The sequence below is a fragment of the Hippoglossus stenolepis genome, chromosome 1 (assembly GCF_022539355.2).
Source record: "Hippoglossus stenolepis isolate QCI-W04-F060 chromosome 1, HSTE1.2, whole genome shotgun sequence".
Classification (NCBI taxonomy): Eukaryota; Metazoa; Chordata; class Actinopteri; order Pleuronectiformes; family Pleuronectidae; genus Hippoglossus; species Hippoglossus stenolepis.
Genome location: NC_061483.1, coordinates 25,513,119 through 25,801,476, shown reverse-complemented (window position 1 = coordinate 25,801,476; position 288,358 = coordinate 25,513,119). Strand labels below are relative to the sequence as shown.

The window sequence follows — 288,358 nt, the reverse complement described above, 5'->3', positions numbered from 1 at the left end:
TGATATTTATAAGACATGAAGTCTGCGTATATGAATATGAATGAACCTTTAGTAAAGGCATTGTTATTCCGATGCCTAGACCTCTTTTCGACCAGCTCAGAGATCAAATGCTCTATTGGGCTACATGATAAACTAATTAGTGGCTTATAACTATCAATGACTTATTGCTCATCTATGACGCATTTTATTTACCAATAATAAATCCATTATTCCAACTAATTTCTTATTTATAAAGGATGACTGATTAGAAAGTGGAACCAATTTGGTAAGTTAGTTTGTCACTACCTTAAAAATAAAGTCTCTATAGATGTATGCTGCTATCTATAGTCTACATGTGGACTTTAAAAAACCTTGAATATAGTTTATGTTGGTATCCAAACATTTCAGGGCATATTCATGGATGTATAATACGAACTTACAATTCATAATTATATAATAATTCATACTGGAATTATTTAATGATTTGAAATTCATTATTTTCTTATAATGCACCCAACTCACTCTTCCATGCTACTTTGTTATGGTGTGTTAGTTCAACTCTGAGGCTTCATGAAAACAAGAAGTACTCACAAGACGTTCTCCAGAGAAGAAGTGTATTTCTGCCTTAGAAGAGGGTGTCTTGTGATTAAAAGGCTGAAACACCAGATGATACTAAGGTACAAAACTGAAGATATGTTCCTAACATCCACTGGTGCTCACTAACGTCCGATAACATCAACTGGTGGTAGGCATTAATAAGAGCGGTAGAATGTACAAGGGATATTCTCCATCTTGTTCTAAAATGAGCGTTTAGTTTAAAAAGGCATAGAGGCAGGCACGTGCACAGACAGACCCCTAGTGGTGCTCAAGCACCTGCCCTTTGGCCCTGGATGAGAAAAGTGCCCCTTCTGCTGGAGCACAATTTTTTCTTCATTCATCAATATTTAAGAATAAAAATTACTCTCTCTGTCATCAATTCCCCCCAAATGTGTTTTGATATCTGACGGGGCATTTATTTGAGTTCTTGTGAGAACTTCGCCCCGACATGCTCCGCGGCGCTCACAAGCCCCCGCCGCGCCCCTCCCTCCTCCACTTAGTGCTCATGCAGTGCTGAGCGCCAGGCCAAACGGCTGCAGCCTACTTCTCCTCTGACCCGCAGCATCAGACAAACGTTGTTTGGTGATAAATTAACCACAACATTAGCGCTGCTGAAAACATTACGTCGCAACTGGTCCGACGCTTCCTAAAAAATAAACAAACAAAAAACTCACGAAATCCGTGATTTCAAAGCCTTGTCCAGCTGTTTACAGTTAAGAGAGAGAGGAGCGAGATACAGGCAGGCAGGCAGGCAGACAGGCAGGCAGGCAGGCAGGCAGGCAGGCAGGCAGGCAGGCAGGCAGGCAGGCAGGCAGGCAGGCAGGCAGGCAGGCAGGCAGGCAGGCAGGCAGGCAGGCAGGCAGGCAGGCAGGCAGACAGGCAGAGCAATTTAAAGGCACTTTTACTGTTCTACAAATTAGACAAGTTCACTAGTTTTGTTTCATTTAAAATCGTAATTATTGAAATGAAAGGTAGGTCTTAAGTTGAGCTACATGGCAGTCTGGTGAGGTATATTGTGGTATATTATTAGTGTAATGCTGCTTATGCTTCAACTCTGTCAGAAAACAGTAAAAAAAAATGTGTGTGTTCTGTGTTGTCAGCTTTATAGAGATTATGTAAGTCACTCTTGATTATTATGCACAACATTGATTTATCTCATTTACAAAATTTGCAGCATAATGCCAAGAAAAGAGAGACTCCAACAGCAGAAGGACAGGGAACTGCAGCAAGCAGCTCAGGGTAGCAGCTCTCTTTTATCTTGGATCAGGCCATCAACTAGTAAAACAAATGAGGGAGAATCAGTAACCCTACCTGGTCCAGAGGAGCCCATCACAGATGAGGAAGGACAGACAGAGTGTAGGACTGAGTTATGCCGGTTTTTTTTGGTTTGAGCACCTGCCCCCCAAAATGTCTGTGCACGTGCCTGCATAGAGGTAATGATGTCTGATCTCCTGAGCAGCCACATGGCTTTCATAGTGCTCCCATACAAGCCAGTAGCCAGTCAGATTTACCTTTAGCCTCAGCGTTCGGCCTGTATCATTGATAACAAGGCCAAAACACTTGATGCCACTAAGGTACACGACTGAAGTTATGTCCCTAACATCTGCTAACATCTACTGGTAGTCCTTCAGACGTACAAGGGATATTCAACATATTCTATATTCTACAATGTGTATTGATGGAGGGGAGCTGTTGCAACTTCCATTCAAACACTGCATCAACCATGCGGACACAGTGCACTACCTTCCACTTTACAGACAAACCAGGCCTCTGACGCCCCTCAGTGGTCACTGGTGTACACGCCTATCTGTATTACTGCATTTACATTCACTGCATTTGAGATTCCCAAAGATTTTATATTTTATTAAAAATTAAATTGATAGAAAATATGAACAAGACAGTTTAAATGATTCAACAGAGTATGAGAGAGCACATTAATAATGCTCTATTGGTGGTAGACGTATTAAGGAGAAGTAAGATTTAATTGTGAAGGTTTAGACCGGATGTTCCTCTTGGTGCTGAAGGCATTTGATAGTGGAGCTGAAAGCTGCTGCTGTTTGTGTCTGTGTCGTATCTCGGAGCCTCGGCAGTTCGCTCCTGACATTAACAGCGTCTGGACCTGACCGGATCTGTGAGTTTCTGTCGCCGTGGGCAGTGAGAGAAACCCCGGGACAGCACTGTCTCTTCACGGCTTAGCACCGGTGCAGCTAAATAACAAACTGTAGCTAGCTGTCCCATAGCCTAAGCTATTGTCGCTAGCTAACTGCAATGCTAACTGCAACTATATGAGAAAAAAAAAGAAAATGTCAGTAAACTTTCTCGAAACTTCAACGATGTACAAGTCAGGATGGGCTCTGTACAGCTAAGCTAATGTTAAATGACAACTAAACGTAACACCAGCTAAAACACAGCTAATAGCTGTGCTGCTAAACGTGTAGGTGCAGCGACGGTTGGGAGCTAACATCAGAGAGAAACATAACTGTGACAGCTCAAGGTCTATTTCAAGTCAACCTTGTCGACTTCTCAGGCCCGGTCTCCACCAGCCACACTGCTGGATGTGGCTCTTAATGTCACCCAGGGTTAGCGTGTTAGCTCAGCTAAACAGCATTCCCACTGCTCTCCTAACAACTGCACTGGATGAAGATTAACATTCATCTTCATGCAACCTAAAGGGAGTTAGATTTTGACATTTGCAGTATTGACATACATATTAACCTTGGCTCGTGAATACAAGACCAGTGTGTGAGGCTGTGTGTTTGTTTGTGTGCAGTGAGCACAGCTATGTGCAGCTGTGTGCGGGGCACCAGGGCTCTGTCCCCTGTCCTGCTCCCCAGGCTGCTGCTTCCCCACACGGGCTACAGATTGTCCGGCAGGGCCCTCTGGACCTCACCTCACTGCATGGCCGTCAACGGAGACTCCCAGCTGCTGCCTCTGCCCAGCCAGGCCCGGGTGGTGATCTGTGGAGGAGGTATAGTGGGGACATCAGTAGCTTACCACCTGGCCAAACTGGGCTGGACTGACATTGTGCTCCTGGAGCAGGGCAGGTGAGATACATATCTTTAAAGTTTTAGGTAGTAGGAATGTGTGATATTGTAGAGGTGGTCGGGGGTTTGATGAATTTTAAGGGTCCTCAATTTAATGAATCATATTTCAGACCCAGTTTTGTGGTTGGCCTTTAGGAAACCGGATCCCCAAAGTTCGCAGCTCTGCCACCAACTCTGACCTCTTAAGGCCTCTCGGAGGGGGGGCAGATACAGACAGTCTTTAAGTGAGGAGGCAATAGAAGTAAAAAGAGTTGGTTGGATATTGCTCTATTATTTTAAAACAGGACAATGGCGACAACCAGCAGCTGTAAGGGACATATCATCAGTTGTTTACCTTAGTGTCATCGGGTGTTTCGGCCTTTTAGTCAGAAGACACCCTCCACTAAGGCAGGCCCACCACACGCTGATCAGACCTGGGTGTGTGTGTCTCTCACATCTTGGCCGGAGGGTTCTGCAGTCTGTGATGTTTCTTTTATTGTCTGGCTTAGGGCTCCAGATCCTTAGCTTTTGGACAAACCTGGGGAATGTTGAAATAATGCTTTATTGTTTTATTGTCCTGATAACAGACTTGGTGCAGGAACCACCAGACTGTGTGCTGGCATCGTCAGTGTGGCCAAGCCTATTTCCATAGAGGTTCAAATGGCCAACTACTCCAACAGCCTTTACCAGCAGCTGGAGGAGGACACTGGGATCAAAACAGGTCTGCCTCTGTGACATGGTTATGTCTTACTCATATTGACCCAAACCATTACGCTACTCATGAAGACAAAGGTTTATGATCTGACTCATTGTTGTGAATAATTATTGTCCATGTGGCTTATAAGTTTCCCTAAACCCTTAAATATTTTCAAGATTAATACGCTTTTTGTTTCATTATTTTATCTATCCATATTACAGTCTTTGCTTGAATGATGATCACTTTGAGTTTGAGGACAATCATTTTGACTTTACTTGCGAAATAACCTGGTTTGAGATCTAATGAGTTACATAATATGGCTTTGTTTTCTGTGTTTCTGTGTGTTTTAGGTTATGTGAAGACAGGGTCCTTGTGTTTGGCTCAAAATCAGGATCGTTTCATATCTCTGAAGCGCCTGGCATCCCGACTAAAGTAAGACCTGAAAACCCCAAGTCAATATTACATTTTTTATGTGGAAGGGGGTTGCTGTCAAGCGGCCAAGGGATTTTTAATGAACAACTATTCAAGTCCAGCCGGAGTTAGTGGATATACTGTAACTGAGTTTTGTCTAGATCTGCCACTCCAGGGCATAAACTCTGAGCCTGGTGGTAATATGTTGCTCCAACATATAAACAAGACAGATTACCTTGTTTCTTTGACTGGACAATTTTATTACTGGTAGAAAATCCCAACTATGATCACACAGCTGCTCTATCTCTGTCTTCCACTCCAACTGTTTGTCTGATATTGTCATCACACAAACATTTGTCATGATATTTTAAGCTGATGTCACACTGATGCAAAGAACAAGTATGCAGATGTAAAATCTCTATTCATTTTAAGCCTTTGTCTCTATCTTCTATCCTTAGGGTAATGGGGATCAGCTGTAACATCATTAAACCTAAGGAAGTGGCCAAACTCCACCCTCTTGTTAATATTCATGACCTGGTAGGGGCGCTCCACCTCCCTGATGATGCTGTGGTGTCTCCACCTGAAGTTAACCATGCCTTGGCTGTGGCTGCTGCTGGACAAGGTAACTCAGAACTTACCTTTGATGGACCAGTAATGGAACACTCTATGAAATGTTTAACCAGTAGTACTTTAATATTTAATTCAAGCCATTTTACTGTTCTGCCACCTTCTGCTCATCCTCTTCATTGTCATCTCCTCCCTCCCTCCTCCTTTCTTCTCTCCTGTTTGCTTACTCTATCATCCCCTCATCTTTCTCATACTATCCAGGGGTTCAAATCCTGGAGCGGACCACTGTTCAGCAGGTTCTGGTGGAGAAGGGTCATGTGATGGCAGTGGAGACTGACCGGGGCTCCATTGAGTGTGAATACTTCGTCAACTGTGCGGGACAGGTAAACCTCGGAGTGGAATTGAGGAATACATGTCAGCATCAATGAATCGCAGGGCCATCTTAAATCAAGGAGTCTGAGGGAAAAGCTTTGTCAGCGTTTGGGGGATCATGTCAATTTCTTCTTCTTGTTGCCTACATTATAAACCAGATATAACTAAACATTGGGAAGATTGAGATCACAGACTGTAGCATGTCGCACAGCAAATATCCTTATTACAGCAGCGGAACCATTTGCCACTCTAATGGGGGTGGCTGAAGTTAGCCTGACATGCTAGATCTGAGTTTGAGTCCTGACTGTACAAAATAGTCTGTTTTATGTGAAATGTGCTGTTGTGAGAAATATACCCGTCTTCTTAGCAGCAACATAGACATATTTGTAATGCCTGTCTCTTCTCCAGTGGGCTTACGAGCTTGGCCAGGCAAGTGAGATGAAGGTTTCAGTTCCTCTTCATGGCTGTGAACACTTCTACCTCCTCACAAAACCTCTCCAGGAGCCACTTCCCGCCGGCACGCCAGGTCTCTCACATTAACCTCACAGGAAAATTAACCATCTCTTGCAGCAGATACACATTTACCAACATATTTCAAATTCCAATCACTCAATCTCCTGCAAAAAGTCATGTCCGTAATAAAGAAGAATGTAGTGTCAGTACAATACTACGACAAGCATCAGTCAGCCTTCTAAGATGTAGTCATCCAGTGAGTCATGCTGAAGTCTGATGCCATTATAGCACCATTTGCACACAAACTGTAGTTGGTTCCTCTATTAACACCACCATCACTACAGTGCAGTGCATGATTCAGTCTATAATAATTGATAATATACTCAGAAAATGAATAATTATTTACAGTAAAACTTTTATAATCCTTTTGTGTTAATGTCCATTAAATGGTTTTGCAGGTTTGTTACAAACGAGAGAGAAGGTGATCTAACTGACTTGTGTCTTGTCTTTAGTGGTGATCGATATGGACGGCAGGATATATGCACGGCCATGGCAGGGTGGCCTTCTGTCAGGGGGCTTTGAGAAGAATCCCAAACCCATTTTCACAGAGGGTCGTAACCAGCTGGAGATCCAGAACATGCAGGAGGACTGGGACCACTTTGGTAAAGGAGAGAGCTGGAGGGAGGGATGGGAGGCGAGGGAGGTGGAGAGGCAATCTGTATATTTTGCATACAAAGATTTAATTTGCACATCTAAACTTATTTTGTATATTTAAAACTATTTTGAGCAATTGTACATTGAGATATTATTGGTACACATCACTCGAGACACTTGGCTGTCAAAGTCGTCTCAGAGTTTCAACTCCACTCTATCTCAAGTATATACATAACATAAGTATTATTTGTATTTAATTATAAGTTTTTGGCGAGGCTATACTCATGGATTTTTTATTTATTAATAAGTTTATAATCATCCCTTGTTGATAGAAGAAAAAAAACTGGGTCAGTTCAGGCATCTTTTTTGTAGACTTTTAAAATGTTAATTGTATGGTATGTATGTATGTCCCCACAGGCGTATGCACACACACAAGCACGCACACAAGCATGCACACAAGCACGCACACAAGCATGCACACAAGCATGCACACAAGCACGCACACCTGTCCTTTGGCCTTGGCCTTAAACTGGTAATCTGAGATTTCTCATTCAGTTTGACAGGTTGTCATAAAGACAGCAGTGTGTCAACAACTGGCCCTGAACTGCAGCAACACACTGCGTCAGACCAAGCTGTCAGGGCTTGTTCTTCAACTGTAATCACAGTTATTTTTCGTACAACTGAGTTTTCCATTTTATTGTGCTGTGTTTCAAGTCTGTGATCAAATCTAAGAAACCAATGAAATCAATGAAATTATCAAACTAATTCACAGAATTGGAGGAAAGAGCGGTAACACAATGTAGCTTCTACTGACACAGCACTGAACACTGTTGCCTTAGGGTCGTCTTTCATGAAAGAATACCTGCTGGTCTGTTTATGGCACAATGTGAGAAAAGGTTACACCTCCTGCTGTGCAGCTGGAGCTTGAGCTTGTGGAATCTTTCACAGTTGTACAGCGCTGTTGGTGGTGGAGATAAATCAAAAGGCAATTTAAGCCAAGTCCAGTATTTCTTCTTTGTTTGTTTTTTATTAATGCTAGAAACAACAGAGAAGGTCAAAAAGACAAGTAGCCGCCTCGTGTTGTGACAGGAAGACTGTGGTTTATGGGGAAATACGGGACGGGCATAGTGAACTTTATCATATAAGGGTTTGTTTATCATTTTAAATGTTACACATTGATGTGGATATTTTATGAACTTTCTAAAAAGAAAATTTAGATCAACATCCTTGTCTTGTTTGCCTCCAGAGCCAATGCTCACAGCTCTGATGAGGAGAATGCCTGGTCTAGAGAGCGCTGAGATCCATCAGCTGGTCAACTGTCCAGAGTCCTTTACGCCTGATATGCGCTGCCTGATGGGGGAGACACCGGGCGTCTCTGGATACTACGTGCTGGCAGGGATGAACTCCTCCGGTTTGTCTTTCGCTGGAGGAGCTGGCAAGTAAGGATGTGTATATAAATGTATTTGCTGGAGGACAGCCTGTGGTGTATATGTGAATGAACATTATCAAATGGGTTTGAAGACCAGACTGAAATTTATTCTACACCTGAATGTATTATTTAGGTTTGTGACTGACACAGAAACTAATCTGTTTCTAAATGGCAGCGATCAGAATTGTGATATGTTTTGGTTGCATTGCAATGAAGCACAAATGGTGTCTGTGTGTGATTTGTTCTGAAGGTACCTGGCAGAGTGGATGACCTACGGCTACCCCACCGCCAACGTGTGGCCACTGGACATCAAACGCTTTGGTAACTTGCAGAGCAGCCGAACCTTCCTGAGACACAGAGTAATGGAAGTCATGCGTGAGTAATATACTTTTAAGGGTTACGTTTTTTTAACCATTTTAATATTTGTATTTGTTAAAGATAATAAAAAATTATGCACTGAATTATTAACCCAATCTCTCTAGTCTGACAAGCTAGTTATTTCCCCATTATTCACATATTATGGGTGATGCCAAGGGAAAAGCAATATTTCTTATTAAAAAAACTTCCCTCTCAGGCATGAAACCAGTAAGAGAACAGAGTTTAAGCATCAGATTGGAAAATTCATTTTTTTGCCATCCAAAATGTATCAGAATAACTGAAAGATGTTGATATTTGGTAAATTAGTTGGAGCTGATGGCCTAAAAAACAATTAACATGTTCTTGGTCATAATTTAGTTTTTCCTGTGCTTATAATTCTATGAATGTTAACTGTTTTTGACAGTTTTGCTGTGGTGCTTCAAAGTGTCTGTGTGTGTTTGGGTCCAGCTCTGCTGTATGAACTGAAGGTTCCTCGCTGGGACTTTCAGACTGGCCGTCAGCTAAGGACCAGTCCTCTGTACGACCGCCTGGACACTCAGGGAGCCCGCTGGATGGAGAAACATGGCTTTGAGAGGACCAAATACTTTGTTCCTCATGGGAAAGGTAAGAATTACTGAACAGCAAACATACAATCTACATTCACTTTATCTTACATTTTTGAGTGAGCTTCACAAATCAATTATTTTTATTAAACTCATGAAGAACTCCCAGGTCAGTATGTTTTGATGAAATTCTTCTTTTGCACAGGTCATACACACTCTGATATTTGGCTACAATTTAAGATTATAGAAAACCAATATCTATATGTTCTACTACAGTGTCTGCTTGAGTAAATTTATCAAAGTAATGTGACCAGTATTTCACAGGTGTTTGCTGATCATTTTCTCTGTAAAGGTTTACAGCACTAGTGTGTTCTAGCTAGAGGTTGGCTTTATAGAGTCCGGGTAGTGTGATGTGCAGCAGTCATTAGCCATCATGGCTTAAGATAAACCAGGTTTTAATAATAAAACTAGGAAGGATGCTTGTAGAGCACATACTTCTGCCAAGGCCAAAACCATATTTCTCCAAGTTAATGAAAGTAAAACAAAATCCTTATCTGCCTGTATCTTTAAATCCACCCAATATTTCATGATTTCCTCCTTCCCGCACTTCTCAGAAATCAGTTCTGTAATGTTTTAATAATCTTGCTGACAGACAGAAAGACAGCTTGGAAAACACATCCTCCCTGGTAACAACCGTTCATCAAAGATCTCTTGCACGCTTGAATGTTTTTTGGGGCAGATGTGTAGGCGGAGCTGACACGACCGAAGAAGGAGAATCATAACACAACAATGAATAAAGCAACTAGAAATGACACAATCTCATCACACTTTTATGATAAGTTCCCTCCTCTCTGACAGAAACTGTACAACAGACTGAGGTCACCTGCTGCTGGGATTGAACTGTTGATAATGACATTATATGATTGATCATTTCTTTAAACATTTCTGTTGATATTGTACACTGTGAAGGACTGTGAAAGACTGAGGATCAACTGGCTGTTACTGCTTCTATCAGCAGATGATTTACAGTTTTGCTTAATTTTCTTATTGTCACATCGGGGAAGTCTCTGGAAAAATGCTGCTCATAATCTTGAGAGAATTTCCATTTAAAGAGCTCTTTTTAATTGTAGATTTAAAAGTAGCAAGTGGGGAATTTGAATCTAATGAAGTCTGATAAATGAAATGTCTTGTTGTGGTTTGAGCATTTCCACAGCACACGATGAAGTGTATTTTCTCTAATGCCTGATTTTATTGATCTGTTTTACTGTATGTGTTTGTAGATCTGCTCTCTCTGGACCAGAGTAAGACCTTCTACAAACCAGACTGGTTTGACATTGTTGGAGCAGAAGTGAAATGCTGCAAAGAGGCCGTGTGTGTCATTGACATGTCCTCCTTCACCAAGTTTGAACTGACTGTGAGTGATGATGCATGACAGCTTATAATTGTTAATCAACACTGGATCACATAAAGCATTAAACTGCTGCTGCGCTTGCTTGTGGCTTCATATTTAAAATGATATATTTCCCCTCTGGTCACAGCCAGTCAGTGTTGTCAGCTTGTGTTTACCAAGTTAACCCCTTTGCTCTGTCCTGATGTCCCAGGCAACAGGAGACCAGGCTATGGAGCTGATGCAGCATCTGTGTGCCAACGACCTGGATGTTCCTGTTGGACACATCGTCCACACCGGCATGTTGAACGAGAAGGGAGGTTACGAGAACGACTGCAGCGTTGTCCGCCTCAGCAAGAACAGGTTTGAACCACAAATAACACTGTACACCTGTAGTTTATAATGATTCACTTGAAAAAACTCACACTTTTCTTCTCCTCTGCAGCTTTTTCATCGTTTCTCCGACAGACCAGCAGGTCCACTGTTGGTCCTGGATAAAGAAACACATGCCTAATGAACCACAGCTCCACCTAGAGGATGTCAGCTGGAAGTACACAGGTAAGCGCAGCACACTTGATCTGCGGTGATGTTGCCATCTACTGGCCACACTATTTTAGACACTGGAAGCAATGCACGACATCAGATATCTGCTCAGAACCTTTATTACATGACCTGATTCTGGCAATTGTGAGACATCAGTATGATTTAAGTGGGTGGTTAATCACACATTCAAAAAATAATCAGTATGTTTGTAATGTAATTACCTTAACTGTCTGAAATGTGAGCAACATTTACAGGTATAAATACATTTTCTGTATACCAAATAAAACACCAACCAACCAACTTGTGCAGGCACTGTGCAGTATATCCCTAATCTAATGATCCAGATGTTATTGGTGGTAACTAAGACTAATTATTATTATTAGTTAATAATTCCTTTTTAAGTTACAAGTACAATTAGGTCAGGTTTTTGTTAAAAAAAGAAAAAGAACACTATCACCTCTGACTTGAGTCCCTCTCATCTCCTTTGTACATTTTAATATTATTACTACTGATTGTGGTCCAGGTCAGGAAACATGGAGGGAGGAAGTACCTGACCTGGGCTGAGCTTTGTTAACCCGGCGATCTTTCTTTCTCTATTACCCGCAGCTTTAAATCTGATTGGACCTCGTGCAATGGATGTTTTGGCTGAGCTGTCATATGTTTCCATGACACCTGACCACTTCCCCTCCATGTTCTGTAAGGTAAGAAACAACGGCTAGTAACAGTAACATTATATGGTTATCTCCACGTTGACATGAATGGTAACTGATTGTGTTTGTGTGTGTTTACAGGAGATGAGTGTGGGCTATGCCAACGGGATCAGAGTGATGAGTATGACTCACACTGGAGAGCCAGGCTTCATGCTCTACATCCCCATAGAGGTTCAACCTGCACACACTAACATGTAGTCACAGGATGGTTTCTAAGCTTTTATTACACAGTACTTGAAGTTCATCACTGTCTTCCTCTGCTCCCCACAGTATGCCCTGCATGTGTACAACGAGGTGATGTCAGTGGGTCAGAAGTACGGGATTCGTAACGCAGGGTACTACGCGCTGCGCAGCCTTCGCATAGAGAAGTTCTTTGCCTTCTGGGGTCAGGACCTGGACGCTTTCACCACCCCGCTGGAATGTGGACGAGAGTTCAGGGTTAAGTTTGACACGGTCAGTAGACACTCGGGCTGCGTATCAGTATTGATGCATTATATTAATTATTGTACAAAATGCTTTTTTGAAGCTCTCTGTTAAGTTTGACTTGGTTTAAAGATGAGAGAGGAGCAGAATACTAAGAGGCTCTGCTGTACTGAAGCCGTCAACATATGGGTTGTAGTCTTTGCCGGGATGGAAAAGAAAATGTCACCAGACTGCACCTGCAGGCATAACAGGTGGCCCTGAACACTGAGAGTGGTTTAGTTTACCTGAAGATTACCATCAGTCACATTGAGACTGTCTGCTGCACACATCTATAATGAGTCAAAGTGTTAAAGACTGGAACCCACAGTGTGCAATTAGTTTCAGTTGCTTTCAGATGATCAGTCTTTGTTAATGCAGAAATGTGTGAGATCAAAAAGCTGTGGTTTGCTGTTGCTCCTGTATTCACACAGCTCAGTGTCATGTTTGAGGATGTTATTTGTTTGTAGGGCAGGCTTCATAACCTCAAGCCGTTCTGCTGCTGAGATCACGTGTTCTCTCTCTAAGTTAAAGTGTTTGTCTGTGTCTTTTTCATCTGGAGATAGGTTTTCTTTTTGTTATTTTCATTTTCCAGGACATCAGATTTTTCTGGTTTGATGCTGACTTTATACGAGGGGGCCAGGTGGAGTAGTCCACAGACAATCTGGAGGCTCTCAGTCTGACATTTGCGTTCACACATGCTCCTCTTTCAGAGAAAGTGCAGAGAAATTCCGGAGTTCAGTGCATGTCTGAAGGCAGCTTAAATTGACGTCTGCGTCTTTTATGTGTAAAGCAGAGTTTTTACTAGGGGGCTGGCAGGAGCAACTCTGGAGAAAGTCCAGAGCCTCTCCCTCGGCCATTTGCGTTCTCACATGCAGCCCCTCTGGAGAATGTCAGATTATCAGAAGTTCAGTTCAGGTCTGAAAGCAGTTTAACAGTTCTCTGTTGTTAATCTCTCCTGTTTATCTCTCCTCATCTTTTACATATTCCTCTTCTCTTCTTCCTCCCCTCCACTTTTTGTCCACTTCCCTCACTCCTTTTTGTTTCATTTTCTTCTTCTTCTTGTTTCCTCCTCCTCCTCCTCATCCTCCTCCCATCCTGTCCTGTGTCTGTACCTCTGTCCTGTCTGCCCACCATCAGGACAAAGACTTCCTCGGCCGTGAGGCGTTGCTGCAGCAGCGTCAGGATGGTGTGTTCCGGCGGTTTGTCATGCTGGTTCTCGAGGATCATGACACTGAGCTAGACCTGTGGCCGTGGTGGGGGGAGCCCATCTACCGTAACGGCCAGCTGGCCGGGACAACCACCAGCAGCGCCTATAGCTACACCCTGGAGCGCCACGTCTGCCTTGGCTTTGTATCTCCGCCACCAGGCCGAGAGGGGCTCCCCACACCCATCACCCCAGACTTCATCAACCGTGGGGACTATGAGGTGGACATTGCTGGCCAGCGCTACCCAGCCAAAGCCAAACTCTACCCCTTTAGCTCACTGTTCACTCAACAAAAACGCCGCAAGGAAGACATTGAGCTCAGCAACCTCCAGGGGAAGTGATGCAGAGAAATAGAAAATCCTCTGATACTCCTTCAGATCACCAAATCCACTCCTGCACTTAACTCACAGTGCCAACCTATCTTCCCTTCTCTGGCTCCCGCTCAGAGGGCTGATTGCACAATCACTCCTGGTCCCTTTAATGTTTAACTTCAACGTCGCATATCCCTCTTTCAAAGTGCAATATTTAACAGGAGCCAAGTGCTTGAGCTCCTGTGTCATGTAAGTGTGTAGTTCTTTTTCAGTCCTTTCCTCCTTAGCAATCAAACACAGTCCACACAGTCTCAGAGCCTCCTTCACTGGGACAACCTGCAGTTAAGTGCCTTTGTCAAGGCAACACCAACACTAGCTCTTGAGAACTTTGTTCACTTTGTTTACTTTAACTCGTCCAGAAGGGAATTTTCATTCGACCGACAATCGTCTCCAGTCGCGTTTCTGTCATTGTTACGAGTTTGAAAAGAAATTCAGAGCTGATGTGTGTGTAGATGTTGACTCTGTTTCTCAAGTTGAAACATTTGCTGCTTTAAAGAATGCGAGTGATGTGACGTGTCTTACAACAGGAAAATATCCTCCCCAGTCAGGGGGAAAGGCCTGATATTATCTTTATGAAACCATTGCTTTGTGTGCCGCCCATTACTACCACTTGCACTCCTGATGAAAACGCTTCCTAAAAGCCTCAACCCATTTTCTTTAACCCTTTTTACCATCAACTTTTCTGGGGTTATTTTGCTGTGAGTTTCGCGGTAATATAATCCAACCTGTTATTTATGTTCTGTGCTCGTTTGGAATCAGCGTTGCTCCTCTGATGCTGATGTTTTGTTGTATTCATGCTGTTGAATGCGTGGCAGATATTCGGTGAAACCAGGCTGGGAGAGCTGCAAGCGGAGCTGTAGTCCCAGACCTGTTGACTGGAGTCCACGTTTTCTTACATTGGCAATTTGAGTTTTGCCTGATTCAGAGTTTAGACATTTATGTAAAGGAAGGACTCCATTTAAGATAAAGCAAAGTATTTTTGTATAGCTAGTATGTATAAAATCTCTATTTTCTGTACTGCACATTTTTTCTATGTCAGTTTTAAGTTATATCGGCCGTATGAATCGTCAGTTTGAGCAGTTTCGTCCTTGCAGTCGTCCTTCTGATCATGGATTATTTCAAATGCTTTCCAGAATATTCCCAACATGCAGCAGCAGCTTGATGTTTTCCAACCTGCGTGTTTGAATACAGAACATCTATAATATAATTTGGTGTGGGGGAGCCACAGAACAGCAGGCCTGGAGCTGGTAGGGATTTCGCTTGTTGTTGTCTCCTGGTGTCAACAGGCTCTGCAGCAAACTGTGGGATCATGAACATTCGCTTGTCTGGCCAAATGAAAGAGCAGAGGTCGCTTTGGTCACGTACTCTGCCTGAGTGCCTTGACTTTAGGAGGGTGGATGGTAGAATTTAAAGGCAAAATCTGTGATCCAGACGTAAATAAAACACCACCCACCTCTCCCCGGCTGACTGACGGAACACATACACATTTAAGCTGGGAGCAACAGCTAAATCAATGTTCATGTTTATTGAATTTGTTTAAGGCTGTTGCTTATTTTTCTATTTACGCTCTCTCCAACTTTATTGTTATAATCATGAATTTATTTGCTCGGTTTAATTACGAGATTTATTTATTTTCTTTCCCTGAAAATCCTCTTAAACTCCAGCAGCAGCAGTTTCATTCATTTGGGGCCCGTCTGAAGCACTTTCACCTCTGAGAGTAGATTGCAGCCTCTTTCAGTTTGGATGTTCCAGAAAGCAGCTGCAGTGTTGACAAAATGAGAATATAGACGGCCTCATTAAATCTCCATTGACGTGAGTGTGACTCTTTTTTCGAACACCTCAGGCTTTTACTCTGCAAAAGGGTGTAAGAAAGAATCAAGGAAATGTTCGGTGTGGTTGGCGTTGACGAGCTGTTTGGCAGCAGACGAGTCTTAGCAGCAGGACGATAAAGGGACGTAGTGTTCATTTTACAACATGGCTGCTGCTGTGTGGCTGAGAAAGTGCACAAGATGTGTGTCTTGTGTCGTGTTTCTGTTCCATCTCCAGCTGCAACAGGGAGTCGGCACATTGCTTATAAAGGGCTAATTTTTTTTGTGTGTGCACTTAATATTAAATGAAACGTTTGCATGTGAGAGTCTGGTGGATTATAAGGAGTCTTTATGTCAGTGTGTTCACTATGGGGCTTTAACCCTGACCTCTGCTCTGTAGAACCAACATCTCCCTTCAGCAGCGATGCTCTGCTTGGACTCTTTGAAACTAAATGGCCACATTGGACTTGAACTGTTGTCTGATGTTGAAATGTAACATTTCCAAATGTTCTGTTCAGTTCATGTACAAGGGTCCATAATCACACTTCAACCAATAGAGCTTGTGATTAACACTCTAACCATGGCTGTGCTGTTCTCATCACACACATCTACCAGGTTTTACATGAGAACGTACGTCCAGAAGATTGTTACGCTAAGGGAAGTCTGTTGTGATGATGACTCATCTGTCACATACACATACTCAACACCAGGGGAAGTGGTTTGTCTCTTATTTAACATCTTTCATACTGGACTGATCTGTAAATGACAGCTTTCCCCCCAAAGCTTTCTACTGTTGTGTTCATATCATATTAAACTGATGTTTGGCTGTCTAATGTTAAATATAGAGAAATTGTTCATACCAGAAAGTTGAAGTTGCTTCATCTGTTCATTGTGTGTGTGTACACATGTACTTATATATCTTTGTGAGGACCGTTTTGAAGAAAGACCTTACAGAGTGGGAACATTGTGGTTGGTCCTCACTTTTTCAAAGGGCTGTTAGTGAGTTAAATTAGGTTTAGATTAGGGTTGGGTATTGAGTGTGAGATTGGATTTAAAACACACCACGCTAAATTATTGCTACGAGGGCAGATGTACCTTATTAACACCAACACTGATTGGTTAAAATCCCACCATAAATGAAATAAAAGGTTTAAATGTCCACAGACACAGGTGGAGCAGTACGAGCAAGTTCTTATTAAAATCCTCCAGACTTCAATGGTCTCTCCCCAGACTGTCAAGTTAAATAAGATGAGACATTTTATTATGAGTTTATAAAATTAATGAATAAATAACTGAAAGATTGTGGAATTCATAAGAGAAAGAAATACAATAATTATAACTCAAACTAATTAAGAACATCTGGCGTATCCATATATAATTATACATTGACATTATGGTGAGTAAAGTGCTTAAAAGCCAAGTGCTTAACATATTAGGGGCCTGGGAATGCATTATGCTGATGAGTGTCCTCACTAAGATAGTAGTACAAGAGTGTGTGTGTGTGTGTAAACATCAGCGCTCTAATGACCATATCGGTGTCTGCAGTGAGCGGAGGACACACCTGTTCTCAGCTCATTAACAACACGCTCTGCCATTATTTCCTCTAATAACGTGTGGACAGCTCAGAGGCAGTTACACAACTTAACACTTTATTTGCATATTTCAACACATCTCCATCCTGCTGCTCGCTCTGGTACAAGGAGATCACGTCCTTCTGGCTTTGCGCGGGCGGCATCCGTTGTGTGGCACGGGGGTGTTGTCGGTGATCGATACCACCTCCAGGCCTCCCATCGTCAAGCCTTTGATCGCAGACTGCACAACACAGATAAAGGCATTTGTTCATTATTGAAACTCTCAGGAACAGATTGAGTTGCCTGTGGCTCCTTCGACAGCCTCATTATAAAAAAAAGTCAGGAATTACGGGATCATTTCTCAGTACAGTCACAGGTTTTTTTTTCTGCTGCCCATCATTCGATCAACACAAACCAGTCGGTCATAGAACATGTAAAACATGTCGATCATTCCACTGGTCCCATTTGCACTTGATCAACACTCATGTGCCTGTTACTCTAAAAATGTACAAACCATTGCTGCAAATACAATGACCAAGAAAAGAAACTGATGACTTATCAATATATGGACATTTTTGGAATAGAACTGAAGTCAATTAATTTTTCAGCAATTAGTTGATCAATATAAAATAAACAGACAGAAACACAGAGGATTTGATGGTTCTGAATGTCTGTTAAATTGTAAATCAATGTAGATAGAAATTCTTAAAGGGATAGTTCACCGAAAAATTTAAATTCACTCACCTATGTGACAGAGAGACAGGTGAAGTGTTTGAGTCCACAAAACACTTAAGGAGTTTCAGGGGTAAACAGTGTTGCAGCCAAATCCAATACAATTAAAGTAACTAGGGACTCCTTCAGAAAGAAAGTGTTTTGTGGACTCAAACACTTCACCCACCCCTCCATCTGCATAGTGGTGAGTAGATTAGTTCATTTTCATTTTTTGGTGAACTATCCCTTTATGGGTTTTGGACTGTTGGTCTCCGAGGAGGCTGCATTAAGCACTGGATAATCTCATTGTCTTCTGACATTTAAGAAAATAATTTCTGGTGTAGCAGCACATTAAAAATGTCTAAAGGTTGAAGAACAAGATTAACAATAATTCAAAGGGACTTTGTGGTGGTACAGTAGATTCTCTAATGGGATCACGAGCCAACAACTCACGATAGCAGCAGTAATACACTGGATTTCTTTCTTGTACTCACCTGACGTCCAGGACCAAGACCTTGGACCAAAACTCGAACAAACGTTACTCCCTTCGTTGTGGCTTTCTGTTCAGAGGAAGAGACAGTGAGGATGAATGCGTGGCATCTGTCTTACTGCCTGTTCACAACAGTCAGTTCAAAAAGTTCAAATGAGTGTGGACGTCAAACCATGGGGGTTAACAGATGTAATTAGCAACCATAAACAGTTTGTAACATATTAGTTATTTCACAGCACTTTTCTTGATACAACAAAAATAAACAAATTAGTAATGAGTTTAAAACCAAATTTTTCAATTTGAGATAAACAGGAAACAGGAAACAGTACAAAGAAAGGTAAACTGTAGAGGTGAAACAATCAAGGCCAAACATTTGCCTACCATAGTTGTGGTGATTTGCTGCTTTTGACTTGTGTTAAAGTTAAACTAAAAGTCTTTTGGTTTGAGACTGTTTGAGAAAAACTAGTAATTGCACAAATCACACTGGGTTTTCAGAAGCTGTGGTTTTCATTATTTTGTGATATTTTCTGGACCAAGAAATAAATCGTTGTAGCAGAAAATAACCATTACTACTTTTGAGACTCGCTCTACTGACAATAAAATCGACAATGTTCTGGTTAAAGCTCTTCTTATATTTTTATCTTTAGCTGTAGTAAAAACCAATAAAATGTGACAACAGTTTAGAGGTCAGAATATGTTCACCATTTGACAAACTAGCTAACAATACAGGACTATAAAAGCCCTATAATCAAACCTTATTTCTCCAGTGTGTTTACTGTGAGGAGAAAACTACAACCTTAACTTGGTGTGTCTTTATAAATCAGGCCAACACAAAGTCTAAATGAGCTTTTTAACAATGACGGCTCCAATCTGTCTGAGTCCTTAGAGAGGGCAGATTATATGCAGCATTTAAGAGTCCCAAATTACAGGTTGTTAAACAGAGTGGAGGAGCAGCAGGGGCTGAAACAACTCGCTGTTCTCACAATTAGACAGATTGTCCTGTAACATTTAAGACACAGCCTCTCCTGTCATGTTGCCTTGATGTCCAAGTGTCTTTGAGCAAGACACCGAGCCTCTGACCTGCTGTCTCACAGTGAGTGTGTGTCAGAGCGTCATGTGAGAACTTACCGAAGCAGCAGAAATGCCCGCAGTCTGAGCGGCGATGGGTGTCGACTTCTTGATGTTCTTGAAACCTTCTGTTCCGCAAGACGTCCTGACCATGGACTGCCCCGCGCTGTCTGTCAGCTGTATGTGTGTGCTGCCACAGGACAGGACAGTTTACTGAGTCACTGACTCAAGACTGATTGGAAAGTTTGTTTTTTGAATACTAAAAAGGCTGAATTTCATACACTGTCACACTGATGACAAGCCGAATGTTCCCCATAACAGACCTGACAGCATCACAAAATAATAATAAGGTTATCCTCTGTACGGCTCTGCAGCTTTACACCAGCTTCTGCTGCTTTGTGTTTTGTTCCGCAAAATCTGCTTCTGTTCTCAGATCGACACTCACTAGACTCCTGAAAATACATCTGCCACTTGTATTTAGACTTTTGATTTTACTGTTCATGTTCAGTCTGTTTTTTCAGTGTTTGAAATTCTACATGTGGAGTAGGACAGTGTGATATCACTAAAATCTCATGTCCCAACAGATGGACATTGGAGTCCCTGCCCTGTTCAGAATGATCCTGTTCTGTGATATGATATGCATAATATGAAATGAAAGATGATTTAACATTGCACAGCTCTATTGAGAGGAAACTTGTACAAACTGTATGATCACATAAAGGGGACTGAAGCTAGCTAGTAGAAAATACTAGTTTTGTTATCCTTACAAAGCTGAACTTTTAAATAAGCTTTGCAGAAATCCGTCAGGTGGCAACTTCTAAATCTGAAAACTTCAAAACGTCAGAGTAGTTTTCTATACATAAAGAATGAAAAGTCATATGAATGAATGTTTTAGCTCGATCAATTTGGAACTAAAAACACAGATAATATATGATATTATTAGTTGCACTCAATCAAAAGTTTCCATTGTGAGAAAGTAATAAAGAAGTGACTTTATTTCTACTCTACAATTTTCCTTCTCATCATGCACACCCTGGTTTGATATTTAATTATCAGACCTACATAATATGAGGAATAAAATGATAATCATCATCTGGTATTTATGTGCAAAGTATTATAGATTATGTGGGAACAGAATTCAATATCGCAATATGCTGATGTCTCTATGACAACTGAGGATGTGTCACTTAGTATTTCACAGTTTGATGTCACTAGCTTCACTTACTTGTTGTATGTGGCTTTAATGTGAACGATGGGCAGCTCATCAAACTTCTTCCCAGCCCACCTCAGCGCGCTGTCCTGACCAGGCAGGGGAGGGAAGTGGCTGCGGGTGTAAACACAAAGATTCAGATGGATTCTACTGTGCTTATCTGAGTTTCTACTTTCCCGAGCAGGTTGAACAGGAGATGAGACCTGAAGTCTTTAGCTGCTTTCCCGGAGTCAGTGGAGGGTGACGTCTGCTGGAGTCTGACCGCGCTGCTGCACAGTGTCCGCTTCAGGCCGCTGCTTCCACACCTGCACACACACACACACACACACACCAGTTAACATCAACAACACAAAGCACCGTCCATTAGCTCAGAGGGAAAACACAGCACATGCTGCACAGCTGCGAGCGAACAGCAGACTGTGACAGCTAGCCTCTAGCTAGCATGATGCTAGTCACACTATATCAATAACACACTTACAGGGAGCTTCCATTCACGTTTAGGGAGGCCGCCAGCTGTCGACACACGTTACCGACCGAACCAGCTAATAAACAGTTAAATTTATACATCTTCTGTAGAGTTCTTTAACAAATGCAGCCACATTCAGCCAAATCTAACACCACAAACGTGACATTGAAGATGCTACCGTAACAGACCGTGACACTAAAAGCTTTGTGTTTTGACGGTAGGTAAAGTAATTATAACATTATAGTTACCGCAACAAATATAAAGGTTTAACTTGCAAAATAGATCGTAAAATATTATTTTAAAGCTAACAGATATTAGAATATACTTAAATAGTACGTAACAGAATGTGTTTGTGTGTTTTAAACGGTATTTTAAATTCACCGTACCCTACTTTTATCAGAATGGACTGTTCTTTTTTCTGCAAAGGATTGTGGGTAGGAAATAGGAAAATGCTGCTTTCAAGTTCTTCGCAAACCCTCGTAAATATGACATTACCATTGAGAACACTCACTTATAGGCGCCATATGAAATAAATATTATTCTTGGTCCAGATATATTACAAGAAAATAGTTTACAAATCGTGTTGATATATTTTAATATTGTGTATTATTGTGTTGTGAGGGTAATAATGTGGATGAAAGCCCCCCTTTTCAGAATGTGTTCAACCTAAACCGCCAGCGTTACAATTTTTCTGCCTATGCTCTGAACGCAGCAGGAAAAGATGGCGGCGCCCTGTGCAGGAATGGCAGGTCGGCCTCTGGGGCAGTTTCTGTCCTGTTTCAGGAGGACGGTGGCACTGAAGACTGGGCTTCGTCAGTTTTCCGGCTCTTCTATGTGTCGGGCAGCTTCTCAGGCAGCGACCGTGACGGAGAGAGTGACCTCCCCGTGGAGCCTGATGGCGGCGGTGTGTCTGCAGAGGCTGCCCGTCATCTCAGCGGAGAGCAGCCCGCTGGAGCAGCGCTTCAGACACATGATGCAGCAGGTGAGGGGGCTCAGACCTAAAGAGGAGCAGGCAGCAGGTGGAGGGGAACTAAAGGATTCATTAGCTACAGGTAGAAATGGCCTCGTGCTTCCTGTCACAGTGTCACAGGGAAATCTGTGAGCTGACAAGTTCTGCTGACGTCACATGGCCAGTGCTCTGCTTCACACAGCTGAATGACACATCGGACAGAACCAGCTACTTCCCGGGGTCTCAAGCCCCAAGTTGATTCCATATCATTTCTGTGCAGATCGTTTACACATGTATTGGATACCTGCTCCATTGAAGTAGAGTATTAACCTCACCTGGTGGCCCCTCCCCTTGTCTCGTGGACCTTGCTTTGTAGAGCCACTCTTATTGTAAGACCCTTAATTGTTTTACTTTAAGTTGGAGCTTATTTGTTGTAAAGTTGTGTTTGATCAAACTGCTCTAAGTTGTCTTGTATGCAGCTGTATTCATATGAGTAATGTAAGGCAATAAGTGACACTGATTTTCATTATCAATACATCTGACAGGTATTTTTTTTTAGATTATGCATCAAATGATCAGAGTATAAATGTCAAGTTGTGGAAATGCTCATCTTAACATTTTCAGATGTGTATATATAGTAAAGATGTTGTGTTTACTGTTAGAAAACTGAGGCATTGATAATAAATAATCTTAACATTTCCTATTAATTTGATTTCAACCTACTAGTTTATTAAACAACTAATCATTCCCGCTCTACAGGACCACAGTATTGTTTCATTCAAATTCCCCCAAGGCTCCGGCCATGCTTTTTACCATTCATAAATATTCATCACCTTTCTGAATATCTGAGGAGACCTCAGTGCAGTAAATTGCTGTATCACAATACATTTATTAGAATGATATCCTGCTGAAATAATTCAGAGTTTAAATATTTTATTTGCCCAAGTTAATAATGAGACAAATAAGATTCTGTATCACATTGAGACTAATTTGATATGTTTTCATAAAGTCCCAATGGTCAAACATCTAGTTTGTGCATATGCTTTAAATTGTCATTCTTTATATGTGGAGTAATGTGGGATTATCATGCTGTTTGTTTGGCCACATTTCTCTGCGATAATGTCATTTTTTGTCGCTGTAGACCAACACCCTCTGTTAGTTTACATAATCTGACATCAGCGCTCTGATTTAAATGCTGAGCTGTGATTTATGAGGAGGAAAGAAGGGTCAATGTCGGCCATATTTCTCCACCACAGTAATCAGATGACACACAGCGAGAATAACTGTCCTGCAGTTTGACATGACGACCTGCGGTGACTTGCTTTCAGATGGAGCTGGAGAAAAGCCTGCTGTCGGACCACGAGCTGCGGCTGCTGGAGGACGCTGAGAGGATGAGTCGTAAGCAGTCGGACGACTATGACTCTGATGAAGAGGACGACGGCAGGGACCAGGATATCGTGTTAGCTCAGGACCTGGAAGACTCCTGGGAGCAGAAACTGAAGAACTTCCAGCCAGCACCGAGGGTCAGAGGTCAGTATGGACAAATGAACCAAATCTTTGACTTGTGGGGTAAACTAGTAAACCTGAATATTCACAATATAAAAATGTGAGAAATGCACTCAGTGAAATAGTCTGTTGTCTTCCCTCAAATCATGAGTCAGAAACAGAACAGGAAAGACATTTTTATAAACAGATTTTATAAAGGCATCTGAGTTTGAACTAAATCACCATTTTTGTTTCTGATTTGCATTTTTTTCCCTCTGATGTTTGCAAAGTTTGTATAACTCTTGCTCCACAGTCTCAGAGGGAGGAAGCTGCTGACAGTCTGTCTCTTGTTTAGCTGATGTAGATAAGGACCTGTCCTCAGTGCAGCGCTGTCTGGCCGACTCGCTGGTTCTTCTGGCTGAGCAGCAGGTCGGCGCCGGGAAGCTGTGGCTGCTGCCTCAGGCTCCGTGGCAGGAGGGAGAGACGCTGCGACAGACCGCAGAGAGAGCCCTCACCTCCCTGCCAGGTAACACGGACAAAATAAATTAAAGCTGCTGATATTTTAATCTAATATTTAATGTCTAAAGTTTTCAGTGTTTTCCTGTGGATTCTGTTAAATTGTTGCTCCCTAATGCACAGCTAACTACCATTAAATAACTAATAAATATAATCAATTAAACATTAAACTACTTTAGTCTTGCAAAGACTTATCTGTGGTCAGGGAAGTCTATGTTAATTTAAAAATATCCAAAATAAATATCAGACAGCTAAATCCATGTTTATAATTATTATATGATGATACTGTTATCTTTCACATAACTGTTTCTACTGTCATGAGTTCTGTAAGCGTTTTGTAATACTACCATTAGGAGCTGAGGTCATTCAATATCTAATATAGTAACTGATGCTACCGATTTGCTTTTTGGGTATTGTATAAGTCAGCCTCAAATAGTGGCAGTGGCAGCTTCTGTAGCACTTCCACTGGCAAACTCAGCTGCTACTGACTTCCAACAACAACTTTGGCTTGTTTGTGGCACAAAGTTGTTAGTGAGGTGTCAAAGTTATGAGGTTGGGGGACTAGCAGATATATTTTAAAAAGAACGGTCAAAATCAAGCGGCAGAGGCAGAGAAATGCTGAATTTTAGTCCCTAGTATGAGTCTAGCTTCTAGAAGTCTGACAGCAGGAGCAGCTTCGGATCGTTGCAGCAGCAGCAGCTGTGACACCTCCAGTGGAACCCTCACTGCCACTGAGTATACATCCACGCAAATACATTGTTTACATAGTCTTAGAATTTTTATGACTGTCGTCCATACTACTGGAGAGTTCCAAGCCCCTCAAAATGTGTGTGTGCAAATATGTGGAGGAAAGTTAAATACCTGGTAAATGGACTGCATGTTAAGTCTTTTTCTAGACTTAGGACCACTCAAAGCACTAAAGTGCAGTTGACATCCCACCACGTTGTTGGTACAGTTGTCAGGGGCAAATTACGGTCAGTGTCTTGACCCTCCGATTAGTGGACTCAGTGTAAGTATAAAGGCCCACACCATTGTAGGCCACTTGTGTAGGCAGCACACGTTCAAGCTTCATTATAATCATGGAAAAGTCAGCAAGAGCAGACTACACTTTAAAATATTCACCGGACACATCCCACCTCCTCCCATCGGCCCGCTCATCATAACAGCTGCAGACCTTCTCTCTCACCCTGTCATTTTGCACCTTGCAGCTAATGCAACTGTCGATGCTGCTGCATTTTAGAGTCCTGGATCTGCAAACTGTTTTTCTGCCGGTCAGGGTCAGAAAATAAAGAAATAATAACGATGTGAAAATTGAAAATCTAAAGGCCAAGCATTAATATAGATCCCCCTAATGTGATCATGCTTTAAACTCTGACAAGTAATCGCATTTTCAATGACAAGTAATCACGGCTGGTGTTACACTGCAATCTTTAATAAAGACACAGGCCTGAGCCGTTTATATCTTTCCATTGCAACATAACAAACTGTGATATGACTCATATGGTTTTATCACCAACACACGGAAGTTGATTGACTTTGACTTGAGTGGATTTGAAAACAGAGATTGATTTTCTTCGCATTTGGAAACTGAATTTCAGAATAGCATAGTAGTCGTAGTAACTGTATGAATGCCTTGTATACGAATATTGATTAGGCTTCTCCCTCACGTAGTGCGGCATCTGAAAGTCATGATGGTATGAAGTAAATATTAGATTGTTTTATTTATATGTTTACTATTAATTCCACTAACATCTGTCTGTATGTGGAATGCATATTGCAAACCATTCATTTTATCGACTTCACTCTTGCCTTGTGTGTTGTGAATTGCCCCAGGAAGTGCATAACATGAGTTTGGTGTGATGTGGACAAGCAATACGTTCACTATAAATAACATTTGAATAAACAGGCGACCAGTGCTCTGGAAGGCCAAGCAATTTTATTTATAAAGCACATTTCATACACAGAGGTGGAGTCCAGGTGCTGTCGTAGTCAATGAGGGGCGGGGCAGTGTGCCTTATGTCTGTGGACCGAGCTGAACATGTCTTCTTCTACGTCCTCAGATAAACTAGCAACCGGCAGCCTGCAGCCAATAATGTCCCATCAGATCATTTTGATGATCCCATTAGTTTTATTTAAATTTACCAGACTGACACAGACATTCACAGGAATCGCAGGTGTTGATCTTCATCATGGCAACAACATTCATAGAGCCACTTCCTGGTTAGCAAGTTGTCTTCAAAGTAAAAGCCCACTGTTTGTTTTGTTTCTGTACTGCTCTATATGAAGTTAAATTACAGATATTTTATTTTTGAAAACTTGTGAACTTGGTTATGAAGATTGCAGACCTCTGAAATAGTCGACATGCAATGTATGGAAAAATAACATCAGTTCAGTGAACCATTCTTATATACAAGCCACACATGTGAACAGTAATAAAAAAAAATTCAGTTTCATTTTTATAAAAAACAATGCAGATGAACACAGAGTTTTCTACCTTCACTCTGCACACTTAAAAAAAGCTTTATAAAAAGCTCTGTACACAAACAATAAACAGTGACAGTATATTGTAGCTCCGGAGCTTTAACACCGAGAGAACCGTCCATTCCAAACAGGCCGGTTTAGAACAGACACTGTACGAGTGATTTTAAATTTGAATCCTGTGCTAAGAAATGAAGAGGTCACACAGACGAGTTCACTACGTAATCATCATGTTTTTGGTTTGTTGTCTCTGTCTGTGATTGGCTCTGCACCCAGAATGATAGAGATGTCAGCTGTATCTCAGACTTCAGCAAATTCATCAGTTGCACGATAAGCTACTGATGGGGAGGACGTTAAGGGTCAGAGGTCACAGCCTGCAAAGGATGAAATGCAGCATATCCCTCATCCGAGATATTTAACATCAGCTGTAAAAGAAAAAGAAATCTGCGAGTGGTGAATTAAGCTTTTAAGCTCTTAAGCATTGAAATAAAATACCAGGGACTGAGTATCCAAAACTGTTTCACAACATTGCTCATCAACTATTAATGTGACAACTCCATCAATCACTTTCCATTAAAACCCTCCACTTGACATGAACATGTGGCATTTCGTGCAGGGTTGTATTTAAAGTGTCTTACAGTCGCAGGAGTTGATCCATTTTTAATATCGCTGGACCGAGCGGGGATTGAATCTCTAACATGGCCGTGCTGCTGCCTCACTTTGCATGTTGAGCCAACTGGGACCGTGGGATTTAGATTACATGAGAGTACATTAAAACTTAATTGAGGAAAATGTGAGAATGGGAAACGGAGTACCAGGGTAATATAACACTTAATTATAGCAGTCAAGCGCTCGTAATCCAGGGGAATACATGTGCAGCATCACCTGATCTGTAAAGTTAAGGAGCGTTTGCACTTAAGCTCACCTTTTGTCTCCAGCTGCATGAACTCACAGCGTGTCCTCTGCCCACAGCAGCTGGTTTCAATGCAACCTTCCTCAGCAATGCCCCCTGCGGAGTGTACAAGTACAAACTGCCCAAAGCTGCTCGGACGGACAGTTCTGAGGGAACAAAGGTGTTCTTCTTCAAAGCCGTTCTGTCAGACATCGCTCCCACCACAGCCATAAACGCCCCCTTCATGTGGCTGAAGAAAAGTGAACTACAGCACTACCTGAAGCCAGCATACATGATGAAGGTCGAACGCTTCATCCTTGACCTGTGAAGCCTGGAATATTTACAAGGGACACTGACTTACAGAATAATATTTATGAGGCCCAGAAAGTATCTCTGTCATTTATCTGTTGTCCTGTACCATATGATGTTCTTTCAGTCAATAGGACACGTATGTTTAACTGTATAAATAAACTGTTTTTCCACATGTTTGCATCATGGGTGTTCAGTTGTGTCTGATATGACCAAGTACCATCCACACCAGTGTGGATAAAACACTAACCTTACCCTAACCTTTAACTTATTAGTATTTATATAACATCTTTGTGTAAAGAAGCTGAAGGCAACGTTTAGCAAATTGATTTTTTTTCCATTACTAACTGCAGTGACACCTCACCATGCCCTCTCATGCCTGACTAATCAGCCAATAGCAGGCTGCCAAGGGCGACATGTCATTGCTGTGTCAAACCTGTTCTAAATGTATTATTTAGTATTTATGCAAATGTTTCATTTTTAGTTCAAACCCTCAGTTCTGTTTTCCTGAAAAACAAACAAACGCATGTAGGTAACACATTCAAGCACTAATAGCTGTCTCTCCAAATTATTCAGTACTTTCAGTCTTTAACCGAAATTTTATGTCTAGCACCGTCAAAATAACTATAGCAGGAAATATCTTGAATAAGCATTTCTCTTAAATTCCTCTTTATATTGGAAGTGAAAGGGTTGGCCCCAAATATGATGACGAGCTGTGACCCGACACCTGGACTTCTGTTAGTGGATCCAGACTCAGTTCAAGTGAGGACAGTTCTGGGCGACATGATTGTAGTGGCTATTTAAAAACTCTCAAAAGTCACTTCAGTCGTCAAGGAGGAATCACATAGACATAAATAAAAGTAGCTTAAGCTTCATTATACAAAGCTTCTGAATGGTGTGTTTTACTGAGAATGTTTTGACTCGTAAGTCAAAGTCAAGGACCATTCTCATGGAAACCACACATAGATATAGAAAGGGAGAGTTGTCAATTGATGTGGTTATTGTGAAACACTCTTCATTTAGTTATATACCCTCAAATGTTAAGATTTAGTTGAGTCAAACATTGTACAAATACTATAGAAAGCATATCATAAGTTACTCCCACACAGTATTGAGAATATGTTTAACTCAGGGGAAAAGGAAAGTAAATGGGTAAATGTTTGGAATAAATACAATGAGAAACTAAAAGCATGTAGCTCACTTTGCATATTCGGTTTTCCAAAAGTGTTAAACAAATACAAAACTACAAATACAAAACTTATAGAAGATATAGAAAATATTGTATTTGTTTATGTTTTGTAATTACTGGCTCTGCTGGGTCCTCAGTTAGACCTCAGTGAGCATCAGAAATGTTTCCAGGAAAAACACATTCTTCTGGTTCAAATAAATGTCACATCAATTTAATGTAGCAGTTTTTCTACTCGTTTTTTTTTATAAAGAACTGCAGCGTAACGCATCTCGCAGTGAAAACACTGCTGCTGTTCAGGGGTGCAGTGTTTGGGCAGACCTGCTGGTGAACAGTAGATGGCAGTATTTGCACACCAGCAGCAGACGAGCACTGCTGTATAATTACGCCTGTGCGTGTGTTTGTGTGTAACCTCGAGAGGGGGACTGCAGAAAGAGCTTTTCTGATCAACTTGGCTTCCTCCTACTCATACTCAAAATATCCATCATAGCAGGCTAATGTTCCTTCGGAATAGCTCCGATAATTCGTCTTAGGTGAGAGCGTTCTGATGTTCCCGACCCATTCTGTGCCTGCTATCAGCCTGTTCTTTCTATTTGTGTCTGCTGGGACAAGGAGTTATTAATGATGTAGACATTGGCATTAGATCTTTATTTTCAGCGATTGGTGAAAGCCTGTGGGCCGAGCTGTTTGTGAGATTGGCCGAGTGCGAAGCAGCCACGCTTTGTCAGACGAGATGGGAGATGTGAAGGTCGTTTCTAACTGTTGGACACAGAAAAGAGTTAAGGTGTGAAAATGGGCCTCCTGCTGCCGCCAGTCGAGTCCTGGTACCTGGCGTCAAAAGGTATTATCACTGGTACAGAGAAAGCAACAGTGTGATGAAAGTGTCTGTCTCAGCCCTGAAACCATCCCTTAATGATGAGACTCAGTGACTCTCTGTCTGGAGCGAGACACCTGAAGCTCCATCTGTCCCTGTGGAACCTCTCCGTAGATAACAAGGGAAAGTAGCTGCTCATGTTGGATTTAACATTAGATGCAGGATAGATAAAGATTAAAGGGCCACTCTACCAATTCTGCATGTCAACAGTCATGGGGGGTGCTACTTAACTTCAGTGGCTCTGGATGACCTTTTTCCAATCTCAGAAAATAGCTGCTAATAATGTGTTAAGGGGTGTAAGTAGAAGACCTTATTTAGGTGCATTATGATGAAGGCCAGGATATCCCAGCCTCTGCTGCTTTGATTTAGAATGTCCTTTTAGAATTCTGTCTCTTGTCAGTCCCTGAACATTAGGGAAGTGCAACACTGAGTCTCAGCAGTCCTCTTTAAAGGGGCAGTGCACAGATTTAACACACGATGTTCAGTTTACTCGTCAGCAGGATACCACTCAGCCTATGAACACAGTCTTCCATGTCTCTGGAGAAGCTTTGTCACGTCTCAAAAAATAATCATGATGACTAACTCGGTGGGGTGAAAATAATACATACCGCTGAGTTGTATTATGGGAAGTCTAGAGCTGAGAGTTAGAAGGAAAAAAAATCTCCACTGCTGATTCAGTTTTGTCCATTCATTTATTTTTTTTATCTGCCTCTTTGAAGTCTTTGACATTACAAAACAATATTGAACTAGTGGAGCCTGAGAAGATTCAAAACCACCAGATCCTACATTTCCCTGAATGCATCTTTTGTTTGACTATCCCTGAATGCTGGAACGTTTTCATAACCGTCTTTGTCTTTGTTTACATTTGATCCGATTAGTTTTGGTTTCAAATTGCAATTAAGGGAGAGCACTAAAGACTTTTCTATGATTATACATATGTCCTGTTGTCATCAGCTACATGGACTGTGTCTACCTATACTTGACAGTGATTTACTTGTTTACACCACCTCTATTGGTCAGACTAAGTTTGGTCTCTTGGTCTGTTGGGGGTCTGAGGCACCTTCACACCTGTTATTTTTGTTCAGACTATACTGAAAGGTCAGAAGGTCCAGACCAAACAAGGTAGACGTGAAAGTGCTCTTAAATACACTTGTCTCTCAACCATCATTTTGTTTTCATGTTTATTTTTATCTTTAGTTTTTGTCATATAAAGGTACAGAAACACCAGTGCACCTGAACAGGTTGAGGCAGTGAGAGGTAGAAGATCCCGACTTCACTCCACTAAAGTATCTCAGCTGTTCTTCCTGCCAGAGGCTGGTCCACAGTCTACGTCTTCCTCCAATTAGAAAGTACACGAAACACCAGGATAACAAATGTCAAAGAAAAGGTCTCACAGTTTTTCTCCACCTGAAAGGGTAAATGCCGCGCTGCTTGGAGGTGGCTGATGGCCGCTTTTCAACTCGTGCTGCAGGATGTTACCTCCACTGCCACACTGTCACATTCACACTGGCCCCGTTGTCGCAGGGGATTTCAAACTGATTTTAAAGCAGCCTCTGAACATTTTTAACCTTATTCTTGTGATCCTTTGAAGTTCAATGCACTGAGTGAGGCAGTGCCAGGCTGAGGGGCTCAGCTCCATTGGGGTGACCTGAGCTAATAATAGCACTCACACTTGTGGCACTGTCAGGCTCTATCAGGGGTAAAAGCATCCTCCAAATTGTTCATTGCATCTCCTGTCCGTGGATGGAACATCTTGTTCATTTATTGCATAATAATTAATATACAAACATCTAGGAAAATATACTGGGCAGAGTAAATCTGGACACTTTTGGTAGCGCAGTGAGCAACAGAGGACACAGTCAAACTTCTCCACTCTGACCTGTCAGCATCATCTGTGCTTCTAAACAGAGCCTGGCTCCAGAAGACAGGAGCCATCTGTAGAAAACACAGCAGCTCTGTTACAACTCAAACTTGACTTATTGAGAATGATGCTCCACATCACCACTCGCATAAAAAATACAGCAACCCCCTCTCCGTCTCTCTAAAGTGTGTTTACACACTGCAGCGTTTTTATTTCTTTATTTTTTATTTTATGCAAATCTCTTCTGACTGTGGGTGGGACGTGAGCAGGCCGGTCGTTCACAGCAGCTTACCACCACATTTGATAAAGACGCTTATTAAGTCTCTTTATGTGACACACAATGAAGCACAGGAACATGCAGGTAAAGGATTGAGCAAGGCTGCTGGATCCCAACAGAGCCGGACCACCTTAAGCGCCTTAACCACCACCCTCTTTGGTTCTACTCTCCCAGCATGCAATGCTACCAGCACTGCACTATATTTCTTACCCTTAATCATTCAGTGACAAGTCAGCTAAGCACGCACACTTTCAGCCCCATCTTGCTTTGGCTTTATACAGCTGCACACGCTGATACAGACATCTGCTGTGTAAGATTTTGCCTTTTTGCTAACCGCGTTTCAAGTGCATTCACTCCCCAGTGCTCCTACTACCTGAGCTCCAACAACAGATTAAATTAGATTAAACTTAATTGTAACTACTCACACACACCAGGACAAAGTAATGCAGCATAGCACTGTACCAGTAGCAAACAATGCAAAGACTAGAATGTCAAACAGTGCAAGACCCAACAGTCCTCTTATGAATCTACACATTCAAATTCACTAAATTTGGATTTTTATTTGGAATTGCACTTTTTCAGAGAAATCAATGAAAATGGTGAAAAACAGCCTATTTTACAATGCTAAAGAAAATTTAATGAAAGATCTGATCCAGATCTGCAACAACATTTAAGGGATTCTCTTTTGGGTCATGTCCCGCCCCTTCACAAAATGTCATGGAAATTGATTGAGTACTTAGTTTGTTTCTAGATCCAGATCCAAACCAAAATCTAACGGGTTCTTTCCAGACTCACACCACAATTTTCCTTTAAGTTTCATGGTAATCCATTTTGTGGTTTTTGCATAATCCTGCTGATGAACCAACTAACTAGCCAGGGATCAAAATATAACCTCCTTGGTGGAGGTATGTAAAGACGTGTATGGCATTACCCCGAAGTAGCCCATACTAGCAAGCACATGGTTTGCAGTGTTCTGTAATCTTCAAGAAATGTTTATAGTTTAATACTCTTAAGAGAGCCCAATCAAAGATCCCCTCAAGCCAGCTTGAAACGCTGAAAATATCGGATTTACAGTAGATTTGATCAACAGTGGCCCTTTAGAAAAAAGCAGCCACCCCACCACCATCACCAGACTCTGACTGAAATGTTGCTGAAGAAAAGCATGACATCACCGCACTCGGACCAGCCCTGCCCACTTCAAACCAGTGAGAGAAGCAGAAGGACATATAAATACTTTAATCTCTCAAATTAAATAATGGAAACTGTGGCAGAATCACATTGGTTGCAATGAGAAGCTGATAAAGAAAGTATGTTCGACTAACAAGGAACTTTTGTTTTCTCGTTGATCTTGGCCCTCTGTGGACAAGAAGTGGTATTGTTTCCATTGTCAACTTGTGTCAGCGTGTTCATTTGTCTAGGAAGGAGTAAAAAAAAAGACAGACATGTAGCGAGTTCAGGACACACACCAAGAAGACACAGAGACACTGCAGCTCTCTTTGGATTGTTTGTACTTTTATGATACAACATGAACAAGGACTGCACAAGTTTAGATCCTCTTATGTGCAGAGAAGGGTTCAAAAATCGAAATACTCAACATATTAATAAAAAAAAAAAAGATTCATAAAATATGAACCCATTTGTTAGTAAAGACAATCTTCTAACAATATTAGAAATTATACAGCTGTTTGCAGGATGCACAGCGATGAGGTAATGTATCGTTATTGTCATTCCAATATCATCAATCTTGTTTGTAATGCTGCGTTCCATTGCAAGTCGGAAGTCGATAATTCCGTGTCGTTTTTTTACGACTTCCGATCTAAACGCGTTCCAGTGCATCTGCTCAGGAAAACACGGATGCCCTCAGGAAACTCCTGTTTGTTTGGCTAGACTCTGAACATCAGAAGCATGTACTGAGGATCTACATGAGCTACCCCTGGAATATCAAACCACACCATTATGAGGTAATGTATCGTGATTCTCATTCTGATCTCATCCATCTTGATCTCATGTATCTTGTAAGATACATGGAGTTGACAAAGACAAGACTCTGGAGCGCCGGTCTGTACGTGTTAGCCTTTAGCCTAGTCTTTAGCCTAGTCTTTAGCCTAGTCATTAGGCTGTCTTCCCCCGCTTCTGTTTCCAGAACATAGGCTCTTCCAGCCTGACTATTGTACATCGTTGCTCTGACCTCACAGGTAATCCTTCCCGGCGAGAATAGTTTATAGAAAAAGCCACTTTTCTCCCCTATTGTTTCATTTGCTGTTGTAGGTCATTAAGAGGCAGCAATATTAAAATAAGACCAAGGAGCAACAGGAGCAAAAAACATGCTGCTTTTATGGAAATGGACCATAAAAGAGGAGGAAAGCTGGAAGCAGATGGGCAGTGATTTGGCCACCACTGCCGACCCACTAACTGGAGAGTGTCGTGGTTAAGGTTTGAAACACTCAATGAAGGTTGGGTACCACCCAATGACATCTGCTCCTGGCTGAAGGCTGTGGTTACCTTATGGAGTAACCGAGGAAAGCCCCTAGCAGGTGTATGTCACAACTATGACACATTTAGTATGGTGTCGCCTAAATGTGTCCAATGTCTGGTAATTCTTAAAAAATAACAGAACTCTCTCCTCCACACGCAGGACTTTTGTCTCTGACAGACACTTTTGACTTGTTTTTTATATTTTTTTCTTCAGTGTTTTGAGCAGTACAAGAAAAGTACACTTTACCTTGTGTTGGCGTTGTGACAGAACTTAAAACTAAATCCATTACATAAAACTGCTGGACACCATTAATGTCATGACAAAATATGTTTGTAACTTGTGTGAACTGTTTGACATGACAATATGTATGCAATAAACATATTTTGACTAATATATATATAAAATTAACTTTTTCTGCTGCCTTCAAATGGAACTCGTGAGCTCAGAACTCACAGTTACGATGTGGGAAGTCGTGTACATATGCTTAGTGTTAAAGTGGATAAGTTGTGAGAAAACTGCCACTAGATAATAGTGATATGGATGCTAATCTTTAACATTACTGTCAGCATTTGGAAGTCACAGATGCAAAAGTTTAGCAAGCTAGTGGTTGGGTAATTTCAAGCATGAGTTTGAGTAAATTTACAAAGGATACCACTGAATGAAAAATTAACTTCCATGGCCTTCTCCATTTCTGAACACATCTCATCACAGCTTTTAGAGAACTGTGAAGTGTAAGAATCATGAATGTAGTAAACACGACCACATTTGCAGGCAGCATGTGCTCTTATGTTTGCAAACTTTTGTGAGGTCCAAGATTCACTTTATTGGTCATTCAGAACACACACAAGAAAAGGGCAAAGTAGAATGAAATTATGTTGCATCCAGCTCACGAATGTGATTTAGAAAGCTATGGGTCCTAAGTAGGTATAAAAGCTATCTAAGTAAAATAAATAAAGAATAAATAGACAATAGATAAATGGTACAAACACACAGTAAGATTTTTCACACATCTGATAAATAGACAAAATGTTGCTTATGTACAAATCCAGTTGACACAAAGCAATAAAAGCATCCATTCTTCACAGATACAAAAGTCCAATATTCTGTTCTTTTTAAGCTTTAGTCTCCAAAAAGTCCTTATATATATATATATTTTATTACTTAGCACTATTTTCATGAGCTAGTTGCTAACTTTGTCTATCTGCTATTTAGTGCAGGACATTTGATGATACAATGAGTTTTTAAAGCTTCTCCACCAAAAACACTCGGTAAATATTGCACGAATAAGAGCAGAGAGAATTAACCAAAAGATGTTGTTGACTGGAAAACCAAAATAATTTGTTTAAAAGAGGCTAAAATGCTCTTTTGCAGAGTTGGTTTATAGTTGAATGTGGTTATGTTGCCATGAGCAACACTGTTCACGTCACTAAGTCTCTTCATTCTTTGTTTATGTAAAATACTGTCCATGGCAGCTGTGAAGCAAAGGTCCTCAAGACAATATCTTTGAAAGCTATTTCAGTGTGTTATGATTCTACCACTTGAGGCCGCAGGCTGCTGTTAAGCGTTGTCACGCTAAAAGCAAACTGTGAATAAGTTAAGAGGCAGAAGTTGATCAGAGGTCACAGCGCTCAAACAGACCTGTGTTCCACGACAAGTCATGCAAGTTAATGTCAGTGATAAATAGTGTTTTAAATGTATTTATATTTTTTTATATTGTTAAGGGCATTTTTTCTGCAAATTGTTATTTTTAATGTGGAAAAATGTAAATGTGTGAATTAATGTGTGAATGTTAATTCATGAGGGATGATTTATTGGCAACAGAGTAAGTATACAGCGATGCCATATCTTAATTTGAAGCAGCACATTAAATCATCAAGCTTAATACTCATATTTCACTTTTGGTTGTTCCTGCTTTGTGCAAGTCCAGCTCCAATGAATGTGCATGTATTACAAAAGAGTGAGAGATCGTGTACAATGTTGCCGTGGAGAAACAGTTGGAGACGGCAGACACTCCTCCTGCTTCCTCCTGTCCCTGTCTCCACTCTGCAGGAGAAAGCTTTAGTCCTCCACACCTCCGTCTATCCTTCCCTCTCGCCCTACTCCTTCCCATCCCTCCATCCAAAAGTTGTGTTTTAGTCATTTGCATTATGAATACATAATAAGTTTTTACATTTGCTTATTTTGCTGTGAGATGGTAAGCCCTGCATAATTTATCTATTTTTAGTTTTTTTTTGTAAGTTACTGTAAGTGATATAATCAAGAGTTTGTAGAAATAAAATACATTTCTTGTATTTTTCTTTCTCTGCATAAACCCAAACCTCCTCCCTCTTGTCCTCATCCCTTCCATCACATACAGTAGCATTTGCACACACACTTGCACATACACACACACGCGCCCTGTTCATACTGTGTCTGGCAGGCAGACCTCCGGCCTACAGGCCAAGTCCTCCTCCCCTCTTCTGACTGTCTGGATCCACCAGCTCCTTTGTATGACCCAGATCCTTCCTCCTTACCCTGGGAGTTGTCACTCCAATAACAGACTGTTGAGTGGGGGGTGGAGGCGCATGGATGGATGACAAATGTAGTGCTAGGGTTGGAGGTGGGGTGACAAAGAAGAGAGTGTGAATGGACAGCAGGAGGGTTAAGGTCACATCTAACTGTGCAGTAAGATGGCATCATGTCAGGACGGACAACCCCTCCGCTGACCCCGACTCCCTCCATCACTGTCACCCGCTCCTAGCACCCCTCCTCCTCTCCTTCTAGCCTGCAGGCCATCTGATTGGCTGCTGGGGGTAACAGTTCACCACCAGCCACCAGCTGGAGCGGCGCGTCATCACATCTCCAGGTCACTGGGAGCATATGGAAGGAAGGCTGGAACAAGTGCACTGGTTCAACACTGTATAATGTATAAAGGGAGCAGGCAGAGGTGTTTGATTTCAGTGTGATCAAAGAGCAACAAATGTGAAACAAGTGGCGACACAGAAGCAAATGAAGCAAAATCCAGTCAGCTGGTGTTTAAATGGAAACCTCCCACATGCTGTACAGTCACATGCAGTATGTTCATTGATACGGGTTGAATTTTTTGGCAGTGGCCTGTGAAAGGGCGAGTCCCCTTGCAAAGACCTTTCTGATGACTATCAATGGTCCCTGGGGGATTTCTGAGCAGCTACTCTCTGGCAGCGGCTCCTGTCTCAGCTCCCCCGGGATCGGCAGGACAACATCTGCTACAGCAGGACCAAGCATCTGGCAGAATGGTAGGAAAGTCAAAGTCTTGTCCGGAAGGGTGTTGGGAGAGAGAGGCACCGAGGTTCATGTTCGACGGTACTATCATCATTAACAGAAACTGCAAACGGCGAGGCACACTACACCACACCAGAGACGGAAGAGTCATCTGTATCTTTCCATCAAAGTGCTGCAGAACATTACTGGGATGATAAAAGACAAAGAGCTTTTGATGGGAAGTCCTCAGGGACTCCAGGATGTTAGACTGTGTTGCATACAGTATGCATGGTGGCAGCCGTGCAGAAGGCTCATTTCTTTAAGTGTCTGCCTGCTGAACCACTGCTAGCGTCCTGATCGCCCCATGGTGGTTGTCTGCAGTATAGGTCATGCAACCCATCTCTTACTATGGCAGCTGTGGCTGAGGGGTGAAGCGGCCGTCCTTTAACCAGAAGGTCAGCAGTTCGATCCCAGTCTCTTCGATCTGTATGCCTAAGTGTCCTTGGGCAACTGCTTGTCACTAACAACAGCGCCCGCTGCTGCAAATCTGCTATACCTTAAATATATTTTCTCAAAGATGGTTCCTTTCTTGGTGATGTTTGGTTTTAATCAGTTATTTGATGCCCAAAAAAACCATAATTGGTAAAATGTCAAGATTAATACCTGAGACTCTCTCACGATTGGTTGAGCATACGTATCTGCGGCGCCATTTTTACATTGCTACTGCACCGATTCTGGCTCCAAATGTGCCAGATGGTGGCGTTCGTATCTGGGGTATTTTAGCTTCATTTCTTGATAATGGAAAGTAGTGAAGATGCGTCTTCTCTTTCTTTATGAATTTTGTAATCACAGTATTTGTTTTCCAAAATGCGCCTTTTCTTGACAAAAAAATTGCCAAATATAAGGTGGCTGAGGAAGCCAAATGCACCGTTTTTGTGTCATGCAAATACTCAAACACAAGCAAATCAAATAAAGAGCTTTATCAATGTGGCAACACATCCACCACACAGAGAAATGGTGCTGAAAATGCAGAAAGAACAAGCAAAAACCACAAGAAATTAGATTGTCTCTAATGCACGTTTCCATAACTGAGCTACTCTTTCATCTATGTGAACATCAGAAAACATATAAAAATGTCAGATTCAGTTTCTTTCGAGCCCGAGGTGATGTCCAACCCACACTCCAAAACCTAAAAATGTTACTTACTAATTTAATTAGCCGAGTTACATTTTGTAAGTATGATTGCAATTCATTACAAAGTAAAATGAATACAGTCTTTCTGAAAAGCTGCTGCGCAATTCTTTATTCTCTGCAGCTATGAACACAACAACAAAAACTGGAGTGATCCTGGAGGAACTGGTAAGTTGGAGTCAGCTCAGCAGAACTTTAAATGCTCGAAGTGAGGCAACACCTCACACAAGACATCTGCCAGCAAACACAGGCTTGCTACAAAAGAGATCAACTCCAGGCATTTACTCTGACTTTGATAACCATCTCAGATCCCCTCCCTGGTGATGTCAGTGTCTTGTAACTTTCATCACATCATGCACTATGCATTATCATAGCAAGTCAATGCTTTTCCAGCCATTTTTTTTTCATTTGCCCTTGTCAGTACTTACCCCTCTTCACTCTGATGGAGAAGTTCCACAGGAGGTTGCTGAGCATACATTCTTAACAGAATCCCTTTTCAAATTAAATTTAAATGACCCCCTCAGCTCATAAGCAGAGGCTCTCCTGACAACTTAATTCATAATTCAGTGCTGAGCCAGGGCCTTCAGGGCCATAATGACGGCCTAAATGGAGAAGAGATGCTTCTAAATGGGCTGTTTGTTTGCACCTAAACCTCTTTACAGGCTGCAAGTCCACAGCTCAGCACTGTGGTGGGGGTGAGTAGGAGATGGGCTGGTGTCGAGGAGGAGATGGAGGGGTAGAGGCAATTTGCTGATCAGCCTCTTTGCTGTCTCGGGCCCCTGCAGGCTCCTTGACCACGCTGAGGTTTGAGGAGGATTGCCGTTTTTTTAAGCGCATCTCCACTTGTAAGTTACGAGCCAGTTAACGGCTGTGGTTTATTTGTATGTCCGTGTATAGGTGACGAAACACTCTCATGACATATTTATGAGAAGAACAGGGTTGAGTGAATGGTGGAACAGTAAAGCCACCATACAAGGCCGACAGTTACGAGAAGCAGATAATGTTCAGGGGGAGGCAGCTGAGCAAAACATGACATATAGATCCATGAGGAGTTGGAAGACCATTCTGAGGAGGGGGCGATGGTGGAAGAGGAAAAGGAAAACGATGTAGAAAAGGAGAGTATGGTTTAAAGTAGTGGAGGAGAACGCGGATGCATATATGCAAACAATAGAGGAAGAGAAAACTACAGGCAAGTTAGAAAACACTGGTATTTTTATATAAAAATCAACCTTTGTGTGATTGCCTCGCAGGTGAACATTAAAAATGCACAGGAGAAACCTAGGATTCTACGTCCATTCGAGATGAGTGTAAAATGTAGCCTTCATTAAATTATTATTAACTAAAGCATCAATACACGATGTGTTTGACGCTGCGAGGTAAGAACTCTCTCTGTAACTGAGCTAAAATGAATTAAAAGCTCAACAATAAACTGTGTCTCAATCAAGAATCGTTTCAACCACAACAGCAGCTCTAAATTAGGATCACTACACAATCTGACAAAGAGCTTAATTGTGAAGCACAGATAAATGTGATCTGCATCCCATCAGGAGTCACAATGTCAGCCTGACTGTTGTTAGTTTGTTTGGGGGTGAGCGGTAATTGTGCGTATTATTGTTCTCAGGGTGGTATCTGAATGTGGCTCTGCTGCCCGTCTATTGGTCAGATACTGTAAGCTGCTGGTCGTATAAACCAGGAAAACTAAGAGGCTACATTATGAATCTATTAAGATCTGGTGCTTTCACTTACCAATACATTTTTAAGTTGGTGAGCATTTTACCCAGAGACCACCTCCATCCTTGAACTGTTAAAACCTTGAACTGCAAATAGGTTTTGAATTATTGCTATTCACTCTGGGCTGCATGGAGCTAAGTAGTTAGCACTGTCACCTCACAGCAAGAACGTTCTTGGTTTGAATCCTGGTTTGATCAGGGTCTTTCTGTGTGGAGTTTACATGTTGTCCCTGTGTCTGTTTGGGTTTTCTTCGGCTTCTTCCCACAGTCCAAAGACATGCAGATTGGGGTGAGGTTATTTAGAGACTCTAAAGTGACCATAGGTGCGAATGTGACAGTGAAAGGTTGTTTGTCTCAATAGCTGAATGAGATCCCCCCGACATTCTCCAGAGGGGCTGTATGTGTGAACGCAAATGTGAGAGCCAAATATCTCAGGATGAAAAATAAGTTTCATACACATAGAAGACACCAATGAAGAAGTCAAGAGAGTTTGTGGTGATGAGGGCAGACGCTGGTGTCAATGTACTGTAAACAAACACAAATGATCTCCTCAGCAGAATGAATATTTTATTCCCTGCCTCTGCCTGCTGCTCCACCCCTCACCTGAACTCTTTTAGAGAAAGTCTGGACCCAATTCTCAAGACATCCTCTGTAGGTCATGTCTGAAAATGGCTTGAAGCTGTGTCTCAATTCAGGGGCCGCCTCCTTCTGAGGATGTGGTCTACGCGGCCCATGGAGGCCTTCATGGGCACATAGACAGCAAAGGCGGAACCGAAACGAGATTTGCTGTGATTTGCATCATTAGCATCTCCCGCCCTTACCGCTGTCTACACAGTTTGCAGTTTGACACAGCAACAACGTCATAACGCCCCTTGGTTTTGTAATATGTGTACCGTTAGCTGTTTGGTTGAGTTGAAGAATGATACTTAAAAGCGTGAGCATCAGATATTTTCGTCTCATTGCTTGCCGCAGTTTGTGACCGACGCACAATGAATCCTGGGAAGGATCCACCCATCGGAGCCGTCATTCCTCCAAGATGAAATAACATGTTTGTCGGCCACTGTCTAGTTGTACCACTGTGATGCAATCACTCTTCAAATTCTGCCTCTGAAAGCGGGCTCGGAATTTGGACAATCTTAAATGTCAGCCCTGCAGAACGTGTCCAGGATGTACCCCACCTCCAGCCCAACATCAGCTGGGATTGACTGCGGCTCCCCCACGATCCTATAGATAATGTACGATGCACAGGCCATGGAGGTTTTATATTTGTAAAGCCTTTTTAGAGCCTAGAAGGTGATTTTAAATGATGTGGCTTTATCCCAATGCAAAGTCTAAATGCTACACAACATGGAAGCAAACTCTGAATAGAGAAAACATTTTCACTTATGCACCAGAAGAGCTATTTTCATTCATGTGAGGGTGCCAATGTTGAGTCCAGTACATCTCTGGGGTTAAGATCGGTCAGGCAACAGCACTAACTAAAAGTTGAAATTAATATTAATCCCTCATTTCCATGCACAGTGGGAGACGAGGGATTTGAGAATTTGTTGAAAATAATTGAGCTTTCTGTTAAAAAACATTCCTCCTCACCCTTTACATTTTTTCGGAAGACGGCTCAAAAATAAATTTCCTCCCAACCACTGTCTCTGATCTGTGGTCACCATCAACTAGTGCTCAGAATAAAAGCCTGCAAAGAGCTTACTTTCCTGAAGGACACACAGGCAAGGTTGTTGCCCAACTCCTAACTGAGGCGCCGGCTTCCTGGGGACTGAGTCAAGACAGACAAGTCTGCATTACAGCTGACAGTGGGACAAATGTACTGAAGGCCATTTAACTTAACAACTGGACCCGACTGCAGGGCTTCAGGCAGCGGCTGCACTCAGCAGTGATCTCCTGTCTCCCTGCTTCATTGCCTCATTGCCAAATGCAGAGGAGCAATAACAATGGTAATAAAATTAGAAAGAATGTATTAGCGCAAAAAGACAATGCAGTGTTTAAAAGCTATATACAAGGCAAGTGGTATTTGATTTAATGTTATATCATCTCTTCAAAGTTTATTTTACTTATTATGGCTTAATGTTCTTATACATCTTAACTTGACTTTCGTCTTCGAAGAGCAGACGAATACAAGAGGAGGAAATGAGCTCTTGATGTCCAGAAGAAGAAATTATGGCTTTTCAAGGGGATCTCTCTTAAAAAAGGAGATCAGATTGCTGCACTGAAAGAACATCTCATATCTTTCCTCAAAGCTGGTGGCAGAGTCTTCTACCAAGAGGCCTGCTCATCAAAAGACGACGCTGAAGCAGCACAAGGTCACCTCACTCAGTGCTGACAAGAAGACCAGGCACTTGATGTGCTCGAGTCTATGGTGGAGGCCTGAAACTGCTGGAGTTTACCTTTTCACTCTCTGCTGAGTCATACTGAAGTGCGTCCAACCTTAACACATACCATCTATCTCTTCACAACACACATTCTGAAGAGAACAGTGACTATACACATCTGACAAATAACACAAAGACATTGGTCTCCACGTAGTAAAAGAAAGGACAACCCATTTGGTGGTGCAGCATTGGTTGATCCACAGGTGAAGACACAATTTATCAGCCCAGGTAAGGCTGAGGCCTGCCAAAATAAAAGCAGCGACTGAAAATGTGGAGGCAAAGCGAAGCCTTTTTACCCCACAGTGTTCAGTCGGAGTGGGGAGACTGAAGAACGAGGGGCCGCTGCAGCTAAAGATGAAATCACTGCACTGTTTCTGTGTGAGGACACTCTGCTGGACCTCGGAACATGGTGACACACAGACAGCTGGAAGAAGACAGCTTAAAAATAAGCTTCAAAGATATGAGGCTGACAAAAGGCAAAGAATGTGTCGTGGCTCAGATTCTACTTCTTGGTATTTTATGATGCACTCTTTTTGCACATATACAATACAAAATTCAAGTCGGGTAAACAAACCATACTGAGCCACTGGTTAATAACAACCAGAGTTCTGATGAGAGTGGCAGATTTTTTATGTTCCCAAATCAAAATAAACAGAGATGGCAACCAGAGGCCTGTAATGTTTCTATAGTACATAGTGCAATAAGTGCTGAAAAGGCTAAAAAGGGGAACAAAATAAGGGGACTTTGGATGAAATCCTGGATGTGTATGCGTGGGCATCACCAACTGCATAACCTACAGGAGGAAGAGGAGGTAAGCACTTACAGTCGTTTACCAGGCGGCACACTTTATCAATATTTATTGATATATTGACCACTCAGACAACTGCAACATCCCTGTTTGTTTGTCCCCAGAATTTCCAAAGAAATCGGACGCAGATCATTCAAGTACAAAGCTCTGTCTGATTGGAAAAATGTTCCTCTTTTTTGAGATGCATAACTTCTTTCTGTTGCTTGAAAAACAACATTTCTGTGTTTTAATTTACTTTTAAACAACTTTTTCTTAAATTTTTTTGTTGTCCTGTAGCTGAGCTCTTAGGGTGTGGGTGAGAGAGGGTGAGCGGGTTGTCTTTTTTTTTTTGTATTTGTATGTAATGCTGTTAGCTTTATGTTTGTTGTTAATTTTTTATTTGGGTATATAGAAAACCCATCCTTATTTTTTCTGTACTATCCTTTATGACTGAAAGAGACAAAAAAAAAAGGCTGGGATGCAGGTTCACAAAACAGGTGAAGACTGAAGTGTCCCAGTTGGTCCCGAGGCTCCTGCAGCGCCTCAGGCCCGAGCCTCAGCCAAATGAATCAAAGCTCAACAGAATCAAAGCCACTGAATGAGCTGGGTCAGGTCTGCTGGGTCAACCCCTGGTAAATTTCTTCTTTCAGTCACACTTTTGTTATTCTGTAGTTAATGCTCCCAGATGTGCTGCTTGTAAAAACGGTAGCAACCACTGGACAGACTGCTCCATCTTTAGTGGGAAACCCTGGGATACTGTTAAATAATATTATATATATATATAATAATCACCAAAAAAAGGTAAAGTTGCACTAATATGTTGCACTTACATGTAGCACTACTTTGTAGTTTGGCTTTTTTAAAGCTAATGTACTGACATCATTCTTGCTGTTCTGGGTTTGTACCGTCATAGTTGAATGCACTTGTGAGTCTCTTTGGTTAAAAGGGTCAGCTAAATGATATGTAATGTAATGTAATTAAATTCGTGGAAGTGTCCGAGAGCGAGAGCCCTCATTTCTCCAGTGGAGCTGCTCAGTGGCACGTGGCGTAACACTGCGGTCATACTGAGCAGTGCCCCAGTGTGAATGTGTGTATATGACTGTGTGGGTGTAAGGCAGAATACTGCTGACACAGAGATTGTGGCTGTTTGTGGCTCCATCACACACTCTCATTTGTAATGCATCTGAGACACATTTGCCACTCACATGACACACACACACACAGTGTATGTCAAGGAGGCAGCCGGTCCCCAGTACACACATACTTGGCATTGTGTCCATGTAACTTGTACTTACGTGTTAAGAAAAAACATCATTACCTTGTTTTAGTGTGTTGCTGTGTGTGTGTGATGTCTTCCTAATGTAACAAAAATCAAGTCCCCATAAATCATTACATTTTAAGGTGAAGACATGTTCTAAACTTAGGCTAAGGTTAGGTTTAGGTTAAGGTTAGGTTAGGGTCTGGTTATGGTTGGGGTTGGGCAATTAGTAACTATGGTTAAGTGTAGAGCAAGTCCCCAAGAAATCAGTGTAAGTGAATGTAATATCCTCTGAAGTCGTGGACAAACTTTTATAGTATTATATTTCACTGATAAGAAGAAAAGCTTTAAAAGTCGTATTTATTTGTGGCCACTGAATATGGTAATAGTCAATTTCCTGAGGCAGCGTGCATGTAACACACACTGAGGTTTAATAGCTGTGATTTTAAAGGGTTAGTAGGTTTTCAGTTAACCACAGTGTGCCTCGGTTAAAGAAGAAAAAAGCCATGCCTTTTTTTAAACACCCCGCTTTTATTTCTAATTTCCATTTTCTTTTTCATCAAGTTCTGTGTTTTAGCCTGTTAGTAATAAGCTCTTTCTGATCTGCTCCTTTTTGCTATGTTAATTTGCTGCTCCTGTCATTTGCCAGCAATACAAACTCAGCACACCAGCTCTGCTTTATAAAGGCCAACTTAATACGACACTTCAGATTAAGAATAACTCCCTTCAGATGTTTAAAAAAATGCATTCATAGCCCCAAAATAAAACCCAAAGCAACAGAGGGGTGAGTATGACTGACACAATGAATGCTGGGGGTGTTAAGTTTCCCTCTTTGTATTTCTGTCCTTTATTTGGAACCAGACTTTATTTGGTATTGAGGCCTTCAACCCAGACTACTATGGTTTAAGATTAGAATTTAAATTGAATAATTTGAGTTTCAAAAGTCACTGAAACAAAATGTATTAAAACTAAGTATATTCAGAAGTACTTAATGATGAAAATACATTTGAATGTATGTATTACGTAAAAGTGAAATGAATAACTCGTAAAAGCCGACTCTGACCTGCGGATGGTCGAGCACGTGGATAAGTTCTACCGTGACTCCACTCCATGATCACTACTGCACAGAATCTGGCTCCAAATGACGAGATAACAAGCAGCGCTCACATCTGCAACTGTTGGCTTCATCTTTAACAGTTGGAGGAGTTGGAGATGTGTCATCCATCTTTACCTACAGTTTACGGTAAAAGCAATAAAAAGGTCATTTTAAAAAGTTAAATAAGAACAATTAAACAAGAGTTTTTGTAAATTGTTGTTTTGGCCTTTGGATAAAAGAGCTGACGTAGCAGTCTCTGCCTAATCTAGTCTATACAATTACAGAGACTTAAAGGCCCCTATAACAGAAGCATTAATCAGCAATGCAGCACATTGACATTTTAACATTTATATTGAAGTATTTTACCAGCAGTGAAAAGGTAAAGACTCAGCAACAGCTCACATAGACACTTGTTGAGAACTGAAGCTCGGAACTCAGATGCTGAGCGCTCTGACTGGTCTGCTATCTCCCACAGACTGTGACAATGTGTTAGCTACAAGATCTTATATTATTTCAATACCAGCAATTGTTTTGACAGGAGCAACAGCAGTAAGAAAAGGGAGGAGAATCATCTCCACTTGTCAGACACTGACTTTGTACCTGCGTTGGATGACAAATGACCTGATGTTGCTCGGTTTCTGCTCAGTTTATTGTTGCTGCTGGTGAATACTTTTACATTGGATGAGAACCAATGATAGAGAATGATTATTCTGATCAATGAACACTTCACTAAGTACATGAATATTAATGGTATTTTGTCATCTTGACAAATACAATTAAATGTAAACCACACTTTTTGGAATGGGAACAAAATTTAGGTTGATTATATCTAGATTTGTATTTTATGTTGAGCCCCACAGTAGGTATGTGGATATTAGGTGAGTTACTACACAGAACATGGAGGAGTCAAGTTTCCGCATGCGGGGGTGCCTGCTAGCTCACCTGCTGGCACCACTCAGTTTCTTTAAAACTGTGTTTTTTGACACTCAAGGAATAATGCAGCAATCTTTATTAAACAAACAGTCATGTGTAGAGTGATACTGTTATCAGATTATATTTGATGCTAATCCAGATGCATCTGTTCTCAATACATGCATAATACTGTGATAAAGTGGCCAATCAGCCTTGGTGGAGGTCTGCACTCTCTGAGTGCCCCTCTAGTTTTCTATTGTTTCCAGCATTTAACTTTAATTTTAAAAGGAGCTGGCACTTCCTCAGGCACATTGCTCTTAACTCAAGGATTCCAGCTGAGTGTGGACACGGTAACAGAGAGAGCACAACACACATCTACTGAACCACTGTTACCTAAGGGGACAGTTGTTTTTAAAAAGCCCGGACCACCCGTGTCCTGCTGTGCCATTACCTGCTTTAACAGCAGTGATTTGTCGGTGACTCTCGCTCACACTCTACTGTGATGTAGGTTTGGGAGAGAGCTCTATTAAAAAGTCATTAAAACTGAGAGAAAGCATGGTGGGCTCAACCCTCTTGGCAAAAGGCGCCTCTGGAAATTACTCCATCCATCATAATTACACCAACTGGACACTGCCTCACAGAGGCCAAGGGACACAGATTCTCCCATGACCTCACCAAACCTGACCGCAAGCAAAAAGTGAATGAGGAAAAAATGGATAAAAGAGAGGGAAGGTGTGGGAAAAGAAGGGAACAGAGAGAAAGCATAAAGAAAGAGGAAAGCAGATTTGTGGTGAGGTATTAGTCGGATAGGGGAAGTGAAAGGAGCAGTAAGAACTAAGGAAGGCCTCAGGGAAGTCATGGAGGAGAAAAGAAAGGATGAAGGAAGGAACACATAACCCTGTAATCACTGAGTTAACTGTGAAGAAGGGCTGCTGTCATAAAACAGATGAGAAGAAAAGGGAACATATGTATTTCCTCCGTATCTCACTTTGGGCTCTGTTTCCGCAAATCAGTGGCAGGGGTTGTGAGTGCATGGGGTGTGGCAATTGATTTCTGGTCATTTTAAGCCCCGAGGCAAACAGTGCATTGGGAAATTAGGTTGAATTTTGAGTAATACATTATCTGAGCATCTGGCTTTAGTCATGATCAATCAGATAAACCCCCATCCTTCCTTTTAAACTTGGAAAATGTAGTGATGTAATAGTCCAGAGCATCACAAAAGCCTCTCTTGAAAGGAAACTGATGTTCTTGCATGGGAGGTGGAGATTTGCCACGAGTGCATATGTGGTACCTTAAATAAACTACTTAGGCTTTTGATTGTATTTGTGTCTGTGGCCGTAGGGGAACAGTTGCCCAGTGCAGGAAATTATATAATGATACAATCAAAGGTTGGCAGTAAAGCATAGAGTAAGAGCAAACTATTGACTGTCCCAGTGTACATATTATAGAGAAAATAAAAGCAACCTTGATGACCTGTCAGTCCATTATGGGGCTAACACACACACACACACACACACACGTTTGTACTTCTATCTTAGTGAGGACACTAATTGGCCTAATGTATTCCCTAGCGTCTAACCCTAACTTTGACCATCACAACTAAATGCCTAACCCAAACCCAAAACCTAACCTAATTCTAGCCCGAACCCTAGTTCCAAGTCTTAAACCCCAAACAGTCCATTAAAGGCATAAAGTGAGGACCGGCCATGATGTCCCCACTCTGTAGGTTGTAGGCTCAAAATGGTCCTCACAAAGACATCTGTACAAGAGCACACACACACACACACACACACACACACACACACACACACACACACACACACACACACACACACACACACACACACACACACACACACACACACACACAAACACACACACACGACACACTGCAAGTAAGTAAAGTTTAAATACGAGGAGCTAGAAGCACTACCAGTAAATATAACCTGAAAATGAGATTTGACTGAAACAACAAATTAAATAAAAAGCTGTAGCTCACTAACTTTACAGTTTATATTTTATCATTATTATTTTATTTAGCTTTTTGTTTTTATTTTTACTTCAGCTACTTAATCCAGATTCAGGCGTTCAGGCATAATGACACGATCAACTACATTATTTGTAGTTGTAGACTGATGTTTCTTTTTCTTTGGCCTGGAGCAGACACCAGCTTGCAGAGAAATGCATGAAGTTTAAATGATATTTGTTATTACAGAATAATACTAATAAGAAACAGACGATAGAATCTGTCACACACAATATTTGCCAGAAGCTTGAAGCCTGAAATTCAATACAAAAATTCTTAGGCTACATCGACACAAATACTTAAACCTAATTTGAGCAGCAGTTAAGCTCTGTATCAGAAAAAAAAGATATGTCCATGCTTTTAACATGACCTTTCATGTAAACTGGACATGCCCATTATAAATGCTGCAGATCACTTAAGTATTAGCTTATATACTGCAGTTGTAGCATTATGAAATGCAAAGTTTAAATATACAATATGTGATTGCAGCAATTGGGTCCCTAAATCACAAAAGGAAAAAAGACTAGTTTGATGATTTTGTGAAGCAGGGTTGAATCATGGGAGTTGTTGTCTTCACCACCATTGCTGATGAATATGTACCTGACGCGACTCAGGTTCAAATCATGTTCATGGATGATGTGAAGTGTTGTATCTAGCTCATGGGAAATAACTGTCTTGAGACAGATAATTTTCTTTTTATCAGCCGACCTGCGTCCCACACACCGCACCACACGAAAGCAGGAAAGCTAATTGGTTGAACCTCTTAGTGAACTCTTTACGTTTGAACAGTGACTGGAGCCCATCTTTGACACCACACTGCATTGATCAGTAGACATAAACTAAACTTAAAACTCCCCAAAATATACACATAAAACCCCCACAAACCAAGTCAGGACATTAACTACACTACTAAAAAAATGACCAATACAGCTACATTTTACTAGAACACTTAACATGAGCCTTTGCAAACATGCTGTCCAACAAACCAGCTCAAAGATCGTTACAGTATACAGTATACAGTATACAAGGCTACAGTATGGACCTTGAACAGGCTAACAGTGTTTTTTTCTTCCTCGTACATCGTTTGTCCCTGAGCAGAGACGGGCACACATACTACATTACAGCGCATGTGAAACGACTAGAATAAAACAACCCATTTACTAGTATAAAATTGAGGATTTCACTGAATTTTAACATTAATAGAAACATTTCTGATTATGTAAGTCCACAAATCCACAAAATATATATACATATATATGAACAACAACGCAAACCTTGAGTTTTCAAACTGAAACTGGGCCAATAGTTTCTAAAAGTCCCCATTTTAAGAGATTACTCCAGAGTAATGTTGACGAGAGTGCGGCTGCATTTTTCTGTCCAAACCCGTCCAAGCCTGAGGGAATACTGACCGAGCCGGATCCGAACCCGCTAGGCATTCTGCTTTTTGCGTCCGAACCCGACTTAAGCTCGATGTAGTAAATATAGCTGCACTGAGTTTGTTTTCCCCCGTAAACTTGGCAAAAGTGCTTTGTTTTCAAACTAAAACATATTAGTGTGGATTACACATTAGAATCTCTTCTTCTTCAATGCCAGAATCTATGAATAAGCAAATTGTCTATTTTAGACACTGGACACAGGATGTCCTTAATGTCACTAAAAATCTAACTCTTAGTGTATTTGCTCTGAAGGTTTCACTGTTTTTCATCACTCTTTCATATTTGACCATGGTTTTCCTCTTAACTAGTTGTGATGTCATCAAATAACCTAAGTGTTATTGGGATTTTTTCAAATCTTTACTCAAGAGCGTTGTCTTTCAGGTTGCGAGCCGGACTTATTAATTTCATGTTCAGATTTTGTGATGCTTTCACTCAAAACCCTGCACTCCCACTAAAATAGCCCCTGCCTGTGCTTAGATTTTCTCACCTTGGGCTCAAAATGTGTATTTACTTTGTTACTTGAACAGCCAAACAACCAATAGAATGACAGGTGTAGTGTTTGACATATGACATTGTCCCACCCTGACAGACCACCCTCTTGAACAAAGATAAGAAAAAAAAAACAATAAGAAAAATAACCATAACATGTTCAGTGTTACTCTTTCACTAGCTGAATGGGAAAACAACCTTCTAGGTCAAACCCATGAGAATAGAGACAGGGGAAGATTGTTCAGTCACTAATGCCATCAAACCAATCCACCAATTGTGGCACAACCTACTTTGGAAAGTACTGGAGCCAAGAAAACTTTGATGTCAAATCCATGTGATGTGGGTGTCACATATCAGTTTAATTGAGTTACAATACATTAAAAATAAGGAATGATGGAGAATGTGCTCTAATTTTCTTTATTATTTCTCTGTTTTTTAGCTTCATAAAAGTGTAATAAACATCTTGATTCATTGTTATACCCCTGCACATTTACTACTTTGTCGTGTGCTGTATGTGGAACCATCATCGTCTCAATTAGCATTCTGGAGGCTACCTTTGGCTGTTGTGTTGCGGCGTGCAGCTTGATGTCCAGATTTAGCTACCTGTGTGTCTGGTCTGATCTAGCTCCTCCATCTCTCTGTGCTGCCGAGGCTCGGAGCCTGGCAGCGCTGCCAACAGGTTGGAGGAAACAGCAGCCTGGAGACACAGAAACAGGCACAGAGAGGGACTGGAGTTATTAACGATGACCGCTGGAGCTCAGTAGAATGACAAAACAGGGAAACAAATAGCGTGTGAAATGCACACCTGTCTGCTGCATTGGCAGGAGTCTCTGAGGAGGAGGTGAAGGAGAAAGTGAGTTCTATGAAGATGGACAAGGAGGCGCAGGGCCCTGTAGCAAAGTAGGATGAGGTGGTGGTGCAGGGAATGAAATGAGTGTAGAGACCAAGGAGGGGGAGGTGGGCAACACGTTGTTGTTGTATGATGCAACATTAAAGAAGGAGGTACAGAAGAGAAAAGGAGGTGCAGAACACAGAGGAGATTTGAAGATCTGGGGAGAGATGTGGTGTACGTCTCCGTAGAGAAGGAGGCTGGGGTGAGAAAGAGAAGAGGGAGGTGCAGGATCCAGAGAGAGAGAGAGAGAGAGAGAGAGAGAGAGAGAGAGAGAGAGAGAGAGAGAGAGAGAGAGAGAGGCTAACCCATATTTGTAATATAATGTGTCAATGGTCAGTGTGTGAGGTATCCAGTTGCTTAGTTACTGTATTGCAACAGCAGCGTCAGTGTCTGTGTTTGTATGTGTCATCCTTCCAGTAGTGGGTGTCTGGATGACTCTCCCACTCCTGCTGCCTTTAGGGTTGGGTACCGTTCATATTTGAAATGTGGAACTCAGTTCTGGTACCCAATAGTACCTTTTCAGTGCTCTCTCTCTCTTCTCTCTCTCTCTCTCTCTCTCTCTCTCTCTCTCTCTCTCTCTCTCTCTCTCTCTCTCTCTCTCTCTCTCTCTCTATCTATCTCTCTCTGTAGCTGCAAAACGGGCATCTTCTGTTATTTTGTTGTCACTACTGCAGTGCTTCAGTTGAGCAAATTATAATATTTCCTTCTCTATTATATGTACTATTGGTTTCATAATACGATTTCGACCCATCAAACAATCTCACAAGCTGCTTTTTGACATGTTATTAACTCAGGACATTTCCTGAAATCAGTTGCTCCTGACATTCTACAGAAACGTCTCGTCAGTCCCTTAAGAATAAAGCAGGGAAGCGTCCGGATTGAGCAAGTGGGTGTTTTGATGACTTTCTAACATGCGACAGATGCAAAACTAAAAAGAAAACCTTATACGAATCCGAATATCTCAGAATGAAAAAGTGGTGCCATGCATGTAGAAGATGCAAAGATGTCCAATTGGAAAAACAATTAAATTCCAAAGCTTTTTCAAGAGCCAACGACAGGGTTGATGTGCTATAAAGAAAAACTCATGATCTCTGCAGCCAAACGAACACATCATGTCTTGCCTCCTGCATGCTCTAGATGGCACACCTCTTACCAAAAAAAGTCCCAGTTATCTCCAACAACGACTTAATCTAACTAGCTAATTAATTACCTGAAGATGCCGATAAACTTTTTGAAGAGGCCTCACTTAATGTTTATTCGTCCATAGAGACCCAACTTCTTTGTCGCTGCTCATGTTAGCTTCCTCTGCTGAAAAAAACACCCATCAGCTCTTAAACACCAGGTGTTTCCTAAAGTTTGACACGTTGCACCGGCTAGTTTTATATTTCTAGTATTGTATGTGTGGACTTGCGCGCGCTTTCAGCTCGCCATTGTCATGCCTGTCTCTTATTCCTCTTTTTTGGTTTTGTTGGCGGTTGGCATACAGCTTACAGGTGCATGGCTGCCCCCTACTGATCTGGAGGGCAAACTCATGTTAGTCTCTCTCTCTTTCTCTCTATATTCTGTTACTCTCTCACCGAGATGCTCTCTCCCTAGCTGCCATGTCTGGCGCCTTGAAACTGTTGTTAACAAGAATTGGTCTCTGTCAAACACCCCCTGCTGTTCCTGTAGGTGATTTGACTGCCTTGCTACGTATTCTGCTCCAAAGTGTCTGTACTGTACAGGGAATAGTGCCCAGCTGGTGTTGAGGAGCCAACATGCTCCCTGGACAAGCCATGTGCATTGGCCCAGGTGCCCTGTCGTAACCCCGCCCATCAATCACCATTAGCTGACAGTCACAGCCATGGCTCCCGCCCTAAGGAAACGTGAATCTCCCTTTTCCCCCTTTCAGGATGATGGATGAGGATAGAGTGCTGGGCCCCAAGGGTTTGGCCTCTATGGAGTCTGAAGCTGCAAGAAGGTAGATGTGAGGAGGCTGAGCAGAACAAGAAGAAGAAGATGCAATCCAGGCAGAAGTTAGTAAAGAACAAATTGAGTCTTATTGTAAGTCTAGAAATCGTATATCTTTCATAAGATAAGTGAAACATTTCTGGCCTCGGAGTGTAATGATTCCACCTTCCTCCAAGGCACATGAACCAATTTCGATAATTTTTCTCCACTGAGTGAAACAGGAATCTCACCCAATTGTCAGTTGACCCCAACTTTCTTCATATTAGCAACAGAGTTAGAAAGAAGAAAAACCATCACTTCTCCCGGCAGATGTATTTTACTAGTTTGAGAAGAAATCAAATGAGAAGTGACAATGTGAGATAAAATTACTTTTTTGGTTGGACGGTTTTTGCACCATGAGGCTGTGTGAGGAGAAACTTCTCCTCTGAGAGACATGTATGTGCAAAACATGTGTCACCCGAGGGTGAGGACAGTTTAACCACCTGATCTGACTGTATTCGGGGAGCCCAATAGGCACAGACTGTTAATCATGTTATCAGACTAGATAGATAGATAGACAGATAGATAGATAGATAGATAGATAGATAGATAGATAGATAGATAGATAGATAGATAGATAGATAGATAGATAGATAGATAGATAGATAGATAGATAGATAGATAGATAGATAGATAGATAGATAGATAGATAGATAGATAGATAGATAGATAGATAGATAGATAGATAGATAGATAGATAGATGAACTCATTTGACTCCTGTTTTGGGTGGTCTGCCGTGGGGATGCTTGATTTAGTTTCAAATTGCCTGTCAGCTTGTCGGCCAGTATGCACACAACCAAACACTTAATAGGTGGTCATCATCTGGGCTTTTTAGAAGGGGGAGGACATAATGTGGCAGGTTAAAAAGGCAGCCTCAGATTGTTATCCCTATCTGTATCCCACTGTAACGCTTGTTCGGAGAATGATTTATCTACAGCTATAACTACTCGATATGATGTGAGATTTTCACAAAATCAAAGACTAGACGGTTTATCATCATCTCTACATTTTGGAGGGGGGGGTGCAGTTTGTTGCAGGTTGAGCAATAACCACTGTACAACACCATCATGTCGTGCACATGCAGTATACTTCATCTCTGAGATTTGTTTTGAAATGTTTCCAAGCTGAAGCAAATAATAACACTGCACTCTGGTGTCTTTTATCTTGACATGTTACAAGGCCACTTCTTTTTCTGACTTTGAATTACAGAAACAAAGAGACAAAGAGAAGACACTTGAATTATGTTCTTTTGAAAGATTCTTCAAGCTATTTTTATTGTGTACAGAGCCGTGAGGTGGTACGTCACATCCAAATACCGTCTATGGACACGTCAGCATTACCTGCTCACATTGACAGTTTAGCAGGTATAATGTGACATCACTGAACCTGTTCTCAGATTTACATACATACAGCCCACAGTGTTGGGTATTAGGGTTAGTGATCAAGATAATCAAGATTATGTAATCAGATTACAAAAAGAAGTAATGATAATTATGATAAATTAGATTACAGCTATACTGTTAAAATTATATGATTACATTTTGATTACATCTTTAAGTTTGTGTGCATGTGTGTATAGAGTTACTCCATTATTTTCCAAGAAACTCAGTAAAGGTGAGCCATTTAGAAAAAGATGCAGAAAAACTCGGCAGCTCTGCAATTAACCAGAACCAAGAAAAGAGAGCAATCCAGTTCAGCTTCAGTTTCTCTGCAGCAACTTCCTCTTACATTTCAAATTGATTTCAACATCCTCCTCCTTTTGTGCAGAGCTCTTAATGGGCCGGGACAAAGTTACATGGCTAATTCTTTGTTAACTATTGCCTTCAAGAACAATTTGATCATCTGCTGCTGGTTTATTGGAAGTTTCCAGAAATAGTGGATATACAATTGGAGATGCAGCGTATATGAATATCAAGGTAGAGAGCTAGAAAACAAACTGCTTAAAAGAAAGCAAAAAACGTATCTCTTTACTTTAGTCTTTAATGACTGTCAATTACATTCCAGATTCAGACTTTACACTTGATTTATCTTTACTTTTAAATTTTTTTTTAATTCAATTCGGTTTTATTTACTTAAATTACTTACATTAATTATCTCCTTTCAATCCCACCTATTCACAAAAGCTTTTGATGACTAGTTTTCATTATCCCCAGCGAGCATTTCTGGTATTATATTATGTGTTATGTTTACTCTCTAGCTCTCTAAAGCAGTTTTGGGTACCTTGTAAGCAAAAGTACTTGTTATTGCAATGTATAGGTAATTTCTCTAATGCAGTTTAAGCTTAAAGTCTTGTATGAAACACGCTACATAAATAAAATGTTTTATGTTATTATTTTTTTTGCTGCATCTTTGTTAGCAGAGCAATAGTGAGAGTGAAATCCGCCATATGAGTGGATGCTGTTGCAGGCCAGCTGCAGCACTGCTCAGATTATGCAAATGTGTTTAATTCCATATCTTCCAAATAAATAGTTGCCGCCAATATTTTTTCCAGACTTGTGTTGAGATGTGCTTGGAGCCCCGGCTACGTTTTTTATTTCACAGCAAACTGTAAGTGAAGAAGATTTTACCCGTAGCATGTTGAAAAATGAGAAACATCGTCTTGAATCGCATAATGGTTTTAAAAACAAGCCGACAAGTGGAGTTCTGCTGAACACATTAACTGCTTCATAAATGAACTGACTTTATTTGGACCCTATTAGACGCATCAGCGGCATGATTTAGATGGGGGGGGACTCTTAGTGGCATAATGAGATCCTCATACAATGGCCTGTTTTGCATCTCCACTGTCCTAGTCAATGTAAAATATGGAGGCCCTCATAACAGAATGAAGGATAATTGATGACAATTAATGTGTAATATTTTATGATTTTATGGCTGACATTTTCAGGCTCAGTTTTATTTTGTGAAGGAGGCTAAAAATGTCAAATAGTGAAGGTTTAGAACATTTAATGATTTCTGTTGACTGTAACACTGCTGGGTGAGATGGAACTGGAACGTTGTTGTTTGTTTTACAGTGCAGCGGCAGGATGGCATGTAAAATGAGTTGTTGCACTGAGACCGTTTGATTAGAGAGAAGATTTTCAAACCAGAAAGTCTTCCTCTGAGGTAATATGTGAACCGCTCACTACCTGCTTTCTATACTGCTGTGCATGTGACTTTTAACTAAATACCATGTCAGGATTCATTTTATTTCAAGAGTAAAATACTTTTCATATACATCTTTACATGTCCATTTGTAAAATTGAATGCAACTGTGTATGTAATTTTTCCAAGCTGGTTATCATATATAGCTCTCTTAGATGAAATGCATAGATTTTTGGAGAAAGCATTAAAGTCCTTTGTGCATACTCAATCTTTTCTTCCCTATTTTTTCTCTAATGGATGGAGCATTCTATTGTGTAATAAACATAGTATTATTTTAATTTTGGCAACCAAGAACTTTAGTAAGTGTTATCCATCTATTTGAGAAAAGTTGTTTATTTTAATTCTCCTGCTTTTGAAACAGAGTTGATTTATTGCTCAAATGAGCCAGTCTGAAATAAATTATTCTAATAATTTATCGGCCCTGAACCCGTCTGACTCTGAGAGTCCTTTACAGTATATGAACACAGACAGAGAAACATGGTCTCTTGCACACACGGCTGCTCTCCACAGAGAGAGAGAGCAGTATAGAAAATTGAAACAGACAATGACCTCTGAGACAGAAAGCATGTTGGATAGGATTTCATAGTGCATTGCCTTAGTGTGCCAGTTCCACAGATTCTCAGCATCAGTGTGGCATGTAGAGGATTCTTTGTTAGGATTTTAAGCCTGGCCGTATTAATTATATATCAACTTTAATTATTCAGGCTTTAAAGGATACAACTCACAATGTCTTGCAAGAGTGCTCTTTTTGAACTTGTTTTTGTGCTACTGAGCTTCATGACTATTGAGAACACATTTAATCAGGGGAATAGTGAGAAAACAGTCTGCCACGTTAAAGAACAGGAAGTGAATCAGCAGGAGTGGCATAGATGCTCCTCTTTTCCCACAGACAATAAAAAGTGACTTTCAACTGCAGTAGGATGAAATACACAGTGAAAAGCACTTTTACTGAAGGCAGCACCTAATGTTTTAACCTGAACACCATCTCTGAGATAAGATGTGGTAAAAACATTTAAAGAACAGTTGCATCTGAAAGGTTCTGAGCATTGCCATCTTGTGATGGTGGAGCCTTTGCAGTATTGATGGTGGAGTGACCGTTCCGCTGACATATGTGCTCGACCAAAACAACCTACAATGACAGAAAACATATTTGAGAACAATCTTATGATGTGTACTTTTTGGTCTGGTCCATATCCCATCGTCCAACATGGAGTAAACTTTATACCCTTCACCTCTCAGTAAGATCAGTAAGCCCTGCCAGAGGTGGTAAAAGTACACAAATTATATAGTAGTTGTATAGATAGTTTGTGATCAACTTTAGATGGTGAGCTAATATGTTTCAAGGGACTTTTGAGACCCATTACTGTCTAATCTTAAAATGATTCTCTCAGTATCAAAATTGTGAACTAAGTACACATAAATGATTCTAAAGTATTGTAGTTTTAGTGCAAATTTCCACCACCATCTCAGGTATATCATACACATGCATTTAGAAGTTCTAGCCTAGGAGAAAGGCATGGGGCCTTGTTAGGGAGTTTCCAGTCCCGTTGCAGTCTCCTGTACATCGACCATCACTGAATTTAAGGGGGCTCTAAACATCTTGTCGTTGCTGTGGATGAGAGCAATCAGCTATTTTCAGGGGCCAACACTTAACTCAGGGCCCCAGGAAATTGCCTGCCTTGCCTATACCCCGTTGCATCACTCCTACAGTCACCATGATTACAAATCCTCTGTGAGCTAGCTCACTTGCTGGAAGTTTGCAAGTTTCCTCGCTCATTCTCTTGTGACATAGGCTGCTATCAGACATGCACTGGACTCCGCAGAACCTCCGTATTTTCTCCGGAGGAGTTGCATGTGTGACAAAAATGTCAGAATAAGACACTCCGTAGTTTCTACATACTTTATCTACCCTGGCTTATATATTCCACAGAAATCCATGAGAAGTCGATGTGTGAAAACAGCAGGGGATCCCCCGCTGATTAACCACGAGCGAGTGGGGGGGTTGATGCCGCGACAGACGCAAAAATGAAAACGCCTGAATAATGCAGAGGATTTGTTACTGTTGTGAAAGCGTCTTCTCCGGATTTTTCCCGGGGGTCATGTCTGAAAACGGGTATGGTAACTTCACAAAGTTTGTTCAAAAGATTGTAATATTGACTCCTGTCTCATAATTGCCTTCAAACCCGTTTTGTCGAGTATTCTTCTGGCAAAAAAGGATTTGAAAAAGAGAAGAATGTTTCTACACTGCTTATAAGTTATCACAGCTTTTCCTGTTTTGGACTCTTCGGCTCTCTCTTTCCCTCAAAGGTAGTCTGCACACTCAGGGCTGTTTTCTGTCAGTCAACATTTTAAATTAATTAGTTTGTTTAATGCTGCAGTCACACCCAATTTCAAGGGATGAAATTTACTCCAATGTATTATTGGCAGGATGTAGCATGGATAGCATGCTAACAACAATAAACTGCTAAGCACCCCTCTATAGGGGGCACTGGGGGAGTCAAAGGCAGATGTTAATGGAGGAGACATCACAGGGGGCAAATGATAGGACAAAGACGCTCTAGACCTCCACACTTTTTTGAGATCATAGTCATTTTTCTTCCTCAAAGAAATCCAACACTGTCCATCCACTGATAAATTGCAAACAGGAACTGGTATCTTGGCATATGAAATAAATGGAACCAGTGCCAATTTAAACAAATAAAGGCTAAACACATTGGTGAATTCACCACATCCCTTTAGACCAAAAATAGATTCTTTCACAACATTTTTATTTCTAAAATTGTAATTTTGTGATAAGAAATCACAATGTCAGTGGTGCCAGTGTTTGGTTGTAGAGATATGCCCCCTTTTTAACTGGTTATACCTCTTCTGATATATAATCGTCGAAGTTAAAAGCACAGCATGGTGTTGAGAAAAACAAAAGTAATATGTAAACAGAATAAAATAAAACATTTCTTATCTCACATATTTGTATTGGCCCTTATTGAGATTATTTGCTAAATATTAAATATAATTATGTAACTTTAAAAAAAATGTTTCACTGATATCCTTCACATGTTAACAATAGATGTTTTACATATCAGAAGCTTTATTCCTGAGCTTGTGCTCCTCAGCTCTTCCCTTGTATCTGACCGTCCTCACTTTGTTTCACACTGGTTTAATATCTCAACATCTGTCAGTTACAATGTAGGCACAACACAAAGCTTCTTTCCAGAGAGATGGGCGGGGGAAGGAAAAGGAAGTGGATCTGTTTCTAAGTTAGAGTTCATCTCATTTGGCTATTTATGGAAACAGTTGTTACATGAGTCAAACCTGTGATGTCACAATTGTTGTCTTTTTAGAGATCTGCATGCAGAGCTGACAGACCTGATTTGTACTATCTGGTACAGAAATGTATTTTGGAATGTCCACCTAATACAGACGACTCAATCGCAGTGTGTCGGCCATGCCTCATTGCCTCATCTCATATCTCATCCCAACCAGCCCCTGCACTGCAGCCCCCTTCGCTCCTCGTTTTCTCATTACATTCCTGGCACTCCTAAGGAAATAATACAGAGCTTTTCTTATGGTCTCAGTGGAAAAAAGGCATTTTCTCTCGTCTAGCCCTATGTGTGCGTCCACATACAGTACCTGTTTTATCAAAATGTATATGTAGCCCCCCTGTCCAACTCTTCAGGCTCTTTAAATAGGCTATTTTCTCCTCTAATGTTGTTTCCGCTTGCCTCTTTGTATTGATTGGACAAGCTGGTTGGATCAATAGATTGCTGTAGATCAGAGCGATTGCTGCTCAGGCGGGCTCCCATCTCCGAGCATTCAACACGGCCCCTATAAACCACTCAGAGAGCCTCTCGTTTCTGCACCAAGGTTATGAAATAAGGGGCTGATAAAAGTTGACGGTGAGGCTTGTTTGTTTTGACCGATGAATAGGTTAACTGCTGTGGCATTGTAGCAACCCTTCTGCGAGTGCTCTGGGTCTCACCTCATTGTGGAGCAAATTACCTTGAATCTATGGTCTCTTTATTGCACTCACAAATCCTGAAAGTTGTTAGTGCCACAGGGCTGAAGAGCACAGGAGAAGATTGTATACTAATGGGCCTATGATGCTTGTGTGTTTTTTTAGTTCAGTTAAGATATCAAACCATCAATCATTGTGCTGTGCCATTAAACCAGTTCTGCCTGACCATCATTTCACTTACTTTCCCTTTAATTTCACTATTTTGACAAATGTCTGACATTGTGTATAGGCAGATTTTTTGTTGTTGTTATATATAACCCTGCACTACCTCAACTTTAATTATCATTATAATTATTACACATATTGTTTATCCTGTAAATAACAGGAACAAAATCCATTGGACATGTAACCAATAAAACATTTCTAAAATAAAATTCCCATTTATTTCAATGGACTTTATCCCCATTAAATTGACCTTTGCTGATGTCCTATATGTTTTAGCCATTCTACTGGAAATTATTCTTGGGATGGCAATGTCAGTTGGTTCAGACTGTTTGAACAGATATTAGTTGGATTGCCATGATACAGGACTTTGTTTGTGGTCCTAAGAGGAGAAAGTCCACTGTCATTGGTGAAAAGCTTAGGCTGCAGTTTATGTCCCAACCCAACGCAGCCTGAGAGAAAGTTGACTGAGTCCAACTCAAACCTGACATGCATTCTGTTTATTGTGTTCAAAGCAGACCCTAGCCCAATGTTTGTATCCACACTCTGATTGGTGATCCCATGCTTAGTCCTGAAGAATCACTAAGAGGAATTCATTTAATATTTTAGATTCAGCTTTATTTGCCACTTCCATATTACATGTTAGGGCACAGGGGAGGGAAATGCAGTGCTCCGCAGATCAGGGTCCAAGTCACATTTTAAAATAACATGACACATCCATTTAACATGAAAATGTAAGAAAAAAGCATAGAAAAAGAGCAGCGTTAAAGCTCAGCAGGCAGGCGGTGGACATTTAAAATGCTGTGCAGGAGAAACCACTGCATCCAAGTGTGCAGCCATCTTTCTCTGTCTCGTGACATTACACACATTCATTGATAGAATGAACCCCAAGGACCTTCATTAATCCCTTGACGTTTCTTCTAGATTTGCCAGTTTGCTAAAATGTCCTCTAATCAGGTGAACCACCGTCACACAGGCTTTAATGGTTCCTCAGTGACTGACTTTGTTGATTCCCTGACTTTTTCTCAATCGACACCATCAGGTTGACATATGTAGTTTTAATGAGAATTATCGGTCATTGGCATGAAATGCATAAACAGTACCTGTCAAGCTAATGTCCATCAGCCTCACATGCACTGTGTTGGCATATTAGCACAGAGCTCAACACAACACTATAGCTAAGTTGAGCCTCACAGATCTACCTGCATGCAGAGACTTCTTAGTCTTATTCAAACCTGCAAATGTTACATATCCTCACAATTCCAAGCCATATATTAAATGTCTAAATCCAAGGTTTGGAGAACATTACAGTATTCTCAGTTCCACCTAGCTGGTTCCTCCAGAACAGAGATTTCAGGTTGTTTTTAGAGCACCGCAGTTGTAGGGACATAGGGACATCCAGACATAGAGACCACTGATCTGTACTTATCCAGTGAACATGACCCTCTCGGTAGCTGTCTCTTCATCTTCGGTATCTAAAGCCAATTCCCTCAGAAACTATTTTGGCTCCATATTTTTTTTGCTTCTCAACTGTAAAACATGCTGCATCCGGCAACATCATTTGCAAACATCAACCACTTTGCAGTGGAACTGTAGCAAGTACCTTAAAAGAAGAAACTCAACCAGAGATCTCTGTTTGCTCTTTTAGCACACAGAAGACATTTTGGGTAAAACCCTCTGCTGAGCTGCTTGATAAACATTCACATCCCTGTTTCATGTAAGTTGTAGTGTAGTTTGTGCAGCAGAACCTTGGGACAGTTATGCATACTTTTATCCCATCTTGTTTATTATCTTGTTTATAGTGCAACAAACCGCTCAGTGGGTTAAATCAAAGATTGCTCCCCATGCTACAGTGTGTCCAAAATGTTGGCAAGATGCAAAGCCTCGAACACACTTTAAAGAGACTGTGAGCATATCCCTGTTTTTAGCCTCCTCTCTTCAGGGGCTGAGAGCAGATGTTTTTACTGAGAGCATTTCTTTCTTTAAGGAACAACGTAATGCATAATGCCAGATTTTATTTCTTTTGTCGTGTGATTTATTGAGATTATAAGAGACGTCTCATCCCTGCACCTGGAATAAAGGCTAATCACAACACATGGCGAGTGGCTCAAAATAAATAGACAACACAAGCTCATCGTCAGATGTGATTATACATGGAGTCTGTTCTGCTGTCGGGTTATAATTATGAATACGAGTCCCAATCCATAGTGGAGTGCATATCAGTTGTAACTCTTTGGCAAGAGGGACCTTTGAAACAACACAGGGGGTTTGTGTAGGGGGAGAATTGGGACGAAGCATTATTATTTGTATTATGATAGAAAATGGTTAATTTATTGTGGTAGCCGGGACGACAAGGTCTTAATGAGGTCTCATCCATCTTTCTTGTTATGCAGCCTGCAACACACGGCACCCAGAAGTCGGACGGTGTGAACCGCAGCTCTGTCCATTTTAAATGACTGGCTTCTTCACCTGTGCTACTTGCTCTGGGACATTATGCAAATGTCCCATCCCCTCACTGGCAGACCCCACTGCTCTCTCCGCCTGTAATCAGACACAATTATGCAAACACATCTTCAGCAAAAACAAACTCACAATGATCATTATCATATTCAGACCTGGCGGGACGAAGTGAGTGCAGGGGGTGGGCAAGTGCAGTACATCCAAGGATGCACTTTACAATCGCTGCGTGTTTGGTGGTATTTCTGTTGGTGGTGGGGAAGATGTCAAGTGAAGGAATTAAGTTAATGAGTGGGTTTGATCATAGTCACTAAATAAATGATGATACAAAAATTGTTTTTCGGAAAAAAACATCTTGCTATTTGGCGGAAGATTGTTCAGCTGCTTTGTTTCATGCACACAGTCAGCAACAAGAGCCTTTGGTTGAACACACATGCAAAGAGCAGCAGCAGAATCAACGACAACATACAACAGCACATAGTTGTGTCTGTCTTGTGCCCCTGTCTTCATTGTACCATAGGAGGACTGACTGTGGCCTCATTACAGGGAACAGATTCTGCACTGATGAAAGCCTGTTGGCCATGCAAAATATCTGGTTCAATATTTCAATATTTCATCATGCCCTTACGGCAGAGAGAGTAAACAGCGCTCTGCAAATCCCCACAACTTCCCATACTCAATCTCCTCGTCTTTGTTTATGCTCTCAAAATCTCCACTTGGTCAAATCTTTCTAATATTTTTTTTCACTCTTTCCTCTGGTCATTTATTTTCCTCTCTGGCGTTCGCCCTTCTCCTTCTGTCCTTCTCCCTTTTTTTCTTTTCAGATCAAACAATGTTAACAGAGCGCATTAAATACTTCACAGTCGGTAGCTCGGAGTTCCTTGGAGAGCGGAGCTTTCTCAGTTAATTCACAGATCTGGGCTGGCTGTACCTTTTTAGAAAGTTTACATTGAAATATCAGTGACTACAACTTCAAGGTCCCCACTTTGTATTTGTTCAGCTTCAGCGAAATCATCTTATGAAAGACATGCGTCCCCTCTGCTAACCCAGACAGATTCATCATTAAACTGGGGGAATGACATTATCCAACAGTTAATATTTAAAATGCATCTCTTAATGGTGAATATGGCATGCTGCTTAGAATAACTCCTGAGTCACTGCTTTTCACAAAAAAAAAGACTCCATTAATGTTAACCCTGAATTACTCATTCATCCTGTAGTCACACGTTTCCTTTTGATTAAACCATCGTCTTTCCTGTTGGCTTTTATTCGTTCTACCCCCTGATGTGGATCCTCTTAGTCACAGGACTAACAATGCACTGAATGCACTGCTTGTGTTGTGTCTCTTCTCTTTTTCAGGTTGCTGCTTGACAATTCTCTGCATAACTCTCTCACTTTGTGTTTGCTCTGCGTCTCTCTGTAGTCCTTCCTTGTCTCTTTGTAGTTGTTTTGTGTCTCTTTGTAGTCATCCTACTTCTCTCTGTGTTTGTTCGGGACGACTAAGTGTTTTTTTTTTTATCTCTGTGGTGTCTTGGTGGACTTTTTGCATCTTTTTATTTATTTATGTTTGCATCTCTCTGTACTTGTCTCTTTGTAGCAGTTTTGTGTCTCTTCATATTGTTTTGTGCCTGCTTTTCTTCGTATAATTGACTCTTTACCAAGAAATGTCAAGGCCCCTGCCAGTGCCTGGTAGATATCCATTCATTCATCCATGGACAGGGGACATTATCATATGATTATGACATCTCTATAGTATTAAGTTATAGTGACTGAGGTCTCTGAGCACTCACTAAATCCCCAAAATCAGGGTTTTCCACAGGTTCTTAAAAAGCTTACAAAAGTCAAAAATCTCATAATCAGAAATTCAGGCCTTAAAAAATATAATGTGTTATATACGTTTAGGTAGGTCTTAACTATGATAATGTTTATTTGAAACTTGAGTTGCATTTTAGAATAGTGATTAAAGAGAATAAAGAGAAATGCTTTGGTGGCTTGCTTAGTTTGGAGTGTATCTGTGTTTATAGTTCTCTCACAAAACATAGATCTTAACAGGCTGTAATAAAACTACAAACAAGACCAACGTTGAACTGATGGCTGATAGTCCACAAACACCCTGCTCAGAACTGATCTCAGTACACCACAGAGATAATGTAGCATATTCTCTACTGAGCTACTTAACCTTATCTTCAATTAGGAGGAAGTGAATTCTGGGACTCTGAGCTTCCTTCATATCTGCTGTACCTGACTTGGGTCTTAAATTTGATTCATTATGGTCTTTAAAGGTCTTAAAAAGTTCAAAATTCAACTTGTTGAAACCCACAGAAACCCTGATAATTCCAGCAGCACCTATTTCATAAAGACATGCTAATAAATACCACCACATTTCTGGTTTAATATGACCAGGACTTTATTGTCATCATCACATAGAGCCTGTAAAGGGGCAGCTATTGATCAGAAGGAATAAGTGTCTCAGTTATTAGTTATGCCGACTGGAGACTGGATTTTTTATTTTCTCCATTTGGGGTGAGGGGGCGTCTGTTCCACAAGCCGACCTTGCTCCATCCATCACAACCTGCAGAGACAGAGAACCTCATCACACTTACAACCCTGATTACTACCACAACAGTTGGACCAGTCTGAAGCTGGTAATACTGTTGGTTGTCAGGGTGAATTGCTGAAACTTCGTCTTCCAACCTGGGTCAGCAAACCAGTGAATCACCACACTGCATCTCGTACAGCCGCCCACATCCTCCTCCTTGTTTTAAATCGCTGAAGAAATAGCCTTACTACCTTTCTCCATTGCTCCACTCGTCATATATTTATAGAACATCTGTCCCAGGAATAGAGTCAGGCTACTTAATGTCCTGCATCTCTCACTAGTTGTTGAGCTGGTGATCTTAGATTTATAGCTTATTCTGTTTTGCATTCACTGATTCAGGCTATTTGAGAGCTGAATGCATAAACTCGTGGCTCTAATGGTGAGACATTAAAGGAGAGGCAGAGTGGTGCAGGACTGATAATCCTCTGAGGGTTTTCATACTGTAGGTTTCACACTCCAAACTGCTCATCCCTGAATGTGATACAAGGAGAGTGTTGACTGAACCTGATTCAAAGTCTGACAATCATTTCTGTCTCTCTGTCAAATAAAACCTGCCTGTGGCGGGTGTGTAATCTATATAAAGCAATCCCCACATAATCACAGCAAATACATACGCACTAAAGTGTGGCTTGCATTAAAGAATCCATCAAGCGTGTCGTTGTTTTGGTTTCGGGCCCCTCCGTGCCTTCTGCCCAGGTTTACATTCTCGTTTCAATCATTTAGCTGAGTGCAGCAGAGCAACAGTGCTTCAGGAGAATAAACATGTGGATCCTCAACAACACAAGTGATATTAACATTGTCAGAGACTCAAAGTGTTAGATCCCAGTAATTGATTATATGATAACCAGGAGCCACAGAATGACACTGCAGAGGGCCGGGATGAGGTTTAAATTCATTTGCTTGATTGTTTGACACTAAGTTCCTCCTTAATGACTAATTTTACTCTTTGTCGTTTACTTTGCCTTTTCCTTCTGTTTTATCTTAGCAGTACTTTTAATGTTAAGTTGTCATTACTGTAGTTGTTCTGTACTGCACATCCCAGAGATCATTTGCCAAACAAACAGTGTGGGTAGTATTGTGTGTGATGTTTTGATGGATTTCAGTATAGGTGGCAGAGTTGCTATTACAGAGTTGGGAAAGGTATCAAAATAAACACTAATACAGCAGAATATCAATCAGTGTTTTAATCCACAGCTGAAACTTGGCCTAAATCCTAAATCATATGTTGGGTTATATTCTATATTTTTCGTATTATAATAAAAATTTTAAAAAATCCCATGAAAATACTGAAACCAACAAAACCAAATATGATCCACATCAATGACTGTGACCGGTCCCTTCATTATGGAGTCAAATAATATAAAATAATGGATGACACCACGGGAGCAGTATGTTGTGTTTTACGTTTGTAGAAGTGGTCACCATCTACTTCAATTGTATTGGATTTGGCTGCAACTCTGTTTACCCCTGAAACTCCAAAAGTGTTTTGTGGACTCAAACACTTCACCCGGCCCTCCATCGGCACAGTGGTGAGTAGATAATGAGTGAATTTTCATTTTTGGGTGAACTATCCTTTTAATGTTAAACACAGACACAAAATTTGAGCTAAAGTGAAGTATATCAGTTATACGTAGAGATTAAACCTGCACTGTTTAGCAAAGTTAGGTTTTATCAACATGTGATTTAGATTGGGTCCAAACTGTGTTTTCTATTCAGTGATAATGAAATGTGTGCACAGTTGACATTTTGGCTAAGAGTGGTTTTAAATGAACTACCATGATTTGTTAAAACGCAAGATAGTTTGGGCCCCTATAATCTTATTATAATGTGACCATTGATGTCAACCCAGCCATTAGCTTTTCATATAGGTCTACATACAGTCTCTCAGGGGTTAACATTCACCAACACAAGGTCTTGGCAAAAAAAAAATTCTGACAAATATGTTGCCACTGTTTTGTGTTAAAGTAGAAGAGATCTGGAAAATGTAAATGGTGGAATTAAACTCAGTTTTCATGTTGAAGTCCTACTCTGTTAAAATTATGAAAGAGATTGAATAAAGGAAGTCTAGTGATGTTTGATAACTAACAGGTTTATTGAGCATTGACCTCGACTCTCATCACGACAACAAAATTAATGATCCTCGAATGACACAACTACAGGGTGAACACACATTTAGAGTCTCATGAGTCACTGATTTAGAATCAATGATCAAAAGTTTTCTTGAACTCAGAAGCACATCTGTTTGTTTGAATATTTCTACCTGGTGAGAATAATGTCAATCAAACTGAGGTGTTCACTAAATAACTGCAGCATCGAGTTCAAAATGTAGATTTGTTTGAAGTGGGATCATAACGATAAGAGAACGGATCCTAGCAACAGAGCAGAACCTATGAGAGTGTAGTGGCCATACTGCAATTTACCTCACCGCAGGAAGTAAATGTTTTATTCGCCCCCTCACATTCACAGAGTGGAAGTGGACAGGATGCTAAGGTTGGCCGCTGAAACATTTGTGGAACATCTTTTGTCAGAAAAATGACGTCAGCATTGTGATAAATAACAATAAACTTTATTTGTATTGCAGTGGTCTTTCTTGTGGAGTTTGCATGTTCTCCCCGTGTCTGCATCGGTTTACTCTCGGTAATTCATATTCACTTCCTCCCACAGTCCAGGAATGTGAAGACTGCAATTCACTAGATCCAGATTATTTTTTGGATATGGCCAAATTTACACACACTCATTAATATCAGTCCCCTAAATATGCTTGATTTCTATCATCAACCTCCATTAATTATTCTCTGAGAAATTAGGGGAAATTATGAAAAACACTCTATCTCACAAAATTAAAGAAAGTGGAAAAAAATTCATTCCAGGATCAGCCCATTTTATTAAACTTTAATTTCTTTTTTAATTCTATTGTCCTTTTTATATTTCTGTATTCTCTTGTCTACCTCATTCTGACCTGCCTGCTGCTGTAATAAGTGGATTTCCCCAGTGCGTGGATCAAAAAAGTTGTATCTTATCTTGTCTGAATTAAAATAAAAATGTTTTGTTGACAATAATAAAACTATAGGGCACTGCCAGGTTTATCCTTTAATGGAGGTCTGAGGCAGGGAAGGTTAGGGACGTGAAAGAGGTGGAAGAAGATGCAGTCAGGGCCGCTTATTATAGCCCCTCCAGGTTTTAAACAGCAGGTCTGCAGGTTAAGTAGCAGCATCACTCTGAAGGCTGTCATGACAGGCATGGCTGCAGATGATAGATGAACTAACATATGGACCCATTAAAGAAAGCTCATCAGTAGGACATACTGTACATTCTCTGCTCGTACCCAGTCCTTTGCTTGTTACAGACTGCAGGACCGCACAGTGGCCCCAAACAGTTGTTGCCATTTGAAAAATGTGGACAAACTGCTGTTGGAAGATTTTTGTCCACTGTCACACCTATTTAAAAGCTGTCCTTGATAAATCAACACAGAACCAAGGATGAGACTTTCATTGACTAGTGTGATCATGCAATCAACAATGGATGATAGGTTGGCATCATTTATAGATTAGTCTTCACCAGCAACCTCCGATCAGCCAGATGGCTTTTAAAGCAACATCTTTTTTTGTTCTGTGAAAGAAAGAGATTATCTTCTTTTTTTGTTTACAGCTTCAAGGGATCAGCGTAAATCTTTAAGTGTGAGTAAAGTTCTGCACGGATAAATATTACACTGTCACTGTAAAGGACTCAGGGGAATTTTATTGAACAAATGGCAAAGAGGTTAAGCAGAAATCAAACAGATGGTCACTCCAGAGCCCGGTGGCCTAGAACAACGCCTGGAGCTGGATTGATCTATAGGTGGGGTTTTAACATGTGTGAGGAAACAGATCAGTCATTTGGATCAACTCTAAATATAAACAAGCAAAATCTGTTTCAAGATGGCATCTTTGGAGGTCTTTGACATGACAATGGGCTTCATTCACAAATCTGGGATTCATCAATATGTTTTGTTACCTTCATTTGTTCGCAGAGTACCATCACATTTAAAACTTCCTGAGACCATGTGTACGCACAAATGAAGGTCCGGCCGTCTTATAAAATGTAAACACACCCTTTTAACCAAATGCATTATATGTTAAAACAAAAACAAAAAAGTCTTTAATAGACAACAATAATTTAATTTACTAAGGCATTGACCAAATGTAATATAAAACCATGATGCCCTTTCATCCTCATCATTTATTGTCATTAAATTTTCAACTATACCAGTTGTGATTGTATATTCAGTTTACAATAAAGTATATAAGAATGTTCATATTGAAATGTAACAGTTTTGGCTTTCATTACACAAGTCAACTATACTTGTTTTTGTCTTTTGGCTAATTAGCTGTTAACTGGAAGCACTGGTAGCTTAGTCCTTCGTTCATCACCACTCTTCTCCACACAAGAAAAACCAGCACAACTGGGACAGGAGCTGGGAGTGAGGAAGAAACAGACTCCAACAGAGACACAGGATGACCAGGCCTTTAATGTGCGTCTGATCTGGAAGCATCGGTGATATAATTTTTCAGTGGAGTCCACATTTGCGTTGCGATGCATCTTAGAATGGAGAAATGACCACAGCTCTAGTGCTCAGCTCTGTGCAGGACACAGCATTCAGCGCCTCAGTTATTGCAGACCAGGTTTCATTTCTTTAATCATCGTCACTCTGGAGCACACGCTACAGAGAAGTGTTCGTTTTGTGTCTTCCATCTCCGACACAATTGTTTCAATTTCTGCTGTAAAATTATTTTTCTCTCTTATAACTTAAATTTCTCTGAGTCGTGGCAGTATGCTAACTACAGAGAGCAGACACGCGCCTGAATGATTCTGATTCACAACCACACACATGGTGGTGAGAACTAAATCGGCTGGTGCGCACGTGTCATTGATCCGGCAGGGATTTTGCGCACGCACTTCTTTTCTGCGGAGAGTAGGAACATTTCTGTGCACATGTTAGTGAATGAGGCTCAATGTGTTTATTACAATGGTTTATCAATCAATGTAGAGGTCAGTGTATACATTGCAGCAGCGGCCACAAAACAAGTTAACATATGGACAGCGAGAAGCATGAAGCTACTTTTGATTCATTGTGAAACTGTCGCAGGTCAGAGGACGTCAGCTGAGCAGACGGTCCTTCATGTGTGGCCCAGGACACGTTTGCATTTAAACGTGAAAAGATTGTGGCCACACGGGTCCTAGACCACCTCCGAATGTGGTCTGAGTGATCGGACCTCAGGGCGCATTGACAACACGTTTGGGTGCGTTCACATGTAACGCTGTTCACTTAGAATCCAATTCATTCATGATGGATGGATGGTCTGAAAGTTTTGAAAAGCCCATGGAAATATATTACGATAGCATCAGACTTCTTGGGTAATTTGAATTGCCTGGGACTAACAACAGCAATGCATTTGGTCTTTGCAAATGGAATGATGTATTATTTGCATACAGAGAGGACGTGAGATCCGATCAAGTGGTCACTGAGGACAAATGTGGAGATGCATTCTAATGCCAGGTGTGAACTTAGGTACTCAGAGCTGTCCACTCGTGTTCGGATCACTTAAGATGAATCTTAATGCCAGGTATGAACAGAGCCAATGCTGTGTAACAGCAGCAGCGCACTTTGTTGTGGAGATGGAGTCTTTGTCATGTTAATGCTCCTCATATTGCTGAGAGGGGGGGCGGGGTACTCCAGCACGGGGACAGACAGACATTTATCACAACAGCCTCCTCTTGAATAGGTTTTGTAGACTGAATTAAATCTTCTAACATGAAAATCTAAAATCTCAAACAACTTCCTGTTAGACCTGACTGTGAGCACATTTCTGCAGCTATAAAATTCAAATGTATTTAATAGTATGAAGGCAGTGCAACACGCTTGAAATGCAGGACTTTTGCATCCATGAAGATACAAAAAATGTCATGTACACATACATATTTGTGTCATATCACATTTGTACACTTGATAGCGTAGATGACAATGTTGTGAAACAGGACTGTGATGAAGCACTTCTGTCAAGGTAAGACGAGGTTGACGTCACAGCCAGAGAATCTGTCGTCTAATCCCTTAGTTTAATTCCAGCCTGAAGAGAGAATCAAACTAATACTATAACTCATGAAATGGAAGAGAATTGCTCAGAAGAAATATACATTTTCTTAAGTTAGTATTAGCAGTGAAGTGAGTTGGCTGCAAGCAGACATAATTCACCATACTATAATTATTATGGATCATATTATACCATCCTCACCAACACTAACGCTGCTTTCAGACACAAACTGAATTACAGATCATATCTGGACATTCTCCAGAGGGGATGTCCAAGTGAGAGGCTCTGGACTTTCTCCAGTGTTTCTCCGGCCAGCCCCCAGGAAAAGACTCTGAATGAGTTCATGTGAGAACACAGGAAAAAAAAGATCCCGATGAAGATTAACCGTTAGCAAGTGGGCGTGTTGATGACATTTCTAAGAGATGCAAAAATTTAAAAATGAAAGAACAAAAAGAAAACAAATGTCTCAGGATGAACAAGTGCTGCTACACATGTAGAAGACACTGATGAAGATGTCAAGAGAGCTGTTTTGGTGATAAGGGCCGACACCGGTTTCAATGTGCTGTAACAACAACATGATCTCTGCAGCTAAGTTACGTCCTTTCTCTTCCTGCTGCACCATCCCTCACCTTAACACTCTGGTAATTCCTGTGTTGTTGTTAATCCGAGCGAAGAAACTCCTGCTGATTTGTTTATGTTTGAACGGTAACATCCGGAGAAAGTTCGGACCCCAGTGCACTCATTCTCCAGAGTCCATGTCTGAAAACGGCTTTCTGTAACTGGACAGGCACATCTACGAGTGGCTGCTATAAGAAGAGACTGTGAGGAAAATAATACTGTAACTTCACAAAGTAGAATCAGAAGTGATGAGTACACAGGTACAGAATAGTTAATGGCAGGTGGGCATTTCGAAGTGGCTACTAATTTAGTTGTCTGTTACATATACTGTATGTGGTGCAACAGGTCGGCATCTGGCTTGATAATCAGGATTTGTCAAAGCAATAATGATCCTGACTGCTCTGTATTGACTGTCCCCACAAGAAAAATGGCAACATTTGTTATTGTTAAGATGCATTAAACTTGTTTACTATATTTACATTTATCTGAAATGGACCTCTAGTGGCCATATGAATAATGACTCCGAGTCTGTCTGGACCAAAGGTGGAAGCAGTGTGAGGACGGCTGTAGAGCAGAAGTACCTCATGGGGCTGAGCTCTGGGTGGTTTGTGGCTAAATCAAATCAAACCTCAACTACTACTACTACTGATCATAAACAGATCAATACATTTTGTAATGCTTTTGGAAGGTATGTACAAATAACGCTCAATCCTGTTGATCAGAGCTTGATGTCAAAAAATGCCAGGCCAGTAATCTTGAGAGTTGTGCTCATAATGGATGATTCACTGCTCAAGATTTACAACCTGTGTCAGCACTCAGTACCGAAGCAGAAAGTAGTCAGCCTTTATTCAGTGATGTGGAAAGTAAAGTTGTGGCAGTTCGGCTGGTGGATGGACATGCAACACATCCGACTTCCATACAAGAAACTAGAGTTCATGACGTGTCATAGATAGTCAGTTAAAGTTTACTCCTACTCTTACAGGAGTTAGTTAGTTGTAATCCTACCTTTACTAATCAATGTTTTGGATTTTACTGTCATATTTCCCCAACCTTAAGTCTGCAAAAGATTTTTGGTCAATTGCTGCCAGTGGAAACAAGTTGTGAACACAACATCATAACCTTTTATGTTGATATTGCAAACAGATATTTACACATTTAACAGTTTCACAGCAAAGTTATAGTTCATTGAGTCCGACTTTTGTCCATCTGGTGACTCTCTTTTAGCTCGGTTTTTGGTCTCGACTTACTCTTAGGGGAAATTGAGCAGAAAGTCACTAAAGCTCCTGAGGATTCAGGCGATGAGTGGTGCAACAGGACAGGACGTGAAGAATGATTTCTGCTGTGGAGATCACACGTTTTCGTTTACAGCACATCGGCATCGGCCCTTGTCACCAAAAACTCTCTTGATATCTTCGTCTTCTGGCATTTGAAGCTCAGGAAAGCAGAAGAGAGCTTTAGATTCAAGGGGGTAATGTGTTGTGGATTTATCTCTGTGAGAGAACACTTTCACACCTTCACATTACTTTTACATTGTCATTTGATTCTCTATGATAATCATAGTAGTCATACCCACCTCAAGCAAACCTTAGGGTTCATATGCAGATGTTGTAGAAAGCATTTCTTTTTTGATATTGGAATTAGTCTACAACAGAAACAAAAACAAAGTATTTGCTGTTTGCAGAACTCTCCATCATCAGCAATGTTTTATGGCTATCGGGTTGGACTCATTTGTCATATGTGTGGGTTTGAAAATCAATTGAAAGCAGCTACCATTGTCACACACGAGTTTGAAGACTTTCGGATGTTTGTACAGAGAGTGACTGTGGTGACTTTTTCTCCTGGGATATAATGTATATACACTTTCTAATCTACATATTTCTAAGGGCCTGCTGAATTATCCTCTTCCTCTCTTTATTAACTTATTTTTCGTCTTTTGTTGACCAACATTAAATAAACTATATTCTTCATCAAATGATGAAAGGTTAATTGAGAAGTTAGACCACTATGGATAAAGTCACACACTTGACTTTCATGCTTGTTTTTATTATAAAATTGAAATGAAATCATAATTTCAAAAGGTGAAAGTAAGTAGATGTTGTGATTATTAATAAAAATAATTGCTTTTTAGATGTCAAAATAAAATGTTTATCAGCAGTTCCTCCTTTGATGGAGCGAGAGCTGCCTGTGAGCAGTGAATTATCGGTTCACTCTGTCAACGTGGCTCTGTCATCATATTGATGATGAGAGTGGCCACATATTCCAGGAATATTTTAAGTCTGAAATATAACCACCGTTAATTATTCCTGACAGTAAACATAGTAAATTCAAAATTTAATGATGCTCCTGTTTTCCTGAAATAATCGCCTGTTCCATTAAGTTTGGCTGAGATATGAAGATCTGTATTTCTGAGTTGACAACGACCCACGCAGGCCATCGTTCTTGTCCCAGTAGATGACCCTTAACTGCCAGACAGCTTGTTTACATATATTGTTTTTCTTTTCAATCGTCCTTTCTTGGATATGGCAGACATCTTTCCCCCTCATATTCCAGGATAATTGGCAACCTGTTTTAATTTGCATCAAGTCTCTCCCAACACACTCTAATGAAACAGACTGGATCTTGTTTTTTCTTTATTCATAATTTTTTTCGGACTGCTCACGTTCTCGACAATTTCAGTCAATTTACTGATCTGCGCTAAACTAGACTAAAGTAAACGTTTGTTTAGAAACTTGGCTTCTATGTTAAGTAGAGGAAACCGTTTTTCTATAATAAGAAACTGGGACGAAGGTTGGTTGGTTGGTGAAATTAGACCCACTACTTTCTTCTTTAATCTTATGTGGTGTATGTGGGTTGATTTTCTTGAAAAATAAAGAAACTGGGATTTTATTCCCAATAATTTATACAGAAATTTAAATCCTGTAAGGAGGTGGCATGATTAATTAGTTGTTTACTATACTGAGTAAACTCTCCCTCACCTCTTATTTAACCTTTTACTGCTGCAAGCTCATTAGAATAAATGGTTGTAATGGAATGGATTAAATTTATCTTCATTTCACTAAAATCATTTGGCACCGCCTTAAAAAAAGGTTGCTATGTTGACTCTGACGCTCTAACTTCTATCACGAGATGCAGTGTATTTTAAATTGCAACAAACATGCTGTCCCTGATTTACTCATACTATCAAGTATTAAGGCCAGTTAATGGTTTCTACGTGCCCTCGGAGGGGCACAGACTGCTGACATTGACGAGGAGGCATTTCTTTTTATACTTCAATTGGGGTGTAAACATGTGCTTTGGCACGGCATGGAAAAGTAAAAAAGATTGCGACATGTGGACAGTTCACAAAAAATCTGTTCAGTTTACTTTTCTGGTGCCTGCAAAGTCAACTTGGAACATGAAGTGTGAACAGTTTGTTGATAGAATGAAGAGACTCGAGTGCAGTTGTTCAGACATTCCCAAAAAAAACACCAATGGACATCATAGAGGCACTAGAATCAGTGGAATTCAACCTCTGGGGAATATGAATGTCATTTATTGAAAATCGCTCGGTGTGGACCAAAGTTGTGGTCTGGCAGTGACAGATATGCTGCTCAAGGAGGTTAAGTTTTCATCAATGTGTCTTTGTCTGTTTGTTACACAATTACACAAAACATTTTTTTTCCATGAAACTTTGTGGAAGGACGGGCAGGGCCTGAGAAAAGACCCTTCAAACCTGGAGAAGATTGAGTTTCTTTCTTTCCTTTTTTAGCAAGATAGGGCGTTAGCCTTGGTGGAGGTATGTGCATTATGTTCAGTTAAAGAAATGGTTGGGAAAAACATTTGGGCAATTGGAGGTATTTGTCTGAGCCCAATTGCCACTTTCTTCAGACTGAAATGCCAGCTGTACACCTACTGTATCTCATGAAATGGCTTGATGCATTTGAGCATTAAACTTGAGTTTTGTACGACCATGCTTCAGCTCTCTCTCATTGGGTTTTGTGTTTTTGTTTGTTTTCTGAAAAATAGATGAATCTTTCCATTTATTTGATGTAGTCTGCCTCTGTGAAATGAAAGCTTCTTCATTCATTTACATGCACATTAGTATCCTGGGTACTGTTGGCTTACTGCACTAATCTGATGGAAATGAGAAACCTGGTTTTCTTACAGGCCCTCTTTACCTATATGGTCCACAGCGGTGATTATTATTATCCTGATTAGACCTCTGAGCGCTGTGTGGGTGTGTTCACAAGGAGCTGGGCTGAAATCTCTCTGGCCTCTGAACTGGAAACAAAGTTTTATCATACTGACCTCATGTGTTTCACCTACACTCACTTGTTTAGTCTTTTAACCTCTTGTCTACACAAGTGATCACGACATGTTGTATAACATGCACAGACAGCTGCCATAAGTCCAAAAGTATTTCTGCAATCACCCCCCCCCCCACACACACACACACACATTAAACAATATCAATTTCTATAAATATATATTTATTTTACTTATGTAAATTTTTTTGAACATTATAAAAAAGAGTTTATAAGAATAAAAAGTATTATGTTTAGTATTATTGACATTATCATTACCTTAAATGAGGAAAGAATTTGTTAGACATCGCAGATACAAACAATATTGTCTTGGTAAGTAAAGCGGACTCAAAACTCCACAGGGCATCTTTTTATTTGATGCTAAAAAGATGGATTAATTTTAAGACTGAACCCTAAATAAACCAAATGTTTGTGTATTGTCAATAACTTGATTCTCTCCAACATGGCATGCCAGCATGGTATAACATTGGTGCCTCTAGGCAACAGCAGCTCTGCTTTTAAGTAAATATAATACATCAAAATGTTCTGCTACACATATTGGCTGCTGCATCCCGGTACTATATATATATAAGTAATATAAATGTGACTTATCCAGTAACAAACAACTACTAGTCTGCTTCCTATCAAAGACTGACTGATGGCATTAATTACTTAATTTATTCAATGTGCAGATGTAGGGGGATCCAAATGCAGAAGAGAAATAATGCATCAGTTAAGTGATAATCAAAAAGATGATTTTATCACCAAGATATAGCTGCTTCAGAAATGTGAATGTACGCTTCCAACTCTGAAAAATGTTTTCAGTGCTATTTGAATCAATCAGAACTGTTGGTGCTAGCAACAAGGAGAGACAGAGAGAGAATAAACAGGGTCATGGCTCAAATGAAAAACTGGGCAGGCCACATAGGTCAGTGTAGGTCAGTGTTTTATGCAGCGTGTCGACACACTTTACCCGAGCAGAGGACTAATTGTCCTAAAAAAAAACTTAAGACACTGGACCACGTTTTTTGATTGATTTTGATATGTGTGCAAATGTAGGACAGGGACAGACAGGGAGGGATCTATCAGGGTCACAATAGCCTTGGCAGATGAATAGCAACATCAGTTATTTTAACTGTGTGTCCTTATTTCGAAAATCCAAGTAACTGAAACTGAAAAAGAATCCCCTTTAAAATCAGTCAGTTTCTCCAGCTGAAGATTTGAGCATTTATAGACTGTCTCACTACACAGCCTGTCCTCTCACTGCACTGTCAGCCCAAATGTTTCAACCAAAAGGCAACAGCTTTGAATCATAAATTCACTGGAAACGAGACAGACTTGGTTAAAAAGTAAGGTACAGCAAAGATGATCAGCTACGACTAGTGACGTAACTGGAAAACGAAAGAACTGGTGGTGGATTTCCGCAGGCCAGACACTCCCCCCCTGTCCTGGTGAACATCCAGGAATGGACATAGAGTCAGTGACCTCTTATAAGTACCTGGGTGTTCACCTCAACAATAAACTGGACTGGACGGATCATGCCAGTACACTCTTTGAGAAGACTGAGGTCTTTTGGAGTGCAGGGGGCACTGCTAAAAACCTTTAATGACTCTGTGGTGGCATCGGCCATCTTCTTTGGAGTAGTTTGCTGGGGCAGCAGCATTTCAACTGCTGACAGGAAGAGACTGGACAGACTGATCAGGAGGGCCAGCTCGGTCCTGGGATACCCGCTTGATCCAGTGGAGGTGGTGGGACAGAGGAGGATGATGGCGAAGCTGTCTTCTCTGATGGACCACCAGTCCCACCCCCTGCAGGACACCATCACAGCACTGGGCAGCTCCTTCAGCGACAGACTGATCCATCCCAAGTGTCTGAAGAAGTGGTATCGCAGGTCGTTCCTTCCTGCAGCAGTGAGACAGTACAACCAGCTCTGCTATAAGTAAAACTACATTCATCACCATTATGGACTGCACTTTAACACTTTAAGTCTCAACTGTGCAATATTCACTGTGCTATATTCATCTGTCTGAGCAATATCAACTGTTCATGTGCAATTCATTCACTGTAAATATCCTCACATTGCATATTTTTTTCCTGTCTTTACACTGTATATACCAGTTTAATTACATTCATGTTTTTCTATATTTCTATATATTTTTTCTATATTCCTTACACTTCAGTATTGCATGTTACTTATTACTTGTTGATGTCTTTTTGACTCTTGCTGCTGTAATACTGTAAATTTCCCCATTGTGGGACTAATAAAGGACTTTCTGTCTTATCTTATCATAACCAGCAGTTTACTTCACCTGGTTCGTTCTGATAACATAAACATATTTTTATTACCTTCACCATGGAGGTTGTGTTTTCATTTGCAGTTTTTGTTTGTTAGCAAGATTATGCAAAAACTATCGAATGGATTACCACAAAACATGGTGGACTGAAGTGGTGTGGGTCAAAGAAGAACCTTTTTGTTTAACACTTTCAACCTCCCAAAATAGGATGTTTTTCACCATTTTCGTTTAGAAAAAGTCATGGATCTTAAAGAGAAAATTCAGGTATATTCAGGGGACTGATATTTATGAGTGTGTACAATTTGATGCATATCCAGATAAAAAACAGATCAGGTAATTGAAATGTGGTTTCATAAGGGGACTGCTGGGCCCTGGTGGAGGTATATGCGCTCTGCTGAATGTCATTCTAGTTTCCTTCTGAATTCAGGTTTGGCTCCTGCGGCCCTATATTATGTCATTTAAAGTGTGGTTGACATTATATTAGAGAAACAATGCAGGTAGTAGCCAATAATTCTCATTCTCAGTCCTCTTTACCAAATTACCTGTGCAAATTCCTAATGCTTTTAGACAACTTTCTGCATCAAGACTCCATTTAGAATGAGAGTGGACATGTTGTTCACCAATTATGGGGAACAATTGGGGAACTTTATCCCCAGATTGGGCCAAAATCTAAGCTTCATTTTATCAACAAAACATTATCATTACCAAGTCGACTGTTCTATTGTGAATAAGCTGAAGTTCACACTGTCAGTGTGACAAATTGGTACCGACCGACTGTCAGGCTGACTTGCAGCATAAAAACAATGACAAATAGGTGGCACACTCCCATATATATATATATATATATATATAATTATGTCTGGCTGCCTGTGAGCACTACAACCACTCTTTAAAATAACTGCAGCAGTTTACAGCAAATCATCTTGAGTTTGCTGCTTTTAAGATAAACAGGAAAGTGTCTTGAGTCAGATGGGATAATATGGCCCTAACATAAAGATCACACTTGAAACAAAGCCATAAACTGCATCAAAGTATAGATCAAATATGAAAAACCTTGAAAAGAAAATGTTTGGCTTCTTAACATAAGAATATAGTTGAGAGATCTCTTTCGATGTGTTGCCCACTACAGCCTGTCTAACAGCTTCCTGCATGTCCAAAAGGCTTCTGGTAAACCAACTACAAGCCATATGGACTGTGAATTATCCAACCACAAAATGCCTGCACTGGCGCTAACTTGATCAAATTATCTTATTAATATTGAACTGCAACTGCACCTCGAGGCCTCAAACATCTCCTCATACGACCGGACTGCATTTCGCCTCACAACGATTCTGTGATTGCACTAAACATGCTGATGTGCATTTTTGGGGGAGTGTGGAATAATATCATTAGTGGTTTGGTGTAGCCGGAGGGGGAGAGAGAGATTGGTGATTTGCAATAATTACATTAAGAAAGTGATAGTGGCTGACTTAAAATGGAATAAACATGAGTGCTTAATGCAACCCTGCATTATTCTCCCCATCTCCCCTGCATTGTTCTAAAGAAATTGGGCTTCTGAGAATTCATAATTACTTGTTTTATTCTTGGCCTAGCTTATGAAAGATTAAAATTACGTTTAAGGCAGGCTTCTCCCTCTGTTGTTGCAGGAGTGCTTTTGTATGCCAATATCTGGAATACTTATCACAGGAAGGGATATCTCATAAATGCGTGCTCGTGGATACTCATGGCTACTCTGCCAAATTTGTCAGCGGCAAATGTAACATCTAAACTCTGTTCAGACATGCTGGGCGAGTGAAACCCAGAGGAGCCCTCTAAAGAGGAGACTGAGGGGAGCAAACGACAGAAAATAAATGGCATGGAAAAACATGGGCTTATGATAAGTCTACAGGGAAATGGTTTGTTGGCCTTGTGCCTTTTGATATCAGTTTGAATTAGAATGATATTATTGATTTTTGCCAGCACGGCCTGAAAACGCGCCTGCAGCCAGTCCTTAGAGAGTAAGGAGACAGAGGCAGAAAAAGACGAAAGGACAGAGGGAGGCATGGAGGGAGATAAAGAGGAACAGGCAGAGGAAGACGGATAGACAGAGGGAGGGAGGGAGAAGAATGGGTAGATAAAGGGAGGGTTGGAGTAAAGGAAGAGCAAAAGGAGGAAGCATGAGTGAGGGTCTGCTTGCAGAAATAGAACGACTCCCCAATCAATTGTGCGTCTGTGGCCCTGCTGTGAGACTGCAGGGGATCCCTCAGCAGGAACACATAAAGGAGAGGTCGTAATGGGCCAATACATGAGATAAATGACATTTACTGCTATGGAAACGACTCCAACCTGGCTGGAGGTTGCCTACCTTGCTGGCAGCAGGCTTGTATTTATAGTCCTCTCCTGAACCTCAATGTGCAATTTCTCTGCCACCCTACCATCACACACACACACACACACTACACACACACACACACACACACACACACACACACACACACACACACACACACACACACACACACACACAAACACCACTCCCTCCTCTTCCATCTCCTCCTCCTCCTGCTCTTCAGCTTTGTCTTTTGTATCCTTCTTCTCCTCCCTTGGTCTCTGTGATCCTACATTTGATATGCTGCCACCCACGTATCCACATCACCTCCTTTCCTGCAACCGGTTCCTGGCCGCCATGGTATTCCAGGGTGGCGCTGCTGGAGACTCACCACTTCCTGTTCGCTCAAGAACTGACCTGCTGCTGCTCTAAGTGTTGCGCAGGGAGCCACAGAGGGGAGTAGCACTCATGGAGGGCAAAGATCAAATAGGTTGAGATTGTGTATGACGCTGTGGCAAATATGCACAGTAGTTGTCTTTACTATCAGTTTATTATTTAGTGATCCATTCATCGGATAGTGATGTCGGCACTGACTTGTTGAACAGTCTGTTCAATATCTTTATAATAACAGTATATTAAATGACAATGTGAAATCAATGTGACAGTGTCAAAGCAGTCAGTTGTAGTGATGACCCCACAGCGAGTTATCAGCTGAATCTGCAGCTCCCCTCGGCTTTATTAAGCTTTACAGCGAGTTTTAGCGCATTGTTCAGCTATCCAGCACAAAATGTTGATGTTTTATTAATTCTCACAGCTTTCACTCTGTCAGCTGCAGGTGAAAACAGTGAGGAGGCTCTAACAGCCCACTGGACAGTACTGCACTAATGGAGCAAATAGCTGAGAGCAAAGTGGAGCGGATTTTCCTCTCCAGGAGTGGGTGGAGACCAAAAGCGGAGCTAAAAGAGGAGTGAATACATGTCTTAAAATCAGCTAAGATTTGAATGTTCCTTGTGCACAGCTTCACACATGGACTCATCTGGTGCCACGGCAAAAAAAATAATAATTCAAGGACTGCCGGTGACTTCTCGGGCTTCCGCTGAAATAAGTCATGCTGTAAACCGCCTACAGGTGACAGGGGGCTGATCTGCTATTGATTATTGTAACAGAGGGGACACTGGGGAAATGATGGCATGAATGGAATGGGAATTTTTCATTTCTGTGGCGGGCTGTGTGGTTTCTGGAGTCATACAAGGACATATTTTACACAGAATAATAAATATGTTCCTCTGTCTGTATTCACGTTTCTATTTATCCTGATGCCTTCATTTCAGCTTCAGTGACACCTAAAAAGATTTCACAATCTATTGTGTACAACACCCTCACCCCCTCTTCTCTCCCTCACACTCTTTATCTCACAATGGGAGATGAATAATTAATTCCTTATTCAAAGGAAAAGGGCAAGCATACTCACAGTATTGTCCATGAACCAGTGCTTATAACCCACAGACCATTGTCACATTCATGTTTCCCAGGGGAGCGATTCCAACACAATTTACTGAGCATGAACATTAGTCTGTCAGAACCAGGCCAGAGCCCCTTTCCTCCCCAACACAACAACTCTGGTCAACTAATGCTCAGGGGACGAGAAGCATCAGGGAAGGCTTTGCTCTCAAGTGATGGCTCTTAGCGATGCTTATTCATTAAACAGAGTGTCTGAAAAATACAGCTCTACGTAATGTATCTGCTTTACACATCCTGAATTATTTATAAGCAGCAGGAGAATGGCTTCATATTCAGAATGGGTTAAAAGCTTAAAGGTCGTTAAGGGACTGAAATCATTACAATGGGGAGTTCTGCAGGGACACTGATTAAAAGATTCACAAACTAACAAAGTTCTCCCAGTAAAGTAACGAAAAATAAATAATCTGCCATGCTGCAACAATTCGGTGTCTGTCTGTCGCCCGCTGTGAGTGTGTCATCTTGTTTCTTCATCTCAGCTGTTTGGGGATATGACTGGTAGCTGTTGGTGGAGCACGACGCAAACCAGGTATTTGATGCAGCAGTGAGATCGGCCATGTTGTCTCTTTATTATAATTTGCAGGCGTGGATCCAGGGGCAGGGGCCAGGGGGCACTGGTTCCAACTGATATTTGATTGGCCCCTGTCCTGTCAGTCTTTAAAAATAGCATTACAAATATTAAATGTTTTTTTTTTTTAAAGATGTTGTTTTGCACACAATGTGCCTCAACAAGGAACATTTACATAATATATTCAATGTGTGGCTCTTTGCGTTGTAGCGCAGAGCTATAGAACTTAAGTGAACAAGGAGTAACTTAAATGCATGTTAGCAAATCAGGAATTTTGCATGTTGGACATGTAATTGGCCCCTTTGTGTAAACTGTGGCCCCTTTATGGCCCCTGTTTAAAAAAAATCCTAGATCCGCCACTGATCCCATGCAATAGTGTCACCATTGTCTTCCTTCTTGCTGTAGAAGTGACGATCCAATCGGACTCAAGAAACTGAAAGAGACAGTAAGGAGAAAGAGAGAGCCACGGAGAAGGGAAGGAATATGCTGGAAATATAATTTTAAAAATGAGGGATCCACAGATTTAGTTTTTTTTGTCCAGAACAAACTTTAATACACAAGAAACACCTGCACATTCCCTGCATACATGTATAATTCCATCAATAAAGATAAACCCTTAAAACTGAATACAGGAATAAAAAGGTACAGCTTGCACACCAGTGATTGTTCATATATTCACAGGGACAGACTGCACTTCTAAACAGCTGCTGGTTTACTGTGAACCTCAGCATGGAGCCCAATTGACTGTTGTGTACAGTCTCCAAGAGCTGCGAGAATAGCTGTAGATTTCTATTCTATTGTAAAGATCTAAGCATCCACTTTTCCTTGGCAGGGGAAGAGTTTGCAGCAGAAGGCTCGTGGTTCAGCTGGGTTGTACTTAGTCTCATGGGCATCGTGGGATTGTTTTGTGTGTTAAATGCAATATATCAATAAAAGTAACGTCTCCCATTCACTTTAAAACCACGTGCACCTTTATTCTAGGAGATTTGCAAAAATAATGATGGATTTTCAAACGCTTCTCTGCAGAGGAGCAAATCATTTATGACAACACTGGGATTCCACCCAAAGCACCTCAAGGTGAAGCAGGTGTACTTGGTTACATTCCATCATTGTTCACCCCACACCTTTACAAATAAACAATAACAATAATAAAATGCTAATTTATTGGTCTACCTGATTCGATTTCAGTTGTAGTAGTCTCCTATATAGTCTCTGATATGGGTGATTGAAGTTCATCCACCTGTTTAATAACAGCATGAGAACTTCCTGAAAATGATAGTTTTACCCACTACAGCACTGTTCAACACCTTCATATACAGTCTATGGTCACCACCTGCTAAACTTTGAACAGTGTAGCGATTCTCATTCACAGCCTGAAATGTAAGCAGCCCACAACTACGTCACTAAATCCCTCTGGCACAACTCTGTCACTGCAAGCAGCCCAGACTGACCAATCACAGTTCTTGTGTTCTTCACACGGCATCTCCATGGTCCCGATATGGAGGTACCTTTTTAAAGAGGTGCCTGCCAGCTCTGGAGCTTCCTCATGTAGCTTCTGCAGCGCCCTGACGCAGCCTAACACAGACTAACACAGCCTGACACAGCCTAACACAGCCTGACACAGCCTGACACAGCCTAAAACACACGTATGCATTCACATAATGCAACATGCTAAGATTAATACACATAAAGTCACACACACATACACACACACACACACACACACAGAGCTGGCATCTAATCTTGTGTTCACAGTACAGATGGTTATGTAGGAGTGATTTAATGAGGTGTGTGTGTGTGTGTACTTGTACAGATATCTTTGTGAGGACCATTTTGAGCCCACAACATACAGAGTGAGAACATTTTGGACGGCCCTTTCTGACCCATGTTTAATGGCTTATTTCAGGGTTAAAACTTTAGGGTTACGATTAGAATTAGGTATAGGTTAGGATTAGGGTTAGGCATTTAGTTTTGATGGTTAAGGTTAGAGTAATGGGTATTATGCCAATGAGTGTCCTCACAAAGATAGATGTACAAACATGTGTGTGTGTGTGTGTGTGTGTGTGTGTGTATGTGTGTGTGTGTGCGTGTGTGTGTACGCGCACGTTAGAGAGGTGATAGTGGAGGTAATCGTCAGCCTGCTGGTAAATCCTGCCCTCTATAACCTTTCACTTCCACCTATATCATCACCTCTCAGCTTCAAGCTGAGTGTGTACATGTATGTGTTATACAGTGTTAATTAAGTGTTACACACGTGGAGCATATTGTATCTATTCGCACACAGAGATAACAGAAGAAGTAACACAACCCAATAACACACGTATAGAAACAACCTGGAAGTATTCAGGTTCAGATAAACAGCAGACACAGCATTTGAATGGATGTTTATATCCTGCATGTATGTGTGAATTGTGTTTTTGCCCAATATGCATGTCTGATGAAGTGAACGCAGCAGCCTCCTATAAACTAAATAGCTAGACCCACTTAAGGCTCTGTAGCGTGTTGTGTCTGACAGCAAGTTAATCACGCAACACAAAACATAAAGAGTAAACAAAATAACAGGGAAAAGCAGCGTCCACGCAGAAATTGGGTCAAATCATTAGATAGTGTGTATAAGCTTGACTCCTCACTTCTGGAGGTTGTTATATCACGAAGATAAAACATTTGCTGAAAGTTATATCTGTCAGAACTATAGTGCCTACTGTATAGGTACTAGAAACAACCATTCGGTAAAACAGATCAGATAAGATAAGATACGATAAGATAAGATAAGATAAGATAAGATAAGATAAGATAAGATAATAAGATAAGTAGCTCACACATAAAACTATACACCAACAATAAGATACAAGTCTTTAGGTTAAAAACAGGATCAAGACCAGCCAAAGAATCACTAAGAGCGAGGCCTCATGTATAAATAAATAAATGACTAAATGGCTAAATAGGTTACTACAATTTTTTGGTGTGGTGGTGGTGATGGTGAATGGGGGTAATGATGTACTATGTCCTCACATATTCTGTAAATTAGGAAATTCAATGAGTTTATTGGCACTATTTGGCAAATGGAGACTGTTACACATCTGTGCCCAGAGCTGATCTTATTTTGTAAAATATGTTTTAACAGTCCTGACCATATGGTTTGACTCTACAAAATTATTTCACCAAATTGTTCTTGGCTCTCCTTTGCAAGGTCCTGTCACGTCTAAATAAAGTGTCAGGAAACATTTACGATACAGACACCTACAGTGAGCCTGAATGACAAACAGCGGTCACGGCAAAAGACAGATGAAGACAGCACTGTTTCATATACCATGTCTGAAAAACAGCTGTACAGAGGTATTTGCATGAGAAAATAAATGGCATGACAGATGCACTACGCCTTATCTCTCTAACATATCCATGTTTAATTAAAATGTTGCATCGGCTTTGAATATAAACACTGACATATCTCAATCACTGACTCCGTCTCGTGACAGCCTGGATCAAGATACATAAAAATTCCTTCACTCACTTTAGCTGCTTTCAGACATGTACTGAACTCGAGGTAAACTCATGAAATTATCTGGAGGGGTTGTATGTGAAAACACAAATGTCCGAGTCAGTTGATTTCCACATTTTCCAGAACTTTTCCTGCCAGCCCCCTGGTAAAAACTCAGCAGAATGTCAGAGTGAGCCATGTGAGAATACAAAAGGAGATGGTCTGGAAGGATTCGCTGCAAGCAGGTGGGTGTGTTGATGAGGTCCATACACTTTACAGAAGCAAAACTAGAGAAAAACAAAAAGAGTATGAATGTATGAATGAAAAAGAGGAGCCATACACCAAAAAGACAGAGACGAAGATGTCAACTTGGAAAGACAAGAGATTCGAGATCTTTTGGTGATAAGAGCCGACGCTGGTGTGGATTTGCTGTAAAAAGAACATTTCTGCAGAGTTTATAGGTCATGTCTGGCCTCCTGCGTGCTCTACTCAGACGCCCCTCCAAAGCCTGAACGCTCCAGAGATTTTCCTCTTGTTGTGAACATATCAGACACAGACAATATATTTATATGTGAAAGGCAACATCCGGAGAATGTGAGGAATAGTCTTCTTTAAGCACATGGATGAAAATTCCATATTTCATTGAAACAAATGCAAGTTAATGCTACAGTGAACTACACATGACTTTTCAATAAATCCAATAAAATGTTACCCGAGGTTAAGAAGGATTAGTTTAAATTCAACAAACTTTGGCTTTGGGCCATAAATAGAACCTTAGAACTATCCTTTGCCAGTGGACACGTGCTATAAATTGTTTTCCTTTGTCTTGTGCTAATTTAAAACACAGGATTAATCAACAATTAACTTACACATACACTATCGTGTTTTCTGTAAGATATCAATGTTAAATTTTAACTGCCTGTGTTCTTACATCTGCAGTAGATACGCCGCCACAGTTTCTTAATGGAAAATATATAATAGAGTAAAATTTAACAGTGCTTTGCGCTGATAAGTCAGGTAATGGATTTAAAGACTTTCAAGCAGTTGCACTTTACACACAGGTTATCTTCAGGGTTCAACATGAAATTGGTTTAAAAACCAGACGTGATGAGGGCAAACAGCAGCTGATGTGCATCCCGTCTCCGTTTGTGAAGTGCTGTAGGCTGGTGAATAATTGGAACTCTGGATGTACAGCCACAGACTGGAGCACTGGCCGGCCGAGATAGAGCCTAGCTGAACAAACCGAGAACAGCAGGAGTGTTTTAGCGGGCTGGCTGCCGCTCTGTGATGCCACCTCGAGTCTGGCGGGGACGCATGGCGGTGTAACGAGCCTCATTAGAACACAACTCCAACGCCACATCAAAGCCTTCCCTCTTTATAGCAGGAGTGGGATCGCAATCCTTGGGATATTTCAACACCTATCCCCAAACCTTCACATCTCCCTCTCTGGGAGCAACACGAGGCAAAGTCAAGTTTTGGGTCATTTTTAGATCTCGGTTGCTGAGTGATGGAGGCGGCGCTAATTAATACAGAATTATGATAATGGTCTTGAGGATGGGGAAAGGGCAGATGAGGCTTCTTATTAACTCCTCCGCTCAGGTGATGACGGATCCGGGCCCTGATGTTCTCTGACATTGGGCCTGGACAGAGAGAGACTTTTTCATTTTGTCAAGTCAGCAGGCCCCAAATCAGGAGCTTGTTTTTTTTTTTTCTTCTTTTTTTTTTTCCACCGTGGGCCGACGCCGCCGTCCATTTTTTGGTCAGGGCATTCATGCTGGGTTGTAAATATCTCAGGGAGGAGAGGGTGACCTCGTTTCCACCTGATCTCCTGCACACAGACACACACACACACACACGCGCACCTCTTCCTCTCTTCTGCATTACTCTAATTGGAGCTCAGGGTATGCAGCCTTTGCCAGACACCCCCCTTCTCTCGCTCTCTCTCTCTGTCTGTGTCAAACTAACTCTCTCTCCCGTTTACATGTCAAAGTCACATTTCTGTCTCTTTGTCACATCTGTTTCTCTCTTGTCAGCTTTCAGATGATTAGAACCTTTTTTATTGAGCAATTTGCTCCATATTTGTGTAGGATTTTGAAGACGGTAGTCACAGTAGTCTGCAGCGGATATCTTCTTGTACACTCCAAGCACAACATTAAGAAACTGAAACCACTGATGTATGACTTCCTGTCAAATTTTTTTTTATATCTATTTCCTCCCCATAAACTACATTGTTGGCAATTACACTTTTTTGTATGTGTGTCCTTGATCGTTAATGAATTAAAATCCAAGTCTAGCAAGCACTGAAGCAGGTGAGCTAAAGCACCCGCCACACTGAGTGCAAACTCTCCCACCACAGCAGAGTCTACAATCACTTTTAATGGAAACTCCTGAATACCTCTTCCGCCATTAGAATCATTAAGCTTGTACCTACTGGAAGAAACACAATTTCACAAGTTCAGTTTGGAATGCTCCAACACATTACTCATTTGCAGATGGAAAGCGAAGAAAGCGGTCAAAAGGTTTCACTCATGCAACACTAAATCAAGAGCAATTTGTTAAATGATCTCAACTTCACGCCGCCGCAGCATCTCATGCATGATTCAACAATTCAACAAGGAGTATGTGAGAGAGACCTTCAGACCTACTTGCCCTAACGTTGTATTGTAGATGAGTTGAATTTTTAAACTAATCATTGTCATCAGAGGGGCCTTGACTGTGCTGGGTTAACCAGGGAGTAATCAATTATAAAACTAGTTAAATATTACTGTGATTAGTCAAAACACGTTTACATATCCGTTCCGGATATTTGAATAACTCATAATGAGCAAAGGGTATCATGCCCTTTCCACACTAATGTGGATAATTTCAAAACAAACTTTTTCCTCAGCATTTTGGTCTCTCGTCGACACGCAAAAAAAAAACATTTAAAGACAATAATCAGAGCACGACGTCACATGTGTATGCGTGTAGCTTTGTGTTACTGCATCATAGTCTTTTGGACTGTGTGCCAGGAAGCTCTTGGATAATTTGATGAAACAGATGTCAAATAACTATTGGCAAAAATATAAGTAAGAAAAATGACGAGCTTCAGTTGTTTTGGTTTTGCAGTTACTACTGCCTAAGGAGAATAAGCTCACTGAGCATGTTCTCTGATACGTGTGACGTGGACTTTATAGCCACCTACTGGCTTGGTAGTGTTGGTAGTTGTTTTTGTGTTTTTGTCTGGACAGAGATATTTTGTAAAACTAAGGTTAGTGGAGATCTTTTTAAAAATGGAGGGTAAAATATCAGATCAAAAAGATATCAGCAGTTGTGTAGCAACAATAACAAAAAAATAATAAATATAATAATAATAATAATAATAATAATAATAATAATAATAATACACTTGCAAAGCTAACAAATCATCAGAAAAGCATGATCATAATCAGCAATGGAATAAAACAAAACAGATAAAAAGAGCAACAATAAAAGAACAACATTAGAAAAATAAAATTAAAAACATACAAAACTGTAAACATGCCTCCATCACACCAGCTGCCTTCCTGCACAGTCGGACTCCAGTATCTCATTAGCTTGAGCTGCAGTTAAGTCTCATAAAGCCGGTGACTTGGGACACAGGTACGTCAGCAGGAATCAGCCCAAGTATTAGATCATTTGGAGGCTCATGGAGGCAGTTCACACCAGTGATGGACTGCTTTGTTTCCATGTTCTTCATCCACGTTTGACAGACTTGGCAAAAGGCCTAAACCTTATTGCAGAGCAGGTAACAATGATGTTTTAATGAGCTTGGTGAGTTTCTGGAGGTTTTTCTCTGTTTTAAGACTTTGTTGAGGAGCAACAAGAGTTTGATGGGGAGCAACTATTCCTTTGCTGGACTGAAACTGTAGCTGGATTAATGGTTCTTCTTAGTTTTTTTCATCTACACACAGGGTGTCTGAGACCTGTTTTTCTGTTGTCCATCTTGCTTGTGCCTCACAGAGCAAATATGCCTCTGTTTAAATCAATACAACTGTCTACGCGGGCCACATAATGACTCATGTTCCACACACACACACACGCACGCACACGCACACGCACACGCACACGCACGCACACTACAGTGTTGTTGTTGTGCTGGGAGGTTTTGGGTGTCATTTTTTCTTGGTATAAAATGGGTGCCGACATCTAGATGTATTAAGTGTGTTTAATTTTCAATTATACAATGTTGCACTCCCACCCACAAGAGTGTCTGAAACACTAAACACAATACGCAGGTATTGAGTGGAAATATAAACAATATGCATCATTATCCTCCCAAAATATGAAGCTGCCAGCTACATAAAGATGATAGGTCATGAAATCAATATTTTTCTTTACTCACTGTGATAATTATGTTGTTCCATCCATTATTTACTGGGTGAGAGGCGGGACACACCCTGGACAGCACCACAGACGTACAGAGACAAACAACCATCCATGCTCATATTCACACCTACGGTCGATTTAGAGTCTCCACTTAATCTAACCCCAATGTTTTTGCAGTGTGGGAAATCCAGAGTATATGGGTTAAATATCATTTCATATTTCGAAAAAAGACTTGGAAAGGTTAAACTCTATGTTTTAAAGCTTGAAATCTAATAAAAAAAGGTTTTGCAGGATTTAAGTAATGAGAGTTTTGCATTATGGAGTAAAAAACATTATTATTATTTCTAATATTCCAGAACAGACCAGCAATGTTTTTTATTTTGTTTAGCAAAGGAAGTGTACACTTTAGCTGTGTCTCAATTTAGGGGCTGCATCATTTGGACTCTGCCTTTGAGGACCGATTGTGTCACAGTGGCATGGTTAGGCTGTCACATTCCAACACACTCCTCCTAACACAACCGATAAATGCATCCTTCCATCCTAGAGCAAGGGAGACCCCAAGGGGTGAATGCCCCTCGGACTAAACTATCCCAGGATTCCTTATGCTTGCAAGCGCTGAGACGTCCGAGGCTTACACGTTTAAATGTAATATCGGGCTTTAACCCAACTCAACCCGAACAGCCACAGGCGTCAAAAGAAAAGAACTTTCTCGTTGTGTCCAACTGCACTTCTGTTGCTAGACAACAATACTAAGGATGTGACAAGCTGGTGATGCAGAAATCCTCCATAGACCAAACTATGTTCTTTCGGTTTGGCCAACATTTGGCCTAGTCTAGACTGCCGCCAGTCATTACACTCATGAGCTGCAGAAAGTTTTTATCTTCCATACAAATATCCTTCTTTTCAGGGCTTTTACACACCCACTTGGTCTCACTTTTCTAGAGCTTCTCTTAAGGTTATAGTTACATTAAAATATGATGTTGAGCATTTAGGTTGGTTATACAAAAGGCCAGCCTGCTAAAATCCTCTGAATTGAACTTATCTTTCATAGATTTGTTGAAGCTTTGTTTAAAGTCACGTTGCAGCCTTTTGTTTCACACGTGCTGTCCCATTTAAATAAGTGAACAGGTAGGAGTTTAGTGTCTTGTTCAGCCACACCAATTAGGGGTGGTTATGTAAGCGGACGATTAAAACACTTGGCAAACCTTCCACATTGCACTGTAACGTGCTGTGAGTTTCAATGTGTATTAAACCTGGTCAAACATGGACGCTAGCAGCATTATTGTATGAAACCTTGAAGAGATATTGGATGTGCAGTAACTGCAGTCCAGCAAGTTTATATCAAAGTCTTTTTTCACAGTGTTACAGTTGAACGTTTAAAGGTTCTTCCACACGGCGAACGTGTGGATATAAAGTGCAATAAGTGTGACATTTAAAAATCAATCAAAGTAATTCAGTTAAGAATATAATAAAAGTAATAACTTAAACTATCTGAAGCAAAACAAAGTGAACTTTTTTAATGATGAAGACCCTCTTCCCTCTTTCCCACCCTTTCTGTGCCTCTCCCGCTCTCTTTCCAGATCAAAGTCGTTGCTGTAGTCATTCCAGCACTGTTTAATGAACATATTTCCAGTCCACCCACACGCTTATTCAGAGCTGCCCACATCAAAGAACTTAGGAGGAACCTTGACTGTCGCTGTGATGAAGACTAGGCCTACCGCTCCGTTATTCCAGCTCTGCCTCAGGCCACAGAATCTGGGAGTTCCACAGCTCTGTGTCCTCCTTTCTGACAGTGGTGAAGTCATCAGCCACCATTAAGATGGTATGCCAAGATATGCAGATAAAAATGAAATATCACAGGTCAAGTTGTAAACTTGGGTGAGCTGTTGTTCCTGCTGGTTTATGAAAATATGATTTGGTGGAGGTAGAAGCTTAACCTGTGTGAATAGACACAACCACTCAAATTCTATTTTTCAGTGTTTTAATGGCTTACGTAAGCGGACATAAACTACGGAAAATGTCCGCACAACGGAATGCCTTTCACATATGAAGAGTACAATAGTAGGGTTGGGGCTGATGGACAATGCCATTGTCATGTTGAGCCGTTTAACAATACAATTTAAGTGTCTACTTCAACGTATAAAAATACAGAAATACACTGCCCCTCGGGATAATATCAGAAGATTATCTGAAGTTCAGTGCATGTCTGAAAGCAGCTGTACTGAGCCCCTGAACAAACTCAGCTATTTTGCTCTTGATGACCTTAAAGTTTTAATCTTTGACATCTTCTTTTCAAAGTTTGCTTGTTTCTTTTTCTTTTCCCAAAGAGATTTCTCTTGCTGTTTTACTTGGCTCAGAGACCACACTTAAAAACCCAACACAAATTTATTGGGAATAAAGAAAAGGGTGAAGTGAATAGTTAGTATATAATGGAAGCTACAGCAGCAGGAACTGCATGTCCTGTGGAAGAAGTAATGGATTAATCACAGAGAGGAAATCAGACATGATGAAAGGGTTTGTGACTGTCTCAAAGACAAAATTATAACATGGGGATTACCTTTCCAAGATGAAAAGCACTTTAAAAAATGAGAAGAGACTGAAGATATAGCTCTCATCACGACAGCCTGATCATGCTCAGCTCAGATGCTAAAAACAACGTTTCCTTGCTTCTAAATTAATATTGATCTGATAGAATGATTTCCTCTAACCTAGCGTTGCATCTTTAACACATGCCGTGCTGTTTTCCACGCCGGGTTGTGAGTTAGCGGCTGTCAGAATTGTCATCGGCAGCGCTCGGGATTTTAAATGAGGAGGTGGTGGAAAACTCACACGTTTCCTGAGGAATCTGTCATGCTTAGTGCTCTTTTCAGAAATAGCAATAATATACTGTCTGACTAAAACTCCAGAGGGACAGATGGCATTTTTCATGAATCACCTTTCCAACATGTTTGCAACCAGATGGTCTTGTGGCACCTAAAACCCCACAAAAGAAATGTTTAAACTGATCTATTGCAATTCTTCTTTATGACAGAATTGTATGTGACAGGTTAAACCTAAAAAAATAATTCAATAGAAGTTTGACGCCTTATGAAACTGATGATGTGCTGTTTTTGACTGATCAAATCATGCTAATATAGAAAGAGGGATAGATAGATGTACTTTATTGATCCTACATTGGGAAATTACTGTGTTACAGCAGTATGTCAAGGGTATTGCACATAGAGCAAAGTAGCAATAAAACAGATATGAAGAATTAATAAAGCTCAAAATAGAATGTAAAATTCATAAAATGTACTTGAAACTGTACATACTCCCAAAGTAAATTATACACAGTACAGTACTAAATATAATAGACCAACTGGCAGGAAAGGTTCTGGAAAATGTCCGTAGTAAGTGACTCAGACATTTGTGTTCTCACATCCAGCTCCTCCGGATATTTTCATGAAACTGTCTGGAGTTCAGAACATGTCTGAAAGCAGTCAGGTTAATTGTTTTTGCCACTTGGATCATAGCAACAAGCTAAACACAACTTTGATATGAACATGAACTTAAAAAGTGTATATAGCAAATGTGTTCACAAACATGGCCCACTTACACATCCAGCAGAAATGGAGCACCATTAGCTTTCACCTTGTGTTGAACTGGTGAATATTAAGTCCAATGTTCTCTCTAATTTGAGCGGTTGCAGTCTCTGCTAAGGGATGTGTCTGGCTTTTAGCAGCTAAATGTGCCACTTTGCTGTGTGGCGCTCAGGCAGGTAGTGCACAGTGGGTTTATCAGAGCTTTTTGGCTGAAAACAGCTGCCTGCTGCTGCTGCTGCTGCTGCTGCAAGAGGTAATGAGAGCAGGGAACTGAACCAAAACAGTGAGGTTACTAGCTATAAAACTTAACACTTAACTAACTGTAACTATAAAGCCCACTAGAGCTGAGGGGAACTGCAGATTAAGGTAATAATTCTCTGTGGGTACCTTAAGCGGGACTCTTTTCATTTTACACGTAATTTGAGCGATTTTTAATACAAAAATACAAATCAGTGCTGCAAGAGTAAATGTCTTGGAGGGACTTTCTTTGCATAATATTGTTATTAATAACATCCCCTTCCTGCTCCCACTTTTTCTTACCTGCAGAAACACAAATTTAACCAAGGACAGCTTAGTCTCAACCTCCTTTAACTGTCATCCCCTGGTCTGCCAGCAATAGCTTATCCCCATGAGCAGTGCTTCAAGTGCCTCAGCATCAAGAATATGTGCAGCGGACGAGCCAGAATGCTCTTTCTGCAGAGAGGCGCCGGCAATGTTACAGATATTTTGGTCTCTCCCTGGAGCTGCAGTAGGAACATCATGATAGTGGCGACCTTGTGTGCCAAAAAAGATGCATTCAGGACCAGTTCTTACTTGACAAAAGAAGACGACTCCGTGCCACCCACTGGATGAGTGACAACGACGAATCTTGTCCATCTTTGCTCGTTGCAAACTTGCGCTACTCTACTACTCCATCTCTCCTCGTAGCAGATTGCTCCTGCTAAGAGCATGTACAGACAGCAGGAGCTGTAGACCGTGATAAAAGCACCAACACCTTGTTTTCCTGCCACTCCGCTTGTCTCAGCTGCTCACAGAGCGGCCATAAAGACAGGTGACAGGAGTGAGACCTGTCTTTTGTTACCCTGGCATATGGGAGCGGGACTGGTGCAACAATGTCTGGACAGGGATCACTCTTCAGTTCATACATATCAATAAAAAACAGATGTAGTTTTTCTGAAAAGCTCCTAACAATAAAGTAACAGCCTTAAAAACATGTAGACTGAAGAGATAAAGACAAATCCCTCTTGAGGTCTGAAATGTTCACTGTAAGGCTGTTGTCACTATCGTGGTCAATGTCATGGCCCCGTCCGTTGTCCATTAAGTCTGGTAGTTGTTGTTTGGTATGACTGCATTTCAACACAACACAGAAAGAGTTTGTGGATATTGAACGGAAAGGTTGCGGTAAATGGCTGGATGTATGTGTTGGCTGCAGGCAAACAATTTATCCCTTGGAAGGACGCTGAGGCTTTGTGAGAAGGAGGTGAAGGTGACCAGTGATGGGTGGCATCAGGGCAGATCTCTCATTTCCTCAGAGCCATCGGGTGACTTCAATCTCTACAGCTAGTTGAAAGGGCTGCAGCGGACCACAGTGGTAATACCTCAAACCTACCATGTTCTCGTCTTACACTCTGCGACAGACGAAGACTTATTTACTGCACAGAAGTTACACAGTTCCTTTGGTTAGAGAAGATAAGGTAATAATGCTAATACCAAAGATTTTCCTACCATTAAAACTATTACGTGAGCGTTCAGTCTCTTTTAATTTGTGAATAAGCTTCTTAATGTTTGGATTATTCATCCCACTTCACATCTCAGAGGAACAGCATAATTGAGCAAGTCACTGCACACAGTACAAGCACAACTGCACCTTGTACCTGTGCAATGGTGCGATCCACTTTTAAGACGTTAAACTTCTCACTTGCTCGACACAAATCAGGAGCAGCAGGCAAGTCCGATTTTATGGCGTATTTAAGAAAAATATATCTCCGTATAACGGCCATAATTTTTGTAGTAAAAAGGAATGCCTCTATTTTCTATGGTGAATTGTTAATGAATGTGTAGAGCCAGACACTAACTCTGCTTGAAATATGAGTTCCACTCTGTGGCATGAAAGAGATGAATTTCCTGTTAATGAAACGTTGAGTGTAGTGTGACTAGGCTGTGTTCATTTGTTGTGACTTTGCTATAGTCGTACCTGAGTGCCTGAATAGAACACACTGCAAAACAAACACTATATACAGTATACACCATCTTTTTTTTCCTGCTGTTTTGTTGTTTTAAGACAAAACCACGAGAATAAATCAGGTTTCACCTTTTGAAGGCCAATAATGATAATTAATGTTGGTTCTCATATTCACAGATGTGCACTGTACAAAATGATTAATCCCTGGTGACATTCCTTGAAGTTATAATCCTTCTAACATTTTCAGACTCACGATAAATGCAGCAGAAGCAGAGAGAGCACCTTTTTTTTAATCCATGTCCTTTTCCTTTCTTTTCAAGAGCAAATACATTGCATTTCCTGTGTCTGCTTTACAACAAATCCCAACATCTGTGTTGCCAGTTTACTGCTGTCAACATGAAAATAACAGATGGAGTAAGAAGTTAAGATTAATGAGTTAAAATTACAAACTCGAACACACTTGGCTTGGCTTGTTTCCTGTAAATTTGAAAAAAAGTTATTCTAGTATCGGAATGGCAGACTTCCATACACTACTGAAACTACTACACCCACACAATGCAGATACAATGAATGAATGCTGTCAAAACATGCTGTCCATAAATAGTTTCAGAAAGAGGATATAATTTCATGAAAATATTATGGGTAATATGTTTTGTGTCATTTTGTCTCTTCATGGCAAACATTTTAGAAAACGTTTAAGTGCCGCTTGGTTTGTGCCTGTAAGTGAGGTTCAAATGACCTTATTTGAGAAGGCAGTAGTGCAAACTGTGAATATGAGAAAATATAAACTTTGGGGTTGAAGCTAGGAGGATGTCACCAGTTGTGACTGAAAAACAACTTTGTATGTTGCACTAATGTAGGGAAAAAGTTTTGTCCCAGTTTTAAACACATAGCTGTGCAAGGTGTACATGCACAGGCAATCCCTTTTGTTATCTGATGGATTTGGGTCCAGTGTGACGGTGAGCTCATTCCCTCATGAACCTCTGCATCCCTTAATGCCTGGACTTGCAGAACAACTAGTTGGGGACATTGACACCTTTAGACAGATGGCATGCGATAGTACTGCAATCCTCTGTGCTGGATATTAGCAGCCGAGCTGATAACATCCATCAACACAGTCACCATGACCCAAGTAATGACATTCACAACAAGCCAAGCCCTCTGCACTCTCACCATACTTATCAGATGTGCATTAAAGTAGTTTCCAAGTACTTTTCAATGATGGTGCAAATCTGAGTTGTGAGGTCTCCATGTGTGAGTCAGCAGTGCTGCACGCACTTCAGCCCAAGCCAGTCTGACCGAGTTGGCTGCCATACAATCCCTCCTAATATAATAGAAACCAATTAACTGAGTGGGTGGCTTTACCCAAATCTTGATTTAAAATGGAGCTTTATTAAAAAGAGTTACAATGTGGCAGCATGCTTAACCTGACTGGTGGCAGAGATATGATAAGGAATGTAATCCCTGAGGCGAGAGCTGATTAGCTTATCCTGTCAGAGTCACAGCTAGAGCAGAATGAAAATGGCTGCTGTCTTGGGAAAAAATCTGTTATTTAAAGCCAAACAAATATATATACATACCGTTGTTATGTTTTTAGGGACATAGACAAAGACCTAGGCATAAAGCTCAGCCACATTATTCATTATTAATTAATTACTGCCCATAGTGACTTTACCAGGTTTATCTTTTTAAAGTGCAGCAGACTCCAACCTGAAAATATGCATTTAGCTAATCTCATCCCATTTTCTGTTTAGGTTTACTAGAGCAGTGCCTGTTCTAAACCTGCCTGTTTGGAATGGGATGTTCTCTTGGACTGTGTTTAAGCTCCAGAGCTACAGAATTATTCCTTGTCATTAGTGAGTCCTCTTCAAACAGTTCTACAATATAATGTCACTTTTGTATTGTTTGTGTGCAGTAGTGTTTTACAGTCTGTGGTGCAGAGTAAAGTTTGAAATCCTTCTACCTGTTTGGTTTGCAATGAAGATTTTTATAGTCAATGTTGTTCATAAAGTCAAACTTTTTTCATACATTACATATCGGCTATTTCAGAGACCTGTTAAGCAACTGACACAATCTTCAGACTCAAGTTCACACCTTTTTCAAAATAAAAGCTTTGTAATTGAGCTCTATATAAAGCATTGCAGCAACAAAATGAACATTATACTTTTATATTGAAGACAAGTTGCCAAACAGGAAGTGATACTATAAATGTCAATGCCAAGACGGACATCAGTCTGATATGGTGAAATAAAAGGAATGAAATCATCAAAATGATCTGGGGGTGATTTTGACTGACGGGTTGACCCAGTTACCGACCACTGCTGTATTTTAGATGAGAACATCGGCTCACAGACTGATGGTTAGCAGTTAGCACACTGTCCTGCCCACACTTACTACTACAGAGCGCTGGTTGCCTTGTTATTCAAATTGTATTAATACTGAATGTATGGCATGTCCAACTCACTCTGCAATTCACTATACAGATGCCAACTGTAAAGCTGAGTAGATGAAAAGCAACATATTTCTTCCACATACACACAGACAGACAGACGTAGATCAACAGTGCAGCTCAACCAGGATTTGATCAGCAGCAGTAGAGTTCAGCTTGACTCTATACTGGGACTCTCCTCATCGACTTTAAACCCCATTCGCTCACTGATTGGATGAGATGTCAATGACGTTTTAATGAGCTATTGGGAAGAAAGTAATATACTGTGGGCGTCCACTCAAAAGATTGAAGCATCAGCACTACCACTCAACCCCACATGTGTCTATTTACTGTAACTACACATGTATCTCCCTACAGCACCTATGTTTGTAATTTTGGATTACGAGAAAAAGTCAAGTAATGTTTAATGTATAATAATCCATAATGCATCATGTTTGTTGCTATGAAACATGCCCTTGCTCCTCACACAGTGTGGGCTTTTATTCTATCCCCGCCAGAGCCCATCAATGTCAATCAGACAGTGAATATAAAATGCAATGTAAATGAATCTGCGGTAGCAACCTCCAGCTGGCTTGTTTGACTTGGCTGGCGAACGCTGACTATTGTAGGTACAGCCATCTTTTACTCCTGCAGGCTTCCTGTTTGCCTGCTCCTTGTCACTGTTTATCTATGGATTACACCTTGTCGGCTTGTCTGCATGTCGCACTCCAATTGCTGCTCCGTCTTCTTGCTGAACAAGCATCTCTCTTGGACGGGCTCTGCGGTGCAAATGAGGAAACAGCATATTTTTTACACAAAACAGGATTTATCTGAAAGGCGTTTTGGATGTAGTCCCTTTTTTGTAAAAATGTAATTGTGTTGCCAGAAATTGGTCGTATGATTTTAAAGCTCTTCATTTAAGGTGGAAATTGAAAAGTGTGGAAAAGCATGTGTTGCTCCTGCCCCTTCAGTGTATTAAATATTGTTATGACTGATGGAGAGGAGGTGGGTTGGCTTGTTCCTTGGAGTGGCTGTGCTCTAATCCAGTGGTTCCCAAACCATGGGTCTTGACCCTTTAGGGGGGGGGTCATGAGACACACGGGGGAGATCATGAGGTGATTTTCAGTAATCAATTACAATCTAAAAACAATTAACAATAGCATGGGTTAGCCATGATTGTTATAATTGACAAATATAAAATAAAGGCATTGTAATGTCATCAGCCTTCCACTTTTCTTTCTCCCAACATGACCCCTGAGGTGATTGTGACAGATTAGCGACAGCATCCGTTGCAGCAGGTCAATTTACACCACAGGATTTTTCTTTTTTTGTGGACTTGCTCAAATCAATATCAGTTGGGATAATCGGGGGCCCCCAAGTCTCTAGCATCATTACTTTGGAGGTTGGGGTCTGAATCTCTGCTCTAATCAATTAACACTGTATGTCCAGCCTCATTATGTCCATTTAGGATGATCCTGTACCTCAGTTTCCCTTGTTAATAACTGTATCCAAGTATTTTATAGTTTATTTGCCAAAACTACATCTCTCCTTTACCTTAACCATACTGTAGTTGCCATATGCAAATATTGTCGAACATTTATGATCATTGGCTTTGAACTTAATTCAGGATTTTACAGAGTCGTCCCATACTGATATTCTTGTCTGGCAACAGTGATGTGAGGTTTGTTGATCAAACCACAAATGTTTATTTTTCTCTTGTCCACATCAACCTCATTAACACTCTGAGGCAGAATCTTGTCCACCAAAGTACAAAAGACCCAGGTATAACAAGAGCAGTGTAGTGTGTGCAGTTCAGTGCAGTGAGGTGCACACAGAACTGTACATTGGGGAAACAAAACAGCTGCTTCACAGGCGCATGGGACAACACATGAGGGCCTTGTCGGGTCAGGACTCAGCAGGCTGTCTACATCTAGAGGACACCAGAGGAGACCGATGGTTTAAAATAGGAGTGAATGATTCCATCTACGAGAAAGTGAGATGACCAGACTGGACAGAGGAGGTGCTCTGCCACTACTTGTTTTCCACTAACAGTGTTAAGATCTCTCCACAGGCAGCTGGACACCCATTCTCACCATTGCTGCTTTCAGACATGTACTTTACTCCAAACCTTCTCCTGGAATAAACCAAAGGGGCTGTATGTAAGAACACAAATGTCTGAGTTAGTTGCTCCAGACATTTTCCTGAACTTTTCCTGCCAGCTCCAATGTAAGTGAGTCCTTGTGAAAATACAGCAGATATATCAGGATAAAAAAAGGGCCATACAAGTTGAAGACATCAACAAAGATGTCAACATGGAAGGGAAAGAAAGTTGAGTACTTTTGGTGATTAGGTTCCGCGCTGGTGTCGATGTGCTGTAAACAAAAACATGTGATTTTCACAGTGGGATTTATATATCAAGTCCTGCCTCCTACATGATCTACCCAGGCGCCAGCCCTTGCCTGATTGTTAGTAAATGTTCCTGTTGTTGTGAATGCGCCTGTTCGGACAATCGCCTGCTGCGTTCCTCACATGTAAAAAGCAAAGTCCTGGGAATATCCAGGCCCAGTTATCCGGAGTCCCTTTCATGGCTCACATGATACCTTGGTTGGTCAAAGGCCCACTTGTCCAGTTCGACCTTTCTGCTTTGTTGGCGCAGATAGAACAGGAAACAAAAACACAATCCTCCAAAAGGAAAAAGCAACACTTTCAAAATCAGCCGAGTAATACATTTTTAGACTGACAGGCCATTACTTGATTACACATCTACTTGACAGATGTTGTATGTTGCCGACATGCACCTTGATACACAGGGGGCTAATTGCAAGGAAGCATGGTGAAACGTTGTGCGACACCACCCGCTGTGATGTGAGTATACAGAAGTATCAGGTAGCAGTCTACTGACAATATGAGCTCAGGGAACCAGGTCACTGCTTTATTTTTCTGCCTGCAAAACACTCCTCGTACACAGCCCTTCATTATTAGACTCGCCATGTTCTGTTCGCTCTTTGATCTCAAGGTGCAAAAATCGTTTAAGATTTACATTTGGACATTAATTATTCGATCTCTATTACAAGTGACAGTAAACATAATCCAGAAAATATATAATATACTTCACTCTAATGACAAACACTAAACAGAAGCTATTATGAGGCTCAGGGGTCACAGGCATACAGCAGAATCCTTTAATTAGAAATAAGACATATTTCCACATGCCTGGTATGTGCCGAAACAAAAAGACAAGTAGATGTTAAGCAGGGAGGTGAGACATCTGTTTGTAATGTTGATGCCTCACATATTATCCCAATGAAACATCCTCACATAAGACCTTCATTTTGCCCTCAAGCAAAAACACTGGTTGTAACATAAAATAAATTAGTTGGTGTGGTTGCCCAGGGGTTAGAGGAGTGGTGCGATGAATGCTGAAATTCTCTGATGGAGCTGAATTTATTGTTGGTGAAAAGACTTAATAATGCTAAATGATATGAAATTGGTTGACAAATGCCAAAAATAAGTTTGCTCCTGTTTTGAGTTTATCATGAAGTTTCTCTACATCTTGGCTTGTTAAATGTACAAAGGTTTCAGTTTGATAATTATTAATTAAATAATAATTATTAACTTTGAAGTCATTTAGCATTTTAACATTGAGAAACACATTCTCCCTACGCTGACAATCCCTCACCTTATGGATTTTTGGGGGCCAACGTTAAGTCTGATATTGGAGAGTAAAACATTTCTGATACTGATATTATATCTTGAATTGTGAAAATGTAATGATAAATATAAGATTAAAAAATAATTTATTTTGTGTAGAATGCATTTGGAACCTAAGAAACATTTTATTCTGACATGTACACTCAGAGTATTTGAGAGAACATTTCAATGTTCCATTCAGACCATGTAAGCATATGTCTTGAAAATGGGCGTTTAAAAAAAAACTCACTTAAATGACAACCCTCGTTCTCTGACAGCAGCTATCATATTTGTAAAAATGATGGATATCTCATTTCAAAAAGAGCCTTACACTTGCAAAGCTGCCCACGCTCACCATTTGTCCTGTCGCTGTCTGTGCTGAGGTGTAGTGAAGGTGACAGACACCACATTCTTACCTCTACCCCTGTCTCCTAACGACTCTGAAGTGGTTATCCCACAGTCTTTCTTTGCTATGATTCTAGTTGTCTTCCTGCCTTTAGTTTCCATGAGGCTATGCCCCAATTCATTGTAGAAGTGCCACATTTCACTTTCTGCTGAATTGCTTCTTTACATTGACTCTAACCCCGAGAGCAGAACCACATTTTTATTCACTCTTCAGCAGTGGAAATTTACAAGAAATAGTTGTTGTTTGAAAAACTAACACTATTCAAAGAATCACTGGAAAATCCCTACTGTGTTTATGCAAGTTACGAAGGAGCCTCTCTGCAATGCACATGTGAAACACCCCTCAAACCAACTCGTTTGGCCAATCGTCTCCACTTCTCCTGAAAGAGAAAGAAGCTGATTGTGGGTCTTTGGCCTTTAAAATGCTTCCTCTCATTTCTCCACAGTACTGTTTGTCCTCTCAGCTGCCTTTCTGTCTGCCAGCCAGAGCCGCTGCCTCTTCCACTCCCCTGCTCCTCCTTCTCTTCTGGCCAAGCTAAGCCACAACTGTCCCACGTGCCATGTCTGCTGGATGTGTGAACAAAGCTCAGAGGGAGCGAGGCGAAAACGGACCTCTTAAGTGAGTCAGGCCCAGTCAGGCGGGACGGTTGGTAATGTCTTCCTCTTTGATTCCTCAGGGAACGGAGACAGAAAACAAATGGAGTCTGACTCCCTTATTTTCTGAAGGTCCTACAAGTGACCTGTCGCTGCTGTGGAACATGGGCTAGGGTGCTGATGTTCGTGCTTCAGCCCATTGCAGGAGAGCTGTCCAACGCTCTGTCAGCCTGACACAATGGAGAAGGCCCCTCAGCCCTCCCCTTCCTCATTCCCATTCAATTCGCAGCCACAGACCACAGCACAGCTGGCTTTGTGACATCGCTGACAACTCAGTCGGCCCTCTCACACCTCGATGACCCAGTGAGTAATTGGTCAATAGAAGTCGCTAGTCAACGACTTGTGCGGGCGATTGATGACGCATTGGCATGTTCGCCCTCACTCGCCATGCTGTGAACATACCTGCCTGCATCAGCTGCCGAGGGATAAAAGGGAAATTCACAGAGAACGAAAAATAGCCAGTGAATAATTAATGCAACAGTAACAGCACACATGCGCTCGCATTTATCTAATCACTCCGCAGTGGGAATGTGTACATAATAACAATATTATCTGTCTGCAGTGTGGCTGCCAGCAGCCTCGGCCCATTTGGCTGAGCGCTAACAGAGTTTGGCTACCAGTTATCACAGGGCTGCATCACGGCAACTGGATATCTGATTCAGGCCCATGGATACAGGATTTCCATCTCAACATGTCGGAGCATCAAGTCTGAAGTCAGCGCTGTGCTCATGATCCAGATCCTGAGAGAGAGAGAGATGGTGGGGGAGTTACAGGTTGAAGTTCAAACATTGTTTCTCTATGTACGAGCTAACATGATGTAAGACGGCATGCAGGAACATACAACACACACTCCCTGCAGGTTGATACAGCACAGACACTGCTCGGCTGGTCTGCATTCCAACACAAAGCTGGTTAGAGAGTAGGATGCAATATTAGATGCATTGTAGGGAGAATACTGACGTCATAACACAAAATGTTTCATCAATCCAGTTACCTGATTCACAGACTGGGTTCAGTGCTCAAGGACAGTTTGATGAGAATTGTCACAAACTGGTTGTAGAAAGTATTTGAGACATGAGATTACAGAGAGGGAAGAATTTTTCAGGACACTGCGCCACCTTGCCAAGCATTCTGAGGAATTGTGTGTAGGAATGTGTAGATACAAGCCTGTTGTCCTAACTTATTTATGACAGAAAATCATAGGTGTATTGTGGCCCGAATGCATTTTAACAACAGTCCACCACTCACAGTGAATACCACTGCCAAGGCCCAACAGTCACGAGATCCGGAATTTGGTTTGGAGCTACACCAAATCACCAAATTTCACATACTCATAAATATCAGTCCCACAAACATACCAGATTTTTTCACCAAGATTTTTGAATTCATTTCTGAGAAATTAACGAAAAAAAAGGAAGAAAATTAACCTCCTACTCGTAATCAAACAAACAAACAAATGCAGGTGAAATCATAACCTCCTTGGTCAGAGTTGTAATCCTGGCACTTATGTTGTATGGATTGATTGATAATGTCACCTCATGCATTAAAAGAAAACTAAATAAAGCATTCCATCTTAAAAGTTGCAGCTAGTAATCGTCGGGCAGCACAGTGAATTAAATTATTGTAGCTGACATTACTAGTAAAGATGAAAAGGCAGGACAACATCCTTCCATTCATCATTCACTCTTGGTTTCTTTATCTGTGAGGTATTTGCATAGCTAGCAACCAACCACCACACCAGTTTTTTTTATCTCACCCTGGCAGGTTGTGTTACTAAACGTCACTAAACAGTTTTTTGTTTCACACCTGGATCTGCCCTGTGTGACCACAGTTGTTTAATTTGTGACTACGGGCACGTTCTCACTTGAACTCGCTGCTTGATGAGTCCTTTCAGAGTTAAATGCATGGCTAAATGGCACCTTGACAGGAGATGAGTCCACGTTGAGGGGATTTTTGCTCTCATTTTTCCAGCCTAAATTATCCCAGCAGGTCACAGATTTGAATACACAACATTATGTTCACAAGCCCGCATTTTTAAACTATTACACGAAGCTCCCCACTCCAATCACACAGCCAGAGATCTAACTGTGTGAGCCATCCAGAAATCACTTGTTATTCATTTTCTACTTTATTTCTTTTCCGCAGTAGCCTCCAGCAAGCATAAGGAGCAGCGCAAATCCTGCAGAGGAAGGAAGTGAATGTGGAGAATTTTGACTGCGCTGTCAGGGGCAGTCAGAGCTGGTCCAGTGTGTCGGGATTCAAGCATAAACCTACAAATAAGAGCAGAAATTAGGATTGAAACATCCTTCATGTTGCTCTGGGAACATTTAACTAAATGACTCACAGTGGAAGGATGGAAGGCTAGAAAGCTAAATCATTTTCGCCTTATTTTCTAAAAGATTTCAAAAGCTTTCGTCTTTACGACCAATCCCATTTTCAGCTCTGCACTGTTATCATTGATCTGTTCATGGTCACATTTATAAATCATGCAATTGGTAACCCAAACCTAACACTGCCATTAAAATTCAGAACACATAAAACAAATGGAACATGCTGTGACTTACAAATTGGCCGATGGATCTGACTCAAAACAACATTGGATGATAGCTAAATTTAAGAGAATCAACTATTGTTCAAATACACCCAAACAAAACCAAATGAAATTTTCATCTATTTCGCTTGTGGAAACCTGTTGAAATGGTTTTATATCTCCCTAAGGCCATCAGACAACAGGCACCGCAATGACGTTGCCGCTGTCACCAGCTTTAACAGAGTGAATGAAGCTGCAGTGTCAGGGCTCTGCTAATTTGAAACATCTAAAAACCTTTGTGCCTTGTTCAAATCTATCAATGCCTGTGATGTAATTACATTTTAAATAGGCTCTGGTGATAAATTGAATCTCTATTTTCTTCTGCCCCTAACCAAACTTGATTAATCCATTTTTAATCAGTTGGAGGCAGGGAGGTGCCTTGATGTTTCATTTAACCGAGGCTGACAGCTCAGACAGCCATGCTTTTGTCTGACGTGTCCTGCAAAACCTCGAGACCACAGGTTGGAGACAAAGGAAAATGGAGTTTTTCAGTGACCAATTGACACCTAGTTGAGTCTGTCTGCGTACACTGGATTCTTAGAGGCATCAAGCATGGTGGCGGCGTGCTCGCTTGCCATGTGCAGGGGCTGCGATGTTTACCCCGCAGATCTGAATCAATGACCCCTATGAAGCTGCCTCCTCTCTACACTTACTGTACAGTGTGCGGCTGAGCTAACAGACAAGCTAAGAAGAAGTGCTTCTAATTATAGATGACAGACACAGGCTCATTCCCCCAGCGTCTTCCTCCTCCCAGTGGCCATGCTGCAAAGAAAAACACTGTTAAATAGAGGAACTTTCACCCTCTCCTGTTGCAAACGCAGAAGCTAAATGCAATACAATACACATACAGTGATATAGTTTGTTCAGAATATAGAAATAGCTGTGTGTTTTTTTGTGTGCTTATACTCAGTGGTGGAATGCAACCAAACATTAAAGCATTAAGAAGATTTAAGGTTCTGTATATGTTTCCGTTCGTTTGTACTTTACACCCTTAATTTAACAATTCAAAGGGAAATATAATAATAACAATTATTATTATTATAGAAGAGGAAGAAGAAAATTAGAATGTTATTTTTATCAAACTTTTCTTCGCAATGTTACAAAGTGATATAAAAAGAAGAAACTGCACAAACAAAAGGAGAAAAAAACAATTGAACAAGTGAAGAAAAGATATGACAATTAATTATAAATTAATTGGAATAGTCAGTTTAAATATGAGCCAATGTCAATCATTTGTTTGACATTGGAAACAAAAACTCAGCTCTTTGAAATATAAATGAATTAAAATGAAAAAATGAAAATAGAAAGTAGAAAAATTATATTTTTCGGACTTTGGATCCAATAGATCAGTTGTTTGATCTTGTGTTTGTTAAATGTTCTCTCACAAATACTACTACCACTACCTGTGTAGAGTTAATAGTGTACATGTGTTCTTATTTTCTGGTTGAATGGAAGAATCGAGCTGGTCAAATGTCATCTATGGACTGATACAACAATTATGGGCTGGGATCGCCATCTCAGAATCTCTTCAGATTCAATCCAGTAGTTCAAAAAGCCAATCAACACTTATATTCTCCCTCACACTCACAGTTGAGATTCGACAGATTGCATAGTCAGTTTGGAGCATGTTCTAGAAGTGAAAGTGTTGCAAAGACCACACAGAGCGCTCTACACTGACGGTGTGCAGACAGTGCACCACACCCCGTAAGGGGACAGCGTACACCACACCTTTAAATGACATAGGGATAGAAGCGCTAAGCTTCATATGGGTCCTCCCTCAATAATAATTCATGGATCTTGATGAAAAAAATCTGACATCTATACTGGACTGATATTTATGAGTGTGTGCAATTTGGTGCAGATCCAAATAAAAATCTGTACCTAATGAATTGAAGGTGACTGATGGGCCTTGGTGCTGGTATTCACTCTACTGAGTGACATTCTAGTCATTGATGTGCTCTTTTGCTCTTGAAAGAAATGCTCAGTTAGGCTAAGGTGCACTAGTTAGCTGGACATAACATTTGTAGTTTAAACCCTTTTTTGCTCTCATGATTCTCATTTTACAGAGGTATAAGTTTAGCAAGTGATCGATTACCTTAATTTAATCTAGAGGCATAGTTCAGAATATTGATGGGATTTAGAAAAATGTGATAAATACCCTGGTTAAACCGCAGTATGGCTGATGATTAAATGTGTGTGTGTGTGTGTGTGTGTGTGTGCGTCTTGCTCTGTGACCCACATGTCTCTTTTGAAGAAGATGGCAGATGAATCACGTGTGGCTGCTGGTTATAAGACAGCGTCTGGTGTATGTGAGTTCACAGATCATTGAGCAATAGTACAATGACACAGAGGAAAATCAACATTTGGCAGTTTCCACCAAGAAACACCAACTGTCATCGTTCTGAGGGGATTACATTCTTCTTCTGCTGTGCGACAGAAGCACTGAGGGGTGTAAATCTCAGGTCAGGATGACAATGTGTAATGCACCTTGACTAATTGTCTGTAGCATTTCCAATGGCAGGAGCTGAATGGATGTGAAAACAGAGAAAACCATAGGAGCTGTTGTGGAGGGCGGAAGGGTGTATTTACTGTAGCTTCTGGACTGCTGGGCATGCTGTCTCCATCCTTGGCAGAGCTGCAGAATCACAGTCGGGGATAAAAACACATCCCTCCCATAATGTCACTGTGAAGCCTTTCTTTCCAAATCCTCAGATTTGTTCTGTCTTATTCATCTCCGTATTCCTCCCACTCTGCTCCTTTTCAATTCTCATCAGTCATATTTCTTCTTTTTCAGTCTTGCTTTTTATTTTCTCTAATTTTCACCTTCCCCCTAGTTCTATAAAAACTCAAACTTTAACAAACCTCATCCAACTTTTTCCAAAGCTCATGTAGAAATGTACAGAACAGTTTTGCACAGAAACCATTTCACAGTGTACACTTATATTTTTACAGTTTCCCCGAAACAGTGCGTAGAATAAATACACCTGTCATTCCTCTTCTCAGTTCTGGCTTCTCTCCTCTGGCAGAGGCGGGCAGGCTTCTGACATTTTTTAAATGAAATGTTGACACAGTTTTCCCTTATGATACAAAACAACATAAAAATAGATATATAATATGTGTTTTGCAGACAAAATAACTACAGCAGTGTGCATCCTTAATGTGAATTACTGAGATGAGACACAGTAACTAAATGAATGAGAAAAAGTGCAAAGGAAACTCTCTAAGTTGAAACATTTATAACTATTTTCCATTTGCAAAGCACTGATTGAATGTGAAGAGTTCTTCCATAGCCTTGACTCCCACACAGGGAAGTAGATTTATTCTCTTTAAACAAATTATGACCTTCAGAAGGAAACATCTAATCTGACCTTATCTTTGATGGAAATTTGATCTTGACCAGATGGAAGTTTGACTTACTTCCTCATTGGAACGAGCTGGGATAATTATTTCCCCGCGTTTACAGTGTTTGTGCCAAGCCAATCTAAAGTGGTGGCTTCATATTTACAAAAGCATTTGCGTATACTGTAACTCTGCAACATGAAAGCAAATATAAAACATATTAACCAAAATGTCAAACCACACTTTTAATATTGTGTATCTGCTGATACTGAGCAGATAAATGTTTTTATTGTATTTTTGCTCATTTTCTTCTATGCAGCAGCATATGCAGCACATCAAGTCACATTAATGGAAAGTAATAAGTAATGCCTGAAGGGAATAGAACCTGCATGATGAATTTGACATTGTGGATCTGCAGTGACACAACGATTTGCAGAGGATTGTTATGTTTTCATCTCCAGAAGTTTGAAGGTGCTATGGTAGCTTGGAGGGGAGTGGGTCATTTTATGTCTTTGTTCCAGGGGCTCACTATCTTATAATCCTCGTACGCTCATTCTCCTGTATCCAACATATGGAAGGCAAATTAATAAAGTGGCCAGAAAATTAATGATACCAGATTTAACAATTTGTTTATTATCAAACTTGTATCTTCACCTCTTAGTTTTGGAGGTGGTTCTAAATGCCTTTAGAACGCAGCGCTGGAAGGTGGAGCTAAGATATGCTTACCAACCCCTCCCTTCCATCTCTCCCCAAAACATATTAGCTTGCTAAAGCTAAGTTATCTAGGTTTTCTAGCTATGAGTCACAACTCCAGTAGCAACAGTATCAACCAAGCTGATTGAACTGCTGGCACAGACAGCCGGTGCTGAGACAAGTTGGGATGAAGCAACCGTGTCTAAGGAGTGTGGTGGTTCCGAGCCATTCGAACCGCTGGCACAGGCAACTCGGGTTTTGGAAGCCGTCTTCTTCATACAAGATTTCTGTCTGAGGACCAAGGGGTGCAGGAGAGGATGGTGGACGTCTCTGAATGGTAGACGATGTGGTGGTTTAGAGGTTTCGTCTCAGCATAGATTTGAAAATTAACGTAACTTTCCAGATTCCCACTCACGAGTGGTCGCTGGCAGTGGAGCGTAATGAGCCATAAAAACATTATCAGAATGTTACAGGATGTTTGCTCTGTTAACCAGCCTGGTTAACAGGAAAGCAGCATTTTGAGAAAATAAATTGAGGTCTCTCTGCACTGAGGTCTCTCCAACTGAATAAAGTTCAGTTGGAGAGACCTCAGTGCAGTATTCAGCAACGCAGCAGGGTTTGAGGCCAAGCCATCTGAGATCTATGATAAACTGTTTTTTTAGTTTGCAGTTTATTTTGACATGCTGAGGGGCACAGTTTCAGGTCTTTAATTTGAAAAATTCCAAAGATCAGTCAGATCAGTTTTCCATCCTCCATGAATGCTCCACTCAATATAACAACACTCCAGCCCCTCTCATTAACACTAACCATTATTCTCAAGTCGGGTTTAAAACATCACTTGTCGAATAAGAGCTGGTGAAAACAATGTACTGCTGTAAAACACACTCCACAACTGTAATATAAAAAAAAAAAACATGTTGAAACACCATAATTTAGCTGAAATCACCATATTTACGACGGCTGCTTGTCTTCACTACTTGCACTCTTACTTCATTCCCTGTACTACAGACTGTAATTTCAGGGCTCCCGCTTGGAAACTCAAACAATAATCAACTTCATGCTCTATTGCATTGATCAGTACATGATGTAAAACCTTTCTAGCGAGATGTTATCAGTAAAATGTCTTGTGAGGTGTTACTTGGAGAATAACACGTGACACTGAGGTTGGAGAGACCGTGCAGGGATTGTAGGGAAGATGATCTTTTAGACACACATGTTGATCAGATATCAAGATGACTACCTCACTGTTTTGTTTTGTTATATTTGGCTTAACAACAAGAAGGGTGAACAAAAAGTATTCCTGCCAACCATGCCAAAAAGCCCCTTCACATATAAAACATACTTGTTTGAATGGTCATTTCTGTCTAACCTTGGTTTTCAACAACGAAAAGGTTATGAAAATATTAAAATGACATTTACTCATTTTATCTTTCTCTCAATCCACAATATGTTTTCACAATTGTCTGTGCTGTATGCCTGTCAGATCACCGTCAGGCTGAACCAAACACACACACACACAGTTTCCAACAAGATCATATTTGATCCATGCTTTTAATTCATTGTAAACTGAGGTGGGCTGCCATAGTCTAATCCAACAGTAGCAGTTATAGGCCAATCTTGAGTGTCATTACAGCTCAAACCATGCAGCTAAGCTGACCTGCAGTGATGCTGCAACGTACAAACACCACACAACCGGACATATTTGTGAGTTGATTACTGCTGAGTTTGATTCAAGTTAGAAATGTTTGTCTTAGCAAGCCATACGTGCTTTAGCAAGAGCAACTGGAAAGGGGTAGCACTCTGAATGCCCAGTATGGCATTTGAATATACTGTTAAGTAATGGTGTTACGGAGTTTTCTGAACATGAATGGAAGTACTGAAGACATTTCCTACACTTTTAATGTCGAAGCCGATATGTGCCTGACGACCTACAACATGAATTCATTGTGCGACAATCAGCTCAAGGCTGTTTACAATATGCTTTATGATATTTTATTTTTAAAAGAAATAGAAATTGCACTTGATGGGAAGTTCCCCATCCCTGTGTGAAACAATGGTACTGTTCTGCTCCGGCTCGATGATGCAAACTTGCGTTTTCCTCCTTTCTTTGGGGTTCAAAAGATCTGAGAGGGTGTCGTCTTTTAAGTTGCTCAGTTTGGAGAGACAGCACAACCCTCCCTCCACTTAATTAGTCCTTTGCAACCTCATGCTCTGCTCATACAGCCCTTCATCTTCAGCTACCCCCTTTGAAGGATGTACACTTATATTGGGTGTTCCCGATTGATTCTCAGAGACCAGCTGAGCTGGTAAAGCACTGAAGGGAGGTGCATGTCACAGCAAACAGACACTTTAAATAAGAGAGGGTTCGTGCACGGCTGACAATCAATGAAGGATGATAACTGATTGAGTCAGAAGAAGTAAGATGGAGGTTTGGTGTAGCTTGGTGTCTAGCTGGAGGTTGGCTCTCCCAGTGATTGCAGTCTGTTTGAAAGGCAAACTTCAGATATTGTGGGTGATTGGCCGATAGCCTGGGAGATTTTGAAACTCCGCAATGACTCCTGGAAATGAAATGGAACAGGAGAGTGACGGATTCACTTATTCTCATTTGATTTGAGATGGAACTGTCTTGAGCTCAAAAAGGTCTTTAATGACCTTTTCAAACTTCATTAATGGAAATATTTCAAGACAGATAGAACTTCAGGAGGGGATCAGGTGACTTGACATCATCTTAGGAACCAGTCACATTTTGATAGAACTCTTGACGCCACTTGAAAAGACCTTCATCTCAGATAAGATCAGAGGGACTATGACTGGGTGTTAATACTGTCAGCCAAAAAATCTCTCTCTATAAATATATGTAAAAACTTGTCTTTCACATTTTATTAGTCTTCCCTCTATTTTTAAAGTTTAATCAACAAAAGCAATTTCTGGTCGCAATGGGTAAGGCACTTTGGGATTTGATGGCAAATAAAAACTGGGATAATGTTTCACAGTTCAATAGCCTACAGTACAAAAGTAGAATTTTGTAATCTGATTACTATGCATAGAGGCAAATAGCATTCGTGAAAAAAGATCTGTAATCAATGCAAATATGGCACGTTATTCAAATGCTAAAATGAAAATGAGTTGTGTTACACAAGCTCTATCAGAATATCAAAGCAAGGTGCTTTGCTTGAGCTCTCTCAGATAAACAACGCAGAACAACATCAATTTAATTTGATTCAAAACTACCTTGATAATTATATTTGAAAATTAAATTGTTTTCATGCAGGTTTTCAGTGTGAGAACTTGATAGAGTCAAATCCAGAGACAGCCAAACAAACGTTATTTTTCATTCCAAAAATGTTAATTTTGCTACTCGGTATATCAAGGTGCTTCTAACTTCACTTCTAAACCGGTGAATGAGGAGGATGGTTCAGACTTAGCAGTAAACAGTTCCAGCTTTATAGGAGATTATGTAAAACAAAATTAATGAAATTACCAAATAAAAATACAGCATTCATATTCCAGCTGCTACATTAAATGCCTCTAATAGTGAGAAATGTATGTATATAGACTGCAGGGTGCTACAGTTGCTGTGCCTATAAACATGCAGGATTTACTCCACTTTGAAGTTTTCATGTTTTATTGAGTTACAACATTGAATCAAAGTAGATTTGATGTCTCTTTTGGACACGGATCGGCAGAAAACAAGCCTTTAATGTCAAAATGAAAACAGATCTCAAAGTGATGTCAATTTATTAGATAGAAAATGCATGTTTGCGTTGGTATGTGCCATCATTTGCCATCTCCAAAAGTCAGTATTTAGATGCGCCATTGGCAACAAGTAAAGCAGCATGAATGGGTCTTTATTACCTCAGCCAGAGAGGTTATGTTTTCAGCCCTCTCCATTGGTTTGTCTGTTGATTGGTTTAAATACACAAAAACTGCAGTACAGATTTCCATGATACTTGGATGGACATGGGCCAAGAAAGAAGCCGTTATACTTTGCTGCCGATCAGAACAGGGGGTGGACCCAGGAACATTGCAAGGTTGCTATTTTTTGGACATTTTCATTGGTTTCCAAGGGATTCATTCATGATTCTTGATGAAAAAATCATATATATATATATATAGTGTTTATCAGTGTGTGCAATTTGATGCAGATCCAAATAAAAATCTGTATTTAGTAGATTTAAATGTGGTTTCATAATGAGTACCATTGTGGGCCTTGACGGAGGGATGCTTATATGATTTGTATTCTATTGTTTGGCACTTTGTAACTGTGTTTTGAAAGGTGCTTTTCAATAAAGTTTAACATTAACTTTGCACATGTAGACATTCTTCTTTCTGTCGAGCCATTATTTATCAATCTCTTCATGACTGGTTTAACTGCACCACCCCTCATCTATATTCGAATGTTTAGTATATTGAGTTTATAATGCAGCACAGACCCAGTCACATGACGAGTGGGATCACGGTGGATAGCATGCAGTTTCTGCAGGTGTCAGTATGACTGTAGCCGGTGGGAGGGACTTGATGCCCCAACTTCTCATTCTGTGTCTCCCTGCTCTCCAGCCAGTCGTCCTGGTCCTGCTCGGGGAGAGAGACGTCGACAACAGCAGCGCGTTACTCCGGGAAACACCATGAATCTGAGGCTGAAAAGACGACCGGAGCCTCGCCTTATTATTTCGCCCTGTTCTTCTTGATTTCCGTTCTCTTTTTTTCTGTTGCATCTATTTTTTTTTCTTTCGCCCCCCCACCCCCTCCCCTCCTTTTCACCCAATCTCTGACGCGCAAGGACACTACAGCATCCATCCACGGAAAGGCTCACATAGAGCATCCTCTGTACAGACGCACCACCATCCTCCTCCTTCCTTCCTTCCTTCCTTCCTCCCACTCTCCTCCTCTCCTCTCTCCTGTTCTGTTCGAACGCAGAGGACATCGGGACCTCGTCTTCTCCCACCCCCCGATTTACCCGGAGACATGGATCTATGGTTTCACTCGATCCGGATTTGCTGGTGGAGGGTTTTGTTCCTGATGAGTGTTTTCCAGGACTATCTGAGCTCCATGCTGGACTGCCCGCCGACCTGCAGCTGCTCTCAAACAGAGATCTATTGCAATAAGTCCGACAGCGGCAGGTTTTTCCCTTTACTCGCCCTGCAGGACACTGGGAACAATGGGAGCAGTGTTGACATAGCAGAGTTATTCAAAAACATCTCCTCTATGTAAGTAGATGCGGATCCTGCCGTGCGTTTTGAATCATTAATTGATCACATATGAGGCGTCTATGCGCCCTGGGTGGCTGTTGCTGGGTTTTTTTTCTGCACTGATCTGACTTGTTGGCTTCTTATCTTTTATTCGGAGACTTTTCTGCGCCTCCATCAGTGTGTTCGGTGGCATTTGGTGATAAATCCGCGTTTAATAAGGCTGATCGTGTGTGTGAGGGTCAATGCGCTCCTGCTGCCTCCTCTGCACAATAAGAAAAAAATCCTTTGCAACCTTGTTGGACGTGGCAACTTGATCTTGAGCCTTGCTGGTGGTGAATGTCGGGTTTCTTCATCCTTATGTGTGCGCGCGTGTGTGTGTGTGTGTGTGCGTGCGTGCGTGTGCGTCCATAAAGTTGCTCCTCCGCAGCGGCACCGCAGGCCTGAAAGCTAAATGACAGAAGGACGTTGCGGAGAACCTCAGATCACCCATTCACTTTCATTCGCGTCCCCGCGCACAGCAACTGCTCCGACAGATTGTGCCAAATGAAACAGAAATAAATGGCGCAGTAAGGTCAACCGGATACTTCTCAGCCCCGCATCCTCCGGGACCGAGGCGACCCGACAAACTTTAATATGCCCAGATGATGCGGGTGCGTGGGGGGGTAGGGAGGAGAGGAGAGGAGGGGGCGCTGGAAACGTCACTTGTGGCGCTTCATCCTTTCTGTTTTTTTGTCCTACACAGACGAACACGTAGCCCGGGCGCGCGGCTCTCTGGGCATTCATGAAGTGCTTCCTTTAAAACAGAGGAGCTGTGATGACGGCACACTCTCCAACCCCCCCCACCATCACCACCCACATACACCCACCCCCAGAAGTACATTTTCATTCTGCATCCTCCCCCACCCCTCTCTCTCTCTCTCTCTCTCTCTCTCTCTCTCTCTCTCTCTCTCTCTCTCTCTCTCTCTCTCTCTCTCTCTCTCTCTCTCTCTCTCTCTCTTCCTGGCATCGATCCCTCCTGTCAACATCAAAGCTTTCTTTCTTGAAAAGTCAGAGGAGGGAAAAAAGAAGAGAGAGAGAGAGGAAAAGAGAGACATAAAATAAGACCCCTGGTGTCGATGGGGTGATTTACATATAAAGTCAACATCTCCCTTCAACAAAGTACTGGAATTCCCCGCACGGCCTCCGCCACAAAGGACTCCCCCCTCCCCATCAGTCCTGGTATCCCGTTTACCCTCCATCCGTCTGAGGGAGACAACAACTTATTTTGTGACACGGTCCATCGCCTCTGTGCGCCACTAGAGGGTAGCCTGGTACCCCTTTATACACCGGCAGCAAGTGCCCTTTACAGCACTGGAGCCGTTTACGTGACTGTTTTATCAGACAGGCTTCTTTGTCAAAAAACCCGGGGCTCAGAATAAGGCCCAGCAACATTTGGAGCAATGGATGTTAAAGAGATGAAGGGTCGGAGGTCACAGCACACAATGAGTGATTATTGTGGCCCCAGAGTGACCCCCCCCCCTAGATAAGGATTTTGTCCTTGTGAAACCTGCTCCATTCACTATCCAGCCATTTCCCTCTGCTCCCGCTCACTGGGATCAACAGTAGGATAATCTAGCTCGTGCATTTTTCACTTAAAAATGCCAGAATTCGTTTGGTTACGAGTACAAAGTCACCCGTGAATTGCCTTTGAGAAACCCCCAATGCAATTGACCCAGTACTAATTGTCCATTTTATGGTCCCTGGCCAGCAGGCTGGTTGTTTTCTTGCTGCTCAGCCCCGACGGCAAACTCCACCCAGCACCACCACGCCTCAATGACAGCTTATCAGAGACCTCACCGCCCCGTGTCTCATCAGCGTGCATGTCTGATAGGTATTCAAACAGCACAGGCGTGATTATTTGTAGAGCTGGTGTGAAATCTGATAGAGGACTAAACAGGGACACATCAGTATATAGTAATTTAGCATTAACATGTACATAATTAATCAATTGTCTCAGAACAATAGCAAACAAACACATTGTATATCTATAAATATATATCGCGCCCACTGAAACATATAAATAAACGTGTCTCATAAACAACAGAGGTTAATTGCTTGACATTCATTTAATATCTGGCCGGCAAACGCGCTCATCAAAAATAAAACAGTGCAGTCAGTGCGTGAGCCCACAAACAGCACAAATTGTCCTTGCTCCTCCATCTCTTTGTGAGGTGTGAGAAGCATGCAATTTGCTAACAAGAAGTCTATTTCATTCATCACGAGGGAAACAGAGAGAGATGGGGCCAATTTAGGAGATAGAAAGTAGAGCGAGGGCTCCTTGCAGCAACTGAGGGAGGATTGGCCAGCCAAAGAAAACTGCCAAGTTCAGATAATAGTTTTCCATTTCTCTCACATTAGAGATTCATCACAAGAGGCATCAGTGTTTGAAGTGGATAAGATAAGGCCTTGCTGTGATACTTGAGGAAAAAAAAACAGTTTTGTGAGAGCAGCTGAGGCATTTGACAGGTTTGTGTGTGTGTGTGTGTGTGTGTGTGTGTGTGTGTGTGTGAGAGAGAGAGAGAGAGAGAGAGAGCACGGCTCTGACCACAGGTGCGCATTTCTTTGCTGGATCCAATCAGTGTTTCCACCTCTGGCGTTGGCATGAGGTTTGGCTTCATTTTGTTGTCCTTTTTCTGAACCGACGAGAGGCTGGTTAGCAAGGAGAGGCTGAAGTGTCGCACCAATCTGTGCCGTCATCACCGTGGCGTCAGTCGCTAAATGCCTGTTATTCCGAGGAAAAATCACCCCTGCAGTCATCTCGCTCCACTTCATTCCCTGATGCCTCCATTCAACTCTGACGTCTAAGCGTATGTATTCAGCAATGTCTATTCATTCGCTGCTGAACCTGCTGCAAAGCTCTTAACTATTTAATCATTTCGTGAGAGTTAGTGAACGCAACCTAGTAAGCTACACAACTGAACCTGTAGTAGCAGAAGGCCTATTACTTTGTGTACTTTACATTATTATTATTTTATTTTCGTATGGTAATGTAGTGAAATATGCTCATAAATATCCTACAGGGACTGATTTGTATTCACTAACATTCCATCAAAATCGTACAAATGTAAATGTGGAGCCCCTGACATCCTGAAATCATTAATTAATAATTATACATTTTTTTGTCTTGTGTGCACAAAAGTTAATCATTTCAGAACATTGAGACACTAACATTTAGGCCATATCTAAATTTTACAGCCAATTACATGGTTTCCTACTTGTTCACAGAATATGCAGATTTTCCTGGAAGTGAAACATTGTGCAATTTTCTGGTCCACCAAAACTTCCCATAACTCTCTGGGAAATCTGCACTGAGTTGATAGTAAAATTATGGAATGTTATCACCAATGTATTCACTGTAATGTCAAGCCTATCATTATCTCATAGGGATTCATTTTTCTCAATTGTGTTCCACTTTAGATGTTTCAAGACATAAAAATACATAATGTTTTTACCATTTCCCCCCCCAAAAAAGTGCAATTACCTTGTTTAGATTCCTAGAATTACATGAACTCTTTCCTCCTCATGTAACAATACTAAATCTATTATTATATGAGTATTTTAGTTTCGAACAGTTTAACTATATAAGACACAAGATGCCATGACACCATGATCCTCTCTTAACCATCAATCCAACCATCCATCTTGCCATATGATGTAATTTAAATACATATCATATTGTGTTATTCTCACTATGTTTAGTCATTATAGAGCACGCGTGTCTCTTTAAAAGTGAATGTAAAAAACAGAATTCCTCAGTTTGTCTTTGAATCGTAGTTTTGGCTTTTTTAATGCCAACTCTTCGTTCAATTTGTGGAATTGTAAAATTGCCATCTGTTTATCTGCAAAAAGAGAGCTCCACACTCAAAATGCTTCCCTGTTTATCTACTTAGCACAAATATGGCTTGAAGTTTATCATTTAATATCTTTAAATCTTCATGATCCACTCTGTTAAAGTCTGTGCCTTCTCATTTCCAAGGACTTATGTTATCCTTTAAAATTCCTCGTAATGTTATATTTATACTGATTAATCTTTTAATATAAAGAAAGTGTCACTTTCAAGCGTGAGACGCCACACTTTGGAACGAAGCAGAGCAGGGACATTGGATCACAGAGAATCTGTATAGAATGAAGGAGCAGAATGATGAAACAGACCTTGATCTCTGACCTCCATGTGGAGGAAGGGAAATAAAAAAAATCACTTGGTGTATGTCATTAAATATGAAAATAGGAGGGAGGGTGTTAAAAAGAGCAATAGAAAATTAAAGCTGGTACATCATTGCTTGCATGGTATATACTTCACTGGCCATCACATTGATTTATTACCTATACACTTTGGATCAATCCGACTTGCACCGATTCGTCAAAAAGGTTTTTGAGAAGTTGCTTCTCTCCTTTTTCACAGTTTAAAAATCTTAAAGCAGCTCGGCCGAGCTGCTCTAAACTATTGATCTGTGAACACCTTCAACTACAAATCTTACATGAGACCTGCCAGCTTGCTGATGCTGCCAAAGAAACCTGTTTCACACAGGAATGTTTCACAGGTCCATTTAGATGACCTGTGTGGGCTGGTAGTGTCCCCTGGTTCAGACACTGAGCATTACTCCGTTACATAAATTCAACGTTTTCTCTACCCCTTCAAACTCCAGTGCAGCCCACATATTGTGATTGTGTGTGTGTGTGTGTGTGAGACCAGTAGAAACTTCAATATCTGCTGTATACTGCAGGTCTTGCATAAGGCTTCTGAATGGGAATAGATAAGCGAATCTTTATAGAATTTCACTGAAACTGTGGTCACAAGTGGAGTATTTCCTGTTCAACTGAGAGTCTTTGCTGAAGTGCTGGAGTACCAGTTGAACCTGGATTGAAAAAGGTCTTTCAAACGTTTGGAGATATTTTAAAGGGCCCCTCTAGTAATTCAGCATTGCTCTTACATAATTTGGGAAACCTTCAAGAGACAAATTTACAAAACAAATGCTCGAAATTAGCAGTGCAAGCTCAGATGTCCGGAATTTGAGACCCTATTGGTCAATGTCCAAAAATGCCCTTTATTAAACTTGGTTGTGCCATTTTTTGACCCTCCCTGGCTGATGTATGCCCTTTATTTTCAAACCTCCAGTTTGTAAAACAGCCCTCTGAGCCATTGAACATGTAAAATTATAAAATATATTTTTTGTATTGTAAAATACAGTATGTTACTACTTTAAGTAGCATTTGCCACATCCATGCTAATATAGCTCCGTAGAAGTGTTGTGTGTCGGAAGCATTTTCCATCACAGACATAAAGGATAAAAGAGATGCAGGAAAACAGTGACATACTAAAGCTGCTTAACACAAAACACAACAGATAATCAGACTAAAAACTTTTGGACTCTTATCATGAAATGTAATTTACTTGATAACAATGCACTTGCAGCCAGAGTGCATGAATGTCCGATATTCTGTGCGGTTCATAATGATATGATTAATATCTTTTGGGGAAAGAACTGACAACTTCCAGGGTTTCCCAGGCCCACAGAGCTGGAACACAGTCAAAGGGTTTGTTCCGCCCCCTAATCTGCCATGTCAGACGGACATTAGTGGTGGTTATTTCCCCTCTGCATCCACATGCACTCACAAACCTTTACTCTCTCTGAAAACACTCCTACCTTCCCCTCCTCGCTGCTGGTATACTTATTTTATTTCCCCACCATGCATCACCTCCCCCTGCTCTGTATCCACCGCTCTGTCTTTGTTCTCTGCTTCGCTGTGTGAAGTTTTGATGTCTGGGTTTCTGATGCCCAGCTCACCTGGATCTGTTTGTCATCTCGATTTATTTCTCTCTGTCACCTTGATGTTCCTATTTGTCGTTTCCATTTATTGAGCCTTTTTTTCCCTCCTCTATTCTTAAGGGGTGAGGTTTTTACGAGCCTGCAGGGGTTTCTTTGTGTGATCTGCAGTTTTTGGTGTGTTAGTGTCTTTTGAAGGCACAGGTAAATGATACCGAAACCTCACTTACCCTCCGTGAGCTTCTCATGAAGAACATAGCTCGGAGTTGTACACCTGTCTGACACCAGCCTTGGATATCGGCTTTATATATATGTATGTATAAAATATTTCTATCTGTAGTGAAATGTGTATATTATGCACGCATTCTTGCTCATACGGGAAGTTTGTAGTTTTATCAGAGAGCTATTTAGATACATAAATGAATTACTGGCCTGTCTTTTGCCATAGAATCCCTTTCTGATTAAGTGGTTTGCACTTAGGATACAGGTGATCTTGACAACCTTTAAACCCCTCGGCCCATCTCCAGTCCCATGATGCCTCAGTGTCATCCTGACTAATGTCATTTAACCACCCAGGACGAAGTTGCTAACACACGTCCTGCCAGTTGGTTCTCACCATACGGACCCCCTGCTGCCTCCGCATTGCGAGGCTCACCTCAGGCAGTGCACAACGAGCTCCACTGTTATAAGCATATCATCAAGTTTGCATGAGCCTGTCTTTGTGGAAAGTAGGTCACGGCTGCCATCTGAGAATTACGGGGAGAGAGCAGCGTTTTTTTCCGTTCAGATCCTCTACATGCAGGGGATATGCTGTGAGAAGTCCAGGCCACGTGACTGACCCAGGCTCTCCCACGCCCCCACCGCCTCAACTCCCGCATCTGCAGGCAGCCCTGGTGCCTTAAAAGTTGCATACTAATGAAGGGCCCCCCCCTCCCCTTTAACAATCAAAAGACGCATTGAGGATCGACGGGTGAAAAATACTGAAGGCTCTGCTGTTTCGGCCAGGATTAGAAGAACCCTTTAAAGCCTTACAGCAGCATTCCAGGGGCTTTCTGTTGACATTTAGCTTCTTCATTTATACAGCAGATTATGAGTCAGTGGTGCTACTGTGTGCAACAGTTTGTTGTGTCGAATGTGGGGGATTTAAGGGAACAGAAGAAAAAAAATCATGCATCTACCTATTTAAACTGCAATTTGTTCCATAGTAGCATGAAAAAAAATAGACACGACGGAAATAGTTTCCTTGTTTATAGTCAATCAATTTACATATATTTACATGCACTGGCTTTTGCTGGATTTTTTTTATGTAAAATGTGCCATGTGACTGCTCAGTGCTAATCAACAATTATCAAGTATACTGGCTGCTGTCAGATATCTAAAGGCAGACATTTTTAAGTCTAATCAGGTAGCATGAGCTTTACTGAAGGTTTATTACAGTTAATCATGTTTAAACATGGTATCTGAGGCTTAGTGAAGCCACACTGAAAGCAGCATTACAGCTAATTCCTTCTTCTGCATGATACTGATGGATGATTCATACCGTGAGGTGTCGGTGTCTTAGAACCTCTTTTCTCTCATTCTCTCTCTCTCTGTCTCACACACACACATGCATTGTTAATATCCTCAGCGATAACCTCCTCCCAGGTGAGGAGGTATGTCTGACCGTCACCATGTCCGTTGCACTTGTGTCGACTCCCATCAGATGTCACAACAGATTCCCCCTCCTACCTCCCTTCCTTCTCTCCCGTCTCCTTATAAAGCTACTGCTTATAATTCATGTGAGGTGTTTTGTGTTTCAAAAATAAAAACATAAATCATCATATATTATCAAGTAGGATGAGTCACCCCACTGTCCTCCATGTCAGCGATGACTGCCAGAGCTGTGTGAATAATGTAGCTCTCTCAGCCCTCACTAAGCTTCAGCCATGTTCTCCTTTACGGTGCGCATGTGGATGCGAGCTATTCAGCGGCATTGTCCATTCTTTTTCGTGAAAGAAACAGTCATTATTAATCTGAATACATTTATCGTTAATCTCTGTGCATATTCCGTTCATCTGCAGTCCTGTGTTGTTTGTAACTGCCTGCTTTACAATTCCGCTTCAGCGTGTAAGACTGTGACCTCAGATGGCTGTTTAGGGTCGTTTGGGGCCTGGAGCGTATCCCAGCCTTCTTCCCAGTATTCTTGTTATTTTTTTATTATTTATTTTATTTTAGGCCACCGCCATTTGGTAAGCTCTGAGCTACAAAAACACTTTCTTTCAAAAAACTGAGGTGCTTTGTGTTTTTGGCATTTCTTTCTCAGACATTAGCAAAGCAGTACATTACTCAGATAAGAGCAGCGAGCTGCCCTTTCCTGTCCCCATCCATCCATCCATTTACTATCTCTTGAGGCAATATGTGCTCTGATGTTTGGGTGGTAAACACTCATAATGAATTAATGGCTTTAAAATCCTGGCTGTTTAGCTTTGACAACCAACATCATCAGCTGTAGGGCCAGGCTAAAGCATTTGCGGCACAAATGTACGTCCATATTTCCCAGAAAGCAGAGAGAATTTTATATGTGGGCCAGGAGTGCAATAACAGCTTCTACTTATTGATTACCTCTGATATCTGTATTTTCTCTGTTCTGTGTGACTATTGGTGCGTATGGCACTACATCATAACATTATGGACATGGCAGGCCATTCAGCCGGCCTCACCGATCATTCCCAGCGAGCCGAGGCCTCTCTGTGGCCGTACAGGACTGGAGAGCACCAGGAGGGTTTTTGAGACCCTGACGGAGCTTTGTGTGGAGGCAGATGAGAACACATTTATACTAAATGGTCCTCTGGGACTCAACTCCTCTCCCTACTGGCTCCCTGTTGGTGCAACGACCTTGCTACTCATCTTCACAATATCGCAGTCACTCTTCATCTACCTTCACTGGCTAAAAATGTCATCTTATTAAGAAGTACCTGAGGTCCTCTCTAGAGCTTTACCCAACCTACAGTTTTGCAACACAGTCAGACAGCAACATTCATGTAATAGTAAAGCAAACAAACCACCCTGTCCTTTCAAGCTAATGGGTGCTAGCTACACTAATCATGGTTCGGAAATATTTTTTGAATAAGATTATGGTGTATTTCAAACTATTGCTTTTAAAAACAAACCATGAAAATGTAGGCTAATTTCAGAAATCTAGTTCTTTTGTTTTACGATTCTCAAAAGTCAAATTGTCTTATAGTTTAGGTTGCTGAGGACAACAAGCTTGTACATATAACAGCTTGCAACATTTATTTTTAACAAGAAATTAGATTTATTAGCATTAGAGTTGTTTTTACATGGACAAACCCTCTGTTTTGGCAAATGACCATGTACCTGGAAAACCCTGTTGTGTTACCTTGACGACCAGCATCCATGGATTCTGGCCACCAGGCCTACTTTAAAGGCTTTTAATGTCATGTGTCTTGATACGTCTGAAAGTGCAACATAAAAATAATCTAGGAGTTGTTTTAGTTTTTAAAAGATGAAGTGTTATTATTAAAATGAACAGTAAAACCAACAGAAAGGTTGTCGTTCAGGGAGCCGTGGCTTTGAAATTTGTACTTTGTTATCAGCCTATTTTTATTGTCTGGCTTAGTAAACTGGGAATTATTGTTATTCAGTTGCATACCAAAAATAAAAGTGAATAGGGCGATTGAGGCGTTGCATTGCTGATAAAACTTTATAGACACATTATTGTAGCTGCTTCCATGCTTCAAATTCTTAGGGGATTTCTTTGGCTAAATTGTTTGGCTTAAAATGTTCACAAGATTAATAAGGGTTAATGGTGATGTTCAGATTTCATAGCTACATGCTATATATTTATTTGTGGTGTGAACTGAACCTTGATGTTTTTCGTAAAAAAATGTTTTCTATTCTTTTGTCTTTTGAACTATTAATATGAATTATAATGAATGTGTGTTTTACATATATATATATATATATGTATTTATTTAATATACAATGACTTTCAAATATTTCGGATCCATTTGCATCGCTAAATAGGTAACAGCCGAATATTCAACAAAACAAAGTTTGACCTTAGACAGCAATCATCGGGACACAGGAGATTTCAGAAAATTTCATCATCCCACATTTCATGCACTTCATGTAGTACTGTGGTTGGTGTATAATTTATTAATAACACAAGGTCCCCACATGATATGACTGGGTGTCAACAGAGTCAACAGTGCTAAAAAAACAAGCACAGCCACGAGTGCATACATTATGGCAGGAGCGGTGGTACCTTTGGGAGTCAAACTAATTTGTTGCCGTGGCAAAATTAGCCTCCATGAGGAACACCGCCATCTCTCCTTTGACAAGACTTTGATGGAGAAACAGGCTGGCACGTCAGTCAAGAGGAGTGACTTGCGGCGGCAGCTGTCTACATTTGACACTGTGAACTCTGGAGGCTTCTTATTTCCAGAGGAAGCCATCACCTGTCAGGCATCACCAATGTGTTTATTGTTACTGCAAAGATCAATGTGTTCCACTTTGGTTATTTTACAGAGGAGACAAAAGTGTCAGTGATTGAATGTTTGGTGATGTTCAGATTCCTGTCCTGCTGAAGTGAACCGTGTTAGGGCCTTATGTTTCCTAAATACTTATTTAACTTTTAATACGGTCTGATATATAGGCATTTGTGAAAGTACAGATTCTGAGACAAATCGCAGGAGGGCTCAGAAAAATTAAAACCAACCACCCACCCACACCTACATAGATGATATGACATGAATACTGCACAAAAGTATTTTTGTCTTTCTAAATAGTAATTTAGCATGTTTCTGTGGTCAGGGTCTGGCCTATTTTCTCTGCTTACTGCATGCAATTAACAGCTAAATATACAAAGAAAAAGGTCTTTCACACAGTTTCAAGGTCTATATCTGTCGAATAGATGCAGACACACATCACGGTGTGAACAGCAGGCGCCCCTGTGAGATGCAACAGAACAATAATGCAGCTGTAACGCGCTGCACATGCACCAAGTGTTGCACAGGCGTTAGCGGTGTATGTTTTGTGTCTCTGTGCATTTTATGCCTGTTTATGGTTGTTTGATCGATTTTCGTGGTACCGATGGTCCAGGTACCTGGCCCTATATGATTAGTAGGCCCACAGGTCATCCATCAACGTGTACAGTATGTGTTTAGGAATATCACTCATGATACGTTCAGGAGCATTTGTAAAACATGCACAGAGGGGTGACAGCCAACTGCCGAGGCTTTATGCCTTCTTGTAGACTGATGAGACGTGTCCTGAGGTTAATCTGTCTGGCTGCACGGATTAGGAGTGGGCTCATGGACCCTCATTTTGAGGTAGTATGTATGTGTGTAATACAGAGAGAGAGAGTGTGTGTGTGTGAGTGTGTGAGTGTGTGTATGAGAGAAGCAGTTGCTTAAATGGAAGCAGAAAGAAAAATAGCAAACAAATCAATTATTCAGCAACCTTGAGCTCTATCCCCCGCTAGTTCCATCCTTCCTACAGGAGGTAATTGGTTGACACTGTAGACACATGTGAGGACTAGATGTTATTACAGTTCACATCTCAATCAGAAAACATGAACATTTTGGAAGGTATTTAACATCGACACACTTCCCTTTCTTTTCACGGAATGTGAGAAAGCTTGAGCGTATTCACCCAGAGAGATAGAAACATGTAACTTTTCCCTCCTGGTGTATTGTGTTTTAATGAAAGGATTCTTCTGCCAAACACTGACACTGTCAACTGTAGTCCACCTTTCTGAATTATTATTAGGACTGCACCAGTGCACGTAGCAGCCTACAATTTAACCACTCCTGATTGTTAAGACAGCTCGAAGAGATACGATACCCTTGGTTGCCTTCACACCTTCACTTAACGGAGTCTGCTCTGTGAATTCACAGTGTTTTAAAATGTCCAAATTAGCTGAGAGCTTTTTGCTGTGAATAATGAAAATTATGACCAGAAATAGAATAAGAAACGTAACTTCATGGGAATCATAGATAACGTCCCTTGTGTTATTAATAATGAAATAAAGAAAAAAACAACCTACCTATCTATCTTAAGTAAAGCAACTACAGTTGTTTGCTGTCTTGCATAGATATTTTATGAGATTCTCACTGACTCCTTGCTGCAACTCCATCAATCTTCTTTTAGCTCTCAACAAGAAGGCAAAAACTCTATTTCCCGAAATCATTGAACATTATTTATTTAAAACAAAGTGAGTTTTTATTATATTATTATTATATTAACTGGATAATGAATTTTGCCAGTACTGTGGGTCTGCCAGATTGGTTCCAAGGTGACTGAATTATTTTTACACAAGGGCTTTGTTGTAATGTAATATTTGGATGTTTGGCTGATCATTTTATACAACATATACCTTATATGTATATATATATATATATATATATATATATATATATATATGCAATCTCGTGTATATGGAAGTCATGTCATAAAGAAAAGAAACAATACAATTCCCCCAAACAAATACAGAAATTAACAAAGCCACATATATCCATGCAGATATTTTAAACCCTAATAATATGTGCACTTATGCTTACATTCTCACTCACATACATAGTGTTGTGTTAAATCAGGTGAAAAGGTAGTAAGCATAGAAAATAAAATAAAATGAAGTGCATACCGTTGCCAAGGCAAAATGTTACAAGACTGCATCGCCAATTCTTATCAAAGAAAAGAAAAGTGTGCCCACTCCACAACCCTCCACAGCAGAGCCTATATTAAGATGGCTTCCTTCAAAGTTTGTAATTTCCTCTCTTTATCTTAGAGAGGGTGTGTTTTAAGCTCAGTTAAAATCTGATATTTGAAGCTTTTAGCATTTAGATGCAGCATCCTGCTGGTGGAACAGCTGGAGGTAAAACGTTAAGAGCTCGTCCACTGATCGTTTTTAATATCACCTTGTTGAAGAGCATGTGTGCTTCCATAAACTGAAATGTGTAATCAGTCTCCTTTAAAAACCACTACCTGTATTCCGCCTGTCAGGATGAATGCACCTCTGATCTTAGCCATTGAGAGGTGAAATTTGAAAATAAAGCTTTGAACACAGAACCTCTTTGATGCTTTGTTTTGAGGAGATGATAGAGCTGTTTTGTCTCAGCACCTCTCCTCCCCAATCTCACAGTGTTTTACTCCCCAAAACAGGACACATTCACTCACTGTCAGCTCAGTGTTATTTTTACACCTGGATAAATATCATCAGGGCTGAATCTAAATCCAACCATGAGCCTCGTTCCTCTGCCGCAAGTGTAAATTCCTCCTGTCAGAGTCCTTTGTCAACATAGGAACGCTAATTTATCAGGAGCTCTAATTAGCACGAGGACTCAGGTGGAGAAGTGTCTCACACACACACACGATCCAGCTTAACCTTTTGCTTTAATTTCCCCCGAGACTAATTCCTGGTATTCACAGAAAACAGCTCTGTTTGCCCTTGTGGTTCTGAGCCTACAGTGTTTCATATCACTGCGTATTGTCTGATTTCAATTTGATGTGTGTGTTTCAAGCTGCAAATATGTCTTCAAATAATTGAAAAAACGTCCCCACACTTCCTCTGTCCTTCACGACGAATTAAACGTACGCACTCCATAAAATCAATTCGTCAGACATTTTTCTTTTACCACATCGTCTTCTACCACATCAGAATCAAATCGTCCTCTACTCCACCCTCTGGTTCTCACCTCACTTTTCAAAATAAAGTGACAAAAAAAGGTTGTGTGAGATGATTGTAGCTTTCGAGGTACAATGCACCGAGATGACTGAAGATTGCCTTCAGAGGAAATGTAAGGCGCAGATAAATAAGGAGGAAACTATTCATTATTTTCAAAATCCATTACCTGAATAAGCTCAAAACCCTCGTACATTGATTTTGATGTGTTGGAAAAAGCCCTATAATAGTTAACATGATGATGATGATGTAAAAATGCAGCCTCACAGAAAACTCAGTTGAGACTGAATCATAACAACACTGATGTGAAAGTACTGGTACAGATATGTGGGGACTCTTTAAATATTGAACAAATATCCTAATTCAAATAGGATTTTCACATTTGGGAAAAGTCCATCACAACCTGCCTCATCCGTGCCTCAGGAAGTTCGAGATGGATTGTGTTGGGGTCTGGAGGATGAACTCAATTTTGCATCTTATCACATGCACTTAACATCCGATTTGCCAAGCACAAGAAATATATAACAACACTGTCACTGACTTACATCTGGGGTTTATGCAGAGTCATCATTTATGTTTGGATCATGTTACATTTGGGACCAATTATTCGCTTTCACAACATCTCATTCCATAGCTACGCAGATGGTACACAACTGTAGCTGTCCTTCAAAACCATGTGACAGCAGTAAATTGACCTCACTAATCAATTCATGGCTGACATGCTAAACTGGATGTCCCAAAACTTTTTTAAATGTAACTCTAACCAAACAGAAATTGTCATCATTGGCCCTGAACACTGCCCAACTCAAATACAACCAGTCCTTGGCCCCCCTCACTCCCACCATTAAGTCAGCCATAAAAGTCAGGGGTTAGTTTAGACAGTAACTCGAGCCATGAAGAAAAATAGTCCACTCATGTTTTTATCGACAGGAATATTTCCAAAATAAGGTCTAAATTATACAGGCCCGTATATCTTCTTATCTCGACTACTGCAATGCCTTGTTTACTTAGGCCAGACTTAAGACTAAAGGTGATTGAACCTTTGCGGCACTGGCTCCTCGGCTGTGGAGCAGCCTTCCACAGCCTGTTCGATCTCTATTGCTTCATTTAAATCTTAAAACTTACTTTTACAGATAGCTTTTTAAACCTGATAGACTTTACTTCTGTATAGTGTTTCCCATTAATTATCCAGACTGTGACAGCCTGCCATATTCTATTTTGTTCTGCCACAGTTTCATAAGGAACCAAAACATTTGATAAACTTCTCATAATAACATCAGAGATCTGTAACTTCTGACTATTTGCTGTTACCCTGTCCTACCTTGTGCTTGCGCTATGGTCAATAACGTTTTTTTTACCATCCACAAAGACAGGCCTCATAGTTTCAGCTACTTCTGTGGTTTGCACTGCAGTTCTGTTAGGTCACGCAAGAACGTATCTTTCACTCTTTAGACTGTGTACCTGTCACTCGGAATCTATTGTGCGTGAGAGTGACCTTCGTGCACATGCACACTCAAGCACATACCTCACGTACGTACCCCCACTGCTGCCATTAACTTGACCTTGGAAAGCACCTTGTGCTCATTTACTTGCTTGGTAGTTATTATTATTATTATGTGTGGATCATACAGTGTGGCAACTTGGACATCTTCATTTATGTTTCTCATATTATTTTTAGATCTTCATATCAGACTCACACCTTCCCTGCATCTTTTCTCACATTGTCTATCTCCTTGCACACTGTCAGCACCTGTAGTAGATGTGAATTTGTTGTGATGGTCCTGAATATTATATCCATATTCATATTTAAGCACTTTACTGCAATGTCTTGCAGCCATTCAATAATGTCATAGTTTGAAGTTAAGTGAATGTTGGGCTTTAATACTCCACTGACTTTGAGAATGAGAGATGCATAAACTGTCAATAAAACCCTTACTAATGTTCTAGATTAATTCAAGCAATAAACCACTTTCCTTGTGTTAAACTCAGTAAGTCTCAGGCTTAAAGTGTTAACAAAAAGCCTAATCTTACATTTAACGATAGCTTTGAGTTTATTGCTACATCGTTCCATCTCAGTGTTGTTGCTACAAGTACGTGTTAATGTTTTGTGACTTAGTTTCACCCTGGAGGCCATGCATAAGGTAGTCCAATTAATTCCTGGGCCCAGTTTTATCCCACAAAGTGAACGAAGAAATAATTGATATTCAAATAAATCAATTATACTCCTCGAGGGTTTAAGAAAAATAACGGCTAAAGAAGCCACTGACGATTATCATAAATTCCCTGGGATGACTTATTCTAGGAGCAATAAAGTTGCTGAGTCAGAATCGTGCTTATATTTTCCATTTCAGACGTGTAGCTGGTGCTCTCTGCTGAGATGATCACACAGGCAACACGCATTATTCTAGAGCACAAACAGCCAGTTTTTGCAAGGTCAGAGTTCCTTGCATCGAGACAGCGGAGGGTGATAGAACACAATGGACGATAAAGAACGGGCAGATAAAGGAATGAAAAATGAACAGAGAGATGAAAGAGGATCTTTAACTGTCCATTTTCACTGTAAACTGGAAGATAGAGACAGACCTCAGAATGCTGAGATGGAGTGCAGTGGAGTGTAACTCAACCCAAACTCAGTAATTACAGTTTTTTTTCTCAGGTGATGGGATTGCTTGGATAAGGAAGGTGAGAGGCTGTTCGTAGCTGTTGAGTTCCTAAATTTCAAGAATTCATATCAAGGGGGGAGTCAGAAAAAGGAAAATTTGCTGCGAAGATTTTAGCAACACATAATGACGCTGCCTTGACTTCTAAAATGTTTTCAGTCTTGTAAGTGGATGTTGGTGCATCACAATGTAATTGGGATACAATGAATAAGGCGTTTTCAGACATTTTTCAGACATGAACTTCGGAATATTGGGTCCAGAGTTTGCCTCCAACACAGCAGCACATATATATATATATATATATATATATGTGTGTGTAAGATTTTGCATATATATGTAAGATATAAAGAGCTGACATGTTATACTACAGGTGAATGGAGATGAACATCATAACTTTTAAAGATTGACACAATTCATTTCTCTGTTTCATAATTATGATAATGGTTGGAACTAGCTGTCACGTGTTGTTAGGTACATCCTTGAGACTCACTTTCAGGACCGTGAACGTTTAAATGAAGAAAGAGGACACAAGCAGTATGCACACATTCAGGGTCATTCCAAGATGCAAAATGTTCTGTAGTCACTTTAGACTAATGTTTATTCAGCCACAATTAATATGGTGGTGTATTAATGAATAAGTTCCATTTGCACAGACAGAAAACACAGACAAGCCATTCGGAGCATAATTAACTGGTAATTGAGGTGTAAGGTAATTACAGAGCTGGGTTATTGATCAGGGGAGGAGTTCAAAGAGTCCGCCAAGTCCTCCCAGGTTAGAAAAGTTCCTTTAAAGGTGATCTCAATGTGTTGCTACACGTCTGGAGCACGCAGACACTTCACTCCCCAGGCCTCAATCTCACACCTTCTCTCATATTTCAGTCCAACTCTGAATTTCAAACTTCTCTCCTCCACAATGACACCCTGCCTTTTGAGATAGACTTTAAGAGGAAGATGAACTCTGAGCTTGGCTAGTCAAATCAATCTAGTCACGGTGGAGGAATGGAGCTGTTCATTACAGGGAGGGCTGAGGAGCTCTCCGATCAGCTCTCTAATATCACTGTGATCCTCTTCTCTTTTCTTACCTAATTGAATTCTCCAGGAGAGATGCCCCTCAGCTGCACATTTATCATATCCTGAAATTGGAGGAGACTAGCTCCATGAAGGACGTGCGCGGAACATTTAATCCACTCCTCACGCTGTAAGCCGAGCGCCGCTGTCTCTGCCAGGGTTTGAGTTATCCCACTGTGGACCGCTGGCCTTCAGAGAGGTGTTTTCATTCAAGATGAACAGGAGCGGCAGCAGGAGGTGCGGGCATCCCGTATCGAATATGCTGCCTGTCATGTACAGTATGACCACCATCCACAACAGATGGCATCGTAATCTGTAATCAAAGGCCCTTAAATTCAGCTCAATGCACAATATGTCCCTCTCTACTTCAGCTCTTCATTTCTCTCCACCGCTCTCTCCTTGCAGGGGTAGACATTTAGCTTCCCCCTTCCTTTCCTTTCCTCCTTTCCCTAAGATATATCTTAGCATTGAACATTAAAGATAACGTTACTTCATCAGATAGGCAGTCAAATGGTGCTCAAAGTGTCTTGTTAACATAAAGATGAAATGCTGATAAGTAGGTGAAGAATAAAGAGGAGACAGTTGTGGAGGACAGTTCCCCCATGTTGCTACATGTTGTATTGTACTGTATCCTTATTTCTACATCATGTATCATTTCATTTCCTCCTCAAAGCCTCCTCTATCTTTTAGTTCAATCTCTCCTAACCAACCATGCCTGCTCTGTCCTGTCACTGCACTATACCTTTCACAGTATAATTACAGATATAATAATACATGCAATATATTCATAGTCAGTTGATTATTAGTGTGTGCAGTGGTTGGAGTGTGTGAATGAAATCAGATATTTATAATTCCAATCATTATGTATATGTCCAGATGGGATGTATTTCGAGTACACTGAATTGTGCTAAGTCTGCCACGTTTGCATGCAGTATGGTATTTCTGGCAGGGCTCCAGGGCTATACGATCACTTATTTGATTAAACCCTATCATGCTGAGCAGGATACTGGAGCTTCGAAAAGTTGAGGTGTAACTGCTGACAGCAGCAGAAAGCCTCTCGAGTCATGCTCAGGTTTTTGCTGTGGTCATATCCTTCTATATCTCACAGGCAATTGGCTTGAACCTACTAAAACCTACATGTCATTATGATTAGCTATTTTTTGTGTGTTGTAAATAATTTCATATCTTTGCCTCAATGTAGTTTTTTCTCTTACATGCCCATATTATATATCTTACCCTTTCTGTGTGTCAGTGTGTCATAGCTGTTCCTGTATATTAAAGGTCTGCTAACTTACAAACGTCAGTGTCCGCGGCACATGGGAGTCCTTCTCTTCAGCAGAAAACACTGCTCCTGGACACCCCTTCCTTCTTCAAATGCCTCGTTTGCATTTTATGCTATCTTTCCATGATGCCTCTCCGTGAAGTAATGTCTAACTACAGTTTTAACTGTAATGTGAACAGATTTCACTATTTTAATATTAGCCACATAAGAAGTATACTTTAAACATCAGAAATAGGCTGGAATTGTTATGTCAGAATGGACACCACAGCTGAGGAGGAAGCATCTGGGTAAGGGACAGGCATTTCTGACCTTTTTGTATACAGTCTAAAGCTGTGCCAGACCAATGCTTAGAGGGATAGTTCACCGAAAAAAATAAAATTCACTCATTATCTACTCATTACTATGCCGATGGAGGGGCAGGTGAAGTGTTTGAGTCCACAAAACACTTTTCTGAGTGTCAGGGTTAAGCAGTGTTGCAGCCAAATCCAATTCAATTGAAATAACTGGTGATATAGCAATTTTCAAACGTAATAAAACAACAGAAAAAAACACAACATACCTCCGTAGTGCTCCTGTGGTGTCATCCAAGTGTCCCGAAGCCCCTACATTCATATTTGACTCGAAACGTCGTCATTGACACCGTGTTTTTAACCTATATGTCCTCTGATATCCTCCTAGGAGTCGCGTTAACGTTAGCACGCGCACACCGGAAACTGCACTCAAGCTCATGCCCAAGGGCACGGGTGGGGTGCGCTTTAGCACCGCTACATCCACTAGCATCGCCACTTCCGGTTGAAGAAGGACTTAAATTGTATTCGATTTGGCTACATCACAGTTTACCCCTGAGACTACTAAAGTGTTTTGTGGACTCAAACACTTCACCCACCCCTCCATAGGTAAAGCAGTGAGTAGATAATGAGTGAATTTAAATATTTTCGGTGAACTATCCCTTTAAGTATCAGACTTTAACTTAACCAGACAGAGACCTATTAGCATCGAGCTTGAGTGTATAGCGGTGCATTTATCTGTCAAAGAGTAAAATATATCCATCAGGTGTTGGAGATGAAACAGAGCTCGAAGCAAAATGAATATTGGGAATACAACTCCGCATGAATGCTAATGTTGCTCAGTGTGTACATGTTTATAGACAACAGTATTAGCAGCTTTAAAAAGTCATATCTTGTCAGTGTCGTGTTGACAGCTTGACCTGCAGTCACCAGGTTTCTGCTGCTTTTTAAGTTTCTGTTGAATGAAAACAAAGCAAACTTTAAATGTCACACATAAAATATAGTATTTATTAATCGGGCTCTTACACGGCGCCACTGCACTTTTGAAATGGGCTGTTTTTAATTTCAGAGCATTAATGGTGTAATGATAATGTGGTTTGACAGTGTTGATGTACTCGGAGGTGTACAGTGTTGAAAGTGACATTCGTTGATTTGCAGATCCGGTGCCCTCTGAGCTACTGCTGAGTAACTCCAGTATGGAGTCAGCTGAATCCGGAGAGGATCATAGCTTGATGACACTTGGTAAAATGGCATGCTAATTATAGTAATTTTCATTTTGGGCAGAAATGCTTGAGCTCAGTCATGTGCGAAGTGTTGATACCTTTCAGAGCACGGACCAATGCTCCCACGACGTTTAGCCCTGCCAAATCTCTGCTGCGGATTGGCTGAGCCTGTAGCGAGCAGTGACACTTAGAGGCTTAGGTAGTTTCCACCCAGGGCTGGATCGGCAAACTGGTGACACAGAACAGTCTGGGGGCGAGCCATGGGATGGCATCCTGGCTGGGGATATTAGCAGTGCTAAAACACTCTGAGCTGATGGCTCTGGCGAGGCTTCAGAACACCGCGGCTCTCTCACATGCAGGAAGTGACCTGGACGATTATGTTGCTGACAGATATTTTTTACTGTGAATAGAGCTGCATGTAGACTTTAGTTTTAGAGACACAAGAAAATAATTAAACCAGCCAGAGTCTCCAGAGCAAATGTCTTAAGTATCAGCCTTTCACAGGTTATCTTTACACACTGACTGCACACACACACACACACACACACACACACACACACACACACACACTCTATGGTAGTGCCTAGAATATGCAAAGACCCTTAAACAAAATGAATGCTTAAAGATTGTGAGACTTTGTGAGACACACATATAAAGTCTCACAATGTTTGACCAGTCATTTTGTTAAAGGGCCTTTGCATATTCTAGTCACTACCGTAGTGAGTGCGTCTGTGTTTCTCATTAAATCGAGTTAACAATCAGGAAGAATATTCTCAGAGAACACTGTTCGCATCATGAATAGAATATGAGTCTTGTCCTCTGATTTCAAAATCATAAAAAATTAACCGCTCTGAGGATTATTTGAATTTAGGAATGTTGCAGATGTAAAAAGATGGTTTTCAGTGGGATTGATAATGACAGGTGTACAGTCAAGGGTTTAAAGGCAAACGAGAGTGTGTATGTGGGCATCTTTTACTATATACTATGATTCATATACAGGATCTAGCCACACAATCTTTCTAGTCCACTTTAAAAAGGACTGTATAGTGTAGTAGTCTATAATGGCCGCGTCCACAGAGACCAGCACTTAGTAGAAGCAACTGGCTGTCAGCCCGTCTCTTGCCGAGAGAATCAGTCCCTGAGAAACCACTGATAACTACAGAAATCAACTGAAATTTTATTCCTGCTATTTTTTCATTTCACTTTGTATTGAACTGGAGTCCCTTTATTAGGCTACCCTCTCTCCCGTCCTCCGTTTTTCACTCCCTATGGATTTTCAGTTGCAGTAGCTGGAAAAATTGGGCTTTATCCTTAGTGCTGAATCCATCGTTTTCATACAGAGCAAATCATTTTTAATATAGCTGTAATTTGGTCAATTTTGCCTGTCACTTTAATATCGATATCATATTCTCTAGCTCGCAGTCTCAGCTGTTAATGTAATTGAGACAAATTGTCACAATTTAGCCGGTTTTCATATTTTTCCTGTAAAAGTGCGGCGGGGATGAGAGGTGGGCCCATTTGATTCCATGACGTTTCTGTCTGCCAATATGAGCATGGAATCATGTTTTTGTTTTGAACCTTTATTTATCAAAGGAAGATTCACTGAGCAAACATGCTTACTCTATGTCTTGTGATCAACACAGGGGTGAAACGAGGCAGTGGCCCATAGATTCCTCTCTATACTGTATTTTTTGTATTTGGTCTATATTTTTAAAGCACTTTTCTAATCTTGGAGACCACTCAAAGCGCCCTCAAGTACAGTGTATTGCCTTTCACCCATTCACACACACATTCATCCAGTGCATCTATCGGCAGCACTTTTTCTATGAGGGGCTGTTTAGGGTTCAGTATCTTGCCCAGGGTCTCTTCGGCATGCAGAGGGGGGAAGACTGGGATCAAACCGTAGACCTTCTGGTTAGCGGTTGACCGCTCTACCTCAGCCACAGAGCCCTCCATCCTTCCTATAAACGTGTACTCCACACCATCACTGTGTGTGACTGTATGGACATGAAGCTGAATTTGGTGGAAGTCCAACGACCCTCCAACCACGCATCGCAGTTAGCTTTGTATAATAATACTGATGTCGGACGTCATTTTATGAATCAGGTTCTGACCAGCAGATGGAAGGCAGATTTAATTTCATTGGCTCATACATTAGGAAGGAAGTAGCTGCTACATCTGTCTTCCTATGCGTGTGATTGCATTTGCATAGAGGTAGCAGGCGTGGGTTTGTCTCAGTGAGCGAAACTGCAGCGATCGTAATACTTGATTCACATTTACAAGCTTTGAATGCCAAATGTCCCCCATGATTGGTTTGGAGGATGACTCGTTCCAGCCTACCAGCTGCAGTAAATGTTGAGCGAAATAGCTTCCTTTGTTCTGTTCTTCATCATCGCTACTTCCTCTGTGTCCTTTTCATGCGTCTTCCCGCCTCATCTTTACAATGCAGCTCGCAAACACTTGTGAGTCAAGCTTTAAAAAAAAGGAACGCACGCACGCACACACAAAGCAAAACAGGTTATCTGATTGATGTTAGGCGTGTGCTTTAATCTAGAGGAGTGCTACTTCACCACTGCGTCCCCACTCTGAAGTGTTTAGGCTGTAGAAGAGTGCGGCTCTGCCTCCATGAAAACAGAGAGGGAGGCAGAATGTAGATCAATATCCCAGGAACACACCAGAGACATTCTATTTTATTAAACATTTTCCCATTAAGGCGGTGATCCGAGTGTTGTAGATCATCCCAACAAAGTCGTAAATCACAGACAGACAGCGGCATTGGAAACAATGGGCAGAATCAGAGGAGATTACCAAGAAACAGAAGATATTTGTTGTTTGTGCTGCTGGGGGACTCATGTATCTCGAATCTGCCACACGTTTTAACTGAGGAAATGCTTCAGTGATAGTGTTGCAACTAAATAATTTTCATGTCCATCACATTTTGTCAATGGCATGGCTGATCTTGATCATTAACTAACTGAAGTACCTAATACAATACTATGTACTTATTATGCTATAGTATGAGATAGCATAGGATCACTTTGTTGAATGTTAAAACCAGGCTTTTCCTACTAATGTTAAGTGAGCAGGTTATTTGGAGTGTAGACGGGAGGTACCTTGCTAAATGGCACCTGAAGCTCACCGTTGACAAAACTAATTTGTGTGACTATGTGAAAGGCGACACTAGAGTTTACATGAACACCAATATTCAGATATGAACCCATTTAAGACAATAGTTTCAATAAGACACTACATGTTAACATCATTTTCAGATTTTCTTTACCTGAACAAGGTCATACTCAGAATAAGAGATATTAAAATAATGTGGCGTATTCTGACGGTAGTTGCATTTCGTAGACATGTATGCGTCTTAATCCCATAATAACGTCCTAGTGGAGTTTTAACTGTATTACATATGTGTCATTGGCATGCGGCAGTTACCAGTTGCTTTGACAACGCATGTGCTGGGTTTGAGTGTAAAGTAGTACGTAATGTAGATGTTTTAATCAGACTATGCTCTGTAACATATGAATGGAATATTCTATTAGCAAGTCATAATTAAAAATATCAAAATATGATCAATTCTATCAATTATAGGGTCAGAATATTGTGGTCCATATAAATGCAGTTACAGTTATTGACAAAACCACAAAGAATTATCACTAGTGTATCACCTGGACTTACAGAGCATTTTATCATGCTTCAAAAAAAGCTACCTGCCCAGGATTAGCGCACAGTGGAGAGTGTAATTACTTAAGATCCAGAAATTAGCTTTGTGATTTTGTTGAGGCTAAAATGAGACTAACTACTGGACGTAAATGTGTCTAGATGTCGATGTTGCTCCATGTCTGCTGAATGTCAGCCTGTATATAATCAGCCATAACAATTAAAAAGGGCGTGAAGTCAGTGTTTTGTTTACAGCTTGTTCTGCTGCCCATATGTGAAGCAAGTGTTTTCTTCATAGTTATAGTTTAATTCAAATATATATATATATATTTGAATTAACCCCCCCATACGCAGTCAGCAGAGGCTGAAAATTCAACGTTGTTCAGCTCGTTTGTGTTGCCTAACTTGGGTTTAAAGCTAACAGTTGATGGTACAAAGACAAAATACTTCTGAGAAGCTTTGCCGTGATTTGTGCTCATTACAGCTTTGCTTGCTATCTTCAAAGCAAAGGAACGTAATATTACTGATTTACTTTACCGATAGGTCAAGACGACTGCTGGATCAATGGGGCACACTACTCTCGGTGGTCTGTTACGCTTCTAGACTGTATAAATCAAATTACAACTCAGGTTCACACGTTCGGATGAACAAAAAAGTGACAGTGCTAAAGTCTTGTGGGCGAATGAAAAAGCTGATTGAGCACATTGCTTGTGTAAGAGTGTCTACAAAGAGACGTATAATATAATTCTCTTTATAACTTTAAAACTTCCACACATTGTGAGCAGTTACAAAAGGAGAGCAGAGAGCTTCTCTTTGGCTTTTAATCCAGTTTCTAAAGTTATCTACATTTGTTGTGTTCACCTATATTAATAAAAGAAAAACTGTTTTATAATGTATTTTTCTTCGTATTCACAGAAGCTCAGATACAGTAGCAGGTAGGGGTTCAGTGTGTAGCCCAGGGCGAGTGCAACACAACAGATGGCTGTCACTGGGGTTGAATCTGTTACTGTTTGGTTCCAGGGTGTTCTCCTCGAGCACCAAACCACCCTGCCACCCAGTTTAGATTGTACTTTGCTGGCAGTCATTTTCTAAAGCAGATGGAAGGTGGCTGTAATTTCACGGGCTTGTATGTTAGAAAGCACGCTGGGAGATCTGCCTGTACAATTTGTTCCGTTAGTGTCCTGCTCATTTCCTGTGTAGCAGCCACTTATTGACAACAACATAACAAACATGTCTATTCAGAAAGCACTTTGGACAGGATTAAAATAAGTGTACGGAGAACAAATAATTGGAAGGCAGATAAGAGAGAAGATAAGGGAGTTAGTCTTTCATTCTAATCATGCTGTCAAGAAATATAAAAACTCACATCCCCTTTTCTTCTCATTGCTCAAATCCCCTCACTTCTGTTGATATTCATTTTGACAGAGTAGCAATTCAAATTATTGCACTGTCTCACTCACTGCACGTCTGGATGAGACTGTCAACTCGAATGCCTGAAAATGTAAAATGTAAGCGTCTCCATTACTTTTCAAATTATGTTGATTTTATTTTTGTACCATTTTATTTGTGCATCCTCCAAGGATTCGGGAATAACAGGACAGAGATTGAACGCCCCTGCATTATCATACCATCTTTGTTATTCATATCCATCTTTTCACAGTCATCTAATCCACATGCATATTCAGTGTGCCGCAGACAATCAGAGGTTCAGAGCTGACAATGTGCTCATGTCCGCGGGGAGGTGTTTCCTGCCTCTGCTGTTTGTTGACAGTGGCTTGATGAAAATGAGGATTGCGCAAAACAACATCACAGAGTAGCATCAAGCATCTAGCGTAAATATTGTTGGGATTTTGTTGCATTGATCCATGACGGCCATATCGCGGTAGATGCCAGACTCCTGTAAAAACTTTCCTAATGCAGATAGAAACAATAAAAAACGGTTAGACTCACTGAATGAATAAAAGCAGCTTCTCAGATCTCTGCAAAAACATTTTTTAATTTGAAGGCCAATAGGTGAACTTATTCTAATTATAAATTATTCTTTTGTGTAAAACAATTAAATATATTAGGTTTCTCATCTTTCCAGTAAACATGTTGTAATTATCGGATTGCGTCAAACAGTTTCATGTGGTTTTCGTTTCATCATTCGAGGAACAGAAGTAGTGATTTTATCGTTACTGAAGCTGCAGGTTGTCTCATGATTTCATCATTTCAACAGAATCACATTAAAATGACGATGAAGGTATGAGGTTTTGTTTGGTTTCTTTGTATCTGTTTCTTTTCCTTGTCTCGTACGTCAAACTAGAATAATTAAAAAAAATTATAAATAATTTTTTAAAAAGACTCTAACCCTAAAATACTAATTTATTTATTTTAGAGGAAAGCTCCAGCAGAGTCTCCCCAGGTCCAGATTGGCTTAGGACTGAGGAGGCAGGGCGATGTGTATAAGGGTGATGAATGAGGATTGTTGCAGTTATTAAGTATTAATTAAAAAGGTATTATTTATTCTTTTAGTTGGATATTTTTATTTAGCAGTTCTAATATTTCAAATGCATTGTCTTCATCTCTTTCTATTGTGAAATGCCTTTATTCGAGGCGCAGCATTTTCAGCCATATTGTGCCGCCCTTATGATCTGTGCATTTTAACATTCAGTTAAACAGTCAGATGAAGACCCTGCGTCGTGGGTTAATCGACTCATAAAGTAAACCAGCTCTTATTGCTGCCGCTGTCATTTTTCACCTGTCATGTAACTTAAGCCTTATTTAATTAACTTGTGTCCGTACAACACTTCCTATTATTATTATTAATTATTATCTGTGGGAAAGTGACACTTTGATAAATTGTAATAAGATTTGGGTAAAACTGCCCAACAAATCCTATTTAATTAAAACAGTTATTTGAATTTAGGTACAATCACATTGTTAGCATCTGTCACTTCACCCAGACATGGACAGTAAAAGTGTTCAGCACAGTTGCCTTCTCTTCTGATGGTGTTACTGTACGAACCCTGTCTTATATTCTTGCTCATGGTTTGTAGAGGTGGTTCGACGTTTTCCCTCACCCCGCAAATGCTCAAAATGTCAAAAACCAATAGAACAAAATATTATTTGGATTTTGGCCACATTGTCAGTGTTTCCCGAGGCTCAAACGCGTCAGAGCCCAGTGTGTGGACCTCACTTCCTGTGCGGCTGCCCTCTCCGCCTGTCACTGAGGCAACACATCAGTAGTGTGAATAAGCAGAACCGTTTGCGAGGGGGACACCGTCATATCAGCTCGCAGGTCTCTTTAATGACTCAGCTCCCCGCCTTCACAATCAGCCGCTTTCACTGCAAGAACTACAATCTCCACATCAGCGACGTTTCTTTGCCAGGGTGACGCAGTGACAGCGGCCACATGTTTTCAGACACACTCTCACATGTGCGCACGCAAACATGCGCTTTACTCTCCTACAGTGGTCAGCTTTTAGTGGTGTCAGAGTGATAATAAGACCGTATACGAATGAGTGGCAGAGTGACAGTGATAATCATCAGCGCCCTGTCGACTGGAGTAGACCCAACCATGATTTACATGAGGCCTGGGAAAACAAACCAATCAGCATTCTGTGGCTTAATGGAAACACTCATGTGTATAAATGAATTTATCCAGAAACATCACAGAAACTGTGGTGCAACAGGCAGATTATTGTTGACAAAATCACTATGCAAGCAAATGTGTATGAGAGCAGCAGTAGAAAGCAGACCAACAGAGGGAGGGAACAACTGAATTGGGTTTAGATTAAAGCAAACAAACCCAATCGAGAAAACAGTCACAGTTTCTGGTGCAACTGCACAAATGTTGTTTGTGCTCAGTCTGGATCTCCCAAAACATCTGGCAAATCCAGGCTCAATTTCCTGTGCCTCAGCTCCCATTACCATCAAAATTGCTGGTGTTCTCGGTGTCATCTGTATTTTAAAATTCTTTTTCTGGGAAAAAAAATCCAGAAGCAGTACCACTCGTGTTCTCTTATCACTGACTGCTCCCACCTGCCTGCCTTCATAAAATAGTTGGCACCCCGGTGGCCAATAATAAAGTTCCAGTGGTGTTGGTTACGTTTGGCAGACCTGCATCCTCCTCTCCACCAGAAGCAGGTGATGCACCCGAGTGTGGTGCAGTGCCAGTAGATATGCTACAGGAGCAGAGAGGTTTCACCAAAGCCAAGTTCAGAAATGTTATTTTCTACCCTGCTGTTGTGAGAAAACACTGTTTTCTGGTCCCAGAACTCATACTGAGCAGGAAATCTCAGTGCAATTTCAATGTAATGCTTAAACAGCAGGACTGTCATGTATATAAAAGGCTATGTGTGGATGTGTCTAAACTTTATATGTACATATAGTTTGCTGCATAAAACCTTTCAAAAAACGTCACGATGATATGCTAAAAAACAACCTCTGTATCTTGTTGTATGTGTCTCACTGATAGTTGTGTTCATTGATTTAAAATTTGACATTTAGGATGAAGTTCCCTTTAGCGTTTAATCATATTTTACTTTTCCAGAACAAAGCAATAAAGCCCTTGCCATGCCCTCCGCTACATCTCCTCATTTCCCCAGCTTAATTGAAGCCAGTGTGTGTGTGTGTGTGTGTGTGTGTGTGTGTGTGTGTGTGTGTGTGTGTGTGTGTGTGTGTGTGTGTGTTGCCCATTTTATTTCCAAACCATAACAAACAAATCATTTACAAATGCTCTTCTCCCTTAAGCTAATTTAAAGACGCCAGCTTCCCTTCTTTTATCCTATCACATAGTCAGAGTTTTCCCTTGGAGTCTGATGGTATTACCCAAAGTAAAGTCATCTGCAGCTTTTATTTGCTCTGTCCCTTCACACGTTCGCTCACATAGATTAAACTTCAGAAGCCGCCTTTTGGCAATTAAATCTATCATAGGGCAGCAGAGAGTGCTTCGTCAGAGCTGTTCCAAAAACTGCAATTTAAATGAATATGGATTCAGAAACTTTGACAACCCGCAGCCAGTTATTTTGCAATTTGGGACTGGAAAAAAAAGTTTCCTCCCATCATTTTTCCTGGTTTGTTTTTCCTTTCTCCTTGGATGAACGAGAGCCTCTCATTTACTATTCTCTCTCTTTCTTTTTACAGACACATAGAGAACTGGACAGGACTGCAGACTCTGAGAGACGTCGATATGGAGCTCTACACTGGACTGCAGAGACTGTGAGTGTTGATGCTGTTATCTGGTGGGAAGCGAGGGGGAGGCCAGTCACTGACACTTCACTGTTTCTCAGTCTTACCGTGTTTCAGATCTGGGGGAGTAAAATGGAACCTGTACCGCTGTTAATCCCTGTTTTGCATTAGGTTGCCAGTCTGCTTGCTGCAGAGAGGCCAATGGTTACCTCTGTAAAATGAGAGAAGTAACTCGAGTGGCTGCAGCTGCAGCATCACCAGCGACGTTCTGGGATTTAATGTCCGAGACGTCTCTGAATATGACTTAATCCAGGCTAAGTCTCAGAGGAGGCGACAAGTTGTTCGTCGGATTGTGGGGAGAGAAGATGGAGTGAAAGGCGTGTTACTGATCCTAACGCAAGCTGATGTTTAAACAAGCTTTTAATTCTTTAAAGTCACACGCTGGTGGAACATCCCCTTTGCTTTGCTCAGCCACTGATCAAATAATACTGAAAAACAGCAGGGAAAATTGAATTAGTGGCCCCTGCTGTAGAATTGTGACTTTTTTTCATTCTCATCTCTTCACTCCTTGAAGCAATGTTACGCTCCTTTCCTGCTTTGCTACCCTGCACTGTGAGACCACATCCTTTACTTTCCTCTCGCCTGTGGCGCTCCTCCCTCAGCTGCTGACTCCGACCTCCTCTTCCTCTTTGCTTTTTTCTCTCTGCAGAAAATTGTATTCTCTGTTGCCCTCGAAAGTCAAAGCTGGCCTCTCCCCTGATCCCCTTGATCCCTCATCAGGGAAGCCAAGCGCAATATCTCCACCACTAAATTAGCATTTTTCTCATTACCACTGGTTCTCTTCTGCTGCCTTGTCCGGGGACGCCAGCTTCCCACCTGAAGTTGGGGTTTCCCAGGAATCGCTGTTACCTTATGTGATGGTGCCTTGTGGGGCTGTAAGCAGTCCAGAGAAATGAGAAAAGTTACTCTACAACACTTACATTATCTATGTCACAGTTTACCTCCCTCATCTGAATTTAAATAAAGTGGAACAAATTATTTAATAATTCATCTGAAAAACTGAATAGTACTAAATACAGTAGTACGCATACATCCACCAAGACCCAACAGTCCCCTTAGTTCAATCAAGCTGCATCAAATTGCACACACTCGTATTAGTCCCCTATATATGCCTCATAATTCATCAGGATCCTTCAATTATTTCCTGGGACATTGATGAAAATGTCAAAAAACACCCTAGCTCGTAATGTTAAACGAAGTGTAAAATTCAGCCTCTTTCTTCAGATCCGTGTCAAAATGTAATGGGTTCTTTTTTGGCCCAGGTCCCATTCTTCCACCAAGTTTCATGGAAATCCATTTTCTAGTTTTCCTGCTGACAAACAAACAAACCAACCAACCAACTACAACGAACAGGGGTGAAAACATAACCTTTGGCGGAGTTAAAGAAATAATTATAATATAGCTGACTGGCTGCATCCCTCACCTGTTTATTGTAATAATCATTTTTGAAAGGGCCTAATCTCCTTTTACAGCGAGGGTTTTTGGCAAACATACTCAAAAGGAGACAACACAGAGTAAAAATAGTGCATTCGCTGGGGACTGTTTTCAGGTGTGGATTAATACAACTTTAGTGCACTACTGAGCTATTACAGCAGTGTGGGATGCCGTATGTGGGATTAAATCAAAAATAAACTGATGTGTGTGTTCATGGTAATGAGGGAGCATGTCAGCCAGTGCAGCAGTGTGGCTCACTGATTTCCTTTTAATGACAGACTGTGGCTCAGAAGAATAAGGAACAGTGGGTCAGGCTTTGGCTTCACACACACAGGAAATTGTCGGATCAGTTCACTGCCAGTTTTGGTGTGTTAAGGGGTTTCATTTATAAAATAAATACAGAATTCATATCCTTGTTAACATATGTGATAAATGTGTGCGTTTATTTAAAATAGCTGCCAGTTGGCATCAATCATAATTTTGGCATCAATTAGACTGTGTTTTATGTGGTGGATGTCAGAAGCACCCTTAATTAAAAAAAAAGATTTGTTGAAATGCTGCAGCTTTTCAGTTAGAAAACTAAATAACAAAAGGATATTTTTAAAAAACAGTATTGTTCCTACTTTCAGCCAAATGTGTCTTTGGCTTAAACTCCAATTTTACTTTAAGACTTCATATGAAATGCAGCAAAAAGCAAATCACTTCTGTTTCAGAGAAGATTGTGTTCAATATAATTGTCATTACTGCTGAGAGATTCCACTAAAACCAAAGCTCCTATGTTGTCGTGCTAATTTCTAGGCAATAAAATAATAGTACAATTTTTGGGAAATCTTCCCAAGGACCCTTGCCGATCCCAGAGCCCCACTTTGGGAACTTTTAGGTGATGAAACACCACGTCGCTGTCAAACACCACAGAAGTGTGATCAGGCTTCTAGAAGGTAATTGGCACCAACAGCTGGTTATAATCAGCACACTGCGTTATGAGGCGCTCACTGATGATGTCAGTGACTTCTTTGGAGGCAGACATCTGTGATTACAAGATTAGAAGTCATTACCATTGTAGCCCAGAACAGTGGTTTCCAAACTGGGTCGCGAGGGATTCTCCTTGAGAGGATTCCACGCGGGGTCCCCAGAATAAATGAGGATTTCAGAGTTATTTTGCTCAATAAAAGTTAACACAATGGGGGAATGCCTTGGAATGCATGCTCTAATTTCACTTGCTTTACAGACGTGCATGTTCACAAGGCTTACATCACACGGTGGTTCAAAGTGTGGCTCCGTTTCAGTGTCAGCTCTGCAGGGTGTAGAGAGGCAAATGAAGAATTAGAGCAGACAGATAATTAGGACTGTTATGGACAGGAAGATATAAAAATGTCTTGAAATGGACCAGTGAAGAAATATAATTTTCTCACTATTTCTATTTTTTTGTATTTAGTTCATTTGCAGTTTTAGTAGAAATAAAAATTTAAAAAACTTGTTCACACAGGAAAAGACAAAATAAATAAATATAAATAAGGAGCAGAGAGGCAATGAAATGCAGAAAAATTAAATGACATAGAAAATACTTCAACATGGCCCGGATTCAGTTATGTGATCATATCAATGTGATACTGTGTGCATGCATTTGTATAGGAAGGAAATAAATTACTCTGTTTTGGTGCTCACTCTATCATTTCATCTGTACTTTACCTTTTGTCATTTCAGAACTATCATGAATTGCAACCTGAGGGTGATCCAGGCTCGAGCGTTCGCTCAGAACCCACACCTACGCAACATGTGAGTAAACATTTCTATCTTTGACAACCATGTTTCCTGTGCCTTCAAAACATTTATTATGATCTAGAATGCCTGACAGCTTGTAGTATATGGCTGCAGATAAGTTAGTGTTGAGCAGAAGATGATGCAGTTGATAGAGACTGACTTCGGGAAAATTGGGACGCCGCCATTACTGTCGCAACAGCAGCACATCTTAAATGAGACATCCTTTATTTGCCTTGGATAATTGGATTCCTATCTCCCGGTTCTTTGTGCTTCCGTAGAGCAACATGCAGAAGACGCAGTTCCATTTAGTCTGCTCTCCCAAAATGGACAATTTGTCCAGGAGGCCTAGCTTCAGAGAGCTGGGCGAAGAGCAAAGTAATTTCTTTAACAAAGGCTGATGTGTCACCGTATGACAGCCTGTTATTCCCCAATTTTCCAGGAGTAAACATGGCGAGAAACTCAGTCACAGTCTTTTACCTGAACACTCTGCCATTTGCAATTTCCAGTTGTCGACTGAGAGGCAGTTTGGTCTCTTTTATTCTGCAAATGACTGCTGTTAGGCTTAAATGTGTGCACCTTGCACTGCGTGTGTGGGTGTGTGTGTGTGTAGGTGGTGGTGGTGGTGGTGGGGGGGGATTGGTTGTCTTTCATAATACGAATGGTACAGCCGTATGCAGTATTGGTTCTCTTAATCTGGTCTGTTAGTGAAAAGGAAAAAAAAATCTGATCGGATGCTTACTTTTGGGCTGTCTCTCTTACCAAATATAAAGTGATGAGCCACTGGTTTTAATGTTGTGGCTGATTGGTGTCATTGCTTTGCAGATAAAAAACTATGTGCTAAAGATATAAGAAACAGTCAATGAGAGGGTGACGATGCCCTTTTCTCTTTTGTTCTCACCTGTGGTTTAAGGCTAAATCAGAGGGTGAAATTCAAACCCGGTTGGTGATAAATGAGCAAAAATGAAACATTAAATGTTTGCATTGAAGTGTTAATTTAAGCTTTCCTCACTTTCACGATCCCATACTATATTTACTGACATTCCCTTTTAGATTCAGGCTAAAACTCTGGTTTACAAATGGAAAAGACATCTAGTGCGTTTCAGTGGATTTCGCCAGCGACAGTTCTTCCCCAGACTTTCCGAGACAGGCCTCTTTTGTGGTGGTGTTAATGCAGGTGAATGGTTGCTAGGTGACCTGAGGATGATGATGTCAAAGAAGATTAATTATTATGCCTAAGCTTAGCCACAGAAGGCTGACCTCATTGATATCCGTGTCAGATGCTTCTGCTAAAAGCCCGGCCAATCAGACGCTCCTTTGTGAGGAGAATTTAAGCCATTCTCTCCATCATATGTTCAGGCCATCACAGGCTAAATCACACAATTAACACCGACAGCTGTTATTCTCTACTTACAATTAATATTCTTCTATTGGTGTTAAATATATTTATCAGGTATCGTTTTGTATGTATGTTGTGTTACGTACCTTGACATAACAATTCATTCTGTGTGAACCCCTCTGAACTGTGATCATCAATCACGGTTCTGTACGACCTCATGTATAAGCTGCAAATGTTTGTCCAGTTTACTAAATTATTACCTTTAGAAATTGATCCTTATCTCTAAGGCCAGCAGCATTATTATTTTGCAGCATGTAGGGAGCCATCGGTATTTACAGGATTTTCATCAGACAGATTGAGCTAAAGTTAGCTTAATTAGCTTTCTAGCAACAGCTGATAAAATATGCTTGCAACAGCCAAAATCCACAGTTGCCAGTTTGAAATTAAACTACTATTTCTCTGGATGTTGGGCCTGTTACTGCCTTCAAATGGGGTCATGTTTACTGTGTTCACGAGATGAGTGCATTATAACAGGACCCCTTTGATGGTATTGATGATCTCGGACCTTGACATTGACAACTCAGAGTTTGCAAATTCACTAATTCCAATTGAAGGTAGCACTGAAAGCAGCACAACGGCCAATCAGAAGCATGCCAAAAACCCAACCCAATACCCTCAATGTGAGGCAGGTGGGAGCAAACCACCACAGCAATGTGCCAAGTGAGAACAGAGCTCTTGCACCTGATTCTCTTATCAGTTATTGAGGTAGGATATCGGAAATACTTTAGTACCCCATTAATACATCCAAAACCAACAAAGCATTGAAATGAAATTTTCAAAAATCATTTTAGCTCTTTCTCATTGTAAAAGAACACAGTTCTCTGTAAAAAAAACAATCACAGCTACAACAGTCTAACAAAAAAAAAAAAAACTCAATACAGCTCACAAGCTCTAACAGAATGGAAACATCTGCCTGGCTCATTAGAAAAGAGCTCAGCTATATTTAATATCCTTTTTTGTAGCCTTGTTTATTTTCCAAGCAGCTCTTGTCAAGGCATCAGAGCTGTTATTATGAGGTGACCTCTATGGGCCGGCTGTATTTTATTTGAGCCCAAAATAAACCTAATTAAAGGCTACTGCAGCCTGAGAGAGTGCTTCAGTCTGATCAGCAGGATATTGGTACATAAAGATGAATCCAGAGATGGAATCCACGCAGCAGCTGGTATGTTCAATAACCCAGTATCCTGCTGATTCTTGAGCAAGACGCAGAACAGTCGAATATATACTGAATGACATCACGCTGAATCTAAACGTGATTAACTCTCCAGCATTAAAATCTGTGTAACATGCACTCATCACACAAATATTTGGACAACCCTCCGAATTAATATGCTTGTGAGATGCAAGCAGGAAATCAACAAACTGAGATTTACATTTTAAACATTTGGTGATTATCAGTGTTACAGAGAAGTGACGCACACTTACATCAGCAGGAGGTCAGAGTCATACATGATGATGATGGACGCTTGTGATGTGACTGCGTAGGAGTTTGTCAGCAAAATAACAGTTATTATTATCTACATTCATCACAGCCCTGTGATTTCCATGTCCATCACTAAAATCACAACAATCTGTCTTGTCCTCTCCGCTGTTCCCTAAATAGAAAAAGAAGCTGCCTGTCGGTCTCCGCAGTTGATTATATTCTGTAGGGTCTGAAAAATTAGTTTACTTATATTAACCTGTAAATATAAAGTATCGTGTTAACTTTGCTACTAAGTAATCTTATAAAAAAAAAATTCTCGTCAAGTAATTTAAGAGTATCTCTGTGGGGTGTCTGCTTTTTTAAAAAAAAGAGCACTCATCAAGTAAACATATTGCCGTGTTTGTCTCCGTGGCACCGGAGACTCTGCAGCAAATTCCAACTCAGCAGTGGCTGGAGAAACTGATGAAACAGCCTTGAACCTCTTAAGTACCATAAGGGGACACTGAAGGAACAATCAGTAATATTTTGCCCTGTTGCTGCAGAAAATGACCCCACTCCGTGCCAGTAAGACCACAGTTACATCATGGGCTGCTGTGATTTTTCAGGACTTGCAAACAGTCTCGTGTTGTCCGTATCACTCCATGGTTTATTTCATGCACATCAACACTTCCCGGACAACCAATAATGTGTGCCACCAAACCGAGCTCAGTTTTATTTGCACATGCGTGGAAGAACATGCAGCTGTCAGACAACAAGGAGAAATAGTTCCCTTGGAGCTTTTCAATTTCAGACCACAGATCTCCATAAAATATTTTGTGGCATGTTAAATTGCTCATAGGCTATTTGGTCACAGAGGAGACTAGTTCGCCACAGTTGTAGTTTTTATAAAAGATATTATTGGGCACTATGGCCATTATAAGCGTGGCTGGTGGAGAGAGAGCGGGGGGATGCAGTTCATAACCAAACCTGCGGCCGCTGCAGGGAGCTCAAGCTTCAGTACATGTGCTGTTTATACCCGAGAATTTGCCGGTCGTGCTACTCCTGTTGTTTCGGACCAGAAGGGTTGAGACAAACATAATCAACTCATTTCTGTGTATTGAGTTGGTGAAGATCTCATTAATGTGTCTGTGTAGCATCTTTGATGAAAAGCAGCAGTTGTGTTTGCGCTCTCTCTCTTCCTCTGATTTTGATGGCGTTCTAATCAAAAAGCCTACATGACCGAAAAAACGTGATTGTATAGTGTCGCTCATTTTGCCGATTAAAGGTGATGACACAAACATGATCAGGTTGCTTTTAATCATGTGAAAGTAAATAAATACTACTGTTTTCAGCTAAAACCCAAATGAACTTGCTTAACACCACTTAACTACCTGGTTCTTACTCAGTCTATTAAAAAGAAGTTAAACACTCTGACTAAATACTGTGTTAAATTAACCAGTAACTATTTCCCTTCAATTGTTGATATGGTTTTTCTGCAGATCATTGGCAGCCGGGGCTAAATTGTGATTGTCATTGTTTTATAAATTGACTATTTTTTTCTGTTCGGGAGTCTTCCTGCTCAATGTGATGGTGGAGATATAAAGGACAAGGGCCCTTGTGAAATGGTTTTAGATAACAGTAATTATGTGAAAGCTTTAATCTTCTTCAGAAGGTTCTTTACTGAGATCACACACACGCACGCACACACACACACACACACACACACACACACACACACACACACACACACACACACCTGCTGCCACTGAAGGGTTTATGCTCCACTTCTTGCATCTTGAATTGCAATAATTAACTTAATGACATCATATTTTGTATTGCTGCTACAGACACTGATTTTACAGTAATTAATCGTGGCAGAATACATTGCTCTTATATAAGACAAAGTAAATAGCTTCATCCTTCCAGTGTTATTTTCTTCCCACAGTATATAGAACGTGCATCCTCTCAATGTTTTGAGTATATGACTTTATTTTCAGTTTTTATGTGTGCTGGTATCGAGTGGAAGGATAAACAAAAGGCCTTCTGTCCCTCCCAAAACATTATGCCGCTGTCCACGTACAGATGTTTTTACTTTGTAGCTGTGATACTTGTGTTGCAGATATGTAGCTTCTTTAACAGGTAATAAACAAGATTCCACCGGCTGTTTTATAATATATAATGTATTGAGACAGTGGCAGGAATAAATAAATAAATAAATAAATAAATATACCTCAGCCAAGGCCCAACAGTCCCCTCATGAAACAACATTTAAATGCACTAGATCTAATTGGACCCCCACGGAATTACACACACTCATAGATATCATACCTGATCCTTTTTTTCATCAAGATGCATAAGAGTAAAAAAACATTACAAAAGGTGAACACTGCAGCAGCTATAGTCTCTCTAAGGTCTGCAGGAATCAGGAATTATATCCACAGGCCAACAACCATGTCTGACTCTGGTACATGAGTAAATCTTACAAGCCCTAAAAGTTCCCACGTGGTCTCTGCAGCATTCTTTAGCATTTTTTTTGCGAAGGGCAGTACATCCCGTCGTTAACTTGATTTGTATAATTTTTGCAAAAATACAGCACACAAGTAAAGCACTATCAAATTCTTTTTTGAAACATGAAATATACTTCATCTATAAGTCACATACACTCCTCAGCCTATTTTCACTCTTTTGGACTCTTCATTGTGACATTCTGTAACAACAGTAATTACTTGCTGACTGACACATGATTTAGTCTTGAATCTTTTTCTGCAGTAAAGACATACCACTCCCATATATATAGCTAAGTGTGAAACCTGACCCCTGGGGTAGCACGATTAGCATAGCAGGAGGGGAATAATTAGTCTGTTTCTGTCCAAAGGTTAAAAAAATTGTACCAAAAGGTATTGTGCCTTCCTTTCCTTCTTTCTGCCTGATGGGACTAGCTCCACATTTAACACAACACAAAAGTGATATCAATTTTGGCACCTAATCTCGGAAAGAAACCAAAAACCATGATTAAACAAATTACTGAACTATTCAGGGACACTTGTGACTCTCTGTTTGACATGAGGCAGAGTGACTTGTACCTCCCATTGGCACTTTAAACAATACTTGACTGCGAGCTAGCGGTTGAGACCGATTAGAGTAATTTCAACAATCACTTCCTGTCCTACTAATTTGATCCGTCCATGTGTGTGTGTGTTCATCTTGCACACTTTTATCCTGCACACAAAGCTCCATATGGAAATGGACGCTATCAACAAAGGTGCCATGACAAGGTCCTGGGCTTTCAACTCATTTCTGCCACCGCTGGGTCCAGTTCTCTGTCTGATGCTGCTGGTCGGCTAGGCGATGCTTGTCCCTGCCTGTGTCAAATTAAAGGTCAGTGTCTGGATGGTGAGGCTACTCCTCTCTTCATTCCAGTGTAGCCGAGGGAGAGGCCCAATAAATCTGGAGGGAATGTTGTCACCGGGGAGTCAGAAAGGTCACTCCCCACAGGGAGAGGGAAGCAAAGAGAGTCTCTCTCATTAAATCTTCCCGGCTACATGGTTCTTCTTTTTTTTAATTCCTAAATGTCACTTTCATACTCGGGTCAGCTACCTCGCTAGCCTGAGACCACCTTTAATTAGATGTCTGATTATTCTTTGTTTACCTTGTCAGGGCGTTTAAACTGAGAGCAGAGATGCTTGCTCTTCAGCTTTTCTCTAAAATACTCTTCCTTTTTCCCCTTTGTCTTTTTGAAAGAGGTACTCCCTCAGGTTTGCAGGTAGCCTATTCACTTCAGGTGGTGGCTGACTGGGAGCTGAAGCCGTTACCCAGATGATGGCTGCAGTCTCTGTAATGTTCCACCTGGCGTCTTTCACAGGCGTATAAAAATAGAGGAGTGATCTGCAAGGTGTAAATGAATGCTAAATCCTGATACTGTCTGTGTCAAGCACCTTCCATTCACACTCTAGGCAGTTAGCAAACACCCATAGAAACCAGGAGTGCTGGAGGTCGTCTCATCTAAACACAGCCCTGTCTGGACTCATTGGCTGCTGGACTGAACTTTCACTTTGTTTTAATGCATCTACGGTGTTAGCCTGATTTTTTATCCACATCCATTTAATTAATGTTGAAAATAGTCTGATAAAACCATAACTCTTCTTTGTTGTATGATATTAAAAGAGGGTGGCATTTACTCAGAGAAGTGGAGCTTTCTGGAGAGTCGCCGTACTTTAAGTCATGGCAAGCTGGTGAAATTTGTGATGAAGAAAGTAGTTTTTCTTTTAACCTAAGGCCTTCATGAGAGAGTCTCGTTTTCACTCTTTATCTTTTCTGGTAAAATCACTGACAGCTTGAGAGGAATTTATTTACTGTACACATAACATTCCTGCTATGGGTGTTTACTTTCATTTAAAATGTGACTGTAAATGTGAACAAAGCTTTGTTATGCTACTTTCTGCAAAGCACATATAGAAGCCAAATCTAAGTCTAGTTTTTAACAGTTTAAAGGGATGATCTTCTTTTAGAAGTTAAATGTTGAGGAACAGAAAAAGCTAAAGAAATATATCTACTATACAATACAAAATATATCTAATCTACAATCACTTCTACATTGTTAAATCTACAACAATTCTCCCAAGAGCAAAATAATTCTATCTTACATTTGGTTTTCTGAAATCATAGCAGTGCATTAAAATCAGTTGTTTGCAGAGCTGTGGTAATGAATCAAGTATTGTGGGCTACCTTAAGGTGTTTTGCTTTGTGGGAGTTATTGCATGACTTTTGATCTCCAAGAAATGCACAACGGCTGTTATTTCTCCGTATCCTGTTGTTTCTTAATTTAGCGTTGCTCTGGAGGAGGACCTCCTCCTAGAATCCATCCTCGAATCAACAGTAATTCAGCTGAGATCTCACTGTAACAGTTCCTGCCCACTGTGCACTGTGTGGGCGCGTTCCCGCTTTCCGAGTGTGTTAAATTGGAAGTTGGCGTTGCACGGTGAGTAAAGGTTGCATGGTCCTGGCTCCCTCCCACAGACCGGCCTGTCTCTCTGCTCTGCCCGGGCTGAAGCCCTGTGACTGTGAGAGATGGCAGATGGGGAGGTGAAGGGTACTTCAGGATCTCCCTCTCACATTAGATTTTGTAGTAGACCGCCTCCGCCATTTTCCAAAACCTCACCACCCACAATGCACCACATGAAATCACTGTGGGAAACAGACCATGGGTTGCATTGTAGGTGTGCCAGCTGCTGTGTTGCCACAGCAGGTGAACCAAACTGGCGTTTGATAATGCACACTCGCTTTCCAATCTGCATTCTGGAAGTGGGGTGGACTTTTTCATGAAAAAAAAACTGCAGCTCAACGGGGCATCAAGAGAGAATGACACATTAGACATACCGGTTAAACAGGGCATACAGCAGGGCTTATTTCCCAGACGTGGAGGTTTGAACAAACACTTCAAATTAAATCAGCATATTCATAAATTCATAGTAAGTTCAAATTTACATTCTGTCCTCTTGCTCGGGTGCTTGGGTGCACGTGTGGTTAATCTCAGTGTAAACACAAACACGGAGGTTCGTCACCCTCTGACGGTGATGTCATGGAGCAGGCTATGTGCTGGCTGCGTAAACTGCAGGCAGAAACGCTCTGCTGCTCACCCCCTGACTCTCCACTGAGATGCTCGCTGGTTGTGAATGAGGTGCATAGTCCATACCCTCTGCGCCGGTTGTATTTATGCAAAGAATGAGTCCTGTGGTCAGGCGGAGATTAAATAGTGCTTAGATGAGATGATGTTGTGTACAGTTCAGAGTAAAACTATAGTTTCAAACAGGAAAGATTGTCAGACATGCCTGGCCCATCTAGAGACTGACTCACTAAAAGACATGCCCACTTCAATCTATTAACTTCTGCATTGTGTGTGCATAGCCGGGTCAGCATGACACATTTCTGTTGTCTGCCCTGCTGCTGTCTAAATCCATTCTGAAATATATCAAGGCCTTAGAGGATGGTCATAATGATTTATTTTATATTTTGCTAGTTGTCCAAATACTAGTAAAAAGGACATCAGTGGACACCACTGCATTGGGTGACATAGGATATTTCCTAGAAATGTTCTGAAGATTAAGAGTTCTTCATATATTCACTGCCGCAATAAATACTACAGAACTAAATGTGGCTTCACCCGGAGCTAAAACCAGCCCCTGATAAATACACAAATTGCTCCTGCCTAAGTAATGTTTGCCAGAAATCACAGTACCCAGGTGTATTTGGAAATAACCTCTTTATAAAACATAGATGTAGCCTTACTTGGTATGCATCCGTCCTCTCACTAGAAATTGTAGAAAGCAAAGACCACTTTTTGACCACAGGGTTTCCTCCAATTTTCTTTTCTTTAGACATTTCGACAGAGTAATGCATGCTTGTTGTAGCACTGGCGTTGTGCGTCACTTGCAGACACGTCAGAATTGAGCTTTTTAAACCAACTGAATTTAAAAGAAAACTGACTGATGGCTTGTGTTCTCAAATATACAGTATTTACACAACGGTAAATAGTCTCCCAGCTCCCTCAAGCTGTGGGCCCAGTATGACGTTAATGAGTGACTGTTAAATGAAGTCAAACATCTATTAAGCTAAATAGACCAAGACATATTTCTGAGTAGCTGGTTAACCAAACCAATGAGAAGATGTTTTCATTTTGACACAGATCAACATGTGTTGAGAAGAATAAAAATAAATAATTTTTCCAACTGGATGAAATAGAGAAACCATTTCTCTTAAAGATGTTGATGGCTATTTTGGTGTTTTTACAGCTTGGATTTAGTGGATTTGGCCGTCATCTTTATTGGTTTTGACACTGTATTCACCAGTGTGCTAGCTGAGATCTGGAACATAACAACCCTGAAATGTGTTCAGAAGATTAGGTTGTGAGTTAGCCAACAGTAAATCAATATAATTGATGTTATTTTCAAAGAGAGTGTTTATGTTTTTTGCTCGTTATTTCTGTTTGGTGAGTAAAGGATTACCATTACCTTTGAAAATAGTCTCGCAAGCAAGTATCAACGAGGTCCAGGTCCCCCTCCAAATTCATTAAGTTTGTATTAATTACATTTTTGACAGTGAGAGCCAGGAGGCTTCGCCAAACATCTTGTTTAAAGTGTCACTGTGAAAGAACTATAAATCCTGTTGCTTCAGTGAGCCCACTGTGCAAAACAGCCCATGTTTACCTACAAAAGGAGAAACAATTTGTAAGTGCAAAGTGAAAGATGCGGGAGCTACAAGGGAAAAAGTGCAAAATGTTCTATAAAATCAGAGACACAGGAAGTAGGTTAGAGAGTGTGATGCAGAAAAATCTAAATATTAAAAAAAAATCTAAAAAAACCTTAGAACTTATACTGTGATTTTTCTAAATAGGTGCTTTTGTGTCTAGGGGTTTGTGTAGCATTCTTTAATAATAATAATTACAATCTGACAGAAACAGTAGGATCCCTAGAAATATCGTACTCCCTCCTCGGGTTTGGACCCCGAATTATGTCCAAGCTGATAAATCTCCAAATACAGCACATCTTTCAGGCTAAATTATTGGATGGTGGTAATCTGAGTGTTTCAGTGTGTGCTGATCCGTGTGCCTTTAGTTCCTTAATTACTTTTCCGACTTCACTCAGTCAACATCTTGACAAATTGATGTGGGAGTGATACATGGCTATGTAATATCCTGCCATATTTAGCATGAAGATTGTATAATAATGCACTGCTCATAAAGCACTGTCCCCTGATTTGACAGATGGCCATTTGGCACCATATCAGACTAAATCAAGATCCCAGTGAGTGAGAAGGGAAAAAAGTGGTCAAAAGAAAAGGCAGAGACAAAGAAACTGGCTCAAACCAAGCCTGAAAAGCGAGTGACAAAGAGAGAAATTGGCTGTGAAAGCAGACAGACAGAGAGAGAGATTTAGAAATAGAAACTGTGAGACATAGGCTACAGTAGATAATGACAGGGGGGGGGAGAGAGGAAGGAAGAGAGAGAGAAGTTAGGCATGAAAGCACCGCTTTCTTCAGGCCTTCACCTCCAGGCCCATTCAGAGAGGCCGAGAGAGAGTGGCCAGGCTGTGCGGGCGATCTTTACATCCATAATCACAGCACTCCAACAGATCTTAATGCCTTATGACGGCTGTGCTGATCCTGTCGTGGTGAGCCACAGGAATAATGGCTTCAGTTAATCTGCAGTATAGGACATTCAGTCTCAGGAGAGTCCATGTCAACTGGCGTGACTGGATCGATAGTGTCTGTAACACTGAGCTTTCTCCTGCCGCCTCAAATTCAAACCTCCCACTGACAGTTCACTGCATCCTCACCTTGCTGCTTTTGATCTCTTGAGTGTTGAACAACCGAAAAAAGGGGGGGGGGAAATGATCGAGGCAAGAAAACATTTTCTTTACCTGAGGTGACAGAGCGGCTAAAAATAGTTGCTTTCATCTTGGTGAAGAATTGGTTTAAGGCGGCATGCAAGAACTCCTCTGCAACGTTCCGTCTTCTTAGCCGAGATGCTGAGGTGCTTTCAAGTTGCGGTCCAAGGGTCGAACATGCGGTGACATCATGCTCCGCTCTCACAGTGGTAGCTAGCTGTGTGTCTGTCAGTGCCTGTGAGCTCTGCAGCAGCAGCGGCAGCACTTCTCCAAAGCAGCCAAATCCCGTAGGCCAGATGAGGTTCTCTGAGTCCTGAGGCAGCACTTTGCCCTGGCCTCCCTCCCGTCCGCTCACTCCCTCCCTCTTCCATCACTCGCCACTCACTCTGCAACCTGCGCGCTGACAGACAGTTGTCTGGCTGAGGCCTGACATTCGGTGTACACAGCACCGAGCCCTTCGACACAGGCACTGTCAATCAAACGACACAGCCAAGGAACCCTCAAATGTGTTTGGACAAGAGGATGAGGATTTCAGCCGAGCAGATTGCTATTTACTGTGTCAAGGGGGGTGGCTGTGGGAGGGCGAGGGAGAGGGGGTATCGGCCCTGCTCTCCTCAGCCCCTGTGGCTCGGCTGCCTGGCCTCTGGATGGAGCCTGCGGCCTCTCATACACCAATGCTGCATGGTGCCGCGAGAGTGAGGCAGTGAGCTGATTTCCCTGTGACAAAGATGGATAGAGGTGAAGGACTTTGATAATGTGAAAACGGAAATACGTTTTTTTTCTCCTCGGTGTATCCAGGGAGGCTGATAAGATGGCTGTTTAGAGCCCTCTGTTTCCATCTCAACAATTCACTGGCTAAGAAGATGCACAGGATGATAAATCTCAGTTTTAATAACACATTGTGGACACTTCAGTTTTGTTCTAATAATTATAATAATGATAATAATAATCTTTATTTGTATAGCACCTATCATACAATAAATTAAGTTCAAAGTGCTTTACAATAAATCAATTTAATGCTGCAAGTATCACATGAAAATAGATATAGAATGAAAATAAAAATCGAGATGAAATGCAGTTTTAATGTAACATAAGATGTCAATTTAATAAAACCAAGCTGTTATAATAAGATACAATAAAGATGTAATAAGAATATAGTAACATATGATTGAAAACAAAACAGATGTACAAAAATAGCCACTTAGAGCATACCATTCAAGTCAATTACATTATTTTCAAAGAGATGCAGCAGTGTATACATGCAAAGTCATTGTTAGTTAAAGATTAAAGTAAACAGATACATTTTTATCTTTCTTTAACAAGAAGTAGGTAGTGTGTTCCACAGCTTTAAGGCGTAATTTATTATTTTATTTGGGCTATTTTTGTCCTTTTATGTAAATCAAATCTTAATGTTGCAAGAAATCAGTGCAGAGCAGCTGAAAGTGGACTAATGTGCTGTCTCCTCTTGGTAATAGCTGCAGAGTTTTGAATGAGCTGAAGTCTCTAGTTTTTTTTGGGAGGTCAGTGAAAAGTGCATCACAGGAATTGATTCAGCTAAAATGAGGCATGAATCATTTCTTAAGCATCTTCTTGTAAATGGTTGTTCCAGAGACGAAAACATTTTGTTCCTATGGTATCTGAGTTCAAGAGATTGCCAAGTTTTTTAATGAAGACTTTGTTTTCCCAGGTTATTAAACAGCACTCTTATTTTAGTACCAACTAGTTTTTCAGTTTGTTCTTGTTTAAATATGTAATCATCCATATATTTTTTAAACTACATATATTCTGCTAGAATATGCTAATATGTGTTTACACCTAGCCAAAACATTTTCTTTAAAGAAGATATTTTGATATACTTTATATCTATATCTATTTTTAAAAATGGCAATTTTTTCCCCCCTACATCAACATTTTAGGGGATTCGAGGTGAGAGTAGCAAGTGCAAAAAAAAAACAGGTATACTGAGTGAACAGAATCCATTAGATGTCCCATTGGAGTTTTGCACAGACCATTAATGGTTATCTCCTGTAAAAGCTCAGAATCAGGACCTCAAGGAGTCAGAGTTATGGTGGAGCTTGTCATGTCAGTTTGGGAAGCTAATGTTAACGTTAGCTTAAGGTGCTACAACGCAGAGCTGTATTGATGTAATGTGACCTACCAACAGTTTTTTCATTAATTAAATTTATCATTAATAGAAGAATATGTAGGGGCTGTTATGATGATGGTTTACCAGTGTTCATAAGGTGAGTGTAGTTGACATTTCTTTGAAAAAAATTCAACTCTAATTGTGGAACTTCACAAATGGTTTTAAATTCTCAATGGCTAAAGGTCTTCAAAATGGCTGTTACATTTTACTGTTATATTTCACAAAAGACAGTATTTGAGCTTTGTAGCCCGGCAACAGAGATGAGACGGCTCGAGGGAATAATCATTTTCAGAGGTGCTAACTCCCTGCCTCTCTCCAAATGTCTGAAAGACTGTGAAGTGATGTCAGCAATCACAGCTTAAGACACACTGAACCCTTTGATAATCAGCAGAGCCCTCTCTTATAAATGTCACCATGAGTGTAGCGTGCCGCACACACATTCACACGCTTTCATTGTCACTGTCCACATCAGAGCTTTTCAATTTCATTTGCTCTACTTGTGCTTTCTTTTATTCGAAAATCAATTTTTTCTCGCAGTCCACAGTTCAATTCAAAACCACAGAAAAATCTGACGCATTTGATACAGTGTGATTTAAAGCTGATTCAATACAATTCCTTTCATCCCCAGTGAGTACTTGTTCTTTCTTATTTAATGAATAACAAAAGTGCGACTAACACAAATCAATTATTTACTCAGTTTATATTTCAAACAGAATCAGGAATGTGTGCTACAGACAACTCGGTCAGTGATACAGCAGATAATATTTTAGCTAGTCCCCAAGGAGGATAAGTGTTACAAGATTTATTTTATGAAACCATTCATGTGTTTGGGTGTGATGCAGAGTCGATTTCAGGCAATGTCTGAGGTGTAGGAAGTAGGTGTGTTATTGAATGTAGTGAAATAGGAAAGCAACACCATGCACGTACCAACACAAAGACACACTCCAGGTGGAAATTTCAAGTCACCTGGTGATTCAGAACATTTTGTCAGTATACCTATTCTCAGTGAGGGCAGATTCACAGCATCATTCTGTTTGAACAGATCAGTGTGAAGATTTGATGTTAAAGATTCAGTTGTACTCAAGCCTTAAACAGAAACTCAGAAGTTCAGAAAGAGGGGATTTATTAGACGCTAGTATTTGTGTCATGCCTTGGTTGTATCTAACTACTTTTGTGTTGTGCCAATATATAAGCCTGATTATATTAACTGGTTTAAGTTTGATGTCGGCTAATTGGATTTTCATTGGACCACCTGCAGTTCTTGGTAATATGCATATGTGCATGTATTTACAAATATCACTAATCCCGATGGAGGGGGAGAGGAGAGGCATTATACGATCACATTCACAGCTATGGTCAATTTCTGGAGCCATAGTACCCAGAGAAAACCCAGAGTGAACATCCAAACTTCACACAGAAAGTCACCTGGCCAAATCGGGACATCAAACCAAGAACCCTCTTGCTGTGAGGCGTGCACTTGTAAGGATCAGTCCATCGAACCACCTCTCTCTTACAAATTACTTTTTCTTTGTTTAGCTTTTGATATTGTACCAAGTTGTGCAGGTGCAGATTTAATGCAAACCATTCGACTCTGGCTGTAATTAAATCTGTTCTGCTAATGATCCAATTAAAGCTGAAGAAGTTGAAGAAAGGCTATGGCACTTTAATTAAGTCATGTCAGTGGAGAGTAAAACATTGGCATAGCCTTTCTTGGCTTCACAGTTGGCTTCCTGGCTAACTCAGAATTGCCCTGGCCTCTGGTTTAAATGGTGTTCCTGAGTGATAATGCACACCAGCTTCACACTTCTCCCTGCTCAGCTTGCAGCCACTGGCTGTCGCGTTCTTTCCACTAACCCTATAGATGCTCAACACATTATTCTGTTTTTGTTTTGTTTTTCACCATTTTCTCTTTGCACCATGACAGCTCTATCACGACTTATATCCCACCCCAAAGAAAAAGACAGAATGAAAAACAACAGCACAGCGTGGTAAAAAATGAAGCACTAGGTCACTAAAAGGACACATCTGGAGGGTTGACAGGTATCAGATATTATAATATTATATCGCAATGTTCATATTCTCCAAATCTGCCTTTTAAATTTTTTACTCAAGAAATTGGACCATCAGCGTTATCTTGTTCTGTTTGTTTGAAACATGTTTAACTGCCATTACTGAGGGTAAGTAACAGTAAGTTCTAGTTAGGAAAATGAAAAGTGGCATTGCCCTAAATCCTTGCTGAGTAGAATTTATCTTGGAATTTTAGCCGTGTTAGTGCGAAGCTCTGTGAATGCAATGGCCATCTGTTGGTTGGTGCACTGCTTTGGTTTAAATTAAGAATATGTCAAAAACTGTTGAGTGTATTGCTAGGAAGTTTCTTCCTCTCAGTGTTCTCTGTCAAAAATCATATTAGTACGTTCATAGTCATCAGTTTTTTGCATAGAGGCACAGAAACTGAACCAGGCCAAGAGCCACAAAATTATCCCCAATGGTGTTGCAGAGTGCTAAGCGCAGCTGAGAGGGCAAGTTTTCTGAGCTGTCTTTGCTGGGTTTGGATCTGCATAGCCCACCGCACTGTGTCTCCAGTGGGTTCATGGGAATTAAGATCTGGCAGCCCCGACTGGGTCAAGGTGGCTTCCTGCTGTCTGAGACTCGTGGGGATGCCAGCCTCATCACCCCTGCCAGTTTAACAGTACCATCTGCCCCTTCTCCTTCTTCCGCTCAGCCAGCCTCGTCAAAACAAGTCAAGATGGCAGCCCCAGGTGGCTGTCTATGACAGCTACGGCAGAGGGGATGCTGGGAAATGCTGAGAGCTGCTGTGGGGTAGTGGCAATCATCCAGGCAGGCCTAGGCTGGTGTATACTGCATAACCACCTGAACACCTTCTCAGCTGTGAGACAGCTGTAGATGTAGCAACCTGCTGCCCCCTTCGCTAGAAAGCCCCCTCGTCGGGGATTACAAGTTACCTCTGGATCGGCTCAAAGGATTGGCAGACCGCCTGCACTCTGTAACACGGGGCCTCTTGCAGTTGATTTCTAAGCTGGAGTTTTTCTGTAACTCTGTTCCTGTTCCTGGTTCTTTGGGTATAAAGTTGTGTTAACACTTCTATTGACTGTGATGTTGTGGAGAGCGGGCACCTTCGGAGATGTTGTGGGATAGTTACACAATCTGACTATTAAAAATATTCTTGTGACAATAGGTGTAGAGGATATACCTCAGTATGACATAATACTAATTTTATAGCATCATGTAGTGGCTGTAGAAAAACACCACTGTGGTGCTTATTCTCTATCTGCTGTTAAATATTGTTCCGCAGGGATAATGTAATTATATTTACCATGTTCTATGCTGGCCTCCTTACAGCCACACACAATGGTGCTGCAAAGCTAAATGACAGCAGCCTTTAAACACAAACAGCGGTTCACTCCAAGCAGGCTTCTGTGGTGGCAAGCAGCTAGTTAGCATGACAAGCATTGTTAGCATAGCATTGTGCGTGCTGTATGTAGCCCATAATGTGTGTAAAAAACAGGGTGTAGCCACAATGTAATGGTTGAACAGCACCATAGACGACAGGTGACAAGTGTGTTTACAGTGTTTGTGTTCTCTGAAATGTCAAAGCAGAAATTAGCGTGCTCACCTGGGTGCCATGTTTACATCATTTTATATAGTGAAGGAAATTATGTTGGTTCACTTCTTACCTTAACAGTATCTCTATGAACAGATTCTGCATGTGAATATGCAAAAATGCAACACCTTTGGGCCTGTAGATATTTGTTAAGAGAAATTAAACAAATATCATCTGGATTTAAAACAGCTGCAAAAACTATTACTGTTTGTGTTTTATGGCGAGAAACGTTCGGCTTATGTGATTTAAGATTGTAAATAGTGTACGGTGAACAGAATATGGAGTCTTGGCCTGGATATGTCTACACCAGATGCCCCAAAATCTTGGCCTATGCCCCGAGAGTCTAATTCATCATTAGACAATAGTAGATGGGCTCAGAGATTGACACTGTACTTTACTCTGCCATCTTGTTTCATGAAAGTGGTGAGGGCCAAAGGTTTCACAGGGAGACACTCACATGCACTAATATGGACCTGAGTAGCTCAGATCACAACACAGACCGACGGGTGTGTCTTAATTCTCTGCTCAGAACACTTCTACTCCACTATATTGGTCGCTATATTAATGTTTAACATCTGGTTCATATAATCTTAATCTTAAACCCTGCATTCAAATTACATTGGACATATTTGTCTGGGGTGAGAATAGACGTTTGACACTGTTGTTTAATTGATGTGTGACCATGTGGACTATTGTGAGCCACTGGATCAGACAAATAGAATTCAGAGGAAGAGTTTAATGAAATTAAAAAGCAATCTATTATATGATAAATAACATTAAGATGAGTCGCTTACACTCTAATGATCTTTCACCCCAAATTCATTGACATTGCTCAAATATATCGATTTGCCTCCAGAGGTTGGTAACTACATGTTACATGATGTGATGTGAAGAATGGAAAAGACAACTGGATGTAATAAACTTCCTCTGGGATTTATTCATACACATGTGTGTAAGACTCACCATTCCAAAGCTTTAAAAACACTTATCAAGAGACCATTAATGGAGCGACGCCTGCGAGCTAGTTCAGGTAGCCGACTCGAGCTGCGCTGCTGCAATCATGTGACACACACCACGTGACATACCTCACTCTCCACCACCATCTATAATACACACCCACCTTATCAGGTGGTCTATTTAAGCAGAGAGAAATTTCCCATCATCCCCACTGCTCGCACTGCTGCTGCAGTATTGCTACCAGTTGCTTCAGCCCCTCCACCACCCCAGCAGCCACCTGTAGGCTCCGACGGGGGGGTTACAAGTATTTGCTCATCACTCCCATCATTCCTGTGTAATCATATGGGGGAGTGATTAAGTTGGAGCCTAGACGCCAAACACTAAACCTGTTCTACTGCTGCAATAAACGTTTGAACGTGAGTTGTCTGACTGAACTCATATTTGGTAGAGAAAGTGGAGTCGAATACCACTTGCTTCCTAATGACCTTTTTTCTGTCCTGTGTATTACGTATTTCTTTTTCCCCCAATTCAGTTTGCAATTTCATTTTCTCGTCCTCTTAATATTGTAGATTGCTCAAAAGCCACTGTCAGTCTTAAGCTGTTTGCAGAAGATGACATGTAATATAACAGAGGGGTCATAAAGCGTCACATTGTACTTGTTGCTTGTGCAATATATTAATAAGATGGTACTTTCCAGTTTGAATCAACTTCCAGTCATTAAAGAAACAGATCAAAAGATTAATGAAAATTCAATAATTGATTCAACATAAATCATTTAATTAATCAAAACTTTTGAACAAAATTTTTATTTTGAGTAATAATCTGCTTTACTTTTGCTTCAGTCGTGGTGAAAAGCTGACAGTTTCAAGTGCGGAAAAAAAGTAGAAAATGGCCATAAATGCTGAATGTACTCGAAGGTGATGTGATGATTGTCTCCTCTTTTTATCTCACATCCATCCGTCTTTCAGTCGTCTTTGCTCCCGTCATGCTCAGGGGGAGTTTCAACCTCACGCACCTGAGTCGATGTGATTAGCTCTACTTCCCTTCTTCTTTTAACCATTAGTCATTACCTGGGACATTGAGGAGACGCCACTTGGCCAAAGCCGCCCTGATGTGTGATGCATGGCAAGGTGATGGTGTTATTGTTGCAGAAGTGCAGTGTGATGAAAGGATAAATGGATCCTCCAGGCTAATGGAGGGAGGCGGCCCAACCTGCAGCCCACTGAGTGGAGCCAGCTGTAGCCGAGCCGGGAGGAATCGCTCCGGCTGGGCGGCAGAGCTGTTTTTCATGTTCTGAATGTTGCCGTGCTCATTTCTGCCAGCGAGAGCGGGAATGATTTGGATGTCACCTCCTAGGGTTATGTTTCTGAAACACGAGGTCGATCTACCTGAATGTATCATTGTCATTCAGCTCACAGCCTCTGTGCTCTGTACCCGCTGCAGAGAGGCTGCAGATGTTAGACATGACAATTTGGGCTGAGCTGACGAACACAAAAACTCAGTTTGTATTTACAGACCATAAAAAAAACAAAAAACATTTTGGATGATAAATTGACTGGACTGAGGAGGCACTTGAGATTATTTGCCATCTTCCCAATAATTATTATAACTCCTTTAAACACCTTTTATTTAAAGTTTGTATAGAAAGTGATGTTTCTGTGTCTTATAGTTTTTACTGTGAAAGTGCTAATTCATAGAGATGTTTCGACACTGATGTCAGTATTGGAATTACCTCAGATACTGCAGAAAATGCATTGGCCAGTTTGCAAATCTTTGTATCAATCCAATAACACATCTTTATTAGTTTCACCCAGATAAAACTGCAATTTCTTTTCCTGGAAAAAACTTCACTGCTCCAAAACAACAGTTCTGCTGCACTGCTGTTAGAGTGGGGTAGAAGAAGAGATTTCTTGCGGCTTAGCGTTGCCAGAGCTAGTTAAAATATATTTAATTTTCTAATCTGTGCCTGCACGTAATCAGTTTTTAAAGGAATTGTTATTTATTCATAGATTTATCTCGTTTTAAAGTTGCTGTTGCTCTGTCTTATACTGTTACTTAAAATGTCTTCTTATGCCTCTGTGCCAGCGACAGCATTATGTTTTCGGGTTGTCCGTCCGTCCGTACCATTCTGGTGAACACAATATCTCAAGAATGCCTTGAGGGAATTATTTCACATTTGGCACAAATATTCACTTGAAGTAGGATTTAATTTTGGTGACCCAAGGTCAAGGTCACAGTGGCCACATGAAGTATATTTATGTTATTGTTGAACTGGACATCTTTAGTTCAGCTTGAGGGAATGTCTTCAATTTTGGTCCCTGGACTCAAAGATGAAATGATGTAGAGATATGTATTGTCCATGCAAACTGCACTGGTTGGCCAAGGCATACAACCGCAGAGTGGGAACTCTAGTATTTTCATAAACTGGCTGCACTTTAACAGCAAAACAAAGGAAGTAATTGTTGTGTAAACCCAGATTTATTATAGTTCTTTGTCACTTATGACTGTCAAACTAGATAATAAAAGAAGTTCTATATTATTCTTTCTCTGTATGTATTTGTTTTGAAAAGGGTTTAACCTGAGCCAGGACATCAACAATGATAGCAATCATCACCTCCATACAGGGTTAGTAGCATAAAGCGGTTAAAATACATTATACAAGTTTCTAAATGCACTGGTATTGGATTGGTACTCGGTTTCGGCCAATACATAAAGTGTAGGTATCGAAATTGGTGTCGGGAGAAATTTAATTGGAGCATCTCCATTGAAACATGCTCACAGTCTGTATTCAAAACAAGCCATCAAGGCTTCCTTAACTTAGTGAAGTCGCGATGTAACAGCCACCACATGTCTCTATGGCTTCTGTAGAGTGTTTTGCTACAATAATTTATTCATATACACTGCTGTCACACCACTGCCACCAGTCTCTCACCTGCAGTCCCAGTTGATCCCTCAGTATTTCACTCTTGTTGTCGCAGCTGCCCTATCATGCGTCTTGCTGATGTACCCTCTGGTCTTAGATTGTGCGAACATGCACACTCCACTGGCCTTAACACACACTGACACTGTGTTTGGCACTTGAAACCACAAATATGTCTTTGGATGGATATCAACTCTTCAAATAAAACATAGGAAAAGTGTAAAATATAGGGCCTGTAAAAAAAAATTAGCTCAAGGCAGGCAATGACTTGACTAGAATGCAAAATTGTTCCTTCCACTTTAATCTGCTCTTATTATGCTTTTATGAGTAATTCCCAGCATTATTATGGGAGTTTGTCAAGTAATTACTTCCAATTGACTGCCTCTGGAATATTACTCATATTGATGCTGCTCCTTGGTGAATTTTAGAATATGCCTCCTGTTGGAATATTATGATTATTTCTTTTAAATAGAATTCCAGAAGTGCTGCCTCACTAGAAATAATTTACTGTTGCTCATTGTCAGCCGGATATTCTCTGTTACATTGGTCTGTCACTACTTGCAGTCTACCCCTCTTTGTAAAGTGCCATTTAAACAGAATGCAGATACTCTGTGTATGAACATCTTCAGGGAATGCAAATGGCCAACTCAGTGTCTGTGAACAAAATGTCTTCACATCCAGAAATCTCTGTCGGCCTGTCTGTCCTGTGTCTGTCTATCTGTCTGTGTCTGTCGTGTTGGACTATCTGTGTGTCTGTCTGTCTTTGTTTGCCTTTCTGTGTGTGTACAGTATGTGTGTGTCTACCCATTTATCCCATATTAAACTCAAATATTGACAGGGTCATTTTGAGTAACGAGTATAATATAATATTCATATTGAACTTCACTTGTAACTAAACGTACTGGCCAGGTTGAAAGTCAAATGAAAAGGGTTTGAGTATGTGAGTTAAATCCCAGCATTAAATTAATTTGAATATAGTATCTAAAAGGTGGCAGCTTCTGTGATATGCGAAGATAGATATGTTCAGCTAAACAGCAAACAATGACATACTTCTTAATGACGTTGTTTTGGGGGATACAGTCTATGATTAAATTGCTGACGAGTTTAGCATAGCTCAGTTTTGTTGGTAGCCTACTGTTAACGTATAAAGCCTTTTTTCACAGTGATCACACATTTGAATGGTATAATAAATCTTTATTGGAAAAAACAAGCATCGCTAATTTTCAGCAAAACCAATGTTTGCCAGTCATGTCTTTCACGGATGAATGAACTCTCACCTCAGTGCTGAGCCTCGGAAACGGAGCTTCATGTTATGCATATGCAGCAGCTGTCAAGGTGTAGGTGGCAGGCCATCACTTTAAGATAACAACACATTATATGAAGATGCTTAGACAGTAAATCTTCATTCCCCACACCCTTACTTGAATTTCCATAAATTTGCATTATTGTTGAGTTAATAAGTGGGCCGCTGGAAAGTTGATTGTCCTTGACGCCCGTGTTTTTGAGTTGTCAAGGAGAAATCCGCACTTCAGATTCAGTTCCCTTTTTTTCCTTCGTTTTTTTTTTTTTATGAAACATGAAGGAGTGGAGACTGTTCTCATTTCATGCATCAGATTGTTAAAATACTTGAAGGTGCTAAAGCGTACCCACTTGACACCCTGGGTCACTGTTTTCAGAGCTGTATATCCATTTAACAAGCTGTTTGGACCATATAGGATCTGTGAAATGAGCAGGCGCCTTGACAAGACATATATAAGCGTTCTGGCATCACTGTGAAAGAGAAAACCATGTGAGCCTACAATAACGTCTACCTTTTTAGGAAATGTGCAGTGTTTATTGACCTAGACCCTTCTGTGATGACTAACATCTTATTTATGTTGCATCTGTTCTCTCAGGCATAAATCAGTGTTTTGTCGTCTAAAACTATGCTTCAGTACTTTCTGCAGTTGCTCTCCTGGTTTCCACAGTAACCAAAACATACACAGCAGCTTGACATGCACACAGAGATTCTGAGCTATAGCCATAGAAAGCAGCTTTACTTTGAAATTAATGAGAGCGTCTCCATTACTACAAAAGTGCTAACAGTATGTCATATTGGGAATGAGTTGCACTTTTGTGGCACCGGTGTTTCATTCCTGATAGAGGCAAGTGAATGCAGGCCTCAGTGGTTGATGCGTGCATTCGTCTTCCTATAGTGAGTTGAAATAACTAAAGATAAAGTTGCCGTTAGTGTATTGATGATGTAAACAAATCACAGAATGAACGGCTTTGCTCGCAGGCTTTGATGTCTAATTTACAAAAGGTGGCACATTCTTCAACATGGCAGACTCCAGAAGCGTGGATAATTTGTAATCTACTGCTGAATATGTGTGTCTGGCTGATGTGGAATATGCTCACTACTATAGAAGGAAAACACAACTCCTGGATGGTGCACAGCAGTGTTATCAAGTAACTGAATACATTTTGTATCTTTACAGGAGCATTTCTATTTTCTTCCATTAATACTTCAACTATGCTGCAGTTATTTCACACCTAGATACATGCTTATAGGTCAGATTTAATTGTAAGATTTAATAAATCATATATATAAATATCATTATAACATAAATAACATTTCATATACTTTTTTCAATTTTTTCTATTTCCCTTTCTATTTACTAATTTATTATTTGTCCTGCTTTTACATCAAGTCTATTTGACAAATACAAATGTCCTCATTGTGCGACTAAAATAGGATTATCTTATCTTACTTAGCTAATCTTAAATACATAAATATATAAAATATGATGCATTGTTGAAGATGAGCGACACTAAAGGTAAATGCTACTTACACATCTCTGCACTTATCATATACTGTCGTACAACGTAAATAGATTTTCTGCCCTAATTTTACGTTTATTGTAATTTTATGTTTACAAACTGCAGATTCTCTTTTTATTGATCTACACACAATAGATTGACTTCCAGACCATTCTGGAAACTGCTGAAGGTGAAGGTTTTCTAAACCACTCCTCTTGGAGAAATTTGTCATGACTTCAGTGAGTCTGCAGTAAAAACTGGGATTTCTACAAAGGTTCACCCTGCAGCTTCTGACAGAGGCACAGTATTCCCCTGCCGTATCAAGATGATAAGGGCTTTGATTGCACCTCTAAGGGTTGTGTTCATCTTCTTAAAGCTCCGATCGCTGTTGTCTCAGGTTATTGGTGGGAGAAAACATTTCCTGCAGCAAAGGCAGAATCCAGGCCTTAGCCTGTGGCTGCAGTAGAAATGTTTTAATTGGCTAAAGCAATGTTTAATCCAGTCCTCAGGGCAGCGGGTGAACAAATGGGCACCGTTGCGTCCTGGTCCGGCTGCCCGCGCCACGCTGCAGTGGATTTGGATGCAGCTCCACCTGATATGAATGCCTTAATCACTTCTCTGAAACCTCTAGATTATGACTAAAAAGCACTCAGCCGGTCAGGCTCACAGCGGAGGATTTATGTAGTAGTGCTTTGCAGAAAGGTGCCAAAGACACACAGTCATCTTCAATTCCTTCCCCTTGACTACCTTTATGTCTTTATTCTCTTGGCTGAAATTACTGGAAGAAAATGTTGTTTGAACCCATCACCAAGTTATGTATCATAGTCTTGGGTTCATTATTACCTCTGCCTGAACACATGGGAAAGTACTTTTTACATTACGGATGTAGCAAACTATTACAAATATGGAATTTATTTATCATAATCATGCTCTGTTGAGCTGCTTGCTTGCTGGAAAAAAGTACTCTGAGAAACAAGGCTGGAAGAGAGGCTGTAAATGTTTCTCTCAGTCGTCTCAAGAAAAATACTCCCGGGTGTCCTTATTGGTGTTTTAATCAACTCTAACATTTTATCGATTTCAGCAAGAGGCATTTCATAAAGCAGCAGGCCAGAACAGGTTGGCACTGTGTACCTTCAGCTGAACATGCAGCAAACATTTCTCCAAGGGAACTATGAGCCATGGTTCACCATCATACACCACTGCTTCTCTCCCCCACACAACGCTTGTCTCCTGCAACAAAGTTACTTTTGCAGTGCAATGCGTCTGAGGCTCAGTGCATATTTCATCTCCATAATTAACAAATGTAATCAGAATTAAAGCTAAAAGGTTTGAGTCTGCCTGTGGCAATGCTGTCAGCCCAGTGGCGGTTCTGTCTCTGCTTGTCTCATTAGATTGATGACAATTTCCATTACATTACTCAGTCTATATTAACATCTCCATCCTTATCTGGGAAAATAATCAGAATCATGGCTTAAAGGCTTCGTTCTCTTGTATCTTGGAACGTCGACTCCCATCTCTCCCTTGCAATCAGCAGCATAGATGAATGACTGTGCACAATATTGTCTTGCATTAATTACACTGATAAACTGAAACCTCTAATGAAATTGCAGGAATATGTTCAGGTTACTAATGGCTCAACCCTAATAGTGCTAACCTGATTTAATGGCTCAGTGACCTGGGCTGTGAGGTGTCATGCTTTTCATGCTGGCTCACAGCTCTTTTCACGTCATTTCCTTATCCTCTTCCTACCACCCTTTCCAATCAGCTAATGCAGAAATAGCACAAAACAATTTAAAAAAGATTAAAATCTGCCAAACAATGCCAATACACTGAGATTAATTTGTTGGTGTTATTATACTGATAGCAGGATTCATCAAAACATGGTGAAAAGGCAGGATTAAGCCCTTATTAAAAGTAATCATTCCTTGTCGTTCCTGGTATACAACAAGTTAAAGATATCACAGGCTCTTATTAATGTAATGAGTCGCCACGAGGCCTTTGTTTACAGAATAATTATTGGGCTGAAGATAAAGTCATCTATTCTCAAATACTGAATGATTCAGGTAGCAAATTTAGAATTTGACTGAATGGGTAGTTAATCATTTTTTAATGAAGGAAATGTGCATTAGGACTTTTAAATACATTTATAGCCATGCTACATGGTGTGGCTCTATGGTAGTCAGTCGGTCTGTTCAGTCCAACATATTAAAAAAACGATTATATTGATTGGCCTCAAGTGGTTCATATTTGGATTTTAATAAAATGTCTCAGAAGCTATTGGATGGTAGCCTAGCCATACATTTTGAGAAAGATACCCATGGTGCACAGAGAATCAATTTGATGATCCCAACTTTTTGGCAGGTTACCAATCCAGTACAGGACTCTAGGTACGCTTAGCAAGGTATAAACACTTGAATCAGAAGCATCCCAGCCTCAGTCCAAAAATAACCAGTTCTGCCTATTGGCATCTTTACAGATGAACTGATCTCCATGCACCTTTTTACATCACACCATATTTCACACATCTACTGAAGATGCTGCCCAGTACAACCATAGTACCGACTGCTACACTGCTTTTGACAAACAGTTGGACTCATTAAAACAGACATGGTTCAAGTAGCTCCTCGAGTGATCTTTGATAGCGGTTTCCGTTTCTCGGTATCTAACCCTGTTGGATGTCGAAGAAGAATAGACTGGTTAAAAGCAGATGAGAGAAAATTCTGCCGTGAGATTAGCATGACACATGCACACATATACCACAACCAGAGGATTTTTCGGAGAAAAAAGAATCAACTATTTTTATCCCTCTTCCCCAGAGCCAACCTTACCTATGCTTGATGCAGATTTGGGGTGAATAATATTCTTCATTATAATGAAGTGGTGGCTGTTTGAAGTTGAGACTTGGTTGTTTTGATTAAATGAATTCCATACAGCACCTCCAACACAATTTAAGGGACTTACTCCCTGGCTTTGTATTTCCAGTGATTGGACTGCAGAAGGTGGGAGATTTTCAGCATATTCAGTCTAATGCCCTTACCAATATAATACATACATGCGCTATCTCACTCAAGCATACCTCACAGTACATCCCATGGTGTATTTGAGTGTTTTTCATCAAGGATTTACAGTTTGTCTTTGTGCTGGATTGTGGTTTGACAGGATGTTTTAAAACATAAATATTCAGACCAGGAGTATTTTTGATAATTCTACTTCCCATATTTATGATCTTCACCAGTTGGAAAGCAAATCTAAAGAGGACAGCTAGGAACTGAAGGTTTTCTAATTACAGTATATTACTTTTTTCCACCTGTGAACTTGTACCTTAAAAAACAGCATATAATCTGCAAATATGTCTGACGCTGTTGATTGAAGTGTAGAGACTACAGTATAGTACACAGGGTTCTGTGAAAAGAAAGGCTTCAACTGCTGTGTGCAAATTATTCTATTTTTAATTATGTCCATTAATAAATAATTACCGCATTGATTTTGACACATTTGGGCAATTAGTGTAAACAAATGAGTCGCCTTCAGCTTCATCGTGGCATTTCATAATGATGTGTCCTCAGGTTCGGTTGAGCCAAAACCATCTGAATTTCTTGAAGTAAAAGGACTTTACTTTATCACACAAATTGGAAAAAGGACAAGTTAGTAGCTGATATTCTACTATAAGGCAAACAATGATTCAGAGAAACCTGAGAAGATGAGACATTTCCAATCACGTCAACTTTTATACCATTGCTTACAGTTATTATACCACATGTATTACAATTCAAACTTAGCTCTTACTTAGCTTGTCTGACTTTGGAGAAACTCAAAGTTTAAAACACTGAATGAACACAATCATTAACATTTTTTGCATTTTATAAGACAAAAATAAATCTTTATAAACCAATCAGAGATATTATTGGAATCATAATACAAAACAAGCCAACATTTATTTAATCATCTAGTCATAAAAACAATTTGATTGTATCTGGTCTAGGTTAAGTGATTTTCATCATTTTCTGAGCACTACGCCCGGGCCACACTGGACACAGTTCAGCAGCAGAGCGCCTACTGCCATGATGTCACTTTACATCAACATTTTCATCCTTGACGAGTTGACCGACATTGGAAGTTTTTTTTTTTTACCTGTTTCACATAGTCCACTCACACACGCTGTTTGCTCAGCGTGTGTGAGTGGGAGAGAGTTTTAATATAACTACTACAGCCCTTTTAAGGTTTCTGGTATAATCACTGTCTTTTAAAAGTAGTCCTACGTACTCAAATAAATACCTGTATTATACAGTACGAAGCAGTGCATCTTCCACTCATGCTAGTATTTCAAAATAAAAAAAACCTTTTTAAAACAAATGAATGGATTCAGTCAACAGAAACGCAGGAGTGCTTTTGTTTTGAAAATGGGTACAGGAAGTGTTGCAAACATTTATGTTCGTGACATATTTGACAGATATGTCTTCAGAAATATTCGACAGAGCATTAAAACAGTGGGTGAAAGATAATTTTCACTGTTTATTCTGCTGAGAACAGCGCGCGGAATACTGGGGAAAAAATTGGCGAGACTGCTACCCTCTAGAAGAGCAGCGTGGCTTCCGAGGCTGAACCGTGCCGCATCAGGTGCGTCAGGTCTAATCTGTTAACGTGGCCGTGGAAATGAAAACCAAGCCTTTCAGTGTGGCCCGTGTGGCCCCGGCTTACTACTTGAACATGTATTCATTGTTCGATTTGTTTTGCAACGTAGAGACAGTGCTACAAGCTGCAAACACAACATGTTAGCAAACATTTTCTGTCTTACTGACGCATTACATGAGCATTCATTTGTCGCAGTTAGTCTTTACTTCACTTTGGTTTTACTTGGACAATATAATTTCTGGCCACTTGGTAAATACATGAAAAAGAAAATGTATGGTCCTGTTTTTTCTGTTTTGGTTGTTGTGTTTCAACCAGGATAGCATACAGCTTGAAACAGGACTGAGAGTGATTGTTGAGCCAAAACTGTGAACTTGTGGCTCCCAGGGGGAAACTTATCTGAGCAGGTGATTAGCTGTTATTTTGTTATTTTACATTACAGGTAGTCATGTAACTGAACTGTGTAACTATATAATATTGTATAAGGCATGATTATAAATTACAAATTTTGGATGTTCAGCGGCAATTTTAAGTGCACAAAAATATCTAAATCGGTGCTCTCAGTAGTGTATGGAAGGTGTGTGTAACCTAAAAGGAACAAAGACAAAGCAACCAAAACACCATTAAACCAAACCCCTGCTATCTGGAATGAGAGAGAGACAGAACTGATCGTTTAGCTTCAGGGGTCGTCACAATAGCTCAGCAAAGGAGTGCGTGTGAAGGTCAGGGTGGAAAACAGGCATCAAAACCAGAGATCTGGGTTCATGTGATCTTTTTTAACTTCTCTCTAACATCCGTTACAGCTACTTATACAACAATCTATTTCTGCCCAAGTAGTCTAGTTTCCAACCAAAACGGACCAGAGTTCAGTAAAAAGCTTGTGCATAAAAGAGATCTTCTTCTTCTTTTTTTTGTTGCAGTGGTTATAAAACAGTAATGTTTGGTTGAAAAAGCTTAAAACCGCTCAGCAGCAACAGAGAGTCTATCAAGAGAATTGATCCTCATGTAATACATGAACTTCAAGAGACACATACACTCCCATTGAACGAGAATTTTAGTTATTCACAGCATCACCAATACAAAAGGAATCCGCACATTGGCAGGAGGTTGGTGTGTTTAAGGAGCTGTAGTGCTGGGCTGATAATCTTTGAACTGTGTGCTATAGCAAAAAGGAAAAACATAAAATAGATGTCTTTGGCAGCAGGACTGAATTTTTTATAAAATGCAGGAATGGCAATGTTAGGGAAGTAGAGCCCACAAGCTGTTTTAAAAGATTAGGTGCGGTATATTTTACTGCTCATGTGATATGCATGAAATGGTATGGATTTGGAGGAGTACTGAAACATGAAATGTCAACAACTGACAAAAAGCCAATACCTGTTTCTCCTGGCAATTTAAACCCATATGTAAAGAAGGTCCAGTGTGATCAGAGTCAAAGGTCACACACCACAGATAATATTACCAAAGAAAAAGAAGGTGAATTAAAGCCTTATGAAGATGTGATTAACATTATAAAATATTGACACATTGATTTACTGTGGTGCTCCTCTTTAATTAAACCTCATCATTCTGGGTGGCATTTTAACCACTGGGAAATCACAGGATAAGGCCTGTAATAGACACGCACATTAAACAGGACAATACCAATAGAAAAAGCCAAACCTATCAAGGGGGTGTGCAAGAGATGCAGTTTCTGTTATCTCTGATGTTCATTGTCAATACAGGACCATAAATCCAGTAGAAATCATAGAAAAGGGAACTTGACTGAGAATCGTCATCATCGTATTTTTCGAGACATATTATACTCATATTCAGGTTGTTATATCTAATTACGGTTATTACATGAAAACCTTAACAGGCTCCAATGATAAGAAAACACATCACTTTCCTCATACTGTCCATTCCTGCAGCTCTTCTTTTCAGCCTCTGTCTGAAACGCTTGGTTTTAGCTCCTGTCTCTTTAAGGGCCACCTTCTCATGAAGCCCAGTCTACTCTGATTGGCCAGCTGGCCCACTCCTTTGTGATTGGTCCACCACTTCCAGCACTGGTAGGAAATGCCGGCCACTGCTCTTACTTTACCTGATTGCTTTTTGAGACTACACCGTTAGCCTGCATTATACAAATGTAATGTGACCTCACAATGGTGCATCAGTATCGGCTGGACTCCCTATGACCAATAAAGCACACTAGAGGAAAGGGAAAATTTAAAAAGCATATTATGTCTCCCTGAAGTTTTCTTTGGCGGTGAAAATCATCCACCCATAGTTTCTGTATTCATCAAGTCGCCTTAAAACAGTGCAATAACAATGATATTTATCATAGCACTTAAATACACTGTGCAATATTCACATCAATTATTATTTATCATACTTATCTTTCTCAGTCACTTAACTGCCGTTGTATGCACTACCTCCATTTATGTTAACTTATATTCTATTAAGAAAATGTACTATATACTTGTTTGCTGTATTATATTATTGTTATGTTTAAAGATATACATTATTATATATTATATTTTTGTTTATTATACAGTTGCTTATTTTATTATCTCTCTATATTCCCTTTGTAAATCTTTATAACAGGCACACTTCGATCTGAGGATGAATCTCATGGTTTCGTTGTGCTTGCACAATGAGAATTAGTTCTTGACTCTTGAATCTGTACATCGATGGGTGCGTTGCAAACTGGAACGGCCAATAGCCAATTGAGAATACTTTCAAAGGTGGCAAGTTGATGAGCAAGTTTGCTGTAATTATTACATTACATTACATTACTTTTATCCAAAGCGACTTACAATAGTGCATTCAACATCCACGATGGGCCATTTAGGGGTTCAGTATCTTGCCAATGGACACTACAGCATGCTGATGGGAAAGACTGGGGATCGAACCACCGAACTTTTGGTTGGAGGACGACCCCTCTACCCCACAGCCGCCCAATTAATTATGACTGATAGGTGAAAAATCCCTCACATTCATTCTGGATGTGATTAAAATCCTTTCACAGGTTATCTTAAATCCTGTCCAACTGGGGCTCAAGAGGCCTAGGATATTTGAAATATGCATTTTTCAGCCCGTGACGGCGGCAATGCTGCTGTGGCTGAATATGCATGTCAACATACATTCTGTACTCTATCACTGTGTGCATTCAGGCAGGATGCATACAGCTGCAGCTGTACAGAGCGGATGGACTGGTGGACCATGAGATTCATAGTTACACAGGGTAGCATGAAAAGCATGAAATAAGTTTTGTGCAGGCAGAGACATGCAGACAGCTGGAGTGTCGTAGACTTATTCAGACATTACACCTGGGACCTTAACTTTTTATTTGTCAACCCGCAGCTTGAGGACAATCATGTTTTTGTAGTAAGATTAACCTCTGCAAATGAGAGGGGCTACTTATTTGGGGATAAGTGGTTATGGTATTGATGTTTCAGGCGCGTTATCAACACAGTAATTACAGGAAGTGCAGAATAATACCTGGCAAAACATTTCATCTGAATGCTGACATTCATGCTCAACGTTTCCAAGAGGATATTTTCCTGGGTGTTTGGTGTTTAGATGAATAAAAGACTGTCAGACTGTCTGCTGAATCACTGTGGTGTTGCATCAGTCAGTGATAGATGCAGAATGAAAGTGTATTTCCATCTAACACGTTGGGATTTTAAGTATTTTTATGTTGTACTGTAATTACCCATAAGTAATCCAAAGCAATGATCTCTCATTTGTAGACACACGCAATTTGCACTTCTACTTTCACGTTGATGGCCTCCATCCAATTACTTTTACGTTCATACTATTAAAGTAACAGTATTTTGTGAAGTGCAAATGGTTGCTGTACAACAGGAAAATCTCCCTACTGTAAAATGTCAGCTTTTCAGGACCAATTTAAAGGAACAGGAAATCTTTTTTTCCGTATGAAATGTTGTTAAAGTGAACAGAAAACAGCAGCAGTTGGTTTGGGGTATTAGCAGCTTCTCAACGCAGTGACAGATGACGACTGGATTTCACGACGTCCCTGCTGCTGATGGGTTGCGACATCTCGCACGGTGGCTGTCTGGTTCTGCTCTGCGTGGTCCTGATGTCAATCTGCAGACGCTTCCCCACACTCAGACAGCATAGCTACCAGTGATGCTGCACTAATTAGCCAACCCTCTCGAGTAGCCAAGCCCTCCCAGTGGCATCTGTGCCAAACAGAATTATTAAAGAAGGAGGGAGGAGGAGTCGCACCTCTTCTGCAGAGGAGCAAATATCCAGGTTCTGTTTAGCATTCACCTCGTCGCCCTCTGGCTGGGGAGCCAACCAGGCATCAATATTAACACCTAGATACATCCGTCGCTGTAACACATATCTTTTACCCCAGCCTGATGAAAATTTCATGTGAATAACATAATTATAATTCCTTATTCAAATGAGTCTGAGGAGCAGAAATAATTTGTGGCTCGGTGACGGAAAAACTGTGGATGCTGATGCAGTGTTTGTTTCACACTTAAGTCAAAGTATAGTGGTCCATGTCAATGTACAGTGTGTGTGTGCTTGCTGGGTGGTGTTATACAGGATGTCCTTCCAGTCCTGGATACTGAGCTGCCTAGCTTATAAATAGATTAATTTTCTACACCGCTAATTTTTTAATTTAATAATCATTGGCCTCCCTCTTCACAGCACTTGGCCTTCTTCACCTCCTGTCTTTTGGCATTCCCTCAGCTTTGATGGCTTACTTGTTGATTTGTTTATATATTTATTAATTCATTTACCCCCCCAATCCAATTTCAGCTGACATTTCTTGTGGAGATGCGAAGCATGACCTTTGAAAGCAGAACACTTCCTGCCAGAGATATGAAGGAGGTCTCACTACCTCTCCTTTTCTCTCCTCTACTCTGCTTAAAAGTGCAATACCACAAAAAGACGGCTGGGGGTTGCTCCAAAAAAATCTCAGGCTCAATAGACTGACATTGAAAAAAACATTAACTTCTTTAATGAAATATAAGTCATTAATGTTTTATGGTCATGAGTCATTACAGTGTCATTAGCTGAGTTTACTCCATCTTATCAGTGTTTTGGTGATCTATCTGGAAATAATGTCATAATTAATTAGATATTAGGGATCAAAGAACAGATTTTTGCAGTCGCGTCTCTATGATGTCACTAGTTGCCAGGGATGATTGACAGCCAGCAGTTCAGATGGGGCAGACCCAGGGGCATACTTCAAAATGGCATTTCACAAACCAATGGTAGATGGCACAGTGGGCTGCCACCTTTTGCCCTCAAAGGATATATATAGATATGGATGGATGGATGGATCTTCCATTTTATAAAAACACAAAATGTTTCAGTCCCATCCATTTAATTGAACTGCAGCTAAATTTACTTATGGATGTACATACATGTACATTAACGCCTAACCTGCCCCATGAGTTGGTTCTTCGAGGTCTTCAAGGTGACTCTATGTTTCTGTGGATCCAGGAGTTTCATTTATTGAAAGGAACTCACCAGAAATGGTCCCATCTTAAGTCTTCTTTTATAAGAAAATATAAGAGTCAACAACCAAACCGTCAGCAGTGTCTCTTTGGGCTCCTGTAATTGGATGTGTATTTGCATCTTTGGTCTGAAGATTGTCTCTTTCAGTGTCTGTCGTGTGACGTGTGTCTGTTTGGAGATCTGTGGTCTAAATGTGTCTATTTTGGGGTGTGTGATTTGACGTAAATGTTGAGCAGCCTCGCACTACATCACCTAATGAGCTGCTGTTTGCTCGCCCATTCTCTCTCTCTCCCCTTCTCTCTCCCTCTCTGTAATGTATTCTATCAGAGTGTGATACAGGTCCAGAGGGACCACAGGTTTTCTCGGGGAGGTGAAACATCGTGCAGCATCTTTACATATTCTCACACACATCCCCTGTTTTCTGAGCGCTGCATTCGCATGAGCACACATTTCAAACTGACAGTATTTAACAAGTGTGTGTGAGCGGCTTCATGCAAACATGCTTCTTTGGATGTTAACTGAGTGTGTGTAGGCGTGTGTGTGTGTGTTTGTGTGTGCACGTAACTGAGTGTGGGCGCATGCGAATGTGTGTGCACATGTGAAATCACAGGAAATGAGAAAGTCCTGCAGCATCCTTAGTCTTTGTTGCCATAGCGACACTTCTGGTTACAGGAGTATCTGCATTTCAACATGAACTCACCCAGTCACAGTACTAGACATTACTAGCAAGTCCTTATACTCCATATTTAACAATTATTTTTATATTTTATTGTATTTCTTAAAATTGCATTACTGTTGTGTTGTTGTCTATATGGTTAATTAGGTTTTACCTTTACCACACCATTAAAATATATAATACTTGTACACACCCACATGGTGAATTGTAAAAAATCTTTTTAACAGTTATCTGTATTAATCTGGCTAATTTGCTATATTCAAATTTCCTGTAGGCTATATCTGTTTTTTTATTGCTGCATTCTGTTGGTATCTCCATTGACCCACTGTGTACATTCAAATTTGTTATTGCACTGTATGTACAGTACATCCTCTGTCATTTCAATTAGCGTGACCAATACACACTGCGAGCGGTGCTGTTGGGTTCAAAGTGACCGTAATATGGAAAATGTGTGAGTCGTTAGACAACTGTTCACATCAAAGAAAACACCAGATCAGATCAAATGTTGCTCTGTCATTTCTCTCTCGTGGTGTAATGCAGTGCATTGATGGTGCCTGGACTGATGATAGGATTTGATGGTGTACTTTTAGACTAACTGCTGCAGTAATGTCCACACAGAGACGTTGTATTGCTCAATAACTGTACAGACAGATGCCTGTTGCTCATATTTTAACTGGTTAAAGCTTCTGGTCAAATCACCTGTAAGTCTCTGGCTATTTGCTATTGAGTTTAGTGGCTCTGTGAGCTGCAGGGGTTCCTTAAGTCAATTGAATTATTTGACTTGAAAGCAGTCAACTTTCTTTTATTGAGTTGGCCGGGCCCCGAAGCTCCACACAGCCAGAGCCGTTTCCCTTTCCTTGTCAATAGTACTTTGCTTTATTTTTAACTATGAATACCAGCCTTTATATACATTTTTATATCAAGTTTTGTTCCATTAAATTTTAGCGCAGTGTTCATACTGAAACACATCACTGCATGAGTAGAAGAACACAGCAATGTGGGGTTCAGACAAAAAGAAACTGATAAATGAACTTCACCTCAAACAGAAAATGGAACAGACATGACATCAAGCAAGCGACTTAAATTAATTCACATGTAACATTTAACTTTCTCTTTGTTTTGTTTTTCCTCTGCAGAAACTTGTCAAAGAATCCTCTCAGCACTCTGTCATGGCAGCTCTTCCAGCACCTCCAAATCTCCGAACTGTAAGTGTTCTTCCCCTCTCGGATCGCTCTCGTTGGCTCGTTTTTTTTTGTGTGTGTGTATTTTATTTCAGCAATTTATCATCGCTGCCTGCGCACTATCTGCCTCAATAAAAATTTTCATCATACCACACCAGCACACCAATATAATTCCTGTCTTTGTTGAACAAAAACTCGAATTTGTCTGAGCACATGTAAAAGAGGGAACCTATAGGCGGTATAGTGGCATTATGATCTAAGAAGTCATTTGTTGACTTAATTAGCACACACAAAGGAAATGTAATGGCCTGGTAGGAGGAGGGAGTCGGACCCCATTTTCTTGTTTGTTATGAATATTTTAGCGATCATTGTGTTTATGAAATGAGTTTGCTCTTTCACCACCGGGGAGAACATTGCGATGCCGACCCGCTTGTAATTTACACATCATTACCGCTGTCAGATCTGTCCATCATGTGAACCTTTTGCTTGCTTTGAACAGTAGCTGCACTTCCTGCGCCTCGTGGCATATAGAGCTGAGGTGATACGAGACTATTTCAAGCAGGCCTCCTTATTGTGCTATTTTCAGAGGTAGAAGCAGGGCAGGTCCTCTGAGAACACGCCACAATGCTGATTCGGAGTGGTCCTGCCTCCGTACACTCCAGGTAGCACAGTTGAGGGAAAGCCCTGCTTATACTGACACTGTGGTTTTGCATTTGGGGCATTTAGCTTACCCTGTCATAGTGAGAACTCGCGGGACCCTGTGATATTACAGAACATTCTTTCTTATCCAGCCCGCGTAGGAGGCAATTCACACTAGACCCCATACCAGTGCTACACAAGTGTCCTCTCACTATGGGCCCTCATCAGAGGCAGATGGGTCTGTGAATCCCTCAGAATGCCCGTTATTGGGTTGTGAGATTCATTCTTCAAACTCGTTTGTACAAGTTCTCTGCTTTTGTCATCTAACCAGCTGTTCAGTTCAGCTTAACTAGTTTGGCATTAAACTTCTCTTCTTCTTGTTGCAACGGCATTTTCTCAATCTTTCATATGAACATTAGATGTAACATTAGATATGCAAATGATACTTACATCCCGTGGAAACATTAAAAATGTCTTCAGCTTTTTACTGAAGTATTGGAATTCTAGGTGAACACATTCAAATGTTTGCAACATTGACTAGTTTGAAGTATGCAACGCTAACTTTGGCACTTCTTTAATGTCAAACATTCACCAATCAATCTATCTTTTATAATATGTAATATATATATATATATATATATATATCAATTTTTAAAAATGCTTTATTTTGAAAAACTAGTTTAAATATAAATATAAATATATAAGTGTGTTTCTAGATACTCGGAGTAAATAAAATAACAAAAGAAATATCAACGTATATAACTAAAACATAATTGATTAAAACAGTAGTAGAAAAAAATTACAAAACAAATTATTCAATTAATGAACAATTATAATACAGTAGTAACAACAGTAACTAATTTACTTTGTTACCTTTATACTTGTAGCCTTAATCTAATACTTGTATAAAAGAAAAGAAAAGATTGGAGTATTTTCTCTGCCATTTTCTGCAGGGACACTGACACTCAGGATACTATGAGGTTTCAACAATTTGACAGACTACATGACATGCAGCAAACCCAAATAACTAGCACAGATCCGTCTTTACCAAATCACCACTACATCTCCCAGAGCTCGATTTGCTCTGATGTGCAATCCTATTTGTTCTTAGGCAACCATTTTAGATGTGTACAAATGGTGTCTTTGTTGTTCTACATGAAAAGCAGGGCAGGGTGATGCCCGTGTTTCCTGGTGAATGCTGATGAGGAGCGAGGGTTTATGTCTATTCCATTTGGTGTGTTTAGTTAAGAGGTGTCAGTTAGAGTGGCGTGGCGGCACAGACGTGGGCCGAGGCGTTATGCAAGAAAGAAGCCATGTGGAATCAGGCCTCGCAAATAGGAAATGAGTCACTCTATCATGGGCAGAGTCTGCGACGTGGCCCTGACATCATTACTCTCCTCACTGTGGCTACATGCTCGCCCGGACCATATTAGCTTGGTAGGTGCCAATCATTTAATCACGCCAAATGAACCGTGCTCACCGGGTGGCTATTGCCTTTAATTATTAGAATAATTCACAATGCAGTATCAGTGATGAGTGCCCACACATGCTGCTGAACCACACTGATATTATGTAAATGGAGGGAAGATCAAACCAGCTGAAATAATTTCCGTTTTATGCGACAAAAGGAGAGCATGGCCCTATGCCATGATGCTGTTGCAACACCGTGTTATCTCAGTCACTCTAGGCGCTGTTTTTTGTAAGTGTATTTTTTAACAATGAAAGAGTAAAATTTTTAAAGCCGTAACATCGGTGACAGTGACCTGCAATGAATATAAAATGAGTTCAAGCTTTTTTAAGCCTGCAATTACAATGTATGGCCTTGGAAGCTTAAAACATGATGTTTGACCGATTGATTTCAAAAGTCAAAGTCTATTATTTGAACACAATAGCTCTAAATGCTACTTGATTATTTATAAAGATGAAATGAAAACAACAGGGGGAGAGGCGTCCATAGAATATATTACAATTAAGAAAATGTATTTGTACAGAACAAGCATGCCCAAAAGGTAATGCGTCAAAAGTGATAAAAAGCACCAGTGCCCTTCTGAAATCCCAATTAAACAACATGTAGTTTCATCAAAGCTGTGTGATGAACCAAGATAGGAATTAAATGCTACATTTCCTGCGTGTAACTGCTCCTACACACATAATTAATTAGGTGTAAAACATGTTAAAGTAGCTGAATAAACGACTGAGCTTCTTCCACATGAAGGCAGGGCTTCTCTTTTCACCCCGAACAAGCACTGACTGTGTAGTTCACTCATTATGTGGCCTGTTTAGTAGCATTCTGTGGTTTTTAGGGGCTGATGCTTGCAGGTTTTATCCACAGATAAATCTGACGTGGGGACAAAAGTCAACCTTTATGATAAGACAGTTGTTAAAAAAAGAGAAAAAAGGAGTTTCTCTCAGTAAACGTATTTCAAGTCTGTTTTCCTCTTATCGGACACCCCTTATCAAGCTTAGTACATTGTAACTGCAAAACAGTGGCTTTGTTTTGCAGGTTGCTTGTGCAGATATTTCACACTCCCTGCAATATCTTAATATCAGTAACAATAGCAATATTATCAGTAAAATCTCAATAATCTCAAGTCTTTTGTGGCTCCTGTGAAAAGGCCCCAACAACACATTGAAGCTGTACAATAGATGTCTGCCGCGTACTGCCTCTGGATGAGACACAGATAATCGGCTCTGCCTCTTTGTCTGTGTGCCCTTTAGCCAAAGGACCAGAGCTGCTGCAGTGTGCTGCACAGCCCAGCCAATCACGAGCCTGAGAACCGCAGCAGGGTGAAGGGGGCGGCTAAATGCTAAATCTTCCGCTGTGGCTTCCAGGGTGATATTATTGGAGATTATTTGAAGCAGAGTTAGCAGCAGTCACCCGGACTGGCGTCTTCGAGGAAGCTCATTCTGTCTGGTCCACAAAAAGAGAGCAGCATATTCGTATTCGTTAGGAGCTGAAGTGATCGGCCTGAGGCAATGTGCATCCCGAATCCCTTTATTCTGTTAGCGCTTCTTTAATCCCAGCTCTCTGGGAAGCAGGGCCGACGCGAAGTCAAACATTTACGCCTCTCACTGCAAAATGGATTTTTCCTTGAATATGGATGAAATATGAATAGATAAAACCTGTAATCGTCTGATGTGACTGCCAGTGAATTAGGATGAATTAAACATAAAATTTCCAAGGGCTCTGTGAGCAGGTAAATTACTTGATTTTAACCTTCATTTCATTAGGCTCCGATTGCACTCAGGGAAAACTCTTACTGAAATGACATGACATTTACAATCATTCTTCAAAAACATCAAAGACTGACTTGCGAGAGGAAAAGAGTATGAAAATGTTAAACGTGGTAGAAAAGACTGGAGGCAGCAGTGGCCTGTACATTAAAGAGGTCTCCAGCTTAAAAGCCACACTGCTGGGCAGAATACATGTGTGCAAAATGAAGAGGAGACCTTCACTGATTAACTGATTTATTTTTTATAGTATAAATGCAGTGTTGAGAGGGAAGATGTTGACCAACTCTAAAAAAAATTATGTCCGGACATTTGTTCTGCAGCTGCTATAGCACTTTGGCCCAAGAAAAATGTCCCCATGGGGACAATAGAATATATTTGATTAAAATAAAAGTACAAAAAATACAGAATACAAGACAGCTCGGCTTTAAGGTGAACTCAGGTATCAGCAATCATCGTGGCATGAAGTCAGTGTGGTTTCATGCATGTGCAGTTAGGTTTGCTCATATAGTAAGCAGCATGTTTGTTTTGGGAAATCTTTAAATCCAGAATTCGCAAGTTTATTAAACTTGCAAAGAAACTGAACGTGCAGTAACTACATCATTCCAAATACCCTAGACAAAAAGCAGTAGTTATCCACGTGACTGCATGAAGTGACTGCAACAGTCCCATTCACTTAGAAATTATATGATTATCCAGAAAATTTGTGAAGTAAATGTGCAGGGCTAAAAATTACAGATGCAAAACTCATTTCTTTCACATTATGACTGCAGCAAAGTTTTAATCAGCTTTAATAAGTGGGGCTTACAACCTGAAGTGGAAACTGGATTTCAATGTATCTTTGAATGAGTAGAATATATGTCCTTCTAATTTTGGATATGCTGGTTATTGAGTGTTTGAGTCACATAAGCTAAGTTAAATATAAAATAAGAAACTGGGGCATCGCCAGCATAAACAAATAAAAGCCAGGTTAAAAAAAAACAGTGAGGAAGATGGACAGCTCACAAAGTAAACTCAATACAAAATACATTTCCAGTGAACTAATTCCACCATTGTTTTTCTTTGCCTACCTCTGATTGATGGTATGATACTCAAAATGCCCTCATGTTTTCTCACATCAAAAGCTGACCTATAAACTAAAGGCAGCATGATTTGAAGTGAAATTTCTGGAGGAAGTGTTGAATTTCACTCAGGTTAGATCAACATCAGTCTGGGAACTGGCTCTGACATGACTCATGCTCTACTGAGTGATTAGTGCTGCGAAAATGGATGTTATACTTTATTTAGTAAGACAAAAAGTAAAGATGGAGTTTAAAGATGGTAAATTAGAATTAAAGGTCTCCCTCCTGTATAATCCTGTCCCAAATAAAAGGTCAGTAAAGGCCCTGGCCTCAATTTGAGAATTTATCTGAATTCTGTAATTTAAAGCTACAAAATATTCTGTTTCTGATATGACATTGCTTAAGCAGTCAAAACAAAAAGAGACATGGATTGAATGGAGAAAAATAATGAAACCAAAAAGTAATTTACCCACCAGAACGGAACACAACCACCAGTGCACCACTTAACACTCCTCAGCTAAAGCATGGCCAAATAGTCCCAAGTACAACAAAGAATTTTCTTGAACCTGCCTGTTACTTTTCCTTTGGGACAATAGAGCCCTAATGCACCTTGGAGCAAGGCATTTGACCCATAATTAAACTACGAGGTTAGTCAGATTTGTTGTTACACTTGACAGCTCCTATGTGAAAGTGTGTATATATTTATATAAACCAGTATAGCAAACAAAAAGCAGCTCTCAAAGCACCTATCTTCAAAAAATATCCCCAAAGTGTCGGAAGAGTCCATACAGCAACATTAGAATGTGAAGAAAAAAAAAACAATTGTTGAGCTGCTGCTCACATTGTCCTTTTTTGCGACCTGGAGCCTTCCCTGACCTGACTCTGGTGCCCCTGCTCCCCTACATGATTGCAGTGCAGGTGGTGTTGTCGATAAGCCAAAGTCAGGTCTGGCTCCTCAGACAAATTATGCGGTAGAGGTTTAAAGGGGGGGGGGGGAACACTCAGGCAGTGAGAGAGCCTGCTGGGACACTAACTGGCCAAGTGGCTGCAACCTTACAGAAAAGCTATCATGGGACAAACAGTGATTTATTTATTCACAGCATGATACAGCATGACAATGATGGCGGCTGTCCAGCAGCAACCAGGAGTGTGGCGAAGCAATGATACACACTTTGTACGGCTTGGTAAAAGCAACTGTTTGCAAATTCAGCCGGATCAGGGGGAAAATGCTTCTGTTGTAATAGCTCTTGCTGAAGAGAAGAGCATTACATTTGACATTGGTTGAGTCAACTCTTCGTTTTTTCTGCATTTATTTCCCCTGATTGATTTACACCATTTTATCTTGAAACTCTTATCTCTCTAACTCCTGCTGTACAGTAAACAGTATGCATCATTTCATGTTACTGACAAGGGACGAGCAACAGTGCAGCAGGCACCAACCACTTTATGTTCATTGCTTTGTCACCTCATTCAGTCCAATGCCTATGAATAGATATCCGACTGTCAATCAGCTGCTTCAAGACACTGGAAGCCAATCTAATAAGATGACAGCTGGATAATCTCTATTCTGCATGATAACAATGATGAGAGTACTGGCCACACTGTTGGATTGGAGTTATATTGTCACTTTTCTTAGTTCATGTGAAAGGCCATCTTTATTAACTGCGGTTTATACAAAGGGGACTGATGCCAGGTTCAAGTGCATTGCAATGGTTAGGTCTAAAAGAGATGAAACCATGGATGACCTTTTATAAATCTACAGAGGAAAGGAATGACCTGATCTTGGTCAGCTGTCTCATTTGGCCAAAGCAACACGGGAGCACTTGGTTCTGTTCCTCTTGATGAGAAGAGAGATAATGTTAATGCTGCTAGTATCGGGGCCATGGAGATAATTATAATGACTTATGTTTAATTTGAACAAGGCAGAACATAGTAAAAGAGACATTAGTGGCATTCGGCACATAGTGGATGCACCAGTCGTGAACAGGCACTTTAATTCAAAGTAACTCACATTATAATCTTATCATAGCGAATGAAATACTCGTCAGTAATTGTTACATCTGATAAATATGCCATTCACTCCCTTCCTTACATATTTGTCTTGTGTTTTTGAGTCTTTGAAGGTGAGAAAAATAAACCTACCCTATATTTTAAATATTATATAAAGTGCTCACTCCATCTATACAGTTTCTTAATGAAGATAATTTTGGAGTTTGACGAACATGCTTTGACAATATAGGTACAGGAACAATCCCTGTCTGGTGGAGGGTTTAGCAAGCAGTCAGTTGACAAATATTCAAGGATATACAGTGGATCCTCAATTTCATTTTCTATTATTAAATATGCATTAACATGTGGATATGCTGGATTGTCATATAAGTGATGTGACAGGCAGGAAGAAAAAATAACCCCTCTTTTCTGCTGAATTACCATAAATCCTGGCCTCACAGGAAACACAACCTACAGTCACACAGATCAGTGGAACAGTGGTAGAGAGAAAAAAAAGCCAAATAAGGCAATTTATTAAGCACACAGGATTTGAAAGGCTAAAATAATTCCTGACAACAGTATAAGGAGAGGAAGCAGCACATTCAAGCTGAGATCAAAGCACACAAGCAACAATGCAGAATATAGCTTATCGTTGCTTGTGATCCGCGTCTCCTCAGCCAAAGCACCTGTGTGTACATTTCCCAGAAAAACAGCCTCCGGTGGTGATCATTACCTCTCCTCTGGAGTAGTGGGGTGGATCGTTAGCCAGCTTCAAGGAAACATCATGCTGTTAGCTCTCTCCATCTGGGGTCACAGCGCTGTTTGCTTTTGTTCTTTTCTAAGTCTAATCTGCTCTCCTTCACACATTTATCAACTTCCATCTGTCAGTTTGCTATATTTTCTTTTGTTGTCTTATTGCTCGTTTAGATGGTAAAACTTTAAAATCGCCACTGCGATGTTCAGACCTGGCACGTGGTTAACACACAGGGATGCAGCTTTCTTATCCTGCTTTTTCCAGCTTATTGTCAGTATCTATATACAGCAGCACGTTGGAACCTATGAGCTCTGCCCAGAGCAACATGGGGTAATGTATGGAGGTTGAGGTTTTTATTAACAATTACCATAATTACAGTACAAATGGAAAAAAAGCCTAGGCTGCCCTGCTCTGCCGAGCTTTGATCCCTTGTGCTTTGACTTTCTTAGCGCTAAATTAAATTCTTCTCATAGGCATTCAGGGAGCTATCTGTCTGTGGAGAGAGCTCCTCTTGTATTTTTAGAAATCATAATATATCATGGGATATGTTTTCCTAATGGGAAATTAAGACATGTGACATTGAGTTGGCAGTTCTTAGTTAGTATGATGTCTGTTTTATTATACTACTTTTACCAGTAACAGATTTTACAGATTTATAGGAGATTCATCATTTAATCATTGGACCTTCATTGGACCTAAAATCGTATTGGTGTGTTTTTCAGGTTTGTGAAAAATGAACTCTGGAACTAATTATAGGTAAAACAGAGACTAAGAAATGCTTCATTTGAAAAAAGCATGCAAAATATAGTTCAACAGTCAACCAAAAATTATTGTTTAAATTTTAACCATACACATTGCCTATATAATTATGATATATATTTATATACAGTATATATATATATATATATATATATATATACTGTATATAAATATTGTTAGATTCTGAATAAATGCCGTATTCAGTATTGGTATGTAAGTTAAAATGTATTCCATCATTGCATCTTCATAAATTAATTGCTACCAATCATGAATAAAATGAATAGGGTTGTAATTAAAGAAAAAATAAGTTGGATGATAATGGATGGTGTGTCTGTTAGCTTGATGAATAAGTGGTCACATAATGAATGCGGCTCTAACAACAGTATCAGAACCAGGAAGCACCTGATAAGAAGTGAGATCTACCTGCGGGAATCTATTCTCATTACTTCGTACAGCATGGTGGACGTAGCCCATACATTATTCATGCTTTCTGCAATATCTTATTGACCTCTGTCAAGGACATTTGGACAGGCATTCATCTTGACAAAATTGGTCAATCACAGCCTCCAAATTGGACATATGCAAAATGCAGAGGTGGCACGCCATGTTGAATAATGTGATTGTGTGGTGCACACTAGTGTAAGGATAAAATGTATGCATAGAGGAGCCTAATGATACCAGTCTGCTGCTAATACAGCTGCGGACTGATAGCCTGGACACTGCTTTGACCTTCGACCTCCTCACATTTGAATGCCACGATGCAGACATTCATTTCTTTCCCTCTTGTCTGTTGACTTGAATAAAATATGATGACACATATCTGTGGAGACTGTCATACAGTAATGTGAGCAGTCACTGTCATTAGATTGAAGATTTTCATCACTGACATTGTTAATTATATTATGATTGTGAAGACTGTTTTGGGTTGAGAGTGTTATCAGTTTGTTGCTTTTCCTGCAGCAGATGTTTCCTCCGGTTCTGCTGCTAATGAAGAAGATTAAGTGTGTGCACAGCTTTGACGAAGCAGCTGGCTGAAGTTCATTTTACATCCAAAGATTGTAGCATTAAATCTTTTCCTGTGAATATATCACTCTTTCCTGATGCTCCTGTCATTAAGTTTGATTTGAATCATTCAAGGATGATTAACCATAAAATGGCATGTATTCAGAATTTCCGATGGGGTATATATTTGGTTTTAGGAGATCGATCAACAATTGTTTTTGATGAAGAAAGAACTGGATAAAATATGTGTGGCCATGTATCTTACACCGTAAACAAGACATGCACCTCCCTAAAAATGTAACCACACTTTGCGGTGATGAAAGCTGCTGTGATTGGTCGACCTGGTTGCATGTCTAGTCCAGTGTTTCTCATTGAAACGACAAGCAACTGACCCTCGTGCTTCAGTCAACTCCAACCTGATCTACTTAGCTTCAGCCTCCGCTGTTTGAAGTACACATACAGTGGCATATAACCTTACTTGCAACTAGTGTTTGGTGGTGTATTGAATAGCGACAAAGACATACAAGTGCACAGCTGTAAATGCTCTTCACGTTGTTGGCCTCTTGTGAAGGCTAAGGTGTAGACTCTACCTGCCTACACAGATTGTATAAACCAGGCTTTTACCTAAAACTAACTGACATTATTCTTTGTTTTGGTTATGTAGCAGTATCCTTGTTGTTTTTAGTTGCATGTATTATATTTGAAAGTCAAAGATGATGCAATCAAAAGCTGATGTCTGTCATATTGGGCAGAAACATGACCAAAATGGTGGGGGGGTTTTCTTTACAAAAATTCACAGCAATGGCAGAGATCTGAACTTCTGAAGACTTTTTGTCACAGTGAATTTCTGAAGTGAACTCCAAGTCATCAATAACACATCCGATTATAGGCCGGGTAATACAACTGAATCAGTGAAAAAGTTATACAAATCCTGCAGCTGTGCTTATGTTTAGCCCGATTTTCTACTGGCCTTTGATGAAAATGCTGAAAGGCAAAATCCTCTACTGGCAATTGGAAAGGAGTCAATCACTATTTTCTTTTAGTGGGTTTACCTGCTTTTAAAAAACCTGTGTAGGCCTATAGCCGATAATTTGAGTGTAAAAGAAGTATTGTAGAGAAAATGACAGTATGCTGCCTCAGTCATCAGTCATCATGGTTGTTGCGTTCGGTAGACTGCTCTTTCTTTTACTGATATTGTTGTTGTTTTTTATGCTTTTGTTGTTTATGTAGCTGAGGACATAAACAGACGTATCGTTTTGCTGTAGTTACGTCACTGCCTGTGCTGTATGTGTGTGTTCTCCAGATAATGGTTCGGTGCCCCTTTGCAGCTTGTATCCTAAGGTGACTGGACAGTCTGCTTGTTGTTGCTTTTGTTGTTGACTCTTTGACTCTGTCTTTTGTTTTTAAAGGCGTCTGGATGGTGTGGTGTTCGACTGCGGTTGTGATATCCGCTGGATCCAGCTGTGGCAGCAGAGAGGAGAGGCCGGGCTCCACACGCAGCAGCTGTACTGCAGGAACGGAGCCTCAAAGATGCGACTGCACAGCATGTACATCCACAACTGTGGTAAGGGAGGGAGGGGGGTTGATCTGCTTTTAAAGGGAGGAAAAGAAGCGAAAACAACAGGGTGTGGGGCGGGTGAGGAGACGGGGAAAAAGTGAAAGGTGAAGCAGGTGGGGTAAGAAGACGGGAAACGCAGGAGGGAGAAGGGAGGGTTAAAGGTGAAGTAGAAAAAGAGAAGAGAAGGGGGATGAGTTGAGGCGGGAAGAGGAGGAGGTGTGACAGAGGGTTCAGAGGGTGAATCTGGTTTGAGAAGCTGTGTGTTGATTCCGACAGAGGCTGTAGACTCTGCAATATTATCTCCTGTTGGTGACTCATCCCTGTGACATTTAATGTGTGTTTGTCTGTGCGTGTGTGTCTGTGTGTTTGCAGACTTGCCAGAGATCAGTGTGAGCCACAGCAGTGTGCTGGTGATGGAGGGCGACAATGTGACGGTGAGCTGCAATGGATCTGGATCTCCGCTGCCTGAAGTGGACTGGACTGTCAGCGGCCTGAACTCCATCAACACACACCTGGTCAGAATCTCACACACACAAACACCTGGTCGCTCAGAGATTCTCAGAACTTAACCTTGCCATAACATCTTAAAAAAACTAGAATAACAATCAGTAGAGTGCAGACCTCCACTAAAGCCCAACAGTCCCCTTAAATTCAATCAAGCTGCACCAAACTGCAGACACTTATAGATATTAGGCCCCTAAATATGCTTCATTTATTCCATCAAGATCTCTGTATTATTCCCTGGGAAATCAATGAAAAAAAAAAAAGTCCTTTCTCACAGTGTAAAAGAAAGTGAAAATTCCTGGATTTGCCCCATGGTCCAGCTCCATGTCCAATCATATGTTCCATGGAAATCCTTCCCACATACAAACAAATAAATACACAGAGAGGGGTGAAAACATAACCTCCTTGGTGGAGGTGACAGCAACAAAGGACCCTGCTACTTTGGTAAATCCACATCAGATTATTGTAGTTAAATGCCTTTTTTCTCAAGGTTGTTATTAGTCAGGAACTTATATTTCAGTTAATTGGACCATTTAAATTTACTGTAGTTGTGAATGTGAGTGTATTTTGTCTGTATATTGGCTCTATATTGTTGGTGATCTGGATAATAAATATTATCACATTTGTCTGAAAATGTGTTCAGATCACAGTTTCACTTTACTGCTGATTGCACTAATTGTGAATTTAGTCCGACTTTAACCTGCGCTGAGGCTGGTTTGGACCCTGTGCCTTTTTTCCAAAAGCTTTAATGTGTTTAAAAAACCCAAACTTTGGTCTGGAAATCAACAATCAAGCTGTATAAGTTATTCACATGCTGAGAACAACTTGGCTGTATAGATGACCATGGTGACCTACCACTGTTCAAACTACATCAGTCTATGTGTGAGTGAGAGGCAAGGGTTGCACCCACAGTGAGCTTGCTAACCCTCTAATCTCCCCCCCAGAGTCAGGCCCCAGGGACGTCACAGCAATAACAACAGCAGAGATAAACAGCGCTGAGAGGAGAACAGCAGTTTCTGAAATTGCCATGTGGCTGTATTTGTCATCGGTGTCTTTAATGCTCGCTGTGACTATAGAGATGAAAGTTACCTCAGCCTCGGGCTCGATGTTTTGCGGTAGACAGATATTGTAGCTCATGGGGATGACTAAGAGTGTTGGGGAACCTGGCCAGCTAAAGGCAAAGAGGGAAATGTAAGGCTTCCTGAAGGTGTAAAGGTGTAAATTTGTGATAAAACTTATCAATTATCTCTCTTTACATGCTTGGTCATTAGTAGAAAGACCAGACTAAATCTTTGAAGTAATTCATTCCAATTGAGGGTGTGTACTCCCTCACTGTATTCTGTATTCTAACCAATAAATAATTCACTAAAGTTTTAATTAAGTAATTAAAGATTTAAACCCTGCAATACAAGTGTATGTGCTGCACAGTATATCATCGGCATACCCAAACATCTCTCTGTGTCTGCTCATCCTCTGTCCACAGTCCAATGTGTACTGGCCCAACATCCACTCCATCAACCTGACTCTGTTCAACATCAGCCGAGATGACAACAACTTCCAGCTGACCTGCATCGCAGAGAACGTGGTGGGGATGACCAACTCCTCCATCCAGCTCAACGTACAGTGTGAGTTGGATTTTTCCTGTGATCAAATCTTTGAGGAAAGTTGTGTTCATTCACTTGAGAAGTGAGGGGAGGACTATGTTCAGGCCTTTAGTGGACATAGTAACTCACAGCCAGAGACGAACATTTTAATCCTAGAGGCTTTTCTTGATCCCTGCTTTCTTCCACCTTGTGCACTCTTTTCCTTAAAGTTATAAATTATGAAAAAAACTCTGCTTTCACATTCAGAGTTCGTGTTATGTGAGGGTGAGTATGTTCACATAAAACATTTGCTTATTCACACTGATTTGTTTAGTAAATCTTAATTGCAAAGCTATTTATGTTTATCTTATAAGGTTTAATATCATCAGGACAACAATCACAAAAGACTCATAGTTTTCTGGACAACAATGTACAATTTGTATATTTGAACTGCTCCCTTTACCACCAGGGTTCTGCAGCAGCCCACAGGCTCTGAGAGGCTGTATGTAGGCACAGTGCTTTCAGCAAAACGCTAAATTCAACATGCCAACATACTCACAATGAAAGTAGTCTGTGATGTGCCTGGTCAGAATTATTCAGGATTTTGAATTGTGCTACTTTATAAATACAGTAGTCCAATAGCATGATTCGTATGAGTCATAACATGATTGGTTACCATGCACCAGCGGTCCCAACTGGGATTTTTGGCCCCATGTAAAGAAGTTCCATTAGGCCCAACCACCCGACCACCACAGACCATGCCAACACTGAAAAGACATGCATGCAAATGTACGCAAATTGTAAATACAGTGAATTCATTATTTGTTGCAAGACAATATATAGTATATCTTTTACAATTGTATTTGTAATTTTAATGGTTCTTGAATAGGAAACTGTCTGAATATAAATAAATTACCTTAAATAAATATAGTTTAAATATCCATAAGCCTCTTCAATTCAAATAAGTTATCATCTATGAAATGACATGAACAAAATGTTACAATCAAGATTTTTTTAATACACCATCTAGAAAATAATTAGTTGTAAACTATACAAGTAATGAACTACAGTATTTTAATTCCTATTATTGACAAGGACTCAATCATTTTTTTCCATTTTGATGTTAATAAAACAGAAATTCCCTCGGACCCAAGCCAATTACCCCAATTGACATTCATTCAACTGCTGCTCACCTGCTTCTTCAGTTGGGAGTATAGGGTAGGTTCATTGGGGGATTGGGAGGCGGGGCTGCTGAGCCTGAAGCCTCATCTGTTGTTGCCAGACAGAGGCAGGAACAAATGATCTATTTAGTATGAATAGCTCACTAAGTGTTTGTCTGGATTGATTCAATATTGGCTAAAAGAGGAGTGAATTTTACACACATCATTTTCTGTGAAGATATTGAGTAATTCCTGTCCACCAATCCAGAACAACACCTGCATGTCTTTGTAAAAACGTGGGTGATATTCTGACACTTTCTCTTCTTTTGCTTTCCATTTCCCTTTTTGTTATGGGAATGCAGATTTTTCTTCAGAACCATTTCATGTAAGGCTCTTTGGATGTTATTCCAAGAAAATAAATATAAATATCTACATAGTCAATTAAACGTTTTATCAAAGAGGATCAATTATTATTTTTCATTTAATAAATATATATATTTTAACATGAAAAATAAATAATTCCATACTAAAAACGATGCCCTAATGTTTCAATACATTTTTCGGCCCAGGCTTGGCACTATGTCTTTAACTGGACACATGCAGGCAGACAGTAAGGAAAAATAAGTGAAGAAAAAAAGTTCTGGATAAAATACACTAACTTTGAGATGGGGAGGTTTCATTATGAACGCTTGGAGCCAAGAAGACTCTGCGATTGTCTTTTGCATGAGATGACTTTCACAGCAGCTTTAATGGACTGAAATATATCTCGTATTAAAGACACTGACAGCGTAAGAGAATAATTTACAACAGGAAAAAAATCTCCTTTATCAGGCAGAAGAGACAAATCATGCAGGTACATTTAGAATGCAATGAGGTGTTGCACAGTTACAAACCAAGTGAAATTGATGTAGCCAATTAACAAGAATATACCCTGCAGCCCACAGGAAAGTGTGGCCTTGATTGGAGCAAAAAGAGAGAAGGCAAAAAAATAAATCCCTCAACAATGATAAAGCAATGATTTCATAACCATCAGCATTTCTCTAAATATCCACGCCATGAATTATATTACATGCCGTATATAAGCTCTTATGTAAGTTCACCCTGTGGATTGGCAATAGGCAGATATGGGACACACTGCATTCAAAGCCAATATTTATCAAAGGTGGCAGACATTATTCTCTTTTTAGGAAGCTTGCTGTCGTGAGGCACAATCTATTGTGGCTGTTTGCGATTCATCCTGCCACAGGACGGAGGAGATTTGTCACCGACTCAAACAGGAGCAGAGCTGCTAAGGACCATGCCAGAATGACTGATAGACTTTGCAACATCTAGGCTTCAGGGCTTCCTCCACACGGACACTATCAATGTACATCTCCAGGCATTTCTTTTTTTCTGTTGACACTCTCTGCTGGTGCTGCAAATTGACTTATTAATTTTTCACCACATGCTCTGATGGTAATTACATTTCCTCCCCTGTGCAGCCTATTGTCTCTGGAAATGTCATAAAATAGCTTAAACTGCTGCTCTGATTAGGGAGTCATCTGATTGACAGCGAAATTACCAGCCGTCAAGTAACGTTCCCTGCATTCAAAGATGAGTTCCCTTTTTTAGAGAAACTGTAATTAGCCACGATGCAAATTCTGCAGGCCCATTGTTCTGCTGCAGTGTGGAACAATAGCAGCTCTACAGCAACGTAGATTCATATGTTACCATATATTTTACTGTTGGACAAGCAAGGTGTAGCTCTCTGTGAAGAACATGGCACAAGCTAACACCTGGGTTAGTAGTTCTGTTCCCTAGGTAGCTTCAGGGGTAGAACAAGGAATTAACTCTAATTATAACTAATTAATAAGGAAATTATCCCCCCTGGGACCCTGAATATAACTTACGCTTCGTGCAGGTTAAAATCTTAATCACGATTTGGTTCAGCCCGGAGGGAATACGTGTCCCATGAAATGCTTAGCCTCCCCTCCCACTGCCAGCCATGATGTTTTATCTCTTGAACATGGCATTTGAAATATGCCACCAATGTTACCACTTGATAACATTGCACAACTGGCCTTGTATTCAGTGTTGTCACTGATCAAAGGCATGTAGTTATCAAAGCTTGTCATCTGTATGAGCGCCACAAGGACACCATGTTGTTATAGACCAGTATGGAGCAGTGTAATGACTTGTATTGTATTGAGTGAGACTGGGCTGACAGCTTTGCTGAGGGGAAAATGGATCGGTCCTTAACTGTCCATCAACAAGAGAATTTTGTGTTTCTCTCTTTTTTCTCCCTCTCTGTCTTTATAGGCTCTACGGCTATAACCACCCTCACGTCCTCCTCCCTCCTCCCTCCTCCCCCCTCCTCCGCTCTTATGTCTGCCTTTTCGCTTTCTTCCTGCACACACCCCCACACCAACATGTTCACACATCCACATGCCTTAGCCTTTAGTTCAGTTGAATGACTTTATTGTCACTATTGTCTGGCAGGAACAATATCACCGAAGCAATTTATGAAATGACAGCTTCACCGATAAATAGATTATTCATGTCCTCAGTGGACGATTATTTGCTTTGAAAACATAAGCGCTAGTTGTTACACACGTAATGACCAGTGCTGTAACTGACAGCTACATTTATTTCATAATTTTAACTCAAACCATCACAGTTTATCACTGTTTATATCAGGCCCCGAAAAACATCATCATCATCATCCATGAATTCTTTGAAAGAAATAAAATGTTGAAAAGATGGAATATGCCCCTGATCCAGATCTACTGCAAAATGTTATGGATTCTTAGTTTTTCTGGTTATAAGTCCAGTTATTTTTGCGTGGTCCTGCTAACTAAGAAATGGATAAACAATCACCATGAAAACATAACCTCTGTGGTGGAGGTAACAACGTTTTTAATACCAGATCTGAACCATACAGGAAGACAAAGGCAAGCAGAGGGGAAGTCCACAAACGTGATTCAAACTAAAATATCTCTACAACTATTAAATAAATTGACATTGAACTTTGTGTGTACATTAATAGTTCCCAGAGGATAACACCTCGTGGCTTAAGCTGATATTTTCACAAATATTTTCTCCTGAATCACCGAAGGGTCAAATATTTTACATATTCAGTAATATATTTCAGGATGTATAAATATACAGGCCTACATCTCTTCATCTATCAGATGGGTTGGAACCAGATAATGAACAGACGTGATCATTAATTATTTTTAATTAATAAATGACTAAACAAAAAGCCCAACTCCACCTCTTGGTTAAAATTCTAATTAAGAAACATGCACTGTTGAGTAGCGCACTGAAGGAGACTACAGGTGGGGATTCATTGGGACAGCTGCAGAGGTATCTGAATGACCACATAACCACACACATACAACTCTAGATATCGAGTTATATAAAAAGGATGGCTTACACATGCTGGAAATTTCCGGCTTTAATGAGGGTGTCTGTGTGTGCGTGTGTGTAGGTGGATAGGTAGGTTTGGTGGGGCACGGCTGATATGTAGAACAGACACAGCGAGAGCGACTGCCAGATTAAATCTGCCTGCCAAATATTTCCTTTTGATGATGAAGCTGCAAAAGTGACTCATGCAAAGACAAATTAGCAGATCAATTGTTTATGAAACGTATCTGATGGTTTTAAAGTGATAAATTGCCTCGTAGCTTGGCGTCATTGAGGATTCAGAGGTGTGTTGCAGTATGTCAGGAAAGTGAGGCCCCGTGCTTGTTTATGCACAGGAGATTCCTCTGTGTGTTTGAAACAGGAGGAGTCCCTCTATCCGTTTGCCTCTCCATCCCTTGCAGTGCTGCAATTTGCAACACACAGTAAAAGGCTCATTGCCACTCCCAGACAAGAAACCTAAGTCCTAAATGTCATCTTTCCTGGAACAAATCAAAACAGCTCTGTGTTTAGTCTGCTGCTGCATTTTTTAGGTTGTTCAGAAAAATTAGGAAAGGTTTTCATCAGCCTGAGGGTGGTGGAACTTTCTCAACACATAAAGGTCTTCATACTTCACCTTATGTTTAACACAAAAAACAGACAACAGGTTCTGTGATGGGAGAAGGAAGGACTGTGATTAAGAGCTGCTCATTCTATTCTTCCCCTCGTGCTCTGCATGCCCATAACATTTCTGTGTCTTTTGAATGACCTGGTTTCCTCCCTTCCTCACTGCAGTTCCTCCAGTAATCCTGAGACTGGCTGAGCCAGAGCAACGCCTCCACACCTGCATCGAGTTCACGGTTCGGGGTTACCCCCACCCCAAGCTACGCTGGTTCTACAAGCAGAAGGAGATAATGCAGAACGACTACATTCGGACTGAAATGGACTTCTACCAAGACTATCTGGAGGGTTGTCTGACCTTCCAGAACCCAACGCACATCAACAACGGCAACTACACCCTGGAGGCCAGCAACCCGCTGGGAACGGTCACAAAGACGGTGTATGGTCACTTCCTAATGGAACCAGACATCATTGACGAAGGTGAGTGAGATATTCCTTCTTGGTGGGTCTTCCTCATGGTACATGTGTTTAATGAGTGATGCACAGTTGACAGCATGATCACAGTAGAGTACACTAATTGGTATAATGTAATTCATACAAGGTTTACTAACACATTTTGCCTTGATATCCCATGGATATCCTTTGGGAATGAGCATCACCATCATAACAAGGCCTCAACCACTTGGATTTCTTGTCTTCACTACCTGGTGTGTGAATTACAGGTTCTGTTCTTGGTGGAAGAACGATTGGGGGCTTTTAGTTTTTATTAAAAATCTTGCTTCACAGGCTGCAGGTTGTGCTGCTGATCCCTTTTGGCTGGATAGCAGCCAGGGTTCATCCACAGTTCAGTCAGGTTGATTGTTCGCCAGCAGTTCATCCTCAGTTCACAGGGAGGAGAAATAAACCCACAAAGACTCACAAATTTCTCCCCATGGTCAATATTCCAAGGTTAATACCTTTTGTCAATTTATTGACATAGTGTGACTTTCTCTGTCTTCTCTTTTGCAGACATAGTGGAACTAGGTGAGTGTTTCAATTTTCAACTTTAAACCTGCTATTTTCTTTGGTTTGTTTGGTGTCGTTAAGCACACATAGACAAACACATCACTTGTTGGTCGACTATTATGGGCTCAGATCATTGTTTGGCACAAAATGGTATGGGCTTGATCGTATAGTTGTATGAAGCCTTGTCAACTTGAGTTTGAGTGCTGACTTTTCCACAAAACAATTTTATTTCTACACAAATGTTTTCTAAAGCCCACATTTCAGCTACAAACATGACTTTCTCATGCAGATTCACTTTAAAGGTTACAGAGGCTGATATTCAAGTTTGGATGGTCAAAATCTTTTCGACCCCAATTTGAGGCCATAGATTATCTGGGGTGGAGTATTAGGGCTATTTAAAGGGATAAAAATTAGATTTCAGGAATAAAGTCAAATATTACGAGAATTAAGACTCTTTGCTCTCTTTTCCTTTATTCTAATAAAACTATATGACTATTTTTTCTAGTTATATTACAACTTAATTCTTATAATGTTTTGACATTTTTCTCATGAAATCTTAATTCTCCTAATATTACAACTTTCCTCTTAGTTACAACTTTGTTTGTGTTTTATCACAATATCATTTTTTAACATGGCCCTAATACTCCATTATAACTATCACGACCACAACCATGGAGAAATTTGTTCACTTTGTGCTGCAGTCAGTGCTGCTGCTAAATTTTGATTTCAAAGCTTCGCTAAACATAATGAACGTGTGGTACACAATTTAGCTCAAGGGCACACCAGGCTGTTGAGAGAGAATGGACAGTATTCCCCTTCCCTGCTTGGATTATTCTCCCTAGTCAGGATTTAAACTGGCAGCCTTTTAGTCAAAACCTGCTTTTTTGAGTCTGTCGGGGTGAGGCTGAGTTTTTAAACTAAATAATACATTATTCCTCATACACGCTCGTGTCATGTTGCTGTTCATTCTAGTTTTAAAACAAGCGACAGCTTCTCAGTGGCTTCTGCTTTTCTACAATTCACCAGACACTTTGCTGCCTTTTTGGGGATTTGAGAGATTTCATGCCTCAGATGATGCTGCAGTGATGCCCGGCTTTACCTTCAGACAAATAATGTACACTCTCATAGTGAGACAGCCTCCTACGGCCACAGTCTGCTACTGCTGGTTGGTGCTTGAAGACGTCAAAACTCAAGCTACGTCCTGTAAGGATGACCCTGATCACGGCCACAAGTGGAAACTGGTCTGACAATATACTTGTTCTTTATACTACATGTCTTGATACCTTTGCACCTTGGACGTAGGTGAATTATTGCCGGAAATCTCTAATTTGATTCCAGGGAACTCTATTTGAACAGCTGATGTGTTGTTGTTTTTTTACTGTTTGCTAAACCCACTGAGTTGCTGTTGCTTCACCTGACGATAATAAAATAATAAGAAATGAAAGAATTATGAAAAATCGCAAATCCTTAATTTCAGACAGAGAGAGACAAAAATACGTTTCCTTTTAGTACATGCACTTTAGCCAGCTGAAATGACAGCAACATTTCATAAGCTGTACCTGCTGTTCGAGCTTAGTATCTGAATGAGTTGATTGAGTTGATTGAAATTGTCCAGCTGACTCATCATAGGGAACCATATGAAAGGGTTTAAAATATGGACCTGGTGGTTACAATTATTACCTGTCCTTAGTTTGATTACAGCCAGGAACATAGCAGTCATGTCGTTTGCTCCCTACGTCCAGCCTCAGATTTCCCTCATTGTGTTTATTGGGAATTGTATCAGTGACTTAACATGCGTAGAGTAGTTAGGCTGCTTCCCTAACACTAACTAACTGACCTCAGTGTAAACAAGCTAGCTTCCCACCTCATTTGCTGGTGATGTGCAGCAGTTTGTGAAGCAGTAAGTGCTGTCATATTGTGGGAATGGTGCTTTGGCCCACACTCACACTGCATTGTAAATCTCTGGGTGTGATGCGTGGCTTGGCCTCAGGCTGTTGTGACCGCCTCACTGTTGATGGCTCATACAAAGTGGGCCGGTCTGATCTCTGCCCTTCATCAGAGTCTTCTCTCATCTCCATATGAGGCCATTTTTTCTCATCAGCCATGGATTATAAAGCTGCAGCATGGCCAGGGACAGAGATGGATGGAAACTAACTGTGTAGTGAGCTGCATTAGGCAGGCAATGACTCTATGTTGCCACACAGACACACTCACAGACACACACACAGTCTTGCAGGCTTACACGGCGTCTGGGAGCGAGGAAGGTGAGGGAGAGGTGTTTAGGTGATGAGAGTGTGAAACATTATAGCCGTGGTGTGTGAGGGAGTCCAGCAGTGGAAGGGAGACTGACGTGCCGACCGATGCTAATTCTGCTGAGGAGAGAGGAGGGCAGAGGGAGGAGAGGACAGAGGGATGAAGGCTGGGGGGGGAGGGACAGAGATGGTAGTTAGGGCACACACACTCACACACAGAGTCATGCACTTTAGTGTACTGTGTGTGTCAGAGCCAGTGGCAGCCAGTCTACCATGTGCTCATTAATTTGCCCACAATTAGTCTCTGATGTCCTGGCTGGAGGCCTCAGAGTAGAGTTTCCCTCACACCAGCTCATTTGGTTTCGTGGCTCTGCCTCAGTCCTCTTCTCCTTACACTCCTCAAACCTCTGAGCTTTACCAAAGCCTCTTGTTTGTCTAGGTGTGACGTGCATTTTAACATCAACAAATTAGTCTGAATGGATTTTCAGATTGATATGGCTACTCAGGACTGAATTTGGGTGAGATTTTTTAGATGTCATGTCTGATTAAGTTCAATGGGTTTTTCAGCTGATTCAATTTTACCTAATTCAGCATTTGGTGCTCTGGGCTTTATACCCTTCTTTTATTTTTGTCTGCTTGTATAATTGTGTTAAGTTCTAAAACTGCTTGTTTTCATTATTCTGTGCCTTTGTGTGCGTGCAAGCATGAGCATGCATTTGTGCAATTGAAATACAATTCCACAATCTGTTTTCTCTTACTTAAATTTGAGACTTGAGTCTAGGTGAAACTGGATGGTAAATTCCAGGCCCCGGTCGGCTCTTGTGACAGGTGTCAGACTTTAGTGTGCGTTTAAGGCTGCGCAGACTTTTAAAAGCCTCATAAAAATGCTTAGTTCATCAACATTGTCTCAAGCTGTTATGGCACAGCTGTTGAAGTCAATCCACTTCAAGAGACCAATAGCAATGAGCCCTAGCACAAAATACTGGAATGATACTGAAAATATGCTTTCAATCATACACACTAAAGAGCACAGCATGTGATCTTATTATAGCCTTTTAAGCTGTGCATTTACCTGTGTAAGTGTTATACTTGTTTAATGAGATAACCGGTGCATAAACAGATTCATACCATAGTAGACCAAAAAAGTCACTTATTCTAGTGCATCCACTGTAAGTTCAGTATGGTTTTCATGTCACAGCAAATGACAATACACGACAATAAGAAATCTTACCACAAAAATAATATAAAACATTCACAGTTCTTCCTTATTTACTGTAATTACTCGAATGTATACCACAGCCATTAAAGATATACTATCTTCCACAGCAACTGATGGCTGTTTTGTGTTTGTGTGTTGCAGTTACAACGCCATCAGATTCAAGTCGACCAGACGAAGATACATTCGGGGTGAGTTTTCTCCTTAATGATGTTGATGAAACGGACACTAAAGATGTTACCCCTGGACTCATCAGAGAGCTGCTGTGTGTTCCAGTACAAACCCCACACTGCTTTTTTATTTGTCAAAGGACCCTTGTAGAGTTTTGTACTGCGTGTTGACATGCAGCGCCCAGGCACAAACACGACAACACAGCAAACAATATTAAAGTCATTTGTCATAGTTGAATGTTTGGACACTAATGGTGATGGGGATGGTAACACATTCCTGCAGTGAGTGATGCTGTTTTAAAATGTTACGTAACATGTGGATTCTAAACAGTTTTTAAAACCAGTGCTGCTGAGTTGAGACAGAGATGCTAACACTAGTGTGGTCAGTGGGCTGAGTGAATGTAGGTATTACACGTATGTCGTAACAGTAGAAGCTCTGCTGTTATTAACAACAATAATAATGACTGCAGTCACTGAGATGTGCTGGATACATAAGAGCTTAGCGGGATACATAAATGGAACGGATCCATTATAAATGTATAGCATGCTAAAAGACTGGACTAACTAATGGGTTTAGCAGACATCAGTGTTAGCATTATTCTAATTTCTGATAGTATGCAGAAAGGAATACCACACATCTTGTAAATATACTACACAAAAGATTTACCATATGAGAAAAAAAAAAGTAACTTCCCAAACTAAAATTAGTCAGCTAATGAACTGCTCTTAAACCTCAGGAGTAGTGTCCTGTTACTACCCTAGGCAGCAAGCTAATTAGCTGGACATGCTAACGACCGCAGCAAAGTACATGTCCAATACCTTTTTTCTCAAAGATGGTTTCTGTCATTTTAGGTAGTTCTTATCACACTGATGTTTGTTCAAATGCATTTTTTTTCTGGTAAGTTAGCTTTGAATTAGTTACTTGATGATAGAAAAGTGAAATTTCACTATTGACAATTGAGACTGATTCAAGAATGGTTGAATGTATATATTGTTCGCGTGACCATGCTACATCGACTCCAAATGTGCAAGATTGTCTTTAGGTCTTTAGGATGTTTAGAAATATAATCAATAACACATTTGTTTGGCAGTTTAATACGATTTTTATTTATAACATTTTTCATATTTTAAATTTGTCATATTTTTCATATTCTATTTGATAAATAAACAGTTACCCATTTAATAAATGTGCAATAAACCTGACAACTTGCAGGTGATGATGAGAAGAAAACTGCACTGTGTAGACTGAAAAAATAGCAGCTGTCTTGCTTTTCATTCTGAACAGTTTATTTTTAAAGATCCAGATTGATAGAGTTTAGATAAGAAATAACTGTTTGAAATGAGGATGATAAGCCAGATGCAGCAGCTTCTTCAGAGTCACATCACACACATGACTTTAAAGTAACTGCTGCACTTTTTCCCAAACTGCACTGAGAGTAAAGCTGACTATAGATGAGGATCACATTTAAATTACATTCTGTCAACTGGAATACATCACAGCCAGACAGCTGTTTCACTTTTTTATCCAGAGAAAGAGAAGGGAAAAACCATAGTAGACACAGTTTAATGGATTCAACTCTGATTTGCAGTATTTAAGGTGATCAAAAATGAGGCAAAGATTTTGAGGCGCAGTCTTTGCCTGAGTCTGACACAGTCTTTCGTCCCTCCCAGGTTTCCATCGCCGTTGGTTTGGCGGGCTTTGCCTGTGTCCTTCTCCTCGTCCTCTTTGTTCTCATCAACAAATACGGCCGACGCTCCAAATTCGGTATGAAAGGTAAGACTACACAAATAGTCTGACGAGCTGATGGGCAGACAGGCAGCTTTGCTTTTTGCCTTTCTGCCAGTTGCGTCATTGTGTTGAATCCATTCCATCAGTTAATCTCTATAAAACCTTTGTTCACTGGAAAACGTACATGCAGCTAATCTAGAAGTCCTGAGTAAACCCTCTGCATTCTCGTTCCAAAGAAGTCATACTGCATGTTTACTAAAGAAAACGACACTTGAGTAATATTCTCAAGTGTCCCCCCCACATGCTGCACATGGTTGAGTCCTGCCAAAGGACATACATTTGCAATTAGCCATTCACATGCACATATATAGACAGCTGGATCAATACTTAAGGACTGAGTGCATGCAAACGAGGTCTATGCACTGTACATACACCTCATGTATTCACTGTGTCTACTATGTAGAGCAATTTCAGAAGGGATCCTGAATTAATTAGTGGACTCTGCACTGTCGATCATGCTGAGGAATTCAATAGGATTAATACGGCTTTTGTGCATGCTGAGCTTTCCTTTTGGGCCCGTCCCAGTTTTTGCTGATGCCTCTGGTGTTGCTGTTGTTCGAGGAGGTAAAAGCTGTTGTAGCGCTGATCTACAAACAGATGAGGAGAGGACAGCAGCGGCTCAGGTGCTGAGGTTCAGGTTCAAGTGTTTGTATCAGTTGGCAGGCAGAGTGGTGGCATCTGCTTGTGTTTGCTTGTTTGTGTTGGGCGAGTTTGTTTGCCACTCACAAAACATACAGTACATCCTCCGCCCCTCTCTGTTAATATTTGGGAAATGTAAATAATACAATCACATTTAGAAGTCTTCTTTCGATAAATGAGAGGTGCCAGAAATTGGCCCAAAAATAAGGCCAAAAATAATATGTTTGACGGTAGGTCTAAAAAAGCACTTGCACATACTAAAAATGTATGTGGTTTGAATATGTACTTTGTGTTGTAAAATAAAAAATATATATATTTCCAGTATACATTTAACAGTTCGCACATTCAGACAGAAATGACTCACCTACCTAAAATGTGTTAAATCAAGTCAAAAACTTGTTTATTGCTCTGATATCCTAGACTAAGTTCTGGTACCGAAATTCAGATCAAAACATAAAGGATGGACGGCATATGAATTATCCATCTGAATTTTGCGAAGCCTAAAATATAAATGTAAATAGGAGACTATTGAGAAATGCACAAAGTGAAAATTGAGAAATTTCATTTACAGAGAACATCAAGTATTCATTTGCAAATTCCATAATTAGTTTCCAATGATTTACACATACCCACACACACACGCTAACCCTAATCAAAACCTAGTTCTGACCAATGCTGAGCCTTCCACAGTGACAGTGACAAATCCATGGGAAAGTCTAGATATAGTCAAAACACACACTAACCACCCCCACCCCTATTCGGTCCCCTGCTACGTCTGAGCCCTTGAACCTAAGTGTAAAGTAGCATTAGCTACCGCCACCTGTTAATAGCTACTTTACAGGATAAGCATTTGTTACTTACCTCAGTTAAGAACTCTCTGCTGTAATTATTTAGGAGGTGACAATTATTGCATTGGACTAAAGCTGCCTCTAAACAAGAATAAGTCTTATAGTTAATTAGGCTTTGCAGTCGTGTTTGTAATGTCACGACATTGTCAAATGTCACAACGAATTTAAGCAGCGCTAACAAACTGCCCCGACAGAAAGGAAACAAAAGTCACAAATCCGGATTATAAAGAAGCCTAAAAGATAATAAAAACAAGATGATGTAAACAAAAGCTCACACACTGTACAAAACGTGTTAAAAATCCATGACATGAAGAGACTGTAACCCCCTGTGTTTGTATGTATGTGATAAGATTTAATTAGTGTCATAGCTGTTTACTAATGGTGCATCTACTCTCCAGAAACATCCTTAGGGTTGTGAAGCACCATAATCAGGTGGATAGCAATGCATTTTACAAGTGTTTTAATATTTATATTATCCGCCCACATCCGAGAGTCAAGTGAGAAAACACACATTTGAATTGTTTATTAATGCAACAGAAAATAGTACGCTTCTTGCTGTGTCTCAGAACTCATCACTCCCCTCAGATCCGACAGTCTGCCAGACCCTTCCAGGGTGTGTATGGTAGATGATTGTAGAGAGTGATTATTGTTAAACCACATACAAAACACATTAGTCTAAAAAAAGAGGAAATATGCTTCAGCTGCGAGCTCAGTCCCTGGGCAGGTGAAGGGAACAATAAACCAGAGAGTAAGACCTAACACCACCACTACAGATAACACAACATCCTGTTTATAACCACAGACACACAGACATAAACATACAATAACACACTTCATCGGAAGCAAACACAAAATAGAATTTAAACATCATTATCTTTCTATTCACATGAATAAAGCCGTGCAGCTCGAGCTTTCAGAACCAGCTTAAAACATTTGCTTTTGTGATTTTTATTTAATTTAAAGTCCAGTAAATGCACCATCTGAGAATTGATATGAGTCTCAGTGTAAAACTTAGTGTTACAGCCCTGCCTTATATTTACACTTACTATCAAATACAAGCGGGCACTGCTTAATAGTGCTGGCTGCATTCAGAGCATAGCATGTTTTAATGGTCAGCGCGCCCACTGTTACTTGAGTCAACTCTTAGCACAAGGATGCTTCAAATGCAGTTTCAGTTCTCTCCAAGCAGCAGCGCTGAAGAAGGTAATTTGTCTCCCTGATGACAAGGTCCAAAGTTTTTCTCGGACAGTGTAGGGAGTTTTTGGGAAAATTGTATTGCATTACAGGGCTATCTCACATTCTACTGCAAAGCTCACCACTCCATACAATATGTTGAGATTAGCCGCTTTGCTCAAGGGCACCTCAGCGTTTTCTGTCGAGAGACAGAATAGCATTTCTCATACATTTTTCTGCACCCTTGCTAGGTAACTAACTGTTTTATAAATGACTGTAATAGCTCAAGAAAACAGAAACACATTGAAGGTTGAGCATATCACCACACTGAGTAATTTCCACTGCTAATGTTTTTTTTCAGCTTTTACATAAAGGCCAGTGTTAGGTGGGGAATCAGCTGCATCCTATAATGTGAGGGAGGAAGATATGATACTGCCTTTGCCGTTCTGCCTTATTGTCACTGTAATGATCAGCTTATTGTCTTTGGGTCATGATTACCAAATAAGGCATCAGTTTTAGTTCTGCCATGTTTCATCTTTTCGTTCTCCATCTCCAGACTGCAGATACCTGATCCAGTTCACTTTAAATAAGAGATGCCTCTCTCCTCTGTCACTGTCAGTGATTGAAGGAATAAAAGACCTAAAAAAAAGGTGATGTCAGTGTGGACACTCTTTCAAGACCTCACGCTGCTCTGTACAAAGGCCTGATTTGCCAACCTGTGTGTGTGTGTGTGTGTGTGAGAGACAGCGAGAGAGTTTTCTCCTCCCACTCTTGTTCTGGAGAATCAGCCTGAAGAAGTCATTACCTTTGGATGGAGCCATAATGGATTTTCGCTCCACTAAATCACTGGGGCTCTTTTGGTTGTTGGAGTTTGAGCACCGACCGTTTCTGGGCATCCAATAAAAATTCTGTTTATATATTTTTTCTTTGGTCTGGTCGGACCCGTGCATGTGCGTGTGCGTGTGTGTGTTCGAGTTACATTCAATTGATTTGCTTGCCTTTCAGGTTTATTCACAGGCCGCCTTGCATTTACAACTCTGAGTGATACACTGCTCCTCTGTTTATCTGCTTGAAATTGTGGTTTTATGAAAGATACCTGTCTACATGTGTGTATAAATATATATATATATATATATATATATATATATATATTGTGTGTGTGTGTGTGTGTGTGTGTGTGTGTGTGTGTGTGTGCGCGCATGCATGGGGCAGCTGTGGCTGAGGGGGTAGGGTGGTTATCCTCTAACTATATATATATATATATATATATATAAATACAGAGCATTTACATATATACAAACATCCACAGATAACCTGTTGCTCTGATCAGTATGCTGTCAACTTACCTCCAGCAACAACATCTTGTAGCACAAGCAGTGGCCTCTTCGTTAGTGATTCACACCAATGGGTTTTGAAATCTCTTTCACACATATCTTTGTCAGCGGGGAATCAATGATGCTTCTTTGGAAAAAGACACACAGCATGCCAGTAATGAGTATTACGCTCCCTTATCGTCTTTTCTTACGTTGTGGTCGAAAATCACCCCATCTCTGCAGCAGTAAGTGCAGCCAATGCAACACAAAATGTTTATCATTTGTGTTCAGGCCTATTGGGTGCACTAGCTTTTTTCAGAATGGGAGCAGTAGACCTGACATATAAAACTGTAATTGACTTCGAAAACAGAAAAAAACTCTGTAAAACCTAAAATAATCTCATGAATATTTTTGTCATCATTACAAAACAGCGTCTCACGCAGTCCTGAATGTTGGAAATAAAACCATTTTGAACTAATTCTGAGGATCCCAGTAGGGCTTGGGAATCAGTGCCACATTCTGCATATTTCTGGGTCTCTTCCACAATGGAGGTTGGCAGCTGCTGAGTGTTTACATAAGGAGCAGATGATGCGGGCACTATTTTTGGCCGCATTTCACTACAGAGTTTTGACTGAAAATATATATTTAACAAAAGCACGCAGAGGTAACAAGTCAGGAGGAACAGACAACTGATGGAAGAAACTGAGGACATTAATGTAAGGAAAGAAAAACACTGTTTGTTAACCCATTAAGACCTAAGGCACAAAATAGAAACAAACTCTATAGCAAAAATGACCTTCTAAAACTTTATAAAACTCTTCTTTCTCCTCCTCTTCAAACATGTCTCTTACAGACTTTTTGCAGGTGAAGAAAGCTAACAAACAATTAAACGACAGCATATTTCCCATAATGCATATTGCCTTTCCTGTAAGAATTTCTGTAAATAACAATGTATTTCATGAGTTGCATGTCTTCAGAAAGATGAGATCATAAAATACGTGCACACGTCTCAGCAGGCTCTAAGGGAAAAGCATGCAAACATCGCTCCGTGTTTTAAAAGTATATACACACATATTGCATCAGGTCTAAATGGGTTCAGTAAATACAACTTAGTTATAAATTGTTATATTCAGTTTATGACATATCTCATCCACACAGCTTTCATATACACTTACTTGGGGGGATGTTTCTGTAGAATATAGTGAAAAAAGTTTAAATTTTCAGTTACTGCTTGTTGCTGCTTTCAATTTAGCTCAGTAAGAGAAGATGCTTAGGGTTGTGTGAGTAAAACACGAGCTGCTCCTGAGGTGCATTTAGGCAACAAACAGCTTAAAAGCTTAAAGTCTGTCACATGGGCCACTAACGGTGGGCGAGAGCTAAAGATTATGCTACTGAGAAAAGTGAAGACACAGTCTGCCGCTTAAGCGGTTCATTTTTTTAAAATTCTGGGTCAGTTTTGATGTAGCAGCTATGAGACCATGTTTTGTTAATAACTGCAACAGCAAAGTGATTTGAATTCCATTTCCAATCCGTGCCTCTGACTGACTGTTTGGTGCCTGAGACTCATGGGTATCGTATCTTTTAGCCCTGAGAGAGCGATGGACATTATCAAAAACAGGGCGTTAAGTTGCTCTTTACAAGGGATCGAGACAAACTGGGTGAAGCTTTGTTGATCCTGTGTAATTAGCCAATGAATCCACAAAAATGATTTACAAAATAAATCAATATGTAGTTAATGTTTTCCAGCAAAAATGCCAACGTAAACTCAATATGATTGACTGGCAATTACATGATGTCATTATGGAGTTGGAAATTGTGCCCATTTTCAACTTAAGCGTGGGCCACATTGGATAGGTTAGCGACGTGTGTGCATCGTCTTTCTTTTTATTTCAGTTCACATGTTATCAGGTTAGAGTGGTCACACTGCCTGCATGAGGCGTGCCAGAGTCAGGGGATATTTTCTCCGTGTTCACAGCAAAACAGACTGTAAAAAATATCTTTCATCACAGTTTCACTTTCTATATCTGTCTAATATGTCACAAACATACATTTTGCAACACTTCCTGTACCCGTTTCAAAGTAAAAGCAACGTTTCTGTTGACTGAATCCATTCAATTGTTAAGGTTTTTTAGCGTTATTGCTGGACCGCATTACGCTACTTTAATTCAAGGACACACTCCCTGTGTGGACAACTGCCACCTGCTGGACGCAGCAGATCAGCGACGCAGCCGCCACGCGTTGCACACACACCCAGTGTGGCCCAGGACTTACTCATATTTATGAAATGCATAATTATACTTTTCGCACTCACACCACCCTCCCATGATAGACAGACTTTCAGGGTTTTCCTGTGTGTGTGTTTGTGTGATCTGGATAAATAACACACAAATCTGGCCCTGAGTCTTTAACCCTATTAATACTATGAGGTTGGAAATGCTGAGCAAGCAAATGACTGACCCATAAAAGCTGAGACGCCAAGAAGTCAGGGTCAGATGAAGCAGAGTCGGAGGGGTCAGGCAGCAGGCTACCTGTGAGTCAAGATGAGCACTGACACTGTTCACACTGAATCTGAATTTAGCCATTTGACCACTTAGTTTACACTACTACTACTCAAAGTGCACAGGCTCAGTGCTCAATAGTGCATGTTGTGAGAAAGGTCAGACTACCCCCATTAAAACTTTTGAGTTAATCAGCATAGACAGTAGTCAGGTTTTCAGACACCCAGATGGAGATGGAGGTAATGCCCACCAACACAGTGACACATACACCTACACTGACACACACACACACGAACCATACCCTGCGGCGGCCAGCTACAGCCTCTGTGATCCAGGCATGTGTGTCAGGTCGGCTTACCCTCCTCTCCGCTACATTACCTGAACCAGGCCTGGGGATGATCAGTGCTCACACGCACACACACAAACACGCACACACACACACACACGCAAACACACACACTGCAACATTTACTGCATCACTGCCCCCCTTGGACTCCAGTGGCCTGAGTGAGCTGTGCTGCCAAGCAGTGAGACACGTCTGTCTAAAGAGAGACAGACAGACAGACAGATACTCTTGTTAAGGGTCTGTAAAAGTGTCAAGCAAATTTTCCACAAAATCAATTAAACTTTGTTTTTCCTAAATGTGGACCTGCTAAAGAAACTGAGTCCATTCAACATATCTTTCAACAAATGTAATGAAAAGTCACCAGACACACTTACACGGTCACCAATATTTAACATTTATTTTATTAGTTTTTACCTGAATAAGGTCATACTCAGAATAAGCAGTAATCGAATTAAGACATGGGGATAATTGTGACCTTAGTCACATTATGCAGAAATATATATACTCACATTAAATTATGGCTGGGCGAAATGAGCTACAATTAATATCACGGTAAGTAATCCCTTCAGTACTGTCCGGGTCCTAATATCTTCTGATTAGTGTTGCCGTTTGTTTAAGTGCAAAGTGAGTGCAGGTCAGGGGGGAGTGGGGGAGGGTGAATGTGCATCTGCCCTGATCATGAAACTGTGGCTGTAATAATTTTGCAGCTGTTTCCACCTGTTATTGAAAACCGAGTCAACAGAGTTTCCTCTCCTGTGGCCGCCTCAGTTTCCCCGTTGTGTTCCGACACTCCCCTCATCTCTTTAAGCTTAGATCATAGACTGTATATAAAGAAGGACATATTGTCCGTGATGTCACCCGTTGGTTTCTAAAGAGTGGAAACGAGGCTCTCTGAGGCTCTCTGCTAACGTTTTACCAAGCACCTTGCATGAAGGCAGTGGCTAATATAACAATTGTGTTTTTACTCTTTGATTCGAATTCGATTTATCACGGTGAGGATGGTGTTGCACAATCCATGTCATGGCTCACTAGCATACTAGTGATGACTTTGATATGGTGTACCGGCCACTCCTTCATACTAGACATCGACATTTGTCAGTTAGCCTAACAACTGCTTGACAAAGCATCTAAGTGTAAACAAGAGGTCAAATTAACAACTTGAAACTCTTCCAGAATTAGACACAAAATACTGAAAGATATACGGTAACATCTATCGACCATGAAATATTTCAGCCTGTGGGTTTAAAATTCAGGTGTCGAATGTATGAGTCATAATCAGACTATGGTGTGTAACATGTAGATGTGAATATGAGAAATTTATGTAAACATCATAATTGGATGTCTAATTTAGAATATGGTCAGATTATTGGTGTCCAGTCAAAGTATGCTGCCATATGTTTGTTAACATACTTGAGTATAATTCCTGGTACTCCTATGTTATGCTACTTTATATTTCTACTCCACAGCTTTCCTGATAGGAACGATTTTATTTGTATTAATAACAAATAGCTTGCCCGAAATTTGCTTTTAGGTAACAATGAGAAAAATCTTTAAAAACAACAACTACAATCTTGCTGTTTGTTTGAAAATCCCAGAGGGCAGAAAAGTGCCAACACTAAGTAACACTTTTGCTAATCGTGCACAGATGGAGTCTTGTTAGTGACAGATGTTTTAGGGTCATTTCATGTTACATAATTTCTTCTTTTGCTTTTCAAAATAAAAGGATTCTATTCATAAAATCCTTTGTCTCAAGCAAACATAGGACATAACAAAGAAAATGCTATGAATGTTTTATTTCTCGTCACTCTGCTTTTCTTCAGCAGTGGCACATAGATACAGATCGTGAGTGTCTTGTCTTCCCTGCACAAACCATGTTTACCCTTTGCTCAGTTGCCGCAGCAGCAGCCACCTTAATTGGCTGTAATTCATTCTTCTGAACGCATGCGACAGATGGGGATTGTAAGGGGAAAACAGCAACAAGCACACGGCAAGTGCTTTTTTTTAATAAGCGTTTCATAATATATGTCTTTCCAGAAAAGACGGCAGCAGGAAGTGAAATTCGTCTTCCATTATCTGTCGTCACGTTGCATTGTCCTTCAGACCATCTCTGCCGCTGACGCCACAGTGCTTTTAGTGAGGAGGGATCTGGAGGCTGCCTGCACTCTCTCAGCCACAGCATGATCTCATGTGTTTCCCCTCTCGATCTTTTTGCACCTTGTGTAGAAAATGAATACAAATACAAAAAAGGGATGTTTACTTATTTACAGCATCTCACTTCAAAGTTTCATGAGAACCTTGTTTTCTAGTTTGGCTGTGGTGCTGTGTGTCCCTGGATGGAGTTGGAGTGCAGGGTGACCCGGGGCTGCTGCTGCGGACATGATGTTCCTGGTACAAATAGGATTGCTATTTTCTGTTTTATTTTATTTTGGACTTCGGACTGTCAGCACTGGACTGCTAATAGCTAAGTGCCTGCTGTCCTCTCAGAGTCTTTCTGCAGAGCTGTGCACTGCTGTGCCACGCATTGTAAAGTAACACCCAGTAAAAGGCCATGTTTCGCCGAGTGGTCTTGTTGAATGCACTTTGACTGGGTGTATGGAAGCTTCTCCCCTTTTAAGCCTTTGCTATCAATAGTTGAGAAGGTTGTCCTCGGTCTTCTGAGTTTAACAATAGCTTAATATAGCATCTTTAAAATGTCAGGATACAGATGGAGGATGAGAGGAAGAAGCTGCACGTCTCCACCACAGGCTTTCTGAAAGGCTGCGGCAGTTTGGTTCCATCCCCGGGGGGAAATGTTCAGAAAAATAACGCGTTGGCTCCTTTTAACAGCCGTGGAAAGTAACAAGAGCTAGCTGTGTTAGGGAACACAAGCACTTTGTTTTATAATGAATACAAATGTAGTTACACTATAAACCATTTAAGAGGAGGGAGTGACTCCAGTGCAGCTAAACAATAGGTCCATGTAAATGCATCAGGGATCACTTCTACATTTCCATGTTTCAATTAGTATTGATCTGGGAAGCTCCTCAACTGCTGCTCCCTCCTTTTATTGTGTGCTGCATCTCAAATTGAGAAAAATTGGAGTGTGAATCTAAACAGCGCATGTCAGTGCTATTGTTCTGATGTCAGTCCAATCATGTATATTGCTGTTGATGCTATCACACCATTTTTTAAACCTTTATTGAGCCATTGGTGCATCACATTTGTTCATAATAACCATGCATAGCACACACACTGTCTTTGTCAGCCATTTACTGCCAGACAACTTTTTTTGCTAAAATTCACAATACGCATTTTTTTGTTAGAGGTGCGAGCATCTCTATCAGCTAATCATAGCCACATTTAGCTGTGCTTTGAGCTTTCATTCCAACCCCCAAACATACAGTATGTACCCTACCCAGGAGGACTTTGCTAATGGTTATTGCACTCATATTTCCTGCACTTTAGATGAGGCCTTGAAATAGACTCATGGCTGAATAGTGCTGATGAGTTTCTTCCAAGTACTGTAAATGAACATTAGGGGACTGAGTCTCACTAGACCACCCTCTTTGACTACAGTGAAGTCAGCTTGGATAGCACTCCTCACATCTTGTAGTGCAGGACTGCTTGTTCCCTGTTGACTGCACAGTGTCAGCAGGAGGTGTTTCTAAGTGATGCTCTTGGTCTAACCGTTAACAATCGTGTTAAAAGCTGGTTATGGATTTTTCTAAAAAGATACATGAAAGTGCCCAAAATTGTAGAATCAGAGAAACAACATTTTAGCCCTCCGTTTCCCTCTGGAAACCCCTGGCATGACTCCATTTTGGATTTTCTTCTTGAGGAGAATGATGCTTCGCTTATTATAGCACTGCACCAGAGAGCCTCCACTCAGAGGTGGGAAGGTGATTCTCAGGGTGTGAGGTTCCTGCCTAATTTCTTATTTATGTAGTTATTTTTCAATAAAAAGGGAGAGAAAGAGAGGCATGCTGTGGAGGATTTTAGCCCCCGCTCTAACCACTGGTTAATTCAGTGTGAATTTTAGCCACCGGCCGGGCAAACAGCTCGCATTATGTAACAGCCAAATGTAGGGTTCTGCATGCTCACGCCCACGCTGGAGAAGATTGTGATTCTTTCATACCGACAGATTCAAAAATGCAAGCTGATGCACAGGAATTATTTCTTTACAAAATCAATGATGATGTGACCATGTGTTTATAATGTTAATGATAAGAGTAATATAAAATACTAGCCTATATACAGTTTAACATTGTGTGTACTACCTTGTATATCCAAATATACTGTATATATTACTGCAGCACAGATCGTAAAGTGAGAGACAGGATTCATGTTGAACAGTACCAACACTGTGCTGCATGTTTGATAGCAGCAAATTCCACTACCTGTGTAACAGTGACATATATGAACCATCTCTGTGCATCTATTAATATATTATATATTAGTATATATATACCATAATTTGCTATATTATAAAGAGCTGGAACTGGACTGAATAATAACAAAAGCCTTCAACATATTATTCCACACACTCTTCTATACAGTTTACTCTACATTCATTTATATACAACCTTTTTACCTCTACCTTATATCCAATGATAATTGTTCTAAAAATAAAAAAATGTACTTTAATAACAGTTTGTTTGATAAAAACAATGCAGCAGTTGATCAGTTTTTTCTTCAAACTTTTTTCAGAATTCTTTTCTTCTTCTTACTTTGTTGAAAAAACTGCTTCATTTTAAGGCCCATTAAGCCTGAATTCATAATGGTCAGGTAGCTTTTCCCTGTGTTAAATATGGAGCACTTTCCATCTCTATCCCCATATTCCCATCGGCCCATCTTCCCATCAGCCTCTCTCCAGTTTGCATTAACACACCTCTGGGAGCAGACTGCAGCCGCTGTGATATAGATAGAGAACCAGCCTCCATTTTTCATAAGGCTGGTTATAGTTTTAGCTCAAGAGAGTAATTGTTGTGTATGACAACTAGGGGATTAATTATTCATAGAGCCATGGACACACACACATGCACACACAAGTCTTTATGAATATCTATAGATAGATAGATAGATAGATAGATAGATAGATAGATATACCTATATATGTACAGAATGCATACACTAACAAATCTCTTGTCTCTCTGCTCTCCTCATCTATTTGTGTCTCTCTCCCTCCTCAAAACCATTCTCCCCATTTGTCTCTCTATCATCTCATCTCCTTTTCTCTCTTTTTCTCCCTCTCTCTTTACACACTAATGGAGTTAGTGATCACCGGGGATAAAACAATTAAAACAAAATTCATTTGAATGAATTAAAGAGTCGGGAGCTGCAGTGGCTGACACTTCTCAGGCAAGACAAATTATCCTGCAAGGCTGGTTTAGTAGCATTTGACAGTGGCCTCGTCCCACCTCATTAACCTGTGCATTCACCCATGAAAATGCGTTGTCAGTACACGATAGTGCAAAAGAGACAGGGGGATAAATATGCGAGGAAGGAAAGGGTTAACACACAGTGTAACTGTTGCTGTGGACACTTCTGATGGACTTGGCCGCGTGGCGTACAGCTTTTGGAGTGAGCCTTCAAAGACAATGGGGGTGAATAAAAAGTCACCTTCCTGTCACATCCATGCATCTTCCAATATTTTCAAGTGAGCCGCAACAGGAGATGCACAAGATTTGCAGCCTGGCTTACGAAAGACTTCAGAGGTTGTTAAGGAAATGCCAAGGCCATCTGTGCTGCTCTAAGAGGGTGTGAAATGAAGATGGAGAGTGTGTCACACTGCAATGAGAGGTCATTACTGGCTCCTCAAAGGCAGCAGATTATGTCAATTTTACAGGTCACAGTCTTGTGGGTCACTACATTTTTTATCCTCTTCGTCTCTGTGACACCTTAACGCTCGGTAATGAGTCCAGAAGTGTCTTGAGTTCAAATGTGCATTAAGAGCTGTGATGCTCAGGAACAGCAGTGTCGCTGGTGATGATTAGATGCAGCCAGATGGCGTCAGGATGATGCTTCTTGTGCTCAGAATAACTGCAACAATCACTCTCCCTCTCTCTCTCCCCCGGCAGATTGTCACTTTGTGTGTTTATGTGAGGTGTAATGACTGAACACACACCACAGGTTGTACATCTTACTGGCTCAACAGAGTCGTTTTCATGTGACTAGACTGTGTGTCATCCAGAGCAATTAGATTTCTGAGAAGTTTTATGCTGTCCCTGCTAAAGTGTTCCGAAGATTGACACTGAAATCATACTCGGCTTAAAGCCTGTTCTGTTGCTGAGCCTGACCTCTGACCTCTCCATTGAGATAACAGGATTTCTCTGCAGGGAGCCACACAACTATAGTAAGTTAGCCAATAGGCACTTTGGCTCTTGACAGAACTGTCAGTGGTCAGACTGCACTCTGATATTTCTGTGCGGGCACAAAGCCGTGGGAAGTGCGTATCCACAGGAAATCTTTACAAATTGAGATTGTGTTTATGCAGTTCATTAAATTATGCATGTGTTTCTGCGTCAGGGCAACTTTTTATGTATAGACAAGTGCACAGAGCATTAGTTTGGTGAAAGCACAATTAAGCTTGTCCAAAACATTTTAGGTAATTAAAGGTTTAATTCAAACCTCCCTTACGTTATGGTGAATGTTTTATTAATGCATGTTTTAAGCACATACAATTATTTGTCAGGCAACTGCCCTGGATTAATGGCTCATTTTATCTGTGAAATTAGCATCTACACCACTTGGATTTGTTTCAATGGCAGATCATGCCTGCCCGCTGTCTCTGCTCAGAAATGTGTTAACGTCCACACAATTGTCTAGTTTTCACTTTTAAAGTTTATTGTGCAAATAATTTGGACTAGAGTGTGGCCTCCCCTCACACGGTTTTGACTTGATTTTGATTTGATCTCATGTTGTCACATCTCTATGATTTGTATCACATAGCAAGGTGTAAACCATTTCAGATACACAGTATGTCACATCAAACATTATGAATGAGCAGCTGCAGTTTCCGTGTTGCAGTCTGCCTCAGGAGGTGATTACCTATTAATCGAGCATGTTCGAACTCCACCTCATGATACTGCAAACCTTCCACTGCAACCACTGCTCAATCCTCTTTATGCGTTACTGCACCAAGGTTGTGTTTCTAGGGCTGTGTCCAAAATGACTCCCTAATCACCATAGTCCACTATAGTGAGTTCGCCATTTTGTAGTGGTGTCAGAATGTTTGGTGAAATTTGTTATTCACTATACAGTGCACTCATTGCCATAATGCATCATTAGAAATTGTGTACAACAGATCGTCACTAACCGAGCAATATTTACCATCATGCATTGCTCTCGCAGCGAAGAGAGCGAGGGCTGCTTGAACTGCCTGACCTGTGATATAAATGTAAATAGGAGCAGAGCATCACAGCACAAACTGCGGCAAGCAAGTTCATTTCTACATTTAAACATGGTCATTCGACCTGTTTTTCTATCAGTACGAAGTGTAACATAAATATTTACAATTTATCATGGGATTTTTCACTGGCCGATGTTGTTGTTGTTGCACTTCATAATCCTGCGACAAAGATGTCATTACTGGTGCAGAATAGTGTCTGTTTTTATTTTTCTGATGAGCTCACTATATAGTGCTCTATATAGAAGACCCTATATTGTAAAGTAGCGGTTAGGGAATGAGTGATGTGATTTCAGACACAGCTCACATCACCGAAATGTTTTTTTAAAAAATCCATAGCAATTGTGCATGTGTCACAAGTTGGCACTTGATTGCACTTGCGCCCATTTTCAGCAAAGAGGAGCCCACTGTGTTTTGAAGAACTGAGACCTTGACCTGCTCTTACAGAAACACTTTTTCCTCCATTAGAGTCATGTCTGTTCCACAGTCATTCTTTAATAATAAAAAAAAAAAAGCTTCTGTCCTCCTGTTCCATTCACAGAGCTTTTGAAATCCTTCTGAGAATCCAATGGGTCGCTGTGATATTATATTGTAGCTGTAATATTGCATTTCAGCTGCTTGGCAAAGTAGCTTTATTTCTGTGTCTGGACTTCATGGCTGCTAACTGGCAGGGAGATAAACCCTGTGTAGCCCAGGGGAGCGTGGTGATGATGAGCTAAACAAACAGGCTAACGGTACCACAGCACCACCGAGGCAGCTGAACACAGCATGTTCTTTACGCATGGAGAGGGAGGACGGACAGGAGAGGGGGGACGATGGGGGAGAAATCACAGAAAGGGAGGAGAGGAGACATAGATGTGTTAAGGGAGCTCTGATAAGCTGCATGGCTCAGCTGTGTTTTAGCTAATGGGTGAGCTACTCTGCTGACTCTCCTCTCTGACTGTGGGGACGAACATTTCACTGTGGTGTGTTCAATTCTTTTTACCCTGAAGCATCTGAGGGGCTCTCAAACAAGTCTCCCCCCATCCTGACAGATGTAAGGTCAGCTATATAGGTTTATATGTAACAGCTAGGAACATTATAATAACAGCATCATTACAGCAGAGAAGAAACTGAAGTAAAAATACACATGCAAAGCTGACAGTGTCATTAGAACACTACAACGCTGCACATTACAGGATGCAATAAACTGTGAAAGGTCTACAGATGTGCTGCGGTGCATTTGTGTGTGTGTGTGTTTGGGAACCCTTGATTTAATACCACCTCCAGGGACTGAGCATTGATTTAAGAGCGTCTTCATGGCGACCACAGCAATAGGCACTTTCTGGGTCATGTAAGAAATGGCATCCTTAAGATTTATATATGAACGCCTCCCATCCCCTACAATCACACACACACACACACACACACACACACACACACACACGTACACACAAGAGCATATTTAAATTTGGAGAGGTTCAGTAAGTCTACACACAAACTGAGAAATAGACAAAGTCAGACAGAACATACCTAGTGTGTGTGTGTGTGTGTGTGTGTGTGTGTGTGTGTGTGTGTGTGTGTCCATTACCTTTGCTCTGTCAACAGTAAAACTCAGTTGAAGCCTATTTTCACTGAGCGAGGTGGAGCAATATGTTTTGGACCAATGCTGTAGCTAAGATAAGATCCACGCTGCTGCAGCCCACAATCTGATCCTGCTGCTGTGCCGCAGGGCAAAATCCAATTTCCTCCACACTGCGAAAAAAAAAAGCAAAACAAGTAAAGCAAAAACACTTTTGTAATCAATGATTACATTGATTTTTGCATGAAATGACTATTTAACTTATTATGCATATTCCACTAGGACAACGTGTGGCAGCTAATATAGTGTTTGTACTCGCTGGAGGATTTTGTCAGAGTAATTGTACGATAAGGCCTGGCACGTCTTTAACCTGAGCCATTGTGTCTCCCTGGCCTTCCTCCACCAGACCATGTTTGCCTCCTCACAACATGACATTTAGAGCGCAAATTGTCTGGCCTTTCAGAGGGCTGGACTGTCTAGCTCATACTGACAAGACAGACAAAACAGTTCCTCAGATAACTGCTCCTTCCTCAATTATTAGACTTCTTTGAACTGAAAGTTCCCTGCTCTGCGCACGTCTGTCATCTCGTAGCGATAAGCAGGGCGGCTACAACTCTGCGGTTGATTTGCCAGTGCACTTTGTCACTGTGTTGCTCAGGGTGTGCAGGGGGGGTTTATTACTTGCTCACAGGTCAGCATGAGACTATGAAACCAAACCATTTGAATACTGATGAGCAGAACGTACCATTTGTACCAAAGTGTCCAATTATAGCTCAGCAACTGTAACTAGGCACAACAGGCCGGTCAGTGTTGGATTTCATGTTGTCGGTTCTCGGTGAGATAATGTGTTTTGAAGTAGGAATGTGGAAATTACATAGACTCTGTGGACAAAGTGTGTTTTATGTTTGTGTTTAGAGTGTTTCAACACCTTGACACCTCTTCCCAATATTGAAATAATTATGAAGAGCAAAAACAATTGATCAGGTGTGACAGCCATATAAATAATTTAAAACTTATGCACGTCATTCATAATAACATCTGTAATGGCTAAAAAGAGCCCAGGAATATATTTTTCTGGTTATTCTGACACCATATTAATGCACAATCTCTCCTGCTCTGTCTGATATGAGCAAGTTAACACTCCAATAACACGAAACCAGCATTAACGCAAAATTAAGGTAAATTTGCCAAACTCTAGTACTTTATTGTTTCCATTGTAACATTAAAAGAAAAACATGCTCTTTGAATATAAACAAGGAAAAGATCTTAAATTGATCTCCTGCCTTGTCAGAGTATGTAAGCTAAGCCGCTAAATAGGATTAGCATGAAATAACAGCCTAATCTAAGATTGTATTTTAGATTATATATTGTTTGACTAAGACTAACTAGCTCTACACTGCAATAAAAGAAAATCCCTTTAACTTAATTTGCATAGATCATCTGCGGGTGATGATTTTTAAAATTTGCTTCAATCTTTTGACCTGTAGCCATCATGTCCACATTTGAGACCACTCTCCAATGTACTTAATTCAAAGTCAGCTGCAAACATTGAAAAGTTAACCAGACAGCATTTCAGCCATATTCAACTCTTTCATATTTATCAAAAAATCTGATGCACTTTGGCTTCATCTCTACTAATGATGCAGCCAAAGTGCATCAGGCATGCAGCAGGGAGAGGCAGTGCTACAGTAGCACCATCTGTATGTAATCCTCTGTTGATCTTCATGTAGCGCTACCGCATTTCTCAGCTAGCCAGCTCGTCTTGTTGCCCCCAGAGTCTTAATCCCTCCTCCGCCTGTTGTGTTTCCACTCCACTGGGGACCAATCGCACCAATTCCACTCATCGGGCTTGATAATTAGTGACAATTGTAAAAGTAATTTACAAACTCAAGCGATGCCATTGAACAAATGGTGCCAATTAACTAGAGATGCTAATGTGGGCAGAAATGCGGAAAAAGCAGCTTTCGACCTCCATTACAGTGAGAGGAGGAGGGCCAGGAAGCTGTCCTAGTCCTGTCAGGAGCCATCGTCCAGGGAGGAGAGGGGAGAACATATTCTCATTGTTGGTCTGGGTTTGTCACCGTGATACAGAGTAATCCCACAAAACAAGTAGCCTACAAGTATCGTGGCCAGGGCAACAAGATTTTAATGTACCTTCAAGGCTATTAACAGATGCCCTTATTTACAGCCACTGGCAGTCAAACAGTGTGTTTCAACTCCTACATCATTAGCATAGCAAACAACTCAAGCTTTGCTTTTTGGAAGAACAAAAAACTCCCACCGTGTCAGCTGAAATTAAAAAGGCTGTGTGCAGGAGAAAAGTGCATCATTATCACAGCACTGAGATGCTGTAGGTTGCTGCAAGTGGTTATCGGTGTTGGATGTGGTTACAGGCTGAATATCTAAGTGAACAACAGCCGGTTAATGTAACAGGACATTTAACGGTATTTTTGAGAAATGGGTGTGTGATTTTTTTTTTTTCTTATTCAAATATCCCCTGCCTCTGCCCTCATTTTCACCTCGTCTGTCTGGGATTTAAAATGACAACATTTCAGCCACAAGTTGGACTGTGTTTGTTGAGCCCCTTTAGTTTAAGAATACCCTTCTCTTCATTGCGTAAATCAAGAGATCCACAAAGCCTCTGGTGTGTGGGAACGAAAACTGTAGATGATGCGGACAGATTAAATTTTGGTCTATTTGTGTTTTAGGTTTTAGAGAATATCTTGAAGAGGCTCATTATTTGAGGTCGAGGCCCCACTGTCTCATTATGAGTAGTGTAATTGTTGCTCGGTTCAATGCTTCTAGCTTTCCCCGACCTGAAAAAGAATCAGTAATGTGACTAATCCACTGTAAGCCAAAGGAAGCCTCCAAGTTAATGGTATAGTTTGGCCTTTGTACAAACCTCTTCTCTCCTCTCCTCTCCTCTCCTCTCTATCCTTCCCTTCATCGTCCTCCTTCTCCGGGATTAAGAAACAGGAGGTGTACTCTCATTCTGTCAGTCATTTTCACTCTTCCTCCTAGGCCTCAGCCTCTATCAGTGTAAACAGAAGAGGGAAGGCAGTGTTTGGTGTTTTCCCTCGTCTAAAAACCTCCTTTTGGTGTCTCTTTGATCCCAGGCGCCGGAATAATAATTGCTATCACTTATGAAACAAAATGACAAGCGCTGCCAACAGCTTAGCAATGCAAATACAAAAGAAAAGAGAACAGAGTAATGGGGATAGAGGTCTATGAAGAAGAGTTGATGCTGTCAGTATGGGCTGTGTGGAGGTCCTGAGTGTGCAGCTGAGATGGTTCTGAGTACATTTTGGAGATGCTGGATGATTTATGTCAGAGAAATATTTTTATTTTTAAATACATGCATTGTTTTAATGTGCTCATCCATAGGACTGTGCTTTATTTGGCAATTTGTCATCGCAGACACCAGCACTCCCCCATTTTTTCAGTTTTGATTGCAACTGAAAGAGTTAATGTCCAAGGACTAACCGTAAATGGCACAAAGGGAAGCAAAAAAAGAAAAAAAAAGGTTTGCAGAGTTAAAACTGAAAAAAATCATGTAAAATTTATAGAAAGCAGACTTTTTCTCAGGGATTTTAAGACTGGTTACTTTACAGCTTTGCTGTTGAAGTTAATGAAGCCTTGACACTTTCAAACCCTCTGTACAAAGACTGTGCGACTACACCCTGTGATTCATTAAAGGACAATGCCATACATCAGAATGGTAAAGCTGATAAATAGATAATGACTCAAAACATTAGAAGAAAAGAACCAGAGAGAGGCTTTGTGTGAATGAGGAGTCGCTCAGTACTTTGATTAAATTTAGGTTTAGGGTATTTATCATGTAATTATATATGCTTTAATTACAGAGCTCACTCAGACCTATGTACTGTATATCTCCTTGTGTACTGCATTTAAGCACACGTGCCATGCATCGCTTTTTCTAAACTTTGGAATAACAATTAATCGAGAGCAAAACATCGCACTAAGCCTGCGAGTGGACATCGGAAAAAGTTTAATTTCTACAAGAAGCCCTTCCTGAAGAACAGAGAGCCAGCCCCACTGGGAGCTGAAGACTGGTCTTTCTGTCTTACATAAAGTGGACACAGCCAAAGCAGCGATGGCTGGATGCTGGTGATTCAAACAGCATACGGAACGAGAGAAATGAAGGAACTGGATGACTCCTCTTAACTCTTTAAAGCTGTTGAAGAGGATAAGCCTCTGGTGCTTTTCTCAAGCTTCCTCTGACATCTTCTGTTGATGTTTATTTAAATGGCGCTCAGATCGGTGTGGAAATCATCCCGTCGCGATTGCCCAGCAGGACACAAAACAGCTGGGCTCTGGAAGGGAAACAGAGGAAGAGAGAGAGAGATAAGAATATTTTCTAAAAAGGACAGAGGAAGAAAAACTTCAGGGTTTTATGTAAAGGAAGGGATTTGTGTGAAATGTATTTTGTGTAATGAGACGCTCCAATTCTGCTCTTTGAAATAGCATTACCTGGAGCTGGAAAATAAAAATCTCTGCTTCTGCCTGTCCCCCTATGGACCCGGCTGTTCTCAGCTTACACTGGGCCTATCCTCCATTTCACAAAAACACTCCAATGCTGTATTTTCTCAGATTTAGTCGTCAGAAGAGGGTGTCATTTCAGATATCCTGCTGGGAGATTGCTCTGTCTTCTAGGACATTCTGACACAGAGCGTTAATAATGTAGCTCTCTTTTCATTGCACTCACAAACACAGCCAGTGACCCTATTGCCATCAATAGGTTCGCTGAAATGTCTGTAATATGAATAAGCTGCTGCTTTCTGCTATATTTTGTTAGATTATATAATATATAATATATTACTTATAATAAAGACTTTTTTTGTTTGTTGCCTCTGCATGGCGTGTGGCGGACATCCATTTAGCTCTGAAAACATGGGAGCGCAGGGGTTTCTTTTGCGTGATAAGCATCGTGACCGCCCCTTGTCTCAGCATCCTCAGCATCCTGGCCCATTTTCAGGCAGCTCATTCACTTTATTGCTCTTCGCTGATGGCAGCACTTTGAAGTGTTTGCTAAAGGGGGGTGGGGTGGCATGCGCGGGGGCAGGGGAAGTTTAATTGGCCGCATTAGCTGGTTTGCTTCTCTTTCTCTTTCATGGTGCCCCCTCAGTTACACTGAGTCGGATTAGGCAACCGACAATTTAGCCCCCGCCCTCCCTCCTTCCAATCTTGATTCTGTGCTAGCAGAACCGGGTTTTGTGTTGAGTTTTCTCTGAAGGATCCGTGTTCATCTCCACCAGCTCCTTTTAAAAAGTAGTTTTGGAGTTTTTGATTTGGGAAAAATAAACAAAAATAGACAAACTCAGGTCCTCAGTCCCCTCTTTGTTTTACATTGACATGAATCTGTTCAAGCGGACTACAGGAAATGTTAAATTTAGTAACTTCATCCCTGTGCACATGACACTGATTGACAGGATGCCGTGGGTAATGATGTGTTCTGTTTCACAATGTGTCACCCACAGCAGTCGCCCTTGGACAAGTTTTGATGTTTGTTTTGTTTGAAATGCCTATAGACTCTTGTACATCCGACATGACATCTCCCGCAGTGTGTTTGGCTGGATGAGGCTTCCATGTGGAGAGAGACAGTCGAATCAATCATTTTAAAGGGCGTAAAGATTTTGGGGGGGGGTTTGATTATTTGAAGCTTTTTTTCCAAGCCACCTTTTTTTACCGGTTTAAATTCTGCATTGAGGTTTTGCATGAAAATGTGTTGTGTGACTGATACACTAAAGCCTCTTTTATACCAAAATTGGCAGGTATATTCAGATTTATTAAACATGGGTAAAAGAAAGGTGATTGGCTCCTTTCCCATTGCTAGGAGGAGAGTTTATTTGTCTGTTTTTCTTCCCTGGTGTAAAGATCAGTAAAGATCTCTCACCTCGCTGTCTTGCCAAATTAGTGTGTTCACTCAGGTGACATGTTTCCATCACTGCCAATCGAAGCCGGAGCCGATGGAAACCCTCTTCTGCAGAGCCCTTTTACCCGGGAGCGAATGCAGATTGCATCCATTCCCATTGCAGACAAAAGCCAGATGTGGGTGTTCGGTCGTTGTTTTGGCCAGTTGAAAAGAGGCTTAAGTTAAAGAACCGATTATGGTGCTATTAAGATTTTTTTTTTAGATAGTATTACACTACGTACAGTCAATGGAGAGAAAACAAGTATTAACCCAATTATTACTCATGATAACAGACTTGATTACAGTTTATAACACATTCTGTAGCACCACACTTACCCCTTATGATGCTTAAAAATGTAAGTGCTTAGAGAATGGCCAATATTAAAAGAACCACAGAGAGCACTAAATCCTATATATGAGGTATTGTGTGATACGACACTCTAACCTGGACCAAAGAACCTGTGAGGGAGTGGCGTCCATTCTCTGAGCATAGTAGTACAGTGTTCGGGTTCAAACGAAGGGAGGTTCATATCACAGCTAACCTTGGCTGTGTGCCCTGCATGGCTGCCCCTGTAAGCCATCAGTCTGCTGAGAGTCTGACTGAAATATTAAAGGGCCTGTCTGCTCGCCTGCTGTAGCACCTCACCACTAAGCAACCCGAGTGCAGTATATGTCATAGGTACGGTGTATTTGTAACGGATGGAGCCCAAGGTGAAATAGGACTATTTTCAGTTTAATTGACACTCATATTACCTTCAAGCCTCTGATGCATTCATCCGTCTAGCTATACATCCGTGACTGACGTGACCTGGCTCCAGTTCGTTACATTTGTTTGCAGGATTAGGACTTAATTAAAAAACTGTGACAGTACAAATACATCCTGTTATCATGAAAGAGATGCCCTTGCAGCATTGAATCTTCCTTTTGTAGATAAGCACACCAGACACTGTACTGTAATCTCTCATGTTGTTCATGCAGCACATGCATGAGGGTTTGATGATAAGTGGCCTGCAACACACTAGCAAAAGCATATTAATAGATTTACATCCTAAATCAATGATTCTGCACCTTATCACTGTTCAGTGTTGACACAGGAAGTGCCCTTGATGTTGGAGGTAAAAGGTAAGGGTTTGGGTTAGGGTTACTAACTGCGCACATTATAATTCAGCACCATGACAGCCATCATGTCCCAACTTGAGATGTACTGACACCTTCTACAAACATGTTTTGCATGTTTGTAGATCAATTTAGTTGTAATGTATTTCAATCAATCACTTGTTGATTCTGTAATGGAATAAAAACAAACTGCACAAAAATGTCCATTCAGCTCTCCACAGCTGTTTCACACTTCAGTCTCTTTGTGCTCTGTATGTAGCAGCAGCAAGAGAATGGAGCAGAGATGATGCCCTGTGTATGAAAAAGGGGATATTAGGCAGGTTGATTTGTATTCATGTGACACACTCTGGTATGTAATCAGAATGACCCTACGTGCTCACACACACACACACACACACACACACACACACACACACACACACACACACACACACACACACACACACACACTCTTCCCTACCTCCTCTTCTCCCTCCTTCACCGCCCAGGCTAACAAATCTGTTTGGTCCTGAACCCTCCAACGAAGGAAGGAAGTTGTGAACGACCTGAGGCAGGAAGACCCCTGGGGCAGTAAACAAGAAAGACAGACAGAAAGAGACAATAGAGAGAGATGAAATATATGATGAGTCTTTTTAAAAAGTGCTTTTAAGTTATGATGAAACAGCAGTAAAAAATGCTGATGGAGGATTTTAGATTTTGATCAATTGCTGTTGCTGTCATTCAGGAGGAATTTGATTTTCTGATCATTTTTAGCCATGTTGTTTGAATTTCAACTCAGTTTGACAAACGTGTTCAATGTCCTGACAACTAAGACCCCTGAATGGAAAGAAAGTTGTCTGGGCAATAGTGGAGAGAAAACAAAAGAAGGTGCTATGATGGCGAAAATAGGGACATTACCATTAATAAGTGATAACCTGAGACCCCGCAGCAGTTCAGCAATTTAATTGTGCATGTGTATTCTAGTCTAGTCCTGAATTAATGCTTAAGAAATGGGCCCTGAATACACCCACATGCAGAAAATGTGGTTAAAGTGCTTCCTCCTTTTCATTTTAAGTCCAAAGAGTACAATCACAAAACACAAAGAGCTGAGAACCCTAGCTGTGAAAAATGAATTAACAGCTTTTCACTGCTTTATTCTAAACTTTAGTTTTTCCCTGATTCACTTTAACATTATAATGTTGGCTCATATGGATAACCATGAAATTTAGTAGATTCATGGTTCCCAGAAGATATACTCACTGTGGCAATTCCTCAACATATTCATATGTGTCACCAGGAGGCTGACACGTTTGGTGTGTTAGTGAAATGTCTGGGCACTGGATGGATATCCATTCCTAGTAGTTGCCCTATCATGTTTCCCTGAGGATGAATACTAAATATTTTGGTACGGCTAAACACAACAGGAGATTCTGGGTCAGATACATTTACAACAACAGGGAAAATGTCTGGAACATTCAGGCGAGGGGGTGATGCCAGAGTAGCGCATGCCGGGGGCAGGACATAACGTTTGAAAAATCATGTGTTTGTTATTTGCTTGGAGCACATCAACATCAACCTTGGCCATATTGACATCTTTATATCTTCTACATGCTTCTGTTGCCTGTTAGAAATGTAATCAACACGCCCACTCGACATTTTCCTGCTGTATTCAGGAAAATGTGCGGACTTTATTGCAAGTCTCAAAGCAGCTTTAATGACTTCGTTGATCCACTGACATTTATTGATTGAAATTGAAAACAGATATTCATGGTCCCCAGAGGATGAAGACTTTGTCGATGACTTGATTTTCTTTCAGTGCCACCATGAGTATGACAGTCATGGATTTTGAGCCTGTTGGATGGATTACCACCAAAAACTCAAGGACCACAGCAGATGGACAAGCTAAACATGATCTATATCAGCATGTTAGCATGCTGGTGTTTGCATTTAGCTCAAAGCCTTGCTGTATACAACCTAGGTGCATGAGTGTATTATCATTGTCTTGTTTCCTATGGTAGCGATGCACATACAGTAAGGTATACACTGCTCCTCACTCCTTTGTGTGGTTTTCAGCTATCATTTTTATACCTACTCAGCTACACATGTCTATACTGTGAGTCTGTGAGCAGTGAACTGTTCATGTTCCATGTGCAGACTGTGAAAACATTTTTTTCTCTTGGGAGCACAATGAAGTAGCTGTCTGTCTTGCTACCCAGCCTGCTATAAATATTTATATAGGGGGAATCATTCAGGTTCAGTGCTGCCTTTGAACTGATTCATTTAGCTGATATGCAGATTGTCTGCTAAGTAACAATCACCTCTGTCCACAGGCCTCCTGTGACTAATAATTTACCTCCTCTGCTAACCCCCGCCCCCACTGAGACACTTGTTGCCTCCCAGTAGCATGACGGGACATATTAGCATGCAGAGGCTGCACCCACATCACTGATGCACACAATCATCAAGCCATTTTGTGGGCTGCAGTGGCTGAATGTGACTGTCACTCTCCTCTGTGATTTACATGCAAACTCTGCCAGATTCTCGACGTTGGGGAATCGCTTCATATTCTAATGCCACAAGAAGACATATCGCCGTCAAGAACACAGTTGCTGCTGCGCACGTGTTAGCTGTGTGGGCTGTTGCCTCTACTGGTTCAGGATGCAAACTAGCTTCCATAACAATGCCACCACAAGGTTTTTCATTTGGCCCTTTCTGATCGGCCTGCCGTGAGAGAAGAATGAAACCCCTAATAGGGTGGAGAATGTCTTCTCAGATTGCTGCAAGTTTTTTTTGGGGGTGCATAACAGGTAATACAATGCAGCTCCTGCATTTGGTAAAGATCCTTACTCTGTCGTTGTCATAAATCAAGGAACAGACCTGGGACAGGTCGGCTGTGGCATGATGTCATTTTCCATCACTTTTCAGACTTGTGTAAAATTGCTTCGTCTGTCTTCAGGGAGCTTAAAGGGTAATGTGTTGTCAAAGATATAAAAGCTGATAGTGCACTTTGGGAGCAGAGTCAGAATAACAATTTCTGTGTTTTGTTTTATTATCATTCTCAGCATCAGTACCACACATACACAGCAACACCAGCTGTAATTGGTTCAGTGCTGTGTCATTGCAGATAATGTTCGCCGAGGTGTAGATGCTTGATTTTAGAGGACATACAAGTGGCTTCAGATACAACGACTGATGGGTTTACAAATGTCTGTTTATTTCTGTTTCGACTCCGCCTCAGTGTTCGCCAATAAATACCACAATAAAGAGAGAGCATTTTGTGTTGTGTGGGGCGACTGTAAATTGTCAATAGCCTACATTGCAGAGGACCATAAATACCAACTGTCGGAGTGCTCATATTTAGCCACATTTGGTCACCATCAACTGGAGAGGAAACAACATGCAGTCAAGAGGTGTTTCACTGCACAGGGGCTGCTATTTGGATTTTATGAGAAATAGGATGAGTGTTGTTTGCTGCCGGCCTGCACGGCTGTCACATGTTCGTCATGTTTGTCTGTGAGTGGGAGGTTGAGTGAGCAGGCTGAGGCCATTTGTCAGAAGAGTTATTTACATGTTTTCCCTGTGCAGCAAAGCGTGCTGTCATCTGAGCTTCGCACACAACCTTAGGGGTTCTTCACACGATTGTGCCATTTGGCAATTAACTGGCCTTTTTATAATGTGACGCTCGCTGTGTAGCTAAACTAGTGACCTCAATCTTACAATAATTTTCAAAAGTGATTAACTGGTTCAACTTAAGGTTGCTATTTGGAAATAGTGGTGGAGCGATTTTGACAATTTAGAAGATAAAATACTGTTTTTGTTAAATGGCAGCAAATTAACCTCCTGCAAATAACTACTTTTGACAGACTAATGAAAAATGCTTTAAACATTTTGACAGTAGGTTAATATTTGAGTCCTGCCGACATCTTGTCTTTGCTTCACCACAGGCACAATGTTTGCCGTGATTTCACTGTTTTCCACTCTTCCCATGTCTGCATTTAATTAATTTCAAATCCATTGCTAACTAGAAGCGGAGCCTTGCCTCAGTAAGTTATCCTTCCTGTGTTCTCTTGTTCATTTTACATGTCCTCAAGTTAATTCCAGCTCTAATTAACTACCTTTGAAAGAAATCTGTGTGATAATTACCTCAAGAAGGTGGAACGGAAGCAATCACACTTTGCACAATTTATTTCCCACCACGGGGAAAACCCTACAGAGTCACTGCTGCCTTTTCTTCTTTTTTCACCTTCAGCGTTCACTTCCGTTTGTATGGAAACAAAGACACAGACTGATACGTTTTGGTCTGGTCTGGTATATTTGCAAAAAATATTATTAAAAGAAAAATGCTATGAAAAGAAAAACAAGTGCTGGAATAAATAAACTGTGCAGATGAGAACAGAAAAACCGGGCTCTCCTACAGCAGGACCAGGAGGAACAATGAGGAAGGGTTCTTCTAATAACATATTGTCACTACTCAGGTTAAAGCAAAGTGAAAGCACCCATAATGTGACTTTGTCAGCATGATCCCGTTCCAGAGAGACCAGCAGTTTATAGTGCTCCTATCCAACCGGTATCAATCTCAAAACACAGGTCAAGTTTAATTTACACACACACACACACACACAATAATACTTGTGTCATGCTCTGGTGAGAATTTCCAGCCATTAGACATTGTGGGGTTGAATGTAAAAACTAACTACAGTCTTGATAATGAAAGAACTGTTAATGTGCAATTGAAAGTCTCCTATCTAGTGAGGATAAATTAATTTCTGTTCCCACACATTTGGTATAATACTCCTACTATACTTCAAGTTTTCTGGTTTGACTGCATATATACGTTAGACAGAGAATCTGTCGACTAATCCATGAATTTATAATCACTTATCCATTATAAAAGAACATGTCCGTTCAGGTTTTACCAGTAAATCATTTCTGCAAAAATTCCTTTGAGGCTGCACATACATGGTACGAGCTCAACAACCCCAACCAATAACATAGATAGGGCAGCTGCTGTATGTGGCTTGAGAGGTGATACGCAAACAAAAGTACACAAGTACTGATCCACTCACTGCACAGTGCACAGTTTTACCTCCCCAGTAGATATATGACACTCTTGGCTGTGTCACTGTCCTTATTATGGGTCCTCTTGGTTACATTCGAGAGGAAATCGGCCTCGTAAACAGATTTTATTGTTCAAGAAGAAGACAACAAAACACACAAGGTCATATGTCTGAAACTATGAATGCTGTGTCTGTTTCGTAGATGTGAAGAAGGAGAAATAAATGATTTATACAATCCTATAAACATTTTGGCAATTGTCATTTCACAACTTAGTTCAGGAAGTTTGGCTGACACATGAAACAACACACACATATACAAACGTACATACTCAGAATGAAAAAGTCGTAAACAGTAGTAAAGCTTATTTTCGTTCCTTATTCCTTATTTAAGTGTTGAATTTGTTGCCTTGGTGCCTATTTCAGGCAGCATTCTCCTCTGCTTCTGCTCCTGGCCAGTTACCATTTCAAGATCCCCTTCAGCACAGGAAATGAGAGCAACTTCAGAGTTAGCAACCTACACATTGATTTTTTTTTTGGACAGATTTAGAGTTTACTGTGTTTTTGTGGTGTTTTCTTTGAATTGAATGAATTGTTTTGTGGAATCAGTCATTTAATGACCTCATTTTTCCAGCAATCAAGTTTGAAAGAATTTGGCACGACACACGATTAGTTTGAATGTATTTGAATACGAACTGCCGTTTATGAATTGAATTGCAGTTTATGGATTAGAACCCGAATCTCAGATGTTTTGGTGTGGTTGTCCGCTGACGACGGCTTTGCTTCCTAGCATTGTCTATTTTCGTAGCAAATCAAATGTAACATTTGTGACTAGATAGTGAGTGCCCTCTGTTGGATCACAAGAAGAATAGGATCCCTGCCGACCCCCGGGATTTAGACACTGGTGATGGTGGTTGATGATCCTGATATGATGATGAATGACTCTGCTGGACTCGGCCAAGGCTTTGGATGAAACTCCGGAGGAGTTGGAGTGGAGGCCGGTTACAGCTGATCACTGAAATGACGGGGAAGAAAGAATTTAAGAAAGTAAGACAACAACCACATGATTGGCTGGATGAGATTGTGGCATAATCTGATTAGTCGTTGAAAATTCCTACATCAGCAGAGAGAGAGAGAGAGAATTATGAGTCATTGATTATAAGAAAGTCTTCCTGTCTGTATAAAGTCAGGAATGTTAAGTCGGCTTGTGTCTGAAATTAACCAGATGAAGACCTGGTTAACAGATTCAACCCTTCAACACTTAATGAGTGAGTGTATTTTAAAACCCAGGAGAGTAAGGCCGCACTGTCTCTGCTCCTGTTGAGTAAATTAGTTTGACTTCTTAACTCTGAGAAACAGATGATGCAGGTGTCACACTTGATAAATTGATTTGGTTGAATTAGCTAATGCACCTGCGAACTGCACCTTGCATGAACATAAAGCATTTGCTGCACATGTGCTGGGATTGCAGAACGTCAAAGGGGAAGGGACATTGAGTAATGCCATCTGCGGTGACACATCTCCTGGAGAATCATGGACAGATCTGAGCTGCGGTGCCATATTTCTGAAGAAATAGAGGGATGTTTGCAGGAGAAACATTTTGTCAGACAGAACGTTGAACTATGTGAGCAGTGAGATTTAACTAATGTTCAAACAACATCATGCCACAGGGATATAAGACTTTTCCATAAGGAATTCATGGACAAACTGGTGAATTATATATGTATATATTTTGCTTGTAGTGCCGTGCCCTTGGATGATCAAATACTGCACATTCTTGCCAACATGTTTATGAGATGTAGATGTGTATCTGATATGAGAGTAGTTCTTTACAATCACCAGTTGGATAGTTTTTATGTGATCAAGTTATTGTATGTCAGACCATTTGACAGTTTGTGTTGTATATTTTGGTTAATGCTCTGATTTGCTTTCTCACTGAGAGGTGGAGTAGAAGAACAATAGTATGCAAAGACTGCAAACCATTTATATTGCCATCAATACTTGGATTAACACCGTTTTCCCAGGGTCTGTGTGAGTACAGTCAGCTCCCCTGTCTTTATTAACAGATTTATTGCTTTGATTGGCCACTTTTCTGCCTGTCAAACAGTGACAGGACGGCTGCAGCAGAACCAGGAAAAAAGCTGTAGCTTCTCTGGCCATGACTTGCTACACTAACGTTAGCTAGTCGACCTACTGAAGCGCAGCTAGTTTATGGCAGCTGAGCTGTAACATTCAGCGTGTGTGTGTGTGTGTGTGGGAGAGCGACAGAGAGAGAGCAGCCATTTTATGTGACTGACAAAACGGAAATTTGCTGCATGGAGATTACACACGTCACATTCTGCCTCACAGGTCAGCTTCAGCTCTGTATTTGTTACTTTAAGAGAGAACAGTCAGAGCTGTGGTCTGTCGCTTCTATGTTCAGTGCACTATGAAACACAATGATTTTAACTATCAAGACCCCACAGGTAACACTTCATTCAAAGTTTTATAGAGAAGTGGGTCAGTTTATGTGAGATTATACAAGTGAATTACATGTTCTTAGATAAAGGTTTCTTTGTATCACAATTATAAGTGCCCCAAAACACATGAAAACCTGAATATGTATGAAAACACTATGTCGAGTTAACAATAATGCTTTTTATTTATGGTTCCAACAAACCTGCAATGTATAATTTAACAGTCATTTTGTGAGATTTAATAAAATCCAAGGCAATAATAAATACTTTAGAACTAAGAGCTGTTATCAGTCTGGGCAATAACACAATATCAGTAATTATTGCATTGCAATTCACATCAACAATATAACAAAAGGCCAATGTGTATTAAAAGAATGCTTATGCCTAAGAAAAGTGAGGAGGTCTAACACGTAAAATAAATAACAATGTGACATCTATAATAACTTTATTTGTTCAGCACTTATCTACACAAGATTACAAAGTGCTTTCCAAAATACATTGTAAAAAACAAATGAATACAAATAAAATGTATAGAGAAACCCAACAGTTCCCGCAATGAGCAGCACTTTGGCGACTGTGGAGATAAACAACTCCCTCATTAACTTGAGGAAACCTCTGGCAGAACCAGACTCAATGTGGGCAGCCATCTGCCTTGACCGGTTGGGGTGAGCAGGGAAAAATGGGGAAAAGAGAAGAGATGGGTGGAAAAGTAAGTAAATCTGACTGGCTACTGCATTGTATGGCAGTACTATGAAAGCCATTAAGCCCGCTCAGTAGATCAGACATCTTCTTCTTCTTTCTTCTACTTTGTTCGTTTTTTTATACTAAACACCTACTGTCATATTCAACAGAGTTAAAGGCTGTCCCATTTAAGGCTGGTCTACCTGCTAGTGCCATCCGACCTCTGCAGCTCATCCAGAATGCAGCAGCTCAGCTGGTCTTCAACCTACTTAAGTTCACTCACACTACTCCGCTCCTCCGCTCCCTTCACTGGTTACCAGTGGCTGCCCGCATCCGCTTCAAGACACTAGTACTTGCGTACCGTGCTGCTAAGGGATCAAGCCCAGTCTACATCCAGGACATGGTCAAACCTTACGTGCTTAACAACATGTATTTAGGCATTTGCCTATAGTTTTGTATATGTCACTTTATTAATTACAATTAATGTGCACTTTACATTGTTATTACCTCTAAATATCCTGTTTGAACAGAATACATTCTAAAGAAGTTACTCACTACTTGAGTAGTTTTTTATGAGATACTTTTTTATTCTTAATCAAATACTTATTTTTTATGAATAATTTTACTTCTACCTGAGTCATTATAATTATAAAGTAACAATTCTCTAACTTGAGTACTGTTTCTGTTTACTCTATCCACCACTGCTGATTTCATGCTTAATGTCCTGAAAATAATAGTGTCAGTGCCAATATACGGGTTTAATAGCTAAGAGTTGATTGAAGGTAGATGTAGATGTCTGTATTTACCATCACACATATCATATTATAAACTGTATAATTTGATAAATACAGAATTTTGGGTCAAAAATGTTTAAAGCTAAGTCAAGGTCTGATTTAATTTAACCTTCTGTATGAACCAAGAAAAGTTGGGAAGGGATCAGACATGAAAAGAATAGGAAATAGTCAAGAGTTGTCTCATTTCATTTCCCATTTCTCTTGAATAAATCAAAGTTGGTTTAATAGAGAGAAATGAGGTAGACGTTTGGGGGGGTAATGTCTAGTGCTGAATTCCATTCAGTCCATAAGCGACATCTCAGATGATAAAAACTCTCTCACAGGCCGTTGGGCCTTTTCATCACCAAGGTAACATAAACGCAATTTTTAGAATGCTCTCAAGTCAAAAATTACAATTTCCCCCTCACTCTTCAGCAAAACTTCATCTCCCACAGAGATGTAGTTTTTTGAGTGCTGTGGTTTGGGCCGAGGCCAGGCGTTCCCCAAGGCCTCATCCATCTGCCACTGGAGTCTGATCAGATGGGCTTTCATTCCATTTCATATTGAATTAAAAAGCAGCACATAATACATAGGATCCATTCAGGGTTATCTTTTATCAGTTTTTAAAGACTTTTGCCCATGACTCATCATGCCTTTCTGTGTGAGTGTAGCCTGTGCAGTGCAGTGGAGGGTCAGAGGCATCAGGGGAGATTTGGAGCTGTACTGCATCTCAGGTGGTTGAGCAGGTAGTCAGCCAGTGAAGACCTGTGCTCTGTTCCCCAATAAAGTGGATGCTCAGCTACTGAAAGTGTGTATAAGAGCCAATGTTGTGAATAAATCATTGCTCACATGTTTCGCTCCATCAGAGGATGCCTCCGTGCCACCCCTCTGCAGCTGAGGGTGTATAATTTGATATGACTGGGTCTTGATTACTGTTTTCTATGTAAGGTGAGGAAGAGACTCAACTTAGTGGGTAAACACATTTACTGTCACTTCTCCAATGAATCATCTAGTGCTGACTTCTCATCACTTGCTGTCCCCCCAGAAGATTGCAGTTGTCACAGCTCTGTGTTGCTTTTGCCACAGCAGAGATCACATTGTCTGACAGTAAATCTCGCCTTTGAATTTTGATTAAAGGCATGAAATCATGTTGGATCCTGTCAGGTCTGTGTTGTATGACACCATAAATTGATCCAGCGTAGACAGCCCTGCTGCTCCAGCACCAGCTGTGCTCATAAAGATTTGAACATATATTAGTATGTATTGATGTTGGTAACCGATCCTGTTCATATATCATCAGAGAATAGATAGATGGCTGTATGAACAGAATCACTTGAGAAATGAAAACCAAGGTTCAAAACAGACTCTTGTGTGCTGGTTTGGTGGTTCTGAGATGATGTAAAAGCTATATGTGAAACTCAGGTTTGTTAGTGTTGTTGAAGCGGAGCAGATTTGAAGTAGATTGTCTCTCAGTAGAACGCACACCACAGCCAACATCAGTCCTCTCAAATGCAGTTGAGTTGCACCAAATTACACAAACTCATAGATATCATTCCCCTAATTATGGCTAATTTATTTCGTCATGATAACGAATTATTCTCTAGGTAAACTAAGAACATTTTGAAAAACACCCTCTTAAATGTTATATATTATATATATAAATATATTATTGGATCCGCCCCCTAATACGGATCTGCACCAAAATTTAATGAGTTCTCTCCTGACCCATACCACATCCTTCCACCAAGTTTTGTGAAAATTCCTTCAATTGTTTTTTGTGTAACCTTGGTTACCAACAAACAAAGAACAAACATACAAAAGTACAGGTATGAACCTCCTTGTTGGATGTAATACTAGCAGATTTATAATTTTAGTATGAAGAAACATTACTGTTGAAAACATCTGTTGATTATGAACCCTCAAAAAAGTAAAATCTGTATGAGCATCATACTGTATATAGGCTATATATATTTTACCAAATATTTTGATAACCATGGTAACACTTTGTGTGTCATCACGAATGCAGGAATTAATGTTTCCACATTAAAAATAGTAGTAATGTTATCAACCACACTGTATCCTCCCCAAATATTACAGGCCAGCCATTAGGAGCTATTAACAAGGGGAGAATCTTTTCCAACAACAATCCTTCCTCATGATCACGTTGGGATTCAGAGTGTGCACGGAGAGAAGAGGCTGAGAGAGAGTAGGGCATAAAGGAGCTGAGCTAATCAATAAAAAACAAGATAAAAAAACATTTGAAATAGAAGAAAAAATCAATGTCTTGTGGTCAATGCTGACTGCTAACAATAAATCAATGTACGGGCATGCATTTGCATTAATATTTCACTCAGTCAAGTACAGTATGTTTTCTTATGAAACAATAACACTCACTGATCAATATTATATTACATCTAAGTCAGATATCCGTAACTGAAGCCTCACATTTTCACTTTTGAACTGTTGGGTAATGTGTCATTTGTCTCCTATTCCTCCAGGTCCAGTAGCTGTGATAAGTGGTGAGGAAGACTCTGCCAGCCCTCTTCATCATGTCAACCATGGGATTATTACCCCCTGTACTCTGGACGCGGGTCCTGATGCAGTTGTTATAGGGATGACTCGTATCCCTGTGGTGGAGAACCCTCAATACTTCAGACATGGGCACAACTGTAACAAGCCAACCACCTGTAAGTAACATTTCTCTTTGTTAGCAGTTCATTGTGTGAAAGTGTTCCTCATGTCTACTGCTGACCATCTTCACACATTCTTTGGTCTCACCTTGGTAGAGATACAAAGGGCCCCTTGGACCAGGTTGATGTGGTTAGGTATTTTAAGTTCATAAGGCGCATTAGAAACCCAAACCTCCAGAGCAAAGTGCAGCATCTGGGCGAAATGCCAGATACCAATCACCATGTCTTTATGTGGCTCATTCCAGCCGGTTCATCTCCAGTGTAATCTGCTGTTTATCTTTACAATAAGAAGTGCCAGGGCCCTTGGGGCAATATTGTCATCTACAGAGCCATTGTGATCATGTGGTGTTTGCATATGTTGGCACAGTTCCAGCCTTTTCCTATACAATCTGTTGACAAAAGTAACCCTCTGGTGTTCAGACAGCTCACCCTCCACCTCACCTCACTCACTCTCTCCCGGGACTTGACACTTGTTGGGGAAAAGACAAGACAACTTTAAGGCCTAATTACTCACAATTACATCAACTGCTCAAGAGAATCAGCAGAAAACAACTGGCACCAGCTGTTTCCCCAACTGGATGTAGTCAGGGGAAACGCTCTCCTCCGGTCCGAATGGCAGCAGACAAAATCTGTCTACCCTGGTCCCTCTCAGCTTCAAATGCATTGTTTACATCTTGGCTCACTCTCAAAATCGCCGTTGGTCAGGCTAGGATAAGTTGACTTCTGAATCGGAGCCAATGAGGAGGAAGGAAATCCCATTTGGAGGTGATAAATAAATGACGAGTCATATGTATTAGGAATGGCATGAATTGTTAATGGCGAGCCAGTGACTGATTTATAATGTCTCATGCCTTGCACAGGAGATCTGATTGTGAGCTAATGAATAAATGACAACGGGCACAAATGAAACTTTCTCCCGATTACAGTGAACCTGTAATTGAGAGTCAGACCACGCATGTGCACGATGGCAGCTGAATTCCACGGGATGTTCTCCCTTTCAGAATGCAGCATCCCCAGTCTTTTAGTCGTTTCTTTTTAGATTTAATTCCGAGTGCATGCCTGAAAAAGGAAACTGTAGGAAATGGACCCTGAATTCATCACAAGGTCATAATGGCCACTGCTTTCTGCCATGGGCTGGAAAAACAAAATGGCTCTGAACGGCTTCTGCCTCTTGCGATCGTTCACTGAATATGAATATACGCTTCCCCCTCAGGACACACACACACACACACACACACAGGGAAAGGAAAAATCTGTGTGTATCCATGTGTGTATATCTACAGTCTGTATGTGGGTGTACGACAGTGAAAATGAATCTGTGCATGAATGTGGATGTAGGCATTCTGTTAGTGGGGCTTGTAAGGTAGAATCTATTTCCCTCGGGTCGCCCCATTGTCCGGCTGGCCTCTCAGTTGCTCTGTTCTACGGCTTCACATGTCAACTAGAGAGCTTCACTCAGCTCAAACACTGCTGCTTTATTGATGGTTTGTCACCAATCCATAATGTATTCATTAATTTCCTTGAAAGCTTCCTATCCAGCGTGCTTCCAGGGTGTCACAAACACATGCATGTGCACACACACACACACACACACACTTTTTCTTACCCACATCCATTGGTAGTTCAGGTTGGTCCCAGTCTGCTTCTACCACTGGTCTTCTGGGTAATTTAAGGTGTTCCTTACTGTTCGGTACTGTGCATATGGAAACCCTCTCCAACAGTCTGTTGCTGCTATCTGCCATGCTGGCTTCTGTTAAAACAGCTGCATGTGATAGGAAATCGCCTGCTGCATGAGTCACACCAGTGATCCCAGCATGTCTCACCAGATGTATTATTCATGAGTATTTGATCTTCAAGTCAATCCTGCCAAATATATACCGTATGTATTGTTCCATCGGTTAAATAGTTAGTAGTCAGCTCAAACAGAGCACACAGTAACAGAATTGCTGCTGTCAGTTTCTCACTGCACAATAAATAAATAAAAAGACATCAAAATCAACCAATCGCAGTTGTCCTCCAGCTGAACCGGCGACCTGTAAACATGAATTTGTAAACAAGCTCGGCAGATTGAGGACATTACAGCAGAGCAAAAGTGTTGTCATTCTGATGCCAATTTAAAAACATGGCGTGCGTGCAATGGGTTCATCTTCGGGATGAACCAGTGGCCTGGACTTATTGCAGCGGTAAACAGACGATACGTGACTGATTAGGACATTCGTTGAGATCAGCTTCTTTTTTTTTTCAAGCCGAGCTGAAAAAGGCCAATCCTGGAGAAACGTAGCGGCATTAGGGAGATAAAGGCAGAAAAGGCAAAGGACAATTCTTTAGCCTAATGACAGATCCATATCTAGCAGGATCCGCCGTCTCCAAGCGAGTGGCTTTGTTTTATCGTAGCTTGCTATTTTAATTACGGATTTGTCACATCCCACTGGCCAAAATTAGACAATAGCTTTTGATGTCGGAGTGTAGCGCGTAGCCTTTCATTATATCCATGTTATTAGGGATATCACATGTGGGCACAGCTCGGACAAACCCACGCTCTTTCCCCCCTGCTTTTAGTGCAACAGAGGCATAATTATGCTCAAGGTGATGTTTTTGAAGATTAAAATGTCTCCAGCAGAGACAAGGAGTCACTAATTTGGTAGCTTGAAAGCTCAGCATGTGAGTGGGAATGCAAAGCAGATTGAGTGAAAGGCAGTTAAGTTATCGTATTCCAAGGCAATGATTCCATGAATTATAGTTTGAGACAGAAAAGCCCACAGGCTAGCCAATTGTGAACTAAAAAAAAACACTTCAATTTCTAACTGAAGAAGTCCAAGATGAGTTCTTTAAGCTCGGCCCAAAATCCAGAAGCGAAACAGAAACTACTCAGTAGAAAAGAGCTCCAAATACTAAACCACACATACAAAGTAGAGTGTTCTAAAAATTGAATTCATTAAAGAGTAAATTAAAAAATGTTTGCTTCTGCAAACACATTTAATTGGTTTGCAAATCTTTGCAAAGCAGAGCAGTGGCAAGAAGCTAAAAACTAGCTAGAGTCAATTAAAATACTCAACCATCACTCCACAGTTTTTGGCTCCTACAGTGTTAACCTAGAAAAACTGCTTGTAACAATGTCACTTGGTATTTAAATACCAATATGAGATTTATTATGGTAACATGATGTACAACAACACATGACCAATTTGGTTCAAGCATGAACACGGGAGTTAAAGATTTCTTCATTAAAGTTGCATGTTAAAATAACACATTCTCATGGGTGTTGACACGTCTGCACCACAGTGAGCACTCACTTGACTGTTTTATAACAGCAGAATAAAACAAATTTACACAGAATTAATTATGTGAAAACTTAAATATAAATGTACTTTTCTGCTTTTATTTAAACATAAATTTATAGTGTTTCTGTGATAAAAGCTCAGGCTGGATAACATGCCTCTCCTCTCACAGGTCAAATATAACCATTTTGTGTTGGGGGCATAGACTTTTAAAGAACCTCCCCTGAGTAGCAAGTGTAAAGTACTTAGTGCTTAAGTGTACTTAATGCTTAAACTTTAATCCAGCAATAACACAGAGGTTGAGCCCAGGGAGCAACTATTGTCAAAAGGAAATCAATCACTACTTTACTGTGTATATATATAAATAAACAGCAAGCTTTGCGGTATGGACCCATTAAGTGTTCAATATTAAGTAAATAGGGCATCATGAAATAAATAAGCACTTGATTAAATCGTGTGATGAATTAATGAGGATGGCACAGGGGTGCACTGTCGCCTCACAGCAAGAAGAAGTCCCACATGAACCTCATGGCCAGACACTGCCTGTCTGTGTTGAGTTTGTATATGTTCTCCCCATGTCTGTGTGGGTACACTTAACTGAAGACTCTAAATGACAGTCGGAGTTAATGTGAATGGTTGTTTGTCGACCCTGGGTGTACCCCCCCTTTCACCCAGTGTCAGCTGGGATTGTTTCAAGCCCTCACGTGACCCTCGAAGTAAAAGGATGGATGAATAAGGTACAAAAAGTACTACATAAGGATTTCATAATGGTACTTTTGCATCAAAACGTTTTAGGACAGTTTTGCCACATATCGCCACCCTCTCATCATTCAGCCAATCGCATTCTCCTGCTACTCAACTAGCTTAGCAACTAATACCACATGTACCATTAGATACACAGTATACAGGAACACAAATTGACATTTTATTCAGATTAATATGGTTGCAAATGCCACTGGACCTTAGCTAGTCAATTTAGAGCTAAGCTGGCTAATAAGCTTGTGTTATTTACCGAGCATCAACTTAAAGAGGTTAATTCAGAGTCAAACATTCAATGGGTTGTTCCCTGACTCAAACCACATCCTTCCACAAAGTTCCAAGGTAATAACAAACAAACAAATAGACTGGGGTGAAAAGATAACCTCCTTGGTGGAGGTCACAAAGATGATGCATTTTGTTTCATAATGAAGAATTGTTTTTTCTTTATGTATTAAATTAATTTATAATATAATTGACATAAGTTCATTAATTGATTTCTTGTCTTATTTATTTGTGTGGTATTGAACATTTTGGGAATACATATTGTGTCACATTTGGAAATGCTAAAAATGGTCTTGGTTGATAGTAGCAGGTAACTTCTTCATTTCTAACATCATCAGAGTGACTTTTGCGATGCATTTTAAACAAATCTTAGCGCGGCCATAGGTGGTTGTTCACACAGGTCTGGGTGTTCAGGGAGGCCAGGCAGCTACAGAGACGCAGGCCGGCAGTCAGCCAGCAGCAGCAGGTTAGGAGAAGATACCCACTGAGAGTCAACAATAAAGGCTGGTGTTCATGTCACAGCTGCCCAATGATGCTGAATGACACACAACCCTTGTGCTGCACTGAATTTAATCGCAGAGAGTCTTTTGTATGCTATTAGCTGTTGGATGAGTGCCTCCCACCTCACTAGGAACATCCTGTGGTGCTCTTTGTGTAGACGGGCAAAGGTTTAAGTACATTTCTTTTGAAATACATTTTCTTTTAACTTTTCCTTTCCATATGTTAGTTAGTCATAGTATGAACTAAAATATCTCAGAGGAGAGAATTATAAACTAATTAGTTTGTAAGTGAGCCTGAACATTATTTTAATTGTTTTACCATGAATACATGTATCTTGTAAACCTGTGCATTTGGAAAATCTGTATGTTTCTCTTGTGTTTGCAACATTAATCAGGAAATGTGTGATTAGTCATCAGTCCTAAACATTCATAGATGCTTGAGTTTAATAGGTTTTAATTAAAAGTCGTAGCGGTAGTAGTGCAGTGGTAATATTTTATAAGTACTAACCTAATGGTGCAGTGAAAAATGTTTATGGCTGAAATTGAATGACTTCATGTCCAAAGGTACTAAACATTGAGCATCTTATTGTTAAAGTATCAACCCTGCAAGACATGTTTTCGGTGACCATAAGGACACACATCGATCAACCCACCACACACACTCAGGGAATCTGTCAGGAAAACACACACATACACAAACACACACATATATAAATCTGAGGGAAACACACCGTCAAACACTCATAAACACCCACATACTCACACTAGGGGAAGTTGGCAGGTAGCTGTGGTGAAATGCACACACACACACACACACACACACACACACACACACACACACACACACACACACACACACACACACACACACACACACACACACACACACACACACACACTTACACACACACACACACACACACACACACACACACACAGGTACAGAACAAAGCCCTCCAAAACATCTGTTCTCTCCCAGAAGCCTGACCTGACTAGCTGAGTAAATCTTGGTGTAGCGTTGTGTCTCGGCCTCCAGGGAGAATGTATGCTGGAGTGGAGTCCTCAGGTGAGCGAGGACAAATGAATGATGCTGAGCTGCAGGATAGAGATTTAATCTCAGGGTTTTTCAGCACACCAATCTGGGTAAATAGGCTGCAGGATGCGGCCCGAGTCCAACCTCCAGAGGAAACTGAAGGTTAACGTAACTTTACCTTGCCATAATCGACAGGCATGATCCATAATAGCTGCTTTGCTCCCCTAAGTGGGGAAAACGAGGTGATCTGTGGTTATTCAGCAGCTAAATGAGACAAATCTGAATGAATTATTTACATCCAGGAAAAAAGGAAGAAAGAACAACTGGAAAGAATGTAAAGTTACACAGGTTTCCAATGTCTTCGCTTTAGTAGTAGACAGCGGTTTTCTCTGAAGAGCTCCTAATTTTCTTTCACCCATTTGCGCCATTTATGCAAACATTATTTACCTGTTCTACAGTCTATTAGCTGAAATATGTTTAGTCAACTACTAGGTTTAAGATATACAATACATGATAGAAATGTTAATACATCATTGATTTATAGTCTGAAACCTATGAAGTTGTAAAACTGAACTTTTGGCCTGAAAACACAATGAGAGTATAGTTAATTTCAGGGATCAGATGCTTGTGGATTTTGCAGGTTTGGTGATTTGCAGGTCAAAAGCGTTAAAGTTTTTTAATATATTTCAATTGCACTTCACTGACTGCATTTCAACATGTAGTTCTACAGGGACTCGCTTGTCATAGTTCTGGGCAAAGAGTCAAATTATTTTACAGCGGTGCAGGTGTTAAAGTTATATGCCACCACCATTATTTATGTCCACCTTCAAGTGAGATTTATTTATATATACACCTCTATATGCAATGATGGATAGCTTCATATTTATATCGACATCCGTCTTGGTCTTATACCACTGTGTGGTGATTTTTCTATTGTTCTAGGTAATGTACTGTATTTCAATGTGGCTCTATGTATCAGCCTGTTAATGCAAGTGTCTCGTTTTTGAAACAAAGTCTCTAAATGGGTTTGAAAATTTGCCAAACGTGGTGACAAAGCTGCTAGGCTGACAGTGATGTTCGTCTTACAGGAAGAGCAGTGTCACTGGTGATGAAGAGTCTACATCCCTTGTTGAACACGAGGGAGTCCTGACTGGCTCATCACTTATTCTCCTCTGTGGCATTTAATTCTTCTTTTTCTTGACACTCTTTGACACCTAGAGTCAAGGCAGAGTTTGAATCCTTTCTGACAGAAATGTAACCTGCAATAAACTAAATCATGGCCCGTAACTGCTGATGCCTTAAAAAGACCAGTCTCGGAGTAAAAGTTCAGAAAGAGTTTATGTAGCATCTAATGAAGGTGGACTATGGAGAGGCCAAGGCAAACATGACAGGCAGAGGAGTGAATTGTTGAAATAGTGAAGCAGCATTGCTTCTTTTTTGTTAATTTACATAAAGATGGAGGTGGCAAAATGTTGATAAAAGTGATACAATATGATAAAAAAATATGCAAATTAAGAATTTGCATATGTGAAATAAATCGTCTGTGATGCTTCACCTCACATTACTGAAAAGTAAAAGTCAAGATAAAAAATAGTAACTTTTAAGGAAGAAGTCGGAAAAATAAATCTATTGTGCTCCAGCGTGATGTGGTTAAACCAGTATGTAAGCGTCTACCTGCTGACAGATGACAACCTTCACAATTTTACATTTTTGGCATTTCACCAGCGAGCTCATCCAGAGAAGCTTAATGACGGGTGCAGCCAAAGAATAAGCCTCAGTAGCTGGATCATCAGCGTGACAGGCAACTGCCAGTAAGGCCAACACTGATCCTTGAATGATCGTAAAAGATGGGGGGGTAACAGGGACAAGAATCAAAGTAAGGGATAAAGAAAAATGTTATTCACATTTATTTTCAGCAGGTTATAGAAGTTAGGTAAAGGAAACTCCTCAGACTTGAGGGGTAAAAAATGCTGTCTCTTTTTTTGCTGAGAAACTGTAGGAGACATTGGGCCCAAGAATTTCATTGAAAACATATTTTGAATTAAAATGTATGTGAAGCGACTTAAAGATGTTTTTCTCAAGTCTCGAAATGCAAACATTTTTAGCGGATGAGGAGTTGACAGTAATGATGTCAACGTGTCCCTGTTGGGGATTTCACCCGGCAAACCAGCTGCCAGTTTCTACAGACACTTATATTCTGATCTACTTTAAAACTGGGACAATTCTTTATCTTTAACACTGACTTCAGAAACAGCGAAGAGAAATGCCATCTGGCAGAAACACCATTGAAATTGGTGGTTTGTAGAACCAATTTCCCCCAACTGTACAAAAGTGAGGTCAAAATATCAAAATATTTTTACAAAAATATCTTATAAACTGGTGCTGCCATCTTGGGCTGTTATGTAAAACCTGTGCTATAATGATTGGAGAGTGGAAACATAGGTACACACGATCATGGCATCTCACCTCATTTTTATAGCATCAAAAAACAATTTAAAGCCAAACTTAGAGGAATGAACCCATGAACAAACATCAGTGTGATAAGAACTACCAAAAATGACAGAAATCTTTAAGAAAAAATATTAGGCTTTAGGCTTTTTTTTTTCCGCTCTTGTCCCTTTTGCTAAAATAAAGTGGGTAGGATTTATGATGAATACTGCTGCCAGCCGCTGGGGGGGATGAAGACGATTTGGCTTCACTTTCTGTTCAGGTAGTTAATTTGCTGTCAGAACCAATAATCTGTGTCTATGAATCAGGAAACATTTCAGAGGTTCTACTTTTTGGAGAACTCCATTTGGATAAGGCAACAAAAAACTACCGCGGAGAAAGAGTAACTCCTTTAAAAAATGCATAACAATAGCGGGTGGCAAGGGAGTAGCAGGAAGCAGTTCAAATAAATGAACTCTTGACTTGGAGGAGGAGGAAATTGTGCAGTAGCTTTTGATTTCTCTGCATGTTGGAGCATCGTGCATACAGCTGTAGTGAGAACAATTCTCTGCTTATTTAGCCTTTCCAAAACCACAAGAGCTTAAGTATGAATTTAACAGTGTTTTATCTGCCCCGGCATCAGGTGCAGTAATAAGCACATCCGGTTAACAAACTTACTACCTACTCTGTGAGGTTACAGGTTCCATTAGTGAAGACACCTGTCATAGTGAAGGCTAACATTAGCAGCCCTGAAGTATTATTAGAATTAGTTTGTACTCCAACAACCAAAGCCAAAAACTGACATCGCATTGGTTTGTCAAACACAACTGTTAGCCTTCATTCTAAAGCATTTTCTTTTGTAATGGCAAAAGTGAGGCATATAATGTGAAATTACAAACAATGAAGTGTAATGTTATTGTTACATCTCTTCCGACTACACCCTGGCTAAGAAGATGGTCGAAATCAAGTTGCACTTACAGTATATGTTGCACTTTGTGGTTTGCCTTTTTTGAAGCTAATGTACCTACATGATTCTTGCTGTTTTGGGTTTGTACCCTCATGGTTAGATGCACTTATTGTAAGTCGCTTTGGATAAAAGCATCAGCTAAATGATATGTAATGTAATGTGTAAAAACAGTTATATCAGAATGAAATGACTCCTAATTTACACTTTTCCTCATCATATTCACAATTATCACTCGCTTTTGCTTTTACTGCAATAGAGGAACAATCTTTTTCTTTATTTCAATGTATTTCACATTGATCATTTACTGTTGAGGATGCTGAGTGTTTTCCTGGGACATGCAGATTCAATCTCAGTTGTTTAGCACGATTTGTGTTGCCATCGTGTTATGGATGGGATGCCTTTCAGGGGTCTTTATTTTAAAACAAATCATCTGGAGACATTAATAAATGTCCAGAGACACTATCTACATTCAACACATGAATCTAACACTACAGCTTAATTAGCTAAATAGCTGCAGTTGATCAAATCTTAAGGGGATGGTTGACATTTCAGACAAAGACCTTATCAGCCCCCTATAGAATCCCTATAAAGAAAGGTTTACAGTGGCAACAGTAACTAAGTGACACAGTTTAGCGAATGATCATAATTAAATTGCAGATGTCAGTTAACTGTTTAATCTGCAGAGAGAGATCCTTGGATGTTGGGAGAAGTTGAAGCAAGACGACCCGTGTCTGAGTTTCAGGCTGTGGTTGCTGATGACCTTCGATTGACAAATGCAAATGCAACAGCCTCAGGTTTAAGGTCTAAGGTCTGCAGACACTTCAGTGATTTCCCTATATACTATAGCGCTATACAATCTTCAGACCCAAGTTTACAACTTTTCAAAATAAAAGTTCTGTAATTCAGCTCAATATAAAGCATTGCAGCAACAAAACAAACATTGTGCTTTTACTGTGAGGGTTAATTTTAAAGAGGAAGTGATTTTATAAATGGTGTTGCCATGACAGAGATCAACACATGTGACACCTGTGAATGGTGAAATCAAAATAATCAAAATCATCTGTGATTTTGACCCGCGGTTGCTGTAGTTTATCCGAGGATGTAGATGAAGACGTGTTCATGTCGCTCAAAAGACTGAAGGCACACCGTACACCCTCACTGATTGACTGATGGTGGCCAGCTGTTTATTCAATTTTTTTTTATTTTAAAGGGCCAATATTGTGTAAAATACATTTCCTGGGCTTTTACTAACCGAAATACTTAAAGGGGGTCAGTAGGTACCCTCAAAGTATGAAAAAAGTCACTTGGCAGACTTTTTCACTCAGTCCATTCTAAGAAATATGTTATCGAAACGTCTCGTTTCTTACTTCCTCCTCCGTATGATGTCACTCGGGATCGCACTCATCTCTCAACCCCACCCAGCCGGTACCAGTCCAGCCTCCGAACCCACCACCCCCGCTCCCCACCACCTCTCCACACCAAACTCGACACTAAGCAGACATGTTGCTGAGCTAGCAGCTTGTTAGCTACCACAGGCTAACCACAACAAACAACACTGAAGAAACACTGCAGCGTGGAGGGATGCAAGGAAGAGAATATATCCGTGCACATTCCTCCTAAGAACGTTACTGTTCGAGACCAGCGGTTGCGCTTTATTTCTTCTGACGTGCAGTGTCACTGTGCTCAGTATGGAGTAAAGTCTACGTTACTCCGTATTGAAACTCTGTTGTGAAACTCCGTACTGTAACTCGGGACGTTACTCCTACATTGGCCATTTGTCCTGATAAAAGGATGGTGTAACTTACCGTTCAGAAACATCCTGTTGTAACCAACTGTAAATATGTCGCTGTTCTTCTATAGCTGCAAACATAACGTGACTTTCAGCTGTGTTTACCAGAGAGATCGTAAATACGCCAGAATGAGACTGGTGATAAGCCTGGTCGCGTGTCACTCAAAGTGCAGTCAACCAATCAGAGGAGGGGCTCAAGAGGCGGGCGAAAACAGCCTGTTCTGTCTGCAGCTCCAGAGAGAGGCAGAAGGACATGGAAATACACATTGCAGCAGTTTTTTCCACTTTAAACCACTGATATATCATCTTAGGGGTACCAATACCTCAAAGTAAATCCCAGAAAGGTGTAAAATATGGGCCCTTTAAACATGTTGCATGTCCAAATTGCACCAAACTCTGCATTATACTTTCTTGGGCGATTTACAACACACATGTTAAGTGTGAAGCCACTAAAGGTTTGCAAGATATATGTTCCGCATACATACAGACAGACAGAAAGATATTGTTCATTTATTTCTTTAAATTCAATTGTTGATGTTTACATTTAATTTAATTACTAATTTATGACTTAATTTCATATTCAAAGCATTATTTTGGCACTTCACCCGAATACTGTTGCTAAGCATTTAGAGAGAGAGCTACTGTAACTGTGTGTGTGTGTGTGCGCACATTTAGAAGCAGTACAGTGTTCATAGTAAACCTACAAGGTGCCTTGTTTGATTCAGAGTCAGTTCAGAGGAGCTGCTCTGTTCAGAAGTCAACAGCTCCTACACCTCCTCAGCTCTTTCATCCTGAACCTGGCAGGTATCTTATGTAAAAACCTTACCTCCGACACAGATCAGGCTCAACACTCCCTTGTCTCACTATTTCTCTTTTTTCCTGGATCTTTGTCTTTCTCTGTCTGTCTCTCCTTCTGTCTTTTTTCTTCTGTCTCTTGCTGTCATGAGTGTGGTCAACTTGGAAGACTGGAAGTCTAGTTTTTCTTATCAATAGAAGAATGAGCTTTAGTTCTGTGGTCACAAGCAATGCTAGCAACCACAAGATGGGCGAACGATGGTCAGATTTTTACACCATGTAAATTATCTTGTCAGAGTGAGTTCATAAGAAAAAATGTGAAAACAAAGTAGAATAAGAAATATATATGGAGCGACAGAGGATTGTTTTTTTCACTCTGCCCAGCTGGTTGTTTTATTGTCCTCACTGAGACCTTTCACAAATAGAGGTTTTACAATTCTGTTCTCATTAGAAAATGTGCCCCTTTGTTGTTTCAATGCCAACAGTAAAACCAAGGAATCCAGATAAGAGATTTGTAGCTCAGCAGGTTCAGTGTTATCTTGCATTTCATTTGCACTTCAGAGATTTGAAACCGCATGAACCCGACTGTTTCCAGTATTCTCTCTGAAGCAGCTTTAAAGTCAGATAAAACACTTTTTTTACACTTTGACAACATCACATGTTTTGTAACTGCTTTTTAAGCACTTCGCAGCTGCTGTATCACACTTACTGTATATTGAAAGAGTTATTCAAATGGTCAAAGAGCATTTTTATGGATAAACAGAATTCTAGATGTTTTGTGCATGATTTTCTACACTCTCACTTGTATTTTACCATGACATGTTTGGTGCTGCATCTTGATTAGCCCTCAGATCATGACCAGAATCTAAGATATTGCACATAGCTGCATCCATTCTTCCCCTGCTTCATATTTACTCCCTTCTTCTTCTGTATTTATATTTTGGGGATTTTCTGCAAAAATAACACAGGATCCTGTTTCATTTAATGTTCAATCATATGATATCGGGAAAAGGTTTAACAAATTACTCTGTGTTTCTCTTTCTCTGCCCTGTCTTTGTTTTAGTAGTCCAGCATATAAAGCGGAGAGACATAATCCTGAAGAGAGAGTTGGGTGAGGGAGCGTTCGGTAAAGTCTTCCTGGCAGAGTGTTACAACCTGAGCCCCACCAAGGACAAGATGCTGGTGGCTGTCAAGGTACGTCTTTACTGTGTGTGTATGTGTGTGTGTGTGTGTGTGTGTGTGTGTGTGTGTGTGTGTGTGTGTGTGTTGAAAAATCCATTACAGCAACATTTGGGGAATTGTGCTTATTTGCTTTCATGCTCTGGTATCAGTTGACTGATGCCACTCTCACATCTGTGCACTAAGAATGAAGCTGCAGGCAGCAGACAGTTAGCTTAGTTTAGCATAGGGACTATCACCAGGCCCCACAGTGGGTATCATCATAAATCTACTGATCCCTCTGACAGTCGATACTGTTCTCTAGCCCTGATCTAATGCATCTGTAAAGACCCTGTAAACCCCACTCTCATAGCAAAGAGCAGAGAGACAATCTCTGGCATTTGACTAGGAACACAATGCTAACACGGGTAGGGTCTCGCTTTGGTTAACGCCAAGATGTTTTATTTTATAAATGTTCCTCTGAGATTCTGCTCCATGTTGACATGACTGAAACACATCATTAATGCAGATTTATCAGCTGCACATTCATGCTGTCAATCTCCTGTTCTACCACATCACAAATAAGTGCTTCTGGATTTGCATCTGGTGTTTGTTGAGGACACTGAAGTTTACTGAAGACGACTTTTGCTTTGTGACGTGGATTTTTATCATGCTGAAAGTATCCATTAGAAGATGGTCCACTGTAGCCATAAAGAGATGCGCATGGTCAGCAACAGATTGGCTTTGGCATTCAAATGATCCCTGCTTGGTGTAAAGGGGCCCACAATTTTTGCCAGGAAAACCTTCCTCACACCATCACACCACCACCAGACTGGACCGTTGACACAAGGCAGGTTGGGTCCATGGATTCATGCTGTTGACACCAAATTCTGACCTCACCATCTGCGTGTCTCAGCAGAGATAGAGCTTCATTAGACCAGGCCACACGTTTCAACTGTCCAGTGTTGGGGAGTGTGTGCCCACTGCTACCTCAGATCTCTGTTCTTGGCTGACAGGAGTGGAACCCCACACGGTATTCTGCTGTTCTAGTCCATCTGCCTCAAGATTCAATGTGTTTGTTCCTTCTGAGATCACACTCATCTACATTGTCTGATGTCCCCTGGCCTGTATCGGCATGATGTTATTAACTGCACGTGATCATTGCTGTGTATGAGAACACCTTGAGAAAGCTTATATGAATCCTTTCTTGTCAAACTGGCTTAATAGGTTACTTTGTGCAAATGCCTTGGCCTGTTCAGGTGACCACCCACCATATAACTGGTTCCTATAGAGTATGTGTGAGAGGTTCATGTTTTCTCACCTTAACTGCTTTATTTATTCTGCTTCCAAATTCAAATAGCATTGAATGTATAGAGATGCCTGGGTTAGGGTTAGAGTTAGGGGTCAGATAAATGCCATTAATAGGGCCTACCAAGCTTTTTCAGGTTCTATTCAATTAATTTTTATTATTAATGCCTTTACTTTTTACATTAACTGACTACCCAATGTGCCAGCTGCTGCTCAGAAACATAATGTCATGTTGAAATTGCAGTGCAATGAAGTTTTAAGTTAATCATGCAGCCTTTATGTCCGTAAAGATGGACGCTATGACTGCTCCCCAAAAGTGATACTGAAAAATCTTGATCGTCCTCTGGTGACTTGCTACATTATAGGTCATAAACCCCACTTCCTTCATGTTAGTGGATAGGACATGGTTCTAACTAAAAAGTCAGAATATACGTTTAATACATTTTCCTCAAAGATGGTTTCAGTCATTGTAGGTAGTTCTTAACACACCAATATATTCAAGTGTTAATTTCTCTGGTAATTGTGATTAAAAGTGATTGGTTTCAATTAGTTTTGATGTAATTAACATAGCGAGAAACATTATGATTGACACCTGATATTGTGATTGATCAAGAGTGTGTATTGGAGGGATTTCAATACCATGGCCCCACACCGCAATCTCTACTGTATGAGAGGCCCCATGAGAGATAATTCATACTTATTCATACTCATGCACACTACTCACGCATCATTATGTCACATATACCCCACTATACTCTTACACAAACACTACTATACTCTCTTACATGCACACTCATACTCTGTTTTATTTACTATCACACTCTCATACACATAACACTGCTCTCTCTAGATATTATATTTGAAAAAGAGTACCAGCATATATAAGTGATTAAATAGTATTAAATAATACATGTGAACGCAAATAACCATGTGAAAGGAATAAAATGACAGTGAGTGTAAGACAGAATGATATGATATGTGAATGAGAATAGTAGTGTGTGTGAGTGAGTTTGGTTGAAAAGGAAGTAACATTGAATTCTCAGGTCCTAATTGGTTATGTTTGATGAAGCGTGGTTTCACTGACATGGCCTGCCCTCCAAATCAAGAGATCCATTCGGGAACATGTTGGACCCGGGGCCGCACTGCGCCTCCAGGGGAATGTTTTAAACTCTCCGATCATTACAATAATGTCAGAAATGCTGGATCCACAGAGACCTCCTGTAATACAACCACACACACAGGGACCTCTTCCAATGCAGCCGAGGAGGAAATGGGATGGTTATTCACACCAGGTTCATCAGGTGCAGCTTTATCATAGAGGGCCAAGGGCACTTCCTCTGGAGCTCGTCTGACACCCAGGCCACACTGGCTGCGGTTGTGCCACGGAACGGCCGCGGATCGGCTTGTTTTTCATTTCCGGGTCCATAGCGGACACACTGCCTGTTATTAAGCTGCAGTTCAGCCGCCCTGCTCTATTAGAGATTCGAGGTCTCGCAGATTTTTCCCGCATGTGGTTCACAGAAGAATAGACAGAGAAAATGATCTTTCAGCAGTTTAAATTTGTATCTGTTAAATAAACATACATTTTCCTTAACACTTCTTGTACACATTTCAAAATAGAAGCACTCCAGCACTTCTGTTGACTTAATCCATTCATTTGTTTTTAGACGCACAGCTTTATACTGTATAGTACTGGTATTTGTCTGAGTACATAGTAGGTATACCAGAAACATCACAAAGGCTGTAGTTAAAGGCTATTAAAGATTAATGTAAAGAACTTCAGGTGATGGGCTGTAGGTGCTCTCTTTCTCTCTTTCTCTCTCTCTCTTTCTCTCTCTCTCTCTCTCTCTCTCTCTCTCTCTCTCTCTCTCTCTCTCTCTCTCTCTCTCTCTCTCTCTTTCTCTCTCACACATACTTACACACACACAAACACACACAACCAAGTGAATGATGCGCAACAGGTAAAAAAAACCTTTCCATTTCGGACCACTCGTCAAGGATGAAAACAAAATAGTGATGTATAATGACATCATCGTAAAAGTTCTATTATTTATGGCCACTTTCACGACAAACCCTTTGCTGGCAGAGAGTTACGCCCGGGAACACACTGGTTGTCCCGAGGCAGACAACGCTGGTTGTCTGTTCTTCACACAGGCAGCAGGTCGGCCCTATACCTGAACACACCTCATTGTATTGGTGGAAAAAATTGTAATGTCCTCCTCATTACCATTTAATAGAAACAAAAACTGACCTTGAAAAAGAAGGTAAATAAGTAGAAATACTACTGATAGTATTATTGTAATAGTAGTAATACTATTGCGGCCATCTCCCTGCCATTCTAACAAAGCTGTAAAGTTTTCATTTAAATGCTCCTTGTTGGCTAGCACTGCCTAGTCGGCGAAAGATATTTTAAAACAGTCTTCCTGTTTGGTCAAACTCACTTTCTTTTTAATCATACTCTCTCACACAGAGGGCATAGTAGTGTGAGAGTATGATGGTGCATGTATGAGAGAACAGGAGTGTGTGTGAGAGAGTATGATGGTGCATGTATAAGAGTATTGTAGTGTGTGTGAGAGAGTATGATGGTGCATGTATAAGAGTATAGTAGTGTGTGTGAGAGAGTATGATGGTGCATGTATAAGAGTATAGTAGTGTGTGTGAGAGAGTATGATGGTGCATGTATAAGAGTATAGTAGTGTGTGTGAGAGAGTATGATGGTGCATGTATAAGAGTATAGTAGTGTGTGTGAGAGAGTACGATGGTGCATGTATGAGAGTATTGTAGTGTGTGTGTGAGAGAGTATGATGGTGCATGTATAAGAGTATAGTAGTGTGTGTGAGAGAGTACGATGGTGCATGTATGAGAGTATTGTAGTGTGTGGAGAGAATTATGGTGCATGTATAAGAGTATAGTAGTGTGTGTGAGAGAGCATGTAGGATGGTGCATGTATGAGGGTATTGTATTGTTGAGTATACAGTGTGTGTGCAAGATTATGATGCTGTGTGTGAAACCAAGTATGATATCATAGGGCCTCTCATACTGCTTTGCAGACTCTGCTCCAAATGACATCAAAACCACAAAAGTTGTCCAACTTTTATACACAGTCTGCTCTGGTTCCACTGGGTGCTCCATTTGCTCCATTGTACATATCTATGTACCAGCTCAAAAACTATCAATCAGCCAAGAAACCAGCATTTACTGTGAAGCAAAGATGATATGAATGAACTAAAGCAATTGGCCGTGTGTGGCGGCTCTCAATGTCTTCACAGGGTTCAACAGGAATTTGTGCTTGGCAGCTCCCTGTGTGAATCTGAAGAACTGTATGAATGTGAATCAGGGTTATTCTGAGTAAGAGGCTGCAGACTAAGCAAACCTACCCAGGAAAAACAAACTACTGTCAAAAAGCTACCCTTTCCTTGACAACAGGAAAAGAAGTACAGGAGTTTTGTTGATGATGATGATGATGATGATGATGATGATGATGATGATGTAGTGTCAGGCGGTCACTTCCTTTTCTTAGTATTACATAATAAACCTCCTCTACAGTGACCTCTTGATTTTTTTTAAACACAACGTGTGTGCATCTTCATCTGAACATGTTTATGCCTGAAATAAAACTAAAGGTCAACAAAGGGAAAAATTCATTGCAGCTCTTTCCCTCAATTTATTGTATTCGTGCACTTGAAGGTATTGTTTTGGAAGGATGCCCAGACAAGAAACATTTCCTTAAGAGTGTGGTTTGATTTGGTAATAGAATTTTATGGCCATCTTACCTACGCTGCTGTACATCTCAACAACCTCCAGCAATTCACTACAAGCAGAGGACATATGAGTAAATGTATTTCTATCTCAAGGTCTTTCCATCTGTAATAATGTCAGCATCAGTCTGGGAAAGCAGGACTCAAGGCCAAGGAGATCAAGAGCTGAACTAGCTGTATTTTCCTGTTGCTGATGAAGTGTCAAGAGTGTTTTTCTCTTCAAGTAGAGGAGGTATTTGATTTTATTTCCACCTCCCTTTCTAATACTGCCAGGCTCAGCTGACATACCATCAAGATTTGATATTTCATGTGTCCTTGATGTAAAAAGAGTTCAAGGTACGCCCGGCTCGATCCTGAAACCGATCTGATCAATAGATTGTGTATAAATTGTTTCTGTAGTGCCTACAATTTACAGCTTGAGTGATCCCTGGCCTTAGAACTGTGTACAGAATTATTGGTTCGATAACTTTTTAAAAAAAAGATACCAGAGAAAAGTGCTGTTGAATAGACTAGTTCACAGTTTAAAAGCTTTATTGATAAAGATGAAGGAAATATAACACAATCTGGTGAATAAAGCCCCTTTTGGTGTAAAAGAGGTATCATTGTTGTGTTTACCATCAACTCTCAGAAGAACCCACGAACTGAGCAACAACTCAAACCACTTGTGTGTCCATAGAAGTGGAATGGAAATAGACGTATTCAATAAATCATGACGTATTAAGCATGTGACTCACTGAAGCTTCTGCTCCACTGAAGAGACAATAAATGCCAGCACATAAAAACATCAGAGCTGCATTGACTGACGAAGAGACTGTGACGTGCCTCAACATAAATGCTTTATTTCCATCACATATCCCACATTGCTCTCCCCTGCTTGAGGTTTGTCACTCTTTTATAGCTAGTAGAGACTTCTTGGGAGTTCCGTGAGGTCACCGGATTCATTCCTATACCAACGTCAGACAGTGGAAGTCGTGCTTGTTAGCCTGGGGGTATTACTGATTCTTACCGCCTGCAGACTTTGGAGAAACTTTGCTGCTCTCAGTTCTGTAAAGTTTCACTGCTGTTAGAGATTGTTAGTGTTAACAATATTTTTGTTATTTGATTATGATAATTTGAATCTCACCATGTTATTTTTTTTATTTCTGCTGCCAATGCATTTACAGAATATCAGTTTGTAGGTGTTTGTTTATTGAATGTTAATCTACACATAGAGAATCAACGCACTCAAATATCCCAGCACTACACTTGAGTGTAGAATCAATAACTGTTTCACAAAACCCAAACTGTCAAGGTCATTGTCAGTAGTGATCCTCTGGGGACCATCAACGTCTGCACAAAATATCTTAATTCATCCAGCATTTATCAAGACATTTCAGTCAGGACCAAAGTGTTGGACCGACCGAACGATCAAATGGCATTTCCATGTCCAGAGCCATGCTAGCAATTTTACAGACTGAAGACAAGTGGGCGTACTGAGTGGATGTTTCAAACCGAAAGAGATCTTTCAAATTACAATATGGAGGGTAGCCGGAGAAACAAGAAGAGCACTTAGCATAGGGATGGAAAGTAGAAGATATGAGTCAATGCCATGCAGTTTGGGGGCAGGACACAAATGTGTCTCCTGTGGATAATTTGAAGTTTCCATGTCGGTGATATTGCCCTAATGTGGTCCCCAATGTTATAAACTTGTAGCGTCAACAGATGAACACCAAGCAATGTCTAAATCTGACTCATTGTTTCCCCTTTCAGACACTGAAAGATCCCAACCTGTCTGCAAGGAAGGACTTCCAGAGGGAGGCGGAGCTGCTGACCAACCTGCAGCACGACCACATCGTTAAATTCTATGGAGTGTGCGTAGACGGAGACCCTCTCATCATGGTTTTCGAATACATGAAGCACGGAGACCTCAACAAATTCCTCAGGTTAGTTTTTTACTGACGAATCAGTCGGTTTAACCTTAATGTACCAGGCAAGAGCTGGAACTGAGCATTTGAACGGACAAGTTAACCACAGTGAGTGAAAGGTTATTTTACAGTGTCAAAATGTGTGTGCTACCTCAGGGCGTTTTCCGTCAGGGTATTGTTCTTTTAGATGGAATTGTCCACCAACTTATAAACAGTATGTAAATACAAAAGAGTCAGTAAGAGTCAAAGAAAAGTAAATTTGTTGAGAACAATTCCTTCTGCTTAAACAATATCCAGCTAACTTCACAGATTTCTGAGTTAGCAAACATGAGTGCTTTGGTGCTTTTGTTCTGTAATGTCAGACTGTACCGGGGGAAGTGACCTCTGATAAGCCTCAACAAAAGCGACATGATGCTGGTGCAGCGAGCGCTTTGGTAAAGGAAATCTTAGCTGGAAATGATGTCAGTGTGCACAAGAGGAGTCTGAGATAGAAGTCTGCTATTTCAAGTGCGTTGACAGCAGCTGTGCGTGTGTGTGGTCTTTCCTGTTTTTGAAGTTTGAGCTTTAATTGAAAAGATGACATGTTACGATTGAGTGTGAGCGTGTGTGCGTGTGTAGATTCAAGAGTGCGTGAGGAACTTTCTGTTGGGAAATCACTCTTGAAATGAAAGGCAATGTTGCGAATGATGAAATTCTTTCATGCAGGGTGCAAGACACGGCTGATTTTTGGTCTATGGGTCCTGTTGGTCACATTTAACAGATGAGATGTGCAGGGAATCAACAGGAGTGAATAGAGAGATTGGATGGGCAGGTCCTGCTCAACCTTCAGATATACAGTGGGCCGCCTGCCCTGAGTACAACACTACTCAATGTGTGTGAAGTCAAGCAAGAAGCACACACTGTAAGAAAAAAAGTACTGCTAATCCCCCTACAGTGGAGCTGAATTATTACACAGACACACAAAGCCAAGATCACTGAATTGCACGGCAATTGAGAGATGGAAAAAGAAAAGCAGCCTTAAAGAGGGAGCGAGAGAGCTGTAGTCTCCTCTGCTTAGTGCCTGGTCTGTAATCACATTGATGAGCGAGTGATAAGAACAGCAGGAACCTCTCACAGGAAATGAGTTCTTCATTGTTACCTAAAAATGCTAAGCAGGGAGAGAGCTCTCGACCCACAGTCAACCTGCTCTGGTAAATGTATGACTTGCAGCACTTTGATGAAATTCCTAAGCCTTGGTTAAAATTCCTAACGGGCGAGAATTCATGAAAATGCTTTAAATCCACCAAAGATTCTATACATATACGGCTTTATGTAACTGCATACAGTCTTATATAAATAACAGCCCAGACACCTCTCAGTTAATCGTAGGGATTTAAGCTGCTTTACTTCTTCTAGGTTATAGTTAATATGTTCATATTCCTAATAGTCACTCTTTATTATGCTAACTATTCTGAAGGGGTAGAGCAAGGTAACAGTGCAGCCAGGGCAAAGGTTTATTAGTTCTGTAAGAAGCTTTGTCTTGTTCATAAAACAGGCTGTCAGGTTAGAGTCTGCCATGAAGAACAGACACTAGAGGTTCCTATGTCCAGTTCTTAGAGTAAGACTCTGAAAAGAAAGCAATAACAACAAAGTTCTTAGATGAAAATGTGACTTCATGAGTAATAATTTTGTTTCAATTTGTATTTCTTCACTTGACTCTTTACTTGTGTAACAGTTACTCAATGGTATCTTTAATTATCTTACAGATAAATATGTGATTATACTGTCAGTAATTGTGTCACACTGTGGTCAGTGGTTAGTGAAAGTTGCATACTCTCGCCTTCAAACAGAGACCAGAGAACTCATCATTATCAGTTCATTAGAGCAATCAACATTATTCTTTGTAACCCAGAGCCCACGGCCCAGACGCCATGATCCTGGTAGATGGCCAGCCACTGCAGTCCAACGGGGAGCTGGGCCTTTCCCAGATGCTGCACATTGCCACCCAGATTGCCTCGGGCATGGTTTACCTGGCCTCCCAGCACTTTGTCCACAGAGATTTGGCTACACGCAATTGCCTGGTAGGCAATGGCCTGCTGGTGAAGATCGGAGACTTCGGCATGTCCAGGGACATCTACAGCAGCGACTACTACAGGGTAAGACTTCAGGATGCTTATTTTTCTCCACCAGAATTTGAATTCTTCCATTGTCACCTTCCTCCCATACACTATGTTCAAAAGTAAAAACTCCCAGTAACAAATCATGCTTTGCTGATGTCCCCCACCATGCTGCTTTCTATATATTTGACTTGAGACTAACCTGTGTAACAGACTCATCACACAGCGTCCTTTCCTCCGGAGCTGCAAACTACAGTGAAAAGACATTTCCAAGAGGTGAAGACTGCTTCTCTGCTCTGTGTCATTTTCGTTGTTATTTTTGATTTCATCTTTTCCTTCCTAAGGAGACTTAGCAGCTCCCCTTCCCCACGTGCAACCCCCAGATCCCACACCAGCCATCATACGTTTGCTCAGGGTGGAGAGGTTTAGCAGTGTGGCAGAAGATGAGCCTGCTGAGCTTCCAGACTGATGCTCAGAGGCTTGTTTATATAGTTTTCTATTCATGTCCTCGCTACTGTTTAACACGATTAGCAACTTTGAAAGTTACAAACCAAGGCTGGAACTGCCGGGCTAAAGAATTTAGCATTTTGCTGGATAAATAAGTGAATATTATGGGGTTATGGCTGCCATAGATCTGGCTCCTTGAAACAGGCTGCTCTTGTGTAATGACTTTAGGTGCGCCTGATTTTGTTTCCAGGCGTGACAGCTGGGCCAGTTCAGACTTTGCTGGGGGCAACGCCTGCAGTTGTGAAGTATCTGCCTGCTGGGGGGACATCTCTGTACGCATGAAATAATTAGTAAGGAATTTTGAGTGAGTTGTCTTTGGTACTTGGTGCATGTCTCCTCCACGCACACCATCTGTGTGGTCTGTGTATTATTCAAAACTGAAAGTGTATTGTTGAGCCCAGGTTGGGGTTGTGGTCGAGTGCGCATCTGTATAATCGAGCGTACCAACTGTTGTGGCCCAGAGTGGATATAGAAGTGTCAGTTTGGCACTGAGGTGCGGTGATGGGGGGGTCAGTGGCAACAGAAAATCATTACTCTGACTTTATTAAAAATAATTATGTGTAAAGCTCTCTGATCACAGCAGAGCAACTGTGGGTGGAGGCTGTTGAGACCAAAATAACACAATTTTAAAACAGCAAACGTTTGGACAATTACATTCATGAATTCCAACAGTGACTTAGTTTCAAATAAGTTGCACTCTGAATTCGATTTTGTGTAATTTTGTGGACACGTCCTCCAAACAAACACTAGGCCAAAACAACACCAACACCAAACAGCTACATATCTGAGTTGTCTCGTGCTGTCCATGTGTCCACAATGGAACATATTATCATAAGGAATATAACTGAGGACTGAGACAGGGCCTTGACACAGCTGCGCTGGGGTTGGAGGGGCCGGCACAGACTGCAATGACAGTAGAGAGAAACAACATTTTATGATGGTCACTTTTCACATGTAATCAAACAAAAAATAGTAGTTGTTAATTGAACTCCTATTTTTAACATCATAAATTAAAGTGTGGTTCATGAAGTTCAGAATTTGTGTCGTTTTCAATGCTAGTTAATGGTATTTTTTATTTTTATTTAATACCAACTAGTCTTATGCTAGGGTGTATTAAGCTAGATAACAATCAAACACAAACAAGTTTTCTCCTCCCCAACTACTGCAATGCATCTCCGTGACAACCGGTAGGACTATGGGTGCACGGCACAGTTTCTCTTTGGCCTCGCTGGACAAAATACAGGATAAAAACCTTGTTTCGGCCCAAAGAGCAGTTATTGCTAATTGGCCCTGAGGACCTGGTCACAGCGGATTTAGCAGGCAGATACTGCTCAGCTAGAAGATTTAATGGTTTAGTTGACTGTTCGTGTCTGAACAGAACTGAGTTAACTGTGTTCAGTCAGAGTGCAGAGAGAGAGAGTTTCTTCAGGTTAAGACCCAACATGACGTCTTGGAACAGTGTAAAATAGGAATTGTTCTGAATCTGTCTACAATCTCATATTAAACAAGTGTGTGGGCAGATATAGTTTATTAATGAGTGTCGGGGTGATGTGAGATAAAAGAACTCACCTATACCCCTGCAGTACCCCACACAAGCAATATTCTTAAGCGGAAAGCCAGTGAAGGATCTTGTCCTTGACACTATGCCAGAGACTCCTGCTGGTTGGTCATGGCGTCTGTGCAGAACGGGTTGAACCTGGGGGCGCTGAGGTGAACCTCCGACCACATTACCTCACTGACAGGTGAAAAGGAACAGCTGGTGACTCCGTGTGTAGTTACACTCTGCCCAGGCTAACTGCGGAGTCAGCAGTGAAAAGAACCACAGGGTGGAAGGAAGTGGCCAGAGAAAAAAATTAAATAAAACAGTCATCGTGCAAATGTTTAAATAAACCCCATGAAACTGCTTCATTAAATTACAGGTGCACGTGTGGGTGCAGTTGTCCAACAAAACAAGTCCTGTGGTTACACATAAGACACGAGGAAAAGAACTCATCTTTTTTAAGCAAATGTTTCCTTCCTTCGAATGGGTCCTTCTATCAAACTGAATTTATTTAGGAAATTCTAGACATTTGAATAATTTATTGAATAATTTACTGATTCCGCTCATGCACACAAACACATTTACATACTGCAGTGATAGAGAGAGAATAGTTCTTGCAAATCTGTATGTTAGACTAAACACAAACTCGATAAATGGTTTGTAATAGAGACCATGTGTCAGCTGGAATTTGGCGCATGCATGTGTGTGTGCATGTGTGTGTGCATGTGTGTGTGTGTGGGGCATGATTTTTGTGAAGCTGCTGCTGCTTGGTGTGTTGTGTTGTGATAGCATCACCGCCGCCTACACAGAGGAATATTGACAGAGCCCAGAGATAAGGAGCTCCTAACAGTATTGGACACTTTCCCTGTGTTGAGTGATTATAAATAGCAGCACCCTGCCAAGAACGCAATCCTCCCATCGCTGACTAGTCGTATTGACGCTTGTTGCCCTCTGGGACTCCAGAGACACTTTGCAGCAGGAGGGAACATGTTCAAGAGAGAGATGAATATTGTCCTAAATCACATCTATCTGCCACGTCCTCCTGCTCCGCCTGCACCGACTACGCTCTTGTGTTGTTTCAAAAGAGACAAATGCAGATCCCACACAGGCCGACGGCAGCACTGGTGCCTGTAGGTGTCTTATACCACTGCCTCACAATATAACAGGTAATGTTTTCCTGCGGAGTGCTGAATTATGCATGTGTAGGAAGGTATAAATGACAGTGAATGCTCCAAAGGTGCCGGCACTTGAAAGGTACAATAAGAGTGAGAGACTGTTTTTACCAGACATCTTTTCACAAGGGGCGCAGACGCAGGAGCTCATGCTGGAGCTCTGTCAACCTGCAGATCTCAAATATCATTATTAGATTAAATTATTTTTTTACAGCCTAATCACAAGTTTCTTTGTATTCCGTGCCCTCTATATTACAGGAATGAGAATTACCAGTACAATATGCATCGCAGTAAATTTGATTGCCCTCGACAGCTAATTCTCGTCTGTCAGTTTTCTCATAAAAAAACAGTTAGATTTGTACAATATTCATTAGTTCTATAGAAAGCAGGAGTCCAGGAAAGCGTTCCACTCTGATTTGTCGTAGTAATTCACAGGATTTATGTAATTTATGTTGAAGTCAGGTTCTGATTGCATGAAAACGTTCTGGAAAAGCTGCAGATACTGAGACATGTTCCGGGCTGGTCCTTCAAGACGAGGAGAGAAAAGACGTCATTACAGCCAAATTATGAAGAACAGCATGTAGGTTCTTGTGGAAGGATTAAATGCAGAGGCTCATAGTTTCCTATTCTTTTGCCAGAGAATATTAAACACTCTTCAGACTTTTCCTCTGGAGGTTTACTTGCAGATTGAGTGTTTTCATTTAGCAATGGCAGGGTTCTGTTCTTCATTTCAGTGAGTGCTGCACGCTCAGAATGTAAAGCAGGACCGTGTTGAGGGAGAGCATGTGTCCAGTTAACCTTATAGAGGGCAACAACAATTACAAGCTTATCCTCAACATTTGGGTATAAAATGGAAATAGTTTTGAAGCCAACATCTGCTTTTTTTGATTTAGGGACTAATAACTATCAAACATTGCAATAATGTTATAATCTAATGATTCAGTTTCAAGGACTCAGTGTTCTCTGTGACTCTGCCAGGAGCCCTCTGCTTACCTGCACCGCATTGCTTTGAAGAAAAATGGTCCCCAGGTTTGTTCAGTTTCAAGGATCAAACAGACGCTCCGCTGCTGCATTATTTATCAAGCAAAAACCCCTGAAAATTGTATGTAGCTTGGTGCTAATGAGTACACAGGCCATATTTATTACTGCTGCAGGAAGGGAAGGAGGGGAAAAAAATCTGTTCTGCCTCTCCCCTTGGGTCTTGTTTTTTCTCTCTTAGCCCTACCACTCCTGTCTTACATGATCACTCTGTTATGCAGTAATAAATCTCTGGAATGGAGGAGACGCTGCGTTGACCTCAGAGGATGTCTGTGCCTTCAGTGGGGCCCAGAAAATACAGTCCCTGCATTCTTTTGAGCCAGCTCAACATTTTAGGGAAAAATGTCTAGTTGCCTTGTTGTAGAGTTGGATGAGAAGATGGATACTACTTTCATGGCTGTGTGGTGACTGTGAAGCTACTATGTGCAGTTGGTTAGCTTAGCATGACGTAAAGACTGTAAGCAGAGGGGAACAGGCAGCTTCCCTATAGAGAAAATGTGTTAACTTACTGCTAAACTAAACTAATGGGCTGCTGGATTTAGCCCTATATTAATTAACAGAGTGATATCATCTTCTCATCTAACTATTGGCAAGAGAGCAAATTAACATATTGCTCTGATTTTATTTCTGCATATATAATACAGCGTTTAATGGTTTTGTTTTAATAAAAGTGGACCCATGTAGAAAGCTGCTCACTGTTCCAGGAGACAACATTTCACAGCATGACACAGGGCTCCACTGCTAAAAATGTATCATTCACAGTGCAGTTACACAGTCGTCATCAACATGGAGCCGCCTGTACACACACAGTAATGTACAAGAGCTAAAGACTGAAAGTGTGGATTGAAAATTGCATGATAGCATTATTGCTGTGTGTTTGTGTGTGTGTGTGTGTGTACGTGTGTTTTTAAAAACATTCTGAAAGTTTCACCACCCACCGGCATGCAGCAGCCAGAGTAGATACCACTTTATCTCCACTTGGCAGCAGCGCAGCAGGTATAAACTTAATGGACATCATAGCCTCTAAAAGTGAACTTGTGTTCTCTGCTGTTTGAGCTGGGAGAGCAGAGATAGCAGTGTGGTTAGAGCGGGGGGAGAAAGTGTGTATCTAGATGGTTATCTGGGCCCTTTAAGGTGTCTGGGGCCTCCCAGGGCTCCCTGCCGGCCCCAAAGCGCCCGTCGAAGAGCCCAACTGTGCCAGTAATCTATCCTCCTGCCATGCTGCTGTGCTCTCCACGCCGTTAATCCAATCACTCTCCTGCCACGGTGGGACAGGCAGAGCACTAATCCAGTTTACACAGCAACAAAAAAAAGCCCCAGACTCATTCCTCACTCCCCGCAGAGCATTGCCGGCTTCTCGATGTGACATTGAGTGAGAAAGATGAGGATAATTACAAGGGCAATTATTTTATTTTTATTATGTCTTCAGACTTTTTCCCCCTTTTCCCCCATGTTCCAAGCTAATTGCCATGGCCTTGTCACAAAGACCCAAGGTGATAGCATGCAGTCATTCGGGAAGCAGAGAGTCAGGCGGCTTTAATGCCCCTCGCCACAGTGGTGGTGGAATCATTATCATGCATCTGATGAGGTTTAGCCTTGCGTACAATGGGCAGGGTGGACCTCAGATAAGTCATTTAGGCTAACAGGCTAACTTAATTAATTCTGTTTAATCTTTATAAGGCTCCACAGGGGGACAGATTGGTATACAGCCCCTCACCAACTCCTTCACCTCCCTCTCAGCCCACCTAGCTTGGCTCGGCACAGAGGTTTTGCACAACAGGGGCGACTGGTCTCTGCATCAATATTGGCTTAATGTTGTGTACAGTACTAACACGTGTCATGTCTAATGAGAGCAGGTGGTGTATAAAGTCAGTGTTCATTTAGCCATCAGCTTGCAGGGGAACCCCAGTTAATGAGGTTGAAGGTGAGCGCAAAAGAGAGAACTGCTGCCAGGCTCCTTCGATGCCACAGAATTCCCTCTGGGACTGTCACTAAATACCGCGTGTGTTTGAGATGTAGAGAAAAGCTAACCTGAATTAGGATTTTATCTATCCTGCCACTGAGGAAAAACACCAACGGCGTCTTCTGTCTTCCAGGGCGATAGATAATACTGTACTCGTTTAGGATGGGACTCAGTCTGAGAGGGTGCTGACAGGAAAGTGTGCGAAAAAAATTAGGAGTTAAAGGATGTTTCTGTGTTTGAGATTATTTTAATGTCTCACATGCTCTTGGGTAAATTATAGAAAAGCTGAATTGTGACATGTGGATCTGGGGAAAATGGCACAGAAGTGTTGTCCTCACTTTACAACCTCACGGAGATGCAGTTGCGAAGAGCAGTTAACCCCTGGTGGGATTCACAGAAGACAGTGGTTGCACTGGGCGGCTCTGAGGTGTGAATGTGTTTAATTGTTTAAATGTGAAGCAGGATTTGGCGAAAAAATAAGCGTGTGCTCAGCAAACCCTCAGGACTTTTAGTTACAGTATATGTAAAAAAAATGTAATTAAAAAGTTGAAACACTGCTTAAGAACTAAAAGGATTCAACACAACACTTTGCAAGTGTTGTGTAAAAAATAAGAGTTAAAAATCCAGTAATTAATTATTACCGCCGTCAAGCAGGTTATGTTTTGTTTGTCTCTCTGTTAGTTAGCAGGATTATGCAAAAACTACTGGACAGATTACCATGAAACTTGGTGGAGAGATGTGGTGTGGGTCAGGAAAGAACTGACTTCAATTATGGTGCAGATCCAGGAAGTTTTAATCACTTCTTTAAAATTGTGAGATAGGGCGTTTTTTACAATTTTTTCCAAATCTCTTATTTAAAAAGTTAAATCAGCCCTGTTTAGAGGACTAATATGTATTAGCATGTCTAATCAAATGAATTTAAATGTGGTTTCACAAGGGGCCTGTTCGGTCTTGGCGTAGGAATGTCCTTTACTGTCCTAAGTGCTATTCTAGTTGTTTCATGTTTAAAGACAATTTTTGTGCAACACTTCCAGCTCACATCATTACTTGTTCAAATAGATGAAAGAGAAATAAAAAGTGTTTTTAGTGAGGGAGGTCTGGAAGTGAAAAGGAGGTTAATGGAGTGTGATTTTGAACCAGTCAGCATATAGGTGTTCTGGTAGAAAACCATCTCTAATGGTCTTGTTGAACTCCAGGCCATGTGGACAAATATCGATTTGTGTTTAATGTAAGGAAGGCATACAGCCTCATGATAACAATGTGCAGTAAACACCCAATGCCACACCCCAGTTATCGACTTGTTCCAGACACTCAAGACAAAGTTTCACACCGAGGAGCTCCGAGGTCCAAAGTGGCACAAAACACCAAGAAACATAGTGAAGATTCAATATCCACAGGGTATGAAGTGTCTTGTGGTTTTGCTATGTGAGATGACAGGGTTCTTTAAAGAACATTTGCCTTGTGGGATAAGGTTTATGAAGAATATATGACTTCTTCAAGGTCCTGTCATTGGTTTTCTGAGTTTTGTAGTAACACCAACACCTCATAGTTATTTAAAGCTCCTCTTTTCAGTGTACATTTCAGCTGACCATGGGCTGACTCCTGCATGCCACTGTGTGCACTGTGGTGAATACTGAGTTGTTTTTTCTTTCATGCCCTAACTTTGTCAAGTCAGTGGTTTTAAAGACATCATCATAAAGCGACATGACTGGAATGTTGTGTGACTGTAGCGCAAATAGTGACAAGCACATAGTCAGCAAACTGATGCAAAAATGTCACATACACAATGATATCGATCCAACGTTTGCCAACTTTAGCCACAAGCTGATGTGAGCATAAAAGTGTTTCTTTTAAAAGCTGCACATTATGCTTTTACAGTTTTTTCTTTGTGTATGTAAAAGGTCTTTCAATTTAAAAAGACCATCGTCATCAGTAGGTGTGACATCATGATGCCCCACATTTTCATATGTCATGTTACAGCGACTTGCCTTGCACACTTCCTAACAAAGCAAAGGCAGAGGCCGACACTTCCTACTCGTGCTGGAAGTGGTTGACCAGTCACAACAGAGTGGGCCAGCTGGCCAATCAAAGCAGACCAGGTTCTATCAGGAGGGGAGCCTTAAAGAGACAGGAGCTAAAACCAAGTGTTTCAGACAGAGGCTGAAAAGAGGAGCTGCAGGAATGGATGATATGAGGAAAGTGACATGTCTACTGAATATTAGAGCATGAAAACCTTATCATGTAATAAGCCAAATTAAAATTATCAAGCTGAATATGAGCATAATACATCTCCTTTAAGTTTTAGTGATGCCACCTAGATAAATTACGAATTGCTGTCACAAGTACAGTCCAGGGCATCAGAGAAGGTCACAGACAGGACAAGTACAGCCAAAGAAACAAAGGCCTCATACTAGTATATATATAAGGCCCCTCAAACAACTAGATTTAGTAAAGTGAACAAACAGGAGAAGGTTCTTCATAAATGCCCAGGAAGGAGCAGCCTTTTGACAGTTTGACAGATCTCATGTTTCATTAAAACATCCAGAATTTTAATCTTCTGCAACAAGCTGACACGACGAGACTGTATTTGACTTTCAAAGGATCATTTTAAATGAGTGCACTATGCAACTAGGAGGTAATTAGTATGATTTTAGTAGGTTTTTTCAAATCAATTCTTTGAAATGCCTCATAGCTGAAGACACACAGATGTTGGAGCTGGTTAATTGATTTGGGAGAAGAGCTTATGATTGAATGAATGAAATTATTGTGTTGTAACCCAGAAGTGCAGCCTCGAGCTAAGAGGGCGTCCTCCTAATCATGATGTCAGAGCTCATGGTGTGGGACTCTGTATTTGGTTTGGTTTGGTCCTAATGTACAGAGAATGAGCTCGGATGTGTGGATGGATGGAAAAAATATTAAGATTAGCCTATAGCAAGGTGAAAAAGGGAACTAGATGACAGATAAGTGATGACAACAGCGAGTGATAGGAAAACAAATGCCATACTAAGTGGTGTCTTGTGTTATATCTCCAGTGTTAAATATATCCCATTCATATTAAAAATATATTTTGTATTATTTGTTTGTAGCCTGCCTTGTATTAGATTGCATACTGTGTTTCAAATCTGATTATCTGTTTATGAAATTTCAATGTATTTGCTTTTTTTTTTAATTGTACCAATTTATTTTGGTTACCACTGCATTTTTACATATACAGTTTATACTGTACAGTATCCGTTCTATAACAGATGGTTGTATATTGTTTATGAGGATTTTACAGTTAAACAGATGAAGGTTCCTTTGTAAGTGGCCCTTAAATTAAGATGTTCTCTTGTGTAATTCTATTAGGACAGAAAATAGGTACAGCGACAGTTGGCAGAGACAAGGGGAAGCTTCCAGTGTCTCTGGCACCAGCAGCCTCCACATCAAATCACAGCAGCATGTTAATAACATGATATGTCAATAGTGAACTTTGACTCCTGAACTTCATTATCACATTAATTAAAACTGTGTGAGGCTCCTGAGCTGAAACTTGCAATACGTTGCTGCTCTTTCCGACATCAGTCATGTCCAGCTGATCAGCGCCACTGACGTGAATGGGAAATAGATGTAATAGATTTTAAAACAATGTCTGCTAATGGAAGCTGAGAGCAAGGAAGATTAATGGATGATTGTTTAATTGATTAATATCCAGCCTCATTGGGTTTACAGTGAAGGGACTTCATTTCATGTTCTGCTGGTTTGCAGACTGTAAAGAGCTTCCTGTTGAGATCTCCGGTGCCTCGGCGGTTACCTCACTTAGTGCAAACATGCTTTTGAATGCACAAGGTGAGCGATAAAAACAGAAATCAGGCATTTACATTAGCAGCTATTTGAACTCTTTTACCATGATAGTGCATGTGAGCATACAGTCCATTGAGCTGTGTTCTTAACCCCTTCTCTGAAGGCGTCTTACATTAAAACTAATTAGAATATATTCGATTCCATGCTCTGAAAGCTTTTGATCCTCCGTCTGATGCCTGATACGTCTGCAGAGAAGCGACCACAGATTGCTGTTTTCATAAAGAACAAAGGGACGCTTTAATTCCATAACCTGAGGAATTTCACATCCCATGATTCAATACATACAGTGCGGGTAGATAAGTCAGCGTTTTCCTGTGTCGCATAAGTGTCTCCATCCAGCAGCGCAGCATACATTTATGAGACGCTAAGCCTATTGTATCAGTTACATATGAGGACAGTTAATCCCCAGACGCCTGGGAGTTGTGTTGATGACTACATTTCCTAATCTGTGTTTTGAACTCCATCCTCTCTTCTCTCGTCCTCAGGTTGGGGGACACACCATGCTACCTATTCGCTGGATGCCACCAGAGAGCATCATGTACCGGAAATTCTCCACGGAAAGCGACGTCTGGAGCTTTGGAGTCATCCTGTGGGAGATCTTTACTTATGGGAAGCAGCCTTGGTTTCAGCTGGGTAACAACGAGGTACAAAGAGCCTGAAGCATGTTGTTCATAAACATTATACATATATGAAAGGCTGTGCTGCAGGCCGTCACGCACATAGTGAAAAGGTATTGCTCCAGATTATCCACTGGGAAATATTGGAATCTTATTTTCCATTTCGAAATGTCAAGTAAAGGTGTTAATTGCAAACACCTACAGATGGTATATTTAACATTGCCTTATTAAAGAATGAAAGAAGTAGGATGTAACTGAGCAGATTGGTCCTCCCTCATTGAGCATCTGGGGTGAGGAAATACTCCCCCTTGCTTCAGCGGAATTGAAAGCGCAAGCTTTTTAATCGTAGATTTAAACGAATGTCTCCATTCTGGATCTCATACCACCATCGTGTTGTCTTTCTTCCCTCTCCGAAGCTCATGCTGGCCCTACGAGGTGATAAATTGCTTCTGCTTAGCCTTCAGACAAGATGCTGTGTTACATAACCGCCATGATTGGTTTGTTTTTTCATTGGAGGCTCTGCTTTGAATCAATAAAATTGAATTAGGATTACTCTTGTAAAGCGGGCATATTGAGAAAATTAAATTGACCTAAAACAATAACCTGGCATGTGGCACACGCAGCACCTTTGCGTATTTCAATTGAAACATCAATATGTTCACGGGGATGACACAAATGAACATTTCCACATTTATATGAATCGTGAGGACGAGGAGTTTTGGGAAATTTTAAATGAAACCTTGCTGATGAAGTGACTTTACTAAAACGTTATGACACTGTGAACAGTGCTTTGTCAGAAGGGTAGATCCACCATCTGTTTATCCAATGTCAGTTTGTCTCCAGGTTGCTTTACATTGGAATATTGTGCTTATTATCATCATATTACTAAGTTACACATTACTCTAAGCATTATAAAAAGGCGTCTGTGACGATCATAAATTATTACGTGGAAACTGTCAAAACAAACGAGCCAGGTTCTCCTCCAGGCTCTGTCCCCACATTCTCCTGCACAGAGCTGCACGGTTGACTTTTACAGGCAAACTGCTATGTTTCCAGACTCTGTTCAAACCGACAACACCTCACTAGATTTCAGTGGAGGTTCCAAAGATATGAGATGTGTGAATTATGGGGGAAACTTGTATAAAATGATGTGTTAGACATGGAGAACATAACAGCACAGCCATAAAAACGTGGAGTGGAGGTTTGTGTATTTCACTTTGAGCTGGAACAAGCTGATTCAGAATATATACGTGACACTGGGAGACAGGTAGAGAAAGATAAAATGTAATAATCTCAAAGCCATTCAGGGGAAACAAGGAGAGAAAGCTATATGGTATATGTTCACATATTGTATTTGTAGTTGTAGTAAAAGATGTTGCATCTCCTGCCTGGGACTCCTCAGTCACAGCGGATCACAATCCAGTCTGTCACATGTGCCTGCAGCTCAGTGCTCAGCGTCCATTTGAGCTGTTGTTAGGTGAGAGGTCTGGAGTCGAGCTGTGTTTTGTGATCGTATGACGAGGGTGACAATTCACAACCTTGTCTGTCTTTTCCCTTGTCTATCTGCAACAGTAATGATATTTGTAGTTTTATAGACATTTCATACACATACTCTTGATCGTGAACCCTCAAGCTATCGGCACTTCTGGTCTTAAAATCCTCGATGGTCAACGTTCACATAATCAGTAGCTTAGATTTATACTTGCACCAGTTTATCCAGTGGTCACCATTTTGATGTCAGTCTTTCAACTAAGTGTTTCCATGATCACATTCAGCAGACGTCACACAAAATAGGGTTTCTATATGGACAAAGTAGAAACTGAAGTGAGCCATACTGGTTTAAAATCAAGTAATGTAATCCTAATAATCTGTTTGAGGTCCTGGAGACACAGAAGTGATTTTGTGTTTCTAAAGTCAGCTACAGAAAATAATACCTTTTAGAGTCTCGCAGACCTCATCTGTTTTCAAATACTCCGTATCTGTGTTTGGTGCTCACAGTATATTTTACTATGTTGAAGCAGGGAGTAAGACCTTTCCAGGGTCTAACTGTATCACTAGTAGTATCTGTGAATGACAAAGAAAAGCAAATGGTAACATGTAATATAAAACAAGCTGTATATTTGGTCTAATTTATTATGATCTTTTTACCGTTTTTTGTCACCATCATCAGATGTGCCAAAGGATGATGCCTTCAATATCTCTCTCACTTTTAGATTAAATATATGAAGGAAAAAAGTTTATTTTACATTAACATTATTATTATATACAAGTGTGGGGCCACGAAAAAGAAGAAGTAAAGCCTACGTCAACAAAGACAAAATTAAAGAGAAAACTCTACAGATCATGACGTACATGGACCAACATCACATGCTGAATGAGTTAGTACAATGATTGGAAATGCTCATTATTTGTTTTAATCTCAACCCTACGTCAGCACCTTTTAATTTGATGACTGACTGGAAATGGTAGGTAGTGTCAGAGGAGGTAATTATAATTGTGCAACACTGTAATAGAAAGTGCAGGAAAATAAATTGCCCACATAATCTATAACCACAGCCCTGTCACCTGGTGAGTTGTGAAATGATCAGAAAAGTTTTCCGCAGCTAACAAAATCAGTGCTGCAGTAAAAGAGCTGGATTTCCCCCTAAGTCGTGTTTGTTCCCGGAGTCGCCTGAGTATTCTGTCGGCTGCAGCCTTTACCATCGGTCGAATGTAATGTTTGTGACCTGCGGATTTATGCAAAGAGCCTCCAGGTTACTTTGCAAGAGTTGATCCTCTAACAGCTCAGTCTGGAGCCAGCCTGTCTATACGACTGACTGAATATAACAATTGAACAAAAGAGTAGGTGGTTTACCTTGGTAAAGAGACGAAACAATGATTCCTCACAGGTTTGTTTTAATATTTTGTGTAGTTTCAGTTTGGTTGACAGTCTTTGAGTGTAAACAACAGTAAAGTCATGTTTATTTAAACACGGATTAGGTTTGTTGTACAGTCTTTCCAGAAATTAGGCTTCAGATAGCAACCGATATGCTTTGTTCTGTGTTGTTGTGCTGCTAGATCACAAGAGCATGAAATTGCAAAGCACCATAGTTTGTGGCTGTTTTTCCTTTTCAGTTGACTTTGTAATTATTGTGCAACCTAAAAAATTAAACACGTAAAAAAAGAATTACACATTCGAGCTAATGTCAGTATCTATGTACTGTCTATACTGTATACATTGATTTATTGTATACACAAAATTGTACATTTTTCCCGTGCATCTTTTGTGCAGCCATCGTCCTTACAAACAAATAGACCCATGTCCATTCTCCTAAGAGACCATGGCCTGTAAATGACACAAGTAATGCAGTCAAACTGTCACAACAGCAGTGAGTTACTTAGCTGATAAGTGCTCAAGTCCGACAGATCAATTACCTTATTAGCAACATCTTAAACCTCCATCCTCACATATAATCACTGTTATTGTTATTTTGTGTTGTGGGACAGGGAGAAAAATCTTGTTTTGCCTTAACATTGCACAGATTTAAGACTGAATGCATTCTGTTTATTTCTTTCATCTCAGTTTCATTAGTTCAAAGCTCAGAGGACAGTCTCCTCAGTGTCACCGCTTTCTCATTATGAGCAAACCAAAGCAATCAGTCAGTGAAAATCGTCTGTCTCACTCCACTGCCCTCTCTCCTCTGCAGGTTATTGAGTGCATAACCCAGGGTCGGGTTCTGGAGAGGGCACGGATTTGTCCTAAGGAGGTGTATGACATCATGCTGGGCTGCTGGCAGAGGGAACCGCAGCAGCGACTGAACATTAAGGACATTCAGAAGGTCCTGTTCGCCATGGGAAAAGCCACGCCGGTCTACCTGGACATCCTGGGCTAGCAGCAGCCGCGGATGGCCCGTTCCTCGCCAGACAGACAGATGGACAGAGACATACGGACAGACCGACACACACGAACCCAGGAATAACCAAACCAACCTGCTCCACTGTCGAAAAAACATCTACAATGTTTGGGAAGGACTTAAGTGCCTGCAACACTTTTGGATATAGTGGATAAAACGTATTCAAAAAAATAACAAAAAAAAACACGCACTTTTACATTTTGTTTACTTGCGTATAAGATGTACAGGTTTGAAGAAAACTTTTTTTCCCCTCAAAAAACTGCAAAAATACACAAAAATGGAGACAAAAGGGAAGCAATGTAGACTGGCAATAGGAAAATGGCCACAGTTTGATTCTACTATAGAGAGAACACATCAGAGTTAAAATCTATCCTGGGTTTGGTTTTATGAATATATATATAGAAATATTACATATATTTTATATTTATTTCTTTTTGTCAAGGTGTTGGAGGGTCTATCATGTTTGTTGCTAAGGGCTCGGCCCTGTCCGAAGACGCCACTGACCAACTATTGGCAGGGACTTGATGATGGAAGCCTTACTTGCACTCTGATTGGCCGGCTGAGCTTTTAATGGGAACTCTGCTTCTGTGGAATTACACTGGATGGTTTGAAAAAAAGGAGCACTCCGTAAAGGACCTACCCAATCAGACAACTGACAAATCTATTTTAATTTAAATATAATGTACATATTGTAAAATTCTATGTGTCAAAATTATGTTAACTTATTTTTTCGGACGTTATTTTAGTTCTTTTTCTGACTGTGATCTGGGTGGCTAAAGTTTAAAGCTATGGTAATTGTTTTCATCTTAAACTAGAGGAGATTTCTCTCGGCAGTTACCTGTGTCAGTGCTGGTAAGTTGTCGTACGTGCTGAAGGTGAATAGATTTTGAAAAGCCCACTGACGCTGAATCACAGACTTTGGAGAACAGGGACGACTTGGAGCCATGGTTCAACACAACACTTTTCCAAAGAGGTTAGGAAACCTCATGCTCACTTTTTCCAGTTCATTTACACCACAGCCCACAACACATACACACGCTTTGAGAAACTATCCTGTCATTTTTCAGGCTTTATGGTGTAAAACTGCTTTTCCACTCTAAAGAAAACATTTTTGTAACTGAGATTATAAATCATTTGTGAGGCACAGGTGTGCGCCCTGCATACACAGGCTACGGAAATCTGTAAGAGAAAGAAAAGGTTCGACATTTTGAGAAAATGCAATTATTTACTCTCTCGCTGAGAGTTGGATACTGCTCCTATAATCTGTCAGCTCAATATGAAGCTACAGACAGGAGTTAGCTTACCTTCGCATAAAGTCTGGGAGCAGGGAAACAGCTCGTCTGGCTCCTTTCAAAGGGAAGAAAATCTGCCTACCAACACCTCTAAAGCACCTTTAACATCAGCAGGTTGCGAGAGCTGAGGGGAAATCACAGTTTCCAGGCTCTGATCCAGAAGTAAGAAAACATCTTTCAAATGTACACACATTTATGACAAGGCAAATGACCTGGATTTGAACAGAGCCTCAACCCCAACATCATTTCCCAAAAGTCCATGGGTGAGTTGAGCAGCCTCAGCTGGTGAATAAAATTGATAGGGATGAAATCATGGAGTTTGTTGAAATTACAAAGGCTTGAACTTCTAACAGCCACGGCTGTGGTAGACAATGATTTATCTATAGACCGTTACCACAGGCTTCATTGTGTTTTTCAGAAAGACAGAAACTAGATTGAGTTACAGAAGCTAATGGAACAGAGGTTAGCTCGAACATAGTCCTGCTTCACCAGACCTATTTTCACAGTGCTGTGTCAGCACTGTGAAAATAGGTCTGGGCCGTACCATTATCATTCTGCTCTTGGGGGAAAAAACAGTCATAATCACAAGTGTCTTGGGTGCTGCTGAGCCCAGGATGCAGTGACAGTGTCCCTGAAAAATAGTGTGAGGAAGGAGAGGTTGTTCTTGTGGAACATTTCCACACGGGGAGTGCACATAAAAAAGTAAAAGGCGAATGTTGTCTGCGTAATTGGACAATCCAAATATTTATGAAACTAGCTAAAAACCTATAGGGCATTTTCAGCTTATAGGTTGTTTGCTTGAATGTTGAGGTTGTTTCGTATAGTGAAATGGATTTTGACATTGGTAACAGATTGAAAATGGAAGTAAAGAAGAATGCTGCGTGAGAAACTGGTTTATATCCAGTGTCAATGGGTTGAGTCAGACTAGCCCTGATATGATTGCGAGTTAGCCTCAGCTCTCTATATTCTGTTTGTTTGACCTACAACCACCTAAATGTAAAAAGTTTTAAAAGTAACAATGTCACCACAAGGCTGCCGACTTTCTCCCTAAATAAACAAGATGTAAATCAGTGAGTTTTAGCCATGCTAACAGGCTAATGTTAGCATTCGGACAGAGGCAGGTTTACTGTCCCCTTGTTTCCAGTCTGTCCTCAGCTAAGCAGCTACTAGGAATTCTTATTTACCCCACAGCCATTAGAGTAGTGTTGTTTTTCTCATTGAACTTTTGGCGACAAAACTAAATGATGTATTTTCCATAATGTTGAACTATTGCTTGATTGGTTATCATCAGTATCCTGCCAATTCACAATCCATGAAAAGAAAAACAAAGGCTTCCTTTCTCACATTTCATTTCAAACAACTAAATGAAAACATTACTTTATTTTATTACCCTAATAATCTTTATTAACTGTACGTGACTCACATTCACACGTTTTCTTCCTCGCACTCGTGGCCTTTGCATGTTTAGCGATGATGAGGTTTCACGCCCATCCTTTGCTTTGATAAAAACCTCTTCTGTTAAACCAGAGAGGCGCCACTGAAGCAGGTAGATACTCTTGTTAATTTATGGACGGTACATCAAAAATAATAATTACTGAAGTGGATCAGCTAATTGTGTTGCTGTGCGTATTCCATTAATTCTGAACTGGAAAACATGAAGAGTTTTGTTCCAAAATGTGACAGAAAAGCATGACCCCCCCCCCCCCAAAAAAAAGCTTAACTGGAAAAAAAAGATTATCCAAAAAGTAAAACCAAATGTTATTAGTTTCAACGAACCATTGGTCATTAAGTGCTCCGTCAACAAAATTAGTTAATTTTTACAGAGGGGATCTTATAGATTTCTCTGACATGAATTACAAACCTCAGGCAAAACAATTATTTTATGATGTATCTGGATATCTAATGTTTTGAAGTGGAACTCTTCACATCTCTTCCCTATTATCTTGACATGGATTCTCACAGTATCACAGTGTTGTCTCTGTTCCCCCTTGGGACTATGTAAATCATTAATGAGCATTCAGTTATTTCAAGTGTTTTATATGAAAGGCAGGATCAAATCCAATGAGTTACCCAAAGCATTGAGTTTTTGTGTATTCTCTTGTGGTAAAGATAAATGCTTAAAGACATTATGACACAGACTGTGAGCATTTGCAGGGTATTGTAATCCTTTCATGGTGAGTTGAATATTGTTTAGAACATTCTTTCTTTTTTTCTTTCTTGGATGAACTAACTGAACACTTTTTGAAGCAAAGTTGGCATATTACAATGTACACATGTTACAGAATATAAAAATGTGGTATAACAATTGCAGTATATAAAATACTGGTATTCCATGATAGATCTTTGTATTAATGTGACTCTCTTAAGAAAATGTCTTCAAACAATCCGACGATCTCCTTTTCCATTTTGTCCTGTCTTATAAAGATGTGTGAATTTGACTAAATCTTGTCTTCATCTAAATCTCTCAGAGAGCTGAACAGCATGTGTTCAGTGTGTTGTCTGCTTTTCTTCTATCCGCTCCTGAAGAGATGGAAGAAGATGATTCTTTTATGACCGAGGTCACGACTGGCTACAGATCAGTGGCTGTGGAGTTTGTATAGATTTTGTGTTTTTCTGCTTCAGCAGGACAAGCTTTTCTTAATATAATGCCACAGTATGAAAGACCATATTTTGTTTGTTTCTGTGGCCCAATCAATGCACTTCTACAAATGTGGGTTTTTTTTCACACATATTTTCAAAATAGGCACATTTCATCTTTGGTAAAATTCAACGAATCCGCTTAGAAACCATAAAAGCACCTTTTTATAAGGATAAGCTGTTACCTAATCATCATCTGATGATTTTCTCCTCAGTATTTAGTTAATTTATGTCTGTGTATCCATGGTTACAGTGCAAGCAGGAGCCAAGTGCACTCAAAGTGTAGCCCATAGCCACTTTACATCACTAACTCCAAGGCAACGTGTTCCCTCCAGTTTACATCAGTTCACTGTTGTCCCAAAGCTCAGAGCAGGGTTTATTAACAGAATTTAGAAAAGTGAAGTGTTTATTGTTGTGGGAGGTTGAGATGTTTCATCGATCATTTCATTTATATCCCTGGAAAGCTCTCTGTAGCTATTAATATGCAGATATTCGTAGAACAAACATTTAGGCAATAGAGGGAACAGCGCAGCATCATGCATCTCTTTAGAGGAGGATTTAACTACCCCTAACCTGTGTTTTTGCCATTGTCTTAGAAACACTGTCAATCCATATAATCATACCTCCAACATGGTTGATAGGCCAGTTTATCACTGTATTGCATATACATACATTCAGATCAGATATGTACACAGACATTTTCTGCATTCTGCTTACATTTCCACTTGATCTTAGTGCTCTACATTAGGGCTTGTTTTCATTTAAAGATCTTTGCATTATTAATTCATAAGTTAAAGGTATAGTTCACCGAAAAATGAAAATTCACACATCATCTATCATCACCACTATGCCGACGGAGGGGTGGGTGAAGTGTTTGAGTCCACAAAACACTTTTGGAGTTTCAGGGGTAAACAACAAATTCAATACAATTGAAGTAACTGGTCACATCATTTACACCATGTTTTAAGTGTCCTCTACCGAAAGTAGTGATGCTACAGGAACTAGCGATGCTACCGCGCACTCCACGCGTACCCTTGAGCAAGAGCTTGTGTGCGTGCAAACGTGAACATGGCTCCAGAGGAGGATAACAGTTTAGGCTAAAAAGAAGTGTTTTGTGGATTCAAACACTTCACCCACCCCTCCATCGGCACAGTGGTGAGTAGATAATGAGTGAATTTTCATTTTTTCGGTGAACTATCCCTTTAATCAAAAATGGAAAAAAGACAGTTTCTCCGTCTCTCTGCCCCCTTGATCAAATCCACTCCAAAAGTTAATGGGTCCTTCTACCAAGTTTCAATAAAAATCAGTTCTGTAGTTTTTGCGTAATCCTCCTAAAAGACAGACAATCAGCAATGAAATCATTTCATTACAAATATGTAACTAAGCAGAAGAACAACTGCAGATTGAGCTTCTTGCTCTGAAGTGAGTCACATGTCCCTCGTGAAAGAAAAGAAAAACTTCATATGAAATCCCCTCAGGTGAGGAGCATGATAATTTGAACTTTATATTATTTGTGCCCATGTATATGAACATATGTTCTGCAGTTAACATGACATGTAAACACCACCACAGTCTGTCAATGAACAACAAACATTTTTAGTTTTATCAATGTCCACACACGAGGTGACAGTCGTCTCCTCAGCGTTTTAGCAGCAATCTAACAAACAATTGGAAGATGGAGACACAGTCGGCGGCGAGGGATTTGAGGTCAGTAAGCAGTGTGCTATGATGGTACTACTGTAATTGTTTATTGATTTACAATTACACAGTGTTTTGTGTGTTAGGTTTCACTCTGTATGTGTGAGCTTAGGTTTCTGTGTGTGTGTGTGTGTATGTGTGTATGCTCATAATTGTGGTTTAATCTTGAACGCCGCAAGTGTCTAGTTTCAACCTCTGTGTGCTCCGAATGTAACATCAGCTGTAATATCAGCTTGACAAATGTACTCACAGAAGACAAAACGTAAACAAGCACTTTAACTAAAAGTCACAGGAGTACAGTTACACACACACACACACACACACAAACACACACACACAAACACACACTGTAGCTGTGAGTGGAATCCATTCAATCTCCAACAATTGGTTCTCTTTGAAATAGTAGTTTATAATTGTATCTACCACATCGAGTACAAAAGTCTGGCATCACTTCCCACTAAACTCCTGCACAGAGACATTTGATGTTTCAGTGTTGTAGGCATCACACAATACGGCTTATATAAAATGTTTAGGGTAGATTTGTTTAATTAAATACACTGCTGATGTAAGTGAGACAACCAAAGTCTGAGAGGAGATGATTTAACGTTTAAAGTAGTTTCATAGTCTCTGGTCTGACTTTTTAATATGTGTTTTTGTTATTTTATATACATGCTTCAAGTGTGTCAGGTGGAACTTCGAGGAGAGTTTCAGGACATCAACTGTAAATCTTACTTACTTCACTGATAATTATCCACTGCATATTTTAGGCCTGTGATAGGTGTGAAATAGAATCACAATGATAGTTTATCCACTTAGTTTAATTAGAGTTGAAGTTGAATGCTCGTTGCATCGGAGACTGTACAGAAAAGTGTTGTTCCTTCATAATGCAGAGTACAGACATGTTAATCACTTCATCTAAGAGGTCAAAATCATAACCTGAAGCAGTGGGTTGTTCCTGCTGTACGATAATTAACGAGTTATCACTTCACTATACCTACACTCATTTATAATAACAATGTAAGACAGATCCAGGTAATTATTAAGCCCGGAAGAAGAAAGGATGTCACTAGGGAAATGATGTAACTCTTAACTTAGAGCAAACTGTGTTCAACACTTTGTGACACTGCTCACACCAACTCTGTTATTACTGCTGAAGCAAACGTGAACACGCTCCATCATTTGTTTCATTGGCAGCAGCTGAACACAGGGTTAAAAACAACATCACCCACACCTGAACATGCGTGTGTCACCAATTACAATTAGTAAATTAATCATAATGAGGAAACCATAATTACAGTGATCAGTGTAGAGAGGCTTTGGTTTTACTGTGCAACTACAGAATAGGTTAATGTAGATGAGAGGTTTTTTAGGGATGGACGTGTGTGTGTGTGGGGGGGAGGTGGGAGATAGACTTACTGCTGGAGGTGAAAAGGACAGGTGCATGCTGGTCATCCAAATACAAGAGGAATTTAGTGACTGCAGTTTAACCTGAAGAGTTTGTCAAATTATTAACATGGTCAGTGGTTGGATCAGAAGCAGCTGAAAGCTTTAACACATTGCAGTGCCTGACTGCTGCAGTTTACATGAAAAATCACGATCTTCTCTCTTAATTTGGACAAATTGAAACCGCAGACACAGTTGACATACATACATAAAGCTGTTTAGAAAGTATCGGAAAAAGATGCTCCTTAGAACTTCCCTAAGAATCAACATATATTCAAACCTTTTTCAGGATACATGCAATCCAGTGACAGTGGGCTGTACATACATGAATACAGTGTGAACAGGAGCAAATGATATCTAAATCAGCCGACCTCAACTGTGCTAATTTGCCAAATTTGCCAACAGATGTAGTAAAAAAACAAAAAAACAACAGGCTCAACATGTAGCCCACAGAACAACGTGATTACTGCTGGTTGTGACAGGTTTCTGCACAGCTGGCTTGATTTTGTCTGAGGGGGGTCCCAAAATATTTTGAACAGCCCCTGATGTAGACCACAAACAGAAACGTGTCCCACTGTGACATTTAACACAAGCAACTACTGGTGCTTTTTTTGTGATGTTTGATGATTGATGATTAGTGTTTGGTTCTCATACAAACCAGCTGCTTACTTCAGTGAACAGCCTCCCTCATGCTTGTGATGTGAACACTTCTGCTGTAGACTGTATTTTCAGTGAATACCGTACGTTGTGTTGATATGATGATAAGTGTGATAATAACCAACACTAGTGTCGGTGCGCTGTAAACAAAAACACGTGATCTCCGCAGCAGAATGAATACGATACAATCTGCGTCTGCCTGATGCTCCACCCGTCATCTGAATGCACCGGAGGTTTCTGTGCAGAGAATCTCCTGCTGAATCACTCTTATCCAGGTTTTAAGGACATAAAATACGTCCATGGAAGTGAATCACTCCTCAAGCGACACTCTGTTGTCTTTGGTCAAAACAATCCTGAACTGTATTCAGCTGTGTCAGCTCGCCTTGGATAAACTCACACTGAACATCATCAATAACGGTGGTGGCTTTATAGAAAACACAAGGACAGGAAATGGAGGCTAAGGATTAACTGCGTCTGCTCTTTGGTGCAAAGACGAGGAGGTGCGCTTATTTGTGAGGGAGAGGCTGTACAAACAAAAGGAGAAGCCTCTCCGAAGCTCATTATATAATCCTAATACCGCACTGTTTTCATACCCGCACATACGCAAGCAAATGTACTGACCTTGAATGCAAAATTGCCCACTGCTATTTGATCAAAAATGTTTCTTCCGTCAGATGAGTTGAGGAATCATAATCTTCTGTTCTCCCTCACAGCAGTCTCTGGTGCTATCACACTGTAAACACTGTGTGTGGGGTTTTTTTCTGAGTACCTGAACCCAGAGC

At 40.7% G+C, this 288,358-nt stretch overlaps 4 protein-coding genes across 10 annotated transcripts; 3 read left to right on the top strand and 1 right to left on the bottom strand.

Annotated features, from left to right (window-relative positions):
- The first annotated feature begins 2,590 nt into the window (after window positions 1-2,590).
- Window positions 2,591-16,453, top strand: pdpr (pyruvate dehydrogenase phosphatase regulatory subunit). The gene is made up of 18 exons (XM_035151186.2): window positions 2,591-2,707; window positions 3,347-3,620; window positions 4,187-4,320; window positions 4,647-4,728; window positions 5,166-5,329; window positions 5,536-5,657; window positions 6,055-6,172; window positions 6,612-6,761; window positions 8,000-8,192; window positions 8,433-8,557; window positions 9,008-9,163; window positions 10,383-10,516; window positions 10,704-10,852; window positions 10,935-11,047; window positions 11,639-11,733; window positions 11,824-11,913; window positions 12,013-12,195; window positions 13,342-16,453. Exons 2-18 carry the CDS (start codon window positions 3,358-3,360, stop codon window positions 13,747-13,749), a joined length of 2,679 nt encoding a protein of 892 aa, XP_035007077.1. The 5' UTR covers window positions 2,591-2,707; window positions 3,347-3,357; the 3' UTR covers window positions 13,750-16,453.
- A 761-nt stretch (window positions 16,454-17,214) lies between these two features.
- mrps11 (mitochondrial ribosomal protein S11) lies at window positions 17,215-21,313 on the bottom strand. The gene is made up of 6 exons (XM_035151260.2): window positions 21,116-21,313; window positions 20,841-20,942; window positions 20,653-20,751; window positions 19,488-19,617; window positions 18,364-18,429; window positions 17,215-17,399 (listed from the first exon to the last, which is right to left on the bottom strand). Exons 1-6 carry the CDS (start codon window positions 21,202-21,204, stop codon window positions 17,292-17,294), a joined length of 594 nt encoding a protein of 197 aa, XP_035007151.1. The 5' UTR covers window positions 21,205-21,313; the 3' UTR covers window positions 17,215-17,291.
- Window positions 21,314-21,790: 477 nt separating this feature from the next.
- mrpl46 (mitochondrial ribosomal protein L46) lies at window positions 21,791-27,907 on the top strand. 2 transcript variants are annotated; one of them, XM_035151247.2, is made up of 4 exons: window positions 21,791-22,085; window positions 23,381-23,582; window positions 23,893-24,063; window positions 27,507-27,907. In XM_035151247.2, exons 1-4 carry the CDS (start codon window positions 21,825-21,827, stop codon window positions 27,749-27,751), a joined length of 879 nt encoding a protein of 292 aa, XP_035007138.2. In that variant the 5' UTR covers window positions 21,791-21,824; the 3' UTR covers window positions 27,752-27,907. The 2 variants fall into 2 exon arrangements, with proteins under 2 accessions (XP_035007138.2, XP_035007128.2); XM_035151237.2 differs by having other exon boundaries at window positions 27,504-27,907.
- An 87,862-nt stretch (window positions 27,908-115,769) lies between these two features.
- On the top strand, window positions 115,770-283,579 carry ntrk3b (neurotrophic tyrosine kinase, receptor, type 3b). 6 transcript variants are annotated; one of them, XM_035164564.2, is made up of 18 exons: window positions 115,770-116,441; window positions 145,222-145,296; window positions 148,465-148,536; window positions 184,064-184,132; window positions 194,953-195,107; window positions 195,474-195,616; window positions 197,089-197,230; window positions 202,525-202,830; window positions 203,359-203,373; window positions 206,968-207,014; window positions 208,665-208,758; window positions 243,034-243,222; window positions 256,119-256,249; window positions 263,029-263,201; window positions 265,075-265,318; window positions 265,493-265,555; window positions 275,825-275,983; window positions 279,643-283,579. In XM_035164564.2, the coding sequence occupies exons 1-18, from the start codon at window positions 116,200-116,202 to the stop codon at window positions 279,826-279,828; spliced, it is 2,505 nt and encodes an 834-aa protein (XP_035020455.1). In that variant the 5' UTR covers window positions 115,770-116,199; the 3' UTR covers window positions 279,829-283,579. The 6 variants fall into 6 exon arrangements, with proteins under 6 accessions (XP_035020455.1, XP_035020447.1, XP_035020439.1 ...); XM_035164556.2 differs by having other exon boundaries at window positions 208,665-208,767; window positions 256,122-256,249; XM_035164548.2 differs by having other exon boundaries at window positions 208,665-208,767.
- The last annotated feature ends 4,779 nt before the right edge of the window (window positions 283,580-288,358 follow it).

What these genes read in the sequence shown, in the direction of transcription:
- pdpr (XM_035151186.2), top strand. Translation starts at nt 3,358, where the DNA reads ATGTGCAGCTGTGTGCGGGGCACCAGGGCTCTGTCCCCTGTCCTGCTC. An exon ending in TCGTCAACTGTGCGGGACAG is followed by an intron (nt 5,658 to 6,054) that starts GTAAACCTCGGA and finishes TCTCTTCTCCAG; the next exon opens with TGGGCTTACGAGCTTGGCCA. An exon ending in TTCGCTGGAGGAGCTGGCAA is followed by an intron (nt 8,193 to 8,432) that starts GTAAGGATGTGT and finishes TTTGTTCTGAAG; the next exon opens with GTACCTGGCAGAGTGGATGA.
- mrps11 (XM_035151260.2), bottom strand. Translation starts at nt 21,204, where the DNA reads ATGTATAAATTTAACTGTTTATTAGCTGGTTCGGTCGGTAACGTGTGT. An exon ending in AACGTGAATGGAAGCTCCCT is followed by an intron (nt 20,943 to 21,115) that starts GTAAGTGTGTTA and finishes GTGTGTGTGCAG; the next exon opens with GTGTGGAAGCAGCGGCCTGA. An exon ending in GTCTTGGTCCTGGACGTCAG is followed by an intron (nt 17,400 to 18,363) that starts GTGAGTACAAGA and finishes TGTGTTGTGCAG; the next exon opens with TCTGCGATCAAAGGCTTGAC.
- mrpl46 (XM_035151237.2), top strand. Translation starts at nt 21,825, where the DNA reads ATGGCGGCGCCCTGTGCAGGAATGGCAGGTCGGCCTCTGGGGCAGTTT. An exon ending in TCAGACACATGATGCAGCAG is followed by an intron (nt 22,086 to 23,380) that starts GTGAGGGGGCTC and finishes ACTTGCTTTCAG; the next exon opens with ATGGAGCTGGAGAAAAGCCT. An exon ending in AGCCCTCACCTCCCTGCCAG is followed by an intron (nt 24,064 to 27,503) that starts GTAACACGGACA and finishes CTCTGCCCACAG; the next exon opens with CAGCTGGTTTCAATGCAACC.
- ntrk3b (XM_035164548.2), top strand. Translation starts at nt 116,200, where the DNA reads ATGGATCTATGGTTTCACTCGATCCGGATTTGCTGGTGGAGGGTTTTG. An exon ending in CATGTACATCCACAACTGTG is followed by an intron (nt 195,108 to 195,473) that starts GTAAGGGAGGGA and finishes GTGTGTTTGCAG; the next exon opens with ACTTGCCAGAGATCAGTGTG. An exon ending in AGATGCTGGTGGCTGTCAAG is followed by an intron (nt 256,250 to 263,028) that starts GTACGTCTTTAC and finishes TTCCCCTTTCAG; the next exon opens with ACACTGAAAGATCCCAACCT.